Here is a 288,358-nt window from a genome sequence, read left to right as displayed (position 1 = left end):
GATCAGCACAGGATGAAGCATGGGAAAAATTTCCCATGCGTTCTGGCACATGTGGGTACAGATAGATACACTGCAGGAACTCCAACCAGCTTCAAAGACACACACCTGCAGAAAAGACACTAGTACTAGTACCCAGCAGAGTGTTTAGGATGTGAAGCTGAGAAAAGGCTGTCTCTGTAAAATGACTCACTGTACAGCCTTTGTTCAAAAGATTCATTAAAGATCTGGAACTAATATGAATCCCTTCAAAAGGCTGAGATTTAAAATGGCAAAAAAAGATAAAACGTTTTTTGTAGAGTTTTTCATCCATCCATGCATTTATCCATTGATTCGTCCATCTTCTTTGCAAGTTTTGCTGGATTTAAATATGTTTTTCGCCAAGCTCAAAATGTCACGAATAATTTGTTTGAAAACAGAAATCTTGAGTGAGTCAGAAATCTTTGAGCGCCGCTCTTTGGTTCAGAGTTCAACCCGGAGTTTCTTTAGAAGCCTTAAAACCATCTGACTGCCTGCAAATCATGTGTGAATCATCTGATGCCTTCACTGTTTCCCTTTCGTGAGCACTCAACAATTAAGTCAATGTCAGTGTCACTGCTGCAAACAGCATTGAACCAGAAATGTGCCTGAAGTTCCCATTTATATATAGCCGCTCAGCTTTAATTGATTTGGGGCAAATTTTCCCCCACAGCACTGATCTGTGGTGTTAAAGCTGTGATGTGTGAACATGTTAGCTGTTAGCTCTCTGTTTACACATCAAACAAGCAGGAGGCAGCGTTGTCATTTATTTGGTGTTAGACTTCCAGTGTGATTCTGAAAAGAAACCTCAATCTTGATGTTCTAGCAGATACGAATCAATAATCTGTCAAGAGAGGAGACAGTAAGTGCTGTGAGGAGTCATATTTGATTAGATTTTTACTCAGTTTATGTTTTGAAAATTCAAAAAAGATCAACAACTGTTTTATCCCCAGCCCGGATAAAATATAGGGTGTTAGGAAGTACATCTGGCATAAAGATCTCTGCCAAACCACCTGTGCGAATCAGTGAAAGCTGATTAGCTGATTAACTCCTGAAAGGATATGCAGAAAGGTGAACAAACATCAACTATTGATTTATCTGACAGACCAACTCGTGATAAATTTGCACCACAAAGCCAGTTGTTGTATTAATTATTAAGGTTGATGTTTCTCTGGCTAATTTAACAGTAAAATAGTAGCAGTTGGATTATCAGATAGGTGCTTATCGTACTTGACAAAGGACTGCAGATTAAAGCCTCAGTCCCACAGATTATGTTATGACTCGGGTCACAGAATGGCACAGACTAAAAGCGATGTCACTTTGGATAATCATCTAAGCAGTCCAGAGGTGAGCAGCCACAATTACTTGTGGTTATATTTTTCCTTCGTGCTCAAGCCCAGAAGTGACACAGTAACCATGATGACAGTGACAGTGAACCTGTTTTTCAGCTTTGTCTTCTAAATAGAGTTCGAAATTTTCAGAAAACTCTATCCAATTTACCAGGTACTTTTCTGCAGCAAGACTAGAACGACTCGGTCACCCCTCACGAAAGAGTCTTAGTGTTGGGTACAAAGGTTTTCCAGAGATACATCACCCAAGTGTGGCACTTTCTGAGTTTTTCATAATGTTTGAAGGTACAAATTGTCCCATAAAATTGAGATCATTGCAAAATCTTAAAAGTAGGTCAAACATGATGAACTCGCTCAGCTAAAAATGACCTTTAGTGGCTGTGACCGCTGGGTCTGAGGTTTAAGAGATAGCATTTAAAGCTGGAGTGTTCAGTTCACATTATATTTTCCTCAGACAGTCTGTTTTTTGGTAGTCTCTTCAGCCTTGTTGGATGCGTTTTGATGTCTTTTCCCAACTCTGCCATTAACTCAAATTTACCTTAATATGAGCGTCTCAGGTTACTTCCAAGTGAACCTTGGATTGAGTGTTCCTGCTTAATGAAAATAGGGTTACATTGATTGCATACAAGCTTCTTTAACAGTCCCCACCTAAGACAGGTTTTGTCCTCACCTTCATACAATAACTGGAGGCATTTGGACCCCAAAGCCTCTTAAATGCCATCGTAGTTCAACAGGCTTGTTCTCCGCAACCCCATGCTTGTGTGCCCCCCCCCCCAATCTTACATGAGTCCTCAGCCTCAGCTGTGACACACCAGTCATTCGTATCTAGGCTCTCTGCCCTGCATCTTTTCTCTTCAGGTGTCACGGCAACCCATTGTCTGCAGCCAAACAAGCCTCCAAAACCACCCACTCTCCCACCCTCCAGCCCGGAGCTGACATGGCTGACCTTGGTGTCAACCCCCGCACCTCACCCCTAGACCTCCAGCTCCTATTTTACGCTGACCGCTGCATCAGGGGACACAGATGTAGCAGTTAGAGTTTGTGTGAATGGCCAGCATTAAGGGAAGTACTTTTACTTTTATCCGAGTATCTGCAAGGGAATGATTCAGAGTTTGATTACTTGTTGACCCTTTGTGTTTGTGGTGGTGTGTGTGTGTGTGTGTGTATGGGGAGGGGGGGGGGGGGGCTCACATCCCCAATCAGTGATGCAAAACAGAGCCATTGTGAGGGTGGCAGAGAGGGAGGGAAGGGGTTCTGATTAATGCAACAGGGTGTTTGTTTGAGAGATGAAAGGGGAGAAAAGGGGTGAGGGTGGGGGAGCTGGTGTGGAGAGGGAGAGACAGAAGAATCGGGGCATGAGAAGGTTCTCGCTGCATTCAAGAGTCTGTTCAGTGTCCGGCGGAGGAGTTTAGGAGCAGAAATATTTCACAGCTGACAGGCCTGTGTGTACGTGTGCACAAAAAGAGGTCAGGAGCGTGTGGACGAGGAGCGGCTGCTGAAGTGGAGCAGGAGTGCGTTTGCTGGCGGGGGGAGCTTTGGAAACCTGTTACGTAACCTCCACTCTGGGAAAAAAGAAAGTCGGTAGGAGAAGAGTGAAGGAATGTCATGAGCTCAGCGGCTCGTCACGGTGCAGTATTGGTGGAAAAGGTTCGGGCCAAACTTAACTTACTATCCAACTGCAAAAGGGCCCAAACAATGTTGAAGTTGTTTGCAGTCTACAACCGTATGATGGGCGGCCATGCTCAAGAGGTACAGCGGTCGGCCCATGATTGGATGATCGCTAGTTCAGTTTCCACCCTGTCCACCCATGTGTCGAAGTGTCTTTGGGCAAGACACTGAACCCCGCATTGTTCCTGGTGGTTACAGGTTGGCACGTGTTCAGCAGCAGAGCAGCCATCAGTGTGTGAATATGTGTGTGCATACGTGAATGAGACTGTGACTGTAAAGCACTTTGGGTCTTTTAAGAAGGGAGTAAAGCATTATATAAGTGTAACCCTTGTGCTATCCTAGGGGGTCAAGATGACCATTGACGTGTTCTCCCTACCATGACAAAGGTGGATAAAGGTGTAGAGGATTTTATGTAATCCATGGACACCAGTGAAAATCACAAATCATTGAAGAAAAAAGTTCAGTGCACTGTCTAGTGGGGTCTAGATGACCCAACTCCCAATGTTAAAGTGTCTAGGATAGCACAAGGCATATACCATTTATCATTTTTGATGCATCATTGTGGTTGTTACCTTCTATGTTGGCAACTTAGTGGTAAACATCTAAGGTAAGAAAAGCTCCAGTTTGATTGTTGTGTTGGACCCTGAATGGGGCTGTCAAGAACTGACAAGCCAACAGTGATACCCTCCAGGAACAGCAGAAATGCAAACTCAGGTGTAGAACAAGTTCAAACACACTGTTGGACTTTAAACCTTTTGTCACAACTGCCCTTCAGGGTGGATGCAGGCTGTCTGTGGGCGTAAAATGGGCAAATCTGTACGTTACACACAGGTGGCCGGCAGGAAATATCAATAAAGTTGACAACTTGGTGAGACCATTTTTTCTATGGGCATACTGCGGGTGACAGGTCGTAATGAACAAATACAACACACAATGGTAAATAAAAGGCAAGTCATATGTAATTTTCATTTGAACCCTGAACCCTACACATTGTGTAAAGGGCCAGTTAGTGCTTTTCGTGTGATAAGTGCAAGGTCCCTGCGAGAAAATCTTAGCGTCCTATAGGCACATACATATCACCTGCACACCCTGTGCGTGCAGCATTTGTACACGGTCATTAAGGAGCCAGTACGCACACCTTACCACTGATAAGAGTGCAGCGTAAGGACAGCACCACTCATACGTTATAAGTGCATGCATCCTCTCTAGGACCCTCCATGTTCCGACGATCTAAAAACCTAACTCTACTGTGGGTTGACCGCCTGCCTGGATAGGTCAACCCCCCATTCGGTGTGACTATGGCCTATGTCGGCCAAAAAGGGGATTCCTGTGGATCATTAGATACTTCGAAAAAAGCACTGATTGTGCTCAGGATGGAGTTCTGAACCTAACCAATGGGGATTGGTCTTGGCTGCATCATGGATGTGTGGTGCAAGATGCCAGAATGACCCCTGACTTTGACTTTTTGACATACATTTCTAAAGGAATAGACATCCCAGTCTTTTGTAGGTTTATCTCAAACTGACTCTGAGTTCAGGACAGAGCCAGTAAAGAAAACACCTCTGCACTGAGTGCCATTGCATGTTAGGAAAGGTCATAACACAAACAAGCTCAAGCTTAACTTCATTTTCAGCACTGACATTTGCATTACACAGTGACCCACAAAGCATAACTGTAGCCATGTATGCAAATACCAATACCTGCAACCAGGCGGTAAGAAAAAATAAATACTAAAATAACCACATTTTCATTTTTGAAAACCAAATTGTTTTCAGCATGTTTTGATTAAATGGTATATAAATCACCCTCTTTGCATAAATATACAGTGACATGTCACCAGGCTGAACTTGAGCTGCAGCTGACTTCAAGTCCTTAAACTCATCACTGCAGGCGTAAAACTCATATCTGCTCTGTAAATACAACATGACTGCATTACAAAAGCAAACCCAATCTCAGCCTGGGCCTCATAAACTGTCAGCACACACATGAGATTTTGTAAAGCTCACATGCTGGAGCGTGATACACGTTTGGCCTTCAGTTTTACTAATCCTGCCCAAAGCAAATCTTTCAGATGTGTTTCATTTGCTCTGATTGAGGCCTTGTGTGTGCCATGGTGTTACTCATTTATGATGTAAATGTGTAAAGTTGCTATGAATAAATGAGTCAAACTCCAGGGATCGAAGTGCGGTCTGACTTTTGGCTACAGTTTGACCACAGGTTATTGCCTGATTCAAAACGCAGTTTTGTGTTGAAAAACGGCGCTTGGGTGGCGTCAAATTGTTGAGGGATGTGTAATGTAATGTCTCATCCCCCAAGGTTGAGCGAGCAGAGCACTGTAATAATGAAACCAGATGATGTCATTATGGTTTTATTATATAAAGCCTTATTTTTATCTCTTTTGAATTTCAATCCTTTCTTTGTGTGAAATCCTCTGGTGTTTTAGCACCAAACTGAAAGTTGTTTTTGTCACGAAGACGAATATCCGCTCTCACGCAGCGGATTTGAACATTTGCTAAGCCAAAACTCTTTCTCTTTTTTTGGGCCTTGATGTTCTTTTGATGACCCCCCACCCAAAAAAAACAACAAATTTGATGCTGGAGCTTGTCCTCTTAATGCATCAGACCCCTGCTGAACCGAACAACCAGCAAGCAGGTCCACCACACTGAGACCATGATTAAAAAGTAGATTTTGTAACCAAATTCTCTCACAGTAGCTTAAAAACGAGTAACTGAATTTATTTCAAGCTATGAAAAAAAATCACTTTTGTTTTTGCTTTCATATAGACATTAAATAAAGGTAAGTTTGGAGCAGAAAGTGGTTATATGAAACAACGAGCATCCATGGGTTATAGTGACTTAAAAATGTAAACTGCAAAGTTTTTAAATGTTTGACCTGAAATGAACTCATCTTCGCAGAATAAACAATGACATCTAAGGCTGATGGAACAGCATCTAAGTTAAATTCAGGTCTGAACCCATCCCAAAACTTCATCTTCTAGTTTGGACTTGCTAATATGTTTGGATCTGCAGAAGGTTTGCTGTGATCAACTAGTGGTCCGAGTTTTTAGGGGTTCTGAAGCTGCAAAGCACCTGAACACCATCACACTACCACCCCCGTGTTTGACTACTAAGATTTTCTTTTTCAGAAATAATTTGACTTCAGATGTAATGGGAAACCGAACTTTCCACTTCTTTTTATTCGATGATCCAGACATTTTTGATAAATGTCAGATTTTTTTTTCTCAGTAGAGTCCTTTTTCCTTGCTCTTTGTAGTGGACACATTTTTGTCCTGTTTCTTTTTGTCTGTTAAATATTGAACATTGACCTGAACTCCGATCATCTTTTGATCTGTTTTCAAAGCTTACCCAGTGGCTTTTTAATTATGATCATGTTGTTTTTATACAAAATCAAAGAACCTATGTTGGACATGGTTTTTGTAGAGCAGCAGGAGTTCATTAGAAATTCACCTCTGAATTGTGGGCGGGACCATCGGCTCAGAGTAAGCCTGTCCCCACTTCCCATCATTCTGCTGTTTACGTGTTCAACTGATAGCTTACAGCCCCTCACATCCCCAAACTAACATTAGGGATCCAACAAAAATGGAGAGCAACATTACAGCTTCAAGCCAGCAGCTCAGACAAAGAGAATGATGGTGTACATGGATCTATTTGGTGGATGCACCCAAACAGCAGGGAGCTTGTGGACTACAAACTCCCTGCATACAAGTTTTTTCAAACAGCATTTTTCCTCTGCACCTGATTTAAATACATGAAATTTTAATTGTAATTTTCTTTCTAGATGTCCTCCCTCATCAAAGAAAAATGTTACAAGAACACGTTAAAACACAATTTTCCTCGGTGTGGGTCTTTATGACCTTCACATTTTTTTGCATGTTGTCCTGATTCTTATAAGACTTTCTGAATGAGTTCCTGCTCTGTTGCAGGAGTCACTCCATCACTCCTCTGAAGGTTCCCCAATGTTCCAAGTTGTCTCCATTTGTGGATAATTTGTGGTTCTCTGAAGTCCCAGCCTCATGTATTTCACTTGTCTTTGTCTGGTTTTGAGTTTCGTTCATTGGCACTGTGATATATTTCTTCTTGGGACACTTAACACTTTACACTTGTAATGAATTTTAAACATGTTCATGGTTTAATCAGTCTTCAGTCTTTTCTGAATTTAAAAGCTCAAACTAAACTACTTTATTCTCCACTCACTTTCATTACTGCTTTGACATTCCTGCCCATGAGCAGGAATGAAATGAGTTTGTCTTCAGAAAGTTGTGTCTTCATCAAAAAAGCACTTTGTTGATTTTTTTAACTTCTAACAAAAGTTCCAGATCAGTAAAAAAAAAAGAAGTGAGGATGAAAGGAGTAAACAGTCAGGCACGTTTATAAAAAAAAGTAAAATGAAAAGAAAGTTTTTACGTTTTTGGTTCTTCTCTTTGAAGAACATTTCTTCTTAAAAAGAAGAATATTTTAGAAAGAGCTGGAGAGGCTCAGCCTGCCTTCATAAAAGAACCATAAGAGATGAAGAGGAGCTGCTCCTCTTTGGAGCCATCAGTGTAACAAGGGGGAGGGAAGACAGGCTTGTTGTGAGTGTTTTTTGGAAGGGGACTTTATCGGCCTCAGAGCTGTGCTCCGCGGCCCATAATTAATGATCCCTGATGGAGGTGGGGCCGGACAATAGGAGCCTTTCAGCGGGACTGTGGGGCCCCATCCAGGACCGGTCCAGGCCCGTCCTGCAGACACATTGTTGCCCGCTGTAATTTCTGCCAGTTGGGATGAGAGTAGAACTTCAGCAGCACAGCCTGGGACAGAGACACCGTGGCCCAGGAGCCCATGTCCGTCTATGTGTGCCTGTTTGTGTCTGTGTGTGTGTGTATGGCTGCTTGCTTGTGTGTCTTTGTTTGATTTGATCAAAGTGCCCAAAAGCTTCTCACTACAGTACACCAGAACTATAAATTCATACTCTAAGGCAACCAAAGAGTTTAAATTACTCCGAAATGTCACTTTCTACTTTGCTTCTTTTTAGAAAAAAAAACACATGTAAATAAGTACAAACAACTTTAACAACACAAAAAATTCCACTTGTTTCAAAACTTTTATTGCATTTAGGAAAGAGTCAAATCTGTCCCCATGAATAATTTCTTATTTTAGGTGACTTACAGTCATGTTGTTGTAGCAGTGACCACTAGGGGGCATTGTTCCTCTAATTTAAGAGCAGCTCCAGCTCTCTTCATCCAGCCGCATGAGCCAGATGGCTCTCTGCTCTGTCAGTGAAGGCGAAACCTGCTGTCATGGTCTGGCAAAAAAGCATCCGACTCTTTGTTGTCTATATCAACTTATCTGGTTCAGTCCAGTTATGTAACAGTTCTCTGTTCCATCTTTACAAAAAAAACAACTGGATGGCATTTTTCACATTTGTTATACTGTTGCTATGCAAAAAAGCATGCAAATGTTTGTCTCCTGGTTTTTGTGCATGAGTTTACATTTAATCATCAGTAGGGATGTCCATGCATGCCTCTATAGTGTGTCACGGCCGGGGTGACCTGTTCTCACACCGCCTGCTCTGCTGTCTGCGGTCAAAAGTGCAAAGAAAGAGGACGAACTGGAGCACTCATCATGTTGGTTGCTGTAACATAGCAACTCTATAGAAATGCAACACCGTTTAAAGTGACAATACAACGCTTTGTCTTTCAGTTTAACTTTAATTGTTTTGTTTTAACTCTAAATTATCTCTATGTGTGTGGCCCTGCAACAAACTGCTGACCTAGTCAGGGTGAACCCCGCCTTCACCTAACAGTAACTGGGATAGGCTCCTGCAACCCCAGCGGGGTTCCAGTGGGTTTGATAAATGGATGTGTGTCTTTGTTATTTTTTAAGACAACTTTATGCGCATGAAGAGCCAACTGTAGAAAATCCCACTGGATAAAACTGGATCAACATTTCATGTTGACGCCTCGTTCTTTGTTTGAATGGATGTTATCTAACACAGTCTGACTGTTACAGTATGTCCTGTCCGTGCTCCAAAACCACTCTGCATCATACCGTATTACGACATTCAGTGTGTGTGTCATGCCAACCGCAGGTGGGAAAAGATGGCATCACATGTCAGCACTTCAAACAAATAATAGTGTGTTTTAGCGTATTAGTGTCCTCTGGATTCCCGCTTCAGGGTTGCATCTTGGGACGTTTGGAAGTGTTTGATGAGCTCTGTGCTAGAGTTACAGTGAAAAGGTCCAGGAACGCTGAATTCTGAGCTTTTTCAGAAAGTCACACATCTTCTATTCAGTTAATCGTCCACTCTAAACCCCCTATATTACTGTGCAGGGTATGTGGGGTGCTGGAGCCAACTCGTGTACTGTTTGGGCAAAGGCGGGCTTCACCCTGGACAGGTCGCCAGTCTGTTGCAGGGCAACACAGAGACAAACAATCACACACACTTACATTCACACCTTAGGGAGCCTTACTCTTAGCAGAAAGTAGTCTATTTACGTGTACAGCAATGATACTTAGACTATACTAAAGGTGAGGCAGTGAACTTAAAGTTTACTTTTTACATATATAGAGGTATATAGTACCTCTTTATTATTAACTTAAACTGCTCAGAGTTAGTCTAAAGAAGTATTCGGTTAGGACACTTTTTTAACATACAAGGTCTATAGTATACTTCTACTCAAGTATACCTAAAAAAATTAATAAACTTTAGGTGTACTACCTTTTGCTAAGGATAGTTATATTGATTTCCACATCTTTGTTTTTTCGAAGAAATTTTAACAAAGTAAAGGGTCTCAGCTGCAACTTTCCAGTTGAATTGCACCAGAGCTGAGATTTGTTTCTTCTTTTCTGTCTGTAACGGCCTGCTTTTGTTACGGGGGGAATGGAAAGTACCCAGGCGCAGAGAAGGAGAGGAGGCAGGAGGTTGCAGGGGAACGGGGTTTAATAACAAAACTAAAGACAAACCAAAAACCACTGCAGAGCAGGCTAGAAACACTCAAACTCGAAACTCGAAATACACAGGAACGGGGAAACATTAACCTATGGAGCAGCACAGGAGGAAGGAAAAGACAGGACTTAAATACAGACAAGGCAACAAGACACAGGTGGAAACACTCAGGAAGGATGGGGACCAAAGTAAAACTCAAAACTACAACAAACCAGGAAACACTACAAAATAAAACAGGAAGTTAAACTCAAGACATCACAGAACAAAAAGGAAACTAGGCACAAGGGCAAAGAAACAGAAACCGTAACATTACCCCCCCCTCAAGGAACCGCACCGAGGTTCCTCAACTAAGCCCATGAGGAGGGGGTCCAGAGAACGACTGCCACATGCAGCAGAGTCCGGGGGACGGCCGGGAGGCCGTTCAGTCCGGCGAGGCGGGTCCGGGGGACGGCCGGGAGGCCGTTCAGTCCGGCGAGGCGGGTCCGGGGGACGGCCGGGAGGCCGTTCAGTCCGGCGAGGCGGGTCCGGGGGACGGCCGGGAGGCCGTTCAGTCCGGCGAGGCGGGTCCGGGGGACGGCCGGGAGGCCGTTCAGTCCGGCGAGGCGGGTCCGGGGGACGGCCGGGAGGCCGTTCAGTCCGGCGAGGCGGGTCCGGGGGACGGCCGGGAGGCCGTTCAGTCCGGCGAGGCGGGTCCGGCCAGCAAACGGCTGGTGACTCGGACTCAGCGGCGGGGGGCTCGGGGTCCGCGGCAGGCGGCTCGGGCTCTGGGTCCGCGGCGGGCGGCTCGGGCTCTGGGTCCGCGGCGGGCGGCTCGGGCTCTGGGTCCGCGGCGGGCGGCTCGGGCTCTGGGTCCGCGGCGGGCGGCTCGGGCTCTGGGTCCGCGGCGGGCGGCTCGGGCTCTGGGTCCGCGGCGGGCGGCTCGGGCTCTGGGTCCGCGGCGGGCGGCTCGGGCTCTGGGTCCGCGGCGGGCGGCTCGGGCTCTGGGTCCGCGGCGGGCGGCTCGGGCTCTGGGTCCGCGGCGGGCGGCTCGGGCTCTGGGTCCGCGGCGGGCGGCTCGGGCTCGGGGTCCGCGGCGGGCGGCTCGGGTTCGGGGTCCGCGGCGGGCAGCTCGGGGTCCGCGGCGGGCAGCTCGGGGTCCGCGGCGGGCAGCTCGGGGTCCGCGGCGGGCAGCTCGGGGTCCGCGGCGGGCAGCTCGGGTTCAGGGTCCGGTGCGGGGGGCTCGGGCCAGACGTCCGGTGCGGGGGGCTCGGGCCAGACGTCCGGTGCGGGGGGCTCGGGCCAGACGTCCGGTGCGGGGGGCTCGGGCCAGACGTCCGGTGCGGGGGGCTCGGGCCAGACGTCCGGTGCGGGGGGCTCGGGCCAGACGTCCGGTGCAGGAATGGGTAGAGGCGTCTCCGGTTCCCTACGGTCTGCCATCCCCCTGTCCAGGACCCTCCTGGGAGCAGGAATGGGACGGGGTGGGTCCGGGACCCTCCTCGGAGCCGGAACGGGGCGGGGTGCGTTCGGGACCCTCCTCTGAGCCGGAACGGGGCGGGGTGGGACCGGCACCCTCCTCGGAGCAGGATCGGGGTGGGGTGCCTTCAGGTCCACCTCCGAAACAAAGACGGGACGTTGAGAAGGGCGGCGGCGATGACGTCGGCGGCGTCCTCCCCTCACAGCCAGATGACTCCCGTCAAAGTTGGAGGCAGGGAGCTGGGGGCAGTTCAAGGCCCACTGGGCCTCGACCCCCTCCTCCTCCAGATAAAGGTCCTCCCACAGCCACAGGTCCTGGTCCAGAGGGTCCAGGAAGGCCTGTGGCTGGAGAATGTCCCACTCCATCCAGGAGTCAGGGGAGGGCTTACGGTGAGGGCGGCAGCGACGACGACGACCCCCTCTTGAGGCTAGGCGACTCCCCCTGAAGTCCGAGGCCATCTGGGAACACTCAGGGGTCCACCAAAACCAGGTCCTCTCTGCTGGGTACAGGTTTGGCTGCTCCATAATGTTACGGGGGGAATGGAAAGTACCCAGGCGCAGAGAAGGAGAGGAGGCAGGAGGTTGCAGGGGAACGGGGTTTAATAACAAAACTAAAGACAAACCAAAAACCACTGCAGAGCAGGCTAGAAACACTCAAACTCGAAACTCGAAATACACAGGAACGGGGAAACATTAACCTATGGAGCAGCACAGGAGGAAGGAAAAGACAGGACTTAAATACAGACAAGGCAACAAGACACAGGTGGAAACACTCAGGAAGGATGGGGACCAAAGTAAAACTCAAAACTACAACAAACCAGGAAACACTACAAAATAAAACAGGAAGTTAAACTCAAGACATCACAGAACAAAAAGGAAACTAGGCACAAGGGCAAAGAAACAGAAACCGTAACAGCTTTTTGCCGATGAGACTTCAGAACCTTTATGAAATATAACTAAAAGGAAGAAGAACTTCCTGGAATTTAGTAACTGCCAGAGGAGAATCAGCGACAATAAAGTTATTCCCACAAAGCTTGAAGGCGATCCACCATCTCAGTCCAAAACCTGGACCCACCGTTGTCTCTGCAGCTCTGAACTCCAAGGATTCCAATTTCTTATATTTCGAAGAGTAGCTTGACTTCTTTTCTTTTTTCCGTTAAATTATTACTTCGTTCGGCAAAATTGTTAAAAACTAAAAGTTCGATGAACCAAAAACAGAAACCAACATGGAAGACACAATTATAATAAGAATAACTTAAAAGAAATGAGCAAAAGCAGAAAAAGAATGACGACATGAAAGAATAGCCAGAACCTAAACACTGACGGAAAGACAAGTAAACATGAGGAAGTTAGTTAAATGCAAATTTAAAAAAGAGGAAAGAACAGAAAGGGGACATAGCCTAAAAATAAATAATGGGAAACAGAAGAAAGTGCTAAAAATAGACATAATATTTGTGTTTTGATTTATTTGACCACATATGTACATTATTTACTATGCATAAACTCCTTAATGTGAAACCAAGAAAGTCTTGGTATTATCGTTTCTGAAGTCCTGAACAAGCGTGTAACAAGTGAGAGCTGAGCAGAAAAGGAGCATCTAGTCTGTCCAAGCAGGAATGGGTCAATCGTCATTACATGTAACCTGAAGATGGATTACGCAAAAAGGACAGCATATGTCCAGTCCAAGCTCAGCTCAGATCACCAGAGAGACAGAGGACACGTGTGCTGCAGCCGGATGAGCCTCGGCTTGCTCGTCTCCATGAGAAGACGATGAGAGCTCCCTGTTTTCCAGATGTTATCTGAGGCCAGGGAAACTTTTCACTTCATTCCAGACTCAAACTCTTCTTTTGATATGATGTCACAGATGGAGCCGTTCAACAATAATTCAATTTCCTGCCAGTTTCAGCCGTTTCTGTCAGATCCAGAGAGGTTAGGAAGTCACGCATCACATGTTCTTCTGTTTTATTTTATGATGTCATTTCCATGTTGTCTTATGAGAAATACACTAATACACTTTATCGAAAAACCAAAAACTCAGGGTTCATTTTTTGAGGCATCTTTTAATCACGAATAATATATAATGAAGAAATAATGTATAGTAGATTGTATCCCACAAGCACAACCCATCCTGGCCACCACCCTTTGGCCTGCCCTCACTGGCTGAGCGGCTGCTACAGCCCCTCGCCCCCCCCCCCTTTTTGGCGCCTGCCACCCTGATCACAGTGCTGCAGGTGAACAATACATGGAAGAAGAAAAAAACTTTCAAAATAGTGGCTTTTCTGATAGTTTTATCTCTATAGCAACCATTTCATTTTTCAGTTGCCTGGGGGTGACCTACAGGTCTTTGTGAGTTTTAGAAGAAGTCGCAAAAGTAAAAAACGATCTCTTTGGTAACAGACGTTTTTGTTGACCACGCCCACATTCCTAATATGTTCATATCGTCTTATTTCAGTTTGAGCCAAGATTCAAGTAATACATTTTCAAAATATTTCAGTTCAAAATATATAAGCCATATGTGAATGCCACTTTTGTAAGCTGACCATGCGAACACGTTCAAAATCTACTAACTTTAAAAACAACCTTTTATTCCAAGTAGTTTCCAGTTGTGCTTAAGGAGTTTGGAGGCAAAAAATCTTTAATAGTTGACATTTTTAGCCTTTTTTTTATTCAATTTGGTGGCCTCTTACTAAGGTCAACAACAATTTAGTTGTGGTTGTAGCCTTAAACTGGCAATGCTTGTGAATTTTGTAAAGATCAAGATTTTTTCCCTTCAATTTGTGCAAAAACGTGACAAATTTCACACCAAGCCGTAGGACCTGCAGCCATCTCATAATAATTTTTAAACTTCTTTTGGATATCCTGACACGTGTTTTGGTCTCTTTAGTTGAGCTTAAAATATTGTTTGAGTTGAGTTGAGAATTTGGCTTCATTCATTCATTTTATTTTTGGTTTTGTTTTTGTCATCACTTGTACCAAACTTCGTTTGCACTGGGTACTTTAGGTCCATGCAAATTTTGGTGAATTTTTGAGTATTTAGAGGGGGTGAATTTTGCACTCAAAGGCGCTCTAAGAGAGCGGGATAGTGAAAATAATAAAATCCTTTCAGTCCAGGTCTGCTGCAGAACAGAATAATACATGATACTCATTCATTTTTTTTTCTCATTCATTCATTTTCTATACTGCTTGTCCCTTTCGGGGTCACGAGGCTGCTGGAGCCTATCCCGGGCACTTGTGGGTGAAGGCAGGGGATGCCCTGGACAGGTCGCCAGTCTGTCGCAGGGTAGAATGTCCACAAACACACACCCATTCACTCTCACACTCATACCTAGGGACAATTTAGAGTAATCAATCAACCTATGACGCATGTTTTTGGATGGTGGGAGGAAGCCGGAGATCCTGGAGTGAACCCATGCATACATGGGGAGAACATGCAAACTCCACACAAAAGGTCCCCCATTGATGTTGTTTTTCATGTCCCCCAGCCAGGACTTGCACCGGGAGCCTTCTTGCTGTGAGGCAAGAGCGCTAACCACTGCGCCACCATGCAGCCCTTAATACATAAAATACATAAAAAAAATTCTAAACAGAAATTTATCAGATTGTGTTGCATTTTCCTCTTTGTTGTTGAATCGTCTGCAGAAAACTTTTTAAAGTAGGTCTGGAAAGTCACACCCTGCCATCACCAATAAATTTGGGCGCTGCAGCTGGGAATTACCAAAACTGTCAGGGGGAACAAGGTGGGACCTGGCGCCCCTTAATCTGCACTGTGGAAGCCCTAATCCCATTACGGTGTGGGGGAGCAGGAGCCCCAGGACGCTCTAGCTCAGTGCCCACAGCCTGGCGTCAAAGCTCACTGTCGCTCTTTGAAGTGGGAGTTGACCTGAAGGGACCCTGAAGCGATTCCCCCTCAAGCGTTGCAGCAGCAGTGGCATTCACAGAAATGCAGTTCAGGTAGAAGAAGAGTAAAAAATGCACATCCCTGCACACATGCCTTAGATTCTGACTGTGAAAAAAGTGTCCCAGCGTGGGACACGCATTTTGAGTGTTTTAGTGTCTTATAAATGGAATCATTTTATTGTATTATCACAGCTTTTTTTGAAAGTCATTGTAACATTAATTTTCAGCTGTTGTTTTTTTCCATTGGAAGGATTTATTCCTACAAAAGTACTGGGCTGTTTTTATAGGAAATAATAGTCCCAGCACATCCTGTCACCGGCCCATTGTATTATTGTGTTTCTGTTTCCACTTTGATTCAGCCTGCACCAGAGCTACCACTTGAATTTCCTGCTCTGGGAAGCTGCACTGACTTTAACACTTTTTTTTTTTTTTTTTTATGGAAGGTGACACATAAGCCTTTTTAATATGTACATGCATTAAACGCCTCTTATCTGCCAGGAAAGTCGAAGGTGTTCCACCAACCTAGAATGCGGTGAAAGGACACACAAGTCTGGAGTTTCATGTCCTTCTCCAGCTGCTGTGACACGGAGCTGCTGCGTGTTTCATATTTGAAATTCTTGGATAGAAGCAACTACCTGGAGGTGTGTTGGCATGCATCGGCCTGTCAGTCTGTAATGCACTTTGTAGTCATACTGCATGTGTGAATACACGCCTGCCTTCTAATATAACCTTACTGTGTGTGTGCCAGCAAACAGGCCTGTTTACACGAGTCTGCTGGCTGAACTGTCAAAGTGGGGGGAGGCAGAAGGACAAGTTTGAACTCATCTGTGTGAGTGTGTGACTGAAGGCCCGTGGCTGCAGCCTCAGCTGCCTGTGATGAGTTGTTGAGACTAGTGTTCTTCTGTTTGGAGTGTGCGATTGTATCATGTCATTTCGAGGTCAAACAGAGGAGCAGCAGCAGAACTGAGGCTCAACCTCTCTTCCCCACATGCATCTGCGTTCCCCTGCAGCTTCCACATAAGAAAGGCACGAGTCTCTGCATTTGCATGCATTTATGTTGCTAAATGTATCTCGGTCTCGGGTTACGGAGGGCTGGCTGTGCCGTACTCTAAGTTTAGCATGCTGTGTTTGTGTGCTGTCTGTGTTTGCAGCCACACATGTTCATGCTAGACTGTTTTTTTCTGTGCAGAGCTCACAGCATTTGTTCTGAGGTGAGTCTAAATCGGCATCAGACGAGGTCATATTCTGTGTTTTCATACACACGTGTGCTTTTATTTTTGAGGCGTTTGCTGGTCCTAATTTATCCGCCAAGTACATCAGATTTGTCTATGAAGACTCTCATTCATCTCGGTGGATTCCATCATAGTATAAGCTTTAAAGGTTGTCATCTGGACTTGGTTTTTGAAGTTGAAGACGTTTCTCCTCTTATCCAAAAGGCTTTGTCAATTCTGAAATAGCTGGTATAATGAGCGCATATATACCAGCTCCAGATGACAACCTTTAAACCTACTACTACAAGTAGATCAGAGTTTCCAGACTATGCACAGGTGAAACTTTTCTGACCCAGACAAACAGGGAAGTTCTCAGCAGGCCTTTTTTCTGTGAATGGTGTTTTTTTCTCCCAAGTGTCTGTCCGTGCACTCTTTCTCAGCCTCACGCACGCTCATGCAGCATGTGTTCGCTCCTAATTGTCTGTCCTGTCCAACCACATTAGTGGTCCGTTTCCTTCACAAGCCTGATGTTTGTGGAGGGCCCCCACCAGGACAAGCTCTGCAAAAAAAAGAGGGTAAGGATGTAGGGGGACGGCAAAGAAGAGTGAACAGCGATGGTGTGTATGGATCTAAAAGTGTGTGTATGGGTGTGGGGTTGGTGGGGTGGGGTCCTGCCATGGTGCCTGGCCCCTAATGGGATCAGAGGCGAGCAGCGGCATAAGGGGACAAGGTCAAACTGAGGTGCTGCCAACTCCGGTTAACTGCAAGCGGACTCGGCTTGAGCAGGACAGGTGTTCTCTCACGCCATCGCTCCCACTTTCCAGTTACCCTACTTTCTGAGCCCGACACCCCCCCACACACACACACACAATGTCCTACTCATCTGTCTTTCATTATTCTCTCCTCCTCTACTCATAAATGCTCCTTCTGTCTCTTATTATGACGCAGCATCAATGAGTAAGACCTTTCAGTTTGTTGTCCCCCTGCCCCCCCAGCAAATTTGTGTGCTTTATTCATGTAAATTTAGGGCCACAGCTGCAGAGTTGCAGAGCTTGACTCATTTAATTTCACACTTTTTAAACGTGAACTGATATCAGCATTGATGTCATGTATAATAATTGTTTTCTACTTTAAGGTTACTATCATCCTAGGGGAGTACAATGGATTTTGTTTGATTGGGGGGGAATGTTTAAAAATGTCATACCTTCATATAGTTTTCTTTCAGACTCTAGATCATAGGGGGAGAAGAAAAAATTAAATCTACGTTCACACCGCCCTCGACAACTTATGTTCAAGTGACCACTTTCTGTGACAAGTCCATGTGAATGCGTTTATATGTGGGTTTTGAGCTTCCGAGTTCAAAACTCTCGCGCTCACACCCCACAACGACCTTTTTTGGGCTCTGCGTACTTGCATCTATCGAATGCACGTTGCAAATCTGGTCGAGCTTTGACCAATCAGGGAGTCGGCTTTGGCAATGACGTATAGATGGAGTCCCTTTTAATATTGGGATGTGCCCATCATTTGGAAACCCACTTCTTGAGTGCGCATCACATGCCCAGTGTGAACGTTAATGATTCAACATCATGTTTACCTTCTAGAATTTCTCAAACTCTTTTGCATTTCTTTGGATTGGTCTGGGCAATCCTCTTATAGGTCATGTGCATTCACACCAAAGAAACTCGCACATGAGTTTATTTGCAAGCAATCCAAGGAGAACCACATAAGCTTTGACTGCTTGCTAACGCTGATGGACGTACGCATCTGAAGATGCATCTTTATTGTGGCAGTTTACTTTTCCCATGTCAGAAATCAGGGTAATGAGGGTGGTTGTGCAACAGGATTCCCTGCATAGATCTTTGTTGAGCATGCTAGTCAGTGCAGGCATGCAGCCCGTGTCAGGCTGCTAATGGGTGCCAATGCCTGCTGATGCTTACGGCTCCTTCGTGTTTCAGCACACTGCATTGACATCACCACCCTTATTGACGTTATGCTAATCGTCTCATTTTGAGCCTGCGCAAAACACTCGCCGAACAGGAAGACGGCGCAGCACGTTTCTGGTTGCAGCATCGTCAGCTGCACAGACATGTGTAGAAACACGTGAGCGAGAGGCAGAGAGGGACAGGCAAAGTGTTTGTACGTCAAAACGGAAGCTACCGTGGTGAGACAAACTGCTCTTATCTGCGGTTGTAAGCACACTGACGAGCGGGTTGAGAAACCACAGGCTAGGCTGCGTAACACAGCGGCAGGTACACAGGCTGAGTGTGCTGATGTGAAGGAGATGAGAAGCTGTGATTACCACACTGGATGCCTTATACACAGACGTATATATTGTATCTGCACAGACCTTGTGTGAAAGCATGAAAGCATCACACCCTTTTCACTCAAAACATCCCAAGATGAAAAATTGATTTTCAGTGTCATTCTTTAAATGGAGTGCATGGTGTGTAAAAGATTCTGTAGCACTCTATATGAGCAGTAAAGCGTTCAGCAGCAAAAGTCCTTGAGAAGTATCAAATATTATTTTAACCAATCCCATACGTAGGCACAAAAGAGGTCAATACAGACACCTATTTGTCTAGATTTCAACCAGAATGCTTCCTGTAGGAAACAAGCAGCCTGCCTCTGCACTTTTTTTATTATAATACTGGCAACTAGGCAACTGTGTTGCTTGTTTTCCTGTAAGGACCAAAGCAGGGTTTGGTACTGACATGCTTTGTTGTTCATGCTGGCACCAGCAGGGGCTTGACACAGGACTGAGCAGCTGCTCTGCTATACCGTTAATGGAGGAAACTTGCAAAGAATTGTCGACCTAAAAGCATCCATTGGATTGGTGGCAGCAATATAGAACCAGACAAAAATAAGTTCCAAAAAAACATGTCTGTAAACTTTGTACTGTGGTTTGCAACCCAAATTTCATACTTATAGGAAGTAGTTTAAAAGTGAGCATGTTTAGTTTAGTTTACTTTAGTCTGCTCTCTGTTGTGGTTTTAGATCAATGTCCTTCCTGTTTTGCTGTTCTCCGAATAATCCATACACATTTATCCAATAACACAATGAGGCACTTGCTGCTTTTTCTGATTCAGAACCAGAAGATGTGATGACTCTGATGACCTCCTACCTTTTTGCCAGGTTCAGAACTGGCCTGAGCTTTAGCACTGACAAAAGAAACTCACTGCGATCTGTTGTAACCCTTGTGCTATCCTAGGCACTTTAACATTGGGAGTGGGGTCATCTAGACCCACTAGACAGTGCTCTGAACCTTTTTTCTTCAATGATTTGTGATCTTCACTGGTGTCCATGGATTACATGAAATCTTTCCACCTTTATCCACCTTTGTCATGGTAGGGAGAACACGTCAATGTAAGGGTGGGGTCAGTTTGACCCCATAAGATAGCACAAGGGTTAAAGCATGAACAGATACAGATAAATTGTGATTTATTTGTCATTGTCACTGGTACAATTAAATGTAAAATTTTCAGCTAGTGCATCCTTTTTTTAAATAATAATTTACTGTGAGAACATTTTTGACTGAAAATAAACATAAAGTGCACCATTTGGTCATTGAAAACAGGGATAATAACTACTTATTTTGCAGCTACATAAAAAGGGCTTTCGTCATTAAAAACAAGTGGGATGGTTTGATGTTTTAATCCCAGGGTTCACAGACATTGTGTCCTTTACTTTTAATTGTAGGAAACCTGTACAAAAGGTCTGCCAAATAACTTCAGGTGAATATAAAATGTCAGTTTGCTTGCAAGTGAACCCTGGTGTGATTTAGTGAAAGTGGAAGAACAAGAATGAATAGATTATTTCTTATTATTATTAGATTATTAGAAAGCCCAGGCCGAAGTTGTTAAAAGTGTAATTGGTAAACGTGATTTGGAAGGATGTGGAGATTCCTTTTTGTCTATAAAAGTTAAAATTAAAAAAAGCGGGTGGACTACCTGGGATTCTGTTGCAGAAACATGCAATTGTTTTGGGTTAGGACAATTCTGCTTACAAATGAGCAGCTTTTATATCTACATCTCTTGAAGGTCAGCGTAAAAGGAACAACCCTGTAGGGATGGGTTTTATTTTCTTCAAAAATTAATTTGTGGGCTTTTCTGGTCTGAAATTGCCCTAAATTAAGAGCATAGATTTGCTGCAATTATGTCACTCTTTGGATAGAAACTATATTATATATTTATGTTCAGTGCCAGATGAGTGGAGCTTAGTTACACATGAAAATTGGTGGAAATCCCACATACTTTACTGCTACACAGTTGGCAATTGCATAATCTCTGTTGGTCATACCCTGCCCTTCCCATCACTGCTGTGTTTTGCAGAGGGGGCAGAGAGCCTCTGGATTTGTTTTTGAGGTTCACACAAGTTTCTCTTTCATCTGTTTTCCCACACAGATCCAGTAAGCTCACCCACCCTGCTCAGCTGCAAATGCAAATGAAAGAGTGTTTTCCATTCACAAACACATCATAACAGCACAAGCCAATGACGCAGAACAGTGACATTCACCAATCCTCAGGCCGGAAATAAAAACATCTGCTTCCAGAGTCTCATGGTGCGCAGACCTTTGCTCTACGTTTGCAAACAGACTACCTGAGCTCAGAGTGTTTTTGTGCAGAGGGTTTTCTTTTAATTGTGGTATTCTATCGACACGATCTCTCTGTTTGTTCTTTTTACTTTGTTTCCTGCCCACATCTCATGTGAGGCATGGAGCTGGTTTGCAGCAAGTGCAGCGTTGGTGTAGCTCTCACAAATGAAGGATGTCTGCCATGAGCTCCACCGCATCACTCAAACACTGATGCTCTTGCATGCACGTGTGTGTGAGATGTGGTTTGAGCCATGCAGCATCACAGAGGTTTCCAGTCACTCTGCTCAGCTACCCGACTTACCAACACATGTAGGAACTTGGTGTTCTCATCTTATCATAAACCCTTTTCATCTCTTTCAGTTTCCTCGTCTTGTTTTCCTTCTTTCCACTTGAAAAAGTTGTGATATTTATTCAGATTTCCAATAAGAAACAAAACAACATGTAGCTCCGCCTCAATGATGTGTTTTGGAAATCAGTTCTTCCATCGTGGTAAAAATATGCGGCAAAACCACAAAACTTTTTTTCCTTTTTTTTGTTTGTTTGTAAATTTAGGATTTCCAACAGTACATAGAAAACAATAAAAACAACAAAAGAAAACAACACTTTTTATATGGATTATAAGTTAAAATAAATGACTTTAACATATAGTTTGAATATATTTTCATCATAAGTGTAAACACATTAGTTTTAGATTAGTCTGACTTATTTAATTCATTTTGGTTAAGCAAGGAACCTTTTCATGATTTCAGGTTTCTGTTTCTATTTCCCCTCATGTTTCCACACTACCTGTGCACACAGCGCTGCTTGCAGCACAGCAAACGCCGCCGCCACCGCTACTGCAAATCCAAGCAACCTTACTGATGCAAAAGTGCACAGGTGTCAGCGAGGGTGATGTTAGCAGGAGAGCAAATGACTTACAGCCTTCCTGTCTTTGTATTTTTATTTTTTATTCACAGAAATACACTATGTCAGGGTGCATGGAGGAGTTTCTACCATGTCTCCCACACTGACTCCTTCGTTTACAGTAAGTCATTATTTAAAACAGCCCTATGACTCACTCATTAGTAGGAAACCATTAAGTCTTTACTTTTGAGATGAAACAAGTAAAAAAAACGTGTCTGTTTCCAACGGAGTAAATGTTCAATGTTTATACCTGCATCTTTATTACCAGTAAAACAAAAAACTACAATTTTACATAAAATTGTTGGGTGATCCTCATTTACGCGAAGAGACAAAAGAGGAGGTACAACATTTCCCCCAAGTCTTTGTTGAGTCACAGTTTATGAAGATGAGTGTAAATATTCAAACGTTTTGTGTTTTTGGAGTGCCACCCAAACTGTGATTAATAACACCACTGGGTCTGAATACTGCTTGGAGGCGGTAGATTTTCTTTGTCATACCGGTAAAAAGGAAATTTAAAAATGTTTCCAAATTCAGGCAGACATTTAATCTTTGAATGTTAACCCTTTTTGCCTTCACAAAATGACACAGTTGATGTGTTTAATGAAATGTATTCATAAAGGATTCTTGAATTAAACTGAAGTAAATTCTACTGGCAGAGGAGGAGTTCACCAGTCTTGAAAACAAACTATACAAGCCTTATTAATAAAAACATAAGTAAATAAATAATTGAATGAATACTTTTGATGACCTAGTCATAAAAAAGGAGTTGGGCAGTCTGATGTCAATGGTCATAAATAACCTGCGGTAATGCTTGTTCATACAAGAGTCTGTTGCTGAAGGAACTTTTCAGTCCCTTCTCCGTCGGCTGCAGTTGGTAAGAGCTGTTTACCATGATGCATCTGAGTTTAATCAACATCCTCCTCTCTCCCACCTCCTCAAGAGTCCAGCGAGCAGCCCATGCAGGACAGAGCTGACCTTCCTGACCTTCTTGTCCCGGTCGCTGCTGCTCGCAGAGGTCTCCACACTAAGGACTTCAGTTTCCTCAGGAGATGGAGGAAACTTTGACCAGTTTTTAGATATGTGCTTGCCATTCAAGCTGATCAGACACATTTTACAAAATAATGCAGATTAAGTTTGTTGGCAGATAAGCTTTACAATCTTCTCATCAGGCTATAATATTTAGCACACCAGCACAAAGGAATTTGCTGATAACCCTGCTAAACTTATCCTGGCAAATAAAAGCAGCTCTTTAGAACTGTCAGTTTGTCTTAGTTAGCCCAAGAACTAACTAAGTTAGTCGTTAGTATTTGAGCAATGCGAGTAGGCCTCAAGGCAAGCCTGATCATAACTGCTCCACACACAAAGACTGGACTGATAAATAAGCCTAAAGGTGATTATTTACACCTCTTCCTCAGATCAAGTGTAAAAAAAACTTTGGTTAGGGTTTATACTTATATGCTATGCTTATTTCCCATGTTGTGGGAAAATGTGAAAAAAATTCTAATTTTCTAAAACTTTTTTTGAACATCCCTGAAACTTGTGTTTTGATTTCATTGGTCGATTTTGAAATATTTCTTTAGAGCCTCATGAGAAGTTTCGATGGTTTCTCCTCTTGTGATGTCATCATGTTAATAACAAAGTAAACTCCAGCTCAAAACCTCCTTTCTGTTTCCTGCTTTAACATCCAAGACAGTTGTTTTTAGGATTATTTTATAGAAGTCAGTCGCTGCGTTTACATGGACAAAATTAATCAAATGAGCCCCTGATTGGAAGAAAAACGTGTCATGTAAACACGCCGATCGGAATGCTGTGCCCCGATCAGACTCGTTCGGATCCAAATTTCTTTCTGATCGAGATAGGAGGGTTATGTCGATTGTTGATGCGATCGTGATGCATGTAAACAGTTTATCCTGCTGCTCTGGTTTTACGTCATGCGTAGACGGTGCGGCGCTCCAGAGAAAGCTTTGGAGCTCAAACAGAACCGAGTGGCTGCTCTGCGCGTCCAAACCCTGTCTCTGATCAGTGCAACCAGACTCATAGCTTTGTGTTTGCGGTCAGGGGAGGGTGCTTTGCGTGAGCGAGCTGCAGAACTCAGGAAAACTCTCTCCCGGTAGAACTATTTCCCCACGCAGAGAAGCGGCTCTGGGATGGTGTGTGAGCTGGCGGCTTTTGAATGGAGAAATGCCGCTCAGTCCTTAGAAACCATGTAAATAATCACGTAGATTTGTGTTACCAGTCATGTCTCGACAAAATAAAGGCTGATGTTATTCCCACATAGTTACGTGCATCCAAGATGCAGCATTTCACGCATGGATTTTATGTTCATCCAAGGCTAAATGTTGTTAGCACGTAGTAGCCTACTCATAAACCTTCTTCTGGCTCTGTTCCGCCAGAAAAAAGCACTGACCACACGGATTAAAATTAAAATTATGAGCTAACAGGTGCTTCATAATTATTATTACAAAGCATGTTTAGAAGATCATCTCACTCTGTGTAGCAGCTGTTTGTTTACACCAAAACTCAATATTTCTTTCTTCTACGGAAGTTCCCGGTATTTTAGAGAGTTCTTTGCATGTCCAAATGATTTAGTCTGACCAAAAGTGTGGGGAATGTAAACATTTGTTATAATTGGGAAAGATTTTTCTGGGCCCATGAACACAGTTCAATTTTAATCCGATATTTGATCCGATCAAAGACATTTTGCACATGTAACCGCGGCTGTTGTTGTGTTGCAGCTTTTTTGTTCCCTTTTGATTAACAAGTGACCAATGAATAGTGACCACTGGACAATCCCAGCCTGCTAATCCCCATTTTGGAAGTCACATTTGGCCAAAATGGACACATCTGTAAGAAGCTTGTGTTAACTATCACTTCATCTTTGTTCTTATACTGGTATGTGGAGATCAGCAACAGAAAATTTAGTCATTATTTATCCAATGCAGCAGAAGAACACACAACATGTGTACAAATGCCCCGGCATTTCTCAAGTGCCGGGGCTCCATCACACTACAAGAGAATAAGACATTTTTCACAAGTTCGTGTTCTTAGTGGTTATATGCATTTTCTTTTTAGTTTTATTTTGAAAATCGTTGTTTTCTGTTCTGTTTATGTTAATTTCTGTTATTACTGTTTTGGTCGTTTCCGTTCAGTGCGTCTGCAATGCCTTTTTTGTCAGTTATGGCTTGGTTTCATGTTTAATTGCTATTTTGTTATCATTGAATTTCTTTTCTGATCAGCCCTGCTCTCAGGTTTTTCTGGTCTACATTAACAACACCTGCTTATTCTTCTGTCCTAATCTACATGTATGTCATTCACCTCATTTCAGTTGCTTTTCTATCAAAATATTTTATAGTTTCTGTTCTTTGACCAAGTCTGTGTCCATCTTTGGTTTACGTGATATCCTCCTGTCCGTTTTAAGATTTTCTGCTCACGCAGCATCTTCAGACTGTTATCTTGTTGTTATCTGCCATCTCTGCTTTCACTACATTTACCATATTTTACCCACTTCAAAGCAGGTTAAAAGTCAGGAAGTTTTTTCAGTGTCAGTGGGCCTTATTATCCGGAGCACCTTACATATTCAAGAATGACCTGAACGCGGGTTCTTGAATGTGCTTTCAGCATATGTAGCTCAGACTCTACTGTCACTACCCGATACTGGCACAAACCAATAGTTGGAAGATGCTAGGTAGTACAAATATTGCAAATCTCGGTCTCGACTTTTTCTTTCACAGCTCTATTTCGATATATGAAAGACTTGGTGTCATATAATTCCAGCCGGCCTCAAATAGCAATTATTAATGTCATGGTACCCCGGGAGTCCTCTCCCCCCTCCCTTCGCTTCCACTCCTCCTACTGATTGGACCCAGCTGCTGGCACTTCCATCATCAACTCTGCACTATATCAGATGGCCGGTTTCCAGGATTCATCGCCAGTTCGTTGCCAACTATGTACAAACTTCATCAACCAAACTCCTGCCTGGGTCCAACCTCCGCCATGTTCTCTCCAATCATCTCCACGCCAAGCCCTCCAGCCACACCAACGCTAATAATCCCCACGCTCCACCAACGCTCCGCCAGATCTCCGCGACCACGTCTCAAGAACTCCACTGTAACGAGAGGGTTACTTGCCTTCCGGTCCTCTGCTCCTCTTCCCAGACTCCCTCGGAACCCCAACTCCACGGATTCCCCATTCAGCTCCAGGAACAATAAAATCCTTTATCGCTAACAGACTTCGAGCGTGATCTTTCCGGGTTTCAGCGTCTGGGCCTGTTCTTGTTACTGTCAGTCATGACAATTAATTTCTCCGCCATGATCAAATTTTAAACAATAGCCACTCCGTAAATTAAAAATGACGCAATGTTTACGTTACTTCAAAATCTGAGTCGCTGGTTAGTCAAAGTTCAACCTGGTTTAACTTTCAACGCACATTTGTTTAGGTACGTTTGTACCTAGTGCATAAAGACGGACTTCAAAACTTGTGCGAGTTATTATAGTAAAAGCCCAAAACGCACATTTACCCACGTTTACATGGACTTTTCAATGGCCAGAACGAACAAAGCATAAGAAAATCCCAACAACCTGTCTAGGAGGCCATGAAAGAAGCAAAACAAGATATAACAAACTTCAGGTCTAACTTGACTCAGCTAAAGTCAGAGTTTAAAAGATCACTCAATAGACCAGACAGACATAAAATAGGTGAAGAAAGAATTTGCGGAGCAAAAAAACATAAATCACAGGACGGTTTGCTAAGTATTCCCCTGACCACGAAGCATCAGTTTAACATGTCTGGAATGTTAAAAACAACTGCAGACAATCCAGTTCTGCATATAGAGAAATCACCAAGATGAGGGGTCTAATCATATTCTTTATGAAACCTGATTGGTTGAAATTTAATCAACTTAAACAGTTGTTCATTTTGTAAAAAGTGGCAAAGCAGAATGAAACAAAACGTCCCCACAGAAATATGAAAGACTCATTGTCAGCTACTGCAAAGGGCTGATAACAGCTGTTGTTGCCAGAGGAGCCACAAGGAGTTATTTAGGTTAGGGGGTCAATCCTTTTTTTACCCATGACAAGGCAGTTTTTGAAAGCTTTTTGGACCGTTTTTACTTTGTAAGCCATAGTATGGCATTGTGTGTGTATTAAAATTCTTTTTTGTGTGCTAAATATAATTTTCTTTTTGGTCATTTTAACCATTTAAGACATTTAAAAAATGTTTTTTTGTGGCTGGTTTCTCAAATGCCTACACTTCTATTAACCCTTTCTTTAAACCTACAATGAACCTCTGAATACACCAGGGCCTTTTGAGGGACGTTTCTTTTCTTCAGGCTCCCAAACAAATAGGATAGGTAGGAAAAAAGAGCAGAGGGGGGGAGTGTACAAAAAAGAGAAGTGACAATATTAAAGAGGTGAATGTGGGGTCCCGAGCCTGAAGAAGGAAGAGGCTTCCTTGCCTTTCCTCCCTCAACACAACTGGGTCTCTTCAGCCCACCTTTGATGTCCAGCGGTGGGCTGAGATGCTGTCAAGTGCACCACCAGGAAGGGGGGGGGGGGGGGGTCTGTGTGGACAAGTTGGAGTTTGGAAGGGTTTGGGTAAAAGGGGGGTTAGGCGTGGAAAAGCAAAGTTGATGGGCTGCGGAAGTGAAGATGAAAAGAGACACAGCTGGACTGATGGCAATGAGGAGAGCCCCCATCTATTCACACGTACCTCCTCTGCAACACACACACATGCAGGTTCACACGTGGACGCACCCACACACAGTGAAAGTTTCCTTTTTTCTAAGTATAACACATTCCAGGAACTTCACACTTACAAGAGCACAGGCACATGCACATACACACACACACACACACACACACACACAGTGCTCCCCGCTGTTGTTGTCAGTCAGTGGTCCTGTAAAAGACCCTCTGTTCAGACTTTACCCTTCATTCTCCTCTAATGGTCAGGTGCTTTTCTTTCCCACAGAGATCGCTCAGTGGTCTGCTGCTGGCTGTCTCAGTGAAGTGCAATGTGTGTGTGTGTGTGTGTGTGTGTGTGTGCATGCGTGAGTGTAGATGTATCACTGCAAAGCTTGTAACTTTTTGTAACATTCAAATAAGTTTGAATGACTCAGACCGGCAGGCTTGAGTCATCACCTTCAGGCCGCAGTTCAAGTTTTTTAGACAAACTCTGAAATTATGAGATTTGTCTTTGGTGAAAAAGAGTCATATTAAAAAACAAAAAAGAAAAAGGGACAAACAAGAGATGCTTATCTTTGCATTTAGAAAAAATGTAAACCTCATAAAAAGTTGGGGAAATGACGGGGAAACACTGGCTCACATGCAAACCTATGTGAACCTATGCGAAGGTTTAAACTTAAATGTAAAATTTAAATTCAAAATTGATACAAAAGCAGGTTTAGTGACATTTTGGATGTCAAAAACATAAATCAAAATTAGGAAAATGGTTCGTTTTAGAAAGTTTTTGACCTACAGTTTTGCTTCCAGTTTTAAGGTAGATCTCCAAATCTCTTGATGTCTTCTAAGAATCAAAGATGTTATATTCCAGGGGTGGCGAATTGGCCAATAAGCATGCGGCTCTTTGCGTCTCATCATATTTTCTATATACTGTGCCTCATTTCATAGTTTTTTCCTCTTAAACCACACTCAGATCAAAGGGGTTTAAAAATAAATAATAAAACTAATTTGACAGTGTGTGTGTTTTGATGCTGCCGACACATAAGTGACCGCCAATCATTTGCGCGGGTTACACCCAATGCCGGAAAAAATAACTAAACATTTGATGTGCGTGCAGACTGGTCAAAATTCAGAGTATGAAGACACGGTATGAGTATGAAACACAGTATGAACCAAATTTCAGGAAGAATGGGAAGATTCTTACTTTTTTACTGAACAGAATGGCGTCACTATGTTTATTACTATGAGCTTTTGGAAGCAGTGAAATTGTTCATGGCAGAAAAGAACCAATAAGAACCAAATTGTCTCCTTTATTAACAAGTTGAAGTTTTTCAAAGTGCACATTCAAAACAGCCATCATATCATCCCACTTTCCTTCTTTGTGGAGCTCACAGCAGAAGGCTGAAGTCAAAATGAATAAGGCGCAGAACGTGATGCTGCTTGCTGGACGGAAACTTTACTTTGCGGTTTGAGGACCTGCAGCATTTCTCATGGATCCTTTAATGTAGAGACTGACTGCCTGAGATCCCCGCTTGTCACTGATGAGGCAGTGAGCGAACTGGAGATAATTGAGCTGAAATCTCTTTGAAAGAAGGCCCTGTTACGTTTTGGAGAATGGAGAAATACCCGTGTGTAAAAGAGCTGCTCTCAATCTGCTGTCGATGTTCTCCTCAGTTTATGTCTGCCAGTCCCTGTTTATTACCTTGAAACATGTGAAATCAAGGCATCGGACCGACACTCATGTACAGGAGCTGATCAGAGAGGCTACGACTGAATATAAACCTGATCTGCAGAAGATTACTAGAAACAAAAGAAATCCCACTGAGATCATCATCCCATCACAGCAGCAAGGTAAGAAATTCTGAGATGTAGTTTGGAAAACACACCTGACTGAGCACGTGTGTGTAAATATTTTTATATTCAATCAATTATCAGTTCTTCATGAAAAAAGTCAATCATTACTTTAAAAAAAGTCATAAAAGTATTTTTTTACTGGAGGTCAAAATTAAATTGATGCTACACACATCTGAAATGTAATGTATTTAATGTGTTTATTGTGAATATGAATTACTCAGAAGGATGCTCTGTCCAAATATTTGTGTATTTTTGAGTGTTACTGAAAGAGGAAAGTTGAGATACAATTACCAGTTAAATACTGTAGGATGAATAGTGAAATATTCAGTTTTTATCATCATAAATCAGATTTTAGCCATCAACCTCACCGCTCGTCACTGAGTAGTTGTGTGTGTCAGAGAGAGGCAGAGAAAAGAGAGAGAGTGTGTGGAGGGGGGTATCTGACCTCCAGGGTAGTCTGTGTTAACTCTGGCTAAGCTGCATTTGATGTGTGTATTGAGGATGGACACTTTCCTTGAAATAAACACAAGCTGCTGTGTTTTAGGGAGAAGAGTGTTTTATGAAAAATAATTCGGCTTTAATTGCATGTTTGTGTGTGTATGTCTTGGCAGGTCAGTGTGAGGTGTGCCTCTTCGACTCTTACAGTGAAAAACTTCGGCTCTTGGTGTCAAACTTGTTCACCACCCCTGTTATATTCTTTCGTTACAGCCACGTTAGCTCAGCACACAAGACAAACAGGTCTGCCAAACAGATAATCTGCTTCCCACTTGTCTTGAAAGCTCCTAATGTCCATCTTTCGTTTGGCCACTTTGTGGAGGGTGAAATGAATTTGTCTGATGTGACTGGAGCAAAGCTGTCAATGACTGTCACCAGAAAAAGCAGCGTTTGCCGGTTTTGTCTGCGCGCCAACATACTAGCAAAGCATTGTGGGATTTGTAGTATTAGCTGTATATCCTGCGAGCCAAGTCTGATGAACATTTGATATGATCTCGCGGGCCAATTATAATTACACTGCGGGTCAAATTTGGCCCAGGGGCCTGAGTTTGACACGTGTGTTAGACAGCCGGTTGCTGAATGTTATTATTATTACTTTGGTGTGGGAAAATTGTCACAATTGTCCTTATTTGGAGTAAAGTTAGTAGTAAAGCGGCTACACCGACTGCTAAATTGAAAGCAGCAAGCTAGCAAAGTTAACAAAAAACAAACGTTGGCCTGTTTGGAACGTTTTTTTATTATGTTAAATGTGGTCTTGAGGCTTACATCTCACCTAACGAAACACAGACCAGTGTAAATTCAGGTAAGTGAGCCTTTTCAAAGAAAAGGTCCTAGGTTTTGGTAACCCCTGGTTAAAGTGTAGTTTAGTGATCACCCTTAAGAGAACTTTGAGGAACCAGTTACATTTAATGACTCACAACTCTTTAGTTTGTTTTTGTTGTGGTACCTCTTTACAACCATCATCCTATCAAAGGAAAATGCATAGAGGAACCATTAGAAGTAAACAAAGAATAATTTAAGTGTGGTTCAATACAATTTAATCAAGGCCAAATGGTTGAAGTTGTAGTTTAAAAACAGCATCTGTTCATCTGTACATCTGTTTTTTTGGCGGAGATGAAAGCACGAGACAAAATGGCAGTGATGACAAGTCAATCTATGAGAAATAAAAGGGCTGAGTGAGGACAGTTTGACAGCTGTGCAAGTCTTAAGCATCATACCTAAATGTGTTTTGCTGAACTTCCATCAAGCGTGATGTAGAACCTTTCTTCAGGACAGACTTTGTCTGAATAAATTGTAAAGAGTTGTGAACTAATTTCCAGACAAAGCTGGTCAGATGCTGGATTTTTGTCCAAACTGGCACATGAACTCTACCAGGTGCTCCGTGGTCAGGGCCAGACAGCACTCTTAGGCTTAGCCACCTTTCATACCCTTTAATAGGTGGCTGCGTGAAAGCCTGCTGGCACTAACAACAGCTTTTGGCGGGCAGCAAGCTTGGACCAACAGAATCTCCTATAAAAGTAAGAGAAAGGATGGAGAGTTATAAAATGGAAAGCTGACATCGTAAAACACAGCTCCAACAAGGACACAGAAGGAAAGCTGAGAATCCCCACAACAAGCTACCCACACACACGTACACACCCGCTCACCCTTCAGCCTGCCAGCCCCCAACATTTACATTAGAAGAGGAGGCACACAGTGGGACTGTGGAGGAATAGAGGAACAGGGAGGAGAGGTCGGACACGCTATTGGAGGGTTGTAAACAGTGTAAGACAGTATCTCCATGGAAGCCCGCGCACAACTCTGAGGCATCTCCCCCCCCACTAGCCTCGCATCCATCCAGCCGTCAGCCCCCCAAGTCTTTCCAAAGCCAAGTACCCTGACTGCCAGGCCCCAAATCGGCCCCTTCGCCTTGCCTGCTGGCCTGGGCGTCCAAGACAGCAGATGTGCACAGAGCAGTGGCCTTGGATGACTGGATCCCCTGGGCTTTACAGAAGGCGAGGGAGGAGGAAAGATGATGAGAGTGGCCTTGACAGAGGGATTGTGTGATCCGGCTCCTGCTTTTGTGGACAGCCTTTATTTACAGTACATGTCACAGCGTGGGTTCCCTCGTGTGTGCGTGTGTGTGTGCACATTAGTGGCTTTAATGTCAGAGGAAACAGATCAATGCTGCTTCTGCTTACATCACTGATTATTTTTACTGAACTCCACACTCAGGTGACTAAGAACAGTAAAGTCTCAAGCTACGTTTACAAAGCCCTTGGCAACGCGCCTTCAAGATGACCACTTTTAATAAAAAGTCAATGATCATGGAAGAGAAATTAATAATTGTGGTTTGTGCCAGGCTGGAATTATATGACACCAAGGCTTTCGTATATCGAAATAGAGTTGTGAAAGAAAAAGCCTGGAGCGAGATTCATGAGATTTGCACTACTTTGATATTTCATACTTAGACTTATCCAACTGTAGGTTGCAGACGTGTGCTAGTAAACAGTAGAAAAAGATTAAGAAGAGGCCACTCCCTGCTTGTTCAATGTGAACACTGTGAACACAGACGCGCTTTTGTTGAATGCGCATCACTTGCCGGAGTAAAAGAAGACTTAGGTTTTCAGCATTTAGAAAAAGAAAAAACAACTTGAACCTCCTCCAACATTTGGTGGCTCAGAAGTTAGGGAGACCAAACCAACCATTATATTTTTCTCAAGAACAGTTCAAGAAATGTTGCTCATAACTCTGGAAGAATGAAAGTAGATTTTATTTTCTTTTAAATGTTCTTCCACTCTCATTTTTACGTGCAGAAAAGTTCAAGCATTTAGTGGTCTCCTCAACATGGAAGACTTTTTGTTTGTTACTGACTCTTTTTGACAGTCAGTTGAATCAATGCTGTCTGTCATCATTGGAAAGGTTTTGGTGAATTCCAACTGGAAACCACTAACTGCACTAATCTTTTCTGCTGTCCCACAAATTTCCCATGTTCCAACAAATATGGCACAGCTTAAAATGAAGGTTGGGATTACAAATACATAAGAATTGTTGGTCAGAGGCAGTGTTGCGAAAGATCAATGTTCTTATTTCTGGTGCTTAACTATATTTTAGCGATAGAAACCTGTAACTGTCAGGGACCGGTGATGAATGACCCACAACAGTTTCTTTGAAAACTGTATTTTAAAATGACCAAACCTGTTGAGAAGCAAAACAGATGACCTGACAATGAAGAACTGACAACCAGACACTACCAGACACAAGTATCATTAACACAAATCAAGACTGACCAAGAGCTGGCAGCCTAAACCTGGTGAAACAGAATATGACCGGAACCCAAGAGAACAACTGAAAAGCCAAACTAATGTGCTCAACCTTCAAAGTATCTAAAAATCCTAGGGACAATTGCAGGTTAAGATTTTTTCTAATTCAGATGACAGAGATCTCAGAGGGATGAGAGGTTAAAAGCCACGTGTCCAACAACGTTACTTTTGCATCAACATTCCCCACACTTTTGACATGTTTTTACAGTAACATGAACCCAAGATGGTGGGACGAGCTGAGCAGTCAGACATGTATTTTTTAAATGTATTTTAGGACTTATATTGAAATATTAAAGACGCTTGTGTCAGGTTGAGTTACTTTTCCATGATTTCTGACTTTAAGACATTGTTATAAAGTTATATTCTCGTCAGAAACGGAACACAAAACACACACAAAAAAATATCAAGAACAGGTCAATTGTGACTGATGTTTAAATTAGACAATGTTATTTTCAATGTTTGACTCTTTGCACCAGGAGATGCTTGCTTGTTTTGGAAAATTGTCCAAGTTGATTCATGTAACAATAAATGTAAGCTGTCTGACAGAACTGTCCCAAACTTCCTTGGTTATTCTCCCAAATATGGTTATGTTCAACACTTTTATTCAGCTGACAGGGATGTGTTAGCCTAATCAACACAGACCTTAGCTGGTTTCATTTCTAACCCTCTGATTGTACTGAATCCAACTCCATATTCATTCTCAATCAACTGCCGTAGCTGGCTCCTTACTGTTTGGATTGAAAAGGACGGGTGTACCCTGGACAGGCTTTACTGAAGTAACATAGGGTGTTCCCAAGGGCTTTGTTCTGGGTCCTTCACTTTTTATTTTATATCTACTACAGCTAAGTAATATTTTAATTTTAAAATAAAATGTCACTCCAATTCTATGCAGATGACACTCAGCTCTTCCTGGCTATTAGTCCTAACTCTGCACTCACTCCCTCTGTCTGTTTAGATTGTTTATTTGAAATCAATGTTTGATTTTCTCTAATTTTCCCAACACTTACTAGTAGCAAAACTAGTAAAATGAATTTCTTCATGTTGGCTCCAACTGTATTATTTCCAAAATTCATGGCTCTTCCTTAACGATTGAGTACTCCACTGTCCTCCCCTCCTCATGGGTTAAGAGTCTCTGTATTATTTTTACCTCTACACTTTCTTTTATCTCAGACATTAGTAATATTGCTCGAATGGTATTTTCCACCTACGTAATATTAATCCATATTCAACAGTTTCTCAAAGCATTAGTCACTTCCTGTATCGACTACAGTAACTTTCTTTTTTTTTTCCTCCCACGTAAGTCCTTCCATCAGCTTTAGTTGGTTCAGAAATCTAAAAATAATATAGAAAAAACCCAAACCCCCTTCATCCTTTTAAAGCAGCTACCATGGCTGCCAGCCCATCTCAGAATTGAGTTCAAAATTCTCCTCACTCAAAATGTTTACAATGTGGCCCCTCCCAGTCTCTCTGGTCTTCTCGTGTTCTTCATTCTTCATTTGTAACCCTTGTGCTATCCTAGGCACTTTACCATTGGGAGTTGGGTCATCTAGACCCACTAGAAAGTGCACTGAACCTTTTTTCTTCAATGATTTGTGATTTTCACTGGTGTCCATGGATTCCATGAAATCTTTCCACCTTTATCCACCTTTGTCATGGTAGGGAGAACATGTCAATGTAAGGGTGGGGTCATCTAAGATAGCACAAGGGTTAAGTTCTCAAGATCATCCTCAAGTTATCTCCTCTTCATCTGCTCATCTTGAGAGCATTTAGCAGATCTGCTCCTCACCTTATTAACCTCATTTGGTCCACTCTACCAAAGGATCTCCCCACCATAAACTCCAGACCAGTGTTCAGATCAAGGCTTAAACTTAACCATTTGGGTTAGATTTCAACACCTAAAATGGAAAATGCTCCTTAAGGCCTTGTCACACAGCCATTACGTACATTTTGCGGATAAAAATTGGTCATACGTGGAAATGTGTGGAAAAAGTTTGAAAAGTTGAGGTCTTTGCATAAAATTTTCACAGATGTATCACGAATAAACCACATTAAAACCACGGAAGAAGTACATAAAACAGGTAAAGAACAGGTAAATCAACGTAAAAATCAAATCTTTGTTCAATTATGTACATGCTTCATAGGTTAATTGGTTACTCTAAATTGTCCATTGGTGTGAATGTTTTGTGAATGGGATGGGTGTGTGATTTGTGGCCCTACGACAGACTGGCGATGTGTCCACGGTGTCCCCTGCCTTTGCCCACGAGTGTCCGGGATAGGCTTCGGCAACCCAGTGACCCCGAAAAGGACAAAAAAGGCTTAGAAGATGAATGAATGAAAATTAAAAATGTCCAGAGGTTCAATGCAAGCAGATCAAGTTGTTCAATTTATGAATGGATCTATTGAGCAGGACCTTGACAAAACAGGTTCAAAGAAAAGTTTTTTTAAAACGTTGTTATTTAATGAAGGAAAATCATCCATAAACATCAAAATTAAACAGAAACAATCATTTAAAGACCCATTCTGATGAAAATTGCGTTTTTAGTGCTTTGTAGGCAAAAACTTTTTTTATGGTATAATCAGAATTATCATAATTATAATACCACAGAGAACACTTTTCTAATAAATCAAAAGATGTTCTGAGTGGGTCTTTAATTATTTATTTTTCTAAATTTTTAAGGAAGAAACTCAGGAAGGACAAATATAGAATTCAGTCATGATTTGTGTCAAATGCTCCTCCTTAAACCAGTGGCTCAGTGACATGGCAGCTATACTTTGAAACTTAAAAAGATAATTACCACATGGACGTTTGACAGAAGTAAAGAAGAAAGATTTTAATTCTTTTTTCCCCTTTTTAGAAGAAGTCCAAGTGAAATCAAAGGCCACCAGTGTGGTAAAATCCCAGGCCTGTCCCGTTCCTGTTATTTCTTATCTATATTAATCTCATCAGACAGAAAGGAACCTTGCATGGTATTGTTGGGAGATGGGTGGATTCCCGTTTAAACAGAATCCCATTCAGCAGCTCTGCATAAAGCCTTTTTTATTTGGTGCTCTGTTCGTTAGTCCTCTCACCTCCTGCATTCACTCCAGGAGAGAGCCAGGGAAGCAGTTGAAAGATACACAGGACAGAAGTGGAAGGGTAGAGCTGGAAAAAAGCAGGCCTCAGGGCTTTCTGTGCACAAAAGACAGAGTGAGACTGAGGGAGGGCGGCGGAAGATAAAGCAGGAACGATTTTCCGAGCTGGAGCAGGCAGTGGATGCCAGGCGCTCAGGAATTCATGGGCGATTTGCAGCCGGTTTTTCCAATAAAAAGGAGCTGAAGTAGAAAAGAGGCTGGACCAGGCTGGGAGGCAAGCAACAGATTGCAGATGCCTCCATTGGAGAGGACTCCTTGTGAAAAATGGGTCCTCCTCTCAGAGTCCAGAGCCACCCTTTAGAGAAAAGAGCCCTTCTCTACTGTAAAGGAGCGCTGGGGACATTGTGGGGGCTTGTCAATGGCTCCCGCCGGGGCAGTGGGAGAATACAAGGAGGCCCAGTGTTCAGCACAGCAACTACTTCTAAAGAGGCCAGAACCGTAATGGGGGCCCCAGGGGCTCTACAGGGATCTTAGAGAGCCCAGTTTCAATGGAGACCAAGTCTTTTTAACTGGTACATTGTGCGGCACTCTCAGCCTCTGTCCTGGAGATGGAAGAGGGGGAAATTCCTCTGCAGATCAAACAGAATGTCTTCATTTCAAATGAATGACAATTTTAAGGACAAGGAGAGGCGTGGCGTCGATAATGTACAGAAGGAAGGGGGCCTGTGTGTGTGTGCATCTGCATGATTTGTGTGTTAGTGTCAGCTTCTGTTAGTGAATACAGCAGTCTTCTCAGGTGAACCAATCACAGCCTGTAGAAGCAGCTGTCAATCACTACAGCAGCCCGCTGTGACCAGAACGGCCTCCCAGCAGTGCTCCACAGACTGTGTGCGTCCACGTGTGTGTGCACGTACACGTTCTGCATGACTGTTTTCGCTGAGGTCAGTCATGAGTTGTTTCCACCACATCTTGCCACAAAAAAACTTATTAGACAGAACATTTGATCCAGAACGGGGGTCGAAAACTCATGCTATGGAAGCAGTCAAACAAGAAAAGCTGGCCGCTCCGAAGTCGCCACAACTCAGAAAAGACAAACTTTACACAGTCACCATGACTGCTGAGCAATGCTGCTGGAAATGTGGCTGAAAAACAAAAGTGTCGTCCAATGAAGCGCCTGCAGGTTTTCCCCTAACCTCACCCGGTGGTGTGAACACACAGCGGTCACTCAGGCCTTTTTTTTTCTGTTTGCCCTCCTCTGCATGCTGGCTGTGGCAGATTTAATGCTGCACAATAATTTTAGCTCTACATGTTATTTTTAAAAGCTGTGGTCATTTTTCTGTATTTGTTCCAAGCATGTACCATCTGTAGTTTCCTTAGATATCTCATAAGGTTTAAATCGAACATGTTAGAAAGTAGCTTCATGGAAACCTGCACCTAAAAGACCTTCAAGTTGACCAGATGAAGCAATCAAATTAAATCAAACCACCTCTTCTCTTATCAACTGTTTCTGAATGACATCCTCAGACAACGACACTGGAAAATAAACGTTCCTTTTTTCTTCTTTATGATCTAATTTTGAAAAGACCAAACTTTGCCAGACCTCAACACAAGAGGTCACACAGGGCCTTCAGGTTCAACAGGATGGAACCAAAAAATGTCTTGAATGTTAATCACACTTTTATTCTTTAGAAAAAATGATTTTGCGTTTTGTCAGCAGAAATTCTCATAGAAGACTTTTCATGCTCTAAAAAAGTTTAAAAACTTCTCTTTATGTTTTGACCAAAGAAAGCTTGAATAACTTATAAATGTTGTTTTAAATAGTTATTTAAACTTTAAAGTTAAGATAACTTGTCATGGCCTAAGTCCCATACTATCTATCTTAGATGACCCCACCCTTATATTGACGTGTTCTCCCTACCATGACAAAGGTCGATAAAGGTGGAAAGATTTCATGTAATCCATGGACACCAGTGAAGATCACAAATCATTGAAGAAAAAGGGTTCAGAACACTGTTTAGTGGGTCTAGATGACCCAACCCCCAATGTTAAAGTGCCTAGGATAGCACAAGAGTTAATTGGAGCGCTGATGTGTCTTGCAGTTTCCTTTGAGGCACATATGGCCACCATAAGGGACGTCATGAAAATGGAACGTACTGTTGTGCGCACTTTTGACGTACAGATGATGCTGTTGTTTGGTCGCCTGACGTCACATTCTCACCAAAGAAATTAACATTAACCTTTTTGATTTACAAAATCAAACCTTGCAGGTTTGCCAATTTTTCGCCTGCAGGTAACCACCCATTAGGGACAGTTGTGGCTAATGCCTAACATAGTCAGACTCAAACATTCCAAAGACCCAAATCAACAAAAACAAATTTAACTAAAATCCCAAAATATTAAATATTTTTGATGCAACAATTCAAAACCAAGACTGTCTTAAACAGCTACGCAGAAATGCGAGAGTAAAAAAGACAGTGATTGAGCCAAACATGTATGCAAACTTTCTCTGTGACTGAGAAAGTATTTATTTACTATAATACGTATCTTCTAATATATTAGTTCACAGTTTCCACAACATTGCAAGGGAATACTAAGCCCTCCTAAATTAAAATTTGATAGTTGAGAGGTAGAGCAGTCAACCTCTGATTAGAAAGTTGCAGGCTCAGTTCCCATCATGCCTGCTTGTGTGAACACCTACAATTCACACTTTGACATACCATAACTCCTCGACCGTTTATGAATCAGCTGATTCTAATGTGGAGAAAAGTGGCTTTGCACCGAAATGCAACAAACTAGTGACAAAAAAGTGTTGCATAACGGTGCAAAGCTACTTTTCTCTGTGACACAATCAGCTGATTTATATTGATGGCATAAACATTTTTAACTGTTAAGTGCCGCGTATTAATGCAAGGCTGGTTGCGTAGCCGGTTAAAGAGTTACGGTAGCCGATAGAATGTAAACACTGGAGCTAAAGCTCATATGTTAAAGGGTGGAGGCGTCCTTGGGCAAGACACTGAATCCTACATTGCTTTTGGTGGCCAAGTTAGTGCCTTACATATCCCAGCAGTCCTGCTGCCATTGGTGTGTGACAAGTCTGTTTTCTGGGATGAGTGGGAATCTACTGCACTTGGTGGCTTGAGTGGAAAAACGTTATAAGTATACATCCTAAATAAACCTTTTCAGCATTTCACCTCAGAGATCGCCAGAGCGAATCAGCTTTCACACTTAGTTTTAGCAGAGATTTTTACGCCAGATGGCCTTCCTGACACAACCCTGTATTTTATCCGGTGTACACCAACTATACACCATTTAGCATAAAAGAGAAAAGGATACCTAAATGTGATACTCATTTTGAGGCTGTAACAATAAAAAGATAGCTTTCTCTCAGCGCCTTCAATTCTTAACTGGTAATAATGCAAAGAAAAATAAGAAAACTTTAGGGCAGACATGATTCTCTGTTCCTGAGCGGAAAGCTGCATTTCCTGCAGAATTCCCTCATCTCAGCAGACGTCTGCACCCTCCGTGAGTTTGTGTGTATTATCTGTGCGGCCAACACAGATACAGTGCAACACTTCTGACTGCCAGGTTCCTTCAATTGTTAGGCAGGAAGACCATTTTGACCTGAGATAAAAGAAGACACGGAGGACAGAAACAGACAGAGGACGGGTGGAGGAGGACAAAGTGATGGTCCCTCAGCCCACGTGGAGAGTGGAGCAAAGGTGAGGGTCACAGAACAACAGAGAACGTCAGAGCAACAACAAGATGCAGGAGTTCATGGTGAGTCAGGCCTGTGGTTGGTAGGCTGTGCTCAGCTGCTCCACTAAGACTCCAGACCCCACCATGATGACACCTGCTTACCATCAACTACGCCTGCATCGACTCGAACTGAAAGATTAACCATAAACTGATGTAATCTCAACTAAACCAACAGAAAATGTGACCTCATGTTTGTGTATTTATGATTATTCTCTATAGAAAAACTCCTGCAAGACTTTCCTTTATGATTTACCCCATTGGTTAATCATAAAGTTTACCCCATTGGTTATCAAATCTTTAAAGGTGGTTTTTAAGACTGAAATGATCTAAAATTCCTATTTTGATACAAAAAACAAATGTAAACTCTGCAGAAAGAACCTGGGTAAATTTAATGGTAATATAGTGGTAATGTATCCAAAAAAGCTGTCCAAACCTAAATGAAAAAGTAATTTCCTCTCATTCCACTCAAATGCTATACTTTTTAGAGCAAAACATGTATGGATTATTATCACCAGGTTACCACTAGCTCCTCTGGAGGGTTTTTCTGGGTGACTGACTGAAGTCACTAAACCTCAACCAGGTCAGATTAAAGTTCAGGCTTTGACCAGAGCCCAACAGCATTATGTGGCAATGATTGGAATTTTTGTTTTAATCATCCGGGACATGACACAGTAAAACTGGCCCACACCATCCAGATTGTTTGTATTGTTGCTAGTGTGTAAAAAACAGAATTTAGGTTTATGTTTGTAATCAAACGTTAATGCATATCTGCTTTCTGAAAAAAAACGTTTCTTTAAAAACTTTATATTCAAGGCAAGTTTTCCACAGACATGAACGATTGAAAGTTTGATGCATAAATCTGAATTTATTCCCTACCTAACAGCTTCTTCCTAACCCCACAGTTGCCCTTCAAAGCAGATAGACGTTACTACCACTCCATGACATGAAACTGGTCATCTTTGTTAAAATACATAAAAACATCAGCTTAAAAACTTTGATAGATCATCCTAAAACAAAAAATCATTACTTACATGTGAATGTAAACTTCTGTGCTTCAGAGCACACCAGCATGAAGAAATGTGTGTCTCCTCTCGCCCTACCAGGCAGAGGGATACCCAGCCCTAAGTCGCAATGGCTTACCCTTATATAACAAGTTCGGACGCCACTAAGGCTCCAAATGCCCCTACAATTGGAGCAGTAGAGTGGAGCCAAAGGAATAGGTAAGCAATTCGGATTCAGCTTTAAAGAACATATAAGGGTAAGTTAGGGGGAAGTGTGTGAGACGCAGGCTCATCGGATACATTTTTTATTCTTTCAACTCTCCATGAGATCCGTCGATGGAGCCCGTTAATGCGGTTCAAGCACTGCTTGCGCTGAGCCTGCCTGTTAAAAATTAGGATATTACATATATATACATACATAAAGTGTTGTGGGTGATGCTACGACTGAATCACCCGTATATCATAAGTATGTGTATCTTACATAATGCATGCAAAGAGTTCGATACACTTCCCACACACACCATCGTGGCACCAAGACAACCGAAAAACCTGAAGCACTCATACTGGGTCACATGCACATGTATGAGTGCTTCGGGCATTTTTTATCTTAAATGTTTATGTTACTGTCTGCGGTCCTGCATGTCATTTTAACCAGGTTTTATGTTATGGAACTAGTTTTCAAACTACTCGCAAATCTTTTTTGCTGACTGATATTTTGGTTTACTCCTCTAAATAAGCAGTGGGCGCTGCTATTCTAAGGCACTCACAGCTACTACAGGCTCTTTGATCACTGCTCTGCCATAGGCAGAAGGTCAGTTGTAATCATTGTCACTTTAGCAACGTATTTGTCCGGAAAACGTGGAATGTTCCACACAACCTTGGCTCATAAATATGACACATTTTTCCTAAAAATGATTTGGAAAAGCAAGCGCTTCTTTTGACACACTCCAATCTAACCTCAATAAGATACAATGCTTGCACAAAGAAGAAGGCTACTTCTGTCTCTGTACAAAAACAAAGCTTTTGCTTTCATTAGTCCAGCTTTAAGTTTACACACAAGTTTGTGTTACAGGCAGATCATGAGGGGAAAAAATGACGTGGCACTTCTTTGTTTTGGGGTTTTTCTTACCTTATCTTTTTGCAAAATTCTTTTTTTTATCTGAGACATTTTTTGAAAGCTATGTTACAGGAAAGGCTTTTTCTTAAAACCACTCGAAAGTCCATTTTTCCTCTGAACACGTTTTTTTTTTTTTTAAAAGAACAAGTACCTTGTGCATAAATGTTAAGTTTGTGGCACAAAAAAGACAAGAGGCTGTACCGGCTGACAGTAAATTCAGTGTTGGGCTAGCACATACCATCACATCCTCTCACACATTTCTGTGTCCAAAGGATGACCACACCTACAAGATATGATCTTGTGATTCACACAGTACAATAGTCGCTGTGGTCTATTTGTTCAGGGCTTTATGCTTGATACTCAGTCCTTTGAAACATTGTACCACCAGGCTTCTGTTGTTTCCCATCAACAAAAGTGACCGAAAGCCAGGAGATTCTCAGTGTGCATGCACACTGTGGAGTGGAGTCTCAGCTGGGTGGAGTCAACAGCAGCACAACAAACCTATTGTTCCTGAAGCTGCAAATCGGAGATACTTACAGGCAACTTGTGATTATCTGAACTCTTTGTCAGAATTAGGTAAACCCTCAACCAGCTGGCTTCCTGCACATGGAGTAGAAATGAACACTGAATGAGTCATGTTTGTATGTCTGTTTTCTATGTCAGGGTACGATCACTGACGAATCCACTCAACGGCTGCTGATTTTGGTATTAATTACGACTGATAATGTATGATAATGACATATTATAACTTGTGTATACATTTGGAAAATATGATGGGTTATTGTCTTATATCCCTAATTAAAATGATCCAAACTTGAGTTGACTCAGTTTTTCAGTACGACTGACATAGGAGGTCATTCTCGATAACTCAACGTTTTAATCCTAAGAACATTCTGAACTTTTGTTTTTAGAAAGCAGTATGCCAGAGTTGGTTGTCTCAGTATTTACTCTGTAACATTTTTAGACCTCACTCAGAGTGTGTCACATGTGTTTGCAAAAGACACTGTAAATATAATCTTGTGTGTAAAAAAAATACAGTGATGAAGCAAGCGTTTTTTTTTTAGGACTTTTCTTGAATTAATTTAGTCTAAGAACAGAAATAACGTTAGTAAAGTGAAGCATGACCCACCCTCCTTAAATGTTTATTAGAACACAATTTTGGCTATTTTTTACAAAGACTTTGTTATCATGATGAAAAATGGATGATTTAAAAATACATGTAAATAAATTTCTGCACATGATAAATTAATCAAACAATGCATTGTAGTCTGTATTCACCAATCTAGTGAGCATTGATGCACGCCGGTTTATCATATAGACTTCAGGGAATTTTCTGAGGCACACGGTTTTGGAATTGTAGATTCGGGCAACAGTGCAAAATGGCAAACGCGCTATTTAGTGGATTAAGTAGTGAAAGAACTCAGACATAACCGTTGACACTTTTCTGTCAATTTACAAATGTGCATCGACCCTGTGTGTTTCTGTCATTGACTATAAATGTGAACTGGACTGAATGACTCCTCCCCCCTCGTCTTCCTAACAGAACGTACCCGCTGGTTCCAAGAAACCAAAATCCCAAAGACTTCTACACAGAAACAAAACTGTCATTATATTTGTCAGAATAACCGTTCTTGCTTTGCTGCCTTTTTTTTTCCTTTTCTTGATAATCCTGCTTATTTTTCAAGATTTTTTTATTTAGTGCAAGTTTTTCAAGTTATAAACTGACCAATCAGATGCCTCAATAAAAGTATGTGGTCTTACGCTTGAAGTATTTGATTGACAGATTCTCCTGAGCCCTCTATCAAGTGGGAGGGGTGTGGACTTCCAACAAGCTCACACTTGATAGATGAAAGTAGTCAGCCTAGAAATGATGACTCTGACTGATTTGGACCAATCACTAATCACCGCTTACTGACATTGACTCACTTCAACCTGGGAGGCATCCAAATCACAAAAAATTGGCGACTAAAATTGGCTTCATTCGGCTGGAATGGGTAGTAAGCTATTTTCTATAGGTGACGTCAAGCTCACTTAGTCCAGTTCTCTAGTTAATGGTTGTTGAGTATAAAAAGTGCAGTCAGTCCCACTTCATTGTCATGAGGTTATTTTACACCCTCAAGAGTGTGAAGAGACCAGGTAAAATGATGGCGGGGCGTCACCAGAAACTGCTGGTATTAGACTTGATCACATGCCAGTAAAACAAACAGGATTTGTTCATAAAATATATGAGCTTTCTAAACAAACACGATATTGATGCTGGTGTAAAAATATATAGGATTAAGAGCAGATAACCTTTAAACAGAAGACTTTTTACAGCTGTTTACACTAAGCAATTCTGCAAACTATTAACTGAGAAATGGTGCTTTCCCAAATAACATGGACTTTCAGCCTTTGAGGAGAGTAAACTCAATCAAAGCCACAGTAAAAGGGGAATGAAACAGTAAGTGTTGGCAAATGCTTATTTATTTCCATCAAACAGGTCAATATATGTTCTTTCAGAGGCCCTTCTGTCCCAGACACACTGTGGTCAGGTTGAATGTCAAAATACATTTTTTGACATATTGATATACTTCTATTTTTGAGCCAAAACTTTTCAAAAGGATCCATCAAATGTAAGCTTTATACTTTTTAGATGTCAATAAAACAGTAAAACTGCTGTTTGCAGCCAAGATTCTGTGCTGGTGAAACTCCCTGACACTTGCTAGTAACTGTGTCACGTCTCAGTGGCAAACAAAGCAAGTCACAAGGCTGCTGTGCTCAGTCAGAATTAGTCACTCAGGTGAAATGAGTCATGTCAGAAAACGATGATGGGGAACAAAAAGAGATTATCTTTGACCGGGAAACGGGTTTCTCAGTGAGTATAGAGTCACAACCCACACCTGTGAGCTCACCAGGGCAGTCTACCTGTTGGGCTCACTATGTGGGTCACGTCTGTCATCTCTTAATCCTCAGTGAGGCCGAGCTGTTTGAACAGCAAGCAGTTTCTCACCGACACACTTACATAAGAACTGAATGGAGGCCAAGCAAAGACAAACAGCGAAAGAGACAGACTGGCACAGAAAAACAGGGATATTGGTTCAAACCTGTCAGGACAAATTCTTCTCTTTTCTATGAGCATATTTTATTATTGGTGAAATGATGCATGTTTGTGTTTGTCTGTTAATGAACAAATGTTTGACTGTTGGACAGAACAATAACAGGTTCCACAATATAACCCCAAGATTAGTAAGACTTATGCCTTGGTCAAATCCACACTAACGGGGGTGACCCGTAAGGTGCCCACTATCCACTACTGATGCAAATGATGCATCTGCTTTAACTCCTGCCTGCATTTCTTTACCTTTTGTGTCATTTACAGTTCATTTTTGATCAATGGGGCAGCAAAAAATTACACTCTAGCCAACAATAGATGTGAATTCAGGATGAGTAGTTTACTAAATCCAGCGAATTTGTCTAACAGAGTCCAAGCGAAACTTTATAAAGACCATCTAATCCAGGAGCCATTTCATGTTCGAAGACCAAACAATTGCAGCTGAAACTTTTCAAAATCATCACATGCAGCTGACAATTAATTTTACTTTACATGCGATAAAAAATTATGTTGAACTGCACAGCAAAAGCTGAATTTTAAGAGAGGAAAAAGTCCCCTTATTCAAGAAAAAAATGTCTCATTTTCTGTTTTTGATGGTATCAACAAAGTTTGTTACCATCAAAATAATCTTAGTTTGAGAAAACATGTCCTTTTTCTTGGTACGACCATTGTTCTAATCTTGTTGGCAGATTATTTTACTTACTTAAAAAACATCTACCAATTTTTGACTTATTTATAAAGAGTCTGAGTTATGTTTGAGGAATTTTATTTATTTAAAAAACAAGTCTTAAATGAAGTGGATATGAGCATCAACCTTAAAAAGGACTTAAGGTTTGGCTTGATCAATTTCTCTCTGGAAGGATTTTGGCATCAGTTTCCAGGTTGGGTGAGCTGTTGAAACCACACTCTTTCATATTGACTCAGTTTTTTAGTAATATGTGAGCTGGAGACTGTTGTGACTTATGGTGAGGCTTAACCCTCGTGTTATCCTAGGCACTTTAAAGTTGGGAGTTGGGTCATCTAGACCCACTAGACAGTGCTCTGAACCTTTTTTCTTCAATGATTTGTGATCTTCCCTGGTGTCCATGGATTATATGAAATCTTTCCACCTTTATCCCCCTTTGTCATGGTAGGGAGAACACGTCAATGTAATGGTGGGGTCATCTAAGAGAGCACAAGGGTTAAAGTGTGATTTCTGTTTTGTTTCGTTATTTTTCTGTTTCAGGTTTAGTTTTTTGTGGCAAAATTCAAAGACCCAGATCCTCTCTTTTCCAGGACATCCATGGAGACTCGAGGGATTCTGTCTCGCCAAGAGATGCTTTCTATTCCTTTCCTCAAGTCCTGCTTGCAGCTTAAGGCCTTTTTCCAGTCAGGCAAATGACCTGAAAGGGTTCCCTATACAAGCCAACCAGACACTTTGACTGTGGTGAAAAGCCAGCTCTTCTCAGAGATTACCTCGAAAACTGAGCTTTAAAGATTTGAGTTTGATGGCGACAATTTGTGACTTGTTCGAAACACATAGTTGGGATATATTTTGTAAAGTCTATCACACTGAATTTGCATGATACAATGTTTTATGGATTTTGAAAAAAAATACTGTCAGAAATATATAACTTTCTGACATTTCTGGGCCTGAAACTTCGTCTTTTTTATGTTTGTTTTATAGACCACAAAAAGTGAACTGCAATTTAGCAAGAGACTGTACATTACAACTGTAAAGGTTTTTCTTTTTCATGCTATTAGTGATCAATATGTGCATAAGTTGTTGTTTGTTTTTGTTTAATTGATTGAAGGGTGGACCCAAGCAGCCTTGATAAAATTCTTTCTTCTTCGTCCCTTCTAATTGTCCACCTAATCGACTTAGTTGAATCCCCCTTCCCCATTATCAGCAGGTTCGATACCTAGAAAAGAGCTGAATAAGATTTCTGGGCAGAGACCCAAGGCACAAAGGTGCAGTTAAAAAAAAAATCCCTCCAATCTTAAGATCTTGCACCACTATACACACTCTGTGTCCCCCTGCACACAAAAAGACACACGTGGAAATGACATCACTGTGTGCAGAAGCCTGATAAGGCCATTAGTAAACAAAAGCAGAAACCTGTTGCGTAAGAAAACCAAGAGGCACCAAGTGATTGACTGAGAAAACCATGCATGTGCAGTAATGCATACACACACACACATCCAATGCAAGCTCAAAGTAGTTAATGATTACGGGGGTAATCTGATAGGCTTTGCTCTTGCACCTGTCACATCAAGGATAGACTGCCTCCCGCCTGCTCCCCACAAACCCTCATTGTTGTCATGGACATGCAACAGTGGCCCAAAACAGTTTGTGTATTATGAGTGTGGAGGGGGGAGTGTTGTGGTAGTTATTCAGTTTGAACCTGTTCCAACTCTGCAACAGTTTCACTGACTACATGAAATAAGGTAAATAGGAACATGGGGCAGTTTGACCACATACCACAGAAGCAGCAAATCATTAGGGTATAATAAATTCCTCAATGTAAAGAAGAAAGAGTATGTATTTAAGTGTATAGTGGTTTAACCTTAAATCTTCAGTCACACGGAATGGTACATATTCTAATACCTTTAACCTTTTATTTACAACAGAAGCAGCACATGCTATGAATCTTTACATTGACAGGAAATTACTCACTTCTCCAAAGGCGTCGTTGGTTCCAACAACTTGTTTATGGGTGCACATTTTCAGAGAGACTGGGGTTTGGTGATGCCATTTTCTGGCAGTGGGGGCTAACTCAGAGGTAGCAGTAAAATAGCTTCACATCATGCAACAGAAGCTAAAAGTAGATTAAGTAAACTGCTATCCATAGCTTTTAGAGTCAAATTTTTGGAATTGAAGGAAGTCCTAAAATCAGCCACCATTATAGCTTACTGGTGACAGGTATGATTAGGATCACTTTTGTGGTAAAAATGTCAGAAATGAATCAAAATTGTATAAACCTTTGAACGAAATTTCCGTTTAAAAAAGGGAATTTGAAACTTTTCTTGTTTAACAAAACCCACTTTTTTTGGTATTTTTCAAACAGACAAAAACTTTGTACATAGTGGAACTTGTTTGCTCTGAAAAAGTTTCAGAGTGAACCTGAGTTGCACGTCCACTTGATTACAGAGCTAAATAAAGTGAGTGTTGCCTGTGTACAGACTAAAACATTGTTAGAGTGCCTGAGAACTCCCAAAACAATAGCAGTTAGACAAGAATGGCACCCTGGGGAATACCACATGTCATGATGAGTCACTCAGACCTTTGGCTGTACCAGTTTACCTCTTTGGACCTTCCATTAAATTTAATGTAACAACAGTTGTAGTATCTTAACTCACTCTTAACTCAAATTAAAGGGCTATGAAGAATCACTACAAATGAAAGTGTGTTAGGAATGATATTAAGCCGCATCATCAAAAGCTCTCTCTGATCATCATTTGATCTATTGCCAAACTGTTCCTAGTGGTCTTTTAACTGTGATTATGCCGTTTTTAGCCAAAATGAAAGGACATTTTCAAGGACATCATTTCTGCAGAGCAGCAGGAATCAATTGGAAATTCACCCTTATGAGTTGTGGGTGGTACTGTTCATGCATAGCAACCCCGCCCCCACTTACCATCATTCTTAACTCAGCTGTCTATTAACGGGCGCTCCAACTAGCTTATAGCCCCTCACACCCACAACCTAAACTTAGTGGTGCAACAAAAAAGGTGATCAATATTGGAGCTATCCAGCCATACAGTTTAGAGCCAAATGTCGACTCAGACGAGGAAACATATTTTTTTATGCCACAAATACACTATTTTTTGAACGACTTTTTTTTATTTGCTCCTGATTCATAACGATTTCTAAAATGCTATTTTAAGCTTAATTTTCTTTATACATGTCCTTCGTCATCTGAAAAATGCCACAAGAACATGTTAAAAAAATTATTTTCATTGGAGTGGATCTTCATTGATTCAAAAAACAAATCAATTTGGACAAAACTAACGATCCAGACACATGAATGCTACACAAGTTTGTGACAGCGCATATTTAACTTCTCAAGACCCAAGCTCTTGTTTGTTTACTTTGTTTATTTCTCCTTGATAGGACCACAGTTAAGCAGAATCAGCTACCGTGGTGATATAACCCAAAATGTGGTGTCCACACATGCGGACGCCAGGTCTTAAGAGGTTAAACCTGATGCAGGTTGATGCAAGCAGAAATGATGAACAACTATGTTGCACACAATAACTAGAGGATGTAATTAAATTTGAATCTTCAAACAGCCTTAAAACACTGAACAAGGTTAGACTTGTCCACTCCAGTCATTAGCCAGGCCAACACGTTACTTTCCATAAATGAGTCACGGTTCAGCGTGTGATGGCAAGTCTCTGTAGGCACTCTCATAAAAAAAACACCACTTTGAAAGTCCAGTGCGTGGAAATGACACAGTTTCAAGTGTTTGGATCAGAGGACGTCCTTCTCATTCCTGTTATCAGGCCAACTTATTAACCGAAGTGTTTTCTCTGGAGCTACTCATCCTTTATGGAGACATACCTGCTGCTGCTCGTATGTCATCTCCATGACAGTGCTCTAGGTCTCCACTTAGCTAGGGCCTGGTGACACGAAGCATCCAACAGCGTTTTCAGGAAAACTATGAAAATTGAAGCCACTATGTGGTTTGATATCTTTAATGTGCGCCGTTTAGTTCAAGCACTCAATATAATTGTCACACAGAAGCGAGAAACAGTAATCTCGCTGTCAAGACAGTCTGATTCAAACTGGACCCAACGGACTTTCAACAAAGCTAGAGGGTTAAAGTTCATGTCTGATATACAATAACCTCAAAGAAAAATATGTCTGCGATTGGAGTTTGAGCGCCCAGTCATGGCTACAGGGGTTAATTATAGGGGTGGAGCTTGAGCTTGCTTTAAAAAAACGGGTGTTGTGACTCATTTGACTGACACCTGGCTGCTGCTGTCATTCCAGGCATAGCAGAGACGGCAGAGAGCCCACAGCCTGTGGTGTTTTTCCAAGCTGCGTGGTGAAATACAGAAACAGAAAGGCAAAGGAGTCGCAGAGAGAACATGTCCGCAGAGGTGGATCTGTCGATGCGAAAGTCAGAGTTTTGAGAAGGAAGCCCATTTAGGAGGTGATCAGGCAAGTCATGGAGGTTATCTCCAGCGACCTGCCAACACTCACAGTCAAGCATAGCCTGTGGGAAGCCTTCGGCCCGTTTTTAACCGTTGGGTTGGAATTTGACTTGATAAGAATCTGCTAAATTGGTTTGAACATGGATACATTAAGGCCACTCTTTTTATTGCTACTCAACATAAAGTAAAAAAAAAACTAAATATTTTTTACACTTTCAAATTTGTTTTTTTACTGAGAAACTGAAACTCCTCTTCTTCATCTGTCACAGGGATTTCTTCTATTTCCTAGTAGTAGTTTCTGACATAAGGTCTAAAGAGCATCCCCTGTGTCTTATTGGTCTTACACACATGATCAACCTCAGGTTTTAGAGATACTCAAGAGTGTCATCCTATATCAAACACTCCTAGGTTCAACAATGACCTCTGCAACTCCCCAAAGAATAAGATGACCACAGAGATGAAAGATCTGAACTTCCTGATTCCCATCTGTCTTTTTTTATTGACTGGAAAGATTCAAAAAGCTGAATCTGAAGGAAATTTTGAAAAAAAGTTCATGCTCTATATAACCCACAAAGAATGAATCAGAATTTTTTTAACTTGTAAAAAAGAAAATCAATCTTCCATCAGCAAAGGTTGTTTTGACAGCTTATTATCACAGAGCCTAGTAAATTGGAGCATTAAACAATGTTTTTATTGATATGTATGGCTGCATAAATTCTACAGTCACAGAAATGTGAAATCCCGAAAAGCCTGGGAAGTTACCAGTTTGTGGAAATGTTGTGTAATGAAGATAACATGTCCAAGCATTGATTTTTCCAATTTAATTACAGAAAAAAACCGTCGCAACATGCACTTTTGAAATAATAATTCATATTAATAACCAAAGTAAATATGGTGTTCAAACCTGTCTGAACTGGTGAGAAAAAATAATTCTCACCCTTTCCTACTCCTTAATAAATCACAAATGTCAGCTTTTTTTGAAAAGTTCTGTTACGTTTCTTTTTCCACTCCGAGGCCAGATTACCGGATATGTTGAATCAAACAACCTATTTAGTAGAAGTTTCCTGACACAGTGGCTCTCTCCCGCCCCTAGTGTTTGTCCGATGTGATGGTTCTGATCACAAAGTTCTTCCTGGGATCATGGTGCTGCTGGAGACTATCACATCTGTCTTTGGGTGAAGCTGGATACCCCAGACCCAGATAACTGGTTCATCACAGGGCAACATGCAGGGTACTCTCTGAATCTGGGTTCATCCAGGGTCAGAAATCGACCCGGGGAGAACTTGCAAACTCCACAAAGACAGATCGATCCCAGCTGAGACTTGAATCATGACCTTCTTGCTGTGACTTGGTAATGTTAACCACCAAGTACCAAGACTAGTCATAAACATAAAAATTACATTTAGTTTGATTGAACGCCTTTTTTCAAAAGCCTTCAATCATTTTACTTATGGTGGTATGAAAAACCAACAAAAAAACTTTCCACTGTCAGCTGCTGTGTGGAGTGTGTAATACATGGTAAAGCTGCGTTGGCACTAAACACAACTCAAGCATCAGAGGCGTCCAGTTTCAATGTTAAGTCAATCGACAGATGTGATCAGAGGTCCTGCAGCGTGATTTGAGTGTTGGGCGTGGCCTCGGCAGTCAGGCTTTCAGAGTTCAATAATCTGAACTTTGGCAAAGAAGACGCGTCAACGAATCAGGGACTCAGCTTTGGCCTGTGATGTCCTGATGACATGATCAATGGGTGGAGAATCTCATTCTTCTCTTGACCTTTAAGATATTTTTCTTATTTGCATAAAAACAATAAATACGTTCTCTACTTAATTTTCTCCCCCCCTCCTTGGACTAATGCGGATCAGCATTACAGAGAGATCAAAGTGCCACTGAAAGTGGTACTTCCGTCTACTCCTCCATCTGCTGCAGGAGCTACAGTAGATGGAGCAGACGGATAGAAACAACGTGAGAACAGGCTGGTCTGGATGCTCAAAGGGTCTTTTCCCCCTGCAGTTTAATACATGGCATTTTTATTAATCATGTCAAAGGTTTTACTGTACTGTACTTTCCATACAATCTGTAGTTTGAGCCTGCAGATCATGTTTAAAAAGAACAACAGTTTTTCTGACTATGATCGTGTTTGTTTCCCTGGCGAGTGCAATGAGTATGTGAAATGCAGGTCAGGTGAGTCATCCTCTCTGCCCTGACGGTGCTGCCTGTTTTGTCACACTTGAATGGAAAAATACACTGGCCTCCTGTGTGTCTGTGTGTGTGTGTGTGCACACGTGTGTGTGCGTGTGTACGTGTGCATCCAGGTTTGCGTGTACAAGACAAGACACACACACAGTTTTGGCTGATTTGTGCGCTTTTTGGACTGCCCTGACAACATTGCACAAAGTTGTGCTGAAAGGCCCAAGGACATTCAGGAGTGTGCATGACGGCACGCACACACAATCACAGACACACAAACATTTTTATTTCCTCTCAGCTTTCTTACTGATATCAATATACTGATAGCAGAACAAGCAACTTTCTTGTGCGTAAACAGCTTCGTTCTCCAAGTATGTCACTGCATGCACACAAACACATGGACACACACACACTCACTAATGCTGAGTTGCCAGTGCTATAAAAAGACAGGAGTGTTTAAACCGTCCTTGAAAATGAGTAGATCATCAATGACACACACTCGTCTACACACTCAGCTTGTCTGCAGATCACTCTGCACCCATTCAGTGTAGAAATCTCTCCTTTGTCTTCCGACCGCTGTCCTAAATGCACGGAGATTAAATGGAATACAAACAGCATCACTTCATCTTCACACCTCAAACTTAACCGTAACAAATTCAGCCCCGACCTTAACGTCAATTAACACATTACCCACAAGGACCCCCAAACCTTGCATTCTTTGGGGTCAGGCTCTGGTCTCTGCTCAAACTGTTGGTCACAGTTAGACTGATGTTCATACCAGTGAAGTAACAACATGTGTGTGTCCATCTGTTTTCTCCACTGTGAGGCCATTTGCTGCATCCAGGGCAGAGGAGCACTTTCACTGGTCCCACTGCTGTTTGTTTAGGTGCTCCGCTTTGCGGTCACGCTCATGCTGTACCCTGATAACGCATTTAATCAGGAGCCAGCAGAGTGTGTTCTTCTCATCTTCTCCCCCTTTCTGCTCCTCTCTGTGCTGTCATGGCCTTTACTGGTTCCACTGATGGAGTTAAAGGTTGAGGTCATCACAGACCTTAGAGACATTCAAAAATGCAAAATATAAACTTTGGTTTAGTCAGAACTGAGGCACTCATACTCACTGCTTTGATAACTTTTATTGACCCATATTTGTACCATATTTCCTGCACTACAGAGCACACCATAAATAAATGGTCTGTTTTAAAATTTAAGGTGCACCAAACTATGAGGTGCAGTAAGTGAGATAAAAGAGTTAAGTCTGTCATTCAGTCAGACTGTATTAACTGCGTTCACAGTGATTCTAGAAGTTGATTGTTTCACGCTGCACAATAGCGTATTCACAATACCTGTAACTCCCGAGCTTGTTTGCAACATATGAAAAAACAAAGTGATACTGCTAAAACAAAAGGTTACTGTTCCTAGGCTAGTAACAAATTAAAAAATAAGCATTTCGACACAGCTACATGTTAGCCACATTAGCAAACTCTCAACTTGTCTACTTGTTTGCAACAAAAACAGACCAACATTTTGATAGAGCGCCATGTACCTCTCAAAATTGCTTCAACATCACAACCAGAATTAATCCATATTTTAAAGCGCTCCGAATTATAAGAGATACTGTTGTTGTCTGAAAAAAATCAAGGCTTTTAAGTGTACCTTATAGTGCAGAAAATACGTCAGATGACGCACATCAAGGTTTAACTTTGTTGGACTAATCCTGAGTGCAGGACAAGTTTGAAAGCCATGATATCCTTTAAGAAGGTCAAAGGTCATAAGAATAACACGATAAATTGTGTTTTTTTTCCATTTGTCACACATAGCAAGTTTACTTAGCACGGGTAAAAATACTGTTTGAAATTTATGGAGTAAAATTATTTTGAAAAATGTTGCCATGGTGACATTGTTTAATAGGTAGAGCCATCAACTAACGTTTGCTAAATATTTTAATCATCACTGAGTTGAATGATAAATATGTGTGTGTGCGCACAGGTGTGTGGACGTGTGTGCTTTCGTTCTCGTTTCCAGCAAACTGTAAATCATTTGCAAGTACGAGAGGCCAATCTTCAATCCAGATGGCCTTCCAGACTACCGGGCTGCCCTCTGAAGAGAAGCCGTCTCTGGACGGAGCCATCTCCGTCTCTGTCCACAGACCAAGCAAAGAAGCAGAACAGAAACCATGGATCCTATTCTCACCTATCAACAAGCTCTTTGTGATGTGCTGCACCAGCAGAAGCTGCCGCACATGAATCTATGAGGCAACTACAGCACTTGTGGATTACATTAGCCAGTTGAATGGGTTCAGGTCTCTTACAAGGGGGTGGGGGGGCACGGTCTTTGTATGCGTCAGTGTTCAAGTGTTTCTATTCACAGGCAGTCTTTGGCCACAGTTCCTCTATGCTGCCATGAGAAGGAGGGAGGGAGCAAGAACTTCATAAATGTAGAAAAGTTGGTAAGGAATACTCCAGAAGTGGGTGGAAAAATGGACATAAAAACAGAAGCATCGACACAAGATTTAAATTATCGGACATAGAAGTCAGATGTGGCTGAATCGGTTTCTCAATATCTGTCAGCGCCATTTGTTTTTTCCTCTCTTTTCATGCTACCACTACTTTGTGGTCTTCAGGACTTTCTTTTTTTTTTAAAAAGCACCAAGACTTCCAGAGAGTCCATAAAACAAAAGAAATCAGAACCTGCAGGGGTGATGTTTTTCCACATTTGCTCCTCGTGACCGGATCTGCTACTTCCTGAAACATGTTCCACCCTCTTGTTGCACACACACATTGTCTGTCAGACTAATGCTGTGGTCAGATCTATACGTTTTCTGTCGGTTAGTGTTTTTGTTCTTCCCTGCCGTTCAACATGTCAGGTGGAAACCGTTTTGTCACGTACAGTGATCTTCAGCAACACAAAGACATGGGTGTGGGGGGCAAAAGCCAGCAAATATTCAGCTTCACAGAACCCTTCATAACTCATCCATCCACCCATCAATTTTCTGAATCCCCTTTGAGATCACGGGGTTGCCGTGATTTTCTCAGCTACTGAAGGCAGGGTACACTCTGGACAAGTTGCTAGACTGTTCCAAGGCCTCCCATACACTGACATTTACACTTAGGGGCAAATTAGAGATCCCAATTAACATGATGCTACGTTCACACCGGGCTCCGAAATTTTAGTGGCTGCTTCCAACGAAAAGTCTGTGTTAACGCACGTATGTGCATGTCTGGGTTCCGCAAAACTCCAGCGTCACTACCCTACGTTCCTAAGTCCGGTTTTGGTCTATATGCAAACCATGCAGCAAGTGAATGCGTGCTGAAAGTTAAACCAGTTGAACTTTGACCAATCAGGGACTCAGATTTGATAGTGATGTATAGGTTGTGTCCTTTTTAAAACGTGGTACCAACCGTTTGAAAAGTGATCACGGTGGAGAAATTAATATTTGGGGTTGGTGCCCAGTTTGAATTACACAACACCAAGACTGTCATGTATTGGAATAGAAAATGTGAAAAAAAAGCTTGGAGTAAGGCTTTTTCTTGCACCCCTTTAAAATTTGACACCAGCCTCATCCAACTGTGAGTACGTGCGCTAGTATCGAGTAGTGACAGTCCAATGTAAACACCATATGTTGAAGTGTGTTCAAATAGGCACCTTCAGCGCATTTTTGAACGCGCCATAAAACCTGGAGTGGACATACGTTTAAGCATGTTTTTGGGCTGTGGGAGGAAACCAGAAGGCTGGAGTAATGTGCAAACTCTGCACAGAGAAGACCCGGGATTCGAACCAAGGCCTTCTCGTGAGGTGACAGCACTAACCACTGTGGCTACGTGCAGCCGTCTTGATAACTTACTCTCCACTAAATGTCTCGTTTACAACAGATTTAATTGACTTGTGATTAAGTTATGGCACAGAACTTTCTCAGTTAAGGTGAAAGGATTTTCCCCAAAATGAGTTTGCATAATCTTCCAGTGGCATCTGGCCAACATTTCAGGGAGCTAACACTTCTACACTTCTAGAAATGCCAAATTTTCTATCACGCCTTCAATGAGCCAGAGTTCTGTCACAATTCCTACACTTTATCATATCATATATCATACACACTTAATGTATATACCAGTGACCACCTTGTGATTTTTTAAGTTGGACTGACTTGCAGGGGTCCCCAAATCCCGGCCTTGAGTGTCCTGTATATTTTCCAACCAACCTACCATTGAAGCTCCTTATTGGCTAAACACACCTGATCCAAATAATTAGCAGCAGATAAGGCAGGGTTTCTGGATTTCTTTTGTCTCTGTTTCTTCATAATTTGTTGCCAAAAATCTTCGGCCAATTTTTTAAATTGTTTTAGCTGATTAGAGGGAATACACTGAGGGAATACTGATATCACAACATATTATGAGCCACTGGAGCACTTTGAACTCACCAAGGGGAGGAGAAACACAGGACAATATTTACAGGGGGGTAAACTGGTGAGGAGTTTGAGCTTGACTGCAAAGGATGGAGGGGATGGAGACAATAGAGGGCCAAAAAGGTTAGTTTTAGGCTGAGAGTGAAGGAGCATGACAAAAACAACATGAAACATCAGAGATTCAAATGAACAAGTCAGCCTGTGGGTCACATTACAATATCATCCTGTTGATTGGCGCAACATCACAACACTCCTAGGCACCACAATTTAACTCCAATTCAGGTCCAAAAACATTGAGGCGTATACCTGTCAATTGGAGTTAAACTGTGAAGAGGTGAAGATTGTATATTTAACCAGAGAGCCAAGGGAGGAGCCAGCAGTGACGTCTGTGCCCTGACCTGCCTCAGCCTCCCCCTGCAGGACTGAGAAACAACACCAACCTGTCAGCACCTTCAGCCGTCCACAACGCGACCAGGACACTGCTGTCAGCGCCACACAAGCTCATACACACTCTGCTACACACCGAAGCAGCACACTGGTTCCACTGAGAGGCACTGACAGCCCTCCTTCCACACACACATTCAGCACATGCACAAACATGGCTGACACCACTTAGGTTCACTTCTGTTCATGAAATCAGGGTGAAGTCTTTCAAACTTCACCAGCCCACCCGTTCATTTGTACTCAAATTGTTTGGGACTGAAAATGCTGAGGCGCATCTCTACCAGGAGGCACTGATTTGCCGAAAATAACTCACAAGTTAACAGCAAAGCTGATTTTGCACTAAGGCCAGATGATTTTCTGCCAAAGTCTGGCTAAAATTTATCTACACTATTCAAAGAACACTTTTACAAATGCCTGTCAAATGGCAATTTGGGAACTTGAAATGGTCAAATCCCCTCATTGTCTATAGTCAGTCACAACTGGGTGTCCAGCACACTACAAAAATGATGTAACATTTTTTACTGTCTCTTAGTCCGGCATGGAAGCTAAAGTTCAGACCAGGATATAATCTGGCTGACTCAAATTTGTCCAAGAATGTCCAAACTTTCTCCTTTTCATTTGGTTTGCTTTGCTTTCATAATGCTCTTTAGAGAAAGAACGAAATCACCTGGACCATGCTATCATGTTCTAACAAGGGATCATTTAAGACAATTTTGCCCAAACCAAGCCATGACCAGAAAAAAGGTCTATAAAAAACCAACATCCTGGTTTTCTGGACATGGCATTTTGCACATTTTTTCATTCTTACTCAAGTGTTTATTTGGATAGGTAATCTTTTTTCTTACTCTAGTATTTTAGAGTAAAGCTGTTCTTACTTTAGTGCAATAATTGAATACTTTTTCTGCCTCTGCTTTACAATACAGTGCAGTTGCAATTTTTTGTCTTCAGCGGGTCAGCAGTCCATAACAGGGTCAACACATCCTGTCTGGGACAAACAACCGTGGTTGTCCTCTCTGCACTGCATCCTTTCTTCATTCATGATTTCCACTCAGGTCTACATATTAACGGCTGTGTGCTCCGTGCCCTGCTGTGGCTTCAGCCTCCAGATGGTGATGAATATTGGACCGAGTGGTGGGGCTGCGTCATGGAGCCTGACTGGATGGGGGAAATCAGGTAAAGCTGCCTTTTGTGACCTCGATTGCTACCTCTTTCCAGGTTTCCTCACAGTTCAGGCCTTCAAACCTTAATAATATGAATCAGACAGCAGTTTTCACAGCAGGTAAAGTGTTTATAAGCGTTCCTTCATGTTTTCTGTGCCACACATTTTCTTGGGTGTATAACTAAAGTTTCCAGCATCATGATAACATTTACAAATGTGTACCTGTGACATAACAACGGTATCTGTGACATAACAATGGGTTTCATTGCATTTTGACATTAATGTGCAGTTTCTCTGGATTACCATTGTGTACTGTGGACCTCAACGGTTGCTTTTAGCAACACCAGCTGAGATCTTGTCTAGTGTCTTATCAGTACAACCCGCACTGGCTTGATCCGTGCGTCTGCTCAAAGAGTATAATAATGTAATAAAAGGAAGCTGACTTTGCGAACACTTAAGGTTACATTTTAACCCAAACTGCAGCCCCTTGATTTGTGCTTTGAAAGAACTGAGCCGCTTGTACGTGCATGGTACTGAATGTTGAAATGCTGAGCAAGGACATCTATTACTGTGTAACCTCCTTCTATTTATGGACGAAAATCTAAAGCGGGCTCTTGATTAACCAGCAAAAGCAAACTCAGATTAGCAATTTCCTATTGCAAGTGCATGCTGGAAAAAATAATGGACAACACTATTCCTGAAATAGAACAGTTGAGGGTTCACACACCATCATCAGCAACATCTGAAAAGATTCCTCACAACTCCAATTACACCTGAGTTTGCATGAGAGTTGGTGATGGTTGACTATGTGGTTAAAGGTTTTATCAGTTACTAAAAGACTAGTTCTATTGGTAAACTGAACCCAAAAAGGACTTTTGCCAAGGTTAAAATGTACAAACAATACAGTCATAACTGTCCTTATGTGTGGAAAAAATGAGCAAACCATTACCCAAGTGACGCATGGAGCTTCTGCAGGAGCACATCCGATACTAAACCACAACAATCGGCATAGCATCAGGCTAACTCCTGCAGCTGGTCAACACAAGGCTGAAGCCAACTGTGGTCCAAACATAAAACTTTGCTGATTTCTGGTAAATGTGTAAAAAAGTTTGCACTCTTGCATTTTATGTCTTTTATTTTGGTTGGTCCACAGCAGTCCAGGACTGCAAGGACCAGATTGTTTTTGCAATCTTCTTTCCTACTCCACCTTTGAGTGAAAATTTTGCCCCCATCACATACTCACACATACACATACCAAAATATGCATGCACCTATTACCCAGTCAAAATGAATTTTCAACATATATGAACAACCTCCCTGACAAAAAAAAACGATGACATCACAGCACATGTCCACATGAAGATGGGATCCCCAGGATTGAGAGATGATGTATCAGGACTGTTAAAGAAGAATTAGCTTATGTAACTCTACATGTTTAAATAGTCCAGCAGATGGGCTTCATCCAGATGGAACTGGGGGACGACTGGGGGCGAGGTACATGACCACGTACAGGAGGAGGAGCAGAGATGAGCCAACTAGAATCTGGAATCACCCCGGGGGTATTCCAGAAAGCAGGTTATGTGAGTTACCACAGTAAGTTTGAGGCTAAGGAAGCAGATAACCTCAGCTTTCGGTTCCAAAACTTGAGTTATGTTTCAGGATATGCTTAGTTCCCATAGCAACTCATGCTCTGAACATAACCTGGTCGGGAGCAGGTTTAGTTGAAGGTTAGTTTGTTTTCAGAGAGGTGAAGCAGCATGGCGTGTCCATTTGAAGATGATTTAGTGGATGAAGAAGCTCAGATAATACTTTTTTCCACCATGAGGGGGTGATAAGACCACGTATGGATGTTGGAAATATAAACTTTTTTACTTTGATCTAACTTAATTATTTGCTTCAGTTAAGATAAATCATTTTTTTGAGTTCAGTCAACTTAAAAATAAAACGTAGTTATCAGACAGTTATTTCACTTTCTTTAAATTAATTCTATTAAGTAGGTGTAATTTTGGTGCTGCTGTTAGATCGGCAGCACAAGGGATTGTGGGATACCATTCCTTTGCCTGTCTGGACGGATTTGGGTTTAAGTGTGGGTTTTTGACAAAATGTGTTTAGTTGTTCAGCTGTTTTACTGTGTTTTGCCGAGTTATTTTGTCCTACTATGTTTAATTCTTTCTGCACCATGAGTGAGATGGAGGGAGAGGATGATGACATTATTTAACACCATTACTACTAACTGAAGTGACAAGAACTGAAGTTACAGTCAGAGTCATGATAATTGAATACATGTTTTTTATTATATATATCTGCGGTCTCAAACTTAGACATATGTGAGTTCAAGAAGTACAATAGATTAAGATGGTAAAATATTTAAATTAATTGAGAAATATGACATTTAGTTAGACAAATATGTACATTTGAGTTGTATGAACAACTATTGAGTTGGATAGACGTGAGAAATTAGGTTGAATAAATTTAAGTCAATCACTTGTTACCAATTGAAGTAATTCCTTTAAGTTGGATAAGTTGTGTGTTTGTGTATATACAGTGATCCCTCGCTATAACGCGGTTTACTTTTCACGGTTTCGCTACTTCACGGATTTGCATCGTGCATTATGTTCTGCATTCTGATTGGCTAAAAAGTCCCTCTGCTTCTTCTCTACCTGTGCGTCAATAACGTTGCAGTTTCAAGTGTACAGGTACGTAAATCAGCTTGCCAAATAAACATTACGTACATGCAAATTCTCTTGCAATTTCGAGTTTCTCTAAAACCCATAGAAAAAGAGCGACAACAACTGCCTATCACTATGTTCTTCTCCCGAACAAACACAGCTGCACCGCGGGCTTCAAAAGAAGAAAACACTGCAGAGCAGAGTCAGGATGCAGCGGCTCATTCTGAAGAGCTTTGAGATACACCTGAGTCACTGTTTGTCCCACTGTACTTTGTATTTAATTCATAATCATTTTAAATTTTCTCCCGTTTAATCCAATTACTTGGGTCGTGGTGGGCGGGGCTAATCCCCACAATTTGAAGCCTTCTGTTCACATCAATGATTAAAATTATTATTTGACAGTATAGAAGGTATTTGTTGAAAAAAAAACTTTTCTAAAGTACTTTTATTTGTGAAACAAATGCTTGAGCCTGTAAAATGGTCTGTTATTTCTTTTCAATGTATAATAGAGTATTTAATTGTATATTAATTGTAAGAAAAAAATAAAGGTTTCTACTTCACGGATTTTGCCTATCACGGGTTCTTTTAGAAACGTAACCCCCGCGAAAAACAAGGGTTTACTGTATATATGTATAGAAACTCCTGCATTTACTTTGTCTGTTCTTTTTTTCCAAGTAAACACTCTTTCTTTTGCTGATGCAGCCGTATTACGTTTTTGATGGGCGTATAATCTTCATACGTCATCATTAAAATCTCAGACTGAAGTATAGCACTGACTTCTTTTCTCCACGCGTTTCCATGGTGACTCCAGATAACGGCGATCCATTGAGAATGTCTTTATGTACTTGCTGTGCACGTGCATTAACCCAGGGTTACCAAGTCGAGCCTAATTACACTAACTCATATCTGGTCTTTTGGAACCAACATACCCAGAGTAAGCAAGTTCAGGCGGATTTCAGCCAGAGTTTAGGGTTAAAGTCAGGGTAGTTTAAACATGCTTCCTGGAATACCCCCCTGCTCCCCCGGAGGAGACTGGGAAAGAGGGACAACACATGAATCGACTGCACCAAACAGAAGCATGGAGAAATAAATGATAAATAAATGATCAAGAATAGAGGAGAGGAAGAGAAGATTAGGGGACAGAACCCCAGTGCACTATACTTTCTCCAGCTTCTAGCAGCCTACTAACAACTAATTGTTATTGTTATTATATGGTACTCATAACAACTGGTAATAATAATAACAATAATAGAAGATCTAAATTTTTAGGATATCAATATTAATACAATATAGTAGTCTAAGCAGAGGGAATGGGCCGCCCTGGATTATGAAACCATGTTCCCTCTGCGGAGAAATATGTATAATGGATGTAATGAAAATTATAATTATTCCCAAACTTTATTGCAGTAGGTAAGTTAGGAGAGCAATGTGTTAAATATGCTCTGAATTACTAGCTAGTGTGGCATTAAGCCTGTCAAAAGAGGAATGTTTTAAGTCTAACTTTCACACACATGCCACCAGGTTAAGTCTACAACTACAACTAACGTTTTGTTGACCTTTGACCTCGGGGAAAGAACACCATCTAGTCTAGAATTTAAAAAGAAAAGATCACCTTTTCTATCAGCTACAAATTTAAGTCGTAGTTGATTGCTAACTCCTTGCAATAGTAAGCTTTCCCATTTTTCTGATATGAATTGCTGGGAAAATGTATTGATGAAAGTATTGTCATTGATTTACAGAGATCAATGAATAGCAAATTACTCCTCAGTGTGAACAGATGATATTTGCCAGATAAAGGCTTTTATCAGCTGACCTATATTATGGACTGAGCTCAGAGGGTGACAACTATGAAGACTTTTTGTTGTACGTTATTAATTAATGGTCCTCAGTATTTAGTTTACACCATTAAATGAAGCGCAGATGTAGATCTCAGTTTGGTGTGTTCTGTAGAGCACTGAGTTCCTCAAGCAGCAACAAGAAAAGCTGAGTAATCTGCCCTGGAAGAACACAAAAGACGCTTTTGCAAACCTTCATCATTTGTTAACCACCAGACATGCCCAGTTACACATTCACAAACAATTAAGAATGAGCAAAGGTTTTCCGATACACAATCTTGAAGCGTTTTATTGAAGGCAGAAAGCCTCCTTGTCCGAAGGCAGAGCTCATAAAGTGAGTCAGAGATGACAGGGAGGCCTGAGACGAGAGAGCAATCACATGGATGTGGATAAAGTTTCCATAAACAAGTCACAGATTAAGTATGCAGCAGCAGATTTCAAAAAGATGTCATATTAGGCACAAACAGACAGGTAGATGTGCAGATAGACAGCTGCTCACCATATTAAACAGCATTAGCCGGAGCATTGTCTCATAACCTTTTCCACCCCAGGCCAGAGATGTTCCTCATGCAGCATTATGGGTTATGACTGGTACGGCTTTATTGCAGCCCTCCAGGCCACTGTGTCTGAAATGGGCATGAACAGACAAAGGCACAGAAACAGGAAATATGTATCAAGACGTGGATGACGTCTGCACATATGTTTGTACTCACAGAAATCTGAAAGAGTAGACACTCAAAAGCATTTTCTTTGACTTCAGCTGAGATCATTTATTGACTCTAGTTAAACATAATCAGTGGAGAGCTAATGAAGCAAGTTTTGTCCTCATTTCTGGAAAGGAACTTCCTTTTTTTATAATCGTTCTTAGAATTTTCAGACTTTGTTCACCAGGTTTAAACATAAACAGAGGAAACCTTGAGGATCTTTTTGATCCCTGGTGGCATGAGCACAGGCTGTATGGAAGGTTTTTGAAAGAAAAACAGAAGCAGTGAGACGATCGGATGAGAGGGCGTACCAGAGCACACGTCTGTCACCATGTAGGAGACTAATAAAGTGGATTTGTTTTTTTTGACAGCATCAGTGGATGCACGCAGTGTTCAGCTGTAAAGTTCTACCATCCATTGCAATTCACTTGATTCTGTTTTTGCAATCACCTGATTTTGCTTATTGTCTGTGTTTTCTTGTTTACTTCCTGGTTCCTTGGGAGCACTTCCCGGGTCAGCCAGTGGACCAATCCCTTCATCGGGTTTGATTTGACAGGCCTGTTTTCAATTGAAAATGTTTTCTATTGGTTTTTTGCTTAGATATTGCTGTTAATTGGCTATTTTTTTATGTTACAGGTAACATACATTTGAAAATGTGACAAATCATCTTAATAACAATTGGATTCATAGCATAATTTGTGGTTGCTGGTACAATTCATGGTTGATATTGATCCAGTTTCAACGATCCAATTGGATGATGGAAATCTTTGGCCAAAACTTCAACCAGTGTGACTCAAGAGGTAAATACCTGGGTACCAGGGGCGGAGCTACAAGGTGGCAGGGGGGGGCAGCTGGCACCCCAGCAAAGCTTTACCCCCGCCGCCACTTTTTTTGAGTCAACATTGTCCAAGACCCCTTGTTCTAACTCAAACTGGTTTCTCTTTTTGTCTCACTACCACGAAGCAATAGAGCATGTATGATTAATATTTTTAAAGATATTTGATGATTTGGCGTGACTGCAGGCTACGTTGTAAATGTGGTGCCGCATCTAAACTATGTTCAACATTCGCACATATTTTCTTTAGCAACTGCTTTTCCACAGAGTATTAATTGCTGTTTTTAGAAATATTGTGGTGGGATCAATGTGATTTCTGTTCAGTATTGTTCTTTAGATCTGATCTAAAAATGCACGAGGCTTTATTCTATGGAAAGCAGCACGTGGTCCGCGGCGCAGCACAGCGCTCCACCTGAGGACAGTGAGGACTTGATGAGTAAGAAAATGAAGAAGAATACGCTCCTGGACCAGGTTATTACAAAATCATGTTGTGCAGAGTTTTTGCTCATTTGTGATCTTTATGAATGTAACCTGTAAACACACTGAAAACCTCTACCTCTAGAAGCTCATCAAGAGAATGCCAAGAGTGTGCGAAGCAGTAATCAAAGCAAAAGGTGGCTACTATGAAGAACCTACAATATGACATATTTTCAGTTGATTCACACTTTTTTTTCATGTATATAATTCCACGTGTTAATTCATAGTTTTGATTCCTTCAGTGTGACTTTAAAATGTTCATAGTCATGAAAATAAAGAAAACTCTTTTAATAAGAAAGTGTGTCCAAATTTTTGGTCTGTACTGTATGAAAACAGACCTATTTTCATGATGGGGGATCTTTGTAAGGCTGCTTCCCTGTCAAAATGTTCCGTATTGATTTCTTTTTGTCATGTTTCTCAAAGAAAAAATATTAAAGAAGAGAACAATTACTTTTTATTGTGGATAGTGGTTTCTTCCTTTGACAGATTAAGTTGTAAAACTCCTCACTTCCTACTTTATATACTTTTCTCAAACAGACATGAACATTTTTACACTTTTCTGTCTTGTCTAAATAAGTCCAGTTTTATAGAATGGAAACAAAAGTCTGATTGCCAGCAAAGATTTATATAAATGTGGCACGGATTCCGTACAGGAGACAAGGCACGGAGGAGATTGATTGACAGGGTCTACAGCAAATCAGAATGCAGAACACAGAACGCTGTTAAAATAAAAAAGTAAGCTAAGTTTCACTGAAAGAAATTAGTGAAATAGCAAGGCTGCCAATGGTTAACTGTATTAAAGCGAAGGAACACTGTATTTGCTAGTTAATTTGCTGCAGTTAAGTGTTAAAGTTCATTTTCACCCACAGAGGTGGTAAATGACGTATATGCTGCTCTTTATGAGTTGCAAAGACAAAGTGTGAATCTCAAAAAAGTCTGAAATTGTCTTGTGTGCTATGAGGAGGTGCAGGTGTTTATAAACATGTGAGGGCAGAGGCCGAGCTGGATGAGCCGGTTTCCTTCTTGCTTCCTTTCAGGGCAGGACTTGTTTCAGGCGGTAAGCAGCTATTGGAGCTGCATGGTTCTCTTTAGGCTGGGTTTCAAGGCCTTCTCACAGAGCCAGGATCGCTCTGGTGTCGTTCTTGAGCACGGAAGGCCTGGCCAGCCTGCAATGATTAGCCAATGAGCTGAGAGCCGTGTTGTTTTGCTGTAAACAAGACACGTGACATAGAACGATGTTATGTCAGAGACCGGTTCTGTCAGTCCTGTAAATAAGCAAAACGAAGAATGAGCTCATTGGGATCATGATCCTGAAAACAAGGTGGTGCATCTCTTCATAATACAGGTTCAGGTTTCGCATAAATCCAGGCTGACATGCCAATAAAGAAGCTGACTCCTAAAAAAAACCACACAGAAATTCTCCGATATGACACAAAAAATATGTCAAACAAATATAAGTGTGATAACTGTCAGCATAGCCGGCCCTTTCACTCCAACGCTATCAGTGTGAAAACGAACTGACACCTTACAGGACCTGCTATTGAGCCAAAGGAAAATTGTAGTGAAGCCAAGTTAACTTAACCTCTACAGACACGGCGTCCACCTGCATGGACATCACATGTTGGGTTGTTTTACCCGATAGTTCAATCTGTAAATACATGTGAACAGGATTATCTTAAATATTATTTCAGGGCTTACGAGGTAAAGGTGTAAAGCACATCAACCAGCAATCCAGATTATAGCACGACCTGTCATGTCAAATGAACTGGTGTGATTATGAACAATGAGTAAATAAGGTTCAAACATTTGACATCATTTGTTTCAGTAAAAGCGCTAAAATCTGTCCAGTGTGTTCTTTGCTTTCACCCAAAGGTCGCCTGAAGGGCCTCTTCAAACCCCTATAAACCTAATCCAGGCAAAGAAAGTGGGAAGAAAACAGTTATTAAAGGCTATAGAAACAAAAACAAAGCCAGGTCCTTAAAGGTCCACTCCGATTATCTTTTAATTTATGGTTAAAGTTCCTAATGGTCTTCTAATCATGATTAGGACGTTTCTAGACACAAAAAAAGAAAAAAACTTTCATTTTCATTAGGATTTAGGCTATGTCCAAATTCCCACCCTACTCCCTAACTACTAAAAAACTATATAGTGCGGGACTATATAGTGCCCTGGAATTAAAAAGCCATTCGGACACAATGCTCACTACTTTTTTTTTAAAACAGCAAATATGGCGTCATCGATTTCACGAAGTAAAAATCTCATTGATATGAGTGTTTTGCAACAATCAGTTATGAATCCACTGTGCTCTCAAGATGAACACATTGATATGTAATGTTAAAAAATACATTTAAACTCATTTGCTTTGAAAAAATTGTTCAAACGCAATGCATTGTGGTCTATATTTGCCAATCTAGAGAGCATTGATGCACACTGGTTTTTCTAAGAGACTTCTGGAAATTTTTTAGGGCACTAGATTTGGGAATTGTAAATTCGGACAGCACTACAAAATGGCGAACGCACTATGCAGTGCGCTTAGTGAGTAGTGAAGGAATTCGGTCACAGCCTTAGTTTCTGCAGAGCAGCAGGAGTTCATTAGAAATTCACCTTTGAGTTGTCAGTAAAACTGTTAACAAGCAGCTAAGCCCACCACCACTTCCCGTCATCCATCTGTTTACACTCTCTCCTGTTCGCGTACAGCCCCTCACACTCCCTACCTAACATTAACGGCGAAATAAAAATGAATGGCGAACAATGTTGGAACTATCCAGCCTGTACATTTTTGAGCCAGATATTATTTCAGACTAGGAAAACAAAATACCTACATGAATCTAGTCGTCTGCAAGTGAATGAATCAGAATGCAGTCGAGTAGGGAGCTCGTGTTGTGCTGATTACAGCTTCAACGTCACAGCCACATGTTTTGTTCAAATGCAATTTTTTGTCTGCGCCTGATTAACAACGATTTGAATAAAGAAATACTCAGTAATGTGATTTTAAATTATCATTTTCTTAATATATGTCCTCCATCATCTAAAAAAGGTCACAAGACCATGTTAAAAACACCATTTTCATCAGAGTGGGTCTGTGACCCTTGTGCTATCTTAGATGACCCCACCCTTACATTGATGTGTTCTCCCTACCATGACAAAGGTGGATAAAGGTGGAAAGATTTCATGTAATCCATGGACACCAGTGAAGATCACAAATCATTGAAGAAAAAAGGTTCAGAGCACTGTCCAGTGGGTCTAGATGACCCCACTCTCAATGTTAAAATGCCTAGGATAGCACAAGGGTTAAGCTAAATTCTAATGAAATGTTAAAGAGAAGAGGTGTTTTCAAGCAGTTTTAGAAGCATCTCAAAGTTCTTTGTATGATCTCGCCTGGGGCATGATGTCATATTTGATGGATGGATGGATGGATGGATGGATGGATGGATGGATGGATGGATGGATGGATGGACGGTTGGATGGATGGATGGATGGATGGATGGATGGATGGATGGATGGATGGATGGATGGATGGATGGATGGATGAATGGATGGATGGATGGACGGTTGGATGGATGGACGGTTGGATGGGTGGATGGATGGATGGATGGATGGATGGATGGATGGATGGATGGATAGATGGATGGATGGATGGATGGATGGATGGATGGATGGATGGATGGATGGATGGATGGACGGTTGGATGGATGGATGGATGGATGGATGGATGGATGGATGGATGGATGGATGGATGGATGGATGGACGGTTGGATGGATGGACGGTTGGATGGGTGGATGGATGGATGGATGGATGGATGGATGGATGGATGGATGGATGGATGGATGGATGGATGGATGGACGGTTGGATGGGTGGGTGGATGGACGGTTGGATGGATGGATGGATGGATGGATGGATGGATGGATGGATGGACGGTTGGATGGGTGGATGGATGGATGGATGGATGGATGGATGGATGGATGGATGGATGGATGGATGGATAGATGGATGGATGGATGGATGGATGGATGGATGGATGGATGGATGGATGGATGGATGGATGGATGGATGGATGGATGGACGGTTGGATGGATGGATGGATGGACGGTTGGATGGGTGGGTGGATGGATGGATGGATGGATGGATGGATGGATGGATGGATGGATGGATGGACGGTTGGATGGATGGATGGATGGATGGATGGATGGATGGATGGATGGATGGATGGACGGTTGGATGGGTGGATGGATGGATGGATGGATGGATGGATGGATGGATAGATGGATGGATGGATGGATGGATGGATGGATGGATGGATGGATGGATGGATGGATGGACGGTTGGATGGATGGATGGATGGACGGTTGGATGGGTGGGTGGATGGATGGATGGATGGATGGATGGATGGATGGATGGATGGATGGATGGATGGATGGATAGATGGACGGACGGTTGGATGGATGGATGGATGGACGGTTGGATGGGTGGATGGATGGATGGATGGATGGATGGACGGTTGGATGGATGGACAGATGGATGGATGGATGGATGGATGGATGGATGGATGGATGGATGGATGGATGGATGGATGGACGGTTGGATGGGTGGATGGATGGATGGACGGTTGGATGGGTGGGTGGATGGATGGATGGATGGATGGATGGATGGATGGATGGATGGACGGTTGGATGGATGGATGGACGGTTGGATGGGTGGATGGATGGATGGATGGATGGATGGATGGATGGATGGATGGATGGATGGATGGACGGTTGGATGGATGGATGGATGGATGGACGGTTGGATGGGTGGATGGATGGATGGATGGACGGTTGGATGGGTGGATGGATGGATGGATGGATGGATGGATGGATGGATGGATGGATGGATGGATGGATGGATGGATGGATGGATGGATGGACGGTTGGATGGGTGGGTGGATGGATGGATGGACGGTTGGATGGATGGATGGATGGATGGATGGATGGATGGATGGATGGATGGATGGACGGATGGATGGATGGATGGACGGTTGGATGGATGGATGGATGGATGGGTGGATGGATGGATGGATGGATGGATGGATGGATGGATGGATGGATGGATGGACGGTTGGATGGATGGATGGATGGATGGACGGTTGGATGGGTGGGTGGATGGATGGATGGATGGACGGTTGGATGGATGGATGGATGGACAGATGGATGGATCTTAAAGGAAAAGGGGAGACAGTGCATTGATTTGTTACTTCCCTCCTGTCATCAGGTGAGTCAGACAACATTAAGGCCACCATGCAGCGAGCTGCAGTAATCTAATCAAGAGATAATAAAAGCACGATTACCACTTAAATCATAAAGCCATAAAGGCCGTCACCCCTGCAAAAGTCTCCACTAAAAACAACAGAATCTTTTTTCTGTCTACTAAAAGTACTTGCTTCTTGGCAGAAGTGTGGCACAGATGACAAAGGCTTTGGTCAAATCCATTTAAAAGATCTTACTTTACAGGTTAAAAAAAACTCACGCTTTTTCAGAGGGAGTCTTTTTACCTCAACACCAACAAAGGAGCAAGGAGCTGAAAAAACAACCACTTTAATTAGGAAAAAGTCCAAATGTAGTCTCACAGATGTTGGAGGAGCAACAAAACCCCTTTGGAAACTTTGATTAGCAAAGCACTAACGGAAGACTTCAACACCATTGGCAGCTCCTGGACGTCCATTGTCAGTGCAGGACTGCTTGATGGAGTGGGAGCAGGATTACATGAGAAAACGCCTCTGGCTTTCTTGGCGCCTGATCTCTGTCCCTGATTGCAATGAAGTAGTTCTTGATCTGCACAGATCTGGTGCCAGATGCATGTCACTCAGCGTCTTCATAAATTCCTGCACACATTCCTGCACATGCCTGCAGATCGTAAACTGCCAAGCACAGTCCCAGCCAAGACACCTCTTTGTGTTTTTCCTGCTGATTCATGCAGCTCATTTCTTCCCTTCTGACTCAAATCATGGATTCCTTGAATCATCTACCTGAACTGAACGCACACCGGATCACAAATGAATGAAACCGGGTTACTGAAACAGCTTCTGAAACTCATGTTGATTGATGTTAGAGTTTTCCTTTCAGTTTGAAGACGTTTCACTTAAAATTCGAATCTTGTTTTTAAAAATAATGTGGACTCTGGCGGGTTTTCAGTCAAGCGTACATTTTTGGATGCTCTAAGACATTCTATTTGTCGTATTCTTGAGTTTGAAAATCCCATCAGTTCTGCTCAACAGTTGATGTAAGGTGATGACTGAAAGCTTTTATGGAGGATTTTCAATGGATTTTATGATTTTTCATGGAGTCATTTCTATATTGGAGCAACTAGACTTTAAATAGGTTTTAAAAGGAAGGTAAAAGACAGACTTTCAGATTAAATCAATTTTATTCTCCATTTGCTCTTTCATTCCCTTCAACCCAACTGTGAGCAATAACTGCTAAGGAGCAGATAACCCAGGATGGGTATTATATTTTAGGAACCCACTGGTTGTTTTGGGTTTTTGACTCAGAGATGTTTCAGCAGGAAGTGGTCCTCTTCACAATGCTGGAACTAAATTTTGTCCGTAGATTTCTCTTTCTCTCGCTAAATATTCCTTTTTTTGGTAGTAGAGCTGTGTTGTGTTCTGGGTGAACAGCCCTGGGAATGCTTCTTAAAAGTAACCTGGTATCTACTGTATAGAGACACACCAGACCACATGCATTGTCTGCAACAGACAACCTTCATAATGAGGTTCAGTCTCCATGTCTACAGCTACCACAGTGCGCTGTCAAAGTGCACTGCCTGCCCAGGAACTCAGAACTTTGACCAGTCACAGACTTGTCTTGGGTGGTGAAACATGGATGGCATCCGTTCTAATTCACAGAGGTGCCAACCGTTTGAAAATTAATAATATAGGAGAAGATCATAATCAAGATTTTTGCCTTGATGGAACTGTACAAGACCAAATCGTTGATTTCTCAGAAAAGAGCTGTGACAGAAAAAGCTTGGAGCGAGAATCATGATAGTTCCACCGCTTCCACATTTTGCACCAAGCCTCTTCCAACTGTGGGCTGTAGTATCAGGTAGCGAAAGGTCCAGTGTGAACGTCATGTGCTAAATGCACGTAACATGCCCGGTGTGAACGTAGCATTACAGTAGAAAAAAAAAATCTAAAGGTGTGTGTTGACATTGTAAACTTCCATCCATTCATTATCAGAACCCACTGAATCCCTTATGGGGGTCATTGGGTGGCTGAAGCCAACTCAGCTATTGTTGGGCAAAGGTGGAGTACACCCTGAATGGGTCACCAGTCTGTTGCAGGGCCACACAACTTCAACTTGGAGTCACCAATTAACCTATGAAGCACTTCTTTGACTATGGGAGAAAGCCCTAGTGCTCTGTGAAAACCCACACATGCACAAGGAGAACATGCAAACTCCACACAGAAAGGATCAGGCAGGGAATTGGGACCAGGACCTTTTCACGTTGAGGTGAGAGTGCTAACCACTGCCCCAGCATGCAATACTCGTTATAAACTTTAGACTCCTATTTTTTAATTGTGAGAAACACGGTTTACAAATTAAAGCGATGCATTCTGTCTTTGTCCAAGCTCTTTTCAAATCAGGTTCCCTGTCGTTTGCCTCACAAAAAGCTGAAGTGTTCAGCAGGAGAGGTGGCTCTGATATCACTGAAGGGTGCAATGATGACAGCGGGTGCGGCCTGCACAGACAGTAGAGAAAAAGATGTTTTCTCCGGACTTGAGCATTAGTGTGTGTTCGAGTAAATCACATGGCAGTGATCTGTTCAAATGATGGTCAAGAACTGAGATTACCTTCTGAGGTAAAGTCTTTTTTCAGCACAGACTATGTTTAAAGAGTAAACCACATGTGCTCAGGCCTCACAGTGAGCTTTGGCAGTAAAACGGGCCAAAAGCCTGTAAAGAAAAGAAAAAGTGAAAGAAAAATACCTGAATAAAACCTTTCTTCTCCTCAGAGCAAGTTACTAAATCGGACAACGCTTGACAAAACTGTCCTGCTTTGCTTGACTCCACCCAACTGGTTTCCACACGCAGTAAAGCAAACAGAACACTTAGTAAATACTGCCTGACCCACTTCCACACTCCGATGCCGCGCACGTGACAAAGTCCTGCTGGTTCGCCTGCAACACAGCGTTCCCGCCAGAAACCATCTGACCGGTTGCTGCAAAATCCATGCAGCTCTTGAGAGAACAAAAGCTTTTAGACTATAGAGCGGTGATGCTGTTGTGTGGCTTTGGGTGCTCACAGCGAGATCAAGTAATTAGTCAGCTGTGGGACTGAGTCTCTGTGGTCACCCGACCTTGATTGTCCTACCCGGTATCTCTCAACCATTCATGCAGCCCTCAGCCATATATATGTATATATATATATATATATACATATATATATATATATATATGTGTGTGTGTGTGTGTATATGTGTATGTGTGTATGTATGTAGAAATGCACACTCAGTGAACTCAGTCACCCCACTCATGTCACTCACTCAGACTGTGATTACCCCCCACACTGAACAGCTATAGAAAAACTTCAAATCCTGTTCTGCGGGCAAACAGTTTTGAAAAGTTGAAGTGTTGTCTTCCAAATACTGAAACTGTAGATTAGAGTTTACGTAAAGGGGGGTTTTAATGTGGACGTCTGCCAGTTCATTCTAATCTAGTCCCAAATGATGTATTGCTGAGTCCGTCAGCTATCCACTTACTCTCAAGCATGTTGATGGAACAGATGACAGGTCTCGTAAACACAGCACCAAGGCTGGAGTGCTCTGTCATTTGGTGAAATCCAAACCATTGTTGCTGCTCCACAGCCTTGCTTCAAAACACATAATCCAACTAGTTTATGTCAGTCGTCCTCTTTTAATCAGCCACTTTTGGGACGGAGAACCATCCAAGTGTCCAACCAAACCTGATGAAACTTTTATGGATTTCCTTGCTCCAATCATTTCAAAGTAGATCAATCTGTCATGGCAAATGTTTCAAATATTAAATGCTTGACGAAAAAATAGTGTTTACTTTGTTCTTTACTTATTCTGTCTGTATTCAAATACATTCAGACTTGAGGTGAACAAGTGGCACATGTTGTGCATGTGGTAAATGTATCATGACATATTTGTAAGGTTAATGTAAGTTGCACCCACTATGATTTACAGGTGATGCTGTCTTACGCTACACTCTAGTCCTAAACTAGCTGCGAGTACTGGCTCCTTACTGACTACGTGCAAAAGTTGCATGCATGGGGTGTGCAGGTGATACCTAGGATGCCTGTCGGATGTCCACACAAACCTTTCTCTGATTGTCTTATTTCCTATTTTCTAACAGTCAGACTGCAAAGCAAGGAACATGCACTTTTTATTTAAGCGGCACAAAAGGTTTCTTTGCACACTAGACAAGGTCTGGGAGAGTTTGAAAAATGAAAAGTCTGCACGACATGCCTGTGTCTCACCTATTTCTCCCTTAACTACCTTTAACCCTTGTGCTATCCTAGGTACTTTAACATTGAGAGTGAGGTCTTTTAGACCCCACAAGACTGAACGGCTAAACCTTTTTTCTTCAATGATTTGTGATCTTCACATGAAATCCTCTCCACCTTTATCCACATTGGTCAAGGTAGGGATAACACATCATTGGTCATCTTGACCCCATAGGATAACACAAGGGTTAAATGCTTTAGAAGAGTTTGCTATGATCTTTCACCCACAGCATGCCCATAGAAAAATCTGTGTGGGCTAAGTGAGTGGTCTACGATCTTCAAACGTTGTGTAGGCCTTGTACAAGGCATTAGCCTGCTGTATGCCCACAGTATAAGAAAAGTCTTTCTATTGGCTTCAAGACTGATGGAGATCCACATCTTTCGATATGCAACTGTGGAGCCACACTCATCAGCAGAGATGATTAGGAAGTCAACCATCCCGCCAAAAGTGCAGTCTGAAGGAAAGGTCTTCTTCAGTTTTCCTCTGAACGGGACATCCTCCTGCAGTTTTGCTCCTGCATCAGCCTGATGGAATGCATACCACAACAATTCAATAGGCCCAAGGCATCAGCAAGGACATGTCAGTGGAGTAAAAATACAATCGGTTCAACAGTTTGAGTCTGAGGAAACTCAGATTTTGAAAATACTTTTCTTTTCACAGTTTTGCTCCGAAAAACCTATGACTGTAAAATCTCAAACACACTATAAAAGATGTATGTTTCACAGGTATGAACTAAATCACATTATAATTGCATCCGGGGACTGCAAACTTTAGTCAAATATCACACGTTTAAAGTCCAACAATAATCATCTCTTCCTGTGTTGCAAAAGCGTTCCCAATGGACTTTTAAATATGATTATGTAGTTTTTAGTCAAAATCTCTTTTTCAAAATGTTTCATCATCTTCAATTCACAACGGTTTGGATAATGAAAATACTAAAAAATGCCATTTTGAGCCTAATTTTCGTGATATATGGCCTCCATCATCAGAAAAAGGTCACAAAAACACGTTAAAAACACCAAAAACGCAATTTTTATCAGAGTGGGTCTGTCTTTGCTACATTGCTTTGAGTGCAGTGGGTTACATTGAAGTAAGGGCAACATTTCATCTGGGGTTATGGAAGAAAAGGATGTTAAATCTGTTGACATTATCTTAAATGGGTCATCTGTTTTGCCCGTAGCTCTCCCAAAGGAAAGCAAAAATATCCTAACACCAATTAGGAGCACTTTGCTGTGTCAGCTTACACTCAGTTCAAGTTCAAGCATGTTCGTTTTTAAAATATACACAAAATTAGACACACACGTACAGTCGCTTATACAAACATGTCTATTTCCAGTCACTCGGATCGTCAAGAAGCTGATGGGTTACATTAGCAGCTAGCAGCTGTCATGGTTAAAAACACAGAGTCTGCAACGCCCGCATAGCTAAACACAAGCATGAAGGAATCCAGACAACCATCCACTGACCTCCCAGACCCCTGACATACATGCACAAACACAGCAGGCCTCTTTCACACCTGCTCAAGTAACTGTCTCTGTCACCTCGCCGACCCCAAACCTGCCGCAGGCTTGGCTGCGCCGCCGCTGCGCTGGGGGATGAGCATATTTAAAATGAGTCTGCCAGTTTTAAAGCCCCGTTGTTCAGCTAACATATAGACTGATACTGACAGATGTGTTCATTCATCTGGAGAACATTTGGGGGAATTTGGTCACTTTTTGGCGGCAAACTTTATTGGTAAACATTTATTTTACTTGTTGGTGCACTTAGCAAAAAGTAGTACAGTTGAAGTTTATTTTATTAAGTACACTTGACTGTAAGTATAAGTATAGGAATAGGTATAGCAAGTCGACTCTAGATTATGTACATGTAGTGTAGCTGTCAACTGGATACTTCTTGGATACTTTTTGCATATAAAAAGTAAACTTCAAGTACACTGCCTCACTTTTAATGTGGACTAAGTATATTTGAAGTACACCTAAACAGATTACTTTTTACTGAAGGTAAATTAAACTGATTGAAACACATTCCCCTTCCTAATTTGACATAAACCAGAAAGTGTTACGTGTCGAGGTTGAGTCAAAGCAAGACTTCCTTTTGGGCTGTTCCATAATGTATCTGGCCATCTGGGTCACAACTTCCCGCCGCATGAGTGGATCTTCCCCACTGCAGTTAGCCTGCTGAGTAGAAGCCTAATTCCCCAAACCCTTAGTTTTTTTAGGAGCTGAATCTGACACCAAGTCAGCTCCTGGTACAGTGAGATACCAGGAGCCACAAGGAGATTAAAAAAAACACCCACTCCCATGAAAATGGTGTTTTTGGTGTTTTTAACATGTTGTTGTGGCATTTTTTTATGATGGAAAACAGTTCCGCCACAACTCAGAGGTGAATTTCTGAAGAACTCCTCCCACTCTGCAGAAACTATCCTAGAAAATGACAGGTTTTTATTTTTTTGACTAAAAATAACAATTATAATTAAAAGAGCACTTTTACAATGGATCTAAAGATGAATGGAGTGGAACTTAAATTTAGCTTTTGAAATCGTTTGCTAAGGGTTGCGAAAAAACTGGATCCATAAAAATGAGATAGCTCAATAGTTTTTCCTTGAACTGAGCAAAAATTGTCTGTTTGCCTCCATTTTTGCTGGAGCGATGGTGGAAGAGGCTGAGGCATGCCCATGTACACCGCCAGAGGAAAACCACAAAATGCAAACACTCATTCGCACTGTTTCATACACAAACACACAACCCAAACCAGCAAAGAAATGCTCAAAAATCACACATCCGGAAAAGCCCCGCTGGCACATTAAAAATAGGAGTTGTCATGCTGGCGGTCTGGTAATCCACCCCTGAAAGGTTCACAGCTTTTCAACTGTGTGTAATGTAACCTTTTTGAAAAGGGGACCATCATCAAACTGATGTACAGTATGTCTCAGTGAAGAGCCAATGGCCTCTTTTCTTTTTACATGGGACAATTCTTTCTCAGAGTGTAATAAAAGAATGGGAAAAAAAGATAGAGAGGGGGAAACATGACCTAGACAGAACACGGCACTGCAAAGCCATGTGTTCACCTGACTGATGATGTCCTGATAAAGACTGAATGGATGTGGTGTTGTTTTCATGGAGCAGTTGAATACACAGTGACGTGAGCAGACTGTGAGAGAGCCCGACTGTGCGGAGCAGCATGTGATGCACGGACACAGACCTATTTCTCATTAGAGTGCAGCAAAAACAGCAGCCGGCTTGAATAATTGGATGACTCACAATCAGACTTTTCTACAGTCCCTCAGCTGACCTTCATCACGTCTGTGTGCAGAAAGGGCTGAGGTTCTCGTTAGGAAAAAAAAAACCTGCTCCTAAGTTAAGCCGTCAGTAAAAGGTAAGCAAAGCAGCTGCAGGAAAAGCTCAAAGAAACTTATCAAACTCCAGGAAAACCATTGTGCTTCCTCTTTGTTTTTCCATTTAGTTTGCAGAAACACACCAATATCAAGCTAGCGTTTTTTATTTTTACTCAATGACTTATTTTGAAAAGTTCTATTTCTTCATTCACCCAGACAGATAAGAGCCAGGTTTATTTTGTATGAAGAGACGTTAGAGTATCCTAACACTTATTTTAACCTGTCACCGCCAGCTGCATTATAATGACATGAATCTAAAAGAGCGGATTCACTCAATATGATTCTTGTTTCTTTTTTTTAAATCTCTTTTAGGATCAGTTTGAATACACATTTGTCAAAGAAACTGCACATGAGAGAGATTGGATCTTCCATGGATTGTACTCTTGCGTCCTTCAAGAGCAGAATCCATCTTTATGTGTTTCTTTTTTAAGTTTTGATCCCTGCAGACTGTTTTCTAAATCATAGAGATTTTAGGTTGAGATAAGCTGACTTTTTTGTATGATGTCACACCTAAACAGGGTCATGCTACGGTCACATAAGCCATGTGATGCATGTTCAAGAACGCGCTCATGAATCTTTTTCTTTCACAGCTCGACTCTGATTCTTGAAAAAATTGGTGTCATAGAATTCCGGCCGGGCCCAAACCACAATTATTAATTTCTCCTCCAGGATCAATTTCAAACAGTTGGCACTTCTATGAATTAAAAGGGACGCCATCCATGCGTCACTGCCAAATCAGAGTCCCAGATTGGTCAAAGTTCAGCTGGTTTAACTTTCACTGCGTACTCAGTGGACACGTTTTGTACGTAGAACTCGAAAACAGACTGCACCAGCTACGCCAGATTTTTGAAGGCAGAAGCTCAAAACGTGCCGTTACTCAGACTTTTCTTTGAAAGTGGTCGCTTGAGCATGTGTTGCAGAGGGTGGTGTGAACTAAACTTTAAATGTCAGCTAAAGACTTACCTTCTTAAAATGGCTTTAATTTTCAGTAGTTGGTGGTATCTTGTTTTCTTTTACCTATTTTATTTAATTTTTATCTGCTTTTTGTGTTTTCTATTGCCTTATGTTGTTGTTTTTCATTGTTTATCTTAATTTGCTCAATTTTCCTTTTTATTTCTCTTTCTGTTGTAAAAACACTTTGGCACCCTGAAGGAGCTGTGATAATTAAGTTTAATTCAGTATTTGCTTTACAATGTTTTATACATAAAATGTCACTATATGACAACTACATTGTGATTATTTATGACAGAAACAGATTTTGGAAATCCTAAATGTTTTATTTTTACACATGACTTAACACACATGACGACTCTTTCATGACGTGTTATGCTTTTTTGTTCCATGCTGATGCAGATTTGTAGTCTGGCCAATAGAGGAACACTAGTTTCAGTGTTTCAATTGCTTCACAACCCTGAACCATTTCAAAACAATTTGATTCATTTTGGTTCAGTGGTTCAAAAAGCTTTGGTTTCTCCATCACTAAAACTGATGCAGGAATTTTACGTTCAGCCTTTTCTAGTATTAAATTCAGAATTCATGTTTCCATTAATTGTGGCAACTTATAAAAGCAGCAGACCACACGTTTAGACTGAGTGCAGCAACTTTGTGTGACTTTTTTATCATTTATGTTAAACGTTTAAAAGTATACAGGTGCGTGCGTAAGCCACTGAACCTTCAGAAACTATAGTGGGCCTTTTACTGCTCCTTTGGTGGGAATTTATTATGTGATCTGTTTATGAACGCCTCGTTCTAAGCAGAAACCAAACCCCCGGCTGATGAAAGCATCAGGAGCTGAAACGGCCTGAACCTCACAGCCATGCTGTGGCCTTTTCCTCAGGGTCACACTTGTGAGCATGCAAACAGCCATGCACCTTCTTTGCACAGTCAGGCCCTGAAACACACACCTCCACAGCCAGACAGAGCAGAGACAGGACGTGTGTTTGACGCGACTGACAGATGTTGCTGCCTGCTTGCAGCTGTTCCCCACCGGCCTCTTCAGGTAAGATAATGACACACACACCGGTTTGCACACACTAATTTGCACACTCGGGGGCCAAACTGTAGAATCACCAACACATGACTCACCAGATTTATGTTCTCCTGAGCCGCAGCCACAAAAACATGAGCATTGAGGCCTGGGAGTGAGCGTGGATGTTTACCATTCACAGGAATGTAGTTAGAGTGAAGTCAAAGGCAGCGTTCAGTGGTCAGCAGAGCTCCAAGTGTGCAGCTTTACTGGATGGACCATAGACTTCCCTGTGTGCTCTTGGGACCAGAGGTTTAAACGCTCTAACCTGAAGTCTCTCTGTTTCCCACTGGATTGAGAGGAAATGTTGATAATACTTGTGTTTGTACCCATAAACCATCAAAATGTAGTTCCTGTTCTATAACAAACTCTGGTCCTGTGCAGGAAACCTGATCTGAGCCTCACGATTCCTTTTCCTCTGCTTTCTTGGATCAGGACTTGCTGTTTCCAGGTCACCTGATTGCTCTGTGTACATTTCAACGTGTGTGCAGTTTCTGTTTGCAGATTAAAGGTTTCTGGCAGCACTGAGTCAATACAGTGCAGCGTGTGTTGAAGTGGGTGAGCTGAGCGGGACTGCATGGCCTTTGGTCTCACCGAGGCTGACAAGAGAGCAGCAGCGTGACCACCGGCGCTTCTTATCGTGTTTCAAACGAGAACACACGCAGTTCCTCTAAAGGAGAATCTGGGTCAGAGCAGCCGCAGGTAGAAGATCGAGGCTTCTCTAAAAGCAGGTGATGAGGTTACAGGCTCCCATGGTAACAAGGGGACGTCTTTTCATGTAAAGCTCTGTGGTGACCTCCCTTTGCCAGTCAGCCTTGTTCTTTCTTTGAATATCCTCATTTTCCTCATTTAAGTTTCTCTTTAGGCTAAAACAAGAAGGGAAACTGAAGATATTTCAAATATGAACATTTGTAATGGTTTTTAATGTATTTGCATGAGTTGTACGGACTCGGGCTCAGGTCGTATTGAACATTTCTGACACAGATTTCACAATAGAAATAGACCAATCCAGTTTGGAGACCAAACCAGAGTCTGGATCCAGAAACTTATCAGAGAAAAACATCAAACAGAGAACATGCTCGTGTCTGATTTGGAGAATTTCCCCAAATCTTAAAGATCTTCACAGGAGCTTATTTTTTCACATAAAATTGCAGAGGTTTGCTTCCTCTGTGCAAAAACAAATCAAACACTCAACCTACTGACTCTTCAACCTCTTGATTTAAGTTGAGTCCGAACGTTTTAGATATTTCAGGAAACTCGAAGGGCTGTTGACCCATGAAACTGAGCTTTACTGGACTGAGGACTAAAAGTTTCATTAGAACATGTTTCTAGAGCAGTGTGTCCCAACCCTGGTCCTCAGGGAACATTGTCCTGCATTTGTTTTCAATCTTAGCCGGATTTAACACACCTGTCCTAGGAGTGTGTCATTATCAGGCTGCTAGAGCTTGATGATGAGATGAATTGAAAGTGTTTATAAGCCGGGCCACGTGGAAAACATGAAGGACAGTGTGCCCCAAGGACCAGGTTTGATTTTTTTTTCTTTGCAAGAAACAAAACCTGCTCATTTTGAAGGGGAGGTTACCGAAACTAAGCACGAGGAAGAAGAAAACCCTCTTTTCTCTAACCGTGATTATCAGCATGTCCAACTCCTCCTTACTCCATGACGGTTCACCAGAACCAACTTCCACCTTCTTCTTCATCCACAAGTTTTTTTTTTCAGTTTTAGTTGAAGTGCATGTTTTGTTTCTTCCAGCTGTTGCTAAACCGTCATTTTTTCGGCTTTCAGTCATTTGGTCCAGGGTTCAGGTGAGCTTTCACACTTGACCAAACAAAGGTAACTATCCGAGAAAGCAGTTCTGGTGAGGATGGAACCATTTACTGTATAGAAGAACTGGACTGAGTGACTCCTCCCCGCCTCCTCCAAACAGGAAGTACCCACTGGTTCCAAGAAGCCAAAATCCCACAGACTTCTATAGAGAAATAAGCAGCTAATAGTCAGTCATTCTATTGGTCAGAATAACTATTCCTGCTCTGATACCTTTTTATAACATGTTCTTGATAATCGTCATTTTTTCATGATTTTTTCCTGTTGTACAAGTTATTTAAGTTATAAACTGAACAATCAGAGGCCTCAATAAAATGATGTGGTCTTGCGTGGCACATTTGAAACATTCAATTGACAGATTCCCTCAAGCCCGCTTTCAAGTAGTAGGGGTGTGGTCTTCCAACAAGCTCCCTCCTGACAGGTGAGAGTGATTACCAGAAACGTCGACTTAGACCAATCACTGCTGACTTCGTCTGGCTCCAACATGGCGACGTCTGTATTGTAAAATATTGGCGACTGAATTGGCTTCATTTTGTGAACCACTTTGGGTGCATGGGTGATGTCACACTCCAGTTCTCATACACAATCAATCCATGGGAGCAACCAAAAGAAAAAAAGAGAATGTAAGCCTGAGCGCTTGAAAGTCTTGTTACACTCCTTTTAGGATAGCTCAAAAGTGTGCTGGTGTTGTGCAAAAGTCACCCATTGGAGTTTCAAGCGCGTTTGGTGACAATTTAAATATTTTCTGGAAGTTTCGTGACTCCATTCAACTCACAGATTTAAAAGGCCTCATTCCAGGTCACTAATCACAGTTGTGGAAGTCAGTTTGCTGTAATAATTTAAATATAACAAAAATGCTCTATTTTTCTAGACAAATCAAAAATTAAATGTTATGATGAAGGTAAAATCATTGATCTGCAGCTGGTCCCATGCATGTCTTTGTCGTGTTTTGAGGAATTTAAAAACATTTTCGTACTCCTTTTCTTAAAAATTCTTCAAGCATGGACCGTCCAGTTTCTGGAGCATTTTAAAGATAAGCCATAAAAGCTCGGCGTAAAAAGAACTGCAGGTTCAAGATCACATACCTCAAATTTTGGATCCTGCTGGGAAAAAACCTGGACAGTCCAGATCAGAAACCTCAAGCTTTGGATCTTGCAGAGAAAACCCTGCCACTTCAGGAACCTCAAATTTTAAGTCCTGCAAAGAGCAAAAGGCATTTTAGGAACTTAAGACAGAATTAATTTTCATTTTAAAATGTTTGGCTTTGAGGTTTAGTCCTCATAATATTTTGAAAATTAATACTGTTTGTAACAAGAGAGTAATTTGTGAAATGCTGTGAAAGAAACACTGATTTGAGGTAAAAGAAGATTTAAAAATGACTCACTGGCTGTGAATATTTGTAATTTTGTTGGTTAATATACTTGCTGAATGTGTTTGAAGGTCTCCAGAGTAAAAGTAAGGAATTTCGTCACTTTAAGATTGAAAAAGAAATAATCCTTTCCTCAAAATTCTCACCTTCAAGTACTAATGTGTGTTTTCTGCACCCCAACACTGCTCGTCTTTCTTATGAAAAGACATGTTTGGAAAAGAATTAAAAGCATAAATCTACCAGTTTTTTTCAAATCTGCACTGGAAACTCCTCCTGTGGATGTGTTTGCACATGTCAAGATGTTTGAAAAGGAGTTAAAGCTGAATCTAAAGAGCTCCTGAAACGGCCTGACAAAAAATGAATGACTTCATAGACTTCTCCAGGAATGAAAAAAGGAAAAACTGTTTATCCTCTAATAAACTCTGCAGAAGAGAAGGACTTAAACTGGAGTTTCTGGCCTGGTAAACGGCTCTGGGAAGCAGCAGAGACCTGCCAGTGTGTAAGCACAAGCTGACAGCTCTGCTTTTTATTGGCATGCATCTCAAACTTCTCATTTCCTCTGGAGTGCAAGAGTCCCCGGGGAAATTCTGTTTGGTTGCGAGGGGAAGAAAGAATGATGAGCTCTTCTACTAATATTGTTTTAGTAAATATAGGGCTGCAAATGCTTCATTAGTTGGGATCAGTTGTTATTTTTCCAACCACGCAACCGTCAGAGGCCACCAACATACTTGTTGAATTCTGCAAGACTGCATGATTCAAAATGTCAGATAAAGAAACCTGTCAATTAAAAAAATAGAAAAGTTTTCTTCCACAAATAAATTAAATTAAATTAATTAAATAGAAAAAGTCTAGGTTTTTGACTGCTGGTTTATTGAGGCTGTTTAATCATTATGGACTACAAAGACCAGATTCTTTCTGCATTTCTTCTCTCTTACTGCTCCATACTCAAAAACTCACCAAAAGTTTGCACATGCCTAGTATCCGGTGAAAAAGAATTTTAGGCACAGTGAACACCCCTCCCCCCCTGAACAAAATGATGACATCACAGCAGGCAAAACCATGAAAAAAAAGAATGTAGTTGTGTTTGGTAAGTGTGTTGTGAAGTATTTGGAAGCATAATGTAAGTTACACGCACCTATGACGTATAAATGATACTGTCACACACAGCGCTCTAGTCATGAGGTGCGAGTACTGGCTTCATACTGACCACATTCAAGCGCTGCACACACGGGGTGAGCCACCTGCATGCCCCGTACACGTTTGCCCATTTTTTCCTCACAGACGGCCTGCTTCCACACATAAGGGCAGTTGTGACCAAGGTATTAGTGACATAAACTTTGTCATGGCTCGCTTAGCGAAGCAGACCCAGATACTGGAACCCGGAAGGAACACACAGGTGAGTAAGAAGGTAAGTAAAGATTTATTTCTCTTGTCAGTGGGTTTGTAGTTTTGTCGAGGATGGTGACTGGATCGTTGCTCGTGGTGTGATTGGATCGTGGCGTGGCTGGAGGTAGCTATGGCTCGTGGCTTGATTGGAGTTTGATTCTGGTTTGAGGCATGGCAGAGGAGTCCTCGGGATTCCGTAAGAGCTCCTGTTCAATGAGACTGATTATTCAGGTGACCACTCATGGTTAGATTGTCCTGGAGGCGAGGCATAGAATGAGGTTAGGCAAGGCATGAACACTTGGACTAAGAAACTCAGTTGACCAGACTAAGCACTATCAGGGCCAACGAACTGGCGATGAATGCTGGCGCTGGATCTCCTTAAGTAGGTCTGGGGGTTGATGAGGTGAGTGGTCACAGCTGATAGTGTCAGGAACAGAGCAGAGGGGGGAGGGGGAGGAGAGACTGCCAGAGGCACCATGACAAACATGGTGCAGAGGATTATTTTACATCATAAGTGTGACAGATGCAGCTACCACTGCTCTCATCTGGGTGTCCGGTGAGATGCTTGTGACTGTGCGGGCCAGCCTCTCTTTTTATGAGGTGGAGGAATTTCCAGAGCAGTTTTGCTAGGAAATAAAAGTTGTGTAATTTGGCTCTGGGCCATTAACCAGCATGGACAGACATGAGCTTCATTACTGCCAACAGATAAACAACATAAATGTCAAAAGATATATTTGATATCTGTGGCTCATTTGGTATAAATATAAGTATGTATATATTTGATAAAATTCAAATATAATTTAAAAAATAATGACACAATTAGTCATATGATTAAAATGGATTTATTTAGAACTGAATGGATGACAGTGAGTCCTGAGGAATCTGTTTCTTGTCCGCTTCTGTCTGGTTTTTGGACTTGGTGGTTGTTCCCACTGTGTTTTTACAAGTGACTTGACCTAAAATAGGAATCCTTTTGGTTTGCTCCACTGTCTACAGGAACAACACGGACTCGTGTGATGAAGAGACTGTGTGTCCAAATCGTGGAAAAATTGCTGTAAGTGCTGCATTATCAGAGGAAAAAATGTCTTGTAAAGAAGCAGCTGCCAACAGACGGGTCACACTGCACACAAGCGCCATTTTCGGACTGATCATTCGAATAAACAGGAGTTTGTTTACTATATGAAATCTATCTTTATTTACTGTAAATAGATGCGGAACGCACACACAGTTGCATACTCGTGGATTGTGCAAATGAACCTGTGAGGTGAGTTTTCTCACCCCCCAATGGTGTTTGTGTAAGTACACACACACAAGCCTTCCTCAGTGTGTGTCAGTGTGTCACTGACCCTCTCTGAGTATGAATGAGTATCCTGAGAGGGTTAGATAAAGGTAGTCTGTGCTGCAGCTGGGCTCAGCTGACACTTAAAGGAGGCATTGATACGGGGACTGCTCCGTCCGGCTGCAGCAGCAGGACCTGCATCCACGGATGGAAATGCTGACAGGTGCAGAGCAGCAAAGGCCTTAAAGTCCACATCAAAGACACAGAGTCAAACGGAATATGTTCTGTAGTTTCTTTAGAAATTGTCACCAAAATGTCAGGATCTCTGTTAAAGTAAGACAGGGATTTAAGTCTAAGTCATCTGATACAGATATGACTTCAAGCTCTGTTAGTCACAGCTATATTCAGATCTTTCAAGTAGGTTTTTATGTTTTTAACCCTTGTGCTATCCTATGGGGTCCAGATGACCCGATCCATACACTGACGTGTTCTCCCTACCATGACAAAGGTGGATAAAGGTGGAAAGATTTCATGTAATCCATGGACACCAGTGAAGATCACAAATCCTTGAAGAAATAAGGTTCAGCGCACTGTCTAGTGGGTCTAGATGACCCAACTCCCAATGTTAAAGTGCCTAGGATAGTACAAAGGTTACGCTATGTTCATATCGCTCTCGGCAAGTGACCACTTCCAATGAAAAGTCTGTAAACACCAGTATAGTTGAGCTGCTGCGTTCAAAACTCTTGCAAGCGCGTTTTTACGGCCGTTTTTGGGTTCTATGTATAAAACTAGCATCCACTGAACACGCATTGAAAGTTAAACCAGGTTTAACTTTCACAGCTCTATTAATTTATCGGAATAGAGCTGTGAAAGAAAAAGCCAGGAAATGCGACATTTCACACCAAGGCTCCGATGACTCAGAGCGACTGGTAGACTGGTAGAAACTTTTTCAACAGACGTGAAAAACTCAGTGCTAGTTATCGCATAAACGCAAATGTTTATAGTGAGGTCAACTCATGGTTTACAGGTTGGCAGGTTTTATTCTGTTCTTACTTTACTGATCATATTCTTACATGAAAAAATACGTTGTGCTTGCAGGTTAGCTCGAAATTATCCTGATATTTGCAATAATTAGATACTTTGCATTTTCAATTCAATTCAATTTTATTTATATAGCCCAATACGACAACAATAGCCGTGTCAATGGGCTTCCTACCTGTAATTGTATGATAAACATGAGTCATAAAGAACATGAAGTCATAGAATTCAGTAGGTAATGGCTAAACTAAACTAAACTAAACTAAACTAAACTAAACTAAACTAAACTAAACTAAACTAAACTAAACTAAACTAAACTAAACTAAACTAAACCAAAGTAAACTAACAGATTAAGCTAAACAGGGCATCCCTGCCCGTAGACCCTCCTTTATGGAAATGGGAATGCGATTATTAGAAAATCTTCATCTAAAATGTAAAGATCAATCATCTGATTTTATTTCAGAAGTGTATGTCAAAACTTTAGTTTCAAACTTCTGGTTACTTTCAAAACTTCCTACTAAGAAATCCTGGTGAATATGGCTTAAAACAGTCGTAGCTTTGAATGAATATCGTTAAAATAGACACACTGTCCTGCATTGCAATAGAAGGAAAATGTACTTGTCTTCGATCCACCATAATTAAAGACATTTTTTCAGGTGACCATGTAAATGGTTGGTAAAAAATGGGAGGAGCTAAGAAATCAGAAAAGGACGGGACATTTAGTGTGACTGTAAACGTGCTGGGTGACGACGCTAACCTGCACGCTCCCCTCAATGTGTGAAAATTAAACACTTTGTGGTCTTTACAAAGTCAACACACTGCTGGTATATTGACCCCCCCCCCCCCGCAGTTCTTATCACATCGTATACACACTAATATTCATTTAGGTTTGCACTTTTATGTTCCGTCTCTGATTTCACCACCAGCTGCTGATGATAAGCCAGGTAGATGGTTTTCTTCTTCTTCATTTGACAGACAGAACTCCTGATTAATTAGCAAGATTCTAAAACCTGGATGATATTTCTTCCTTCTCAAGACATCAGTCCAGTTAGCGTCTTTACCGGTTAAATTCACAAAATGTTTCCAGAAAAATGCAGAACCCAGGTCACGTGACCTAACCACAAACACATGATCGTGTTAGAGTAATAACATTTCTTCTCTAAAAATGAAAGGATGAGGGGCCGTGCTAAGAAATGAAGCAGTGTGTGTAAAAAAACTGGACCGCAGTCGAAAGAAAAAGAGAAACATCATTAGCGAGCACACAAACACTCATTTCCTCCGGCTGGCTGGTAGATTGTATCAACATACGGCTTTTGTTTGAAAGCCGCGGATATGAAATATGGACGTGAGTAAGAGCACTGCAGAGACACCGGGAAGCACCGAGCAGCCCCCTCCTGTTCTGTCAGCTCGCCAAGGAGACCCTTTCATTTTCTGTTAGATGAGAGCATAAGAAAGGCAATACAGAACCTGAAAGAAACAAGGCTTCACTTGAAATAGTTTAGGGGTCAAAGTGATTTTCTAATGGATCAGTCTGAACACATAGAGGCTCAAACACTGTTTTCAAAAGTCCAATAAATCAAGACTTTAATGAGATTGACTTTTATGTCAAAAAGTCTGAAACGTATTCTTTCTTTCTTCTATTTTTTTTATTTTGTTATTTGTTAAACAGTAGAAAACAGATTTTCCTGCATCTTTTCCATTTTTACAAACATATGAGATAATTCACAGCAGTCCTGGACTCAAAAAAGAAGCTTTGACACGGTGAATGACCCTGCCCAAAAAATGAGGACATCACAACAGGACAAACGGAACAAAAGTAATATTAAAATCCACTAACGAAATCAAAACATAATGGATATCCAAACGCAGCTTTGAAATTATTATGGGATGCTATATGGCCTACAGGTTGGCGGCCATTTTGCAGTAAAGTAGGAAATTTGGCGAAAAAATGCTTCTTTGAGCGATCGTCACAAAATTTCATACACACAACAAAGTAAAGTCAACAAATGCAACCGAAATTTCTCTGAACTTTGAACTCTGAAAAAGGCAGCCTTTTTGAATTTTTAAAAAATAATAACCTTTAGGATCTTTTATTAATATAAACTATCAGTCCAATCTATGGCTTCCTAACTCCTCGAGCATTGATGGGATGCTGCTCGGGGAAAAAAAGGTTGGATCTAGAGGTGGTACATGTTTACTTGGCATTAGCATTGGCTCAAGTTGAACAAAACGATATGAAATAAGTGAAGATGTTAGGAATGTGGGCGTGGTCAATAAAAAACCTCTGTTGCCAAGGAAATGCAAAAGTTTACTTTTGCAGATTCTTCTAAAAATTACATAGATCTGTTCATCATCTCCAAGCAACCTAAAAAGAAAATAGTTGCTATGGAGATAAAACCAACAGAAAAGTTGCAATTTTGAAAAAGAATTTTTACGTCAGGGTGTCAGGGGCAGAAAGGGTCTAAAGCAGCTGCTCACCCTGTGAGGGTGAGTCATAGAGTGGCGGGTAGCGCGTGTACAATACAACGTCGCTTACCGCTTTAATGTGATTTTTTTACTGCTCTAACCCCGTATGCAGATGTACTTTTCTGGGCCACGTGTGGGGGAGTAAAAAAAAAAAAAACTCCAAACAACATTTGGGTTCTCTGACTTCATGTCATAATGAGGAAATGACTCATCATTTCATTAGGAAGCAGGGATAGAAGAAGCTGTAAACACTGACATGTGCCTTTGATTTGTAGATGTGACAGATCTAATTAAAGAAAAGACTTAGTGGTTTCAACTTTGTCGGGGTATGTTGAACATTACCCTCCACTTGCTGTAAGGCCATAATATACAATGACCACATCGTACAGTACATCTTTATGGGAGTTTTAATGTAAAGCAAACTTCTGGTGGTCATAAAGAGTGAAAGCAGACTTTCTGTCCTTCTGCCTGACAATCTCAGTCTGGACCAGAGCCTGGCTAATCACAGAGTGCCGGGCTACTTCACAACACCAGCTACACCCGTCCTACACAGCCACTCTCTCAGCATAGTTCTGCTATTTGTACAGCATAAACATTCAGGATGATTATATGTAATTTTGTGGACATTCACTGATGGACTGACCTGCACACACTGGCCTCGGGATTCTCCTCTATGCTGAAAAAGTGTTTATAGAGTTATGAGGAGTCAACGAAAGAAGCTCGGGATGTTTTCACTGCCAAGATCCTCGTTAAACAAACACTCCCATTCAGTATATTCCTGTCAGCATATACCCACTCGCTGCATTTGCTCCCCGGTGTTACAAACCCCGAGGCTTCATTCAGCGAGCGTGCCTCTCTGTCTGTGCTTTGACTTGATCAGAAAGTGGAGTAAGTCGCCGAACGTCAACAGACGCATTCCCGACATTCACTTCACCGTGAGCTCCCGCCTTTCACCTGCACTTCCTTATCGCCTCCTGAGCTCAGCAGCTGCTGCTGCTGCTGCTGCTGCTGCTGCGTCATGAATCCGTGCCAGGTCTAAGTAAAGACTCTCGAGCAGACATGTTACATTTTACAGCTGTGTTCCTCTAACGCCTGTTCCTGAATCCCACAAGAGACTCTTTCTCTCCTTCTTTACGCCTTGCCATCATGCCATACTTCAAAAGCTGAGTGGGGCAGAAAGAATAGAGACAATGATTGTTTGCTGTCGCCAGTGACTTATTGGGGTCAGCTATTGGCTATTGGTAAACACTTCACTGCCGTGTGGTCACACCACCCTCGGCAACACGGGTTCAAGTGGTCACTGCCAATCAAAAAGTCTATTTAAGTTTTCCAAAACTTGCGTACAGTCACATACAATTTTAAACCCACCTGTGCAGCACATGCCTGGTGTGAATGTAGCTTTAATTATCAGCCCAAGACTGCTTCAGAATCCACTGAAATTACATTGACTGCGTAAAAAGTGATGAAATGCCAGTTTAGCACATGGTGTTCACACTGGACTAGCAGGAATGGGCGTCTTCTTATTGATTGATTGATTTTTTTTGCTACTGTTTACTAGCGCATGTACCTACAGTTGGCAAAGAATTGGTCAAAATGGGGCAAATCTCATGAGTCTTGCTACGGTCGTAGAAACTTCAAAAGTATGTCATTGTGAGAGTTTTGAACGCAAGAACTCAATATGCGCATTTCTGCCTTCTACCTCTGCATCACACTCGCCAAGCGGTGCAGAGATACAGCGGTAGACCTCTGATTGGAAGATCACAGGCCTGGTTCCCACCTCACCCACCCATGAGTCAAAGTGTCCTTGGACAAGACACTGAACCCCACATTGCTGCTGGTGGTTATAATGTGGGTTGGCGCCAGTGTTCAGCAGCAGAACCGCCATCAGGGTGTGAATATGAGTGTGAAAGGGTGAATGGGACTGTCGCTGTCATGGGATGCCATTTAACTACCATTGGAAGTGGCTGCTTGAATCGCTGAGGCCATTGTGAACGTGGTTTAATGGAAGTCAAAAGAATGTCAACACCGACGCTAAAGCTGTTGTTAAAGAGCTTGGGTCTCGCAATTTTTAACAGCTTTATATTTTCTGAGTAGCAAAACCACAAACAGAAAAGTTGGAGATGCACTCTGCTAGAGTAGGCTTATCTCGAAGGAGTCTCTGTGGTACGGATTTTGCGAACAATTCCAAAGACTGTGACTCTAATAACCAGCACTGGTAACATTTTAGGCATCTTGGTTTAATGAATATATATATTTATATATATCACCACTTATGCTGACTTTTTACAAAGGAAAAAATATAAACATTTCATTTTTGTAGATATTTATGCAGAATTTACATAGAAATTTCAATTTTGTGCATACATTTAAGCTTTAATGGTGAATTGTGGGAAAATGAAAGACCTTGTAATGAATCAGGCGGAGGCAGAGCTGGAGGCAAACTAGGAAGAGCATGTTTTTGAACTGCACCCAACACTTAGCGTACGCTACAAGAATCCAAAAAACCCAGTCCCGCTCACCTAAAAAGGCCTTCATAGACATTCATAATAATATTTACATCCTGTGCATAATTTAGACTGGGAAAGAAGAAAACATGTTTTATGAGAATGTTCTGTCCACAGTTGGTGATGTCAAGGCTGTAGCCTTGTATACAAGGTGAGCGAAGGTAAACAAGTTTTTCTTCTCTCTTTTTTATCATTGCAAAAGAAAGTCACAATCATTTAAAAAAAAAACAACCTGTCTCTCAGCCTTTTGGCACATTAGCTTCATTCAGGAGCAATGCCCATTAACGGCTATCTGAAAACGAGACAGGAGCTTATTTTCATAAACTATGGAGGAAGAATGGGAGAAGGAAGAAGCCATGTCTTCAGCACACTCGTGCACACGGTCCCTGAGAAAGCAGAAGCAGAAGAAGTAAACACTGAGCTCTCTCACAGGATGCTCTGTAAATATTTAGAGCCCGGCCTGGACTGAAGGGAGTGAAACACGGCCGGGCAGAAATGGCCAAATGTGATCGGACCAGGCCAACCTCTTCCGCTCTCCACATCCCATCAACGCCGGCGCTGAACAACACCACCCTATTCAGGCAAGGGTGCGCTGTGGCTTTTCCCAGCTTACCTTGCGGCAGCCCTGGAGGTCACCTCAGTAGAGCGGGTGGCAGGGGCCTGCTTCCTGAAACTGAAGTGAAGATCGTTTACATTAGTTTCTCATAGTTTCAGAGGAACGGGTGAGCCGAAAGTTGATGTAAACGACGACCTCCTGTCAGAAACCTCTGAATGGACATCGACATTTTAGCGCAGGGCTGTGATCAAAAAATCTGTAGGTCAGTTGCTGCTTTCAGCACGTCTGCATCATTGGGTCTGGGGTCTGTCATCTTCATTTTGACAAAAACCCATAGACTGTTTGTTGGGTTCAGGTCAATCCTTAGCTCTTGGGTAACATTATTGGATGTGTTTTAACCTTTACTAGCCTGGTTTGGCCCTCATCAGCCTGTTTGAGCAAAGCAATGGATTAATTATTCATTCAAGCCTAAATGAGCAAAAGAACTGGATGTCAAGCATGCAGGTCACCAGAGTCCATGTTTTACTGAACCAGAGTCATCAGCCATAGGCTCTCTGGGTGAAGGTTGGACTGGTAACGGTCCTGAACTGTCAGTTTTCAGTTTCACTGAGTGAGACCGGGTGGTTTGTTGTGTTTTGACTGTCAGTACTCACATGACTGCTGCACCTCTCTGTGCTGCTGTTGAATGAATCACATTAATGTGGATCTCTTATCTCAACATCTCTTTGCCGGGTGAAAACTAAAATGGGTTTTCGGCTTTTTGCATCACCTAATCTTGACCCGGATTAAACAGCCCGGCTAAGTTAGGGAGCGTTTTCCCTCTTTCGTTTAATTAAACACTTCTGGTAAAATACTTCCAGGGAGCCTGCAATTCCAGTTGGGTGGAGTTTCAAATCCGTTACGCACAAAGACACATGCGCACATTTGTTTCATTGTGAAGCCAGAACAGGGTCATGCAAAGTTAACTGTCACAGGTGTGGACTTTCAAGGCTTTATTTATGGCACCAAAGCAGCTTGTAGGGAGTTTTTAGGGACTTTTCCTGTTAGAAGGAGGAATTAAACTTTCACTTCTATTAGGAAATGTAATTGCAGCTCATTAAAGATGGAAGCTCAGCTCAAAAAGTCCATAACTAAGAGTTCCGACTCAAAACCAGATGGGAAAACATGATCAAATAGAAAGTCCTATTTAACTCTAATTGAAATTAGAAATTCGCTTTGGCAAACGTCCACCCATCTGGTCTCCATATATTCCACAAGAGTCTGAAGAGTCATATGTTATTGGCACTTGACCCCCGGGTCTGGGCCGTGCATGCCAAAACAATACCAGGACGAGCCTCCCAGAGCTGTAGTGGAACACAAATAGTAACTTGTAGATGCCATCAGCCGCCACTACAGAGGAGAAGGGAAACTGAAGGAGGAGGAAAAACAGCAGGACGAAGAAGAGGTGGAAATGGGTGGTGGCCAGGAAGCGGGACTCTTCCTGCCCTAATCACAAGTCCGAGTGTTTCCTTTCATTGTAGGAGCTCCAGACCCCATTAAGTCACAAGACCCCTGCATACACATCCTCCTAAGACAAAGTTCCTCTTTTACGGGCGAGACGCTGCGTTAAAGTCATACATGTTACATGTGGGTTTTTCAGATTAGGCCTCACAGCCATGTTCCCACATACTGAGTCACAGGTATCCTCCTTGGCAGAGGCGAGGCGCATTGTGCAGCCCTGCGGCTCTGCTCCCATAAACACTTCATTACGAAATCCTGAGGACACAGTAAATATTTGCCGAGGCCCTTATCAGCGCGCCTTATCTTGGCGTGAACTCCAGGCACCGCATGACTCCCGGGCGCTGTATTTTCTTTAAGCATTTGCTGCCCACGATAAGTGACGACAGCGGCTCGGACTTGAAAGACTCCTGGAAAGCCAGGTACAACGACGGGCTGCATCGAATGTAGGCCAGGCGTTGGCGCGCAATCGGACTTCAACTCTGTCCTCCCCTTAGCTGCTTGGCTAATCAGTCATGAGCTGATGGTACCGCCTTCCTAATCCACTGATGTCCCCTCCATTTCATCGGCTTTGTCCGGTCAAGAGAAAAGCAAATGTCATATTTCCACTTATGACTTATTAAAATGGGGTTTTGCTTTAAAACTAACTGGACTAAACTCCCAGTCACCCTTCAGTAAAAACTCCCCTCCACTCATAAACTTCAAGTATCTGCTCTCTAAGTACGAGAGCCTCTGTGTCGTAACACAATCCTCAAACTCGGCTTATTAAAAGATTCTGATCTTTCCAGCCTCCGGCTCTGCTCTCCTTCGCTTTTTGAGAGTGCAGCCCCCCCCCGGCCTCTTGGGTTTGTAGTTGAACGCTTTATGCAATAGTTGGGTCAGAGCTGCAGAGCAGCACGCATGGCGCTCAGATGACAGGCAGAGATTTGGGGAAATACCTTTCTTTAACTGATTTCACCGCCTGCCAGCCCCCCCCCGGTGCTATTCCACTTCACTGCACAAGGACACCACAGCCAAACTCTTGTGTTTTTTTCCTCAAAATTATTATTTTTTTTTTATTTGGAGAACTACAAAAAAAATGTACAGTACAAAGTTAACAGTCTCACACTCAATTTGTAGTGAACAGACTCCCCAAAAAACGAAAACATCACAACTCTCGTCTTTTTTTTTTGTCCGTTTGTTACATTCAAAAAGCTTTACTTCTGATAAAGTAGTCAAAAGTACATAGTGCGCATCCCCCTGTACCTACTATGTACAAACCAGACGTGGTCGTCCACTTTTCCTCCCCAGCAAACTCCGAAAAACTAGACTCTACACGAAAAGAACATGAAAAAGGAATGGGGGACAAATGGGAGAAGGTCGCTTCTGTCCGAGTGGTAACAACCTCAAAATCCAGGTCGAGGATCCAACACTACATTCAACTCTTGTAGAAAAAAAAAAATGTAGGAAAAATACTTTATTTGGTTAATTTTTAAGGCATGTAAAGATGGTGAACCCCAACAGGCACTACACAATAATACTGGGGCACAAGGGATTGCTACATTCTTTAGCACGTGGCTGGAATCACAGTGTGACCTCGTGCAAACAGGAGAGAGAGCAAAAAAAAATAAAAATACTTTTTGGTTAATTTATTGACTCGGGTTCTTTGTCGCTGATGTAGGTCAACAATAAGGTTTGGACGGTCTGTACAACCTCTGTTTATACATTCTACACACACGGCTAATGGGGATCCTCCAAAGAATAAAGAGAAATAATAAAGAAAAAAACGAAAAAAAACAAAGGCCTTCTAAAGCACTGACAGCCTCAGGAGCAGACAGCAATCATGCAAACTTTTGTTTTAATAAACGTAAACAAGGAACGAAAATTAATGAAATAAATATCACATACCTTCTCTTAAATTAAGATTTTGTTTTTACTCATTTACAATAAAAATAACCAAGTGAAGTTACAAAAAAAAGGAAAACAAAACAATATATATATTACTGTGAAAAGAACATACACTCCACTTTATGCAGATTAATAATGGCGATCATAATTTAAACATAAAAGAATATAGATCTATTGCTTCATCATACTTGATAAATACAGTATGGACACAAATTACCAATGTAGCCTATACTTTTTTCACAAGATAATAAATAAGTTAAATAGTCCATAGCAAGTTAAGCACCGCTATGTAAATCACTCGAAAAAAAAAAGCTAAAAAAATATATATATATATATATTCAACCATCAGCAGTGATTTCCCCAAACAAACCCAACTCAAGAGCTTTTCAACCAGGCAACACTAACCAAACCAACCACTGGGTGGCGCTAGAAGGCAGAACTGGAATGAAGGAAACATGTTACTTTGAGTCAAGGCATATTCTTGGCAGGATGGGAGGAAATCTGAAACCGCTCAGTCTCTTCTCAAGTCACAACTCCGGGAAAGAGGGGGCTGCTGCCGAGAGCCCTTGGGCAAGGCACTGATGGAATGCCTTCTGTTTGCTATCTAAGATTTAATACAGCTATGTTACATAGAAAGGAGAGAGAAAAAAATACTAGTCTAATGCCAGATCAAGGATACTTGAAAGCTTAACTGATCCTCGTGGGTTTGAGCCCCTCTCTTGCCCCCCTCCAGGGGGGTCGGAGCAGGGGTCGGCACCCCAAGAAGGGTAAAAAGTCTTGCTCAGAGGCACGTCGGAAGAGGTGCTCAGCCCCCCGAGCACCTCCATAATCCAAACAAACGGGTGGTTAGTCGTCTGAAATCGACAGCCGGCTGAAGATCGGCAACCGCCTCCCCGCGTCCAGACTCGGCGACTCGGAGCCGCTCAGGCTCCCGGAGGAGCTCAGCGACCCGCTGGCGTAGCTATCCCGGTCAGAGAGCGAGTCCGGCGGGCTCGGCGGCGGCTCGAACACCGGCGAGTCGTTGAGGCGGCGCAGCGCCTGCAAGTGGCTCATGTTGTAGGTGGGGGAGGACGGGCAGCCGCTCTGCATGTTCCCGAAGTAGGCACCTGTGGAGTGGTTGTTGTAGCCGCCGGGGGTGTGCACCGCCAGCGGGGCGAGTAAGGCCTTTAGGTCCTGCCCGGGGAAGGAGAAGGCACTGTTGATGCAGGGCACGGAGGTGTGGGCCAGGACCTCCTCGTAGAAGCTGGAGGCGGTGGAGCAGGAGGCCGAGGCGAGGGGCGGAGGGGTCCGGGACGTGGGGCTGTCGAGGAGGGGAGAGTCTAGTCCGTGGTGGGTGGAGAAGCCGGAGAAGCTGAGGCTGTGGTGGAGCTTTGGTCTGTCCCGCTGGGTGTAGCCGAGCTGCTGCGGCGGCAGGATGTCCCTCTGGCCGAAGCCGCTGAGGTCCCGGGCGGCGCGGGGCTCCGCCGCCTGCACGTTGGCGTTGGCGGGCGGAGCCGGGCGCCGCTCCTCGGCGTTGTGGATGAAGTGACAGCGGGGGCCGTAGGGGCAGAAGCCGATGGTGTGGAAGGTGCGGCACGGCTCCGTCTTGTACTTGGGGTGGCGGGACAGGCTCCGCAGCTCGTGGTAGCCGTGGGCGAACTGACACTTCTCCCCGTACTTGCAGGAGCCGTTCTCCTCGAAGGGCCGGCACAGCTCGGTCTTGTACCGGGTGGAGTTGATCTGGGAGCCGGGCTTCTGCTGCAGCACGCCCCGGTCTCCGTTCTCGCTGTAGGCGCGGTCGCGGAACTTGTTCTCCTTGTTCATGAGCGCCGTGGCGCTGCTGCCGCCGCCGCCGCCGCTCGGCGTGTTCTCCTTCAGGCTGCAGTAGGGCCCCACCGAGAACTTGTTGCTGTTGTTCATCGCCTCCACGCTGCTCGTCGAGTTCCTGCGGTAGAAGGTCGGCGTGAAGGGGCCGCCGGAGCCCGGGCCCGCGACGGGGGCGCCCACCGCCTTCTTATCCAGCATGTTGTTGATGTGGAGCGCGTTCATGTTCATGCTTTTGTCGTGCTGCTGGAGGGGGGGGGGAAACAGACCAACAGTTAACAGCAGTTCGTCCTGCAGCGTGACGGTCCTGCAGCAGGACATTTACCTTATAAAGCATGTCCATGTCGTAGAACGCAGACAGGACAGTCGCGGACATCTCTGATCCCCAAAGCTGCAGCCGCGCGCCGTCTTTCATGGAGAACCGAGCTGGATCCCTGGACGCACCGAGTGCTGGTTCGTGCCACGACTGGTTTTGGGGAAAGTTGCTGGAAAAAAAGTTGTACGTCCCTGGAAGAAGGGGGAAGTCGAGAAGGGGGGCAGGTTTGTGTCGATAGGCTGGAAGGTGGTTACGTCTCCTCCCCGCTAGAAGCGCTGAACCAGAGAGCTGCCTCACTGTGAGCCGGAGCCTCCGGCCCGGTTATAAACCCTGACTGCGGCCGGGACGCAAGGAAGGCGGTGCCAAGTGTCCCCCCCACCCCCGGAGCCGCCTCCTGGCGCTTCGCAAGAAAGTCCTCCCCTCCCGGGTTGGTCGCTTATTCTTCGACACCACGCCTTGAAATTCAAGCCGCGCAAAACCTCCACACCCCCCCGGAAAAAAAAAAAAAACTCCTACTCCTCCTTTTCTAATCAAACACTTTTGTGGAAGTGGGTTTTGCTTTTCGGGTTTCATGAACACGGAGAAGAGTCTGGAAACCGTTTGCCCCCCCCCTCCAGCTGCCTGTGGACGGGGTGAGACCACAGCTATGAGCGGGGAGCAGTCCACGCAGAATTGTTGGAATCCACTGATTGCATAATCAGCGTCCACACTGCGACAACAGTCCCATCCAGTCTGCATGTGCTCTTAAAAAAAATAAAGTTTAGTTTGCCGCTTTCGTGACCCACCTTTTTCGAAAGCCATCGAACTTTTCCTGTCACGTCCAATCTTTCTGGATCATCCAAAGCTCCAATTCCTCCGTTTCAGTTTGTTTTCTCCAAGTTTCAGAGGCAAAGGCTGCAGGAATGTGCTTTCAGCGGCAGGACAACACTGCCCCCTGGAGAGCAACGCGTGAACTGACACTAACATGACTAGAGCGCCATCTGCTGGTGACATTTAGAACTTGAATTACAACTAGAACAGAAAAGAAGTGATTCAAAAATAAGTTTCTGCTCCTGAATTTTCGATTAAATCCTAAAATAGAAGCTTTAGTCATGCATTTTTGGTCCTAGTCCTTAGTAATTTTAGATCCTTTTTTTAACTTTACAATTTGCTCTGACTTATCTCTAAAATCTGTTTTGGCTGCAATGCTCGATATCCATCCTTTTTGCACAGCCACAGACTTGTTTTTCTTAAACTGATATTCTTTCATTATATAACACAAATAGTTTCACGATCAACCAGAATAAACTAAATTCTTAGCAGTAAATTTAGTCTTTTTCTTTGTGATGGTAAACAACCAATGAGATTGGCAAACTCACCAGTGAGTTCAGCGACTACTGAGGATTAAGAGTGTTCTTACTTGACATTTCCACAACATAAACCCCTGCTGTTGCGGTGTCTGCATGAAATAATCTTCCGTAGATGGTAAAATGTTCACAAAAAAATGTCAAAGTTCTCTCCGTCTGCTTTTGGACTCCTGTCAGGCTTAAAAAGCAGAGTGGAAAGATTGCAGAATTGGCAGCAGAGGGTGGGACGTCTATATCAGGGCTCTGCAAGCTGATATTTTAGAAAGGACGGTGAGAGAAACAAACAAAAAAAATAACAAAAACATGGCAACATATGACCAGAAAATTGCAGGTTTGTCAAACACTGGTGCTCTTTTCTTCCATATATTATCGTAATTGGAGGAGTGATTGCAAATGTTTTTCCATTAATCTTTCAATATGTTCTTTCAGTGCTGAATACTTAGAGGTTAAAAGGAAAGGAAAATAGCAACAAGGACAAAAACAAGTGACATAAGAGCTTGGAATCTACTACTGCCAACCCTAAAATTAGGCTGAGGGCTGCCCCGGGACGATTTGTGCTGTGTAAAATGTTGATATACAGTTTAATGTGAAGGACAGACACTGAGAAATCCCTCGAACGCGTCCTCCTGAGGGAGCGCCCCGGCATCACACGGCTGGTTTGGCTGGAGGGGACGTTGTGGAACCTTACGTCAGGTTTTCTGCAGCGGGGCCTGAGTCGGCAGCATGGGACAGGCAGGGCAGCGGGAGTTTACTCACACACCCGTGCAGGACAGTGGTCCATTGTGCCTGCCGCCTAATTACATAAGCAGGAAAACCAGAGGGAAGCATAAAAACAGCCCACCAATGGGAGGAATTTTGCAGTAAATTAAACATCACAGGAGAATAACACCTCCTTTAAACATACAGTACGAGTCGCGCACAAACACAGCCCTGGTGACGTGTCAGACGCTCTGGGCTGGCGGCGCTGCTTCAGGTGGCGAGCTGCTCGCAGGAGCGGACAGTTTGAGGTGCTGCTTCACAAACATCCCGGCACAGTTGTGTTCCAACATGGTCATTGAAGCAGCGACTCTGATGCGGTTTAATCCGTTTAATTTAAAGTAAAAAAACAAACAAAACAAATATCTTTAGGGGTCGATGAGATTCTAAAAACATTCAGGTGGTAAGAATTACGTAAAAAAGTCTGATTTTTAACATCTGCTCACAGAGGTATCTGGAAAACTTTGTCCAGCCCGTTAGGTTCTGGAGCTCAGCTCCTCCAGCAGATTCAGAACCAGGCCGGCCCTGTGCTGCCGCAGCGTCAGCCGGGCGTGCTCGGCGGCGCAGCAGAACTGCGGCAGGGCCGGCAGGCTCTCCAGGGCTTGCTGGGAGCGGAGAGCCTCGGCTCGGGCCCGCGCCTCCATCAGGACCAGCTGCTCGGGATCCGGCCTCTCCTGGTCCAGCTGGAGAACGAGGGGGCGGAGGTGTCTGTGGAGCAGCTTCACCCACAGCAGCGGCTCGGCCCACAGGTTCCGATCACCCTTCTCGAACAGGAAGTCCTCTTCATCCTGATGAGAGCGGATTTCAAGAGAACACGTTTGAACAGAGAAAACAGGCTGTATGACTCCTGAAGTACACTCACCAGGCTGGAAGCTTCATCTGGACCTTCATCCTCATCTTCCTCTCCCAGCAGCCACTGCATGAGCACCAGGACGCCCGCTCCCATCTGCCCCCACAGTTCAAAGAGCCGACACAGGAGCTCCACGCCGACCTCCAGGGCCGCGGGAGGACACATGGGGACCGCCGCTGCATCTGAGGGGAAAGACGGATGTGAAAGAGCCTGTAGGGCTGATGTGAGGCCGCTTCTGAACAGCTGTTCTCGGTAGTGGCTAACTCTGTACATCCAAAAAAAGGTATGTGACCCCAAAGGGATGGAGGGAACCAAAAGGCCCAAAGAAGCCTCTCCTTCAGCGCCGTTTTCACTCACTGTAACTTCATCGAGTTCTTCTCTGAATTCCACTAACAAAATCTGCTTTGTTTTTTTTCAGTAGTTGCTTCAGGATATTCCAGATGACATTTAGCTTCAAGTTCACAGAATAAAAACAACAAAAAATTATTTTATTTTTTTTGCTGATGTTGAAAGTGTAATGCGCTTCTGTGAAAGAGGAGTTCCCACCAAGCTGCTGATGACACGCTGGAGACACAAAGGTGTCATAAAATAATCACTTCATGACTAAAAATGTTCTATTGGAATCAAAATCCAGTGGTTTTACATGACAAACCCCTGTAAAGTCCCACTCCAATCATCTATTGATCTGTTGTAAAATTGTTCCCCGTGGTGTTATTATCTGGATTATGACGTTTTTAGTCAAAATAAAAAAACTTGTGTCGTTTTCTAGGACATAGTTTGTTAAAAATTCACCTCTGAGTCATGGGAGGGAATGTCGGCACCGAGCATCCCCGCCCCCCTTCCCCTCCCTGTTGCTAAGAGCTCTCTGCTGACCTGCTCTCCAGCTATCTTACAGCCCCTCACACCCCCATCCGAACATTAGAGGAGTAATAAAAATGGCAGCAATATTGCAGCTATCCAGTCGTCTAGTTTGGATCCAGATTCCAGCTCAGACGAGGAAAACAAAGACGTTCATGGATCTATTAGTCTGACAGTGGATGCATCAGAATGGAGCTGATTATAGCTTCAACGTCACAAATACAATATTTTTTAAACAGAAGTTTTTCATCTGCTCCTGATTCACAACAATGTGAGTAAAGAAATACTCAGAAATGCAATTAGAATCTTAATTTTCTTTCTATATGTCCTTATCAGAAAAACGCCACAAGAACATGTTAAAAAAAAACATTTTTATCTGAGTGTATTTAAAAAAAAACATGCCACCAAACTTACTCAAATAAATGCTTCACAACGTTCACTCGCCTGAATATCAATCCTGTTTTTTTAGTTTGATATTCCCAAAATGTTCTTAAATGGTTACATCGTTTGCACTTTCTGTCTGATAGAAATGCGATCTGGATGGTTTTGAAACAGCATCCATGACTCAAAAAGATCTATAGCTCAAACTTTTTCGGAGAGAGTCTGAGGCTTTATGGGGAAAGGAAAAGTGCCGGAAGGTTTTGATGTGTGCCAGAAACCATCTCGAGCAACCAGACACCAAAGGGTTCCTTTGAAATCTTTCACGTTCAAGTACAGAATCCAAAAAGAGGCATTTTAAAAGCAAAGATGAAATGAAAATGTGGATGAGAGCAGGAATACCTCCTTGCCCTGGTAAGGGCTGGAGCTCGTGGAGTGGCCACATTTGAAGGATCCAGAAGTGACGGCAGGATCCAAAGTGTGCGTGTGAGCCTTGGATGGCTTTCTGGGAAACAAAGCTGTAACTCATGTAACCGACCATCATCAGGGTGTGCGCCTGAGCAGAATCAAAAACACCCTGCGAGTTGCAGCGGCGTGCTCCTCGCGTTCTTTGAGGTCCACAGATATGAACCTTCAGCGTTCCAAAAAACTCGGTTCAAAAGTGTGGGAGACCCGGCCTTTCAGGCAGTCACTCCCTGACTATGAAACGCCCTCCCCCCTGTCCCTGGAGATGAACTTAGGTGAGTGTTATAAAAGTCAAGTTAAGACGTTTTTATTTAGAGGAGCCTTTAGCCATCTTTGTCTGTGATATTTCTCAAAGTAGGAGACATGTTCTATGTCTTTGCATAGTTTGGCCGGAGGTGCGACTTATACTCAGGTGCGACTTATTATCGATCCTAAAAAAATAAATAGCAACAACCACTAGAGGGCGCTGTATGTGTGTGTGTCAGTATTTGCTACTGACAGCAACGCAGACGAAGAAAAGCCGCTCAGTCTTGTCCTAGCTTTGGCGGAATTGTTCAGGAGAACCTCGTCTCCCGGGACGACAGTGTTCCCAAGCAGAAGAGCGGCTTTAAGACGGTGTGTGAGCTAACTTTTAATGGAGAAATGCTGCGCAGTCCTGAGAAACCGTGTTGACAATCATGTGGATTCACGTTTCCAATCGTGTCCAGACAAAATAAAAGCTGATGTTATTCCCACATATTTACGCTTAGTCAAGATGCACATTGCAGCATTTCCCGCATGGATTTGAACTGCATCCACGGTTAAATGTTGGCACGTTTTAGCCTAATCCTTCTTCCGGCTGCGTTTGGCCATGAAAAAAAGCAGTGGCCGCATGGATTAGAAAAAAATATATGAGCGAACGGGCCCTTAATAATAACCATAACAATAATAAAATAACGTTTAGAAGATCATCTCGCTCTGTGCTGCAGGTTTGCTTACAACGGAACTCAATATTTCTTCTTCTACAGTCGATTCTGGTATTTCTGAGAGTTCTGCTCAATGATTTGTTCCGACCGAAAGTGTGGCGAATGTAAACGCTCGTTATAATCGGATCAATGGGTCCATGGACACAGTTCAGGTCTAATCCGATCCGATCAAAGATATTTTGCACACGTAACCATAGCTACTGTCTGTGAAAAGTGCTAGAAAAATAAAGATTTACTTACTAAGCCCGTAATACTAGTGGTGGTGTGTTTTCCTACAGTTTTCTAGAAAGCACTGCAGAGGACCCACACACACACACACACAAACACACACACTAACAAAGGCAAACGGTGTCTACAGCCGCCGCAGAAGCAGTGTGTGCTTTAAGTATGTGTTGTTCCCCCACCACAGCTGACACCCTGATAACACCAGAGACTTGAAAAGGCTTTGAGAGGCCCTAGCCATAACACTGCTGCTGTGGGAAGAGCGAAGGTGAAGGTATCTGGACCCCCGTCCCGTTAACGCACCCACATGAGCACGGGAACTCAGATTGGTTTTCATCTTCAGAGAAGAGGCGTAAAATCGCAGCAGAGCCTGGAGTCTGAGCGCATGGACTCCGGAGCCCCTGATTGTAGTGCATTAGAGGAGATTCAAGAGGTTAGGAGCTTAAGTAACATTTTTTTTTTCTTTAAAGAGGGGCTACCTCCCCCAGGACAGCCCTACCTCTGAAGTTGGGCCTCAGGAGTGTACGCCCCCCCCCCAAAAAGAAAAAATGAAGGGGCACAATAGGAAATTTTAGCTGTGTTCAGTTGATCTACTTTTCTACAGAGGTTTTACACGTCACTTAAAGTGATTTCCCTCCTCGAGTTCTTGCTGCAGAACACCTTCTTTCTCAAGAGGATAGTGTTTCACGCCGTTAGACGGCTGGGTGCGACTTTTGGCATCAGTTAGGGAAAAAAAAAATTGAGGTATTGTTTGGTGTTGCAAGACTGTGAGACCAAATGAGGGGACAGTATCAGCTGGTGAACAAATGCGGTGAAGCTGCTGATGTTCCTGAGGTCTTCAGAGCAGAAACAGAGGTTGTGTCTGAATTCCCTACTCACTACTTAGTGCACTAAATGGGGCGTTCGCTGTTTTTCTTTAGGAATCTACAATTATAAAATCTAGAGCTCTAAAAATTTCTAAGAAGTCCCTGCAAAAAGTTAGTGTGCATCAATAGTCACTATATCAGTGAATATGGACCACAATGCATTGCATTGGAATGCATTTAAAACAAGTTTATTTGAAAACAAATATTTAAATGGATGTCTTATCTATCATCCATGTTTTAGCTATCAGAACCCAGTGGATTCATAAATAATGTTTGTGACGTCATATTCGGTGTTAAAGAAAAAAAAATATAAAAAAGTATTGAGCATTAGGGACGCAGAGATTCCCTTTCTCCATGATTCGGTTTAAAATTTGATTTTTGGGTCACGGTTTTTGGATTTAGTTTTAACATACGATTTGTGGATTACAAAAGCACCAAATAAATCTGAAAATCCCTTTTTTTTAATGAGCTAATAAGCAACTAACAATGAAGAAAACCATTTCAAGTGGTTTATACTAAGTGTAGTGTATTCTAATACACAAATAAATACTTAATCCTTCTTTAATTTAGCAAATCACATGCTTGAGACTTTCAATAAAAGAAACAGATAACAGATACAGTAGGGACGCAATGAGTCACTTTCCCAACGATTCGGTAAAATGGCGTAACGTATGGTTTGGTTTTGGTTTGAGTATTGTTGCATCCCTAGTGAGTACGTCTCCAAATTGGGTTAAAATCCAGGGTACTAGATACTCCCACTATATACTCTTTTAATGAGTAGTGAGGGAATTTGGACACAACTAGAAACTCTAAATTTATGTGAAACATTGAAAAGAGTTTGTAGGATTGTTTTCTGTCACGGTCTTAGAACTTGTGTCTGTTTTGCTTTTTTAAGAGAAACGCTAGTAGATCAATAGATAGTAGAATTGAGTGAATTCAGCTGACTAAATAAAACCCCATACTTTGGGTAAATGGTAAAATAAAAAATTACCATGTAGTAGAAAAACCCTTTCGTTAAGTGATTCAAGTTGTTGGATCCATTTGCCAATAGAATTCAAAACAAGTATGTAAAAATCCTGTCTAAGCCATGAAACCTTTGGCGGGACGTCCGTTAAAAACCCCTCAAACAAGCCAACATCTTCCAGAAAACATCCAAAGGAAAAGAAAATGAGTGCATTTGACTTTTACACAGTACCAACATTAGGACCTTTCTGCTTTTATCTTTAAAGAAGTTTACTGCAGAGACCTCACTGTAAAAACAGAATATTTAGAAAGTAAAAAGACCCTTGTTTGAAGAATGGGTTAGAAGAAAACTCATCTTACTTTCTGTTTTGCAAGAAAACAGCAATCTTCATTAGTTCATTGATTCATAATTCCTTAACAACTGTGCTGGGATGTTTGTGAAGCCGTACCTTCATTCACTTAATTCGTTCAATAGCAAAATAATCTTAGTTTAAGAAAACATGTTTCAGTGATTGGAATTTTTTTCTTAAAATAAAAATTCTTGGTAATACCATTTTACTTAGCCAACTGGCAGATTTCTTTGCTTATTTAAAGAAAACCTGCCAATAGGGTAGGTGTTTTTGACTTATTTCTACAAGCCCTGTTTTTGCAGTACTGAAAGGATGGCGGTCTTGGCATCATTATCTTTGAGACACACTTGATGTTGGAATAGTACCACCGGTCTGTTTCTGTTACCTTTTATGTATAAATGTCCAAAAACGTCTACTATTTGTCTAAATAAAAACTACCCTTAACAGTGGTGTGGTCCTGTGATTGACATCATTAGCTCTACAACTGTTTTCCGATAACCATCAGGTTTGTTAATAATGTATACATTTTTGTCTACTTTCATATAGACCAGGTGTTTGGTGATGCCAAGGCAGCAAAGACCAGGAAGTTACAGTTTCAAATAATCAGCTGAGAACAAACCAGTTGGTCACATGACCTTCTGTCTTGTTTTTATGGTCATTGGTTGATTCTGGGTTCCACAAAGCACAACATCTAGAGCAGGGGGGGTTGACCCAGGTCCTCAAGACCCTCAACCCTGTTTGTTTTCCAGCCCTCCCTGGACTGCTTGATTCTGACAACCTAAATCAGGTGTGTTCAGTCAATCAGGATGTGAAATCACTTGAGTCAGCTCAGGAAAACAGGAAGGGTTGAGGCTCTTGAGGACCAGGGTTAGCCACCCCTGATCTAGGGAGTCAAAAAATACATCATGACGACTGCCAAAGAATGCTGCAGGAAGCAATAAGACATTGGCATTTTGCAAAAAGGGGGTTCGTTTTATGGGTCCAATTTGTGAAATCCCTATTGGGACCAGCAAGGAGTCCAGTACCAGATTGGAAAGCTAGTAAAACCAACTGAGTGACAGCTGCCTCCCTCCCTGGCCAAACCTATCTTTCTTTGAGCTCAAATGTACTCAGGAACAACATGAATCATCTAGATGGGACCTTTAATCACACTCAGAATCTCCAGGAATGCCACAGAGGACCGTTTTACCGCAGTCCAACTTTAATTACATTATTCCATGATTGTATTGATTACACTGTGTCAGGAAGTTAGATACTTCAACAACAGCTCCCTTCACCAAAAAATAAAACCTGTCCTCGTCATCAACGTAAGACCCTGGCAGGAAATGAAGCAACTCTGAATGAAGACAATAAAGAGATTAGAAAAGATTAGTAAAATGATGCTGCAGTGAGAGCATGAGGTCATCACCGTATGACAGAGTGCAACATTTCTTTTACCCAAGAACTTCAGCAAATGCAAATTTATTTTTGAAATAGTAAAAAAAAAGATCTGACAAGTCCCAGGTTTACATCAAGCTGTGAGATCTTGCACTGTATTTATACATTTCCTTCCTGTTGCAGACGGGCTTATCTCGTGTTCTTCATGCACGCTGTTGACTTCAGTTCTTTTTTTTTTGTTGCTGTGAGAGATCCGTTATAGACATGCTAGTGAGTAGTCAACATATTAAACGAGAGCTTCTCCAAGGCTGAGAGAGAACAACACAAACACGTACATGCCTTCAGTTCAGTGGTGGCTTATGTGTGACTGAGCTGTTAATGAGTAATATCGAGCCTTCATTCTGCACAGACTACTGCGGTTACATTGTTTCTTATTAACGGTCACCCGGCTGAATTAAAGGAGACCTTCACTCTTCAGTAAATCCCCGCTGAGCCTCTGCAGCTGGACGGGGTGTCAGATGTCCCATTGAGCAGGGATAAGGGGCACTAGGGGTTTATCGGTGGGCTGTCAGGAGAGTGAAATCAGAGAAATCCCAAACACTTCCCCGCCCTGCTCTCTTCCACACTCGGGTGTCGCCGTGTTCAGTGTGGTGGGAGCCCATTCCTTCACACCAGAGGGCCACGCAGCCTCTTCCTTCCAAACTAAACTGGAGACGTGCCAATGCAGCCCTGCAGAAGTCAGAGAAGGTTGTGCAAAGTGCCAACGTTTACACAGGAGATTTTTAAGCACACCGCCTTCCCAAGACAAGGTGAAAGGAACACTGCTACCAACGAGGCGTCGCACAGACACGACCCGAGCGGCAGACTCTGCGTTGGAGCCGAGACTCCAGGAAGCAAAGGTGTGAGATAGCAAGAGGTGCGAAAATAAAACATGCACTTTACAGCCCCAACTTCCTCTGTGGGTTGACGCAAAGCAGGCAATGTGGAGATCAAGGGCAACAACAACAACAGGAAACATGACAACAGAAGTAGCATTAACATAAAAATAATGGTCTGGGACGTATGATAGACACTTTTAGTGGGAGCTTTGTTCCCCGGGACCAGGCTGAAGCTGCTGAGGATCAAAAGCAGCCAACGCGGGTCTCTGCAGGGAGTCAAGAGAGGCTCCTGCTGTCTCCATCCAGAATCCCCGGCATCATCCGGAGACGTTGTCACCCTTATCAGAGGGGGTTATCATTCACTTTTGATCTGTGGTCCGACAGCAGCTTCAGATGTGACGCTGGGCTGGTTCACTCTAAGCAAGCTTTACCGTTTCTGAAAGCGGCCTATAATCTGACGGTCACCATGACAACAGCAGTCTTTTTAAACTTCAGAGAGATGCTACTCAGAGGAAATGAGTGTTTTCAGAGGCCGGTGTAGTAAAGTCATCTTCGTGCATAAAAAGGGAGGGGCCATTCACAGTAAAGCTCTTTTACCCTCGCAAGAGAGTCTGTCATGCAAATGTTTCTCAAGGCTCCATTCAGACATGACAGAATGGCGAGGAAATCAACATAAAGCCAGCATTTGGCCAAGAAAGTGAACCCCACCCTTCAAAACAAAAGCTGCCAAACAAAAGCTAAGCTATACACCTAATCCTAGTTCAATCCTTTTTTTTTCTGTTTTGGCTTCAAACTTCAGAACTTCCATTAACTCCACACTAAATGCAGATTAAAAGGAATCCTCACATTAAATGCCGTCTGTTATAAAGTCTGGGTTCACACTGAGGCTCAGTTTGACAGGTGGAGTATGAGAAAACCACATCAGCACAGGCCACTGTGCTGCCATTAATGCCATTAATGCAGACATGCGACTTTATGTAAGTAAATACAATCTCATTCTGTTGCTCAACTGAAAAGATGGTTAAAGGAGCACCAACCCCATTTCTGACGATGAATAAAAGAAAGTGAAGGTTTGAGCCTTTCTCCACCACTTTCTGAGCATTTTGTAATTTTTGCATAAATGACTGACACACAGTCTCGGGTTTAACGGCTGAGTGAGCGCAGCGGTAAAATAGAACAGGGCTGTTTAATGAGTGCCTCTTAGTTCTGTCAAGTTATCCCCAGTGATCTGTGTCTTCCAGATGAATGAAGGCTGAAGAAGGTTGAAGACGTTTTTCCAGTAAGTGCCTTAGTAGGGAGGGGTGCTCACTGGATGACAGAGTGCCTCATCAGCGGAACGTTTTTACCCAAGTCTTCAAAAAAATAAAAAGTTTTTAATCAATAACTTACAACACCAGTATACTTTTTTTTTATTTTTGTTTTAAGACAATCATTTTCAAACATGTGCACAAAGATTTTACCTTTTTATGTTAAAAATTTCAAAGTGGTCATTTTTCTTTTAGCCTAATATTAGCAAAATTGGACAAATACAGCTTAAGGTAAAGCATCTACATTAAGTGCAGGTTTATTTATAATGAAATAAAAGACACATTTTACTTAAATTCTCTTCTCAGTTTTTAGCATGGACACCAAGCAGAGAACCAGCAAGTGAAAAACAAAAATGCCAAAAATGATAAGGTTTATCTTAAGGTTTAAGCAATCAAAAACAGATTTCCAGAAAATACGGTAAGTCTTGAGACCTGCGACTTACACATCAGTGATTGACACCCACCGCTAGATGAATATTGCACTTAATTAGCACATCTTCAGCTGTCTTGCCCTTTATTCAGCCCTTAAAGCATTAAGCACATTGTTCAGAAGAATTTTTGGTAATTCCTATACATTTTTGAACTAATTAGACAAAACTAAAATAATAACACTCTACAGGTGTCTCGGTGATCTAAGGTTTTTAGACTATTTTGAGCAAAATCTTTCCTCATTCACGAGTGTCTGCAAAAAATTCAAGATTGTTGTGAACTATAGAACAATTATGACCCAGCTGATAAAGACAAATAAAAAAAATAAAAAAAGAAATAACCTAAAGTGTTTGTGCCACCCAGTCTCTTCTACAGATTACACACTTCATTCTACTTCATTCATTCCAATCATTCCATATTCAACTGACTCCAAATGTCACAACAGAAACTATCAGAGGAAAAAATAAGTTAAATTAATCTTCAGGTTTAACCTTACTGTGAAAGTTTCTGACCTCAAGCATTGTTTATTAAAATATATTTGAATTTCAGTAAAACACATGGTTCATGTCCAAATCTGAAAAAGTGCCGATGTGAGAAGATTTTTAGATTTTGGAAACTAAGCAGTGCAGGATTCTAATTATAATCTCCAGCCTTAGCATTAAGGCACGTATGATGTTCTCCTCCCAAAGCTCATCTTTATTTATCCAAAGAAAGTACAGTACCCGTTCAAGCGAATCAAATACGCAAACATTTATTGCTTTACTCGTGTTTCGTTTGGAAAAGCTTTAAAGACACACTCATCATATATCAGATCATCGTCTGATATATTGTAAGGGTATAGTGGTCTTTTAAATATAATTATGATGTTTTTAGGCAAAAAAACAACCTGTGTTGTTTCTAGGACGTAGTTACTACTAGTGTAACGGTACACGTAGTTGTACCGAACCGTTTCAGTACAACTAAGGACCCCCCCATCTCCCTCCTGTGTGGGAACACTGTGGCTTTGTTGTTAGCATGAAAGGGAAAGACAATTGAATACGTCGAATGCTGTGTGCTGACATTGTTACACGAAGATAGCGTATGCCACAGTCACACATCTGCTAACGCACTTAAAACGGCATCACTCGACTGTAACAATCGGCTCTACAAGGAAAAAATGTGCAAATGTGTTCATTTTTTTTTCAGCCCAATGTTAAGTATCCAACGTTTTTGATTCCTGACAGATAATAGTATTTTTAATAATGTATTATTTTATATAGCAGATCACCTACATACGTCAATTTTATTATTGTTATATGGAATTGGAAATGGAATTCAAACTTCATTTTCTATATACTTGTCCTCCATCATCAAAAAAACCACATTCTTTTATCAGAATGGGTCTTTAATAAATGAAGTCAAAGTGACGTCAATCAAGTCCATTTGAATGCGATTGTGATGCATCTTAGTCCTTAAAATCCCTCAAACTGAATTTTATCCTAATTTACCCTGTACAACTGTGCAATGACAATAAAGGCTCCCAATCTGAAAACAAGTTGCGGAGGCTATTCTTTGTGAACTGCACAGCAAAACAGAAAATCAATACACCTTTGGTTTTCAAAATGTAGGTGATGAACTAAGATGTCCTCATCAGGGAGGATATATCTGTGTTGTCTGGAGATAAGACCCCTGTTCATGCAGTCAGTTTCTTTTTGTGGAGGATTCAATTGGAGGATTATTTTGTAAAGTCTAAGGCTCAACAGGCCAAAGCGTTACTGCATATCCATCTCATACACAGAAACAGTGCTTGGTGAAAAGGTGGAGCATAAATAAAAAGACAAGTCATATGTGTCAATGTGTATGTTCATTGAAGAACAAGAGAAGTGCGGGGTTAACTAATGGATATGGTCTATAGGATGACTGTATGTGGGATTTGGACATCCAATTTGCAGGAAAATGCCGGGGGTTGCAATCCCTTCTTATTTCCAGGGGCGGCTATCTCTTTGTAAGGAAACAAGCCAAGGCTCTGACTGTTTCAGGGATTTCATCCATTGCAATCTCACGTTTCACCTCAGCGAATCTTATAGACTAGAAAATTGACACGTTATTTTTTGAACATTTAAAACATTTTGTTTTGCGAAACTGTTGAATTTAGTAACCTGAGTGGGCCAAGAAACAAACTAATGAGAATCTATTGGAACTGAAATCATTATGCATCTGCTGGAGACAAAGTAAACAGCTCACGGATACAATGCTGTGCTTTTATTTGGAAGGAATGTAAACACATTTTTAAAACGAACCTTCTTTAAGATGACTTTCACACTGTACTGTTTGGTCTGCAGCAGAGCTGGTTATCTCTGTTAGTACGCTTTGTTTTGACGAATGTAAGGGCTCATCTGGACCAAACAAGCAAACCCGGAAATGTTTCACCATTCATCCAAGTTGCTTCATCACTCATCAGGTTTGAATGTAAGTGAACCCTTGTGCAATTCACCAGTGTGAACCAATGACTATATATGAGAACTGGAACAAGTGAGTGGCTTCCTTAAGGCTCCAGCAAAATTAACTCAATTCAGTCGCCATCTTTTTCCTGATAGGGACGTTGCCATGTTGGAGCTAGACGTTGTCTGTAAGCAGAAGGGCTGTACCGATTCATTTTAAGCGATCCGGTTCAATATTTGTGTTGATTTTGGTTTATTTTGATTGATCTGATTCATTGACCTAAAATGGATCCAGGATATCTTTAGCCAAAACTTCAAACAGTGTGACTCAGAGATAAATATCTAGTACTGAACAGTGCAGGTGAAGTTTTCCAAGTTCCTTGTATTTCTAGAAGATAATCAAGTGTAGATTAAATATGTGAACAAACAAACAAGTAAACAAAAATTAATGTGAAATCCGTTCACATTTTAGTTTCTTAAGTTCAGCCCACTGGTGAGCGTAATCTAGTGCTTGACTGGTTGCTCCTGTTTGGCATTGACCTGATTACCTAACTTATGTGTTATCTGGTTTAATATTCACATTCACATTCATATTCTTTAAGTAGCATCTTTAGAATACTACTGAATACACTACTGTGTTAACCGCTTGCTGTCCACGCTACTCTAAGCTTGCAACGTAACTGCTTCTCCTTAGCTAAACACTGCTAGCCTTAGCTTGGCACTTAGCATGACTTCTACCTCTTCTGCTTTCACTCCTCTTTCTTGCCCCATGTGCCATGTGTTCAGTGAGGATCCTGCATCCTTTAGTGAGGATAGTGGTAGATGTGTTAAGTCTGGTCTTATCTTAGACTTGGAGGCTTGGCTAGAGCAGTTAGAAGCACAGCTCCGCACAGTGGAAGCTAAGCCAGCTAACCAGGTTGTTACTAATCTAGCTAGCGCCCCAGTGCCGAGGAATACACAGGATGGCTTTGCACCAGTGGGAAGGAAGCATAGTGCTAATCGCAAAAACTTGGAGCACCCAAAGCTCCCTGCGTGTAATCGGTTCTCTCCCCTCAGCAACACACTCACTGAACCGTCAACTCTGGTCAATGGCTCTTCTATAGTTAGACACGTGGAGCTCTCAGCGACTACAGTTAGCTGTTCTCCAGGTGTCTCGCGTCCCCAGCTGCCCCCCAACTCCATCTGGATGAAGCCCATCTGCTGGACTATTTAAACACGTTGTAGAGTTAGATAAGCTAATCCTTTTCTAACAGTTATGGTACATCGCCTGTCTGTCCGGGGAGAGGATCCCTAATTCATGTGAATACCCCTGAGGTTTCTTCTTTTTTATTTTTGAAATCTTTTCGGAATATTTTAGGAGTTTTTCCTTACCGAGAAGGAGGGTCTAAATCCAGGGATGCCCAGTTTATCTTAGGCTGTTTAGTTTAGCCATTAACTATTGAATTCTATGATCTTATGTTCTTCATGATTAATTTTTATCATACAATTACCGGTATAAAGCCCATTGAGATGACTATTGTTGTAATATTGGACTATACAAATAAAAATTGAATTGCATTAAATAAAAGGAGGTAAAACAAGAATGGATAATCTGAACAAATAGAATGACTGACTAATAGCTGTTTAGTTCGCAATAGAAGTCAATGGGATTTTGGCTTCTTGGAGCCAGCAGGTCCTTCCTGTTTTGAGTGCAGGGGAGGATGGAGTTACTCAGTCTAGTTCTCATTTTCAGTCAATGGTGTGAACGCAAACAGACTATCCATTAGCCTAGAAGTGGGTTTGAGACATAAGCACCCAGTCTTTATGGGTGGAAACGGTGTAGAAAGCAGGTAAAAGCTCTCATCTGTAAATGATGGTCAGAGTTGTAGTAGGGCAAGATGTTTTTTCTTTGGTCAGTACTCAACTGTTTTTTTGTTGTTGTCAATACTGCCCCCTGAAGAGTATTTGAATGGCAATTACTATAAAGTCTTTGATTTTCAGGCCTGGCAGCTGCAATTAAACTAATCTTTCCTTCAAAGACTTCGAACAGACTGTTCAAATGTGGCTGTATGTTGTGTTCTCGGTCAGAAGCATAATCAATGTCACCTTTCAGGCTCCATTCAAACCCCTCTGCGGCTGTCCAGAGCTAGTCACAGTGTTGGAGATCCGGCAAGGACGAGCAGAGTTTGATTTCAGACGTAATTAGTCTGAAGGCATTCGGGGAGGGGGTGGTGGCAGTGATGATGATGGTGGAGAGTGCAGGGGATGTGGTGGGGGTTAAATTAGATTTGCTTTTCCTGTCTCAACACAAAGGCCCCACTGTGGGTGACAGCCAAGAAGAGAAGCTTCAGCTGATTGGATGTCTTCAGAAATCGTTCTCCCACACTCCCGTGACACTTAAAGCTAGATAAAGTTTATGTTGTAAGAGACAAAAAAATCTATTTTGCTTGTGATCCAATCAAGACAAGGGGAGTCCTACTTTGAGGAAAAAGTTCATAAAACCAGTTTTAAGGTGCAAGTAATATAAAATAATCGCTGTGACAAACATTTTTTCTAACACTTAGGTTCTTCCTCTGCTTAAATCTGCCAAACTGTGGTCAGCTGCTGTGCATGTCATTTACTGTGTGTGAATGTGAGACAGGTCTCACATTTTTGCCCCTCCTCCATATCAAAGGGCCCAGAGTTGTCGCCTTCATCTGAAGCAGCTAACACCTCAGATACTTGACTTTGCTACAGCAGGTCATAAAACACAAAGACTTGCCTCGGGGAAATGCGACTGGCGCACAAAAAAAAAAACCCAACTTGCTCAAACTCAGAAGGTTTTTTTTTTATTGACTCGCGTACAGTATCCTGCAAAAATCTCAGACACCCCTCATTTCTAATAAATTGTTTCCAAGAAGCAGAGCCAGTAATCTTTTAAAATGTCATTAAGCGGCACATGCTGTGTTTACAACAGGTAGTGAAGGTAACGAGTACAGTCCAGAAGGAAAACAGCCTTAAAAGCTCCACTTTTCCTTATGGATCATTTAGAAGCTATTGGCTTCTGTTAGCTAATATATTAACAAAAGACGGCTTTAAAAAGGTTAGAATATTTATATTGGTAGATTTTGAGGATAGCTAAATATCCATAACATCCAAAGCGCTACGGGTAACAGTGGATCACCTTAAAAAATCCTAAATAGCTTTCTTCTCAACATCACTGAAATCCCCTTTTCTGCCTTCATGCTGCGTGAAAGCTAAGTCATGCTAAGTGATCTTTGATTATCGTTGATCCTCCTATGCTACATTCACATCGGGCAAACTCTTTCCAGCTATCTGTTGTAGCCATTCCTCCAGCTTGGGGGTTACTGCCCCGAGTGCTTCAATTACCACAGGCACCACTGTCACCTTCACTTTCCAGGCTTTCTCCAGTTCTTCTCTGAGTCCCTGGTATTTCTCCAGTTTCTCATGTTCCTTCTTCCTGATGTTCCCATCGCTTGGCACTGCCACATCCACCACAATGGCTTTCTTCTGTTCTTTATCCAGCACTACAATGTCTGGTTGGTTCACCATTACCATCCTATCAGTCTGGATCTGGAAGTCTACGTCTGTTTTCTGGCACTACGTACAAAATGCACGGCCATTGCATATCCGTTGAAAGTTAAACCAGGTAGAATTTGACCAATCAGGGACTCGGAATTGGTAGTGACGTATGACTAGTGTCCCTTTTAATTCATGTTTGGAGGAGAAAAGGTGAGGCCATTAACCCCAAGAAGACCATGCCTACCATCAAGCATGGTGGTGGCAGTATTATGCCTGTTTTGTTGCCAATGGAGCTGGTACTTTACAGAGAGCAAATGGGATAGTGAAGAAGGTGGATTACCTTCAAATTCCTCAAGATAACCTGAAGTCATTAGCCCAAAGATTAGGTCTGTTTCAACAGGACAGTAGCCGCGTTTACATGGGCAAAAGTAATCGGAAAGAACGCCTGATCGGAAAGAAAATGCGTCATGTAAACGCGCCTTTTGGAATACTCTGCCCCGATCAGACTCGTTCGGATCAGGGTCTGAGGGGAGAAGGATGCTTGTTCGGTGTGCGTTTTTTTTTTTTGTTTTGTTATGTGTGGGAGAATTCAGACTGCGAGCCGTCCTGCCGCTCTGGGTTAGCGGCTGCAGGACTCAGGAGAGCCGCCAGCTCACGCAGCGAGTTTGGGGAAGCAGAAATAAATGTCGCTCAGTCCCTTTCAACACTACTGCTCATGCCCAAATGATTCATTCCGACCGAAAGTGTGAGCCATGGGAACATTTGTTGTAATCGGAAAAAGGTTTTCTGATCCCATGTGGACGGGTGAATTTTAACCCGACCATTGATCCGATTAAGATATTCAGCCCATGTAACCGCGGCTAATGACCCTAAACACACATCAAAAGTGGTAATGAAATGGCTAAATCAGGCTAGAATCAAGCTTTTTGAATGGCCTTCCCCAAGTCCTGACTTAAACCTCATTGAGAACCTGTGGACAATGCTGAAGAAACAAGTCCATGTCAGAAAGCCAACAAATTTGACTGAGTTGCACCAATTCTGTCAAGAGGAGTGGTCAAAGATGCAACCAGAAGCCTGCCAGATGCTTGTGGATGAGTACCAAAGGTGCCTAATTGAAGTGAAAACGGCCAAGGGACATGTAACCAAATATTAGTAATGCTGTATTATATTTTTGACTCAGCTGATTTGGTCGTATTTTCAATTGACCCATAGTAAAGTCATAAAATGATCAAATTCTTGAATGTGTTTTGTGACATAGAAGTATCAGTTCCAACCACTCTGTCAGAGATGAGTCAAAGTTGTAGAAATAACTGGAAACTCAAGACAACCATGACATTCTATTCTTTATAAGTGTACGTATATAAACCTTTGACCACCACTGTAATTTCAACCAAAAAGCAAATTCTGCATGGTTAAAAGACAAGATTATACCAACATTTATCAGCATTCTCAACCAAAGTTTTACAGTGAAGGAAAATATGTTAGTCTGATATAAACATTTAGTGTAGCCAAATGTATTAAAGAACTGCTTAAGATCCATGTAGAGATTTCTTTTCACTTTCATTGAGACTACCAAGTTTTGCAAAGCAGAGGAGAAACTCAACCCACAGTAACGAGAGTATAAAAGGGTTAGCAGGTTCAGCATCACACTCTGTATCTGTATGAAAGCTTCAGAACTTCAAACCTTAAATCACCCCCCTTCCAGCTTTAGACTAACACTCTTCAGAGTAAAAAGAAGATTCCATCTTTACCCAATAATAAGCTCCGTTGTAAACAAAGAACTATGACTTCCTCTGGAGACTTTTGTCTTTTTTCATTTGCAGGACAAATCTGATTTCTCCTGCCAAGTCACGTAACCATTTGATGTGGGATTGTGACTTTGCTATCTGAATTGCAGAGTGCTGCATTCCTGCAGATTGTATGGCATGCTTTCACACGACAGTTTCACGATCATTCACTCTCCGAACGCTCAGGCTGCAGAGTCAAAGTCAAGCTCTCACTCAGGACTTCTGGCCTGGCGGAAACCTGGGTTTTTACGGTAAGCTCCCCCGTCTCCCTCCACGGTAAAAAAACGCTTTCTCTGAGCTGTGAATATGAATGGGTCGAGGAGGAGGAGGAGGAAGAGTCCCCCCCCCCCGTAATTATGCCTATTGTGTTCTCTTCCTGTTGTAAAGAAAGAAACCTTTCCATCCAAGTCGTGCTTTATTTCTATCTGATCTTCAGCTGACGGCTTATCTTGACCCTGTCTGGGCTTCTGCACATAAACACTGAGCGCGCTCGGATAAATACTGGTGGCAAAACACTTCCAAGCATTTCAACGCGTTTCCCGGGTTTTCGGATCAAAAGACAGACTCTTCATTCAAAGGAGAATTCAGGAATTTTTAGATTAATAACATGAAAAACATGGCAAAAAAAGTGCATATAAACAGGAAATAGGCAGAAAGAAGTTAGTTTATGTTTATCCATGAGTTTGATTCCTCAAATTAAACAGTTTTTTCCCCCTCTTGTATTTTGGTATGAGATAATATCAGTGACGAGAGTCACAATAAGGGTGACTCCTCTAGGGGGAAGCTGTGGGTGTCGGTGCTGTGAGCTGGAGCTCCTCTGGGGATAAAACCGGCCTGAAGTGTGTGTGGTGGCCATCTGAGTGGCTCATTATACATTCCTTCAGAAAACAGGCCTCAGACATTCCTCAAATGCTGACACATAACCACACGTGCTCCCCACGCTCGCATCCCAACTGTTGAAACCGTTTAGCGCCCGCCATTCCGAGAAGACACCGCCCCCCCCATCCCGTCTCCCATCCAGAAATGATGTCACCACCCCTCAAGTTGACATCTTGCTTTTGTTTGTTGCACAAAAGATTGTGTTTACATGTGTGTGTAACAGTTGTTTGCAAGAAATCACTGTGCAAAGGATGCTGGGAGTCCCTCAACACTGGGGTTAGACTGTTTCTACAATAAGGTGAACAACATTCATGATATTTTTTTCAAAAGGGACAGACATTTACATTTAAAATACTTTACATCCCGTAGGAAACAATCATAAAAGCATTTTTCTATGTCATTATGCAGGAAATTTGAACAAAATACTCATTACTTGACATCCACGTATGAAAACAGTTAGCATACCATCATAAATGTTTTATATTTTTTACATTAGACAATCTATAATCAAAACAGACGGGGAAGCTGCAAAGTTCAACGACTGAATAAAAAAACTGTTTGGTAAAACGATAATGCATAATAATGTTGTTATTTAGCTTCTCCGGCTGCCACTCCTGTTCACCTTACGCTATGATTTTTGCATCAAATCAATTGGAAACACACTTCCGGGTTGAAGCATGGTAAACAAAACTAAAAGAGATTGAAGCTAAGTCAGTTCCCCAAACAACCATTAGGGGGTTGTTTTAGAAGCCCCCATTGACCATATCGTGTCTCATTGTTTTGCGAATTTTTGTGTGTAATTTATTTGAGTGTCATTTATTTATTTATTTTTTAAACAGCACACTGAGTTCTGGGTCCTGATTGGCTGGAGACCTTGTCAAACAATCTCCTTCATGCCTGTTTTTCCCTGTGCAGAACAACATTTCCCACCAACTTTCCTCCTCCTGAGGCAAACGAGGAACAAGCAGCCAGCAGGTGTTGTTGGGTTTAAATTCCAGCCAGAACTCTGATTCCCGCAAACTCACCAGTTAACTCTGACTGTAAATATTAGTGAGCAGGGACAGATATGTTCCCCGTGAAATCCCTGGGGATGGGATTACCGTCGCTGAACAGAGCGTGCCCCGTTCAAACCAGCCCCCTCCTCTGGACGGGGCTTTGTGCTGCTTTGGCACGCGTTTGTGTCGTAATGGAAACCTCGCACAAACAAACATTTATGATGTTTATTTATACACACGCTGGGCTTATGTGTGTTTTTGGGGGGGGGTGATGGACGGGGATTACTGCTGCTAATCTAGGAGAATGTACCTGTGCTGAGCAGGTGAGCCGGAACCTGAGACGTGAAGTCTGAGGCAGAGTCACGGACCTCCTGATCTTCATCCTGCAGCAGCAGGAACAGACTCCTCCACAGTGAGAGTGTCGTGGGCAGACCTTAAACACACACACACACACACACATATGACGGAAACACCTCAAACGTTTCCTTTGTGCCGCTGCTTTCGCTCAGACTCACCCAGAACCGGACCAGGGTTGGTGAGCAGGCTGGATGTGCAGCCAACCAGCACCTTGGTTGCCGTCAGCTTCACCTCCACAGGCCGCTCTTCATCACAGCACGAGCACACCAGCGCCCCCCATGGGGCCAAACAAGCGACTGCACTTGGACACTGTCATCGTTAGAAAGACAAATTTGATTATTTGTTTCCTGTTTTTGTTTTTTTTGCACCATAATACAGGTCACAGAAAATAAAACTTTATTTTCTGTTTAATGTGTCCTGATGGAGCGTCAGTGGGACTACGATCAGACAACTTCAAGAAAGACTTTATGGTCCAGGCAGATGCTTCACATTGTTGTTTGTCGTGCAAACGCTTAAAGAAAACAGAATTCTGCTTTTGTGAAGAGCTCTGACTCAATGAGCACAGATGGACTTCTCTTGAAAAGAGAAATAAACCATAAAGCTCAACAACAGTACAGATTTGAAGGCATGACCCCCGTGCTCGAGCTTTAACCTCTTCCAGAGTGAGAATGTGTGCCAGAATAAACTTCCCCAGTGTCTTTAGGTCATGAAGGAAGGATTCTGTCTTGTTTTTATTGAAGAAGGCTTCATGGAAGAGATGACAAGCTTTGTGTAAATGTTCTCACTGTAGCATCTCTGTTTGCCAGAGCTGGTAGAATGTGTTCTTTACCTGAGGGTCAAGGGTCAGCATCTCAGTCAAAAGCTGGGAGAGCAGCGTCAGGGCGGCACAGTGGAGCTCCACGCTGAAAAACACACATCAGCCGACAAACCTTCAGCTTAACTCTGGATTTCTAACAGTCAACTAAAGCCTCAGTCACAACCGTCCTTATGGCTGGGTACGGGCTGTTGGTGTGGCAAAACCTGTGTGCCCCGCACACAGGTTTTGCCAGCAGGGCATGCCCCAGCAGGGCATGCGTGCTGCAGGTGACAGGTCGTAGTGAAAACGTATACAACACAAAAAGAATGAACTCGATGAGATGCAGGCGTGTTGCAGACTGCACAGACTACACAAGGAGCCCGTTGGTGCTGAAGACGTGATAAAGACCCATTTGCCCAGCTTCCACCCGGAAGGGCATTTGAGACTAAGGCGTTACAAAAGTCGCTGCGTGGCAGCATCACCTGTACTTCATGCGTGTGTGTAAACTTACATTAGCCTCACAGATACTTTACTACACACACGGCAATCATACATCCCATTTTCAATCAGCCTTAAGGGAACTGAACTGTAAGACGCACCTGCACTCCCATTTAAAGACCCACTCCGATGAAAACGGTGCCATGCTGTTTTCTTGTGCCATTGTTTTGATAATGAAGGACATTTATTAGGAAAACTGTGCTCAAAATTCTTTTAATCAAATTTTTGTGAATCAGGACCAGATGAAAAAATAGCATCACCTAGATTTGTCAAGAGGAAAAAATACTCAGAAATGCAATGTTAAGCTTAAATTGCTTTATCTATGTCCTCCATCATGAGAAAAATAACACAAGAACGTGTTCAAAATACTATTTTCATTGGAGTGGGTATTTATGCTAACTGAGCATCAAGCAAGACAATTTTTCTGCCTGCTGATTTTCTTTGGTCCTTGACCTGCTGCATGTATGCAGAAAGTTATTTTCATTGATTTCTTTCTTGTTAATTGAGGTGGAAAAGCCTCCTCGAGCCTGCTACACCCTCTTACCCCGACCTGCGTTCCACAAAGGAAGTGTGCTGGTACCTCCACAACATCATAAGCCGCAACAGGCCCAGTGCTATTCAAGCACTGGCAGACAAGGGCAACCGGCAACCCAATCTCCTCCCAGCCCAGCTCTAATCATAACCCTGGGGCCGCTCTGAAGGGAAAGCGGATCTCTGGGTCCAGAGATTGTGGCCAGGAAAAGGCTTCAGAGGCCTTTGTAATCCAATCCTCGTTCAGGCCTGTATTCTCTTGTCAGGGGTGAGAAAAGCACCGCAACTGCTTGTAAAGGAAGGTGTGTGCGTGTGTGTGTCAGTGCATGTCAAAGGGCTTACTGTATAAACACACACACTAGAACAGAATGTGCCAAACGAGTCTGCATCTCAAAAGAGGGAGGTGTGCGACTCCGCAGTCCTTCAGCTCTGACGAAAATACAGCTGAGGGCCCGGCAGGTGTGAATAATCGAATGGACGACTAATGGTGCAGATGCAGGCCTTTGAGGGAACAAATATCAGTTTTCACCCACATAAACGTTTCCATGCCCTCTATTTCATCGCGGCGCTGCTGGTCCTTCACTGTTGGTGGACTTTTGGCAGCCGAAGCGCCTCTGAGCCGCACAAAGAGCGCAAAAACATGCAGAGGAGAAAGAAGAGCCGAGGAGCAGCCAGGTGCAGGCAGTGACCCTCTACGCCCCCCCCTATGGATCCAGACTCTGAATGAAGACCCCTCACAGCCCAGGAAAACAAAACCTGAGCAGCAGAGGAGGAGGAGGAGGAGTTTGTGGCTTCACCTTCTCTCTCTGTTAGTCCGTCTATCTATCAAAGCTTCAAACGGACACCTTTAAGACTGATGGAGAACCGGGGAGCAGACGCTCAGAAACAAACACAGCCTTCTTAAAAAGGACAATGTTTTAGTCTATATGACACAACCAGCACTTTAGGAAAAAGTCTAAATAACGGCAGCTCAAAAATTCTATTCAATTTATTTATAAAGCCACAATTTTGAACCAAGGTTGACTCATTTAAAGTTGGTCACAAAATAAATCCAATTCTGTTGCGGTAATCTAATTTGCTCTAGACCAGTGAAATGCAACTCCAGACCCCAAAGGCCAGATTCCTGTATGTTTTCTAACATACCCTGTCCTGTTCTGGCATGTTCTCATGGGCTGGACACACCTGAACCAGTGGAAATGATGCAGAGACTGGAGTTCCCTATCCGTGTTCAAGACCAGCGGGCCCGAACTCCCGGGCTGCGGACCGGTCCGTGGGTCATTTGGTACCGGGCCACACAGAAAGAATAAATAACTTACATTACTTCTGTTTTACTTATTTCGGAATCTGTAAGATGTTTTATTTTGAAAAATTGCCAGATACATCCGTGTATATGACTCTTGACGCAGGCCAAGGCGCCCTTCTCGGTCACGTGATAGGTTAGGGCTAAAATAAAACCCAGTAGCTCGCAAGATGAGTAAAAAACAAACATCTGGAAAGTTTCTTTGCCAAGGGAAAACGCTCAGCCAGGAGACAGAAGAGGAGCATTTGACTTCAAGAAAAAAAAAAGCTACATTTAATAGACAGTACTTTTTTGCACCACGAGTGTGGGAACGGGAGAGGATGATGACACCTGAGCGATGTTCAATGTTGTGCATGTCAAAATAAAAGCTTGGGGTTGGTTTTGTCACGTGTCTGTACCTCCTTCAGCGTAGCGTTACTAAAATAGTTCTCCGCTTACCTCTTAAAGACCGGTCCGTGAAAACTTTGTGTGAATTCAGACCGGTCCATAGCGCTAAAAAGGTTGGGGACCGCTGTTCTAGACTGACCCAACAGTGATAAAATAATTTGAAATGCATGTTAATAATGGCTCTTTTAAAAGATTGTAAAAAAACACAGCACCACGGAGTCAACTGAATGACTGCGGGTATAACTTTCAGCAATAAGGCTGACGGTTCTGACTCTGGTGGAGTTCTGCAGGCAGACAGTTCGTTTACTCGGGTTCCAGCACAGAAGGGAGAGACCAAAGCAGCCAAACCACCATACGGTGTGGTCAAAGGTACAATCCACTGTGTGGTGTGAAGACAGTACATCCCCGAAACAAAAAGACAAGATATGAGACAAAACAACGTTAGACTCGCGAGCTAAACGGATGCTCCAGGCTTTTCACTCTCCCCTTCTGCCTCTGCCAGCCCTCAGAGCTACGTGAGACAAATTAATGAAAAAACAACAACACGTTTTTCCAAACGGCAGCTTTTCAGATCGTTTTATCTCCATAGCAACCTTTTTTTTTGGTTGCCCGTGGGTAACTTTTATAAGAATCTGCAAAAGTAAATTTTTGACTATTGTGGCCCCGCCCACATTCCTGATATGTTCATGTTGAATGTTCATCCAGGTTGAGCCAATGATTCATGTTATAAATGTACATGTACTATTCCAATTAAAAATCTGTGAGCAATAAATGAAAATTATAAATGGTGGTCTCCTACCGAGGTCAAAGGTCAACAAAACTTGGCCACAAAAATGGTCACCAAGCCGTAGGTCCTGTAGCTATCCCATAATAATTCTAAAACCTCTTTTGGATATCCCTGACACTTGTCTTTTGGTTTCATCAGTGGACTTAGAAATATATTTTGAGCTCCATAAAAGATTTTGACAGTTTTGCCCGCTGTGATGTCATCTTTTTTATTTTGGGGTAAGGGTGTCGTTTTATGTTTGGCTGTGTCCAACATTGATTTTCACCGGTTACTAGATGCGTGCAAATTTGCTCAAAGGCATAGGAAGACAGAAAACCTGTGAAAACCATCTGGTCCTTGCAGTCCAGGACTGCTGCAGGACTTAACCTGTTAGTTTAAGTAAATCCACAAATCCTGCTTAAAAATGACGTCACTTCAAGTTTGTGAGTTGTGGTTGATGTTTAAAGCTTAATTGTGACAGTTCTGAAGGCATAATTGAGGATCTAACCTGACTGACATGCAGATGATTCAGAAACAATGCTTGGCAATTCCCTTTTGCTCAACATACATGCATGCAGAATCTGTGTGATCGAAGTGAAACGTTGCTAATTTAAGTCTTTTATTTTTGTTTCCCAAACTGGTTGTGAGCAGTTACGGCTCAGAGAGAAACAAACCAAAAACTCAGAGGAGATCGTGTCATCAGAATATTTCCTTCCTCTCCAAAAACAGAAGTCTCTTTGCATAACTGTCCAACTGACTCAAACTGGTGACGTCCCCCCCCCCCCACATTTATACAAAAACAAAACCCACTGCAGTGTTTCCATGCATGGGTCTTCCTTTAAAGAACCAATCAGATTAAAATGGCGTTTTTTGATGTTCTTGGGATAGAGGACGCATAGAAAGAAAACTCCGCTTAAAATAGCATTTTTGTTGCACGGCTAATGCTAGCTTAGGGGCTGTAAGCTAGCAGGAGAGAGTGTAAACTCCACACCAACAGTCCCGGCAACAACTTAGTGATGACGAACTCATTCCTGATGAACTACTGCTGCATTGCAGAAACTATGTCCTACAAATGGCTGTTTGTTTGTTTTGTTCTTTCCTACCCTGAAGTGACACGACTCGATTTCTGAACGTCACACTGTGACGTAGATTGTGTCTGAATTCCTACCCTAACTTTTAAAAAACTATAAAGTTTTAAAAGCAATTCGGACTCCAGGCTAACTACCTTTTTCCTTTAAACGGCAGATATGATGTCATCAAATTCACAAAGTTAAAATCTAATTAATATATATTTAATATATATTTGCAATGATTATTTATGAGTTCACTGTCTTCTGAAGATAAAAATGTTGATGGTTTATCAAAAATATTACATTTAAATTCCTTTTTTTGGGTAAAAAATGTCCTGTCGCAATGCATTGTGGTCTATATTCACAGATCTAGTGAGCATCGATGCACTGGTTTTTCGCAGAGACTTCTGGGAAATTCGGACAGCAATACAAAATGGCGAACGCCCTATATAGTGCATGATATAGGGGTTAGCGAAGGAATTCGGACAGACCACAATGTGAAAACCGACTCGTGGATCGGGAGGAGCTGGTGATCAAAATCCCGCTTCGGGGTTTGTTTGTTTGTTTTTTGGTGAGGAATTAACTTTATAATACACTTAAAAAGCTAATACTGTTGATTTTGCATGATATCGACCCTGTAAAGTTGCAGCATGTTAGTAGAAGTGCTTTTCTCTGTTTGAAAGTTTAGTGCTGCTTCACCAACCTGAAAGTGGAGCTCTGGGTCAGGTTGAGGAGGTGCAGCAGGACCTCGTCCTGGGACAGAGACTTTTCTCCATCTCTCCACAGCAGCTTCCTGCCGCAGCTCCACTCGCTCAACACCTGCAGGACCTGAGGTGAGGAAGAGGATGAGGAAGAACCTAAGCTGCTGAACACCCTGAAGAGGACGGTCAGTACATCCTCTCAGAGCATGTTGTCATCAGCATATTCTTATCTTTCTGCTCACAGTCTAAATATGACTACACAGCCTCCACTTCTTATATGATTATATATTTACCCTTTTATGCATTAGACAGCAACGGATACAAGTTCCTTTCAAAATAGAATACATCCTGTGTCAATGAAGATCCTCCTGCTGCAGCAGATTTACTTGGTTTAAAAATGTAACAAAGTCAAATTGACTTTTTCTATCATTTTGAATCTGAATCCAATTAAAAAGACCTTTAGATGTAAATACAATATGTATACTGCAATAACCACTAGACACTGTTAAACAGGAGAAGATAAGAATATGTGCTTGAAACTTTTAACTTTGGTTAATTATCGGACATGTTCCAAATCTTAACATAAAAGATACAACTTAAAGGCCCGTTCACACCGGGACGAATTTCGCCGGCGATTTTCGCCGACGTTTAACGCCTCGTGACTAAACAAAGGGCCCCAACGAGAGTGTGCACACCGACGCGAAAAAACGCCAGGCGTTAAAGCGTCAAAAAAAAAAAACGCCTCGGGTTCGTTTTTTTTTTTCGACGCGTCGCGTCGAAATCTACTCGACCAATGAGAACGGCGCTTTTGCTCACGTGTCTGGAGCTTCTGAAGTTACAGTAAAACACAACTTGGGGGCGCTCAAACACAAAACTGCCTTTCTGAGCACACATACCAGCGAAGAAGATAGACGCCAAGTAGCGTCTACACAGCCGCGAAGCAATAATGACGGACATTCTAAAACATCCCCGAACCAAGCACCAGTTGGAGCTACTGGTGCTTGAAATATTCATGTTTTCTTTGTTTGATTCTGACAAGCGTGTAAATACTTGCTCTCTTCTTCTGAGTGAAAAGCGACTTTAAGAAGCGTAAAGTTGCGCAGCGCCACCTTGTGTACAGGAGTATTTCTGTTTTACATTAAGCGCCATCTAATGTCAGGGAATGAAATTGCATGTTCACTCCACTCATCGTCAGCGAAAATCGCCTGGGTGTGAACACAAAAAACGTGGCGAAAAACGCTGGCGAATAACGCCTGGCGAATATTCGTCCCGGTGTGTACGGGCCTTTTTAATTGCTTAAATCCAATTAAAATAAACTAAAAGAACCTGATTTCTTTTTCTTCAAAGCTAAAGAGCCACAATGGAGGGATAGAGGAGCTGCATGTGGCCCTGGAGCCTCAGGCTGCACACCCGTGGTTCACGGGGAAGTGAAAGAGGACAAAGTCGGTGTGAAAGTCTCAATATGTGTCAAACATAATGGTGTGGGAAATTTGTTCTCTGCGTTTATCCCATCCTCTGGGGGAGAGGTGAGCTGCAGACACAGCTGCGCCCGGGAACCGTTTGATGGTTTAACCCCCCAAATCCAACCCTTTAATGCTGAGTGTCAAGCATTGGCATTGGGTCCCATTTTTAAAGTCTTTGGTATGACTCGACCTGGATTTGAACTCTTAACCTTCCAGTCACAGGGTGGACACTCTACCACAAGGCCACTGAGCTGGTAGAAACAGTTTTTTTAAAGCAACACTAAAGTGATTTGGCTTCAGCCTCAGAAAGGAAAGGAAGTGTTGTCATTCTGGAACCTGAGCTGGCTTTTTCTGAGAATCTGCACGGTGGCGCAGTGGTTTGCACTCTCGCCTCAGAGTTAGAAGGTCTGAATCCCAGCTGGGACCTCCAGGGACTCCAGGTCCCTCTCACTGTCCAAAAACATGCTTCATAGATTGATTGATGATTCATGACTGTGCAGCCCTGCAACAGACTGGTGACATGTCCAGGGTTGTACCCCGCCTTTGTCCAACAGTGGGTGGGATAGGCTCTAGCAACCCTGTGACCCCGAGAGGGATTCAGTGGGTTAAGAAGATGGAGGGATGTTAGTCAGTGGTTCAAATCCCCAGGCTACATGATCATGAGACGTTTGGGAAGCACCTAACATTACATTGTCCCCTATTGTAAACATAATCTGCACGTCACTGTACAAAAGCATCTGCTAAATGCTTAGGATGTAAAAAAAAAAATTCAAACAAAAACTATTTACCTTTTTTCAATAGCATCAAAAATGTTGGAAACAAGAAAAAGAACATATTTTCAGAAAAGGTCCGTCACATTTACCGACTGCAAATCAGAATGTTTTCGAAACTAGGCTCGATGTTAGCGCTTAACGTCACCTTTCCTAAAGTCCCTCATTCTGCTGAAACCTGAGTCTGTCTCTAGATTGGAAATGGTCTCGTTATTCTTGTGGTCACAGCTCCTTCTTCTCTAGATGAGCTGCAAAACGCAGCAGTGGGCAGAGCAGCCGTCACGCCTGCGCTTCACTGTTTATCCACACGTCTGGCTGTTGGGTATTTGACTGCCTGCTCTATTCTCAGCCCGCCTGACCAGCTCTGCTGCTTCTGACTTTTACAGCCCGCTTTAATGAGCTCCCGTCCTGCGACGCACTCCGCTGCCCACATTCTCAAATATACAGAGTCATAGGAAAACATGCAGACTCAGGCTGCAGACCTTCATAGCTGTTACATGCAAATAAACATTGACGCCCACCCTGCACGAGAGGAGCAACACCCCCCTGCTCACTGGGTCACAACAGCCTCAGATCTCGCCATTTCTTGCAAGCAAATAACAGCATGCTGGGTAAATACAATTTGACCAATGAATGTAAACAAAGCTGAATGAGTCAGAAAACGTCCTAAATTACATGTTGATTGCAAAGAAAACACCTTAGAAATGGACCTTCATGTGAAGGTTACAGGTGCAGAAGGTCATGCTGAGCTCTTCAGAAACCTGAACCCGGACGTGGAGGGGAACCTTCAGATGAAAAGTAGTTAGAGCTTCACCTGGAGCCGACCGCAATCAGAGAGCGATTGGTTTGGGGAGTCAGAGGGGAAGTCCTTCAACAAATAGAACCCCAAAAAATAAAACCCACAGTGCTTTGGTTGGAAGTAGACGTAACCCTCTCCTGAAAGGAGAGCGTTTCCATCTGTTTAGGTAAAAGGCTTCTCTCCCAGAATGCTTGAGTGCAGGAAGGAAGGCCCTATGGTAACAGGTTAGATAGACGGGGGTATTCTTGGCTCTATCTGAGCCGCCAAATTAAAGAACCACTCAGATTAAAATGCCGTTTTTGGTGTTTTGAACATGTTCTTGTGGTATTATTCTGTAAAGAAATTAAGCTTAAAACAACATTTCTGAGTATTAATTCAAATTGTTGGGAATCAGGAGTAGCTGAATTTCAAATTTTTGATCAATACTAACAAAACCAAATTGATGATTTTCAATCGTCGTCAAATCAGAGACTTTGGGAATATTTCAACCTTCGACGGCACAACACTGTAACGTGTCTGCTCCTATAAATATTTGGGTACTGGACAGTGAACTTACCTTTGGTTTTCATACTAACACAATAGCAGCTAAGGTTACCGGTAAATCAAGAATTGGCTTTCTGTACCGAAATCCTCATTCAATCATTCTCCAAAGCATAATCTGCTAAAAATGACAGACCTACCTATCTTGAATTATGGTGACATAATCTACAGATCAGCTTCAAACACTCTCCTTCATAAATTGGATGTCATTTATCACTGCTGCTCCCTCTAATACCCGTCACTGCCATTTATATGATCATGTCAAATGGCTGTCGCTCCCCTCTCGCTGTTGCATTGGTATTATTTCATCTACAAGACTATCCCTCGTGCTGTCCTAGGCACTTTAACATTGGGAGTTGGGTCATCTAGACCCACTAGACAGTGCGCTAAACCTTTTTTCTTCAATGATTTGTGATCTTCACTGGTGTCCATGGATTACATGAAATCTTTCCACCTTTATCCACCTTTGTCATGGTAGGGACGGCACATCAATGTAAGGGTGGGGTCATCTAAGATAGCACAAGGGTTAATTGGTACAACTCCATATTCCCTTTGTTCCTTCCTTAATATTCCTACTAGTATGCATAGTTTGTGTTCCATTGACTATCTTACTATGGTTGTACCACCATGGGTCGCTCCTCATTCCTTTATTTGGCCCCCAATGACTGAACTGAGTTGCAGAAAACCTTGAACTTGCGTACCCTGGTCTCTTTAGTTGCCTTTAAGACATATTTAATGGATGTTGTTTGTGATGAATGCAGTTGTTTGTAAATGTTTTTATGGGTTTCCTTCTGTCATTTTCTGTAAACATCAATTAAGTGCCTCCTGTAAACTTTATTCATTGTAATTATTGATGTGTGAAGATGTCATGTTTTGCGCGTATGTGACCGATATTGGACTGTTTTTGTGTCGCTGCTGCAAACGTAGGCTGTCGTTGTAAATGACAAATTGTTCTCAATCGGTCTACCTGGATAAATAAAGGTTCAACACCATTAAAAATAAAGCTGTTGGAAAAGGATCTTATTTGTGAAGCCGGGGGGGCACAGTCTTCCTGCTCTGCTCCATTCTGATGCATCCACTTGCAGACAGATAGATCCATGTACATTGGTTTTTTTCCTCATCTGAGCTGCAATCTGGATCAGAACTGTATCACTGGACAGCTCCGGATTGCACCAGTAATGTTGGGTCGGGGATGTGAGGGGCTGTTAGCTGGCAAACAAAAGGATGATGGGAAGGGGGCAGGCTTACTTCACACCAACAGTCCCCCCCCCCCCCCCCCAACTCGGAGGGGAATTTCTAGTGAACTCCTAGTGCTTTGCAGAAACTATACCCTAGAAAATGACGGGCTTTTTGACTTTGCCCAAAAAATAGCCTAATCCTAATATTAAAGTCACCTAATAAATCCGCTATGAGCAGCGGAGAGGAAGGACGTGATCGATGTGTCACTCAGGCTCTTAAGACAAACATCTCCGTAGACCATAGAAGGTGGTGAAGGACATCACACCGACACGCCCATAAAACAAGCACAAGTACTTCAACAAACACAGAAAACAAATGTTGCTCCTATAACGCGTTTGTGTGCATATGTGTGGTCTCACCTTGGCCAGACACTGAGGGTGCTGCTCATGAAGAGCCAGGCTGGTCAGGTTAGACAGGGTGGTCTCATCAAGCCACAGCGGCCGTCCCTTGTCCTCCTCCTCCTCCTCCTCCTCCTTCAGCCTCCTCAGGATGCTCTCCGCTGCCAGCTCCCTCACCTCATATTGTGGGCATCTCAGCAGACGCTCCACGAGCTGAGGAGCCAGATGAGAGCTGTCCCACAAGTCAGGAAGCTCTATGCTGGCACTGAGCGCTGCCTGGGCCAGGCTCAGAAGGTACTGAACGCTGCCGGGTCCAACAACGTCACGGGGGGGATCAGAGGCGAGGAGTTCAGAGGCCAGCAGCACCGACAAGGTCTTCTGGCGGAGAGAGCTGACCTCTGAATCTGTGGGAGTGAGAATCGTGTTTTAACCCTCGTGCATGGAGGCACTTTGACATTGGGAGGTGGGTCATCTAGACCCACTAGACGGTGCTCTGAACCTTTTTTCTTCAATGATTTGTGATCTTAACTGGTGTCCATGGATTACATGAAATCCTCTTCACCTTTATCCACCTTTGTCATGGTGGGGACACCACGGCAATGTAAGGGTGGAGTCATTTTGACCCCATAAGATGGCACATGGGTTAAATAATGAACATCAGGAAACAATTCAAAATACAGAAGAATGACACAATTTTTCTATTTGTCCTGCTTTGATGTCCCACTTTTCTTTTTCATTAATCCCAAAAGCATGTAATAATTTCACCTTTTTTTAAATAAATGTTTCTAGTAGTTTCCTTTCATTGGATGAACTTAAATGCCCATTTGGGGATTTGAGCTGGACAAACTGCAGTGCTTTCTGAACACTGCAGTGTCTTCTCTGCTCATTTCTATGTGGACTTTTATAGGAAAGGCTGCGTCAGGGTCTGTTTGGAAATGCCCACAGCTGTGCCAGCCTGGCCACCTGGGAGCACACGCCCACTGCCAGCGACCGACACAAAGAAACACTCACATGTGCACACACATGTGCGCTCCCACCAGGAACCATCGCAAACCCGGGGCAGCTACAGAGCTGTTCTGGAGCTGCAGGTCCGCCGGAGGAGCTCCACCTGTGCTGTTCTAAACCGACAAAAGAGCGGGAGACGCTGCATTCCTGCACAGCTGGGCTGGGCCGCTGTGGAGATGAGCCAGGACAGCACAGAACCTGATCCTCAAAGGGGGGTCGGCGACAAAATCAGCATGGCTTAACGGTTGTAATGGAGGTTAAGGGCAAAGTAATGGGAGTAAAAGGGGGAAGATGACTGAGGGAGAACAGGAGCGTGTCAAAACAAAGCAGCTGGCTTTAACAGTATAGCATAGGGACGTGTGTGTATTTGTGTGTGCGTGTTAGAGGTTGTAGAAACAGCATGTTGCCATTAGCCTGTCACATGCTCACATTCAACTGTTTTTTTTATGGAGGTTTTAATGAGATGGAGTGGTGAAAAAAGAGGAAAAGCTTTTCTCTGTGAAAAAAAACAATGTTCAGTTTCCTTTAATGCTGTTCGCGCTTTAAAAATAGTTGTTGCTTTAAAACATTCTTTAAAGACCCACTCTGATAAAAATTCAGTAAGTGATGATGCCCGACGAGGTGTCATCATCAGAAGGGAATAGATGATGTAGAGACGTGAACCATCCGGTGCAAAGCAGAGTCCATTCATTTCTGACATCTGGAAGGACATTATCCTGACTATACCATGGTCACTTACAAAACAAATGATGCATTTTAATTCAATTCTTACCATTTGAACATTTGTCATGTCAAATTTTAATTGTTCACAAGACGCAGACTATTTGATACTTGATATGACTGATGTGACAAGTTGTCATGATAATGACTACAGAACCTGCAGGTCGCCCTGCTGCTGCTGGTGGATGAGGACCAACCAGTGGAGGAAAGTGGTAAACAGTATTTCCCTCGTTTATTGAAACATTTAGATAATAACTGTCGATAGGTGAAAGCCGTGAGGGAGAATGACATGTTTTAAAGAATGGCGTGTCCAGATGGTGAAGCAATAGTTTGTTTCAAAGAAAAAAAGTCCAGAAGTAGTTTCCTAGATTGCTTTCATTAAAGAAATATCCACCATTTACTCTGATTAAATGTGTACCAATAAACAAACCTCTTTTTCATTAATTATTAATCAAATTAATAAAAACTTTTGTTGCAAGTTTCCGTTGTTCCGGTTACCAAGTAGCGTTTAGGCCAGCACAGTTATGTAGATCATTCAGTCTGTCTGACCAGAACTTCTTTTTTTTGGAGTTTATTATCTCTTTTTAATGGACATCCAGCAGCCAATCAGAACTGACTACTCATCCCTGACCGTGACTTGAGCTATATTCACATCGGCTTTGGCAATGTGTGTGCAGGCGACCACTTTCAATGAAAAGTCTACATGCACATGCGTACATGTGTGCGTACGTTTTCATCTTCCGCGTTCAAAGCTCTGGGGTTCATGCATAACTCCGCACATTTTTTAGACTGTTTTCGGGTTCTGCGTACAAAACGCGCGGCCATAGAACGCGCATTGAAAGTTAAACCAGGCCAAACTTTGATCAATCAGGGACTTGGATATGGAAATGTCTTATGGATGGTGTCCCATTTGAAAATTGATCATGGAGGAGAAATTAATAACTGTGGTTTGTGACACCAAGTCTTTCTTATATCAGAATAAAGCTCTAAATGAAAAAGATTTGTGAGATTTGCTTTGACATTCCACGCTTCGCTTCTTCCAACTGTAGGTGGTGGACATGCGCTAATAAATAGTAAAAAAGAAGAAAAAGAAGCCCCTACCTGCTTGCTCAGTGTGAAAACCATGGGCTAAGTAAGGGTTAATGGCCGACGAAGTATGAATTATCAGAAATTACCGCACGGCGTGGAAGCCTGAACCGTCCGACGCGGAGTGGAGGACGGTCGCTTCCGTGAAGCAATCGTTTTTAGTCCATAATTCTTGTTATATATCTGACTATTCGTTCCGTGGTGTGGTCCGTTTTCACAGTAACGTGACAACGCGCCACACTACCACTGCAGTCAAGATTCGGCGATATAAAGGGATTTCTATGCTGATCATCATGATGGGTTCAATAAAGCATCAGTTCAGAGAGAAAGTTCACCTCTCACCGCTTGTTTTTGTCCTGGAAATGAAGCAAAAGGTTGTTTTAAATAAGCCAGCACAGTGATACAGAACAATTAAGCTATGTGACCGGAACTTCTTTTTCAGGTGTGCGGTTATCACTGTGCGATATCACTTTTTAATGCACACCCAGCAGCCAATCAGAATCGAGTATTCACCCGGACCATGGAATAAACGCACATTCAAGAACACACGTCACATGCCCGGTGTGAATGTAGCATCATCGATCATAGGAGAATTTGGCACATAACGGTACCTAGTTGTCCTGAGTCAGTAACTGTGAGTGTCAGCCACATGGAAAAGAAGATGGTTCAGCTTCACAAAGAGACGAAAGATGAATGAGAAAACTGCAGACCATCACAGCTACTTTTGAGCAGGAACACCCAAACTGTTGCACTCCCTTTCTGGAACCGAACCACCAGAAGACTTAAGAACACAGAGAATACAGTGGAGTCAAACATCTATCATGGTCTGCGGTTATGCTGACTTCCCCTTTGCTTCTATGTGGAACTTAGGAATTGAAGGAGCCTGCCATAACCTGGTGGCATTAATATTCCTGAGCACACGCCCAATTGTAGAAAAGACGTCTGCATTGATGCAGTCTAAACGTTGGAACTCCCAAGAAAACGACAAAAACACCACCAAACGTTTGGCACAATGCAACACGCCTTCCAACTGAGTTTGTCAGCTGTGAGTGAGATGGTCTTTCCTGTGCAGAGGTGGCTTATCCAGCGAAGGTCAAATATTTAAACTACATGTAGCCACAACATCTGGACTGAATAAACCTGAGACACTTTTTTGTGGTTTTAGGGAGGATGGCAGCCATCACCAGCTGAGTTTGCATGGAGGGCAGCGGGTCAGCACCATGCCACACAAACTCCTTCACAAGTACCACACAGAGGCTCATTTTCAAACATGTGCCTGAGAAACAGACAGATCCAGCCTGTTCTCCAAGGCTCAAACACATATGAAAGTATGTGCGAGCATGAAGTAAAATAAATTAAAAGCTGCGCCACAAGAACCAGAAGGACGCGTGCTGCGCCTTTATTAGCGCGGCTCTCGACCCAATAAAAGCTGAGACACTTTACTGTGTGGAGCTAGAAGCGGGGAAACCACGTGCTCTCACACGCAAACATGCAGCTGGATTTCCCATCAGCCTCCAAAAGAAGAAAAACAAATGCCATCCATGTGACAGAGCTTTAAAGTTTGTTCAACAAATACTCAAAGCCTTTCCTGCGTGCAATCCATGCGCTTGCATGATGCCCTGGGAGAAATCTGCTATCATATATGTACAGCCAATCCTTCCATGACTGCACAGAAGGGTGCATTGTTGACAATTCTCAAGGTTTAAACTGGATTTGGCAAATTTGATATGAGTGCTGTCATTATAGGCTCAGGCTCTCCAATACAACAAAACTTTGTATATTCATGCCTTTACTTCTAACTTGAAAAGATGCAGAATAGGCAAGTTGTAACAAAAAATATAATAATACATCACTCTACTTTATGTAAAGTGTACTTTATAATGCTTTACTTACTAGAATGAGATCAGTTATCCATCAGGTTAATACACTTAGAAAGGCTGCAGATTTTGAAATGGAACTCATGACATAAAGTACAAACAAACATTTGATGGCAGTGTTTCCAGATCAAACATGAATTCTCCAAATCCATAAAACACGTGTGGACTGAATCGGTGAACTCCCATGAACCTTCGATCAAGCACCTCATGTAAGATGTACAGTTGATCTGCTGTTCCATGACTAGAATCAAAACCACACTGATTGATAGGCTTGAGTATTGTTGCATTCTCCTCTCCATTTCCTGTACCCTGGAGTAGACTTTTCCCAGGAGGCCTAGTATTGTGATCCCCTTATAGTTGGAGCACACCCTCCAGCCCTTCTTCTTGAAATGAGGGACCACCACGCTTGTCTGTCAGTCCAGAGGCATTGCTCCTAATTACCAGGTAAAGTCTCAAAGGTGTGTCACTCAAAATACACCCACACTCTACAACTTACCAAGACTCAAGATACTCAAGACGGACCTCACCAGATGCCCTGCCACCAGGGAGCTTTTTGATTACCTCTGTGACCTCAGGTTAGGTGAGTCTGACCCTCCTCTGCTTCATCAGCAGGATTGTTGCCAAGATTAAGAAGATCCTCAAAGTGGTCCTTCCATCTCCTTTACCACGTCCTCACTTGAGGTTAACAAATGATCATTTGCACAAAATACAGTATTGACAGAGAACAACTTCCCCCTCCTGAGATGCCAATTAGTTTGCTAGATTTTCTTTGAAGCTAGAATAACATTCTTCTCCACAGCCTCCCTAAATTTCCCCCAAGACCCAAAATGTTGCCTCTCAAAGAACTGTCTGCACTTGATGCTGGTAAAAATGCCCAAACCTTTAGCTGCTTTGGAGGAATTCCAAGCCTGCCAGACTTAATAGGTCTCATTCTTCAGGGTTATAGCATCCCTTATTTCAGCTCCAACAACGACCTCGACTGAATGACTGACCTGACAATTGAAGTGAAAAACATTGTCAAATGTTGGTGTCATTAACTAAATCTCTCAAGCATCCCTTGATACCCGATTAAAATTCTACCGGATGTGGTAGTTACAGAAATTTCTGATCATGGGCTCTTTTTCTCTGCAAGCAAATCCAACTTACTACCAGCTAGGAAACAGTTGAAATCTCTGCCCATCTCTTCACCTGAATATCCATGACGGAAGGTGAGATGACACAACTACAAAGTCGATCATAGATTTCATAACTAGGTTGTCTACATGGTCTTTCTTAAAGGCAATGTCACACAGCCACTACGTATTGTGCACATTCTCCACATATAAAATATTGGTCTTTCGTGCTACAAGCATGATATACGTAATTCATGAAGGTTTCTTGCATTTGTTATTCGTTGATGTGCGCAGATGTCCGTCAAGTGTTTCGTTTGACGGGTCTTTACGCAAATTTGACTTTCAGCTGTTCAAAATTTTGGTCAGTTAATAATTACGCAGTTTACACATATTTTACGTGGTTTATGCGAATGAGGCATTATTACATAAATATTATGCAATTGTGCATGTTTTTTGCAAGACACAAAAAATTTGTGGCTTTCCACGACTGTTCCATGACCGTTCCACTGATGTTTAACAGCCTTTTCACACATGTACCACCGATGTATAACTTTCATATCGTGTTTTGTGTAATTTACACACGAATCACTAATGAACTGCATATACACAGTGCAATAATCACACTCGGTTCATGTTCTATTGATTTATGTGTTCTTTGCATGGTTTATTTGTAATTATTCTGTGGTTTCAACTTGGTTCTTTTGTGATACATTTGAGAAAATTTCCTGTAAAGACCCTTCATTTTGTCACTTTTTCCACATATATTCACATTTAACCAGTGTACATCCGTGCAATATGCACAAAATGTACATAGTGGCTGATTGACACAGCCTTAAGGACAAACTGTGAAAACAACTTTATGACCACTTTCCAGGGATCAAGAGGTTTACTGGGATTGGTCCATTTTCTTCTATGTGTATTTTTCCTCATCTCGGTCAGGTAATACTGGACCCCAGTGAGCAACTTTTGGAACTGGCTGATTTTTTGTGTGCTAGTTTGCTCTGCTTTAGTCTTTATTTTCCTTTGGAGACTGTCATGATATGACATTCATTAACGCTCCACTGCACTTTTAAAACATTGAAGTGGCATTAAAAAACTGGGGAAACACTTAGTGTCTGCTGTTTCCTTTATAGGGAAAACAGAATAGTGAATTTGTGTAAAGATTATTTTTCTGTGGTTTCCATTTGTGAATTTCGGCTTAAGAACATCCTAAACTAACATATTTGTTAGCCAACAATCACGTCATTCAAAAACTAATCAATTGGGTTAAGAGCATATAATACATGATTGTTTTTTATAACACAAACCTTTAAATCTATATAAAATATGTCAATTTGAGTGCTGTTTCCAAATGTTAGGATTTTAGGTCGAGCCCCTTCGATGTGTCGGCTGGAAACCAGAAACCGCTTGTTTGGTCCCATTGTACAGTAAACTTGGGTTTTATCTACTTTACATTTTCCACTATATGATCCAAATGAAAAAAACAAACAAACTCTGAATTAGCAGAATGTTTTCTGAAGCAATTAAAAAAACGTGAAGGTAGACCGTTATTTTCACTGCTCTCCTGCTCATCAAAAGACTTGATGACCACAGTCGGCACCGTCCCATTATAACCCAAAGTCTGTTTAAAAATCCTATTGTAAATATTCTGAAAGACATCGACTCTGCAGATCAAAGTTCCAGAACAAGCACACTCTGTTTCACCATAACAAAACACATCTCATCTGGCTCCACCATCATCTGCTGGCACACTAATAGAAAGACATTCAAATCCAGCAAACTTGCTTGCACTTTTGTGGGCTTTTTTCCCCCTCGCTCTCTTCCTCTTTCAAACCCAGCTTTTCAGCTCTGTGTGGCTGGAAAGAAAAGAAAACGTAGGCTGGCAGAGGTGGAGAAAAGGATGGAGGGAGGGAGTTTTTTTAATTGAGTCTGTGTGGATCAAAGTGGCGGGGCAGCGCACAAAGACCAGTGTTCAGCCCGGAGGAGCTGGCTGCTGAAGGCAATGTTCCTACTTACTGTAGGGTGCCAGTTAGAAACGGAAAAAAAAGGAAAATACTGAAAAAGAGGATTGTTCTCTTCCTCCGCCCTTGTGCCAGGCACTCCTGGGATCCTGCAGTTTCTTTACTTTACAAACCTGTGGCTTTTTCAACTTGGTGTCTGATTTGTCTGTGCAACGCAAACATATACAAAAGACGAGGAACTCAAAGAAATGAAATGATGAATAAAGGAAAGAGAAAGCAGCTCCACCACAGAGCCTCTGACTGATGAGGCTCAAGACAGACTTATGATAATAATAGAGGCATTAGAGGGCTGCCAGCCAGAGGGTGCATACTTTGTTATGTAAGGAGCAGCGCCAGGCCAGGCCCTCCATCTACATGCTTGCTTGAAGAATTCCTAAATAATTCCACCGTCAGGACGGCCATGTGTGCAGCACATGGTCAGCCAAGAACGCCAGAGCCCGCCCTCTTCTCCAAGCAACACTCCTCTATAAACTGGGTCAGAGGCACAATCCCGCCATCTGTCAGACGATACGCCCGCTTTTGGTTTCACATACCATCACCACAGAGACCCCTGAAGATCTGTGCACACACACTCTACACAAACACCGAGGGGGGGAGGTGGTCCCTTTGAACCGCCAGAGACCAAAAGCCAACCTTCTGTCAACAGTAAATCTAAACAGAAAGTGCAGCGGCGCACGGACGGGGCCGTCTGCTCCGATGAAAAAGGGTCCAGAGTGAAAGTCAGAGAGCGGTTGCTGCCAGCCAACTGTGCCGCAAGAAGAGCTGACAGTTTGGACTGCAGCCACCAGAACCAACGGGAAGTCATGTTCTAAACCAGACAAAGATGAAAAGATGATTTAGTCAGCACTTTCCTCACACAATATTAAAGAGCCATCTGGGTCGATTTGTTACTGACCACAACCCAGTAGGAGCCACAACGTCCATTTAGAAAAATAAGACTGATTTGGATCTATGTTAATGTTACTATTAAGAAAAAACTAAACTATTGTATTTTGCATAATTAAAATGTAAACATAAAGAGAAAATAGTCTTTTTTTCAAAATATGAAATAGTTTAGAACTTTTGACAGAGGTTCACATGACTTCCTTTCAAAGTAAAAGACTTCCTGTGTCACACAGGATCATCTTATTACAGCAACTGAAGTGGCAGGTAGAGGTATGTCAGCAGTGATTTAAAAAAAAGGTTTATTTTACAATTTGTCGTACATCTCCAAAAATTCAAAATATTAGAGGAAAATAAGTGACCCTTACTGTTTTGCTTTAAACCAGAAGGAAAACTCAAAATCCTTGAATTTGTTCAAGAAAGAAAATCTGTTTTATAGTCCAGTTTGCCTTAAGTATGAATCCTGGTTGAGCTTACTGGCCTCTAACTGCTTTTCTGTGGTGAACAGTCTGTCAAAATAGTTCAACTCCAAGGCCGAATCACTTGATGGATTGTTGGACAACTATGTGTTCAATGGTCAGGAGCCTTGCAGAGTGATACATTTTTACTTTACAGTTATTAAAATTAAAACCTTTTATGTTTCATCAACCAAAGAGCCCAACTAGAGGGTTAAAAGAGCTGCATGTGGCTCCAGAGGCTCAGCTTGCAGAACCCGGGTCTGGTAGTTGTAACTGTTCCATCCTGGAAACCTGGACTGTCTTAAAATGATGAGAAATGAGACTCAACAGACACCATGAGACAATGGACACCAGCTGAACCCCATCACGCTATTGGCCTTCGTACCCCAACAGACGGGTGTCCAACACAAGTAAGAGCTCGGATATTTGAACACCGTCTGTTTTAATCACACCGTTCGTCAGAGTGAAAACAACCTTATGACCACTTTCCATGGATCATTGTTGACTACATCAGTGTTTTTCAACCAGTGTGCCGCGGCACACTAGTGTGCTGTGGGAGATGTTCAAGTGCGCTGTGGGAAATTGCCCTCATTCACTGATCTAAAAACATTTTCCATCTCCAGGAAATCAGCTCTTTGTTCATCCAAACAGGCCCTGATAAAACACTGAGTAGTTAGGAATATGAAAGATCTTAAAATGACTTTTTCTTTGTGTTTATTTAATTCTGTTAAAGACATTTTGACAAGAATCACGGTACCGCGATATAGGTGCAGCTATAACTGTGTAAGGAAAAGTCCCGCCCCTTTAACTGTCTCCGCCAATCATTCTTGAAGGCTTAATCACATGTCATCAGTCTGACCAATCAGAAGTGCTCAAAGTCTTCACTTCCTTGTTCTTAATTCTGCTGATAAAGTCGCTCAGTTCTAACAAAAATACCAGCTAAAGCTCGTCTTTAGTTCATCTCAGAAAAAAACAGTCGCAACTTCCTGCTTTTTCTGCCACAATTATCACAAAAATGCACGTGAGATTGCGGGGGGGTCTGTCGATCAATACACACCATGAATTTCTGCTTTTTTTTTTTTGGATGCTGGTGTGCCGCGGGATTTTTGTCAGGGTTAAAGTGTGCCGTGGCTCAAAAAAGGTTGAAAAACACTGGACTACATAATGATACAGCTAACACTCTTTATCCTATCTTTCCTAAACATTTAGGTAAATGTGCAAAAAGAATAGTTCTAAAGATAATACAACCGTAGCGATGATGAGATCTGCTGCTGACTGAGTGGCCGTGCTTTTAGCAATGTGCTATAACTTGATCCCTGTCCAAATATTCCGCCACATGGATGCTGCAGGCCAACCCCTCCCCTCTGTGTTGTGCTATCTAGTAAAAGTAAAGAATGCCTGGCAGTGTCTGCATGGAGTAGGGAACACCCTTTCTCGTTCAGGAACCATCGACTGTTACTAGAAGAAGGCCTGAGAAATTTGCAGTAGATCTAAATTCAACATAAAAATAACTTTCTACATCGAGTTATAGGTTCAAGTTAAGAAACAAAGTAGACTATGATCAACTTATTAAGCATCACAGTGAGGGGAAAAATGAAGAACCCATACGGCATTCCTGCGTCTCATCTACTTCAACCCTTAAGTAATGTTTGAGTGTTCTCTTGTAAAGGAACAGCTTTCTATAACTTTTTTTATTTCACTGTATAAGTCTGAAAATTGTAAGTTTATTGGTTATCATCTTACCAGGGTATGTCAATGTTTAATACTTTGGTTCATGTTTTACTTTATGCCCATAGAAATCAAATACACGTTGAGATTTACTTTTTCAAGTCTCTTTCTAAGAGCTTAAGTCAAATAGTCAACAGTGTTGTGTGGATGTTGGCTTTGTAGAGTTTTTAGGACTTTCAGATTAACAAAAAAAATTGTATTGTTAGATTCCTCTGGGGTAAGGTAACTGTTAAAAAGAATAAATTATTACTTTGTGCACAACTTTGCCAAAAAATATGAATACATTTAGTTTTGTGTTTAACGTGTGTTTGGAACATGACTGTCTTTGTCTAGCTTTAAGGTTTTTGCACATTCTCCCCATTTAATAAGTTAGTACAACTAAAACTTGTTTTGAATGAATTTTGCTACACATTTACCAGAGAACTTTTTGAAAACGAAATGTCAAACACCATTTTCTTTATCATTTTAATTAAGTGACAGAAAAAGCGGTGTTGAAGAAGAAAATGAAAAAGCATTTTGGTGGATTGTTTTTTTATTTTAATTTTGAGTCAAAAAATGCAGCTTCATTTTGAAAATGAAAAAGCATTTCTGGTTTTGACTTTTATTTTTAATGATGCTACAGAATCCATAGAATAATACCCCAAACATCAAAGCATTATTGCCACAAAACCAATGTGACTGGACCAAAAGCTGAGTGGATCCTTCTTCAATGACCAGACTTTATAGCCATCATGGCCTATGAGGAAATCAGTGATTCGCTCACCTTGCAGAAGGTTGATCTTCTGCCCACATAGACACAACACCACATTCAAATAGGCTCCTCTGGTCACCAAACAGCCATTCTGCCTGAGAGAGAGAGAAAAAAAAACAGGCCCTTATCTTGGATGTGATCCCTAAAACTGATGACAATCATCCAAACCTCAGTCAGTTCTAGAGTGGGTTGGGAAAAGCACTCTTGAACTTTATGCAGTGAAGGATGTCTTTTATAGAGGAGAAGGCTGCTTAAATGTCCCAAACCCACTTACTGATGTAGACAGATAAAACTGCAGCCTCCAGTCATCGATCATCTGTTTTCTATTAAGATCACAGCTTCGGGTTTTCTTCAGAAACAGGCTCATGTCTCATGGTAAACAACTGAATCAGGTTACTCCACATTCAGTGAATCCACTGGAAGAGCGGCCTTGTAGTGCAGCCGACAATGACGTCTGTGTGTGATAAATTGATATTCCTAACTCGAGGCACAAGACAGCTGATCAGAAGTTTTTTTTTATGAAGACTTATACCGGTAAATCTGGACCATGTCAGGGGAAGAAAACTGTGTACAGAGATCAGAAATCTTGGGTCTTGGTGCGGCATAGATCTGGTGTTATTGCCAACTGTGCCAGGGCTCACATTTCTAAAGTTGTGTCATGTTTGCATGTTAATTGCTGAATAAAAAGGCTCAGTGTAGATCAAACTGCTGCAACACAGTGCTCCACAACCTTTCTCTGGCCGCGGACCGGTTCAATAGGATATTTTCACAGAGCAGCTTGTGCAAAGTTAGCTAGTTAGTTTAGTTTAGTTTTCTTTTCCACAATGTGTCCCAAACAACAAATCACCTCACAATTAAACGTGGAAAAAATGGACACCCCCGAAGCAGACGCTTATTATCCGCCATTAAAGAATAAAAATGAGTGGCGGAAAAGAAAAATCTAATGATAAATAAATAAAAGAATAAATTAAGAAATTTGATGGTAATATAAGAGGAAAGTGTTGGTATAAAAGTCAATAGGATTGAGCAACATAAATTCAGATGCATATTCACAAACAGAGAGAAATAACAGAGACAGCAATAAGTGGTTTCGGCCGCAGCAACATTATATACAATAAGTTGACACTAATTACAATTTTAGTTTCCTTTTGAATATGTATATTGCAGCAGACTGTTTGACATCATTGTTTAAATTATTCCAAATTTGTGGACCTCTAGTGACCTCAAAGCTGATGTTTTTTAGCTTCCAGTTTCTCTGAACTTTTCAGGGTGAAGTTGATCTTGGTCTTCTGTAAAAACTCTGCAAATGCTTTAAATTTTTCATTTGTATTTTTTTTTAAATTCAGACAAAAAAACACACTCAGACAAAAATGGACTCTAAAACTGATATTTTCCAAAAAGAATCATAAATGGGAATCCACCATTTGAGCAACTTTATTAGCAACATCCTCATAACATTAGACAGCCGGTTGCTGAATAATATCCATTATTATTATTATGGTCTGTTGTAGTAAATCCATATTTGGAGGAATGACTCTTGGTTTTCGTGTTAAATCCTGCTTTCTTTTATTTTGAAGTCAAAAGGTCTTCTTCTGTTTCCTCAATGATTCTTTTCTGCCAAAACAAACTTTCCAAATATGTTTGGTTTTTGCTTGCTTTAGGGGTTTCGATTTAGCGTTGTGTGCAGCCCCTTCAAGAAAGTAGAGGATGCCTGTTCACGATGTCGTTGAACGGATGCACGGAAGCCCCCTCAAACTGTAGGTGGCAGACATGTGCTTGTTATTAAAAGAAAAGGAAGAAAAAAAAGAAGCCCCTCCCTGTCATCCAGTGTGAACGCCATGGACTAAATGCACTCTTTGAACGTATACTGGGCTGCATGGTGGCGCAGTGGTTAGCGCTCTTGCCTCACAGCAAGAAGGCCCCCGGTTCAAGTCCCGGCTGGGGGACATGAAAATGGGGGACCTTTCTGTGTGGAGTTTGCATGTTCTCCCCGTGTATGCGTGGGTTTTCTCCGGGATCTCCGGCTTCCTCCCACCGTCCAAAAACATGCTACATAGGTTGATTGGCAACTCTAAATTGACCATGGGTGTGACTGTGAGAGTGAATGGATGTGTGATTGAGGATATTCTACCCTGGGACAGACTGGCGACCAGTCCAGGGCATCCCTTACCTACGCCCAAGTGGCCGGGATAGGCTCCGGCAACCCCGTGACCCCGAAAGGGAAAAACGGTCAAGAAGATGAATGAATGAATGAATGAATGAATGAATGAACGTATACTCTGTGTACCCAAACGTATTTAAAAAGTTTCTTTTTGCAGAAAAAGAATCAGTGAGGAAACAGAAGAAGAGCCTCTGACTTCAAAATAAAAGAATGCTACATCAAACAGACATAAATTGTGTGGACGTTACTTCACAGGGAAGTTGGCAGAAGCTACTCAGCAAATGATCACAATAAAAGAAATATTTTCATATTTTTTGTAAACCCTTGAGACTGTGAGATCAAATCCACATCTGGTTCACACCCCATGATCCCCCCCCCCCCCACTAAGCACAAGTGTTGAACCACCAAATGTTTCCTGGGAACAGCTGACTACAGCTCACTGCTCCCTCAGGATATGGGTCAAATGCACTCATATAGGTCTGATCTATTAATATTAAAATCCCCTAGAATTTGAATTTTCAATCATTAACATTCAGATTTCATGTCAATAAAATATTTATGAATCAGTTTCTTAAGTTTAAACATATCAGTGTAAAAGATCACTAACAACATTAGTAATTTCACTGCTCTGTGTGCTGTTTTTTTCTAGCCCTTCTCATGCCGCGTATTTCATTTAATTCAATTCAATTCAACTACCTTTTTTAATCCCAGAGGGGCAATTCTATTTGTAAGTGCAGGGAGTGGCTTGAAAATTTACCCCAAATAGGGGCATAAAAAACAAACAAACAAAAACTCTACAGCACTATAATTCCTCAATATGAGGAGAGGCCCAATATTACCCAATAATGAAAGTAGTATATCACTATCTTTATATTTATCTCTATATCCATATGTGAGACCTCAGACCTCTCAGTCCAGTGAAGCAAAGTGCTAGGAACATCTAAGATACTGCAGGACCCTCAAGCTCCCAGGACTCTGGCAGAGGACCCGAGTTTGGGTGAGAAACCATCCGCGGAGGGAGAGAGGGGCGTTTTTTTTATTTACGTACAATAGGAAATAACAAGATAACACAAAGTGACATAGTATTTGTGTTAATTTAGTTTAATTGCACTGTTAGCGGGACTGTAAGTCAGTGTAAAGCAGCTGGACCGCCCAGGTTGTCTTCCTCCTCTGTGTTTTGCAGGAATCTGAAGTCTTGCTATTTGAGGGGAGCCACTCAAACTCATGATGCAGAACATGGGAGGGGTCTAGGAGGATTCTACGGGCTTTTATTCTTGTCTGCTGATCACATTAAGTGACAAGTGTTCCGATCGACATGCCCGATGATTTTTGAGCAGACTTTTAAAGTGTTTGTTTTTGTTTTGTACAGTTAGTGAGGGAATCCCAGGAGATGGACAAGAAGGTTTTTACATTTTCAATGAAGGCATAGTAGAATCTGGTCAGAATGTCAAGTCTGTCAAGTCAAGTTCCAAAAGATTGTAATTTTCTCAGGTGGTATGGTCTCTTAAAATAGCCAGCGTGTTTGAGGAGAACCTCAGCAGGTCATCACAGATTGTTCCCAGGTCTTTGTACTCTTTGACAATCTTCACATGTTCTCCACAAAGGATGATGGGGTCTGACTTAACCAACTGTCTCTTTCTGGGGGAGAAGGTTACAGTACTATAATCTCTTTTGTTGTGCTAATGTTGAGCTCAAGATGAGAGTTTTCACACCACTCCATGAAGTCCTGCATAGCTGAGCTGTGATGCTGAGGTTGGTTGGAAGACAAGAGACAGGAGGACTGCATCATCAGCAAATGTGTCAATATGACAGTTCTGATGGGCAGATCGTCAGTTGTCTGTGTACAGAATAAAGAGGAGAGAAGACACAGCCCAGAGGAGAGCCTGTGGATGGGTAGATGGTGTCAGACAAGCATTTATTCACTAACACACTGATCTGTTTGTGTGGAAGTCCAAGATCCACCGACTGAGGAGGTGGTCGATATTGAAGCGCGTGATAAGCTTCTCAGCGAGGATGTGTGGTTGCATGGAGTTGAAAGCCAATGAGAAGTCTGCAAACAGGAGCCTGGCTGGGGTGTTGGGCCTCTCCAGATGCTTATGGTTGGTATTCAAGATGAAGATCTTTGCATCATCAACCCTCTGCCAGTAAGCAAACTGAAGTGGGTCCATCATTGGGTCGGTTTGCTTTGTGATGTGGCCATTCATGATCCTCTCCACTGACTTCATGGCCAGGGATGTGAGAGCCACGGGACGGACATCATTCAGGATCTTAGGTTTGCTTTTTTTTTTTTCACGGGGATTACTGTCGAGTGTTTTCAACAAGTAGGCACCATGCCACTGGACAGAATGCTCTGGAACAGATGCAGAAACACCCCCCTAGTTGCTCAACACCTTGCTACGGTGTACGGCCGCAGATGTTGTCTGGTCCTTGAACTGAGTTCCCTTTTGTCCTTCTAAGGGCCCTCAGCACCTCTGTTGTGTTTATGGTAAGGGGAGAGCGATGAGTTTTAAGTGAGAAGATGACTAAATTCTTCAATTATCTCTTTGATTTTCTTTTGCTCTTTGCCCCTCAGCGTTTGTGACCCTTATTTTAAGGTGGACCAGTTTCCACCAGGGATTTGACCAACCTTTACACTCGTCAGAAGAACCAGGCCATTGGAGAGAACAAACTCTGGTGAGGACTAAACGCACCAGAGAAATGGCACACAAAGGAAAAACCCCCAAGACTTTAGGACCATGTCTCAGTTTCAATGTGAAACTTAATTTTAGACACAAAACTGAGATATAAAAAAGAGAAATGATTGCACCGACAAGGTTCCTAGTACAGACAGATCAGTTTTAAGTGGTTTGCTGAAATGTAGTTCATGTGGTCATAATATAATAGGATAATCCATGGGAGTATTTACATGCTGCGGTCCAAACAAGAAGTCCGTTATCTGCAGGTCAACAGATCGTAGGATAAGATACACAGAGGCACAATGATGTGTTTCATATAAGGGTCCATCCCTTAAGACAAAGAATGTGAGAGCATCTCATGAGATGCCTCCAGCTGCTCCAGGACAGTAACTTCTCCACTACACACAAATAAACACGCTTGAAACCAGGGTTCTGTTAAATTTACATAATCTTATCATTGATTTTACATCAGTGACTTAAAAAAAAGCAGCTCCCTTTCATTTTTGCCATAATCTGCAGAGTTCATTATATGAGAATAGTGATGTGTGTGTTACAATCTGCCTGGTGGGACAGTGTGAAAGGTTAATGTGATGTTTTCATGGCTAGGTATTAATAAAACCCAAAGCCTGCCACCAATTCTCTGCACGCTGCATGCACACTCAACACAAGATACAGCAAAGTGGGTGGACTTAACTGCACTTTCTGGGAATATTTAATTTAAACCTGATAAAAAAAAAGATATGACCAAATATGTGTTGCTGTTCTTTTATTTGTTTTTTAAAGTTTAATGAATTGTAAATTAAAACTTTTGAATTTATCATGGTCCCCAACAAATAACGCGTTTTTTTTTAAATAAAAAAATGAACAAAAAAAGGATGAAATATTGGAAAAACTCTGGCCTAATGATTTAGAATGCATTAAGAGACGCTTTATTTTTCTCATTTCCATTGACATTTTTCCCTGTTTTGCACCTTGACGCCTGATCCCCAGAGTTGTTGTGACGACTGACGACTCCCAAGACAAGATCAATACAGCTTACCTTTTCTTACTTCTTTTATCTTAAATTAGATAGTGATCAGCTATGATCTTTACAAAGCCATGTTTTTTCTTTTGCTTACTGGTCTGAAAAGTTCAAGTATATTTTAAGCAAATGTCATACATCATAGAGGAGCAGTTATCTTTGACAATTACCAGTTTCTTATCACCAATTTAAGCCCTATTGCCTCGTTTCCATGGAGCAGTACGGTATGGTCCACATTCCAGTGGTATTTTAAGCGTTTTCCACTTTAAAAATGGACCCATTTAGCCCGACCCCGTTGGTTGTAGGTCCATAGAAAAATGTAACGGACTCGTTAGTGTGGAGCTACTGTTGAAACCCGTTGATTGGCTAAAGGTTATCAATACAAAAGAAAGCGGCTGTATTCTACCAGCAATCTTCTCTCAAACAACATTTAATGCTTTATATCTACAAAGTTCCAAAAGCCAAGAGAAAAAAAATGAGCTCCTGCAGACCTCCATTGTTGTTGTGAGCTTCACCCCGCATGTGCTGCGACAGTCCAACTTTGACCGGAAACGCTCACCTGAAATGCCTGGACCATTCTGAACCGGACCGTACCATACCACTCAGTGGAAATGAGGCTTTAGTTACATGCACCTGTATGGGGGGTTGCCTGCTTTGGGTGCTGCAGGTTTTTGGGTTGTCTGCAGCTGTAGAGGAATGTAGAGAGGAGGGGCTGCATCTTAAGGAGAGGTTAGGTGTGTTTTGCAGTTCCCCTGACGTTGGTACGGCCACCTTAAGGGACTCCATAAAAATGGAACGTACCACTGTTGCGCATGTGGTCAGTGTATCGTTAAGTATTTGTTGTTATGATGTAAGTTACCTACATTTATGATGAACAGGTGATATGTAAGTGTTTTACTTATGTTTGAATTACGCTTTGAGGGTTTACTTTCCTCATCTAACAGTCAGGCCGTATGCTAGGAGCATGTATTTTTCCTGTGAACAGCACTAATGGGTTGCTTGCACAGAGTGCAAGGTTTTTGTCGGGGTAGAAAGACAATTCTGTATGACCCACCACCTACGTCACCCTTACATGTCATTTAAGAGTTGGCTATGACCAGTCACCTGCAGCATACCCGTAGAAAAACTGTGCATGAACGTTTTCACTTACGGGTTCACCCGTAGGTTGCCTACTTTCGGGTGAATGCAGGGGACAGCCTGTCGAAGAGTTGCTTCATGTTTTTGCAACTCTAAATTGAAATTATTACATTTTGATCGATTTCATCAGTCTTGCATGCTTTTGACCCTTAGACTTATTTATTTCTAGCTAAACAAACAACTAAACTACATTCCACCTAACTTTGAGCCACAGCATTTAAAACAAGCTGAGGTCTAATTACAGACTGAGCCACTACAGAAGCCTACGACATAGTCCACACAATTTAGACTCGTTTTGTCAACAGTGACAAAGATCATTGTGAAGGAGACAAAGATTCAAGTTTACATCAGTGTTAGTCTGTGAAATGCTTCAACTCATCACAAACAAGGAGCAAGACATTCATTTCTACTGGCTTTGGTTGTCACAGTGAGTCTGTTTAATGCAGTTTTATTTATCTTGTACTAAATATTTAACAGAGGAAATGTTTGTTTCTCAAATTGGGCTGTTTTGCCCTAAAAATAAAAGGGGACACCTGGTGGTGACATGGTGAACTGCACTGGCTCCACTTCCCTTTCATTTAAACCAGCATTAAAAAGGAAATGTAAACGTTGAACAAATCAAATGAATCCCATTTTACCACACCTTAATGTGGAATGGGGTCTTTAGTCAAACTGCTCTTTGTGTCACAGGTCAGAGCTAGGGATGGGTACCGTGCCCCGGTATTGAACCAGCCCTGGGGCCGCATTCTTCAAGACCGCAGTATCATTAAGATCTGACCTGAACGGTTCTGCTATCGGTACTGGAGAAGTTACTTTTTCTTTTTTCTTTTTTGTGTCCCACAAAATATAAGCGTTATCTGCCATATTTAACTCACCAAGTCAGTCAACTTTTCGTTAATTAATGATGATATTAATTGCGGTATTCTCGTTGAAGCGGAGAGCTCTGTCTGTCTATTTGTGTGCACGGGGGGCGGGGCTGTTTTCAGACAGCACGCGCCGCCCGCACACACACAAGACAAGGCAGCGCACACACAGTCAGTGGCGATCTTGTAGGGTACACGTGAGCGCCCTAGACTAAGAACTACCGTTTCTGCGTAAAAATTATTAAGTTTGCCTACCATGCTGTCACCTTGCTACTATGACGACCGTATGTTGCGCTGTTTGTGCAGAACAGGCTGGGGCAGCGGGGGTGGGGGGGTGGGGGGGGGTGGCGTTAAAACCTTAACGATACTACTACTCTTATCGATACTGCCTATCGATCCGGTACTCTTAAAACGTTAACGATACCCATCCCTAGTCAGAGCACACTTGGATCAAAGTTTTATTGTGCAAATGTGGCACTGAATACATAAAATTGATGTTTCCTTTTGTATACCGAGGCTTAAATTAAACCACATTATTGCTGCTGACGGTCATTCCTTAACCCAGAAAAAATACTTTGATATAACTTATGAAACTGAGCTCTTATAATTTCCATATCTGATGAAGAGCAGAATGTTTTTTCTCACGATATCCTTAAGCGAAAAACATTAAAGAAAAGAATGTGTGTTATTGTTTGATATTATGGTTTGGAAACTTTGTTCTTCAATCTTTAAAGACTGTTTTACATCAGGACATTCAGCTTTGCCTAAAAATAAATCCTAACATGAAAGCAGACAATGATTTAGTAGAGTGGGAGCAGAAGGTTTAAAGCCCTTGGATGTATTTTTTCCAGTTAATTCTAAAAATCTGATTTCTTAAGGCTTGGAAACAAAATTTTTGTGGACAGTTTTCCATAAACTCCTCAGATTTGTTAAATGTCTTTTTTTAACAAAGACTTGGATCAGAAGGAGGCAACCAAGTTAAGAGCTGACCCTGTGAGGCTATCTGAAACTGAATTTATGCGCCTGAATGTGATGCAAATAACAACGAAAGCTGCTTAGATTGCCATCCAAACACAGGACAAAGGCTGTAATCGGAGGGTTTGAGGCCTGACATGTTGCCACAGAACCAGGGTCACCTGCAGTCTGCATCAGGAGCACTGGCAGCAACTGTTACAGTGCTGACAACAAGTCTCTTGAAGCCAGAAAAACTCCAAAATGACAAAAGCGAAACAAAATGACATGATGGTGCCATGCCAAACCAAACACTGCCTCACAGCGGACCAACAATGCACTCAACAGTTTTGGGACGGAGGCTGCTTCAAATTAGAGGTGCTCTGGCGGGGTTAGGTTTTCTTTTCCTGAAAAAACAGACATCCTCTGACCTCTGATGTCCTTTTGGGCGCAGGGGCTAGCGCTGCTGATCAAACGGACAGACGCTGGGCGCTCTGGTGAGCAAGAATTCACCTTGTCATCTTAATAAAGGCTCATCAGTGTAACCAAGCGGAGCTCGCAGGGCCAGCGGGTCTGACCCAGCAACCCTGAGCTATCTGCTGCCGGCCTGAACACAGCAGACTGTAGACCTGGGCCTGACCTCCGCCAGTCAAGATAGGGGGATGGCAGTTGGGTAAATTGTGCCCCCCCCTCCCGCTTGAAGCTTGGATCTTTATTGGGGTGGTGGAAGAAGGTAGGGGGGCTGCAGACGGGCCAGCAGGGCGGCCTCTTTGAAATGGAAGCCTGAACAGGACACGAAGCGGACGCAGCCAGTGAGGGGATGTACACTGAGACAAGGAGCTATTCTTTCAGGGAGCCAACTGAAGGAGTGGAGTGGATGCTTATCTGTGTTCATATTTGTATATGTGCACGTGTGTGTGCGGGGGGGGGGGGGGGGGTAGGGTTACCGAGAAGCGAGCCACATGTGCTGACAGAGGGCTTCGCCAATGCCACTGCTTTCTGGCAGGGGCCGGTGTGAGTCTATCTGGAAGGAGCGCAGTAGAAACAGCACCTGCAAACACACAACAAGAAACACAAAATTCACACATGCTGAGCCAGCGCCCATTACATTTAATCACATGAGGTCAAGAGAGGAAGAGCAGAGTCTGAAGCTACATACACACCAGGCATTTGACGAGCATTCTTGGGCGCGTGTTTTGGACTGTCCATCAGCGAGGGGGTTCTTGATCTTTTTCTACTATTTACTAGCACACGCCTGCCACCTACAGTTGGACATGGCTTGGTCCAAGATGTTGTAGCGGAGCCAATCTCGTGAATCCTGCACCAGGCTTTTTCTTTCACAGCTCCATTTCGATTTATGAAAGACTTGGTGTCATAGAAATTATACGCACATTTACAAAGACCTTTGATTGGAAGGGGGCACTTGAACCATAGGCTTGAACGTGTGTTGCCGAGGGCGGTGTGAAAGTAGCTTGTAAGTTTTGGATGGTGGGAACCTTCAACTGTTTGTTTAGAGTGTTCCTATGTCACCTTTGACCTCTGTCCAAAGACTTGAATCAGATAAACAGAGATTAATAGAAGTTAGTACTGATAGTACTAACAAACTCCAAAGTTTGTTTCATTTTTCAAAACAATTCTTCACATCATCTTTCACAAAAGATTAATACTGACTGGCATAATTCGGGCCCTCTTACACTGATCAAGTCTCATCTTCATGGTTCCTCTTTGGTTGTCTAACTCAGTGTTTTTCAACCAGCGTGCCGCGGCACACTAGTGTGCCGTGGGAGATGGTCAAGTGTGCCGTGGAAAATTGCCCTCATTAACTGATCTAAAAACATTTCCCATCTCCAGGATTTCAGCTCTGTGTTCATCCAAACAGGCCCTGATAAAACACTGAGGAGTTAGGAATATAAAAGATCGTAAAATACTTTTTCTTTGCGTTTATTTTATTTTATTAAAGACATTTTGATAAGAATGACGGCAGCGCGATTCAACTGCAGCTCCGGCTGTATTTAGGAAAAGTCCCGCCCCTTTAACTGTCTCCACCAATCATTCTTGAAGGCTTAATCACATGTCATCAGTCTGCCCAATCAGAAGTGGTTAAAGTCTTCACTTCCTTGTCTCGATTTAGCTCGTAAAGTCGCTCAGTTCTAACAAAAATACCAGCTAAAGCTCGTCTTTAGCGGTGTAGCTTTCCACAGAATCCAGTATCAGACCGTGGAACAAGTAAACAAAACCATGAAGCTCCGAAAAGCGATCTCCGCCGGCCGTTTTTATGCACTACATCTCCCATGATGCATTGGGTTGTGAGAGTGACAGCGTAAAAGGAGTTCTGTTGTTAAACGTCTTGAAAACAACGAACACACATCAAACTTTTTTTTTTAAATCTTCTAACTTAACTTTTATTGCATCTTTTAAAAAAACAACTGCAGCTTCCAGCTTTTTCTGCAATAATTATCACAAAAATGCATGTGAGATTGTGGAGGGGCTGTAGATCAATACAGACTATGAGTTTCTCCTTTTTTTTTTTTTTTTGGATGCTGGTGTGCCGCGGGATTTTTTTTAAGCTTAAAGTGTGCCGTGGCTCAAAAAAGGTTGAAAAACACTGGTCTAACTCAAACCTCATAGTTTTTAGACAGTCCCTCATCATTGCTGGTGTGCCATTGCTCTGTTCTGAAACCCTTTCATTTGATCATTCTTTAATTTGGTCGATATTTCTTATTTATTTCATGTACATTTTTTTTACAGTTTAAACAAATGTTCATTAGAATATTTTAATTGAGCTTTTGTTTAACATTTTATTATTCATTTATTTGTATACTTTGGTGGCTAGGTGTCTATAAAACATATTTTCTAGTATAGTATTTTGCCACTAGCAAACACAGATTCATCATCATAACCCTTTAACACCGGTTATTCTGAAATTGAGTGATGCAACTGCATTCTCACAGCCGCTTGCATCATCTCTGTTCTACCACAACCTTTCCCCTCAAAGTTTCCTTCCATTAACTTACCACAATGGAGGGAACAGAACATCTTCCCAGACATATCAGAAATATTCAAATCTTTAAATCAGGAGTAACTTTCTATTGGTATTCTTCAATCTTGTTCTAAAACAGCCGCTGATTCATTCCTTTCTAGCCTCTCTTATTCAAGTTGCAGCTATTAGTAGTTACCTGGATTCACTGTGACCAGTCAACCAGAATCTGGAATCAACCAGTCAGTCCATTTAGCAGCTAGACTTTGGTTTTGGTATGAAGCTAACATTCTTTTTCCTGCAAACAGAGACTCTTGAAGATGGATGAAAACACCTGTTCTTGAAAGAAAATGTTCCCTGTGAGAGAAAGGCTGAGTCAGTCAGCAGCAGGTGGACTCGTGGTCGAAGGCGTTCGGAGGCGAAGACATTGACTGGCCTGCCTGCCTGCTGGGGTGTGTATTCTGGGCTTTGGTAAGTATACTCTTTAAGCTGGGGCTGTAGCCACAGACCAGTAGGAAGCCATTCATTACACCGTGCAGGGAAGGCAACGTGGGGAAAAACCAAGCCGACCACGTAGCACCAAGTATGGCCACTGAGTCCTGGCCTGCCCCGGCTTTGCTCCTGCAATCTCCACGCCCAGGCAACACCCACTGGCTCGCACAAACAGCTTTCACACCCCAAATGCCTTCTTCTGCTTCTTGCTGTCACTCACCAAGGGCTTTTCTAGCTACAAGGAGCTGCTTACCAAACCAAATACTGAACACTTCCAAGTGAATCCACGGACAGGAAGTGCTCTGGGGGATCAGACACACTCTCTGGAGTCTGTAATAATTTGTACAGCTTTTCATTCATGGAAGCATGTGACCAAAAGCAAAAGTCTAGGAACTTGTTCACTATTCTAAGTTCTGAGTGCTTCGTTGGCAGGTTGCCCGTTCACGCTTCACCTGTGGGCAAATTTACATGTTTGGATTTCAACCGTCTTCTGTCACAGTCTTGTTTGTCAAGGGAGGACTAAATAAATGGAGAAAAGTTTCATTACCTCATATGTTTTTAATGTATTGTCACTGGCAGAAACAATCTTAGTTACTTGTGGGAGGATCTTTAGATCCCAATGTAAATCAGCATCACAACCACAGTCCGGTGTGATGTAACGTGGACCGCCTAATTAATTCAGTGCTGCTTCTTTTGAAACTTCAATTCTCTCAGAAGATGGGACCGGCCAAAAATGGCATCGGATCAACATGATCTGCGCCGGCCTCCTCACTGCTCAGCGCTGCTACACCTCATCTGAGAGTCTGGGAAGTCCCTGCATGGGAGGGAGGCTCAACCGGATGGATCCAGCTCGGCTTGGAGTAATATTTATAGACAACACTGCCTCCCTCCTGCTTCTCCGAGGGAGGAGATGCGGGGATCTCAGAACGATCTCAGAAGGCTAAAGAGAAATTGGCACAAAGGCTGAAGCTTTGGATTGAACTCTTTAGGCGTTTCTGAATGTATTTTTATTTCATGTCAATACTGGCAGAACCAGTAATTCACCGTTACTGGTTCTGCCCTTTGTTTCACTCCTGCAGATGTATCTTTAACAATAAATACACTTTACAGAACTAACATTCTGCCATCAGCTGTCCCAGCACTCATTATGAGACAGAATAGAATGAGATAAGCCAATTAGAAGAAGAATCATTTTTTATTGTCTTCACTGAACCCACGAATTAAATGCTATACCTGATGAGACCCAGGTGATTTTATGTAATCTACAATGAATGAGAATACATCAATCAAATATTGCTCTAAAAACAATTTCTTTTCTTTTAATTGAACAACATAGTTGTATTATTTTGTGGAACGTTGTGTATTGGGATTTACTAATAAATATCAATTTGACTTTATTATTACAATTTCAGGATGTAAACTGGACTAAATCAACTGTCATGTGAACCTTTGAGCTACAATTTTGTGAATTTTGAAGGAAAAAAAAAGGAAATGCTGCAATCTGCACGCCTTGTTGTTTTATAGTGAGGCGTTTAACGTCTCCTGCATATGTTTTTTTTTTTTTTTTTAATGTGTTGCAACAAGCCTTACTCTGCTTTTGGACCCGGTAAAAATAGTGGTGGTGAATGTGAGGTCCCGTCAGACTCTGTTATCAGGCTGCCCTGCCGTCCCTCCCACTGCCGCAACCACAGACTGACCACAGGTTACAGCAATCATGCACACATATGCGCTCACCCAACACACACACATACACACACACGCTTCCTACAAGTCCAAATAATTGCACAGAAATCCAAGACTCCGGCCAGTAAAACACACGCAGAAAGAAACACATAAATCGACGTTCACATAAAAGCAGATACGGGGGTAAGCAAGTGTAGACGCCCAATTAGGCAAAAATAAATCCCAATAAAGATGAACTAAATATAAAGGAAATAAACATTCTCTAGCCCTATATAGCCAGAAAAACAAAAGCTTAAATGTGCCTTCCAGACAGCATGTCATACTCTCGTACATCTGCATATGCACATGGGCGTAACAACCAAGTCATTTTGTGGTGTGAGTATATTCAAGTACATGCAGAACTGTAAAGTACATCTTTGTGGCAGTCACAACAACATATCTCCAGAGAGCTATTCCTTTTTATTTTCATAATGTCTGGAGATGCAGTTTGTTTCTTTTTCCAGCTATTTTGTTGTGTACTCTGGTAAAAAAAAAAAAAAAAAAAAGTTTAAATATGGGACAAAAAAATGAACAAAACTCACTTTTGCAAAAACATTCATGTATTTTTTATGAAATCTTTTTGTTTTTAAGTTTAAGGTCAGGTGTGCTCATCCCCATCATGGTCGGTCATCTTCACACCTGAATGTCTGACCAGGTAACTTCCTATATTTCCTGACTATTTGACATTAAAGGTATGATCATTGCATATTCCTTCCACCATAAACTGGACCATCTAGAAATTTTGGGGAGTATTTTCCTGGAAGACTACAATCTTGCACTTGTATTTATCACTTTGTATCATTCCACATTTAAGTTCCACCTAATGTCTTGTTGAATTGCCTTAACCACTGACATTTGGCATTGAAATATTTGGAAACTCCCTTTTGACAAATCAGAAAAAAACATTTTGCATTTTTATTGTCCCTTATAGTCAAAATCCATCTCAATAACAAGATCAGACAAATCATTTCAAATCTGTTTATGCTAACAATCTGCTGAATCATTTTATAAAATTATACATTTTGTAATGAAAAACAAAATTAAAAGAAAGCACAAGTTTCACCTTTTAATTTAAAGCATTAGATTGGTTTGTAATTCAAGCTTTAATCTTGACTTTTTTTTAATTCTATATGAATTAAAGTCAAAACGATTCAGGATTTGGTCGGACTAGCAGCCCAACTACACATTCTTTGATTCATTACCACTACTTTTAATAATCACAATACTTTCTTCCAATTTTTCTAAATAGGTCTGAAATTATTAGGCAAAGGATGTGTAACTTGAACATATCAATGCACGAACTTGTTCTCAATAAATAAATTGCTAACTGGATTTTGAAGCGTTCTTAAGGACAAACTGTGGTCATTTGCTTAGTTTAAAAGAGGTTAATCAATGGAAAAACTAAGCAGGAGAAAAATGATCATTGGAAGAAACTTGTAGTTGTGACATAGGACAAACTGGGCAGCCCACAAGCTTCCTGCTCTGCTATATTCTCTCTATCCACTTGCAGACAAATTGATCTGCCTAATATTTTGATCAAAGCTGTACGGCTGCATAGCTGCATTATTGCTCGCCATTTTTGTAGCACCGGTAATGATAGGCTTGGGGTGTGAAGGGCTGTAAGGTAGCAGAAGAGTGTGTAAACAGATGGGTGGCAGTAAGTGGGGGCGCAGTTGTTATGCACCAACAGTCTCACCCACAACTCAGAGGCAAATTTCTATTGAACTATGCCACACTGCAGAAACTATGCTTTTAAAATAGATCAGAAGAGAATTAGAGTGGGTCTTTAAGTACTTTTTAATCATTGCCTCGATACAACAGTGTCAATATTTCAAAGTCTGCTTTTTTCTATCTATTTTATATTTAAGGGACCATTTAGTTCATGTCAGTGGGTTGTAAACACATCTTGCTTGATATAGGTCATGTTTAGTGGCAGCCAGCCTCACATTCACCAAATGATCTAAGTTGTGTCCACATCGAACGCAATTCACACGACAGAGGCGTCCAGATGACCACTCTTCAGGCATGGCATCTTTGTTTAGCAGCAGTGCAATGTGGGTGGTGCAGTGTGATTAGGAGGTAATCCTGTAAAGAATTAACACTAAAAAATAAAACTGAGGTTCAGAGAGTCTGTGCTGTGCTCTCCTGTTAAAAACTACCAGTATATTATTTGTATAACTATTTTATTTATATCTTTTTAAGTTTTTTTTTTTGCCTATTTATTTTATTTTTTGTTTATTTCTTTGTTTTTGTAATTGCGGTTTTGAATTGTTGTCTGTTTGCTTTTGCTTATTTGAAAAATTTCTAAAGAAATCATAGATAAAAAGAAAAAACTACCAGTATTAAAAACGGTGATGGAAACGACCAGTATCACATTCACTGGTACTAAACCTTTTGGAAGGCTACCTAGACCTAAAGGCCGTGTCACACAGCCACTATGTCCATTTTGAGTATATTGCATGGATTGTAAAGACAATAAATGATTCTGACGCTGAAAGTTGGTCATGTGTGAATGTAGAAAAAGTGAGAAAAGTTGTGGTCTTTATGTGAAATTGCCACAGATGTATCACAAATGAACCACATTAAAACCACAGAAAAAGTACAATGCAAAGAACACGTAAATCAAAATGGAGCATGAACCGTGCGTGATTATCGCGCAGTTTTCATGCAATTCATTAGTGATTAATGCCTCAATTACATCATTTTAACATGATATTTGCAATATAAAAGTTATACATCGGTGGTACATGTGTGAAAAGTCAGTTAGACATTGGTGTACATTTGTGGAACGCTCACAGAAAGCTACAAATTTAGGAATTAAGTATATCACACATGTATCACCAGAAACCCAACTATTATAGGGGGAAAATACACAAAAAGCACATAGTGTAACATGGCCTTAAGGCAAAAACAAGTATGGATCAACTAACTTGACCTTCTTTATCTCCTGGAGGTCTACAGTTACTGGATCAAACATTAATTGGAAGACCCATTTTTCTGTTTCTTATTTCATAAATAAATTTGAAATATTAATTGAAATAATAATTTTCATTCCACTTCATGATTGTGTCCCACTTGTTGTTGATTCTTCACAAAAAATTTTATATCTTTATGTTTGAAGCCTGAAATGTGGCAAAAGTTTGAAAAGTTCAAGGGGCAGAATGCTTTTGCAAGGCACTGTATAATAAAAACCAAGGGCAATGACAAACTGTGCCTAGAGTTGTTGCTGGTTGAAGACATTTCATGAATGGCTTTCAGAATTCATGGTGTGACGTGTAAGTTAGCAGAGAGGCCAGCTTCAGTAGCTCTGACAGCTGTGGGCCTGTCCCACCGACAGCTACTCCTTCCCAATAACAGAGGAAGTCATTCCTCCCTGGAGCATTAACATCTGCCATCTATTACACACCAACACACACAATGAGGCATAACACTGTACATTAAGCAGGTCCTTAAGTTAAACCCAATGTCTCCATTATCTCAGTCAACACCGCACGCACTGACACACACCGCAAATTTTGAAACCATGCTAATCTCAAACATCTAAAGCCGTCTTAGTTCACAAAAGTACAAACAATTTCTCACACAGCTAAGTTTGCAATACATCATGGATGTATTGTGAGAAACTCTTCTCCACACGTACACAGCACACGGCTATCTGTATCGTACTTTCTTTAGAGCCCTTCCTCAGCACTCGGCTCCACTGCGTCGATTGGGACACCTCAGCCCTGCTCCCACAACCAAACACATATCAGTTTCTCTCATCTGTCTGAGCCCCAACACCCATCTCCACACCTCCTATCAACACCAGGATCCAAACCGAGATCCAGAGATACTGAACGTGAATTCCAGCGATTCCCACAAGGTTTGTAGTAGGACTAAAAACCGTGACTCCAATGTTGGGTCATCTAGTCCCACTAGTCAGTGCTCTGAACCTTTTTTCTTCAATGATTTGTGATCTTCCCCAGTGTCCATGGATTACATGAAATCCTCTTAACCTTTATCATAGTAGGGATAACACGACAATGTAAGGGTGGGGTCATCTGGACCCCACAAGATAGCACAAGGGTTAGGACAAAGTTTTCCCATTGTTTTTCTCTCCACAGTGAAGCCCGTAGAGAGAAAATGGTCATATTTTAATCTAACCAAAACAATAGTTTTATCATTAAAATTACTATTTGATCAATCAGAAACAATAAGAAAAACTCAAAGTTCAATTCATCAGTTCAATGAATTTGTGTTGAATTTTTTTTTAAAGTGAAAATAGATTTGAACTCATTAAAACCTCAACTACATCTAGAAGACATTTCACTGCTCATCTGTGCAGCTTCTTCAGCTTTAACAGGGGAATCTGAATTATTTGAGCTGCCCAAAAAGTTAAAAATATCATTCGAACAGAAGCATATGTCAAAAATCCAGTGGTTTTCTTTAACTTGACTTTACTTGATTGGGGTATTTGGCACCACTCAGGTGGGACCTATCCGTGGTTTATTGTTGGAGTGTGGTGGTTGGGAACGAGACCCCAGTCTGCTGGGCAAAGATGTCAAAAGAGGAATTTAACAAGCAACAGGTCAGAGCCCCCCTGACTGCCATGCCTTTGCATTGACCTCTTTGCTCTGCCTGTGCATTTTGTCGTCGAGGTGGACCAGTTATGGTCTCCATGTATTGGTGGGTTTGAAATTTACAGGTACAGTATGTGTTTAAGATCCTTCTGAATTTCTGGAACACAACATAAGGGAGGACAAGGCAGAGTCACTGTGGTCTACTTTTTTTTTTGGTAACCTTTGAGTTTTTAATATTTTTGCTCTGGGCTGTAATACTTTGATTATTCTTCTCCTATTTTCAAGTGGATGATGGGAGCCGAATGAGACATCCTGATCAGTGGGACTGGGTTTCCTGACATCTCGATGATCAGATTCCTTAAAGATCAGATTCCCCTTAAAGAAGGGCAAACAATGGTCCTGCCCCCCCCCCCCCCCCGAGTACGGTAATTTTAATACATCTCTCCACTGCATTTATGTAGTGATTGATTTCTTCAACTTTCTTCATTTTATTTTAACCCATGTGGCAGCTATGCATCTAAACCTAAATGTGGGTCTAATTCTTCTCCTTTTATATCCAAAAGGACATTTGTCGTCCATTTAGTTGAGCATTGGATCGTAGACATATACATCAGCACTCATAACATATTGTTACCTCTGAAGTGGTCAGCACATACGCATACAGAAGTAATCTGGATTCAGTAAAAACCTGAAGAAGCTACTTGGATCAAAACGTCTTCTAGATTAACGTCTGACGGCCATCTGCCCAGAAGAACAGAATTCTGTTATAATGAGTGCAGGCTGTTGAGTTTTGACAAACTTCAGTTGGAAGAAAAATGAAAATAAAAATCCAACAACTGCAGGGATTTCTTCACAAGCAACCTAACATGTTTCTGCTTTGAGTGGGTGGACAGTAAATTACAAAAAGTGCCACAAAGCGACAAACATGTACCGACACAATAAAAGCTTCAAGTATACAAAAACACAAACAGTAAAACTGCAGCACCTTCCAAATTAGCCTTCCAAAGTTCACGTGGCCGTAGGATCAGCTCAAGAACTGTGCAGAATGTGTTTCCATGACACAGCAGCTGCTTCCTTCAAAGCCACACATCAGCAGTGGAGACGTGTTCATTGGAGTGATTAGCACATCTCCCTAAACACACTCCCTTATAAACGAGTGGAAAGCCTTCCCAGAAGGGCTAAAGCTGCTATAATTGTATAAGCCAGGTTGACATTAAACCCAAATGGACCAACAATGAGGTGTTATTTAACATGTAAATGCCTTTTAAAATACAGGCAGACTAATATTTTTGACCAAAAAATGCATGCATCTATTTTTGTTAGTATGAGTCGGGTTTCTACTGTGTGTAAAATACATATTGTCACAACTTCCTGTCCACAACAACAACAATCACCGTCCTCTCAGATGAGTGCTGTGCAGTGTGAGCAGACCTGCAGCAGAGTGCCGTGAATGCGGTTGTGTTGGATTGTTGGTCCCGGGCCTGAAGGCAGCTCCTGCAGTAAAGCACCGACAGTGGACGGCACCTGGGTGACCAGCACGAACGGGACGAGAGCGCGAGCGGCCATTTCTCTGGTCCGGTACACGGCGGAGCGGCCGCATCTGCAGAACCAGAGCAGACAGGTTAGCTTCTGCGGCTGAAGAAAGAGACCTGCAAGGACAATCTTTTCATCATTCAATGCATGTAGTTATGTTTGATTTCTCTTTGGATGTTCTAAATTATTTCAACGCTAACTTTGTTCTGAAGAACAAAACAATCAAAGCAACTGTTGTCACGACTGATTACAAAGGTTTCCTGCACTGCAATATAACTCCACAAACTACCAACCATTAAATGATCCCCTTTTTGATTTAGAAAACCATGATGGTTTTCTAAATCAACCTAACCCTTGGACATAAACAGCTCCCAGGCCAGTAGATGACCGATAACCCAGAACGAATTATTTTCAATGGATTACCTAACCAGCCAGGAAATGCTCCGCTACCCTTTGTTATTGCCCACACACAGACGGTCTCCGTCCCACGGTCATTTTTAGCTTTCTCAACTGACGGACAGTGTTTCTCGTCCCGCTGTGTGTACGTTAAAATTAAGGCTGATTACAAGGCGATAGTCTTTCTTCCTCTGGTGTCATAACACAGCCAGAGCTCACATGAAGAGCGGAGACATTCGGCAGCTCACAGGACGACAGAGTGGAGCTTTGGCAGAGCGATGCTACTGAGATAAGGACATTTTAGCAAGCACATGTTTCTGTGCTGAAACAGACATTTACAGTCAGCTACTCAAGAAACCATACTTCAAATGATTGGTCGTTTTCAGCTTGGGATAAGTCTGTGGACTGAATTTGAATGAGAGGGAAATGCTGCAGAAACAGTCCTATTTAGAGCAAACCATGGACTGAGCCAGCATTTGTCATGTAAATCCCACAGCATTTATTTTCTTCTGTCTTGTTTTTTTGTCGTTCAAATAAACCATTCATCAACTGGCTGTAAATATTTAGATAAAGTTGTGTTTGCAGTTACACTCTTTAGTAAGCACAGCAAAAAGAATAAAAAATAAAAACTCTACAAAAAGTTGTAAAACTATGACTGAAGTTGCCAGCACATCATTTTCTCTACTACAATTCCTGCCATATCATAACCCCAGTGTCCATCTTCTTGTCAGTGGCTTTATTGAAGCAAACATCTCCAAAATGCAGACGGGGGAAGCTCGGACATTAAATGTTGAGGATTTAATCTTCAGTGGAACGTTGTTTGTCTAATCCTGAGCTTCCTTGTGATACTGATTATCGTTCAGAGTCCATGAGGATTAATCTAGACTAAACAAGCAAGCCAGGCTGCTGTAAAAACAGCATCCAAATGGTGTGGATTCCTTTTTATAAAAAAAAACAAGTTAGACAGAATTTGTGCTGTAAATGTTTGGGGGGAAGCACCACATAAAAACGGCTTCAAGATCCACTCCAATCATCTTGTGATCCATCGTAAAATTGTTCCCAGTGGTCTTTCAATTAATATTAATCCATAGCCATTAGCCATTATTTAAAAATTTGTCAGTTTCTGCAGAATTGCAGTAGTTTGTTAGTAATTGTGGGCGGGACTGTTGGAGCAGAGTAAGCCCGACCCCACGTCCCGTCACTCTTCTGTTTACACACTGCTCCCCCTCACAACCCCAACCTAACATTACTGGTGCAACAAGAATGGCGAGCAATATTGGGATTATGCAGCCCTACAGTTTTGAGCCAGATTACAGCTCAGTAGAGGAAAACATAGACATATGTGGATCTATTTGTTTACAAGTGGATGCATCAGAATGCAGGGAGGTTGTGGCCCGCACACTGTATTTTTTACGTCACAAATAAGCACTTTTTTAAACGGCAATTTCTTTTCCTGCTCCTGATTCACAACGATTTGAATATAGAAATACTCAGAAATGCAACTTTAAGCTTAGTATTGTTTAACAAATGTCCGTCATCATGAGAAAAATGCCACAAGAACATGCCAAAAACACCAGAAACACCATTTTCATCAGAGTAGGATCTTTAAAGTACTTTCTTACAAATGTGCGCCTTTCAGTTCCACATTTAAATCTGCAGTTTTGCTACACTTCAATTAGAAATTTCCAGCAGGCAGCCCTCGGTATAAAGGACATAGGGACTGCCTGACTGTCATTATTTAAAAAGAACTAGGCTGAATTAGGAAACTGGACATGCGTATAGAGAAAAAGTCAAAGGGAACGAGGGTTAAAACCAGTTTCAAAGGCTTGTTGTGGAATCAAAGCGGAGCACCAAGGATAAAAAAGCAGCTCTGCTTCACTGTGGAAAATTTAGCAGAGAGCTCCAGAGAAACGTGTAACAGCAATCCATCACTGCAAAGGCATGCTGGGATAAAACACAAGCTTTGAGGCTTCTTTGGGTTAGGGGGAAAAGGCACATTACAGCTGCGGGAGCAAATGTCTAAAATCAACGCTGAGTGAGGAGGTTAAACAAGTTTGATTCTTGTCATGATTAGACTGAAAGGTGGCTGAAAGGAAAAGCTTTATGGGTTTAAAACAAAGAGATCTGTTGGGAGGCAACAAACGATTTTCCACCTGCTGAGGGCATGTCTCTTCCTCTCTCACACTGCTTAAAGGCAGAATAGCTAAAAGCAAGAATTTAACACAGCAACCAATTAGCATACTTTAGCTCTAAATGCCCCTGCTCATTAATTAAACACAAACGCACCTACAGCATTGGCAAAACTCCACGACCAGTCTCGACTTCCCACCCCTAACAGATCCATATGTTAACTATCTGTGATAATTTCTCCCATTGAAACTCTTCTGCAAAAGGAAATGACAGTTTGGAGGGGTGTAATTTAGAAACAGCAACATCCCCTGTGGGACCAGCGTGCAGACTGTTGACTGGCATGGATGAGGCTCATCTGGCCTTTATTTTAGGCAGCTGGGAGAGCCGTTTCCTCCTCAGAGACTGCTCATACCGGTTAAAAGAGTGCCAGTATCATTGTCTGTACAGAATGTACACAAAGCGTAGCAACGACGGAGTTGCATTGCTCATTCTTGTAGCTGTGGAGAAAAATATCATCAGTTCTGACGGCCAGAGCTCCCTGGTCAGGGCAGCAGCTGTGACTCCCCAGTCTTCTGCGTCTTAAAACATCTGGAATGAATGAGGGTCATGGCATCGTGAGCAGATGTCAGACATTTTAAATACAAAGACATTTGGACACCAACTAAAGCTCACAACTTGATGACTGCTATGTGCAAAGTCCACCAAGTTGGCCTCAGTCTTGCATCATAAAACTTAAACTAAACATACTCTATTTTCAGTATCACCCATTTTAGGGCAAACCATGACTTGGCTTTATCGAGTGAGTCTAACGATCCTGTCAAGTCTGCCGGCTGAAATACATTTATTTTTCTGCTGGTGACAGACGTCATTCTTTAACTGTTAAAGTGCTTCCTTTATAATAGGCGAGAAGGGAAGCAGCAGTTATTCAGATTGTTATCAATTTAAAATACAGATACAATTTGGGATTTATCAAGGAGGTGCTACAACAATTAGAGCAAAAAAAACAACAGGACCTTTTCAATCAGTCATGACCAATAAAATGATGAGGTGCATGATACTGGCAGGTTTGATCCACACCAGGGTTCACTTCCGTGGATATTCCACTTTGACAGGTGCGGAAGCTCACCTGAACTCTGGTCCGGAACAAACCAGTAGCATATAAAAGGGATCTGCTCTCAACATGCGTTTATCAGCCCGGGGTCTGGGTCCTGTTCTTGGTGTTTTTTACACGTTCTTGTAGCATTTTCTGATATAAAGAAAATAAATATCAAAACAGCGTTTTAGAGTATTTCTTTGTTCAAAATGTTGTGAATCAGTAGCAGATCAAAAAACTGCTGTTTGAAAAGTTTCTGTCACCAACCAAGCCCAGTCTCCGGCATTTCAGGTCCAATACCAGTTCCTGAAGAGTACAGATTCTGACCCCCAGAAATGTGAATGATGTGATCCCATCAATGGGCTCACTTCATGACAAAGCAAGCCATTTATTGTTGTAAAAACTTCTGAATAGGGGTGTAACTATTAGTTTTAACAATGATTCAATTCATATCATAATTTATGGGTTATGATTTGATTCATAGTCGATTTTGGTTCATTTTGGAGGATCCGATTGACAGACCTTAAACAGATCCAGGACATCTTTAGCCAAAAATTCAACCAGTTTGACTCAGAGGTTTTCCATATTCCTTGTGTTTCTAGAAGATAATCAAGTGTAAATTAAATATGTGTACAAAAAAACTAGTAAATAAGAATGAATGTCAAATCCATTCACATTTCAGTTTTCTAAAGCTCAGCCCAATGTTGTTTTTCCAAATCCAAAGAATCCAAAAGGGAACCTTCTTAGAACATTCTAGCACACTGGATGGTCACATGACTTTGCTAAATTCAGTTTTTCCACACATTGGACTGGAATGATGGACTGATCCGATTTTGCTGACATCACATGTCTGTTGTCCGCTCTGATGCATTTGCTTGTTTTTGCGTTATAGTAAAATGAACCTACCATGTCTCAATCCAAGTGTTATTTTCCAATATCAATTATTGATTTTTTAACAGTATAGGTTGATTCGATTTGATTAACAACTTGCCTCAGACAGATGGAGCTGGCTGATCGTAGGAATAGAAATCAATTTATCGTTACACCCTACTACAAAGCTTTCAATTCACAATCTCAACACCCCGCTTAGCATCTGCAGCTCAATATAAGAAGTGTGAAACCTTCAGTTTGTTCAATTGAGTGGGATATGATCTAAACTGGGATGTTTTCTCATCTTTAGAAAAAGGCTGCTTTCCGTTAAACCAACATAATTCTTTAAATCTTGAACCAATCAGTGGTCTGACGGGCCTCCAAGCAGAACCTGAGCAGAGTTAGAGAAAAGTGGTTTAACCTCTAATGGAAAATAACATTCTGTTGAATGCGACGGTGAGGCAAACACATCAATAATAAACGTTTTTCTTATTGAACAGGTTTTGCTGATTCAGTCAGAGAGGGCACAGGTGTGCACACATTCCCACACCACTTCCAGCGTCGTTAAGCATGCGGGATGGCTTAATGACGGCCGATTTCTGCCAGCAGTTCTTCACCCTTCGTCTCCATCCACAGAAAAAATGATAATAACAGCCGCAATTCAGCATTGACGGTGGTCCGTTTTGGAAGCTCTGCAATAGTTTATGGCCCCTAACATTGGCTTTTCCAAAGAAATGAGATATAGCACAGCTCGGATGAAACAGTGAAAATGGGAGTGAAGCACTGGGAGTAAAGAAAAAAAAAAGGCTGGACTGGATATAACAGAATATAAATCACTATGACAACACTTCAGGGCTTTGGAGGAGAGGAAGAGTAAAAGAAGAAAAAATGAAAAAGAATAGAATATTAATATTTTCTCTTTGCTGCGATGATCGTTTGTTAGTCATCATTTTCGGCACCAGGAAATGTTAGAGATCTTACAGTCGGGAGGATCTAAAAACCCACATGATGTGAAAACCAAAAACCATCTGATTCTTGGATGTCACTTTTCCGATTATGGAGTAAAAAAAAAAAAAAGGGGGAGGATTAGTCATCAACCTCATTAGAGACACCAGCTTGGGGAGGAAGGAGTTTGAATAGAGAAAAATGTCTGGAGCCAAAGAAGTTAGAGCTGGTCTATATTTAACATCTCCAACATGTGGGCTTCATTTGGGACGACGTGTGAGCTGCATTCCTGTTTCTGACTGAAACAGACTCAGAGAAAGTCCAGTGAACCTAAGACTTTACCAAATGACCAATTATCAAAACGCACAGTCACACTTTTATTAATTACTTTGAACGGATTCTGAGAATGTCATTGGTGTTGGGTGTCTTGGAACCTTTCAAATTCTGATGGGTAGCAGTAACTGGTTTACAGCACTGTCCAGTAGGACCCTATTGAACCCACAGATGTTGCCAGCGATACCAACACAACACCCTCTCTTTGACATTCCATAACTCTTCAACCGTTTACACGGTCAACATGAATCAGCTCATTTTGATGCGCAATATTGCGACTGTTCCTTTCAGCTTTGCACCAAAATGCAACACATCACCAACTAAGTGTTGCATAATGGAACAAAGCCGCTTGACTCTGCTTCAGAATCCACTAGTATTACATTAATTGCGTAAACGGTTGAAGAACTCCTGTGGTCGAAACAATGTCAACACTGAAGCTAAAGCTCCGGCGTTAAAGGGTTAATCATTGGAAAAGGCACTGAAGCCCACATTGCTCCTGGTGGCTATAGGTTGGTACCAGTGTCGCCATCTGTGTGTGAGTGTGTGAGTGTGCATGGGGGAATGGAACTGGTGTGGGATTTCTAAGAAGAAAGTAAAGCGCTATACCATTAAACACCATTTACGATGTTACTTTTCTTTCCACCATCTGAGGTTCCGGGTCAGTTCTCCTTTGTACTGTTTAGAACAAAGATTCATAGTAAACCAACATTTCTGGAAATGTCTCCAAAAATGTATGAAAATTCAGAAAACTTCTAGTGAAAATAAGGTTAAAACTTCCGTTTTCTGCAGATGAATAAAAACATCTTTATTTGGATCAAGAGCTCAGAAATTACATCAACCATTTCTCAATGATTATGAGGTGATACATTATAAAAATGTCATTTAAACTGATGCACTGAGGAGATGTCGGCATGTCAACAACCTAAATTAATAGCTTGATGTAAATGACGTTGATAAACTATAATTCTTTGTTAAAACAAAAACCAGCATTAAACAATCTGTCAAACAAGTACCCATAATGGCAATTTACTAAGATGGTATTTAAAAGAAAACACAAGAACAACAAAAGGTTTTAAAACCTAATTAGAAACCTTTACACAACAAAAACCTTCTTGCTGGAGATTACCTGGATTAGGTAGTTAGGATCACCTGATCCATCTCTTCATAATGGATCAGCCATCCATTGTGTCATAGTGGATGGCTGTAAAAATGCAATGAGGTGGATTTGAGGACAAGGGTTAGCCAGTTCTCTGACTCTACCATCATCATTTTTGGAGGTGAAATCAACATGACTTGAGACAAAAATAAACAGTGTGGCACTGTCCAACTGTATGCCACAGATAATGTATTTTATATTCAAAGTAGCTAAAAAAACCCCGCAATACTGTGTGAATTTGTTTTTAGGGCTTTAGGTTGGTTGGGATTTTTCTATTTCAGGATGATATGAACTACACCTCTGTTTGCAGGTGCCGCGAAGGCAGATGAAGATGGTTCACAAATATTAGCATTTTTCTCTATCTCAAGAATGTACCAAGCCAACTGCTAGGACAGAAGTTTCCCATTCGTCTCCATGAAGCATTACCCAAAAAAACAATGAGCGAACTCCGATAAAAACCAGCCGACGTTAAACGAAGCCTGCAACACAAGACGACACATAACCCGAGAGGCCGAGCGAGATAAGATGGCTGCTTTGTCTTAGTGCGCAGAATCAAGAAATGGGTGCACAGAGCGGCACAATAACGTCAGGTCACCATCCCATATTAACAGCTCAATTCAGATCTTATACGGGGAAAAAAGATGCAATGGATTTTCATATAAGTAGCTGAGCCACCTGTGTCAACATTTGATAAAAGACGCAGAAGCATGGAAGTGATGTTGAGACTGCAGCTGTTTTGTCTCCCTGATTGTAAATTGTTCTATACTTAGAGCTGAAGTTCTGTGAAAGGTTGTTTGAGCAGGTGCCTGAAAGACCCTTCACTTGCTTATTATCGTGTCTGTTTGAGTTTAGGAGGGCGAACTGACGGGAAACACCGTTTTTCTGATAATGGTGGCGAGGGACAGAGATGAGCACACAATGCTCCCTACCAAAGCCAGTCTAATGCCTTCTACGCCTGAAAATCTATTGATGCCACCATGTAAAAGGCCTGTAACTTATCACATGGCTATGGCTACACCAAAACAGGTCAAATCTGTCGCAGACATTTAGATTTTCCATGATTTTCCATGTTATTATACCTGTGTGTAGAACTAAGTCTTACCTCATGATGAAGGGCATGAAGGGGGCAAGTCCCAGAGGGGAAGAGGATCCATCCATGGGGGAGGGGTAAAGGCGACTGAGCACCAGCAGCAGCAAAAACAGGCTGGGGTGTAGCTTCACATGACCACTATCACTAAACACACAAACAGATGACACAGGTCAAAGACGCATTTCAGCAAACATACTAGCAGAACAGAGATTCCATGTCTTGCATTTTTTTCCAAGAACCAAAGGAAAAAACAAGATCCCCTCCCGACTAAACACTGTGCTGTGGACATGTTTGTTTGCACCTCTCCAGGTTTCTCTTAATCTTTCCCTTTATTTAACCACAAAGAAACTTTGAAGTCAGATCTGTTGAATAAAGAAATCTCTGTAGTAGATACTGTCCGAGTGAACGACCGACCACAAAGAATTCCAGAACCAGGACTCGTCGAGTAGGTCAGAACAGAAGCAGATGAACATTGACGGAACTGTAGGCGTCACATGACCCAGTAATTCAGGATTCATTCATCAAAGACAGTGGAGAGATGAATTCTCAGGAGCCTTTTAAAGAGAATACACAAAAATAATACAAAGGCTTGTCTCAGGTTGGACAAAAACACCTGGATCATCCCCAAAACGTCCTGAATAGATAAGCCACAACGAAACCTTCTGTAACTAGTATCCTGTTGCATCCAAAGTAATTTAAAAAGAGATTGTTTCATCTAAGCAACAATCATAGAGGAGGTACTGTGACGATCTTGGGCTGCTTTGCAACTTCAGAACCTGGATTTGCCTTAGTTGAACGAGTTATTGATTCCAGACAGTTAACTTGGTTTGGGAATCAGGATCTATTGGTCAATGGTGTCATGACCTTTAACTATCCATTAGTGTTAAAAACTCATCAAATTGAGAAAAAAATTATGCAATAGAAAGAAATAAAAACAGGTATAGGATTCAATGGGATCTTCTGAGGGGGCACTTGCTTTTTGTTTTTATGTACGTAGGCCAAGGCATGTCATAGACAGCTCTTTTATAGATGGGCTGCCGTGGTGCAGAGGTAGAGTGGTTGACCTCGAAAAAATTGCAAGTTCGGTTCCTGCCTTACCCGCCAATGTACTGAAGTCCTTGGCAAGACACTGAACCACCAACTCCTGGTGGTAATACGTTGGTGCCATGTATGCCAGCGGAACCACAATCACTGTGTGAACGTGTGTGTGTGTGTGTGTGGGTAATTAGGACTGTTCCTGGAAAGCGCTACGCCAAAAAAGATATATTTTTGTCATATCTATAAATGCATTTGGGTAATCAAGAAGTAAGATTAAAACTTGTCTGATTATCTGAAATATAAAGGTGTAATGAGTTCAAACACAAGTGGTGAAAAAGTTTTGCATCAGAAAATCCTCAACCAAAAAACAAACAAACTGTACAGTAAAAACTAATAAAGCACAGGTGTGAAGACAATGGGGACCGGAGACCAGTTTGCCAAGCTAATTCAGTGTTTTTTTAGAAAAAAGGTAATCGATACCGTCATTTTAGTTCAAATTTGGAGTATTTTGGTCTATTTTCTCTGCACTTCACCGACAGACATCAGTCAGCAACAACTCAAGCAAAGACATTACCAGAACAAAATGTTATCTTTATTTTCAGACAGAAATTCATATCCTCACAGTAATAATAATATACAATCCATGTATTATGTATTTCAAGAAGATAAAAATACATACAAAATGAAAAACAATGTCTCACATTTTCAGCTCAGTGAGAAAGAAAATGTAACTCAGGCAATCTTGTTTTTTTTATTGTTACACAGTTTAGTCATAATACACATGGATGCACGTGAAGGTTGTTTAAAGAGGCTTCGCAAAAACCAAGTAACTCAAAATCAAGCTGAGAGAATCCGAAATTTTTTATGCAGATTAGTAGATGACAGTGGTGAAGCAGGCACACACAGGACGCAGAGGACACATGGTGACCTGTGGCCTTCTAATGTTTGCCATAGAACAATCAGAGCTGGACTATGGACATTTGGGAGCTTGTTGGTTTTCTTTGAAATATTGTCTAGAACTTCAAGTTGTTTAAATACTTGGTCAGTTATAATTGTGTGAGTGTTGAGGAAAAATTACACTTTGGTGAGAGAGGTTCTCTAATCTCGACCTGCAGCCTCGTAAATGAATGGAGGAATCTATGTCCCTCAAATGTCTGGAGGAGTACGGTAGTTGAATCACCAGCATCAGGCGATTGTTGATCAAACTGAGACTCTGACATGATTCATGTTTAAGTCTCAAAAGTCCTACCACAACTCTACAAAACCATTCTAGTTTTAGCGCTCACAAACTCTTTGAAACCGAGTCAGAACATGATAGTGAACCTCATTACAAATGATGACATAAGAAGTACTGTAACTCAGTCTAACTCAAAGACTGAGTGATGCAGTGAGAGGAAGAAAATGGGTATCCACCACTGACAGTGTGTGTGTGTGTGTATATATATATATATATATATATATATATATATATATATATATATATATATATATATATATATACACACACACACTGTCAGTGGTCCCTTATACTGTCAGTGGCCGAGTACTGTGTTCATTTCTCTATGGAAGTGCTTTCTTTAGGGTGCTTTCACAGTAAGCTGCTTGGTCCACACCAATGTCTCGTTGTTTAGTAAGTTTACTTTGCTAGATTAGTTACATAAAATAAAACAAAATCATACCACAGGGAAACAATCATAATTTCAACTCTGTCATTTTTTTCATAAAATATAACCTAAAAGAAGTTTAGAAAAAAGTGTTGGTGTTTTTATTTTTGTTGTGAAGTTGGGTTTTTTATATGGAAGTGAATGGCGACAGGTGTGATGTTGCAAAAGCCAAACAGTGGTTACATTGAGAAGTGTGTTGGCTCCATTTATCGTCAGTTTTAAATCAAAGTTTTGCTTCTTAACCAAACAAAGGAGTGACGTTTTTTAATGGGCAAATCCTTTACATTGCTGTATTTGTAAATTACGGAAACCTGGTCTCTTTTTTCAAAGTGGGGTAAAACAACAAAATACCTCCTCTACCTGCATAAATCCACCCAAACTATGACAGTTCTGAATCTAAATCTGATATCAGCCAGCTCAGTGGAACCTTTCTCTGCCAGTTTTCAGTTTCACTCTGCACACTGGAAGAAAAGGAACAGAGAGGTGTCTAAATTCCATCATGTATCCCTTGCTTTTTTTTAACCTCTATATATGCCACTTGCGTGGTACTTGAAGATGATGAGGAAGAATGTGTGTTTACATTGTCGTGCGGCTTTGCAGCTGAGCTCTGTGAAGGTCTGTAAGTATGTAAAGTCTGCTAATGGGTGTAAAAAGAGCAGCATGTCCTTCGGACCGCTGTTAGTCATGAGGATCTCATAGAATGGAGACAGAACAACACACCCTCATGCAAAAACAACGTGTGCTTTTCATTACCGAGCCCGACAAAACACACACACCGCCATCCGCTGGGACTTCCATACATCGAAGAGATGGGAAATGTAATCTCAGCCAATTAGTAGCTGGTTAAATGTGCTTAAAGTGGCAGTTCAGCCAAGCACAGCGGGACAGGATGTGATGTCATGCTGGCGGGCAGGGCAGATGGAGGGGAACTGCAAACACATTAGGCTTTGGTGAAATACAGCTGGAGCAGAGAAAGTTGACAGGATGAAAAAGAGGCTCTTCTGCATTTAAGAGCAGTCTGGAATTCTCCGCAGAGGTCTGCCATGAATGTCTCCCTGAACTCCAAAATCTAATGCAGCATCTGGGCGCTCTATGAAAAAGGGTTTGTTTCTTTGGGGGGGGGGGATTTTTATTTCTCCACAAACAGATCAGTGAGGAGATACAGCAGCGGAGACAGATTTAACAAAAAGGGGAGAGAAAAAAAAGCTCCAACGTAAACTAAAGTCTTCAATTTCCATTTTAGTTGCACTCAGACAACTAAATCATCTGAGCCGTTTTGAAAATCTCTTGAAATATGATACGAAAGCAAATTTCCTTGCAAGCAGAGGTAGGTGCAGAAAAGATGAGACACTGTCTCTCCCTAATGTGGGCACTGAACTGAAATAGTTTTAGATAAACATATGCAGGGCCCAAAGGATTTTTTTTTACCCCAATCTCCACTTTGCTAAAAAAGAATGGAAGTTAGAGATACGCCAACAGCCCAAAGTGCAAGAAACAGTGCGATATGTACGAAAAAATAGTAGCAAAGATAGTGTCGCAGTTTCTGTATCATTAATAAAACAACTAGAACTTCTGCTGATCTGCAGCATCTTTGGAGGAGAAAAACAGAGCTGAGGTCCCACCAGGTTCTTCTTCAATCAGTGGCTGTGGTGCAGAGGTAGAGCGGTCGACCTCCAATTGGAAGATTGGTTCGCCCTCTGTCCGTCCATGTGTCAAAGTGTCCTTGGGCAAGGCACTGACTGGGACTGGGACTGCCAAGCACTTTGGGCTTTGTTGTTTTTCAGTCGCATCGCACCAGCCTTTATTCTGAAGGCTAAAAGGATAATGTGGATCATAGCAAAGCTCGATGGTGGTTTTGTCCAGATCTGGGGCCTCATTTCTAAACGTTGCGTACGCACAAAAGAAGGCGTACGCCACTCTTTACGCAGTAGTTGATATTTATAAAAAGCAAGCTTGACGGGAAAATGTGCGGTCCTTCACGCAAGCTCTGACCCAGGCGTACGCACAAAAACGGGTGAAATGAGAAACGGCGACACCGTCGGCAGATGGAAGAAACACGTGAAAGTGAAAATGACAATACTGCCTCCCAGAAATAACATGAAGACTTCACAAAGCAAGTCTTACAATTAACAGCCTACACGAAGACCCGTTTGATCGATCAGCAGTGAAACAAACAAGAAAGATCAAACGAAAATTACAACAGAAATCCAAATGAACACTTATTTGCAAAATTTACGGGCAACTATGGGCGTGTCATGAAGCCGCAAAAGCTGCGCTGCATTTAGAATTGGTTGTGATTTATTAAGGGAAAGATGCGTAGGATGTGCGTGCGCACGGTTTTATAAAGCCGAATATTTCTGTGCGTACGCACGTCCTATGTTTCATCCGTACGCCACTTCTGACGCAAATCCTACGCAAAGTTTTATAAATGAGGCCCCTGGGCTTCTTTGATCTGCTGCATGTGGAGTTAATGATGGATTTTATCAAATCTGAGAGATTGTCCAAAGCTAGATCCCAAAAAATGATGATCCCTGGACTTTCCTCTAAATTCAGCAGAAGTCCTAAAAATTTGCAGAGTTTCATGGAGTTGTGTGGCTTGGACCTAAGAAAAAATCTCTTGTGGGAATTAGAGAAGATTTGCTTGAGATAAAGAAGCTTGCTTGTTTTCCTCAGAGAACAGAGACATTTGTTCAAACCTCCTTCAAATATCTGCTTCTGCAGCAAATGTTCTTTTCAGTTCCCTCACTGAACTCATCTTAAGTAATAAACATATGAATCAGAACAAACATTGTTTCAGGAGTAAACTTGCTGTCATACGAGCAAAAGATGAATATTCAGAAACTGAGCATCTGTGTGTTAAGAATAGGCCACACGTATGTTCAATCCTAGTTCTCAGTCTCTACCATCAGAATTATTTTCCAGCTCTACCTGCCTCACCTCCTGGTTAGCTGGATCAGGTGTAAACTTCTGATCTTCAGCACCAAATGAGGCAACAAAGGCTGGAAAACATGCAGAAGGGCAGATCCAGGATCACCCTTGGGAATTTACCCAATGACTGCGTATGGTGTGTGTAACCGGTGTGTGTAAACGGCGTGTGTAACTGGTGTGTGTAAACGGCGTGTGTAACCGGTGTGTGTAACCGGTGTGTGTAACCGGCGTGTGTAACCGGCGTGTGTAAACGGCGTGTGTAAACGGCGTGTGTAAACGGCGTGTGTAAACGGCGTGTGTAAACGGCGTGTGTAAACAGCTTGTGACATCCGTCAATGGTTTGCCAGATAGGCATCACGGAACCCCGACCTTTCTAGAATTGGGTGGACAAAAAAGCTAGCAACAAAGTCGGCAGAGCGCTTGATGAGGAAAATCTACAACTGAGGGTTTGACAACTTCCTGTCTATCAAAAAGCCACAATTCTGGAGTCGGATATAAATGATAATGCTCATAAAAAGTCAGCATAAGGCTTACTGGCTAGTGTAACAAGCCATCCAGCAGTTACCTGGGGAGCTGGGTTGGCTCTGGTTTTTTGTTTCAACCAGCTTTATAGAGAATTTTTTTTTTTTTTAAATAAAAACCTTTCACAATTTATGTTGATTTGAATCAGTGATTGTAAGTTGGCTCATTATATTATAATACAAACTATCAATCTCAAATAAAGCAGATATGTTTTAACAATACCTACAGCCTTAGTCACATGCACCTGGACAGTGGGTTGACCTGTAAGGGTGGTGCAGATTTTTGGGTTGATGGGGTCCGTAGAGGGTCGTGTACAGGTGCGGTAGCATCTTAACAGGAGCGCAGGTGTGTCTTGCAGTTCCCTTGAGGCTCATGCAACCTCAAGGGACCTCATATAAATGGAACAAACCATTGTTGAGAGTGGGGCAGTTTATTGTAAAGTAGGACAATATAAGTTACATGTATTTATGACGTACGAGTGATGCTGTCCTACAACCCTCACACCACATTCTAGTTGTTAATACGGTGTGCGTACTTGTTTCTTACTGATCGCATGCAAACGCTGAATGCGCGGGCAGTATGAGTGATTCAATAGAAAACACCTGTACAATGCCCACATTTAACATTCTATAATTGTTTTATTTTCAAATTTCTAAGGTCAGGCTTCATGCAAGGAGCCCACAAAGAGTGTGGGCTTATCACTCAAGAGACCCTTCTGCTGTGTGCAGGATTTGGGGGGCGTTGGGGATAAAAATAGAAAGTCTGTACAACATTCCTGCATCTCACCTCCTTCACTACAACCTGCTGCATGAACATGTCGGCTCAACGGGTTCACCCGGCGGTCTACAACCTTGATATTACCGGCGGGCCACCTGCATACACCTTGCTATCCACCTTTAAGGGCAGTTGTGACTAAAGTGAACCCCTGTCATGAGTTTATTATCCGCTTAAGATAATTGAAACAAATCCTGATGAGGAAAAAACACAAAGACACCAGGCTTGTTTTCCTTTCATGAATGTTGCTGCCTCTTCTCGGCTCGTTACGAGTTTGTCAGCATGTTGATTCTACATTGTTTATCTTTGAATTTCTGCACACATTTTCCAAGTGTACAGCCTCTTTTTGAACTGTGTTGACGGGTATCTGAGAAAGGGAGCTGCATCACAAAATACATCATGTGTACATTTGGTCTCAAAAGTATAACCTTTCCCAGATCCTAATCTCACTTCTATGTTCTATCCTAGTTTACGGCCTATTTTGGAAGTGTGATTATTCTGTAACTTTGCTGGCTAAAACCACTAACAGCAGTCCTCTGGCCTGCTGTCCTGCTCTGGATGGCTGCAGTGCGGCGCGGTTGGTCTGTGATGGTGGTGCAATTCGCTCTGATGATGTGGGAAGTCAAACAGCTGGAGTCTGGTTCCGTGGGAAATTTGCTGATGTTTTAACAAGAGGCTAAGGGAGTGAGGGTAATTCTGAAAGAGCTGCCCCGAAAAGCTTTCAATTAATTGGATCCATATTAAGATAAGGCTGCCTGGGGAGCCGCTGGACTTCTCAGATGCTTCCAAGAAGGGAGTAAGGGCTGACTAGGATCAGGCCAATGCACTGAAGTGGACTCAACCCTTCACTGCAAAATAACAGGACTAAATCTCAACCAGACATTTATTTCATTCGCTCGTAAAACTCTGTGCTTTGAGCAAACAAACTGTCCACTGAGCGAGGGAGCAAACAGACTGTGAGGTAAACGAAAACTCACTACATGGCAATCAGGCTTTATCTGACAAAACAGTTTGTATAAAGTTTTTTATTTACTGTTCGGAGAAATCCAATCCAACTTCCCATCCACCTCCATTTTAAGGCACCGCCACAGACTACAGACCACAAAACAGGTCAACGATGTTTGAACATAACATCAAAGTGTGTCAAAGATGTGGTGGAGAAAGACTGTGCCACAGACCACATCACCCCACAAAGAAGTGGAGTTACCACTCACCTTTCCACTGTGGCTGCAGCTTCTTCCAACTGGCTCAGAAGAAACGGGTAGAGGGCCGGAAAACGGGTGAAAAACTCCCGACCAGTCATCCTGTGGGCAAAAGGAATTATGAATACGAGAATTCATGCTAATCTGCAAAAAATGTAGGCATAGCAACAACACTTTAAGACATTTAAAGTCTTTGGAAACGCTCTGATGAAAATGGTGTTTTGAGCATTCTCTTGTAGCATTTGATGATGGAGAACATATATGAAGAAAATTAGGCTAAAAGTTGCATTTTTGTGAATCAGGACTACACCAAAAACGCAGTTATTACAAACTTTGAGAAAGTTTGTAGATGTGACGCAGGACCACAGTTAAAAAAAAGCCACAAGCTCCCTGCTCCGCTCCACCCTGATGCATCCGCTTGTAGATGACGAGATCCACTCACATCTTTATTTTCCCCGTCTGAGCTGGAATCTGGCTCAGGACTGTACAGCTGAAAAGCTCCAATATTGATATAATGTTGTGTTGGGGGGGTGTGAGAAGCTGTAAGCTAGCTGGAGTGAGCGTAAACAAAGGGGTGATGGGAAATTTCGAAATAACTAATGTCGCTCTGCAGAAATAACGTTCTCGAAAACGACACAGGTCTTGGATTTTGGCTAAAAACTGCATAATTATAATTAAAAGACCACTGGGAACACTTTTACAACAGATCAAAAGATGCTCAGAGTGGGACTTCAAACTAAATATGTATTAGAATAAGCTTTAATTCCCCAAATGTGTGCTTTGTAGGATGTGTTTTAAGTAAAATGCTTCTTTGGATTGTACACAAAATTGACGACTTTAGAGCGATTTAAGGAGTTAAAATCGCTCCAGCTGTTCCTGTGAAAATCGGACATCTTTCTGAGTCTGTTTCCAACGTTGATTCAAATATTTATCTGCTGTTCCCCGTAAAATAAACAACGCATCAGATGTGCAGCGTGCTTTCATTCAGGTCAATTTCGAGCCAAAAGAGGCTGAAATGAACCACCGTGCGTTTCAAACACACATTACAGGAGGAGAAACTGAACGTAAGACCTGATGATGGTCAAACTTTAGAAAAAATGTGGTCATTTTTATTTGGTGTGGGCTGTCAAGTAGGCATGGACATAATACCGTAGTTTAAACTCGTAAATTAAGAAGTGAGGCTGTTTTTCTGCTTCATCATTCCCATTTCAAGGAGACATTTCACACCGGCTGATAGCAAAGAAGAGAGAAGCCAAAACAAAACCAAATCTTCTCAATGCGAATCAAAGTAAACTGAATGCAAGGACTGCAAGGTGGTGCAGCGGTCAGCACTCTTGCCTCAGAGCAAGATGCTCAGGCTCAAATCCCAGTCAGGGTCGTTCTGTGTGGAATTTGCATATTCTCCCTGTGCATGTGTGCAACTGGATGGATGGATGGATGGATGGATGGATGGATGGATGGATGGATGGATGGATGGATGGATGGATGGATGGATGGATGGATGGATGGATGGACGGACGGACGGACGGACGGACGGACGGACAGACGGACGGACGGACGGACGGACGGACACTTTATTGACCCCGAGGGAAATTACATGGCAGTCCATTAATCCATCCATCCATCAGATCACCCACACACAAAGATAATTAAAAAAATAAGGAATATGTTAAAATTTAATAAATACCCAGATAAAAACAGTACAAAGACAAATAAAAAGTAATTGGACATTTAGTGTGCCAGGCCCCGTCCGCTTGCCCCCCCCCCCCCCCCCTTCCAACAACATTGTACAGTCCAATTGCACTTGGTGCTGGTGACCTGCTCAGGATATATCCCGCCTTTGCCCAACAGTAGCTGGATTGGGTCCAGCAACTCCGTGACCCCAAAAGCGATTCAGCGAGTTCAGAAAATGGATGGGTGGGTGAATGGAATAGAAGATGGAAATTTGGAGACCAACACAGTAGACCAACTGAAGAAATTTGAGGATTTTAAGCCATTTAAACCATGATGATGACTTTAAATGGAACCAAAAGCTTGTTTGAGAGGAATTTTAAACACTGGAAAAGAAAAATTCTACGAATGTTTTTTTTAAATTAAGATTTTAAAATACAGCTAGTCCTACTATGCAGACATATAGTGACCAAAACAGTCTACGTCATTGAACACAAAAGGTAAATTTTTGGTCCAGATGAAAAACTTACAGGAAGTTAAGGTCATTCTGATCCAGCCTTTAAACTGTTGCTGTTTGGAAGATCTCCTTACAATCTGTTTGCTACAACACACTGAAGCTGGAGTAGATTCTGTCAATGTTCACCACGAATCTTAAAATAAACAGTCAACAACAAAAATAATCCTTGCTAACAAAGAAAGACAAACTTCACACAAAAAAACTTTAATGACTGAAATTAACCTCAATCATTTCAAAAATGTTTAAAAAAGAAACAAAAATAACTTCAAATGAGTAAGTACAGTTACAAATAAATTATGCAAAATTGGGGGGGGGGGGGGGGGGGGGAAGTAAAAATCATACAAAACACGATGTAAAAGTTTCATAAAAAGGTTAAAGTACCGCTTGGATCATGTTTTGATCTACTGAAAAGCATTCCCAGTGTCTTCTTAATTATGATTTTGATGTTTTTAGCCAAAATAATTTTAAAAAACTGTTGTTTTTTAGGACAAAGATTCTGCAGAGCAGCAGAAGTTTATCAGAAATTCACCTCTGAGTTCTGGGCAGGACTGTTGGCACAGAGCAACCCCACCCCACTTCCCATCATCCTTCTGTTTACACTCTCCTTACAGCCCTTAATACCCCCAACCTAACATTTGTGGTGCAACAGAAATGGTGATCATTATTGGAGCTATCCAGCCGTACATCTTTAAGCCAGATGTCAGCTTGGACGAGGAAAACAAAGACATACACAGATCTAGTCATGTGCAGGTGGATGCTCTATTTCCAACGGCATCAATTCATTCAGCATTATATAGGCCTTCCATCAAGACAAAATGCCACAAGATGCTGCCTAACTCAGAGTTTAATTAAAGAAGGTGGCGAGACTGAGCTGAGGATAAAAGAGGAAATTATTTTATGATTACAAGACATCTCGATTTTGGGAAAATAGCCCAGAATCTTCTCAATCAGAGCAAATCTGTTTTGTCTGCTACATCTACTAGTAAGCAGTGCATTCAAGAAGTGCAACACCATGTGTGGAAGTCACATGTGTTTGTGCTTATGGGTGCACTCACACACAGACACAACTGTCAATAAAATGTCAAACTTTATCTTTAACACCAGCGGTCGTGGTGCGGCAACCACCGTTCAGCCTGAGGACCAATAAAGTTTTATTTAACTCTGGCTGTCTAAAAGCAGTCAGCCTTGAAGGGAAGAGGCTTGGTTTGCCCAAACACTCGATCACAAGACAAGGGAGACTCTGCTATACAAATGCGTCACTCAGAGCTGCAGAGAAAACACAGCAGCTCTTTGGATCTGGTTCAAGTTAGCATCCGGCCCTGTGATTGGAGGAGAGCGAGTCTGAAAAGCCCCTTCCTCTGGTGGCACTGCTTGGCGAGCATGTGAGGGTAATTGCATCTGAAGACGGCAAACGGAAACATGCTCCCTGAATGAAAGTGTAAAAACACAGCTCTGTGCGTTCGGGCTCCTCTGCTTCTTCTAATGAGAGGCTGTGGTCCTGAGGAGTCGGCACTGCCTGCAGGCCAGAGGCCAGAGGAGGTGCCGCAGCAGATTAGACGGCTATGAGGAGGGAGTGGGTAAAAAGATGCACTGTAAGAATTGTTAAAAAGTGTTGCAACCCAAAAAAAAAAAAGGTTTGTTGGCATAACAGATTAAGTGATTCAGACTTTTTTAAAACGTTATATTCGCTTTATTCAGGTGGGAGTGATAAATCTCAAAACCAGTGTTTTGCAAGTTCAAAACTGCCATCCAGGATTGACCTGGTCCTTGAGAGATGTTGACGCTTGAGACTGATAGAAGCTAGAAGTGTTGAAGACGCATCAAATCAACAATTCGTGGTAGATGTGTCCCCGCTCCCTGCCAGCTTTGGCCCTCTGAGTCCAGCCTAGGAATGATCAACACCAGAAGTTAAGGAGAACAAAGCGACCTTAGGAAACATCAACACAGAAGAGTTGCTGACTGTCCTGCTCTCGCTAGCTGTTGTGCAAACATTTCTGCTCTTTTTAAAAACTGTGAGGAGCTGAGCGTGGGGATGACTATCTACTTCCTGAGTAGATTCCTGGGAGCAGCTTGCAGTGCAAAAACACAAGATGGGAGGTTTTCTTAGAGTTGAAGTGAGCACACAGGGTTAGTCTGGCTGCGGGTTCTATTCCACAGTGTAAGCACACAGGATGCCTAATCCTGAAGTTGTTGTAAAAATGACCTCTAAGCATTTTAAACAAGATCGCCTTAACAAGTTCACGCAACAAGTCAGCACACACCATGAGTAATGGCAATTATCGGTGACCAGTTGTGGACATTTTTTTTAAAAGACAAATCCATTTGTTTATCTATGTGCGTGAGTCTGTTTGTGTGTGAGAGTGTGTGCATGTGTGTGTGTGTGTGTAAGACTGGGTGCATGAAACAGTGAGTGTGTGTATGAGTTTGTAGTCTGTGTATGAAAGTCTGTAGTCTTTGTGTGACAGTCTGCATGTCTGAGTCTATGTGTGAGACTCAGTGTGATTGTGTTGGTGTCTGTGTGTGAGACTCAGTGTGATTGTGTTGGTGTCTGTGTGTGTGAGTCTGTGTGTGTGAGTCGATGTTTGTCAAAGGTTTTCAAAGGTTTCTCAAACTATTCTCCATTTAGTTTTCTTGATTCAAAAATTGTATAAAAATAAACTACAAGTTGGTGTTTACAAAAGAATTTGCAAACTATAAATTTTCATTGGGAGAAACTTAAGACATAAATGACAATTTGTCAGAGACAAAGACTTGGAAAGCCCACAGAGAGCTCTCAATCAAAACTGGAAGAATCTCCATAAAAACCCCAAAGAATATTTAATCAATGACTTGAAGCAGAGCTGCTCATTCCTGGTCCTCCAGATCTACCACCCTGACTGTTTTCCAGATCTCCAAGTCCTACGAGCTGCTGATGAACTCAATCAGATGTCTCCACATTCTGATTGAAAGAACACACCTGGTCCAGGTAATCAGCAGCAAGCAGTGCAGGGAGAGCTGGAAAGCAGGCCGGGTGGTAGATCTCCAGGACCAGGAATGAGGAAACACCTGACAAGGTGAAGACTCTAGTCTGTAAAAGTCTCCTCCAGAAGCTTGTTTCCACTTTATGAGACACTGAAGGTAAGTCAAAAGTAAAGCCTATTGAAACATCAGACTAAAGTTTAAACTCCTTTCTTTACAAAAACCTTTCAAGGTCCCGATAGCTACGACTTCCACTTATGTAAGATCAACTGTTCAGCCTTGTGCACCCCGCCTCTTGGCTTTGTAACAGCACAGTTTAAATTATCTTTCCAGTTCCTTGGTGTCAGAGACAGATGCTACAACAACAAGTCTTGTTGTTCATGCGTCCATTTGACCTCGAACATTTTAAACTCCACATGAATCTTTAGTTGTTTTATTAACCAGTGGACCCTTTAATTACATCCAGATGGATCCAAGGCTGGACATCAGTGAACTGGACAACTTAACTGTATCTGTAATCAGTGAAGCCCAGCAGCTGTGCTCTGACTACATCTTGGCTGCTTCCTTGAGGGGAACGCTGGTGACTGTGCAGCTCTGTGTGTGTTTAAGAGTTGTGTGGCTGAAAACATTGACTATATATTAAGAGAACTGGAGGGAGTGACCCCCTCCCCCAGCGTTCCCAATGGGAAGTACTCCAGGAAGCCAAAATCTCATAGACTTATATCAGAAAATAAACAGCTATTACTCAGTCTTTATATTTGTCAGAATTGCTCTTGCTCTGCTACCTAAAGACCTACTCCAACAAAAGTTGTGTTTATAGTGTTTTTAACATGTTCTTGCGCCATTTTTCTTATAATGGAGGACATATAGAAAGAAAATTAAGACTGAAATTGTATTTCTGAGCATTTTTTAATTCAATTGTTGTGAATCAGGAGCAGTTTGAAAAAGCTTGTAATTGTTATGTACAAACTACAATCGGCTGGCCACAAGCTCCCTGCTCTGCTCTATTCTGATATACCAACTCGCAGACAAATAGATTCATGTACGTTTTTGTTTTTCTTGTCCGAGCTCGAATCTGGATTGAGACTGTACGGCTGGAGAGCTGCAATATTGGTGGTTATTTTTGTTTCACCGCCAATGTTACCTTGGGGTTGTGAGGGGCTGTAAGCTGGGGGGAGACAGTGTAGGAAATGAAGGCAGCTTTACTCTGTGCCAACAGTCTCACCCACAACTCGAGAAGGCAAAGTTCTGATGAACCACTGCCGCACTGCAGAAACTATGTCATAGAAAAAAATGAGATCATCATGATTAAAAGACCGCTGGGAACGCTTTTAAAATGGATAAAAACAAGATCGGAGTGGGACTTTAACGTGTTCTTGATTACACTAATTTATTTTTATTTATTTATTTTTATTCAAGCTATAAACTGACCAATCAGATGCCTCAATAAAAGCATGTGGTCTCGTGCCCAAAGGTCAAAATGTTTGATTGACAGATTCTCCCCAGCCCCCTTTAACCCTTGTGCTATCTTAGATGACCCCACCCTTACATTGACGTGTTCTCCCTACCATGACAAAGGTGGATAAAGGTGGAAAGATTTCATGGACACCAGTGATGATCACAAATCATTGAAGAAAAAAGGTTCAGAACACTGTCTAGTGGGTCTAGATGACCCAACTCCCAATGCTAAAGTGCCTAGGATAGCACAACGGTTATGTGGTAGGAGGTTCCAACAAGCTCACTCCTGATTGGCGATAGATGTCGTCAGAGAAGGGATAACTCAGACCGGCTTAATGACGTTGTCTGGTTCCAACATGGCGGTGTCTGTATCGCAAAAAAACAGCGACTGAATTGATTTGTATTAGGTTGGAACGGGGAGTAAGTCATTTTCTATGGGAGACTTCACACTCACCCTATCCAGTTCTCATCCAGTCAATGGGTACATTATAGTAAAATAGTCTATTGCAGTAAAGCTGACTCCTCTCAGCTGATAAGACCACAACCCTGGAGAGGAGCGGTCACTGCTCTCCAACAACATTGACTTCCAACTCTAACAGCCCAGCGCACCAATAATCTGGACAGTTTTCCATGTACGTGCAGAGTGCACAGCGAGGAGTTGAGGCAGGTTTGAGATAAAGCTGGCAGAGTTTGGGCTGGAATGCAGCGTGCAATCTTCGCCCTGTCAGCACTGTTTACAGTTGCATCTATCTCCACAATGGTATCTCATCAACATCAATGTGCAGCCAGAGAGCAGAGAGAGAGGGCCCCCCGTCTGGGCTTACAGGGACGATGACCCACAAGCAAACAATGTGTCTGGATACAAGTTAGTCTAGAAAATACACAGCAGAAATTCCCACAAACAGCAAGAAACTTGCTCCGTATGAACATCCAAATACTGCTGTAAATAAAGCCATTTGTGTGAAAGGGAGACGTGGAAAGGCTCCGGCTTCAGCAGACCAAGAGACTATCAAATACTGGAGCGGACAAGCTGTCACAACACGTTTTCTGCTGGCAGAGATCACAACCCAACAATGAGAGAGCAGACTGTGGAAGAGACAAACCTCCAAAGACTTAATTATAAATGAGATGCAGCCGTCAGCTTCAAGCACGCAAAGACCCACCATGACTTCACAGCGGAACTTTACGGCTAACAGACACCATGAGGCTGAAAGATACGAGTCTTCAAAATAAAAGCAGAAAAGGAATTATTAGGAACAACACATTTGGACAAATAAGTAAAGAGAGCTTCAGATAAAGCACTTTTTGTAATTTCAGCATAACTAATAAACTAAATTTATCTCAAGTTATTCTCAAATTTGTTTGTTTTTTAATAACCGACAGGGCTATCCATGTGGAGACCACAGGCTGCAGTCACAGCCATGATGGGGGCCATTTGGTCACTGAACCACCAGGGAAGCATCTGCGGGGGTCCAATTACCTCCCAAGCTGTGGTACTGGGTCCAAATTTTAGTCTTTGGTATGACATGACCATGAAATCAATTCCAGAGTTTTACCGTCTCAGGGAAGAAACAGCAGCCAGCTGGTTACCTTTGCTACAAATTGTGACTAACTGGAGTCAAAAATCCAACTTTCTAAGAGTAAAGCCTTAGTAACAGGCATCCATAGGAGTCAACCCCATACATGTGCAGCGGGTTCTTGGGTTGCACACGCTCTTTGATTTTCAGTCATCTCCATGATCATTGTGAATCAGCTGATTCTGATGCAAATCTGCTTTTCTCTGCAACAGAATCAGCGGATTGCACAAACACTTCACTCGCAGTTTCCTTGAGACTCGTGTGGCTACCTCATGAAATTGGAACGTACCATTGTTATGCGTGAGGTAACCATACTGAGAAGTATTTGACAAGCTCATTTAAGTTGCACACATTTAGGAGATGCAGGTGATGCAGTCGTACGGTGCCGTTACGCCGCAGTCTGGTCATTAATAAGGCGAACGTACTCGCTCCTCACCGACTGCGTGTGAATGCGTAAGCAAGGGGTGTGCAGGTAATACTTAAGTGCTCATGGGACGCCGGTTAAATGACCCACAAACTACACTGCTAATCTTCTGCTAACTCGTATTTTCATGCTAACCACCAACTGGTTGAGTTGCAGCAGGCCAAGGAGGCTCCCTGTTTGCGAAAAATGCAAACAGCATCTGTGAGGACATTTTAACCCTTGTGTTATCCTAGACACTTTAACGTAGAGAGTTGGGTCATCTAGACCCACTAGACAGTGCTCTGAACCTTTTTTCTTCAATGATTTGTGATCTTCACTGGTGTCCATGGATTACATGAAATCTTTCCACCTTTATCCACCTTTGTCATGGTAGGGAGAACACGTCAAAGTAAGGGTGGGGTCATCTAAGATAGCACAAGGGTTACAAAGACATTGAAGACATTCTTCATCACCTCTCAGAGCTTCGCTTCCGTTGTTGGAACTTTGAGGATGATGAGAAACTTAGAAGTCTTAGGGTGTATTCAGACTGGAAACGGGGAAACTGTTTTCGCTTTAAGCAAATCAAACGTGTTCAGTCTGAATACACCCTTAAAGTTGCCCCCAGAGGTGTGAAGACATTATGTGTTCCAACGGAGAAGACTTCTCCCTTTGCTCCAAAGCCTGGAATTGGCGTGCTTCCTGCTGCTGGTACATCCGCCACTTTGATGCATGTCTTTGATGCAGCTGCTCTCTAAGTAACTTTTGCACTTAAAGCACCTTTCACTGATAAAAATCACAAAGTTCTTTATCAAAAAATAACAGGAAAGAGGAAAGTAGAATATGATTATGGATTATTTAATTGAAAGGTATCCACAGAAATTATCTGTCAGATCATGCGGCCTTCAATCAGTTCAATAAAAGATGTATTAAATAAAACAATTACATTAAAAACAACTGTAAAAAATCACATTAAAAAATGGATTTAAAGGAATTACTCTTGACAGAGAGAAAATAAAATGAAAGTGGTGACCCACACTGGATTTCTCTCATTTTTTCTCGAATGTTGGCTGAAGCAGTCTGCATGCAAAGGTGTGATTTACACCCCTGCGACTGGAACACTCGAAGGATATATTTGGATAGATGGAAGAGTACTCGGACTAAAAAGTGAAAATATGTGAACCCCAGGTGTATTTGAGCTCAGAGTTCCTGCAGCTTTTCCGCAGCTCAGTGTAATTCCAACAGAACATTGCGGTTAAGGTTATTATTGTCTTGTAGCTTATTGTCTGAAACAAACAGGAAACTATCACAGCACATGAGACACAACTCCATCACAACACAGCTACTTTGGGAATAGAAAACTTAAGAGAATCTCCTCCATGACTCAGCCACAGACGCTAAAAATGTATTTCAGCACCTCACAGGAAAGGATGAGGAAAAATTGACGAAGGTCAATGATAATGAAGCACAGGAAGAAATCTGGAGCAAACACCAGCTTTTTTGTTAGGACCACCAGCATATCAGCAAAGGCTGACTTAACATACACCCATACAGGTATTGACCCATACTGGTGCTGTGGGTTTTTGGGTTGTCGTGAAGGGTCATAGAGAGGAGTGGCAGCGTCTTAAAGGGCGTGTCTTGCGGTTTCCTAAAGGGTCAATTTGCCACCTCAATGGGCTTCATTAAAACAGAACGTACCGTTGTTGCGCATGTGGTAAGTGTATCGTGAAGTATTGATAAGGATAACTGAAGTTTCATGCGAGTTTCATGTCATTACGCACCACACTTGCCCAGGGTTGCTCATTGCGTTCGATCGGGATGTGACAGTAGATAAACCAAAGAATAAAAATACATTTAAAATAAAAATGCATCAGCGAAATATCATCCTCACCATGAAATACGTTTGATTGACATGCTGCACGGCCAATCGAACATCCTCTGAAACACACGTCACTGTGTTTAAATACGCTATGCGTACTTTCTTTTGTTCTTTCTTTCTTCTCCATCTGCCAGCCTCGCTGCGCTACAAGTCCTCGGCGGAGGACCACTAAGGCCCATAGGAGTGTTTATTGAGGCCCAAGACAGAGAGCCAGCCTTCTGGAGCCGCGTCCACGGACCAGGGGCCGCTGTTTGCTCAGCCGTGGTTTACCAGCGGAGCTTTAGAAACGTCCTGCCCCTCCATTACAGGGTTTACAGCAGGACATGAAACTTACCCTGATGTGTTGTTTGACCATTCGCTACGACCTGAAAATGTGCATGACCATTTTCACTCTATGAGCTCATTGAGTGATCTACAATCTTCAAATTTGGTCCATTCTTTGCCTGCAGATAGCTTCTTTCCAACCATAAGGGCTATTGTGACTAAGACAACAACCATTCTTTTATAAAGAAAGCCTTAAGATCAGACAGCTTTATACCTGAAATGAGACATAATCTTTGCCTCATCCCACCTTAGTTATCTTACAACAAGCCCTACAATCACACAATCCACTCAACATCATTTTTAAAGAAGCATCAATTCTTCTTGTACAACTTTTCCAGTTTTCCACACCCTTTGCTTCAAACGCATGTCTGCTGAGCGAAACAGATTATAAAATATCTGTGGAAAGTACAGTTCAAATTTGCTTCACAACATTTTAGAACGAAGCTTTCCCAAACACTCGAGCGTTTGTTTGACAGCGCGCTGGGAGCCAGACGCATTTCAGGACTCCTGCAACAAATAATGTTTCCAACAGTCTCTGACAGCGGAGCTGATGAAGCTCCAACTACAGAAGAACAGAAATCACCAAAAGATCAATCATTTGCATGTAGGTCATCCTAAAACATCTCATCCATCAGTCTGTGACAGCCCTGTGCTGCTGCCGTTTGTGAATGAAACTCTGAACAGCTTTAAAAAGAAGTGTTCAGGATCGAAAATAGTTTGAATCTTGAAAGTGAAAAGTCAGCGGGCATCCTTAAAGACGGCCCACCGTCTGAACATTACTCAACATCCTGCTGCAGTAAAGGGCTGGCTCCTCTGCCGTCTGGAGTCATTTCCATACTGTTCCCCCGCGGCGCAGTGAGGAGCCCTTTCTCTCAGGGTTGTGTTACAACAGCACCCCTCAGTGGTGAGTGCAGAACCCCCATCAGGACTTTAGAAAATTGCTTTCAAGTGGATTCCCTTGCTGTAAAAACGAGTTGTGGACAAAGCAAACGAGAAAGAGCAGACCTGTTTTTCTTAGAGTGTTCATCCTTTCCTCTCTTCACTCCAAAGATTCGTGTAATCAGAGCGCTGAAGAGGAGAGTGGAGGAGTTTCTCACCTGAAAGGAAAAGAAAAAGGGAAGAATTACCAACTAAAAACACAAGTTACGTCTCAAATCCCACTTTCCTTTCCTACTTGTGTATTTTATTGTTGGGATTCTTTTTGAAACCGAGGTAAAAAACAGGAAGACTCACTGCCCAGACAGGAGAGGTGAAGCCCAGCACAGCCGCTTGTACGCCATCTGACACAAACGGAATAATGTTTTCCCCCAAACGAGTGTCCCTGTACAGAGCCCTGAGGATGTTCAGAGCATGGACCTGAGGAGAAGGAGCCACATGACCGCCATAAGCAATGCGTGTTCAAGCAACCGATTCCAATGAAGTCTATGTAAAGACCCGATTTGGGCTTCCACATTCAGAATTCTGGCGTTCACGAGTAGCTACACAACTTTTTATGAATGTTTTCAGGTTTTATATACAAAACGTGTGACCATTCAAACTTTGACCAATCAGGGACTCGGATTTGGTAGTGACTTATGGATGGCTTTTTTTTTTTATTTCACTGAAGCGCCAACCGTTGATCAAAATTGATCAAATAATTGCCGTTTGTGCCTGGACGGAATTATACGACACAAGTCTTCCATTTGTCGGAATAGAGCCGTAAAAGAAAAAGCCTGGAGCAAGATTCAAACGATTTGGAGCACTTAGACATTTCGCACCACGCCTCTTCCCATTGTAGGTGGTGGACATGAGCTAATGAACAGCAAAAAAAAAGAAGCCCCTCCCTGCTTGATCAGTGTGAACATCATGGGCTATGCACAAGTTCAAGCAGACACATTTAGAGCGTTCTTGAACACGTGGTTATGTTGCTATAGAGGTAAAGAGCACTCCCACACATCACTGTAGTCCTGCCGTAGATGGGGTGAGCGTAGGGTTCAGTCATGAAGAGGTCAAACCTGAGGGACTGTAGAGCTGTCGGTGTTCCTGTCAGCAGAGGGCATGGCCAGAGCTGTCAGCTCCCTCATGGTCATCTTCAACAAACTGCAGCTGGAAGATTTGGGCTCAGAGGAAAGCAGAGCCTGCAGAGAAAGAAAGATCATCTTAGAGTGGATTAAACCTCTTTGCATGTAGAATCCTAAAAGATGCCCAAAGACAACCGTTAGTTGCATTCGTCCTGATACAATAGATCTCAAGCCTTATCATTGGAAAAGGTTGGCTGCACCTCATCACTACTCTGTGTGGCCACAGGACATTTTCCAGCTTTTCTGATTCACATTGTGTGATCTGCACAAGAGATCAAAGTTCACCCGACCAAATATGGTGGACGACCTGAGGAAAGCTCTGGTCTGGACCAAATGACATCCTGTGCAGTTCCAAAGGGAGCAATTCAGATGCAAACCTCACAGACTGTCTGACCGGAGAGCCAAAAGGTTCCAGATACATGGGATTTTCAGCTTAAACCTTTGACCTGAAGCACCGATTTACTCTAATGACATTAAGAGGTACATCTAGAAAATGACACAAGGTTACCTAAACTGAAGACCCCGCTAAATGACATCATTTGTGTGTGCCTGGAGTGGGAGCAGAGATGTGGGAGCAGGAATGAGCAACCTTCCAGCGGGAGCTGATGGGAGCCATCTGGGATTCAGGGTGACGGTTGAGAGTTGGAGGGATGGATGGAAAGATGGAGGTAGGGGATAATGAAGGAGGAGGAGGAGGCAGCCCACTGACTCCTAGGGACACTAAGTGGGTGGGAGTGGAGGAGGATAAGAGGGAAAGAAAAGTAGCCTGGTTCCTCTGAACCAGTCCAGACCGGCCTTCCCGGATCTGACTCTGCTTCTCTGTGTGAAGGAATGCAGCCCGGAGCTCTGCCAAGGTGTGGATTTCTGCCTCTCCCCAGACTTCCCCACTATTGTCTTATCTGCTCCTTCTCTCCATCTGCCCTTCATCCTCAGCTTCAGTTGTTGTTTTCCTCACGTTCTGCTCAGTTTTACAGCCTCCATCCTCTCTCCCACACAACAGGAATGCTCGCTGATTAGCATCATTCAGGCCAACAAATAAACAGAAACACAGCCAGTCGTGATTAGTTGGAAATCGCCTGTCAGCGGAGCAGTTTTGCACCAAAACCACAAGAAAGCAACAAAATGACAGCAAGGATAAAATACAAACGCCATCATGTGTAGTTTCAATATCAGCAATCAGAGGAAGTCAACCCACTGAATCACACACTGAGTCAGAGACTGACAACGCAAAGCAGACCAGAATATGTTCACCTTCTGATCAGCTGTGTGTCAGTGAAAACACTGACATCATTAAAAACACACACACACACACACACAATGAGGATCCCATCTTAAAACTGGCTTTCTATGGCCAGAAACAAAGTCACTGCGAGCAGAAAGTCATTCCATGAGACAGGTGAGTTTGTTTGACCCGCACTCCAAATCCCAGACCAACAAGACTAATTCCGAGGAATGTGCTGTTTGCAGACAAAGCTTTGCTTTTGGCATGCTCACAAGTGTTTTAAATTCAAACAAGAAGCTCTCTCCAACTTTGAAAAGAGGGGCTCTAGAACCACGGCTGGAATGGAACAAGGAGCCTTTGGGTGCTTTGGAGTGCCGTGCTAAGAGGGGCCAAGCTCACTCACCTGGATGTAAAAAGGAATCCCAGCGCTGCGACGAGTGGCACACAGCTTGGAGGACGGGTCACTGCACTTGACCTCTTCTAGGACCTCGGACAGCCAACGGGAGGGAAGCTGCTGCAGGACACGACTCCCACTCCTGAAGCCAAAAAAAGAAACATTTTGTCTTAATATTGTGACCCATTAAAGGGGAACATTAATTACGATTACACAAACAAGTTCTAAGAAAGTCAGGAGTTCTATTTAGTCTAAAACATGATGCTGTTCAGATGTGTTGGGAAGAGTAAAGCTGTAAAACCAGTTAAGAGTAAGGCATACTATATGGAAAAATGGGTCATCTGGCCAACCTTTCCCTATGAAATAGGCTGATACCAACACAAAACGCCAACTCCTTGACTTTTGTGCTTTAAAAAGTGATCAAAACTGAAGAAAGGCCATTTCACTAGGTTTCAACACTGAGGGTTTGTTCAATTCTAACTTTCTTGGATGTGAAATTGTCTAAAACCTTTAGCCCGACAACAGTTTTAATATTTAAAAACCTTAATGATCACTATCCTATTTATATTTCATCTCAAAATCATCCAGAGTGACCTCACTGTTCTGCTCATTGACTGTATAGAAGAAATGGACTGAGTGACACCTCCGCTCTCGTGATCCAAACAGGAAGTACCCGCTGGCTCAAAGGAGCCAAAATCCCATAGATTTCTATAGAGAAATAAACAGCTGTTGGTACGTCATTCTACTGGTCAGAATAACTTTTCTTGCTGTGATATCTTTTTTTAAATCATCCTGATTATCCTAATTTTTTGTTTTTTTTCTTCTTTACTGCAAGTTATTGAGGTTATAAACTGACCAATCAGATGCCTCAATAAAGTATGTGTTCTCACGTCTAATGTTTGAAACGTTTGATTCTTCTGATCATGCTTTCAAGTGGTAGGGGGTGTGGCCTTTTAACAAGCTCACTCTTGACTGGCAAGAGAAATGATTACTCAGACCGACTTGGACCAAGCACCGCCAACTCACGATTAATGGTTCCAACATGGTGATGTCCATATCGCGAAAAAATGACGACTGAATTGACTTCATGTGGTTGAAGCGGTTAAATGGTAAATGGCGTATACTTATATAGCGCTTTCTACCTTCTTTCGAAGGTCCAAGGCGCTTTACAGTCACGGTCCCATTCACCCATGCACACACACATTCACACACACATTCACACATTAGTACCGGTAAGCCATTTCCTATGGGTCACGTCACACTCAACCCAGTCCAGTTCTTGTATACACTCAATGGGTCTGCTTGTCTCGCCCATCTGTGGTAAGGTCATGGTTTGCTGATGTCACATCCTGTCAGGAGGAGGATGACCACAAACATGTTCCTGACTACATCCATTGTTGAGCACAACGCAGATATTTTCCTGTTTGAAATATACTAGTTTTAACTAGAAATGACTGATTTCTTCTACATCATTTGGTCAACTCCCAAAAAACGTGTTTTGTTGTTAAACTAACTGGTTTGCATAAACTCAATACACCCCTCTTTACTTTCTGAATGAAAACCGACTGATTTCACACACTGAAAGTGATTCACAAAGTTGGTTTAGCGTTTCTTTTTCATTTGTTTTAATTAACTTTAACAGCCAGATGATCTCACTGAAGGTTTCCATTAGATGTGCAATAAAAGCTAAAGTTCTAAAGCATCAGATGAAATATGACAAACAACAGCATCCACTTGGTTGCTTTCCAGTCATGTCTGTGACCTCCAGCTAAACGAAAACATCCCCAGTAATGAGCTCATTGACCAGAAAAAAGGCCGAATTTGGAGCTAAATGCGTTTGATAAGCAGGCGAGTATCGCAGCCACATTCCATCAGATAAATATTTGAACATGTTTGTCCTTGGCTCGGCATGGGGCTGTTCAGGATCACTTGGCATGGCAGAAAAAAAGTTCATGTGTTAAACTTGCAGACACATGAGCGCTTGCGTCACGTGCACATGTTGCACGAACGCCGAGAACCTGAACCGAAGCAGCTCCAGCAAACGCAGACGATCGCATGCAAGAAGCTGCCCGGTGGGCTTTGTGACACACAAACAGCTCTGAGCTGCATCAAGCTAATTCCAAGAACTAATGATGAAGGTACATCCACACAGAGCAGACACAATAAAGACAACAATTTGTTCTGAAAACACACAAGTAAAAAGGAGAACATTTTGTAAAGATATCGTAACTTTAAACATAAAAGATGAAATGCAATGAAAGTATATAAAAGTAGAATGAACCCAGTAGTCATTTCTAAATACAAATCTGTTAATGAGCTCACATATGGGACAAAACAAATCAGTAAATCAGGAAAACAAAATTTAAGACAGCTAAAGACAGGAATTTCTGTTATCTGTTGAAGTTATCGTCTATTTGTTTGTTTATTTAATTGAAAAACAGTATTGTTCACTTTTCCATATATGAGCCACACGCTTAGCAATCTGTGACTCTGGACTGATAGTGACAGAAGTCTCTCAAACCATCCATGTGGGACAACTCTGTGATGACAAAGCTAAATTATACCCAATGAAGACCAAAAATGTCTAAACTGAGTAACATGTTGGTGAATTTGGAACTAAACTTCTGGCCACAGATCTCAGCATCATTCACTAATTACCAAGCAAGTGCATTCCCAATAAAAATTAAAAATTGTTGCTTAGCATTGTTTTTTTGTCTCTTAGGTTCCAGTCCCAATAATTTGGGCAGAACAGATCAGGTGCAAAGTGGCTGAAGCGTCTCTCAAGCAGAACTGCTTTTGATCCCAGCTCCATCATGTTTCATGAAAAATATCAAACTGGCTACAAAACATCTGCGTAAAGTTTTATGACTAATGTGTTTGGACTGGAGGTTTGTTTGGAGGGGCCAAAGGCCAAACAAAGGACATATGGAAAAAGTAGAACGGCATATATATATAATATATATGAATACATAAAGGTCAAAACATCCTTTTAGTTCTAGTACCAGAGCAGTCTAACTACTGACTGTATATGATAACTGGATTAAGTGGCACCCCCCCCCCCCATTATGTTCCAAACAGGAAGTCACCGTTGCCTCCCAGAGGCCAAAATCCCAACATGTCGGCATCTGCATACAGAAAAAGTCTCAACTTAATCGACACAATTTAGTTGGAACTGGAAGTAACCTTTTTCTATGAATGATGTCACACTCACTCGGTCCAGTTCTCATTTACAATCTGTGAGTATAACACTGTGGCTTTAAAGAAAGTTGATCTGAGATCTTTTGGAGCTCATGGGTTAACTGACAGGGCAACCAATTTAAACACCCATCGATGAAAATGACCAGGAAATTCATGTCCTTCACTTCTCACTATATAGGGCGTTCGCCATTTTGCAGTGCTGTCCAAATCTACAATTCCTAAATCGAGTGGCCTAGAATTTTCCCAGAAAAAACCAGTGTGGATCCATGCTCACTAGATTGGTGAATATACACCACAATGCATTGCGTCGGAACAGTTTTTGCCAAAGAAAATGTATTTAAATGTATTTTTTAATAAACCATCAACGTTTTTATCTAGACAGTGGACTCATAAATAATTGTCGCAAACCGCTCATATCAATTAGATCTCAACTTTGTGAATTTAATGACATCATATCTGCCGTTTAAAAAGAAAAAGTATTAACCATGGTGTCCAAATTACTTTTAAAATTCTAGGGCACTACAATGTACAGCACTATATCGTTTTTTTAGTAGTTAGGGGTTAAGCTGGGAATTTGGACACAGCAACAGACAAATACACAAAAAAGAGAAAGTGAAGAGACACAGGCAGAGAACAGCAGAACCGTCAAGAAGAGTCACAATGAGGGAGCACAAACACACCAAAGCCGGATCCCGAGGCCGAGCATCAAAAGACTGCGGTCAAACACCCCGCAATCAACACCCTGTAACCCAGCACACGGTCTGCATACCATCCACACACTGCCTCTTCCCTCCACGCACACACTCACACCGACACACGGCTGGAGGAGAAAACACACGACCGCCGGAATGCTGCTCTCGTAACACGACACACGGAGAGGCCGCTTTCTGCTCCACTACAAAACAAGCCAGTTCAGTTGGGGGTCGGGGCCTCCGGGGCCTGGCGGGGGGTGGTGGGGGCTCCGTTGGTCGGGGGGTCGGGTCCGGCGCCTGGGTGGGGCGGGCTGGGGCGCTGCGTGGTCCTCTGGGCTTGGGTGTGGGGGTGCGTGGTGGGGGGGTGGGGTGGTGGTCTGGCTTGGCTTGGGGGGGTGGTCCCTTTGCCTGTGCTGGGGGGGGTTGGCGGGGGGCGCTGCCTGGGGGGGGGGGCCCAGCGGCGCTGGATGGGCTTCCCATCTACACCTGGGGCTGGGATCGGCCCTTCCCTGGCTCTGGGGCGGGACGGGACAACCCTCTTGGGGCCCCCGGTCGCTCCGGGTGTCATCCGCTTCGGCTGCGGGGTCGGGGGGGGGGGTGGGGTGGGGGGTCTTGTCGGCCCTGCCCTGTGGGGGGGCATTCTGGGGGAGGGGGGGGGGCCACTATTGATACGGGGCAGGGGGGGTTGACGGGTCGGGGTCTCCGCTGAGGCCATCGGCGGTTTCCCCGGCCGGTTGGCTGCCTCGGCCCCGTCGAGGCCTGACCAGAGCTCTTCTAGGGCCGGCGTTTGGGGGTGGGGGCCGGGGCTTGCTCCGGGGGGGGCCAACGCTTTCTGGCTCCTCTCTCTCTGTGTGGGGGGGGTGGTGCTGGGCCTGGGGTGTCGGCGCCTCCGGGGGTGGGGCCCCTGGGCTGGGTGGGCCTGGCCCCCTTGTTGGGGGGGGGGCGGGGGACGGCTGTTTGACCACCGGGGGACAGTCTATCAGCTGTCCCCAACTTACCCCCTTCCTCATATAACCTCATAATAGGATGAGGGGGTGGGGGGCTTAGCCTGCGGTGGGCCTTGGGGGGGGGGGTTACAAGGCAGTGGCCCCCCTCCTATGGTTGCCGTATGGAGTGGGCCCCCCCTCTTTCGGTTTTATTTGCACCTTAGACATGTAGGGCCCTTGGTAGGGGGGGTGCTTGGACATCACTGCCAGCAAGCAGCAGATGTCCTCCTAGCACCCTACCCGCCAATTTTAACCGCACCTTAGACATTTAGGGCCCCTTGGTGGGGAGGGTGAGGGGACGTCACTGTGAGTAATCAGGAGATGTCCCCTTAGTGCCCTACCCGCCAATTTTAACTGCACCCCCCCTTAGTACATACACCCCTCCCCCCTCAATATATACATCCCAACATAAACGCACACACATGCACACACACACTCTCTCAAACACACATACACGCACACACATTTTGCAAGGAAGGTGGGACCTGGGACCATCTGTCCCCTGCCTCTTCCCTGGTGGGGGGTACGGGCCCCTTTGCAACGGCGGCCGTGTCCCCGGGGTGCCGGCTTCCTGGGCCCGGCGGTGCTCTCTCCGCGCGGTGGGGGGGTTCACATTACATCTGAGCCGGGGGTGTTTGTGTCCCTGGGGGGTGGGTTCTGGTCCTCGCTCCTGAGTGCTGGGCCCCGCCAAATTTCCAACTGTGGCCGAGCCTGGTCGGGCCATATTTACAACACCCCTTGTGGGCCCTCCTTTTTCCCCGGGGTTCCCCCCTCCTGGGCGGGGGCGGCGGGCCCCTGCCTCGCTCTTCCCTGGACCAACCGTGGGCCGGGCGGATGGCTGCCTGGAGTGCGGAGCGGGTCTCCCTTGGGGGGTCCTGGCTCGTACCTGGGGTTGGGGCGGGGGGATGCCCGGAACTCCTGGGTGGTGGTGGGGTGCTCGTCTGGGGCTGTGGGCGTCCTTCTCCGGTGGTGCCCTGCGTTGGGTTCTCCCGGCGCGGCGGGGGGGCTGCTCTCCTGGTCGGGCTGGGGCGGCGCTCTCTTTCCCTCCGTGCCTCCCTGCTCTCTGGCTCTGGGGGCCTTGCGGCGGCCCTGCTGGCCCTGGCTTGGGTGGCGGGCTTGGTCGCCCGGGCGGTGGTTGTTCCCTGTCGGTTCCCGTGTGGCGTTGGGGGGATTCCGGCTGCCGCTGCTGGTGCGGTGGGGGTCTTGGGGTGGGGATGGCTGGGCACTCTCCCTCCTTCTTTTCACGTTCCACCATCCATTTTAGAAGAACATAAACACTCACCTGGGCACAGGTGTTAGCTCACCTTTGTACTAACAGTTTGCATGACTGAATGACTGAAATATTTCACATTAGTTGGATTTAAGGCATAAGTATGCGTGTGAACACTATCTGTTTTGTGTACATGTCGACAGGTGGACATTTTTGCAACTAACAGGTGTGTTTATAACATTTGAGTGTGTGTGTGGACAGGCTCCGCCCTTTTTTTGAACCTTACCGTAATGATTAACAACCAGTAAACTTGTTGCTTTATGCTGCTTCATGGTCTTACCCCCCTTCCCCTCCTGTTTTCACCCTCCTGCCCCCCCTTCTCTCTGGCGTCCCTCTCTCTTCTTCCCCTCTTTCCTTTTCCGTCCGGTCCAACACCAAAGATTTTCAGACATGTTTAAAATTAATAAAGGTTGGCCTCAATTACAAAAGGGGTTTATTCAGGCATACCTTTGGTTTGTCTGAAGATTAATAACCCCTCTTGTTAAAGTAAAATATGTCCAACCCAAGAGGCCCTCAGCTCTCATCTGACTGCCCAGTTGTTGGACAGGACAAGTTGAAAGAAAAAAAAAAAAAAAAAAAAAAAAAAAAAAAAAAAAAAAAAAAAAAAAAAAAAAAACAAGCCAGTTCAGCCCGAGCCGCTCAGCACTGGGTGGTTCAAAGTCGACGCAGCAGTGATGCTTTTGAGGTCGGTCAGACGCCGCAGAGTTAAAGCACATTTTCCACAACCTGCCTGCCGTTCAGGAAAACAATGAATGGCTCATGTCACTTCTTCCCGCTTCAGGGATAGAAAAAGCTTGTTGCTATGAACAGCAACGATGATGACACGTCTTTAGTATGAAACATCTGACTGAAAACGTACTGGGACAGTAGGTGCTGTAAGGTTTTATGAAATGTTAGAACATAAAAAGTGTGTTGACAAACAGTATTGACTTTAGTTACTTGTGCACATCTTCCACTCCCACCTCTTGGGGAAATGTCTCAGGGCTACAGCAGTGTACAACACCTTGTACAAAAACCATCAAAAGCATTACATTTTCATTTGAATCCTGCAAAGTTCGTGCAATGTTCAGCCTAAAGCCCCCCCTAAAATTCACACAGATGTTCACATTGTTAACTCCATCATAAACTAGTCACAATGCAGTTTTGTAGGGGGACAAAATGTTAAGTTGCAAAGATCATTTGAAAAGTTGTAGCTTGTTTCTTGTCACTTACTTGCCGTTGGTGTCTCAAATCCTTCTGGACTTAGCTCCTGTGAGTCAAAGTCTGCTTAGGATTGAGGCTTTCTGCAGTCTGAAGATTCACATTAATCCAGGTTACACAATAAGACCAACTGGACTTATAAGGTGGATCTAGAACAGGTGTCTGCAACTTGAGGCTCTGGAGCCCCATGTGGTTCTTGTACCCCGCTGTTTTGGCTCTTTGGATGATGAGAAATAAACTGTTTTAGATCGCAGATTTATCGTTATCGCGACATCAAGCTGTGCAACACCCAAAAGACGGCGAAAATTGCAATCAATGGTTACAATAAATGTGCTAAAACAATCTTATGGCAGTTTGAAGTATTTAACGAATCAAATCAATCCATTTATGCATTTGACCAATTGGATGGATCTCTTTTTATGTTAGATGTTCGCATCTTCTGTAGAAGAGGGTCATTTGGAGTATAATTTTAAAACGGTTCCAATGAAATGGAAATTATGTTTTTTGGTTGTTTTACTATTTGTTTAGATACCGCAAGTAATCGTCATCGCAATATTGATCACTACTATCACACATCGCGAGTTTTCGTCATATCGTGCAGCCCTATTTCAGACTATGGGTGCATTAAGCGAAGCAAAACTTTATTCAACAGTTTTAGCACATTCTGCATCACTCTGTCAGGCTCCAACAATCCATCAAGCTTCATCGTTGATCAAAGTCGTACCAAAACAATCTGACAGAATTTTGAGCGCCGTGTCCCACAGAAAACCTGTTTGAGCGCAACCATAACTTATACATAAGGTGCGCCAAATTTTAAGGTGGACTGTATTTTTTAAAAATAATCAAAGAATTTAAGTACACCTAAAAATTTTGAAAGTAGGTTTAGGCAAACTTGGGCCGAATCCTAAATCTTGTCCACCCCCTCCAATTGTGGGGGCATTTGGAGCTGTAGTGGTGTCTGAACATGTTTTTTATCTGTGCTATCCTAGGCGCTTTAACATTGGGAGTGGGGTCATCTAGACCCACTAGACAGTGTGCTGAACCTTTTTTCTTCAATGATTTGTGATCTTCACTGGTGTCCATGGATTACATGAAATCTTTCCACCTTTTTCCACCTTTGTCATGGTGGGGAGAACACGTCAAAGTAAGGGTGGGGGTCATCTGGACCCCATAAGATAGCACAAGGGTTAAGTGGTAGCAAAAGGGACTTAGGGCTCTGTATCCCTCCACCAGGAGGGTGAACCGCCACAGAAGAGAAAAGCATTTCTTCACGTGAATGTGTGTTCTGAAGCACAGTAGATCACATGTACAAGTAAGGAAAGACTTTTTTTATTTTAGCGTGACTTTTTAAAGTTCTAAAACAGATGTTATGTATTTTCCCGGCACTGGCTGTGTACCTCGTCTCTGCTCCTGCTCCTACACCTGGCTGTGGATCCTGTCTCCGGCTCGACTCGCGCCCCTGACTGTCCCCCCAACCACGGCTGGATGAAGCTCGTCTTTTGGACTTTAAATATGTAGTTGTAGAGTTAGATAAGTTAATTCTTCTCTGAGAGTTCTGGTAAAATACATGTCCGTCCTGGGGGAGGATCCCTCCTTCATGTGGGCACCCCTGAGGTTTCTTCGTTTTTACCGAAATCCATTTTCTTTAGGAGTTCTTCCTTACCGCGAAGGGGGGTCTAAGGGCAGGGATGCCAGTATAGCTTAGTCAGTTTGTTAGTTCATTTTAGTATTTTCCCATTGAATTCTATGTATTCATGATCCTTTTGAGTTCATGTTTCACTTTTTCAATTACCGATATGAAGCTCATCGAGACGATTGTTGTTGTGAATTTGGGCTACACAAATAAAATTGAATTGAATTGAATTGAATTGAATTGAATTGAATTGAATTGGCAGCTATGCGCTAACGTAGCTCACCGGCGATTATTTATGGCGTTATCGAGAGGCAGTGTGGTAAGACTTTGAAGACACTATTTTTCCGTAACGCTCTGCTTGGAGGAAAACATGTAGGGGTAAAAGAATTCAGATGTGACCTTAGTTCGCTCTGATTAGTTTACACATCTAAGAAACTGTCAAAAGTTGTAAACTATTTTATATTTAGAAAAAATGTATCACATTTTCTGTTTTATTCATGCCAAAAACACAGCAGTTCATTAATGTGATTCAATCATAATCGTAACCACAGCATCAGTTAAAGGGTGAACTAGGACTGTGCGTCTCCCCCTGGGTTGTGGTCGGCGAGAATTTGTTCTAAATGGTTCTTTAAGTGCTGATGGTTACAGCCCCCTGTTCTAGAAGATGTTTTCCCTCTCATCAGTTCTTCACTTTATTTGATCCATTTTCCCCAGATTCTTTTTTAACTCTAGAAGGACAAAGATATCAAATAAATGTAATTATCCGCTTTTGATGTAATTACATCTGAAGCACGATACTGAGAGGATTTGTCCTCTTGTTAATTACAGGGCAGAGTCCTGACAGAAGCCCTTATGCCTGTGGCTGTTCAGTGGTATTACCTTTCAGCCCCTTTGCCCAGAATGCGAACACACACACCTGCACAGCATGTCGGTGAGGCGCACAAAGCCCACATAAGCCAGTTCAAAGGCGCCACGGTGACGGGACTGCAGGAGCTGCTGACGGAAGTACAGGCCGACACCCTCCACCTGCAACCCAGAGACAATCATGGAGCCAGATCTGCAGCACGTTTTCATGCAGGTTTGGGTTACTTGTGGGTTTTTGCCCCATGTTCTAGCAACAAGATCAAAATGAGAAGAAAATGTACTTTGATGTAGACAATTATCTGCACTTAGTTCAGGAAAAGAGGCTGTCAGTCAAAACCACCTGTTGTTGTAACCCACCGAGGCCTGATGGAAAACACAGTTGAAATGCGGAGAAAACACCACACAGCATTTAAAAACAAAAACTGAATGCTTCTAGTTTTAAAGCGGGCACAACATTTTAATAACTGGCCAATAAACAAAAACATTTTTAATGAAAAATCCTTAAATAGCAGAACTTCCTTTCAGTGATGGAGATCTCTATCATCCAACATGCTTTATGTTTCACAGCTCCTCAGTCTGATAAACGCGATGACCGTGGCTGTTTACTTTCTAATTCAAAAAGAAGAAATTGTTGAAGTCATTTTAAGTTGGAAAGACGGGTCAGAACACTTTGACCAAATATATAGCTAACATTTTTTTTTAAAAACCATCTAAAGAATGAAACGTCCAATCCGCTGCGGTCCTCGATGCTGAAGCAGCCCCTCCACTCCATTGAAAACCATGTTTTTGGGTGTTTTTAACATGTACTTGTAGCAGTTTTCTGATGCTGGAGGACGTATATGTAGAGACAATTAAACTCAAAATTGTATTTCTGAGGATTTCGTCATTCAAATTGGGGAGTAAAAGGGGGTTGCTCTGAATCGACACTCCCACGACTCAAGGACACAGGTTTTAAGATTTTGACTGAAAACAGCATAATCATAATTAAAAGACCACTGAGAACGCTCTGACAATAGATCAAAAGATGATCAGAGTAAGACTTTAAAGCAAAGCAGCAAAGAGGTGGATTCTGGGGAATTGATCTAAATTCTGGTTTTGATCTGAAATTCCTAATATATCACGCCACTGTGGTCGACTAGCGAACATTTGCTAAGCTTCAAGATTCTTGCACACCTTAAAAATTTAAGCCTTTGATGATTTATTGACATCTTATAACAACATCAGGTCATGTTTGGTTACATACATATATTTTAAACATAAGGACTTGGCAGCTAATCTCTGTTAAAGTTAGTTCCTGGCTGCTAGTGTTCTCCTCTTCTTACCTGCTGGACAAAAGCTGGGTGTGGTTTCTACCTGATGGATCATCACACGTATGAAATACAGTGTTTGGTGATTTTGGACATTTTTTAAGTCCATTGTGCATGTTTTTTTTAAAGCTGCGCACCGTGTTCTGCGTCCCGATCAATTTCCTCCATGCCGTGTCTCCTGCTTAGTATGCGTTCAGTTTATCAAATCAACACAAATCTTTGATCACGATCAGATCTTTGTTTTATTTCATAATCCTGGACTTATTTTTCTACGAAGGTTTGAACTTTGGAAGTTTGCACAACTTAGAAAAGCGTGAAAATGTTCAAGTCTGTCTGAGAAAAGTGTTTAAAGAGTGAAGGGAGGAGTTTTACAGCCCTAAAACATCTAGAGTGATTGTAAAAATAAAGATGATTTGCTAATTCGTGGGCTATTTTTTTGATTGTAACTCAAAGGATCAATGCAAAGAGAAAAACAACACAAGAATCAGTGTAAACAACCATCTTCTCCTTTCAGCTGTTGGAAGCAAATGTTAAAATGAACAAAGGTCCAAACATTCTCCAGTCACGGTTTGGTTTGAGCACATCAAGCGTGAGAGCAGCGGGTCACCAGCGTGACAAGCGTGCTTAAAAAGGACACTGAGACATCGGCGTAATGGCCAGTGTCAGTAAAACCAAGCAGTTAGTAATAGTGTTAACAACATTATTCTACACACACACACACACACAGACGAGGCCTATTTGTGTGGCGGAGGGTAAACTGGTGAGTGTGCTGCAGGTGAGGCGGCAGGGCGAGGCGGACCCAGAGCTCCGGCTCCCTGTCATTACGGCTGTGGCATCACCACCACCACCGGAGGGGCAGCCAGGCTCGACTTAGCCAGGGGTGGCACTGAGGGCACAGGGAGGGGTGGCCCCGCCCGCAGGCAAAAAAACAAAAAAACACCAACAGCTTATGAAAGAAAAGGAAAAAAAACTGAGTGACATGAAGAAAATTCAATCCAAACACTCAGCGGTGAGGGCTCAGACAAAACATCTGAAGGGGGCGGGAGCTGCAGATGAACCGGAAACACGGACGTCCCTGAATGATGCGTGTTTCTTCTGTGAAGTTTCCTGAAGGCTGGGATTCAAAGAGCTGACTAAATGAAGACGTAAGGCTTAAGCAGCCCCTTTCCTTTTCTGTCATGAGACTGGTCAATAAACCCAACTGACCCTGCAGTCCCAAACTGGTCTGGCTGAAGTCCCGCTGAGCAAACCGCAGCAGCGCCAAACGCAGTGAGTTATCGCAGCGTGGACTCTGAGGACGGGCTGACCTCACCGGGGGTAAAAACGGCTGCGACAGTCACCCTGGGACTGGCCCCAGCAGCCGGGGCACAGACCGCTGTGGCACTGAGGGGCTAAGCCGGGCTGCAACGGCGCCTATTTAAAGCTTCCCCTCCAAAAGGCTCCCGTCTGTGGAACTGTTTAAATGGCCGTGCCAGCTTCCTGGGCGGGGAGGGGGAGGGCACGGTGTGAACTTTATTTAGACATCAACTTCCTGTTTGCAAAAGTGCCTGTTTCCCAGAAGAAAAAAAAAGATTTCCAATGTGGGGAGGAGAGACGTTTCCCAAAGTTTAATTACATGGACTGAGCCGTGAGCAAAACAAGCACACACAAACCCCACCCCACCCCCCACTCCAGACAGCACTTAGGGGTTAGACTGCAGGAGAAAGGAGGAATTGTGATTTTCTGGCACGTTTTCCAGAGCAAAGTAACTACTACTACTCGTTTCATTCTCCTCCAAAGGTGTTTTTGATGAATGCTTTGAAATCCTTCCAACCCTCAATCCTTATGTTTGTATGTTTGTATTTCTTTCCTAACAGAAATACAAATATGTGCCTCTTTATCTTCTTTTTTAAACTTTTTTTTTGGTGGTGGTGGAAGTAAAATTGTGTTTTTATTTTTTTTATTTGACAATGTTAAAAACAAACAACAAAGATGTAACAGAATAAAGGAACATACTCCACACCGCGCAGTATAAAGTGTGTATTTTTGAATCATATTTTGATTCAAAATATGATTCAAAAATACACACTTTTCACTGCTTCATTATTCAAAATTTTTGAATGATGAAGCATCAGGGTCGTGATGACATGGTGCAGCACTTCTTTCTTCCAGATAATCCCAAAACCAAATCACAGAGGGTAGATTGGAAAAAGGTTAACAGGGATAATAAATATAGACGGGGAGAGACGAACTCTTAGACCATAAAAATTCTTAAAGGCTAAAGAAAATACAACAAAAAGCCTCATTCTCTTTTCAAACATTGTTTTGTTTTATTTGGAATTCCAATTGTGCTAAATGAGGTGTGGCCTTTCTGAAACAGGACCCCCCTCCCTCCACAGAACTTCAAGGATTAACAGTTATACAGTGTGTGTCGGGGGGGGGCATAAAAGATCTTACAACACGTGACACCCAGGACCCACCACCCAGACATTCCACCACAGCCCTGATGACAAGGAGGCCGTGCCAGTGACTGTATATGAAAACTGGACTGAGTGAGAGTGCGCCCCCCCCCCTTATTTGGTTGGACTTCCTGCTCCTACCAAATAAAGCCAATTCAGAATGAGTACCCTATTTTTCAGAGTATACGTTTTTTTGCATATGTTTGGCCAGGGTTGTGTAACTTATACTCAGGTGTGACCTATAGGTAATTTAAAAACATATCAATGGCTCCTAGAGGGCGCTGTAGGTGTGTGTATCAGCAACACAGAAGAAGCGCCACGAAAGACGTAAGACGAAATTGTTCCAACGCGACACCGAGCATTAAGATTTATTGATTTGAAGTGAGAGTTTAGTTGACTTGTTGACGTGTTAGCATGTTTTTTATCGTTGTCTAAATAATTGTTAATATGTTGCGCTAATAGTATCCTACTATGTTTCATGAAGATAAATAAGCATAAGTGTGTTACCGTAGATGTGTGTGCTTTTATTCTATTGTTATTATTATCTATAGTCTATTGTTCTTATCTATGTCGTTATTATGATTTGCCTTTCAAAATAAAATGCCCGTTCTATTCTTAACTAAATTTCTCCCAAAAATGCGACTTGCATATGATTTTTTTTTTTTTATTGTGCATTCTTTGGCTCCTGCGACTATTTATACCCCGGACCAACATGGTCTGAAAAATATAGTGAGTGGTGATTGGTCCAAATCTGTCTGGATATCCATTTCTATGGCAACCACCCGAGACAATCAGGAGTGAGTTTGTTGGAAGGCCACACCCCTCCCACTTGACAGCTGGCTCAGGAGAATCTGTCAATCAAACGTTTGGGACATTGGACATAAGACTGCCTACTTTTATTGAGGCACCTGACTGGTCCGTGTAGAACTTCATTAGCTTGAAGTAAAGAAGAAATATCATTAAAAAATTAGGATTATCAAGAATATGTTTAAAAAAATGCATCAGATCAAGAATAGTTATTCTGATGAATAGAATGACTGAGTAACAGCTGTTTATTTCTCTATAAGGGATTTTGGCTTTTTGGAGCCGGTGGGTACTTCCTGCTTAGAATGTGAGGAGCAGAGTCACTCAGTCCAGTTATCTTATACAGTCAATGGTTGTAAATATAATTCCCCCTCATTGTCCTGCTTTTAGTATCACATTTCTAGCACCAGAAATTCTTCGGTGCATTTACGCTCTTATGTATTCAGATTCCCTGCAGATGTCCTCAAACACATCATTGTACAACTTAGCAAAGTCAAGTGTACATCCCGTATAACAGCCTCAACTTAAGCATCTAAACCTCAGAACTGAGGAGCAGGTATTTCTTACCATTCAGATTTTGCTTCTCCTAATTTTGTCAGATTTAAACCTCGTTACCGCCAAGTTCTGTAATCTAAAATGGAGTAAAGAGAGCCGTCAAACATTAAATGTGAATTCCAAACAGCTGAGAACACAGACTGTAGCGCACAGTAAACACAAGAAAAAGAGGCTGTTCAGCAAATACTGCTCTGCTCTGCTTTCTCTCTCAGTGTAAACTCACAAACAACAAGTAAACACAAACACACACCGGTGCACCCCCCACACTGCAAAGCACAGACTGCGTCTGCAACCTCTTGTTATTCTGAATGTGCACATCCTGAAGCACTCAGACAACTATTCCTGAGCAGCTTAGACTGTGTGTGTGAGCGGCTGTGATGTGTGTGTGAGCGGCTGTGATGTGTGTGTTTTCCTGCTGGTAATGGAAGTGATTTGGAAAGAATGCAGTGGAAAAGGAGGAGCGTCGCGGTCATTAAACCAGCAGGGTCGCGCCTGAAATGAAAGCGTAGTGATATCAAGAGCGGATGTTAATTGAAGACCCTCCCAGTGTGGGGTCACAAACACACCGACACAAACTCACCTCACTTCCCTGTTAAACGGACACTTTCTAAATACCGTAATCCCATGCAGGGCTTTGGTTTTAGTCAACATCAATGTCATTACTACAGGCAAATCTTTACATTTCACAATTTTTTGAATTTTAATGGATTGAATAATAAAAGAAAAAAGGAAATTAATACAAAGTGAAAGCTTGCAAAATATTCACTTGTGAAAAGAGTGAAAAATACAAAAAAATAAAATTCTGTTCTTTGTTTTTAGACACTTTTTTTTTTTGGTTGATCAAAAAATTTAGCTCAGAAAGTTCGTGTTGACTTGGTCTAAACAGACGATAGTGTTTTATGTTTTATTCATCTAAAAATGTCAAATTATTTTATTTTCAATAACAAAAGTTTGTGTTTTCCTACCATCAGGTACAAGGGAACCTATCATCAACATAGAAGGACTGGATGCAGGAGCACCGGACCCTTCAAACCTAAAAGAGTTGACGGTGAAATCCAAACCACTGCAGTCCAATCAGCTGTTAGACCAAAAACGAGTTTTACTCTTTTATTCATTAGCTCTGTTTCTATTGACTATGAACCTGCGCAAATTGGATTTGCAATAATAAATTAGCATAATGAAAAAAATAAAATTTTGAAAAAACTCACATTTATCGGATAAAAGGTTTTGCGCTTGGAAGAGGCGGTTTTTGGGCGTATGGTTATGGACATATTTCACAAAATTGCAATGGACACCCTTTTTTTCAAATTAAATGAATCATCATCTGTAAGTCCTCCTTTTACAGTTCCTATCTACCTACCCTTGGAAATATCTTCTCTAAATTCAACTTCCACTTCCACTGCTACGCTGATGAGCCAGCTCTCTCTGTCAATCAAATCTAACTCTTTACTGACTGGGTGGTGGTGTTGATCACATCAACACCACCACCCAGTCTGCCTATTTCCAATTGTGTGTAATCAATTGACTCCGCCCCCCCCCCCCCCTTGACCCCCCCTCCTCCCTCCCCCTTTCCTGGTCCACAGCCTTCTTGACCATGTCTACATGCCTAAATGCATTGAGTTGCTGCCATTTGTTTTTGTTTTGGTCAGGTGTTTAGTCTTTTATCAAAACTAGACTGTTTTTTTTAATTCACTTTAGGCTAACTATGATTTGGCCTCACGGTTTTGGGAGTTGTGAGGCTAAAGTGAATAAAGACAAGTCCTAAATCTGCATTCTCTCTTTCAGACAGCAGGGGGAGACAGATGTGAGAAAGTAGATTCATTTTTAAAACTTCAGCTAACATCTTTATAAAACAGACTTTAACACGGAAAGAGACTAGCCTTTTTGCATGTATGTCAGCAGAACAGAGATGGTTCAGCTGAAGGAACTGGATGACTGTGGTGAACCTTCATGTATGTCTTCCTCTCAGCCAGGATTATACTCTAAAAAAGTGGAGTCATTCCAGTAAATGCACTGCAAATACAACTTTTACAAGTTGTATTTGTGTTTTATTAGTGATGAATTAGAAGAAATAGAAAGTAAATAATCTTCAGCTTCCTGCCATGTTACTGAGGGACAGACAGCTACTAACAACTCTACTAAGTTACTTTCAGGAAATATTAAAGACGCACTCTTATTAAAATGCTGTTATTGGTGTTTTTAACATGTTATTATGTAATTTCTCTGGTGATGGAGGACATGTGTTTCTCTATTGGTTGAATGCTATAAAGCATTCAAAGCAACCCATTGTTTTCAGTCTCTCTTTCTTTAATATAGTGTCTTCCGCCAGTTTTTTGCTGCTTAACTCCTTCAACAATTTTTCAGCTATTTTAACCATTCAAATACTTTAACGTTCAGCTCGTTCAGCATTTTCCAGCTATGACTTTTAGTCCTTCATATCCTTCAAGATAATCCAGGATTTGTGGAATCCTTGGTGTAGAAGATCGCTGGTTCGAGACCCGGTGTTGGCATTTTTCACAAAAATATCTTTTTTTTGTTATTGTGCTGTTTTCACTTTATTAATGGTCTACTCTGATCATTTTTTTCTTTTTTTGTGCCAATTATTACCCTTTAACTTTTCATTTTCATCCCACTCCCAATGTTAACGTGCCTTGAAGGCACGTTAACATTGGGAGTGGGGTCATCTGGACCCCACACGATAGCACAAGGGTTAGAGTTGGAGCTAGTTAACCTTTGACCTCCATTCAGATGTTTTCCCTTTTTCCCTTCTTGCCAAAAAACATCCAAAGTGAGTCTGAGAGAACAGTGACCACTGATCGTTTGGCGTGTTCGGGATCGGTGACCCTCACCTGCTCCTCTGTGATGAGGCCGCAGTGTGGGCGCTCGCTTCCATCGGCGTGCTGCAGGGGTAGACTCTGACACAGCTGCCCCAGCAGCATGGCCACCTCCTTCATGCTCCGCCAGCAGCAAACCAGCACCATCTGAGCCGTCACTCTGTAACCCTCAGCACCTGGAGCTGCAGCAGGATCCAAGCAAAGAGACAAACATGACATACCTTTAATATGTAAAGTGCAAGTTAGAGTTGTTCAACAGCAAATGAATGGGCCTGTCAAAGCAAAATGCTAATACAAAGAGCCCTCCAAGTACGGTGGCCCTGAAGTCCAAATCACATCAATGGAACACTTGCCGCAAAAATATACAAAATTTCAGAAACCCCCCAAAAAATAAAAACATTTTGTTAATCAAAAGTATTCATTCATTCATCTTCTAAACTGTTTTGTCCCTTTCGGGGTCGTGGGGCTGCTGGAGCCTATCCCGGACACTCATGGGCGAAGGCAGGGGACACTTTGGACAGGTGACCAGTCTGGGGCCACAGGCTGGTCACACACCCATGTTCACACCTAGGGACAACTTTTAGAGTTAGAGTGACCAGTTAACCAATGGAAAATAAATTTCCAGAAAATGAAACGTTAAAAGATCAGACAGAAAACGAAACTGTAAAAGGTAGTCAAAGATCACTGATTGGAGGATGATGTTAGAGTTTTGAAAAAGAGAGAAAGCAGAAGGAAGTTTTTGCCTGAAATTTGACAAAGAGTTGTTTACTTTTGTTTCATTTTTTGTTTCAGTGTTTTGCTCTTTTTGAATTACGTTTTGGTTTCTTGAATTTTCTTTTGTTGTCCAACATGTCTTGCTGTTGTTACTGAGTTTTTTTTTTTTTACTTGTTTAAGTGTCGCTGTGATCTTGTGCTCTTTAAAATGTTTGTGTTGAAGGATTTGTTGATGTAATTTGCCCTTCAGGGCCACCATATTGAAGTGTCTTTGGTAACTGAACTCCAGGACAGAAGCCCTAGAATAGGGTAAACGCCTCCCCCTTCAGGATGCCAGGAGTACTGCATGCAGTTAAACCCTGCTTGGTTAATGTTTGCGATGTTGTGTCATTCACCTGTGTGGAGTGTCGGTCTTTGTGCGCTCTGGGATAGAGTGCGAGCATCTGGCTGACTGCTCTCCAACTCTCTGGCCCTGTTGAAGAAGTCGTTGGAGTCTCTGGGCTGAATCTCCTGCAGGATCGTCTGCAGGCCTTCAGAGGTTTCTGTCAGAATGCACACAAGCTGTGTTACTGAGAACTCCAAATAACGATTCAATCTCTACGTAGATGTGTGTCCACACAGTGAGGTTAATCACCTGACTCTGTATCCATGGGGATGAGCCCTTCTGGTGACGAGCTCTGGACTACAGGGGACACAACATCAGACATCCTGTAGCACACCGCGATCAGCTGTGCCACCAGAGATCTCCACTGCTCCGTCTGCATCAAACTCCTGAAAGGCCATCCGACAAACAAAAAAAGCCTGGCTGTGGTCTTAAGGCCTTTATCGGGGAGGTAGCAGGCAGCTCAAAGAGTCTTACTTCGTGTCCAGGCGCTGCAGGACCGCGGTGATGCAGTGGGCGCGCCCGTAGAGAGGAAAGGAAGCGGCGGCCTGCAGGAGAGACGACTCAGCTCTGGAGACCTCGGACTGCAGGCGGTGCAGCAAGAACTGAACCACTGAGGCCAGAAACCCCCCCTGATTAATGACGGACACCTCGGTCGGCGTGTTCACGGGGGTTGGGACTCCTACCGGCCAGAGTGTTGAGCTCCAAGATGACGGCCTCAGGAGCCCCTGGTGGCGGGGAGGCCGGCTGGAGGGGGAGGTCCCCCTCCGGGGAGCAGCATACGAGAGCCCTGGTCAGGTCCGGCTGGTGCAGCAGCAGGTGCAGCAGATGGGCGGCTGTGACGCTGTCAAAGGGTTTGTTGCTGGTACTGAGGTCCAGAGCCGCCTGCAGAATGCAGCGCATTCTCTCAACATCCTAAAAAAAACACAGACAGGAAATGAGTCTGTCTGCACTTTCCTCTGACCGCCACACTTCTCCGGTGGTTAAGTAAGGCTTAATGGCCTTCAAAGTGTGCATTATCAGAAATTAACGCACAACAACCCACTTCTACCATGGTCACTTACAAAAGAAATAAATATTCAACCAGTTTTAGTACTTTATTGTCATTTTTTCAGTCTGAATCGCTTTTTTCACAAAAAACGGACTATTTGTTACGTGGTGTGGTGCGGGCCTCGACTGCAACGGCAAAGGAAAGCGATATATATGCTGATCATCACGATGTGTTAAATACAGCATCAGTTCAGAGAGAAAGTTCACCTTCGCTTGTTTTTGTCCAGATGATGAAGCTAAAGTTCGTTTTAAAGAAGCCAGAGCAGTGATACATTTAAGCTAGGTGACCAGAACTTCTTTTTTAGGAGTGCATTATCACTTTTTAATGCCAATCAGAATCGAGTATTCAACCGGACCATGGTATAAAGCTGGATAAATGTCTTCTACAAACAACAACGCGCTTGTTTCAGCACACCTAGAAACCAGAAACGTTTCATAAAATAACAAGAAACTTGAACAAACAGAGCCAGAGGTTGTGCGACTTTCAGTGAGCCGGGCGGCAGACTGCTGCCAGATATACCTGAAGTCCAACAGCTGCTGGGGGGAGCTGACGCACCACCACGGAGGCCAGCTGTTTGACCTCCAGGAAGTTACTGGCAACGCAGTGGAGGACGTTCTGAGCGTGTGCGGGCGTCACAACCTCCCCGAGGGCGAAGACATCCGGGTCTGTGAGACGGGAGACGGTCGGCGGGGAGAGAACGCAGGTGAGATGGAGCGAAAAACGCAAAAGGAAAGGTCCTTTTAGCCAACAGGAAAAGACTCATTCTCTTCATGTTTTTCAACGTCCCCGCATTACAGTCACGCTGCGTTCAATCAGATCTTACTTTTTTTGAAGAACATAACAGGCAAGATGGACTCCTCATAGCTGTTATGCTGGTTTGGTCTCCGTGTTCCGCGACAATCTGTCTTATTTCATACTCGTGTTTAGCTAAATGTTTGGTTCTCTGCTTTACTGAATTATATTTACTGCTTTATCACATTTATTTGGCATTTTTATATGAAAATTATGAGATTTTAGCATATGAATTTGCCTCACCGATGGGTATCGGCCTGTTGGCGAAAATGTAGAATGAAAAAAAAATGTAAAAAAAGAGATAAAGCAGAATTCAGGACTGCACAAACCTTCAGTCCAACTCCGATCATCTTTTGACTTTCAAAAGCCGAGAGCTCACTGTTAACATGCTCTTCCGCTAGCTTACAGCCTCACAACCCCAGGCTAACGTTACTATATCCACTTTAGACTCAGACTCCAGCTTAGACGAGGAAAACAAAAAAAAACATGGATCTATTTGTCTGCAAGTGGATGCATCAGAATGGAGCAGAGCAGGGAGGATGTGGCCCCGCCCAGAGTATTTTCGATATCACACAATCTTTTTCAGACGAAACCTTTTTCTGCTCCTGATTCACAACTATTCAAATAAAGAAATTCTCAGAAATTCAATTTATACATGTCCTCCATCATGAGAAAAATGTTCCCAGAACTCGCTAAAAGCCCCCAAAACAGCATTTTGGTCTTTAAATTTGACATGGATTGTTCAGTAAACGATCCAAAGGTGGATGAACGGTGACTTGAAAGTGAGGCAGAGGAAAATCCTTTGTAAACTCTTTGGATTGGGAAGATAACATGGACATTTACCAGTGCTGAAGGTAAAGAACTGGCCCAGCAAACCCAGCAGATGGAGGGACATGAGGCACTTGGAGAAGGACGCTCCAGGGTACAAAGAGTCCAGCAGGCTGACGCAGAGCCAGCGCAGAAACTCCTGCAGCATAAAGCGGTTCATCAATACGGCTTTGCTTCCCTCAGGTGGCTCTATGTGACCTTGTGGTAGGTGGACCTTATACTGATGCAGGGAGGCCTGGACTCCGTCTCTCTGCTCCTCATCTGCCTCCTGGATCAGCTTCTTCTGCAACAGCTGAGTGCTGTCCCTCATTCTGCAGAGCATCTGCAAGGAAAACCCAGAATCCCCGTCTGCTCCCAAAGACAAGCAGAGAACTGCAGCCACGGGAAAGCCTCACCTTCTTCAGCAGGCTGACTGTTTGCTGCCGGACGCCTGGTGACTGGCTGTTCAGGTTGGGGGGGAGGAAATGCCGACTCAGCTCCATTTCGTGTAAAGTCAGAACCTCAGTGCTGCGGTGGCTCTCACACACCAGCCCCAAAGCGTCCATCCTCACCTGAAGCCGCAGAAAGCTGATGACAAAACACCCACGAAAGCGCGGACCCCGACGGTGCCGACAAACTCACCTGGTCGTGTTTGTGAACCAGCGCACTCCGCAGCAGCCGGAGGGGCACCAGGCCTCCCCACAGAGCCTTCCCCGAGGGCGGAGCGACCCCCTGAGCCCTTGCTGCTCGCAGGCAGGTCATTAACGCCCCCAAGGGACCCCTGCTCCCTGAAGACACTGCAGAAGGTCAGACCAGATGAGTTCAGCAGGCGGCTCACAGTTAGGACCCAAAGAATGAGCCCATATACGATCAAGCTAAATCTTTTGGGGCTCACACTTTCTGGGCCTTGTTTTAGTAAAGGTTGAAGGGCCTATACCATTCAGAATCAATGTTTTGAGTGTTTTATGATGCTCACTTCTCACAAAAAGAAACCCTAAAGAAGTATTTGGATCCGTCCACGCATTTCTGAGTATTTCTCTAAAAACCTGCACTCTGAGCACCGGCCCCTCCCAGCCCACGAATATGAGTCAGATTCACACGAGCTGATGTAGACAAATAAAGAACCGCCCCTTCCAGGAAGAGTCTGCCCTGCCAGCACCGCCCCCCCAGGCTAACAGACACGCCCCCTTTCTGCACAGAGCTAACGGTGATCGGATCTTTCCTTTTATACGTTCAGTATGCTCCTCCATCTTTCGGATAATTAAGTTTGGATGATGTTTGTTAGCTGAGGCCGGCTCTAGGATGATGTCATGAAATGGGCGGACCCACAAGGAGTGAAAGGCGGAGCCTCAGAGAAAGAGGCGTTTTACTTCCTGGTTGGAAAAAAGCTCAGGAAAATAACAGATATTTGATTAAAACTTCATTCTTTTGTGTGCCAAAGGTAATATATTATCACATAAATATATATATGGATATGCCTTACTATAGAAGGCTTAGCTCTTGTGCTATCTTGTGGGGTCCAGATGACCCCACAAGATAGCACAAGGGCTAAGAACAGCATAGAATAGGCCCTCTAAAGTGCAACAAAAAACCAAGTATGGAGTTTGTTTAACTTGTGCACGACACAATTTGAATGTTGACCACTGAGGATGAAGCGATGACGGTTTGTGGCAGAGCGCTCAAAAACTGGAAGGAATGTTCCAATCCCATTGGTTTAAGACAAACCATTGAATGCATGTGAGAGCTGAGTGTGATGTCACCCGCACTGCCAGCTTCAACCAAATGAAGTCAAGTCAGTCGCCATTTTTTCAGGACACCAATGCCGCCATGTTGGAACCAGAGTCCGTCTGAGTCATTGTTTCTATAGCAACCTCTGTCACCAATCAAGAGAGACTCAGATATTTCATGTGAATAAAACAAAAGCTTATGGTAGATCCGATTTGATTTAATTTCAATGAAAGAGTCCAGTTTCTACTCTTTTGAGCTGAAAACTCATTTTGTTCTGTTTTGAGATTTTGAAATGAGAAGGAGTCCAGTACCTGTCGTGCAGGGAGGGCTGTTCTGCAGGACCTGCACCATGTGCGTCAGGCAGGAGGGGCTGCAGCGCAGCAGCTTGGGCAGGAAGTAGTCCAGGGTGTAGGTGGTCTGCTCCGGTCTGGCGCCGCAGAGGACGCGCAGCAGGGGGCTCACCCACGTCTGGTGCCAGCTCTCCATCCAGTCCTCGGCTTCTGCTGCCAGCTGGGCCTTGTGGCACACAAACAGCCTCTCCAGGAGGTCGCTGGCATATGGAGCCAGCGTCTGGTCGCCCATCAAACCCAGCAGACAGGTCGGCAGCTGTGGATCAACGTCCAGCAGGTGCTTCGCCCCGTAGAGCTCCACCAGGCAGCTCAGAGAGCCGTACTTCCCCCTCATGTGCCACTCTAGAGCCAGGAGGCTGCGAGTGAGCTGGCTGATGTACGGATCCTCGTGCGGGTGGAGGACGGACGGGGTGGCGTGCTGGTGGAGGAGGAGGAGGTTACGGAACAGGGAACGGGTCTGATGGCGGACCCCGTCCAGCGGATGCTCCCAGTGGGAGTAGACGTGTTCCAGCAGGCGGCGCTGCAATTCAGATCCTCCAATGAGGGCGTTCTGGAGGCTGGGGGAGCAGAGGCGTGGCTCCCCCTGCAGGCGGTCCAGAGCTGCAGCGCTCCACAGAGTTAAAACCCGCGCCACCACCATGGCGGTGCTGGACTCCTTCACACTGCAGGAAAAGATTGTTTACACAGATCCAGAGCTCTGTGGATTTGACCCAGATCCAAAAGATTACCTGACGTCTAAGTCCAGCAGGGCGTCCGGCACCAGCAGCAGCAGCCTTTCCCCCTGCGGCCCTGGGGGGGCGCTCTTCCAGTTCAGCATGGCCAGAGCGCCATGACAGAGGTACAGAGAGACCGCCGAGGGGCGAACGCCAACGCAGAGAGACTCACAGCGGCGCTTCAGGAACAGAGGAGCTGAACCCAAACCTGGAGTAGAACCCAGCAGCAGACCGCACACCTGATACACAACACACACACGATACACAACACACACACACGTGAACACACAAAGACCTACACACATGAGCACACACGCATGGGCACACAAAGACGCACACAAAGACGCACACACACACATGAGCACACAAAGACACAAATGAGCACACAAAGACACACACACATACAATCAAACAAAGACACACACATAAAATCCCACAGACACACAAACAATCACAAAGTCAAACTCACGTACAATCACACACAAAGACAGACACATACACACAATCACACAATCAACACACAAAGACACACATACACATAGATACAAATACTCTCACACATCCAAAAAAAACAATATACAGACAGTTTGTGTGTGTGATAAGCACAAAAACACAAAAATGTACACAAATAATCCCATTATAGAGACTGGTAAACATCTTCTGCTCTCTCAGCTGCAGAGACCAGCAGATCTGTATATGTGTGTGAATGTGTGTGTGTGTGTGTGTGTGTGTGTGTGAATGTGTGTGAATGTGTGTGTGAATGGGACTGTGACTGTAAAGCGCTTTGGGCCTTCGAAAGAGGGTAGAAAGAGCTTTATAAGTAAACGCCATTTACCATCTCTGTTCTGTGGCTGATATTGTTCGTTGTCTTCATCAGTTCCTAACATCTGCTTTGACTTGGGACAGATGTTCAGTGAAGTTGTGTTCATCTACTTCATGCTCTGCTCCAAGAACTAACTCAGCTCGTGCGACAGATGTTCCAGGATTTCGGTTGTGGTCAATAATCTGTTTCTTCTTGTCCTAATGCTGCAGATGTTCCAGCTTTTGTGGTGTTTGTCTCTTTCCTGTCCTCTCAGACCCAAACCCATCACAGAAGTTGGTTTTCTGGTACTGCTGGAGGTTTCTTCTTAACCTCCAATTCAAATGGAGTTCTTCCTCTCTATTGTTAACTATTTACTTACACAGAAAGTCCTTCATTGTAATCTGTCGGTTCCTCAATTTGGCCATTTGAATACAATTAAGACAACGTGTCTTCATTGGAATAATCTGCACTGAATTGGATTATACCAATCATAAATGAAGTCACAACTCAGAGAGGACCAAGACACCACAGAGGAAACCCCCCCTAAAAACACTAGAATGATCTGCTTTCAAGACAAACTTTGTTCCTCTTTTTAACTCTCTGCTGAAAACTGTTCTTTTGTTTAATTCAGCAGTCTATGAAATGCTCATTCACAATCATCAATAAAAAAAAAATCAAGACCAGAGACTTCAGATCATTAAGATCAGCCCAAATGATTCCAGTACAGCCAGACGGCCTGCAGTAAATTCTCTCTGTGGCCTTTTGACACAAAGAGCAATAGACGACCATGTAGAGGCGACAGTGAAGCACAATACTGAACATCTGTTATAAGACAGGAGATCCTGCATCAGTGAGAAGACTCTTCTCACAGAAACAGTAGCTGCAGCAGACAAAAAGCACTGATGACAAATGCTACTTTTTTCTTTCATTTAATGTCACTATTTGCCATTCTTTTCCTGTTTCTCTTTCTTTATTATAGTATCTTCCGCCATTTTTTGCTGCTTAACTCCTACGAACTTTTCAGCTATTTTAAAAATTTAACTACTTAAATGTTGAGCTCTTTCAGCTTTTCCAGCGATGACTTTTAGTCCTTCATATCCTTGAACTTTTCAAGACATTCCAGGATTTTTGCTTCCATTGAAATACATGAGGAATCCTTGGTGAAGAAGCTCGCTGGTCGAGACCCGACACTGGCATTTTTCACAAAAATATCTTTTTTTTGTTATTGTGCTGTTTTCACTTTATTTATGGTCAACTTTAACCATTTCTTTCTCTTTTTTTGTGCCAATTATTCCCCTTTAAGTTTCCTTTTCATTCAGCATTAAAGCATTCAACCCTGCATTTTCTTCTGGAAAAGAAGTTTGTTTCTTTATGGGGTTTTTTAAGAGTCTTTATAAATAAATTATAGTACATAAACTCACCACACCAGAAACTTTTTCTCCAGCCCCCATGACAGACCTGAGCAGCAACACCACCGCCATCCCAGCTGTACTCTGGACGGACTGAATGAACTCCTCTGAAGGAGAGAAGAATCAAAATATCAGTCCTGACACAGACTTCCACCCAAACATTCAGGAACACTCAGAGAAAAGCTCGACTGTCTGTCTTAAGCTTCAGCTCCAATGCTCATTGCTTCCCACCATCAGTGAGGATGTGGATGTAGCAGCCCAGCAGGCTGCAGAGCGTGTCCTCCAGCCCGCCGTCATCCTGTCCCGCCTGCAGAGCAGAGCTCAAGGTGTCCTGAGATCTCTGAAGCACCTGCATGGAGGTCTTCACCGCAGAAAGGCAGGACTGCATGAGCTGGGCCTGAGCAATGTGACGGCCTGCAAGACCGCTGGCAGAGCAGCAGGGGGCAGCAGAGACACACACAACAGGTCAAAAGCCATCAGGATCACCAGGGTTTTATGGGAAACTGTTCACTGGGATGTTTTGTTTCACTCTGAAAGTCAAAGAAGGTTAAAAATAAGCAGCTGGAGTTACAAAAAGACATGTTTGGATCTAAACGTTCATGAAAGCCTCCATCTTTTATAGATTACCAACTGTTACAGCATTCTGGCCACCCTAAAGCAGATCCATGGGGTTCGAGTCCACACAGTCTCCGTATTTTCAAGGAAGTTCTGGGTTCCTCTCTGGTTGTAGGAGGAGCTGCTGACCGACCGGGTTCAAAACACGGAGAACTGCATGACGCGGCAGAACGCTGCGGTGGTTCTGGTTCAGGAGGACCAACTCTGAACAAGTAACAATTCTGCATCCACTAAACTTCCTCTTCCATGCTTGACTATTGATGTCACACACTGTGGAGTCATCCTTTCGCCATTTTGACACGTATTTTGCGCAATGACACAAAGATTTCACATTTGTATTCACGGATCCATAACATCTAAATCCAGTCTGCAGTTGTAACTTCTGTGACCTGAAAATCTTTGATTCTGTCGTCTTTTTCGATGCACCTCTTCCAGTAGATCCTGCAGACCAAAGTTGTCGCCTGAAGCTGTTGTCCTGTGAGCCGCCTATCATGCAGATGTTCCCTGTCAGACAATGGTCCTGTGGTTGGGGTTATTCTCTGGGTCTGCCAGACCTCTTCCTGTCAGAGTCAGCTTTGATGCTCAAAGAGAGAGTTCTTCCGGAACGTTGGCTTTTTTTGCGACTTCTCTGTAAGAGGGATCTACATTTTTCAGTCTTCTGATGGTCTGTTACTGTTTCTCCAGTTGTTTTGTTTACTATAATTTCCTTTCAGAGTGTAGCAAAACTTTACAGTGATCCATTTCCATTAAAACAACAAAAAATATTGAAGTTTTCTTAAATAAATGACACCTGTTGTGTAAAACTAACATGTAATTAGTTCAATTTAAACTTTAACACCATGACTGCACACAAAAAAAGTAAAAAAAAAAAAAACTCATTTGCTCTTACAAAAAACAGTCAAGTTGTGTTGACAGCACATGCATTATTCCAGGTCTGGGTGTGGAATGTTCACACCGGACACAATTCAAATGTACTGCTCCATGCCGTGGCCGCGGAGCAACCGTCAACGTTTTCCTGGGCTTCACTTGCTGTCTCATCATGGAAAACATGGATGATGTGGAGCGAGAAGCTTTGGTTTATATGTTTGGAAAGTTCTACAGAGGCGCCGGCAGCACATCTGGGTTCACCGATCCTTCAGAGTCTCATCATCTATTATTGTCTGATTCAAAAAAAGATAAACATCATAAGCCTGTGGAGCTGTAGCGATCCCGGCCGCTATGACGGCACCCGCTCTCCGTCTGCGGGCAGACGACCCCCCCTAGTGTCCCCGTTTCTGTTGGGCGGGATCCACTCTGGACAGGACGATAGCCTCCGGCCCCAGCGGGTAGAGAAAATGGATGGAAGTCTCCAGCATCCAGCAGCATAACTGGATTTATCTTTCTACCCTTTGATTGACTCACTGAAAACGTCACATGACCAAAACTGGGTCCCTGATTGACGCAGCGCAATTTGGGCGTCCGGCGCGGTGCCCAAATCGTGCCACAAAACCTCAGGTGATGTCTGTAAATTGACTTGAAGGTGCACACACACTGAGGTGCATTCAAGAACATGCTATATGCCAGTGTTTTTCAACCGTTTTTGAGCCACGGCACACTTTAACTTGACAAAAATCCCGCGGCACACCAGCATCCAAAAATAAAAATAAAAAAGGAGAAACTCATAGTCTGTATTGATCTACAGACCCTCTGCAATCTCACGTGCATTTTTGTGATAATTGTGGCAGAAAAAGCTGGAAGTTGCAGCTGTTTTTTCTAAAAGATGTAATAAAAGTTAAGTTAGAAGATTTAAAAACTGTTAGATGTGTGTTCGTTGTTATTTCAAGACGTTTAACAACAAAGGTTCATTGTGCACTGAGACGCTGTTACTTTAACCCAATGCATCATGGGAGATGTAGTGCCAACAGTCGCCGAACGCAGACAGACTAGAGTCTCTGAGCTTCATGGTTTTCTTCACTTGTTCCACGGTCTGACACTAGATTCTGTGGAAAGCTACACCGCTAAAGACGAGCTTTAGCTGGTATTTTTGTTGGAACTGAGAGACTTCATGAGCAGAACTGGAACAAGAAATGAAGACTTTAACCACTTCTGATTGGTCAGACTGATGACGTGTGATTAAGCCTCCAAGAATGATTGGTGGAGACAGTTAAAGGGGCGGGACTTTTCCAAAAATGTCGGAAGCTACGGCTAAATCGCGGTATCGTCATTCTTATCAAAATGTCTTTAATAGAATCAAATAAACACAAAGAAAAAAGTATTTTACAATCTTTCATATTCCTAACTACTCAGTCTTTTATCAGGGCCTGTTTGGATGAACACAGAGCTGATATCCTGGAGATGGTAAATGTTTTTAGATCAGTTAATGAGGGCAATTTCCCACACCTGACCATCTCCCACGGCACACTAGTGTGTTGAAAAACACTGCTATATGCGGTGTCACGAACAGGCGTCCAGATGGGGGTGTTCACACCAGGTCAGTGCCAGACACGCAGGTAGCGGCAGGGAGGGGGATTCTTCTTCTTATCTGTTTTTCCTGTTCATTAGCGCTCCAGGCTTTGTGTTTTCACAGTTCTTTTCCGATAAATGTCCGTCTTGGTCTCTTATTAATCCGCAATTATTAGTTTCTCCTTCGTGATCATTTTTGAAAAGGACACTACAAACTCGTTTAATACGTTTGCATAGACTTTCCATTGAAAGTGGCCGCCTGAAGCCGGGGGGGTCTGCACCTCAACATTGAGACTTGATGCCCCTGACGGGCGAATCGTGTCCGGTGTGAATGCAGCATCAGAGAAGGAATTTCTGTACCTGTTTCGCCGAGGGTGATCTTCCAAAACCTTGTGGAGAAACTTCAGCACTATAAAATAAATGTGAACAATCACAACCTGACATACCTGATTCATGAGCGTTTCAAACTAAGGTGGAAACAAACCTTCAGGTAAAAGCTTGTTGATGCACTTCTCACCTAGAAAAGTAGAATAAAAAATGTTGTTTTTCATGGTAAATGAAATGCTAAAGTCCCACTCTAGTCATCTTTTGACCTGCGGTCTTTGGATTATGATTATGCTGTTTTTAGCCAAAATACAAAAAAAAAACTTGGTTTGTAGGTCATAGAGCGGCAGTAGTTCATTAGAAAATTCACCAATGAGTTGCAGATATGAACATTGGTGCAGAGCAACCCCTCCCTGCCACCCATATTTGGGAACTATCCGTTAACACGCTCTCCCGCTAGCTTACAGCCCCCTCCACCCCCAGCCTAACATTACAGGTGCAACAAAAATGGCGGACAGTATTGGAGCCATCCAGCCGTACAGTTTAGTTCCCAAGAAATCCAGAATCCAGCTCAGACGAGGAAAACAAGACGCGCATGAATCTATTGGTCTGTAAGAGGATGCATCAGAATGGAGCAGAGCAGGGAGAATTGATGCCCACCCAGCGTATTTTCTACATCACAAATATGCTCTTTTTTTGACCTGCATTTTTTTGTCTGCTCCTGACTCACAATTTGTAAAAAAACAAAACAAAAAAACTCGAAAATGCTCGATTAATTTTCTTTATATACGTCCTCCATCATCAGATAAATGCCACAAAAACATATTTAAAACACCACTTTCATTGGAGTGGGTCTTTCAAAGTGTGTGTCCCCCTCCCCCAGTTTCCATAACAATCAGCAAAGAGATAGAAAAAAAATCTTACCAAGAGGGAAACCATCCAGACAAGTAGCGATGATGTCAACAATCTGTGGATATCGGTCTGAAGACGACCTGTTCATACAATCAGACAAACAGCCGCACAAACTGTCGTTGGCCCGCTCCTGAAGCCACTCAGGTACTGAACCTAAAACACTGACGACACAGACATGATGTGAATCCAAGTGTGTGAGCTACGTCTGTCCATAGACTCATTTAGACATGCACAGGATCCTCACGGCCATGTTTGTATTGTCTGTACCTGGCAATAGCACGCCGCAGCGGGTTCTTGGCCTGCAGGGTGGTGTAGACCACTGATAGTGTGTGAAGACAAGCATCCAGAATGCCATCAGAATGCTCCTCTGTCAGCACCTCCAACTGGGACCCTGTCTGATTCAGCGGGAATGTTAACATGCTTGGCTTGTGTTTGGTAAACACTCCTCTGTGAGTCAGTGGACCCACCTTTTTAATGAGCTGGACCTGCTGCACTGGATCTGTAAGCTGCAGGAAGGACTGCAGGCTCTGGGCGACCTGTCCCGCCTCCTCATCTCCTCCACTGATACAGAGAGATGCTATAAAGAAAAATGTTCACATTTATTTACAATTCCTCTTTCAAGAGATGACATTTTTCATTCATAATAATTCTCCCAAACCTTCTTACCTATAAGCCTGTTTAGCTTCTCCTCATCCAACACTGCAGCCTCCACTTTGGCAGCCTTCTTCTTCACCACCATGGTCTTCTCCAATCAATGCTTCAAATTCAGTAAAGAAGAGTAAATCAGCTGTTGTGCCGCAGCTGCCTGGCTGTACCACTAACGTTCAATAAGACTTTGGTCAAAGTCCTGACGTTTCTAACATTAGCTAGCTGCATGAAACCGACAGTGCGTCAGGGACATAAGTCAAATCCAACAAAAGGCGGTTTTAAAACGGTTTAATTACCAGGAGAGCTTAGCAAAGGTGCAATAACAAATTTCGTTTATATGTTCACTCCAGTCAGCATGTGGTTTCCTCCTGTGCTTTGCGAAAAAACGGATACGGTTTTTTGTTTCCGGTAGAATTTTCAGAATAAGATATTTTTAACGGTATCTACCAAACTAATGCAGAAACTTGGGGTGGTTTTTCATTAGAAATGTGCTTTAATTAACTTTGTGATTTAAAAAAATCGTATTTATTTAAATAACTGTGCTGTAAACGTGAAATTTAAACATTAATGTCTTTCATCCTCCAAAATAACTTGACGCACCTTTAGTCTGAGCTGAAACGGGTTACACGTCACTTCCTGGTGTTTGTAAAGTTGCGCTCCGGAATTCTATTGGAGAAGACACCTGTCAATCAAACCCAAACCACGACCATTCAGTGAGAAGAAACGCCTTTTAAATATATGATTGGTCAGATCCCATGAAGCCCCGCCTTGAAAATAGTTTATCCTATCCCCAACTTTAGCTGAGCTGAAATAAAAAGCTGAGGGATAGACAGAAAATTACCGTTTTTTACTAGTCAACAGCATCTTTCTGCTCATATTTAACGTCAAAATCGCGACGGCTCGATACGAGATGACGTGAAGACTCATTAAAGAGGCAGTTGTATATCAGGTAAGAAGAAGAAAAAAGTTTGTTGTATTACTTTGAAAAAAGAAAAAAGCCAACTGTTTATTTGAATAATATTTCAGCAAATTTAGCCGCTTCGTGGTGAAACGGGGCGCTGACTTTTTAACAGGAAGTGCCCATCACAACTAATGGAATTTCTTTTTTTCTAGAAAGTATTCTGGCTTTCCCTGGATACTCGTGTTGCGTTCAAGGCCTCGCTGGGCCGCTTTAAAAAGCTGGGACATTTTTTTTAAAGCCATAATTCTTTAATTTAATGACACTTCCTTTTAGAAATGAGGCGAAAACCAACAAAGAAGTTCATAGACTGAGGTAACACTTAGAATTTTTTACACTTATTGTTGTTTTCCTAAGTTAAGGAAACCTGTGACTATAATAAAACAATCTCTGAATTGAATAAAACAAATTTGCTAGTTTATAAATTACAATGTAACTCTATAACAGACATTTTTAAATGAGTTTTTTTTCTTACCTACATCATTGTTAAAAATTCCAAGTCATGATGGAAAAAAGCTGAAGTCTTCTGGCAAAGTTCACAGCAGCGGTTTGTAACCTGCAGCTCTGGAGCTCCTTTACTTCTCTATTGTGGTCAAAGAAAAAGATTGAATATAAAGGAGAAACTGTAATGTAAAAAAGTAAGTAAGTAATAATGTCAAAACAGAGTAAAGTTAACTCTTCACAAACAGCTGAAGAGCACTTTGTATCACAAGTTGAACTAAATCATTTTGTGCACCATCAACATGTACATGTTAAGGCGCACCAGATTATAAGGCAGATTTTCTTTTTTTAAACAAACTAAAGGATTTTTAGGGCAACGTATAGTTAATAAATATAAAGCTTATACATAATTAGCTATGATTTAATGTATTTTTTTAGATTTACATATTTCTGCACTGCAAACAGTAAAAGAAACGGTTCTCTTTTTTTCTACTAGCACATTTTCTGCATTGACATGATCATATGTGACACAGGGTTTCTTTTATTTTGAAACAAAGTCACGGGAAGTTAACTATTTCATATTCTACAAAAACGTGTATTTTCTCTTTAGATTGTATTTATAGTTATTATAATAGTAACAATGACATAAATACAGATCAGTATCCCTTTTTTTTAAAGAGCAAAGTTAGACTTCTGCTAGGGAGAAATCCACCAGAATGGCTCTTTGAGTGTTGCAGGTTGCAGACTGGTGTTTTTACATCAACACCTCTCTGCATAGTTGCTGATGTTTTGCTGGTGTCAGAGTTCATTTCTCTGCTGCTGTCCTCCTTGTTTACCACAGTAAACAAGCACCAGAACCAGAACACTTGATGATCCACCTCCACATGTGTTTGAGACGAGGCCCTGCTGGTAATGAGAGGTTGTCTTCGTCTTCATCTCTCTACCAGTGATGCCTGTCTGTCCGCTGCTCTCTGTGTTGTTTTTGAAGATATCCCTGGAATCCAAAAATAAATAACAATAGAGAGGGTGTCTGCGTGTTTGGGAACAGCGGCGGTCTTTGGCCAAGCAAAGCAGCCCTCAGTGCTTCAGCTGAACTCAGCCCTGGAGCACTTCAGGAGCTCGCTGGGGGCGAGACATCTGCTGAACAGCAGACCTCCTGTGCTGTGACTGCGTCTGTCTGTTTCTGCACAACATCGCCCGTCGTGTGGAATTTTTAAACGGCTTAAAAAGGGACGTTTGTTGGATTTTACTGTGAAGTACGTCCCGGGGGGGGGGGGGGGGGGGGCAAATACCGACGGAGATATGAATGAATGGGTAAAAACAGTCGTGATCCTAGTTTTATGGTTGTGTTTGTGTGCTTTTTCAAACACCAAGGCAACATGGCGGAAGGGGAGGAGTCCATGAGCCAGGAGGACTGGAAGGAGAAGTGCATGGTTTTGGAGACGCTGCTTCTGAAATTTAGAGTCCAGATCATCAAGATCCGGGAACTCACGGCAGATAAGGTTGGTCCAAAGCACTTACGCCCCATTATGTGTGGTGCTAAACTGTTTGCCAAGTTACCTCAGGGAAGATTTGGCAGCATAGTGAATCTTCAGAAGTCGAGGAGGAGGAGAGCTGGGATGTTTTTCTGGTGGGGGCACAGCAGCTGCCTGCTGCTGCCCAAATTGCTCTGTGGCCTCGACGTGAAGCTGCTCCCGAGGGATGCAGATTAGGGCGCTGAGGTAAACGACCGTTGGACCACATGGCTCTGCTACATGATGGCGTTGACCTAAACACCCGCCAATTACGCTTCTAAAGTAAGCTCGGCAGAAAAACTTGCACGAATGCGTCTTGGAGCGGGCGAAAAGAGCGGGATTTGGAAAGTGATGTAAAAGTGCTTCATAAATAGTTTTTTTTTCTCCACATTTCATCGCTAAATGGAAAGCTTTGGTGCAGGAGTTCAGTCCCAATAAACATTGACTTTACTGAGTTTCATCTGCAGTTTAGATGCATGTAAAGAACAAAAAAGATAAGCAGAACATAAAGATTCATCAGGAAGAGAAAAAAGTAGTGTAGCAATTTTGGCAACATACCTTTATTTTTAGCATCAGAATAAAACATACTTTAGCTTTGTCCGAGTAAACTGAGACTTGTACCTTTTGGGCATTGAAGGGAAACTGCTGATCTAAATGAATAAATACGAAAACACTAGAAGTCCATATTAAAGACCCATTCGGATGAAAGGGACGTTTTTGGCGTTTTTAACATGTTCTTGTAACATTTTTATGATGATGGAGAACACGGGTGATGAAAATTAAGCTCAGTATTTCTTTATTCAAATCGTTGTGAATCAGGAGCAGATGAAAAAAATGCAGTTTGAAAAAGAGCTTAGAAAATCCGCTGCTTCCTGCTCTGCATCCCATCGGGGGGAAGAAGGGAGGGGCATGCTCCACGCCAACATGGATTGAAAAAGCTTTTTTATTGTTACCTAAATACTGTTGCTTTAAGTTCTCAGTTGAGGCGCTGTCCCTTTAACCCAATGCATCATGGGAGATGTAGTGTGATAACTGCCGTAAAAGGGCAGAAAGACTAGCTTCTCTGAGCTTCATTGTTTTGTTCACTTGTTCCACGGTCCGACACCGGATTCTGTGGAAAGCTACACCGCTAAAGACGAGCTTTAGCTGGTATTTTTGGAAGAACTGAGCGACTTTTTGAGCTAAATTGGAACAACGAAATGAAGACTTTAACCACTTCTGATTGGTCAGACTGATGACATGTGATTAAGCCTTCAAGAATGATTGGCGGAGACAGTTAAAGGGGCGGGACTTTTCCACAAACAGCTTTAGGAGCAGCTAAATCACGGTACCGTCATTCTTATCAGAATGTCTTTAATAGAATCAAATAAACACAAAGAAAAAATAATTTTATGATCTTTTATATTCCTAACTACTACAGGCCCTGATAAAACTACGTTTTATCAGGGCCTGTTTGGATGAACAAAAAAAGCTGATATCCTGGAGATGGGAAATGTTTTTAGATCAGTTAATGATGGCAATTTCCCACCGCACACTTGACCATCTCCCACGGCACACTGGTTGAAAAACACTGATCTAGACCCACTAGACAGTGCTCTGAACCTTTTTTCTTCAATGATTTGTGATCTTCACTGGTGTCCATGGATTACATGAAATCTTTCCACCTTTATCCACCTTTGTCATGGTAGGGAGAACACGTCAATGTAAGGGGGGGGTCACCTAAGATAGCACAAGGGTTAATAGAGATCAAAAGAGGATCAGAGTGGGTTTGTGTATTCACTCCATGACGGTCAGGATGATTGTGTAATAATGTGAAATCTGGACAAAGTAGTTCGGACTTATTTGTGGTGATTTGTCTTGTTTTTATAATGTTCTTTTTTGGTCCATTTTTTAAATAGTTTATTGAGGATACAAGTAGTTTTGGTAGCAGATGAAGATGCTTAGATATTTAAAAGAGTATTTTCAAAGACGTTGCGCCTCAAGGTTCCGCCGCCGCACTCCTTTTCAGCCAGCGTGATGGCGTGTTGCCGTTTGACCTGTCTCCTAGTTTTCAGAGCCTGCTGACGCTCCGATTCCCTCATTCAGCCTCCGGCTGATGTGTTTTCCTTTGCCCTGGCTCCCACGAGCACCACTTGTTGTTTTAAAGCTGTGCTGGGGCGGAGGAACGTGACTCCAAACTCCCCAAAATCTCGTTCCGAGCATGAGCTCATCAACGGATGAGGAGGAGCCGTGCACCTTCCTCGTGTCTGTGCCTGAAACTCATTTGGAGTTTCATTTCTGAAACATTTATAGCAAAGTCTATAACAGTTGACGGACTATAAAAACTGTTTGGCTCTGAAATCGTTTTTGGAGACCCTGACTGAGTAAATCTTTAACTTGTTTTCATTTAATTCGCCTTGATTTTTAGACAATCCTAGAAAGCTCAAATGAAGAGCTGAGGAAAAGAAAATAGAGACCAGAAAAAGAATAAAGTCTTGTGCTAAAATTGAACCACCCAGGGGAGGAAATGCCCAGTTTAGTAAATATTATGTGCATGTGTGCTTGATTCACAGGAAGTGCGTTTGCAGGCAGAGGCAGTCACTCCTTCTGAGTGTGCATGTGGCTTCATGCAGGTCCAGGCAGTCCTATGTTTTCATGGGATAATGCATATGTATCAGAACAGTAAAGCGTTTGGTTGTGTGTGTGAATGCAGGGAAATGAAGGGATGTTGGTTTTGGCCCACAGAGCGCTCTTCTGTCACAAAGAACCAAGCAGCTCTTTGTGGAACCAAAGAGGCCATGTGTGTCACATCCTCTATGTCGGATCCACAAGAACCTCCACAAGAACTCGTTGGTTCTTCTGTTCCTGCTTTATCACTTTGGGGACCAAATCTGAGCCCAAAAAACAAATGGTCCGTCTAATTATCATTAAACTGTTTTCAGCCAAAATCAAAAAACCTGTGTGGGAGTTCATTAGAAATTCACCTCTGAGTGGTGAGAGCTCTCTGTTTACACACGCTCCTGCAAGTCTACAGCCCCTCACACCCCCAACCTAACATTAACAGTGCAGCAAAAATGTCAAGCAACGTTAGAGCCATAATCAGGACTTGAAATACCCACTCCAACAAAAATAGTTTTTAACATTTAGCATTCTTCTCGTGATTGAGGACGCATATAAAGAAAATTAAACTTAAAGTTGCATTTCTTAGTATTTCTTTATTCAAACTGTTGTGAATCAGGAGCAGACGAAAAATGCCATTGAAAAAGCTCGTATTTGTGACGCAGGACCTACAACGGTGGGCCACAAGCCCCCTGCTCCGCTCCATTCTGATGCATGCATCCACTTGTTGACGACTAGATTCATGAACGTCTTTATTTTTCTCGTCAGAATTGGCATCTAGCTCAAAACTTTAAAGCTGGATAGCTCTGATATATAGCTGCAAGCTTACAGAAGAGAATGATGGGAAACGGGGAATGAACACCAGGCTTTCTCCGTTTGGTCACACCAACAGTTCTGCCCACAACTCAGACGTAAATTTCTAATAAACTACTGTCGCTCAGCAGAAAGTACGTCTTAGAAAATGACAGGGTGTTTGATTTTGGCTCAAAATGTTATAATTATAATTAACGATTTGAAAATAGATCAAAAGATGGTTGGAGTTGGGCTTTAAAGGTGATGTGAATGGCCATGGTCAGCATGGGACAGAGGATGAAAATTAGCCAAGGCTATCATCCTACGTATTTACAGTGTTTCTCTTGTTTTTTTTATCCATTGTCCCTTTATTAAAAAAATAAAATAATGTTTTTCTTTGTTTCCCACTTGTCTGTTCATCTGCACACAAATACATGACAAAAATTGTGAGTTTTTCAGCTCTATAAATAAAGCAGAAATAATTCAAGTTATGCTATGGAAGAGTCATAACACAATTTTGAAATTCTCTTGTTGTTTTTTTAACAGACTTTTATTGCCGGTCCTAAACAACAGTCCTCCATGCTTCCTGAAGCATTTCATCTTTTTTCTTTTTTTTAATCTGTCATGTTCAGTGAACATGGTGGGGTTGTGTCCAATAAAATGGAAACCTGGCTATAAACTAATCTTCTGAAGACTGGATAAAAGATAAATAGAAAAACTGTGAAATGTTTAAGGAAATCTATGGAAGTCCAGTTTTGGAAGCTCTGCTTCACTTCCCTTAAGAATATGGTTGTGTCCAAATTCCCACCCTAACCCCTATATAGTGCACTATATTGGGCGTTCGCCATTTTGTAGTGCCGTCCGAATCTACAATTCCTAAATCGAGTGCCCTACAAATTTCCCAGAAGTCTCTGCGAAAAACCAGTGTGCATCGATGCTCACTAGATCAGCGAATAAAGACCACAATGCTTTGCGTCTTAACCAGTTTTGCAAAGAAAATGTATTTAAATGTTTTGTTTTTTTTTGAATCATCAGGGTTTTTATCTTCAGAAGACAGTGGACTCATAAATTATCATCACAAAAGCTCATATTAATTCGATTTTAACTTTTTGAAATCAATGACGTCATATCCGGCATTTAAAAGAAAAAAGAAAAAAAGTAGTGAGCATGGTGTCCAAATTGCTTTTAAAATTCAGGGCACTACATAGTGCCTCACTATATCGTTTTTTAGTAGTTAGGGGTTAAGCTGGGAATTCGGACACAAGGTCTGACTTTGCTGCTTGAAGGAGCAGAAAGGGGAAATAAAAGGTGCTTGAGTCCTAAAACCACATTTCTATTTTTTTTGGTTGGTTTGAATTTTGCAAGGATTTTCAAATGTGTCTCATGTCTGTCAACACCTTTTCTAGCTGGAGTGATTATATGACGAGGTCAGCAATGCGGCTCCCAGCCTACAGAGAGGCTTTGTGAGCTGGCTGTTTGGTCTGAATGGAGGATGGAGGAGGGAGGGATGGATAGATGGATGGAGATGGAGTTCAGGGGGAGGTTGGCCACAGAGAACCAGTTGTGGAATTTCAGGAATGGAAGTGGAACTGGATTTGGGTTCTGGCAGGGAACTGACTGCAGGGGTGACTGAGGGAGGAGAAACATTATCTCACAGCCTTGGCAGCCTGGCTGTTCTGTTCACGCAGAGTTACAGAAAAACAAAGATCTGATGTCCCTGATAAAACTATAGCTAACTTTTTGTGGTGTGAGCATGAGACTGCGTGTGCTGACTCCAGATGTTGTCTACAGAACACATGCCCTGTAATCAACCAGCTGCTTTGTGCCAGATGCTATATGCGTTGTTAAGAGAGCCCGATTCGGTTTGTCATTTGTGGTAATCCAGACGATCTATATAAAGACTAGAGGGGATGTTTGAGAGTATCATGTCCATTTAACACTCGTCTAAAAGTTGTTTTTCTTGCACAGAGTAATTTCTGAAGATATGCATACCACCGATTTGTACCAATGTGTTGGGTTTTTATCACCATATGATTTCTGACCAAAAGTACCTTTAAGCTTAGTTGTAGAAGCACTGTGTGCAAACTGATGCACCCACAGTGAGTGGCCTTTCACAGATTGTGTCTGGGTTTGTTCTCTTTGTATTACATCTCAATCATTTCTTCCCTAGAATGACAAATGGAACAGTGACCGCAGAACCACCATTTGTCAACTTTGGTCCAGAAAATCCTGCACAGTGGAAACTGCGACGCTGTCTGGCAGGGTGTGGCTGACTCTGAACTCTAAAAAAGTTCAGAGGAAAACTGGGCTGTAGTCACGCCATTCTCCACCCACTGCACGCACAGAGAGACTCTGGAGTTGTTCGTTTTCACAGCAGTTTGGACATGAAAACAGCTGCATTCACTAATATGACAATTAACCTAAAAGATCCACTATACACAACAAACTGGCAAAGTGATATAAAAGATTTAAGAGTGTAGTATTTCCATAGACCCGTCTGTGTGTGCGTGCTTGTGTAGGTGTGTATGTGTTTAGTTTGTATGTTGCCAAGTCCTGGAAAGTATCAGGGACTCCATTGGCCAAAACCTGGTCATCTCATTTTTGAAAGGAAAAACCTCGCTGGACTTTATCGCCGTCTTGAGTTGAGGTTTATTCTGCATCATTTCAGAAATTTGAACAATTTGTCAATTTAGTTATGTTTTTAATTTTTTTTCTTGAACAGTATATAAAAAGTACTATTGCCTAAGAAACTATTATTGTTGTTCACCTTTTGGCATGTGTCTTTAGGGGTCGCCACAGCGAATTAGTGATTAGCACAGGTGATATGGCAGAGAGTTTTACGACGGATGCCCTTCCTGACACAAACTGATATTTTATCCGGGCTGCTGACCGGCACAGGGAGACCCAGACTAGGGCGCCCTTGTGGCTACATAGTTAGACAGTAACATAAAGGGTCTTGCCCAAGGACCACTGACTGTAGAACAAAGCTACCCCTCCCCACTTGCATTCCAAATAGGAAGTACCTGTGGTTCCAAGAAGCCAATACCCCATAGATTTCTATAAAGAAACAAACAGCTATTACTCAGACACTATCTTTGTCAGAATAACCATTCTTGCTCTGATAATCTGTTAATACTATTTTTTCTGTATTGCAAGTTATTCAAGTTATAAACTAACCATTCGAATGCCTCAGTAAAAGCATGTGGCTGCGGCTGGCCCCCACCTTTAACGTTTGATTGACAATTCTCCCAAGCCACTTTAAGTGGAAGGGGTGTGGATTTCGAACAAGCTCACTCCTGATTGGCAACAGTAGTTGCCATAAAAATCTTGACTCAGACCACTCGGGCCAATCACTGTCTCCAATTAGCATTGTCCATATCAAAGAAAAATGGCGGCTAAATTGGCTTCATTTTTTTTGAGCCGGAGGTAAGGCATTTTTTGTATGGATGACGTCACACACGATCCATCCAGTTCTCTCTCTTATACTGTCAATGCCAGGGACCCTCACTGGATCAAGCTCATCAAGCCCTATGGGAATCAAACACTGGTTTCCCTTGCGCCAGTCCTACACACAGCCAACCGTCCAGCCCGATTATTGTGTAAGAAAATGTGTAATTTAAAAAAAGGTCCAAGAAGCCCACATGCTGTGTAAGCTTTTATACACTTTTACTCCATCAAAACCCTTTTGTGTTAGTTAAATATTTGTTAACCTGTTCTGATTGTTCAACTTGACTCAAACAACCATTAATGAAGGTCTCCTGTTATGCTTTTGGCCCAGGCTTTTGTCTCTAAGCACACAATCACGGACAGGTGGTGGGAGATTTTTAAACATACAGATTAGGTTAGGGGGTGGCACCTACCTGGAACCTCTGTCTGCGCGAGGATTGCGCCAGCCAGGCCTGGGAGGTCGGTGTACCCCACAATGCTTCTGCTACAATCCTTTAGTAAATGCTTTTTGCTTTGGGGTGGGGTAGAGTGGGTAGGATCAACTGTCTACAACAGGGTGTCAAACTCATTTTGGTTCGGGGGCCACATTTAACCCATCTGATCTCAAGTGGGCCAGACCAGTAACATAAAAACAAGATAACCTATGGTCAGCTTGATTTCTGCGCTCTGTTTTGTTGGCTCAACCAACATAGTAGTCTAATCACTTATTATTACTTATTCGTTCACAAAGGGCCAATGCATTTTAAATAAAATGTATTTCACCTTTTAAAAAATTGGTTTATTCAATCATATACAGACTGAATATTTTACATCTGACACTGAAGCAATCCCAATAATAAACTCAAGAGAGGGATATGGAAAAAAACAACCAAAAACATCATTTCCATTTCACTGCAATAGTTTAAAAATTGCATTCCAAATGACCCACATCTACATAGGAGTCGAACATCTAACATGATAGAACTCCATCTGATTGGTCTATGATGTAGAGGGGTCCAGTCAATTGGTCAAATACAAAAAGGGATTTGTTTGTTTTGGGAATTACTTCAAGCATCCATAAGATCGTTTTAGCATATTTAAGGTAACCATTTATTGGGATTTTTGCCGTCTTTTGCGATATGCACATTGCACAGCTTGATATTGCGATAACGATAAATTTGAGATATATTGTGCAGGCCTACCAGTAGGTATATTTCCATGAAAGGGTTGTTGTTTCCCTGTGCACTGGATATTCAAAGTGTCTGTAACTGGTGGGCGGGGACCCAAAATGCAGAGGCAGGAACTAGAACTTTAATAAAGTAGCTCAGTGTGTCACAAAACTACGGTGGTCGAGAGGTGCAAGACACGTTTACATTTAAGATACAACCGACAACAAACCATCAAACAACAGGGTGACATTACAGATGACCTGACAAAAAAGAGCTGACACCAGACACTTCAATACATGGAGGATCAACCCCTTGAATCAAGACACTGTGGATGAGTACTGTAATGACTTGAACCTGGTGTGACTGACAGGAGGAAAACCTGAAAACACAACAAGAACCAAAAATTCTCGACTTTTTAACACTTTTTTCCAGCATACACAGATTCTTTTCTCCACTTGGAATAATTTCAAAGACTGTGGAGCATAAATCAATCTTTCTCCCCTCTACTCAAAATTACATACATATATTAGTGATGTGAGTGTAGATATTGTGCATGTTGTGTGTCAGGGTCCAGCATGTGTCCATGTTTGGAAGCTGGAGGAGCTGTAGCAGTTTTAACACATTCCTGCCAGGTTCCACACGCTGCTCTGATCTTAGCATACAAAGGGCTGCTTGTAACATTATAAACACCACACCTCCTCCTCGCTCGTTCATGATTTGACATGTGACTTGCTTCTACTGCAGTGCAACAGCCTCACCAAGTGTAATGTTACAGAGAAATCTTACCAATTAGAGCCTTTTTGCACTCTCTGTTTTTTTGCCTTTTGCAGAAATCTCTGTAGTTTTATGAAAGGGAAATGAGTGTGAATCCGCTTTCATCTGTTGTGGCTTTTTGACAGGTGAAATGAAGACAGCCAGAGATTTTCATAGTTTTCAGCAAACACAATTCAAGATTTACTTAAAAGTTTGCTTGAGTGTATTAACCACCAACTCACCTGAGAACAAGTAAAACCAAACCATAAGAGCGGTCGAGTCTGAAGACAGAGATGAAAATATACATTCCTCTGAATAACTGAACCAGAACAGGGGCAACGCTTTCTGCTTCATCCTGAGTGGGTTCCTCATTACATCGAGGACACCGTCTGGGTCATTTGATGCTGTTGCTTTTGGTGTTTGGACTTGATATATAATCTGTATACACATGCAGAGGTTCTGCTCATTCAGAGAAATGTAGAGACTAAGTTCAGTTCAGATGATGGCTTTGATGTTAAGATCATTTTTACTGTGGCTCTTTCTTTCTTTTCCTTCACTTTTTCTATATTTTGTTAAAAATACTTTAGTTTTACCAATGTCTTTTTTTCCTTACCTGCTCTTTTTGAAACTAAGCCAAGCATCCATCATTCTTTCTCCGCACCAACTCTTCATTAAACACTGAATATTGTAGGAATTTGTTCTGAATGGTCCTAAAAACATAGTTTGGATTAAGCAGCCTAAACTGATCTAGGTTTTCAAAATAGCTAATGTGCTGTAAAGCTAAACCCTGCTGGATCCTCTCATTCAGTGGTTTCAATTCAAAATAAAAAGAACCTAAATTCCTTTATGGCGTTTGTATTAACAACAGGGCCACCTTGTTTATTTTCTGTTGCACCACTTTGCATTTAAAATGATCTGAGATCATGAGAGGTGGCTCATACGTGCTCCTGTACCTGGCCGTGTACCTCGTCTCTGCTGGTACTTGAACTTGAGCTTTTTTGCTGTGAGGCAAGAGCTAATAAAACATATATATAACAAATATTTACATATATATATATTATATTCATATATTCATTATTATGTTCATTTACAGCCAAGAAGTGATTTCTAAGGAGCTTCAGTTAAAAGATGCAAACTTCTGTAGAAGAAATGAAGTCATCCAAACCTAAACCTAACCCACTCAACCTACCAATCTTTGGTGTTTTAACTTGGAGGACATATAATACGAAAAATAAGCCTAAAATTGCATTTCTGAGTATTTCTCTATTCAAATCATGAATCAACAGCAGACAAAAAATGATTGCATTTGTTAGGTGGAAGCTATGAGCACTCTGCTTCACTCCATTTTGATGCATCCACATGCAGACAAAAAGATTCATGCAGGAATTCCCAATGAACTACTACTGCTCTGCAGAAACTCCAGGAAGAAAAGCTGACTATTAGTGACTAAGTTTGCCAGAAAGCATTTATTTACTTCCCAATCTATTTAATACCTCTTTAACAATATAATCTTGTATGTATCGGAGGTCTTCAACCAACACTGCTGGTCCTCCCTGTACCACATCGATTTTTTTGATATGTATCTGTATGTTTTACATTCGTAGCCTAAATATGGAGAAAAACAGCCTCGTCAAGACCCCAGAGCCCTGCGGCACACCATGGCATTCTACTGTGTGAATTTGATGTATGTATGATTCTTCCAGATTCAGCAGCTGGAGACTCAGGTGATAGATGCAGAAAAACGAGCTTTTACTGCACAACAGCAGGTAAGTGAACCAGAACAAAGCGGTTTTCCGTTTGGGTGTGCATGGACGCTGGTCGCGCTTTTCAAGCGTCAGTGTGTGTGATGGACTCAGGCGCAGTGGATGGAGGAGAAGCTCAAGGCTCCAGAAGGTCCGTGTGGAGACGCAGAGGTGCGCTTGTTTCAGCAGTGCCAGGAGCTGCAGGCCTCACTGCACAAGAAGGAGCACCACATCGCACAGCTGGAGCAACAGCTGGAGGAGCAGGTACAGGATCTGAGTATGTCCAGCAACAACTGAGACTTTTAGGTTCATTCCATGTAGAAATTGTACATATCTATTAAACATTGCCCCTGCTTGTATACCAGGTGACTGAGTCCTCTGTTGATTTCGTTTGGGTTTTGAACAGAAACAGATCCGACTTCAAGATGCCAAAACAGTGGAGGAGAAAGCAGCTAAAATCAAGGAATGGGTGATGATGAAACTATCTGAGGTAAATACAGTAGCAGGACGTTACAAGAGACACAGGGAAAGTTGGAGCATAAATTAAAGTAATGAACCCGCCGTGGGAGTAATCCTACTTTTGTGTATCCCTGTTCCTCAGTTTGAGGCTGAGAATGCAGCATTGAGAGAAACCAACAAGCTACAGGAGGCCCAGATCCTGGACTTACAGAAACAACTTCAAGGTGGGACACTTCATGCTTTTCTTTAGGATCCATCTGCAGGAATTCTATTTCCATGATGACTGTAAAACTCCTGGACTATTTGCAGCATTTGAGCAGAAACCGAGCGGTGGGCGTGGATTCCTGGACTGTCCAGGGGAAGCTCAGCGCCTCAGCAGCCTGACCTTTGGCTGTTTCCAGGTGAGAGGGAAAAACCCACAGGTCCTCTCTGGACCTTCTCCCTCCCAGAGGAGCCTGGGTGTGCAGGGAGAGACTGAGGACAGAGAGGAAGCTGGTAAGAATCAGGTTTTCAGTGAACGTTTTTAATCAATGTCAATGTAAGGGTGGGGTCATCTAAGATAGCACAAGGGTTACGGCAGCTGCTGCAATTGCTAAATTAAAAGCCCAAATTTGACAAAAAACAAACATCTTTGAAGAGTTTCTTTGGATAGAAATGAGCCAGTGAGCAAATAAAAAAAGCGTCTTTGACTTCAAAGTAAAATATTTCTATTTGCAGATGAAACCAGGAGGAGTCTTTACTCCAAAAGGGCTCATGGTTTCCACGTACCAAGCCCACTTTGCATTCATGTTAGATTCATGCTGATTTTAAAGTTGCAAACGCATTAGATTCATGTTTAATATTATATTTAGAAAATACCAGTTTATGACTGTTGTGTCATTTTATTTTGCTCTATCCGTCACACCTTAAAGGTGGCATGGCTAAATTAGGCAGGCATCTGTTAAGAAACTTTAGAACAGAAAATACTTGTCTGAGTTAAAAATAAATGAACAATGAATCAAGATTTAATTATAAACAAATACAATTCATCTTTTTGTCTTAAAAAATAATCTGAGCCTGATTTAAATTCTCAGTGATATAATCCCATTCCATGAAAAAAAAAATGTTGCCTTTATTGAATATTGACAAACCAGAAACAACTTCTACAAATCAACAACTTTGTTTAATTGAATCTTCATCGTTTGTGAAATATTTGCCGTTTCTAATTTTAAACTACATTTTATGTTGTAGCATTTTAATTTGAAATTCAGATGTTTTTGTGATCCAATATCTTTAAAAAAGTCAACGTCAACCTTAGCCTCATACAGGCTGGTCCTTGAAACTATTGTCTGACATTAAACTGGTTGGTGGCCTAAAAACGGTTGGGGGCCACTGCCTTACAGTGCGGGTTGTTCTTTATCCCTTGTGCTATCTTGTGGGGTCTAGACCAGTGTTTTTCAACCATTGTGCCGTGGGAGATGGTCAGGTGTACCGTGGGAAATTACCCTCATTAACTGATTTAAAAACATTTACCATCTCCAGGATATCAGCTCTGTGTTCATCCAAACAGGCCCTGATAAAACACTGAGTAGTGTAGCCGTTGCGTCAGCTGTTTTCGGCAAAGTCCCGCCCCTTTAATCGTCTCCACCAATCATTCTTGGAGGCTTAATCACACTTCATCAGTCTGACCAATCAGAAGTGGTTAAAGTCTTCACTTCCTTGTTCTGATTCTGCTCATAAGTCGCTCAGTTCTAACAAAAATACCAGCTAAAGCTCGTCTTTAGCGGTGTAGCTTTCCACAGAATCCGGTGTCAGACCGTGGAACAAGTGAACAAAACAATGAAGCTCAGAGACGCTAGTCTGTCTGAAATCGGCGGCTGTTTGCCCATGATGCATTGGGTTAAAGTGACAGCGTCTCAGCACACAAGTCTTCCTTTCACGTCTTGAAACCACAACGAACACGCATCAAACAGTTTTAAATCTTCTAACTTAACTTTTATTACATCTTTTAGAAAAAACAGCTGCAGCTTCCAGCTTTTTCTGCCACAATTATCACAAAAATGCATCTGAGATTGTGGAGGGGCTGTAGATCGATGCAGACTATGAGATTCTCCTTTTTTTTCTTTTTTTTTATGCTGGTGTGCCGCAGGATTTTTATCAAGGTTAAAGTGTGCCGTGGCTCAAAAAGGGTTTAAAAACACTGGTCTAAATGACCCCACCCTTACTTTGACGTGTTCTCCCTACCATGACAAAGGTGGATAAAGGTGGAAAGATTTCATGTAATCCATGGACACCAGTGAAGATCACAAATCATTGAAGAAAACTGGTCCAGTGCAGTCTTGTGGGGTCTAGATGACCCCAACGTTAAAGTGCCTCCCACGTATAAACTTAAATGCATAAACACATTGGGAGTGGGGTCATCTGGACCCCACAAGATAGCACAAGTGTCATGAGAATGGGTATAACCATGGGTATTTCACAGCTTCTTCCTATTTTCTGTTTTAGTGACCAGCAGAAAGCAGACTTCCTCCCCAGACAAGGAAATCCAAAAGCCAAATCAAGCGGAAACACCTGAAAACCACAGTCAAAGCCCTCTTGAACCTGAGTCTACTGGGTCCTCCTCTGCACTCCCTCCTGCTGTATCGGAGGGGGGAGCCCTGCGCGAGGCCCGCGAGGGGGCTTCGGGCCTGGAGCTCAGTCGACCCGGCAGTGAGACCTACCTGACGGCTTCGGACGACAGCAGCTCTGTGTTTGGCGATGACATGCAGCGGGCGGAGCGCCCCCGCCTCAGCCTGCTGGAGTCATGTGACGGGGACATGTGTAAGGACGAGAGGGAGGGGGGGCACCCGGCCAAGCTCGTCTCGGGCGACCTCAACGAGAGGTTCCAGTCTCAGACGCTTGACTCCTCCTCCTCCTCCAGTGAACCAAACACCCCCAGTCCTATCCTCACCCCCGCTCTCACACCCAAGCGACCCACCACACCCCAGGACCCCAGAGACAACCCCGCTCTGCCCAAACAGCCCCGCCTCAGGACCCCGGCAAGCGCAGGGTCCATCAGTGTCTCCTTGGCAAAGAAACACCTGAGTCAGCCAGCAGTCAGCAGTGAGGCAACATACGGTCAAACACGCAACGCCCTCAGCATGCTCCGCCCACTCCGACCACAGGAAACAGACATCGACCAGCTGCTGGAAGGCAAGGAGACAGACAACAACACCCCCCACCCCAAAAAATCCTGCACAGCTCACAAGATTCTGACATGTTTCTGTCCTTACACCCCTCAGCAGATCATGAGACGAGCTCAGAGGGGCCAGACTGTGAGGCCTCGGCCCCCGGCAGCAAGCCTCCCACCCCCCCACTTCACAGACTGCCCTCCTGGGTGAGACTGCTCGTCTGTCATTATTTCATACCTTACAGGTGATACACTGCTCCAAAAGTTCTTCAATGTTTCAGCATTTGCTACACAAACAGGAAGGTTATTCATTTTACATCAAAACGCGAACAAAGACATATTTAGAAGGACAAAAACAAAAGGTTCATGTAGAGTTTTTTCTTCTACCAGTAACGCAACACCAAACTGGAAATCTTCTTTTACTTGTTGTTTAGAGTCTGTACAGATGTGTGTAGCTATCCTCCTTGCTGGTACCAACTAATGTCCATTTTCTCCACAGGAGAGTCGTATCTATGCAGTTGCTAAATCAGGAATCAGACTGTCTGACACGTCCTGCTCAAAGTCATCAAGCAAAGGTAACACACTCCAAGAACCTCCATCTCTACAGTGAAGATTCCTGATGTCTAACACAAGTGTCATCTGCATGTAGACTCATCTCTGCAGTCGACCTGTCCTGCCTTTGAGCAGTACACGTCCCTCATCTATAAAAACATGACGACACCAGTTTACACGAGGCTAAAGGGGGTAAGAGTGCAGCTGGTACTGATCCGTTGTTGCTCTTTAGCACAGTTGTGCTTCAGAACAAGTGGCAGACGGTCACATATACTGTCACCGCACGATGGGGAGGCATCGGCAGAATCTTTAAGATTATTCAAGATGAAGCGATTTTTTTTTGAAAATCTATGGCATGGTCAAGAATGCAGATGGCGGCAGTCAGTCAGGTGGCGATGAGGCCTTTACAAAACGACAGTTAGCCACAGGGTCGTGGCAGCTGGGTCGCCAGCTGGCAACGGCTCTGATTGGACGATGTGTAAATATCTCTGGATGGCGGCCGTCCATAGCAAGCGCCACCACCCGCCCGGTAGGCCGGGGGTATATAAAAGCCCCCTGTTAGTGTGAACGGCCATTGTCGAACACCCAGGCTGGTGTGGCTACGTGGAGGAGTATTTTTATTTACCCTTATCTAGGGAGCAGTCTTGTGCCATTTCAGTGATTTGTTTTTTTAGATCAGAGTTGAATAATAATTTGCGCAGAAACTAATTATAGATATAGTTCAAGTATTCAGCTCAAGGGCGGACTTACCATTAGGTAAAGGGAGGCGATTGCCTGGGGGCCCCCAGGCAATCGCCTCCCTTTACCTAATGGTAAGTCCACCCCTGTTCACACCCACCCCTTTATTTACAGAAAGCCACTCTGCTGAGCTGCAGTCCGTTTTCAGACGAGTCCTCCAGCTCTGAGGAGTCCTCCAGCTCAGGAGAGGAGGACGGGTCCCTCTGCAGCTCCCACACCTCCTCCAGCTCCAGAAAGGACAGCAGCCCAGGCAGCCCTCGGTCTCTGAAGAGAGGTACAGCCCAAATGAGCTCTCCTCTAGCTCCAGTAACGACAAATACACTCTACCAGATCTTGTTTTAATGTTTTCATGCTGAAAGCTTCTGAGAGGGAGAGAGATGGATATCTGCCCGTCCGTTAGACAGCAATCTGTCTTTGTCTGCAAACAAATGTTACCATTATCCAACATATTTTAACTTTGGTTTGCCAACAGGTATAACTTTCTCATCTACAAACACAAAACTGAACTCTTTAAATAGTAAAAGAGGCCACACCTCAAACAACCCATCATCCTCTGAACTGTGAAGAACCTGAGTGATGAGGAAATCCACCTTCATCACTGAGCATCCTCTCACCTCCTGCTTCATTGGTTCATGTCGCTGCCATTAGGCAGAGGCTACAGAGCCTTGTGGCTAAACAAGAAATAAACAAGAAACCTTTTCTCCATTCTGATGGATGGATGGATGGATGGATAGATAGATGGATAAGCTCCTCCCTCTACTGCCCCCCATTTGAGTCAATAATAATATAATTATTGACAAAAAAGCTTCTTTAAGCATTAGTAATAGCACCTCAGCTAAAAGAACTGCAGTTTTATAATGATATTAGTTATTGAAATGTGTATTTTTCATCCTTCCACTCTGATTTTCTCATTTGCCACCCATCCAAACCCCTCCCCTCCCCCCATATAAAATGCTCTACCTTCGCCGTTGGATAGATAGCATGATCTTTAATAATACTGAAGAAACATTTCTGTTTTTTTTGTGCATCAATTCTGCTATGTTTGGTGAAGTTTTAAAGAGGGTTGGAAATGTCTGAGTGCAGATTTTAGCAGTTTACTGTAAGAGCTGTTTAAAAAAAAAAAAGATTGGAACAGACAATAGTTTACCTAATTTTACTCTAAACTGTTCCATCTGCAAACAGTTTTATGCAAAAGCGCTTCATGGTGGGTTTAACGACTCTCTGTTAACTCTGCGCATCAGTTATTGTCAGGAACCCAAGCTGCTGGAGACCGGGCCTGTATCACAAACTCAAAGGTTTAATGCTACAACAAACTGAAATGTGGGAGAAATTAAAAGGGTGAGAATGCAGACCACCTGACAATGAAGAACTCAAAACTTAAAGACACAGAGGAAAAAATGAGTACATATTTGGATAATTAACAATTCGACCCTGGTGTAACTGTCACTAGGGAGAAATAGAAACACAAAACTTGAAAACAGAACACGACAAAAAACAAGAAAAAAGTGGAAAAATCAAAAACCATCCTCACAGTTGTTTTGTAGTTAGACTGCAAAGATATTTCTAAGACTTTAATAGATGTTATTTTAAAATCCTCATTATTATCTTTAGAATAGTGCTGAAGCATTGACTTTAGAACAAAAGAAGAAGGGAAAATCACAAGTGTGTTTTAATGTACAAAATGAGGGAAACAGCCTCCAGAACTGTAGAAATCTGACAGAGAAGGAGGTCCACCTTCATTTTTGGATGTGAGATTAAAACAAAGGGAAAAAAATAACAAGAGTGACATTTATTTGTAGCTTTCATCACATCATGTTCTCCCTCTCCACCCACGACCCGTCTTGCAGGCGTGTCCATGTCTTCAGTGGCGTCGGAGAGCGACTACGCCATTCCTCCTGATGCTTACTCCACCGACACCGAGTGTTCTGAACCTGAACAGAAGCTGCCGAAGACCTGCTGCTCCGCCAGTGACAACGGGAAGGCTGTGAGTGTCACTGGGCTGACACTGACTGGAGTAAATCCTATCAGGCTGGATTTTTTATTTTTTATTTGTTTATTTATTTGTCCTCCTGTCAAACAGCTATGCAAAGGTGTCATATTATACTTTGACAACATGGGGTTATGAATCTTCTGACACAAGGTGTATATTTGAATAACCCCCTTTTGTAATTTAGACTACATTTTATTCATATAGATTATATTTGTAACCGTTTTTGTTGGACCGGACGGAATAGAAAAGGAGGGAAGAAAATAGAGGGATGTTAGAGGGGGGGTAGGAGGGTAATTATAGAAGGGTGTGGGGGGGGGTAAACCCATTAAGCAGCATATAACAACAAGTTGCTGGATTTTTATAATCATGACTGTCAGTTGTAGTTCTACTGTATAATAAATCTAAAAGGGGCGGGGCATGTCCACACTCTCAAATGTTACAAACATACCTGCTAGCTCCAAAAACCTTACAACACAACTGCTGTTCACACACGTTTACTTGTGCATACAGACTAGCACATGTGAAGCATTTCATTCAGTCACGCAAACTGTTGGTGCAAAGGTGAAATAGCACCTGTGCTCGAGTGAGTGTTTCTGTTCTTCTGGGGTGGATGATGGAATGTAAAAAAAAAAAGGTGGGAGAGGGCCCAGCCATCCCCACACTGATGCCCCGCCGCAGCAGCAGTGGTAGCCAGGCCCCCCCCCCCCCCCCCCCAAAACACCTGCACAATACAATATAGCAGATAGAGAACAACCCCCCACCGGGCAACCACAACCGCCACCCAGGCCAGGGCCAACAGGACCGCCACAGGGGCCCCCAAAGCCAGAGAGCAGAGAGCGGGGAGGCACAGGGGTCAGGGAGTGCAAGCTCCAGCCCAACCCAAAGAATAGCCCCCTGCCACACCCCCAGTCCCAGCCGAGCAGCCCACCACCATCCAGGAGTTCTGAGCACCCCAACCCGGACCCAGGCACAAGCCAGGGTCCCCAAAAGGAGCCCCCCCCCCAGCTCCAGGCAGCCGCCCACCCAACCCACAGTTGGTCCAGGAGAGAGCAAGGCAGGGCTGGCCATTCCTGCCCAGGAAGAGGACCCAAGAGAGGTGGGGGTCCACAAGGAGTGTTATAAGCATGGGCTCACCCACTGTTGGAATTTTGGAGAGCCCCAGCGCTCAAGGGCAAGGACCAGAACCAGTGTTGCCAGATTGGGCGGTTTTCCGCCCAATTGGGCAGTTTTTGTTCTAAATTTGCGGGTAAAAATGGCTTTGGGCGGGTATGCATAATTTGGGCGGTTTTAGGGTCTGTTCGGCGGGGTTTTTCCACTCATGAATACATAATAACGGACTACTTTAGGCTGGGTGGCTGTTGAAGTCTTATGTTCTGAAGCTCCGTGAACACACCAGGTAGAGACGCTTAATGGGTTCTGTCATCTAACCTGTTGTTGGGGGTTTGCCGCCCCGCCCCTCCTCTTAGAAGTTGCGTTCTTTAAAGCTGACACCGCGGTCGCGTGTGGGCGGAGCTACGAGCTAACGTTATGGTCTGATCGCTGCATGTCTGTGTGTATCGATGCATGGTAGACACGGAGAATGTGGAGAGATCAGGTTTAATATTTTGGAGAGTTCTACTTGGTAATCATGTTTCCATGTTTGAGTTCATGAGATCGTCCCAGAAAGTCTCTGCTTCAACTCCCGCAGTGAAAGCTGCATGTGAATCTGACGCCCATGTTTCCATCTCTCTGACAGTTTGAAGCCAAAGCCCCTCCCCCGCCCCTCTACCTGCTTTTCCGCTCCACCTGTTCACCTGTTCACATCCTCTGTAGCTCAGAGTTGTTTTCCCTCTTTTTCACCCCTCCAGTGTGTCCAACACAGAGTGCGCTAAATACGGTCATCATAGCAGCAGGTTGACACGGTAGTAGTCGGGGCGCTTTGGCGCAAGCGCAGCACAAGGATGGAAGAGGTTATACATAGGCTATAGCGGGTTAAGAAAATGAATGGAAGAAGGCCCGTCCGCTGAAGAAATATTCAACACTGTACTCCTTTTATTAGTAGTCTGAACTATCTTTGATTTTGAAAAATGTTTTATTTTGAAAAATCACCGCATCGGGTACTTCATCAGTCCAGTAGGGGGAAAAATCCCCCCCGTTGGGCGGGTTTTTGCGGGGTCTGGCGGTTTTTAGAAGACTTTTGGGCTGGAAAACTGTGACTCTATCTGGCACACTGACCAGAACCCACACCACCGGGACACAAACTCCCCCAGGCTCAGATGTGGTGTGATCCCCGGCTCTTAGTCTTTCCAGAGAACTCAGGGATCCCTCTGCCTGCCTGGAGAGAGGGCCATTAGGCCCAGGAGGCCAGCACCCAAGGGACAGGGCAGTCGTTTCCGAGGGCCTGGTTCCCCGCCAGGGATGGGGTGGGGGACAGATGATCAGAGGTCCCATCTTCTTTGTATGTGTGTATGCATGTATGTTTGTGTTGGAGTGTATATTGTTATGGGTAAAGGGTATGTCTATCAAGGGGTGGAGTTCAAACTGGTGGGTAGGGCACTGAGAGGACATCTCATGCTTGCTGGCAGTGATGACCAAGTACCCTTCCACTCCCAATCAAATTCAGCAGCCCTCCGTGCCCCCCATCCGACTGGTCACCATGGGGAGCAGAGCCTTCAGCCACTCGGCCCCCCAACTATAGAACTCTCTCCCCCTGTTCCTCTGTATTGTGGCCTCGTAATCAATCTTTAAATCTAGACTCAAACCCCCCCTCCTTAAATCTTTCAGTGCCCATCCATCCATTGGCTGATTGTATTGTGTTTTTATTGTGCTAAATTTTATTTTTTTCTGCAATGTACAGTGTCCTTAAGTGGCAAGAAAGGCCTGGGTGGTGCTGGGCCTGGGGTGTCGGCGCCTCCGGGGGTGGGGCCCCTGGGCTGGGTGGGCCTGGCCCCCTTGCTGGGGGGGGGGGGGGGGGGACAGCTGTTTGACCACCGGGGGACAGTCTATCAGCTGTCCCCAACTTACCCCCTTCCTCATATAACCTCATAATAGGGTGAGGGGGTGGGGGGCTTAGCCTGCGATGAGCCTTGGGGGGGGGTTTACTAGGCAGTGGCCCCCCTCCTATGGTTGCCGTATGGAGTGGGCCCCCCCTCTTTCGGTTTTATTTGCAACTTAGACATGTAGGGCCCTTGTTAGGGGGGGTGCTTGGACATCACTGCCAGCAAGCAGCGGATGTCCTCCTAGCACCCTACCCGCCAATTTTAACCGCACCTTAGACATTTAGGGCCCCTTGGTGGGGAGGGTGAGGGGACGTCACTGTGAGTAATCAGGAGATGTCCCCTTAGTGCCCTACCCGCCAATTTTAACTGCACCCCCCTTAGTACACACACCCCTCCCCCCTCAATATATACATCCCAACATAAACACACACACATGCACACACACACCCTCTCAAACACACATACACGCACACACATTTTGCAAGGAAGGTGGGACCTGGGTCCATCTGTCCCCTGCCTCTTCCCTGGTGGGGGGTACGGGCCCCTTTGCAACGGCGGCCGTGTCCCCGGGGTGCCGGCTTCCTGGGCCCGGCGGTGCTCTCTCCGCGCGGTGGGGGGGTTCACATTACATCTGAGCCGGAGGTGTCTGGTCCCTGGGGGGTGGGTTCTGGTCCTTGCTCCTGAGTGCTGGGCCCCGCCAAATTTCCAACTGTGGCCTTGACCTTGTGGGCCCTCTTTTTTCCCCGGGGTTCCCCCCTCCTGGGCGGGGGCGGCGGGCCACTGCCTCGCTCCTCCCTGGACCAACCGTGGGCCGGGCGGATGGCTGCCTGGAGTGCGGAGCGGGTCTCCCTTGGGGGGTCCTGGCTCGTACCTGGGGTTGGGGCGGGGGGATGCCCGGAACTCCTGGGTGGTGGTGGGGTGCTCGTTTGGGGCTGTGGGCGTCCTTCTCCGGTGGGGCCCTGCGTTGGGTTCTCCCGGCGTGGCGGGGGGGCTGCTCTCCTGGTTGGGCTGGGGCGGCGCTCTCTTTCCCTCCGTGCCTCCCTGGCCTCTGGCTCTGGGGGCCTTGCGGCGGCCCTGCTGGCCCTGGCCTGGGTGGCGGGCTTGGTCGCCCGGGCGGCGGTTGTTCCCTGCCGGTTCCCGTGTGGCGTTGGGGGGATTCCGGCTGCCGCTGCTGCTGCGGTGGGGGTCTTGGGGTGGGGATGGCTGGGCACTCTCCCTCCTTCTTTTCACGTTCCACCATCCATTTTAGAAGAACATAAACACTCACCTGAGCACAGGTGTTAGCTCACCTTTGCACTAACAGTTTCCATGATTGAATGACTGAAATATTTCACACTAGTTGGTTTTAAGGCATAAGTATGCGTGTGTGAACACTATCTGTTTTGTGTACATGTCGACAGGTGGACATTTTTGCAGCTAGCAGGTGTGTTTATAACATTTGAGTGTGTGTGGACAGGCTCCGCCCTTTTTTTTTTTTTTACTACATTTGAACCTTACCATAATGATTAACAACCAGTAAACTTGTTGCTTTATGCTGCTTCATGGTCTTATCCCCCTTCCCCTCCTATTATCACCCCCTACCCCCCCTCTTTCTAACGTCCCTCTCTCTTCTTCCCCTCTTTCCTTTTCCGTCCGGTCCAACACCAAAGATTTTCAGACATGATGGAAATTAATAAAGTTTGGCCTCAATTACAAAGGGGTTTATTCAGACATACCTTTGGTTTGTCTGAAGATTAATAACCCCTCTTGTTAAAGTAAAATATGTCCAACACAAGAGGCCCTCAGCTCTCATCTGTCTGCCCAGCTGTTGGACAGGACAAGTTGAAAAAAAAAAAAAAGTGGCAAGAAAGGCGCTTTAATATAAAATGGATTATTATTATTATTACCCCACCAAGGGTCCTATCAGGCTGTATTACCGTTACAGATGAATAGATTTTACTCTAAACGGCGGTGAGGGCGGTGAGGGCGGTGAGGGCGGTGGTGCGTAGAGTTGGGCGTGGACGGCGGGTTGCGTCTGCGGGCCATACAACGCCGCTTGCGGCTTTAATTATTATTATTACCCCACCAAGGGTCCTATCAGGCTGTATTACCGTTACAGATGAATAGATTTTACTCTAAACCTGATTTGAAATTTCAGGTCACTGAAAGATTATTTTCCTTTTATTTTAGTGCAATTATTTTAAACTAATGTTCGCCTTTCTATTGTCACAATATTTATTTATTTCTGATGTGTTTTTTCAGACAATGTTTTACTGTGAGCACTTCTTGACACTGATCAACCTCGTGTTTTGTAGGACTCAATGGAGAAGTCAGGATACCTGTTAAAAATGGTCAAAACCTGGAAGAAAACCTGGAAGAGACGCTGGTTTGTCCTCAAGGATGGAGAGCTTTTGTACTACAAGTCACCCGTGAGTTTTGTGCTTTTTGTTTTATTTGGAGGGTAAAAAAAAATACACAAGCATGTTCACACTTGTACACTAAGAATGAAATCTGCAGTTTTATGGAGATGCATCTCAACACGTCTCATTAATTCTCATCAATTCAAGTAAATTCCATTTTAGTAGTAAGTAAAGTTTTACCTGGTGAAACATCTTTTTTACCTGCAGCTGATTTACATAAAATAATAAATATTCCCTCTGAAAATTGGATAGATGAATTTATAGATTCCTATCTTAGAAGCACTCTGTACTGGGTACAAATCCCTTCATGCTCATTCTGTTCACTGCAGGCTCCTGTAGTTTTCTTTGGTAGCTATATAAACCTATCTTTGTATAGAGATATATTTGAATCTATTTAAAGATACATACAGATATGCAGAATTATTTACCACATTTTGATAAAAATGTATATAAGAAAATTCATTTTTGCGCTTTAAAGACACTGATGCATTCCTGTAGTGCTTAAAGGGTTTTATCTTTCTCCTGCAGAGTGATGTGATCAGGAAACCTCAAGGTCAAATTGAGGTCAATGGAACCAGCAGCATCGGCCGTGGAGAAGCGAAGCAAGTTCTCCAGGTATTTGGTTTTTCACAATAGTGGGTGCTTGACCGGTTAGGACCTGATAGAGGAAAGGGAGAACCCAGGCACTGTGCTCTCTGTGCAGATCGTGACCGGGAAGCATGTTTGCTACCTGAAGGCCGACTCTCCCAACCTCCTGGAGGAGTGGCTGCGGGTGCTGCAGATCGTGCTGCGGGTGAAGACTGCGAGTCCTCTGTTCACTCAGCCGGACGTCCGCCCTGTCATGAAGGGGACGCTCATCAAGGTCCAACCTCCACTTCCCCTCAGCTTAACAATCTGAAACAAATCCCTTGAATTTGTTGGAGAAACTTTTCAGAAGTGGAGTTTCTGACATCTGTCTCCGCTGCAGGTGAAGCACGGATACTCCAAGCGGGTTTACTGTGCTCTGATTGGCAAGACTTTGTACTACTTCCGCAGCCAGGAGGACAAGGTGTGTTTTAACGATGTGCGATCGAATCAAAAGAGAAGTGTAGAAAAGGGCTTTGAACTGGTGAAAGTGGAAATAATTGGATGAGCTGCAGCTTTTAATCATAAGCATTCTGGGTTCAGCAGTTCCCGCTTGGTCAGATTAAGCTTTGGGAGGCCCGGGTGGAGGAGGTGGACAGGTCAAGGGGTTTGGATGACATCCTGAAAGAATGTGGGCGGAGCCTTCAGTCTGCACCCTTCATCTTATCCATCCACCCACAGGACCAAGGTCTAACCTACTTGCTTGTTGAATCCCGGAACGAAAAGGTCAGTTTGAAAGTGGATCCCTTCAGTAGGAAGTTTGACCTTTTCCGTTTGTCAGCATTTCTGAATTCATCTGCCTTTGGCCCACGCTTCCTCTGTGATCCAGGAATCGTGGCTGTATCATCTGTCGGTAGCAGCCGGCACCACTGTGGGAAAAGTTGGAACTGAGTTTGAGCAACTGGTAGGAAAACTTTTCCAGGAGGACGGGGATCCAAGTGAGTTTTTGTCTTTCTGTTTTCTGAGTTGCTGCATGACACGTGGGATTAAATGCTGGCTACACACAGTCAGTCATCAGTCAGAACTGGAGGAATTGCAGGTAATCCCCATAAACAGAGACTGGACAGGTTGTCTCTGATGTACTCCAATGGATTCTGGATGCTGAAATCGGTGTTCCAAACAGCCAGTTCAGAGAGATGTGGTTTCTGCTGTGAGAACTGATTAAGACAAGTGGACTTGGTCAGAATCCAGCGGAACATTTGACAGCTTTTTTAATGTGAGATCACATCCCTTTATTAAGGAGTCAGTGCATGCACGTCACTGATTACTAGATCAGGGGTCTGCAACCTTTAACATAAAAGAGCCATTTGGTCCAGTTTCTTACAGATCAATACTCAGCCAGAGCTGCAAATTCCCACTTCACCTTTAAAAGAATGAACTTTTATTTATGTTTTTGAGGCTGTAACCCATTCTTTTATAAAATATAGTTTTCAAATATCCACAACAATTGAATCATAACATTGTTTTATATTTTTATTTAAAAAATCCTTAACTTTTAATATATTTTAATATTTAACATTTACTTGTGAGAGCAGCACCTACTGGTCCCTTTCAAAATAAAATACATCCTGTGTCAAATAAGATATTCCTGCTGCAGCAGTTGTACTTAAATTAAAAAGCCAAGAAAATTCATTCAAACATGGTGCTTTCTATAATTATGAATCCTTTTCTCCTTATGCTGTCAAATATAAACCTTACCACATTGGTGAAGAATTTTCGTTTTTTAAATCTGTACATGTAGATGCAATTTTACTCTGTAAGAACTTTGCCTCTGAGCATCAATTAGACACTGTTATGCAGCAGAAGATAGGAATCTGTGCTTGAAGCTTATTCTAAAAAACACCTTAAAACTTAATGAACTCAAACAAATTAACCAAAACAAATTTTTTCAAGTTGCTGGCATTTTTTTCTTCAAAGCCAAAGAGCCACAATGGAGGGTAAAAGAGGCGCATGAGGCTCCGGAGCCACAGGTTCCAGACCCCTGATCTAGGATGTGGTGTAAGGCTTCCGTACGACAGCATCACCTGTATGTGCAACTTACATCATCCATAAAAATACTTCACAACGTTTGCACGACAATATGTTCCAATTTCCTGACATCCCATGAGGTGGCTGCCAAAGGTCAAAGGGAACTGCACTCCGCTAAGATACAGCCACACCTCTCTACCCCCCTATGTGGGCCGGACAGCCCAAAAACCTGCAGCACCCATGCGGGTCAAGCGAATGAGGCCAAAGCTTAAGCTGCACAAATGAACATGCCGTTATAGGTACAATAACCGTTTGGGGTCCTTCGACTAGTGCTGACATCACGTTATGTGATTGGCTGTCCGTTGGTCCGATGATGTGTCAGATAGTGATTGGTCTGGACACTACCATAGAAGAACGTATTTTGAAGTCCGTTGTTTCTTTTTTTTGTTTTTTTTTATTGAACTTATGAAGTCCGTTGTAAACAAGCAGAGCGCCGACACAGAGCGAGATTATCTTCTAAACGTGCTCTTATTAGTGTTATGGTTATTATTAAGTGCATTTGCAGCCGAACGGACTCCGGACCGAACACTATAACAAACCTTCCCTGCCTGCAAACACGAAGCTACGAGACTCCAGCTGCTCTGATCAGAGACACGGTTCAATTGTGTGGATCAGATCTTTTTACAAAGTGGGTTGTGGCAAGATCTCTCTATAAACACTACAAAGAATAATGTCAGACACAACTTGTGAGGGAAAAGAACTTTATATTACTAAAGGAAACCTGAAATGAAAATACATAGAGCCCGAGCAGATCACCACGCTACATAGTTTGTCCAAGTGGGGCCACCGTAGTGTGACTCGAAGGACCCCGAACGGTAGTTGTAGGCCGAACAGTTATTGTACCTATACCGTCAATGAAGGACGTTATTCCAACGCTTTTTCAGTCAGCATCTTTGCATGAGGTCCTGCCTCACAGAAATGCTTCTCTCAGACTCCCAGATCTGGAACCATCCCATGTTAGTGTTCAGTAAAGAGGCGCTGCTGTCCCCGCTCACCACTCTGCCCTCTCAGGCCCTGCAGACAGAGGCTGTCAAACTCTTCAAGGTACATCTTGGTTAACAATCCAGAACAGTTGTGTGGTGAGAAGTGCCTTCATCGTTTGTGCTCTGCTCTCAGACGTGTCAGCTCTTCATCAACGTGGCCATCGATGCCCCAGCAATCGACTACCATGTCTCGCTGGCTCAGAGCGCCCTGCAGGTCTGTCTGGCTCATCCTGAGCTTCAGAACGAGATCTTCTGCCAGCTCATCAAGCAGACGCGCAAGAGGCAGCCGCATGCCCAGCCAGGACCCCTGCAGGTCGGCACCATCACCACAAGGGGGCACCACCTGTATTTGTGATTGACTCTGGTATCTAGAAGAGAAGGAAGAAGGAACTCCCCTTTGTGTAAAACAGCCTCAGTGACTCATCTGTCATAACATGGACAAGGTTACTACTTTAGAAGGGTTTCGGTCTTCTTGAGCTTATCTCTGTAGTCATCAGATAATCTGACCATTAGAGCAGCTTTTTTCAGTGAACAGCAAGTCCTGACTAGTTAGTGTTTGTTTAAAAAAAGACTTCTGCTGTACCCCTAAAAGGATTTCCACACGACAAGCTGTTTGCAGAAGTTCCTTAAAAGCAATGGTGACGTAAAGTGATGTAAGGGATTCCAAAGAATGTGTGTGTGTGTGCGTGTGTGTGTGTGTGTGTGCGTGTGTGTGTGTGTGTGTGTGTGAACCAAACACAAAAACAACTGCAGCCCTCCCCTGGAGCTTTCTTTCTTCACATAGATGAACACTTAATAAGATAGCAGTGTCTGTCTTTTTTTAGGGTTGGCAGTTTCTGGCCTTGTGCGTTGGACTCTTCCTGCCTCAGCATCCTTTTTTCTGGTTGCTCCAAGTTCACCTACAGAAACACGGAGACTCCAGGTGAGAAACCTCAGCAGCTCACAGGCTGAAGCACTGAGCTATGGCCTTAGTCACAGCCATAGACGGTACATAGAGATGGACAGAGCTGTGGCCTCACCCATAGAAAATGCCTTACCTGACCTGGCTCCAGCAAAATGAAACCAATTCATTTGCCATTTTTCCACGATTCTGCAATTTGGAGCCAGTCAATCAGGATTGGTCCAAGTCGGTTTGAGTCAATTTTTCTAGGGCAACTGCTGTCGCCGATCATGAGTAAGCTTGTATGGAGTCCACAGCCCTCCCACTGAAAGTGTCTAAGGAGAATCAGTTACTCAAAGGCTTTTATTAGGGCAGTTTATAACTTGAAAAACTAGCGATAAAGAAATAATGTCATGAATGTCTCAGAGCAAGAATGGTCTGACCAAACTATAGCGGTTTATTTGTCTATAGAAGTCTATGGGATTTTGTCTTCTTGGATCCATCGGAGACTTCCTGTTTGGAAGTGGAGGGGGGAGGTCAACGGTAATGATACAGGGCTGTCAGGACAAACCACTCCTCCGTCTGCCAGGGGGAGGAGGGTGGACTGGAGACGCAACAGAGACAATGTAAAGTAACTGACTGTCGGGAGACGGATTCCCTACACAACGCAAGGGAGGCGCACCGCAGACCGACCAGTGTAAATCCGACATAAGGACACTGTACAAGAGCATCACCTGTACCTTACCATACATATACCACACACACGACAATGGCACGTTCCATTTTCATGGCAGCCTCCATACGGATGACTAAGGCTTTAGGAAGCCACACAACAAATAAATGTCAAATAGTTCCACAGGCTTCTGTCCCTTCCCTGTTTTCAATCTAACTCTTTCTGTTGAGATCTTCCCTTTTAGTGCATAAAAGGTCATCAGTTCTTTCTCTGTTGGCAATCGTAGTCAAGGAAACATGCACACAATTTTTACCAACACGGGTGTCCCAGAAACATGTTTCTTTATTCTTTGTCTTTAAATAGGACGACGCCTTTTTAGCATCTAAACCAAATCACTGAGATATTCACATTTTACCAAAGGTATTTATCTAGTTTCTAACTAAATTACCATATAGTTTTTTACACTTGAAAAGAGTCACAACAGCTTCTCAGGTAATGTCTCTTGAGATAAATTGGCATTTCTATATTCATATTTTATGGCAATTTTATAAATTTTTCAGTTAAATGTATTTGCTCATTACAAATGAAAATGTGATGCATTTACTAAAGCGTTATTCCTATTCAGATTCTCTTTTGATATATTGTAAAACTGATGGTCTTTTTAGTATGATGATGCAGTTTTTAGCAACCGACTGTGCGTGTATTCGCTCCACACACTCACACACACTCTCCCCCCTCCCTTCCAGGAGCCCACCGGTTTCAGCACACATACTAATCCCACAACACATGCTTTTTAACATTCTTCAACAAATCTGATCAGAGTTGCAGGAAAGGCAGGTGTAGGTTTCAAAACCGTAATGGTCAAAGTGGGCGAAATGTGTCAACGTCCGTGAGGCATTACCGTACTTTAAAGACGTTAAAACAGTCGTTAACCACGATAATTAACTGGTTTCAAGCCAGCTCTCTCTCGTCGAACGACTATCAAGTGAGACCTCTATTAACTCTTGTGTTATCTTATATGACTCCACCCTTGCATTGACGTGTTCTTCCTACCATGACATAGGTGGATAAAGGTGAAGAGGATTTCATGTAATCCATGGACACCAGTGATGATCACAAATCATTGAAGAAAAAAGGTTCAACGCACTGTCTAGTGGGTCTAGATCAGGGGTCGGCAACCCATGGCTCCGGAGCCACATGTGGCTCTTTCATCCATCTCTTGTGGCTCCCTGTGACTTTGGAAAATAATGAGTATTTTATAATAATTAAATTTTATTTTAGTTTGTTCATTTTTCATGGCATTTCAAAGGCGCTGCTGGCTCCATACGAAGCGCGAGCCACATAAAAAACAGCTTCGTAATGAGCTCGTATTTATCAGGCGAGAACTGCAGAGCTGATAGTAGGAGGAGAAACGCGGGGCGGCTTCAATAAACACTCCGATCTTCTGCCGGGAACTTGACGTGGCGTGGGGCAGAGACCAACTCGCTGATGACAGACTGAGAGTTCGCGCCAGCGTTGCCAACCGAAAAGTCATCTGAAAACCGCCAGACCCAGCCAAAAACCGCCCAACACAGCTTTTGTTGATGTTTTTTTTCGTACTGGACTGATAAAATAAAAGATTTTTCTAAATAAAAGATAGTTCAGACTAATAATAAAATGTGAACACTATTTAATATTTCTTCAGCGGAGCGCCTTCTTCCATTCATTTGCTTAACCCGCTCTATCCCCGCTATAACCTGCGTCCGGCTCTTTCATCCTTGTGCTGCGCTGGAGCGACCCGACTATCGTATTTTGCGCTCTCTGTGTAGGACACACTGAGGAGCGCGGGGCAAACAAATCTCAGCTGCATAGGATGTGAACAGGTGAACAGGTAGAGAGGAAAAGCAGGTAAAGAGGCGGAGGAGGGGCTTTACCTTCAAACTCTGTCAGAGAGATGCAAACACGGGCGTCAGATTCAGATGCAGCTTTCACTGCGGGAGTTGAAGCAGAGACTTTCCCTGGGATGATTTTATGAACTCAAACATGGAAACATGATTACCAAGTAGAACTCTTCAAAATAATAAGCCTGATCTCTCCACATTCTCAGTGTCTACCATGCACTGATAAACACATCGCTCCATGCAGCGATCAGACCAGAACCAGTAGCTCCTCCCACATGCGGCCGCGGTATCATCCTTTAAAGAACACAATGTGCATTTGCAGCGACGTATGCTTCAGACGATGTCCGATTGCCCAATCTACATGTCAATCAGGTCCCGTACTTCTCAGTGAGGACTTTGGTGGATTTTAAAGAAGTACTTTTTTTTTTTTTTAATCTTTTCTGGCCCGCGATCTACACTCATGTCATTGAAGATCGACGTAATGAGCACCCTTGATATAATGTATACATGCGTAATATATATAATGATGTCAAAACGGGTTGTGGCTCCGGGTGCTCTCTTTTTTATTAGGGGCGGTCCCAAATGGCTCTTTGAGTAAAAAAGGTTGCCGACCCCTGGTCTAGATGACCCAACTCCCAATGTTAAAGTGCCTAGGATAGCACAAGGGTTAAAAACAATGTGCGGCTTTCTACCATACAATGCGGTAACAGCAGGAGTTCGTTTCAAAATAGAAGCAAAGTGTAAGCACTGTCATTCAATTTATATATATTTATGTATATATATTTATATATATAAGTGTGGAATTTCAAAATAAGACTCAATTAAAATCAGGTATCAATGCACTCTTACTACTATATTGACATATGATGACATATGTGAAGAAAAACAGTCATTTCACTTCTCACTTATAGTATGCTATCTAGTGATGTCAGAAAATACATTCTAGACTGATTTGATGTGGAATATGGAACCTCACGCATAATTGTTTCTCTGTTCAGTCTGCACTAGAGCAACGCAGAAAGCTGTTTTTGCTAAAACAGCAAAGACTCAGACTGGCTTCCCATCTCTGGTGGCGTTCACCAGGGCTGTGTGGCAGCTCCTGATTTTTTTTTACTGCATCATAGATCAACTGATGTCCCGGGTCTGTGAGCAAGCCCCTGAAGTGTCTCTTGGCAATTACCATCTGACTGACCTGGAGTATGCTGATGACACCGTCCTGCTCAGCACATCCCTTAGCCAGCTATAAAACGCTCTGGGCATTTAAAGGGAAGAAGCAAAGAATTATGGTCTCCAAGAGAGCTTTGCATACCTGAGATCTATAGTGACAGGTAACAGTGACCTAAAACCAGAAGGGCACTGGCAGCATCAGCTCTGTAGTCTCTCATAAAACCACTATGGACGGCATGGAAACATCACGGGCAAGACAAAGCTCCAGATTTAAAACTTACCTGTACTCTCCATCTGGATTTATGTTTTAGAGACATGGCCTTTAAATAAAAGCACAGCCGCAAGAATAGAACAGCCACGCTCTCAGGACCATTGAGAACATCCCATGTCCCCAACATGTTTCTAACAGAGCATTAAGATCGCGAACCTGCCAGCCCCAAGCCTCCTGCCTTGTTGCACAATGCCGCACCAGCTGGTTCGGCCATGTTCTCCGCCTTCCCTCTTGCCATTTTGCAGTTTAGTCTGAGGGCTGCAGGCTGGAAACGACCTCAAGGCAAACCTCGTACTCGATGGACAGAGGTCATTGCGGGAGATGTTAAACCTTATGGGCTTGCTATGAAAGAAGACCGAAAAAAATGGAAAACTCTTGTTTTTTGGGTCTGCTCTACGCACCGGGAAGGTGCATCGCCCCCCCCTGCAAGAGCCTTGATGATGATGATGATGAGTAATAACACCCTAATACCCAATTTCAATTGGGTCTTATTTTGAAATTCCACATCAGATCAGTCTGAAACTTAGTTTCTGAAATCACTAGATAGGATACTATGATAGTATAGGATAGTGAAATGACTCTGTGGAGTTTTTATTTTACACATATGTCAAAAATTATTGTAAGTACTGCTCAATACATGATTTTAATTGAGTCCTTTTTTGAAATTCTACATCAGGCATATAAATATATAAATATAAATATATATGTGGGTGCGTGTGTGTATATACATATAAATTGAATGACTGTTCTTCCACTTTGCTTTTACTTTCAAAAGAAGTCGTTCTTGCTGTTACCGCTATGTATGGAAGCGGCACACTGTTCTTAAGAAAGGGCTTCACTTGAAAGCCGTTCGATGAGAGAGAGCTGCCTTGAAACCAGTTAATTATCATAGTTAACGGCTGTTAACCACTCGCGCCCCCTGCCCCACAGTTTCAGAACCACTCCCATAGAGCAACCACGCCCCCCTCCTTTCCCTGCCGGTTGCTGAGAGCTTGGAGTAGGAAGCTTGAGGTCTGCCCAGAGTATTTTTAACTTCACAAATGAGCCCTTTTTCAAACTGCTTTTTTTTGTCTGCTCTTGATTAAATAAATACACAGAAACGTAATTTTAATCTTTCCATAAGAACATATTAAAAACACCCAAAACACAACATTCAGAGTGGATCTTCAGCCATTTCTTATTAAGGGGAACCTGTTGAACGCTGCGTCTTGCATACAACGTGATTCCGTTTCCTCTGATGTCTTTTTTTACTTTTTTTTTTAATTGAACTGGGACTTAGATCATTTTTAGTCACACACCAAAAATCTTTAGGATAATTAACATCACTATGATCATAATTTATCTTTATAGGTATTTATCCTTTATAATTCTGAAATAGACAGCGAATTGTTTACCCATAACCTCTCCTGCTCCTACCTGATGATCCACTCCTTGTCCTCCTCAGGACAGAGGTGGGAAAGTATGCAATCTACTGCCAGCGCTCCATGGAGCGCACCCAGCTGAGGGGAGGGAGACAGGCCCGGCCGTCCCGGATGGAGATCCTGTCCATCCTCCTGAGGAACCCCTACCACCACTCGCTGCCTTTCAGCGTCCCCGTTCACTTCCTCAACAACACGTACCAGGTCACAGCAACGCACAAAAACCCCACTCTGACACTCTCCACGGGTTTAACAGTTGACTTGAACTGTTGTGTTTGAATTTCTTTATGCCAAAAACTATTCATGCAAACAGTTTTAATCATTGTGTTGCAGAAAGTCTATGTGGTTTTGTTACATCACAAACACACGTAAACATGTAAACTTTCAACACCGGTTGTGTATGTCCTTTCATAAAGATTTCCAACATGTTGTTCCAAATCAAAGAGGTTCAAAGCTACGATACTAGACACTGCTGCTGAAATCAACACCTATTACAGATGTTTCATCTGGAAAAACAACCTTTTATAAATTCCTATTTGAAAACTTTTGGAAGTCATTTCTTTTCTGTGCCAGAATCGGATTTTCTTTGTTTTCCATCTTTTTCTCCAACCAGGTTCTGTTCTGTCCCTGGTGTTTTGTTTCATAAAGCCTTGAACGCTAAACGCTAGTCTAATGAGCTGTTCACTGTTTCGCCAGTATATGACCACAAACTGCTTTAATGTCAGACAATATTTTCACGGACCAGACTTTAAGATGTGGTGGATAAATGCTACTGAATGAATTTATAGGACATTTAAAAAAACAAACATATTTTCTACATATAATAACAGACACTAATCCACTGTGAATGAAACTTTATTAGCAGCAACTGTAGATGTCTGCATCTTTCCTGTCAATGACATATAGGCAAGAATCCAAAACATTATAATGTTTTTAGGCTTTTGTTTTTGTTAAGATTTTTTTTTAAATATTCACCTGGAACCAGATTTAGGAAAAAAAAGTGCCTTTTCTGTCAATCTGCCCACCCTCTAGTAAATTTGTCCTTGTTTTTCTCTGCAGTTTCAATTTGAGTTTACATGTCAATGACAGTAATGGCGTGTTCAAACCATTTATCAATTAGCTTTTTGCAATTTTATTTTTTTAAACATTTAAGGAGGTTTAAGGGCAGGGATGCCGAGTTTACTTTAGTCTGTTTAGTTTAGTTTAGACATTACACATACAAGTCCATGACTTTAATTTTTTTATGATTCATGTTTATTACTTAATTACCAGTTTAAAGCCCATTGAGATGACTATTGTTGTAAATATTTGGTTATATACATAACGTTGAATTAAATTGAATTGATTTTAAGAAAAGAATGGTCATTATCTCCAGCTGGTTCAGACTGACACAGTTCTCCTCATGGTGGGGTTTTTTCAGCTCACCCTTCATCAGTGGTGTTACAAGTAAGTTTCCTTTACAAACTGATTCTTCAAGGACTCCTCCTTAAAAGTTTTGGAAGTTGTGTCTCAGATACAGTCACAGGGAAACTGGTTGAGGGAAATCATAGTTGTCAACAGTGAAAGAGTGGAAGCTAAGTACTACATTCCCCCTCTCTACTGCTTTCAAATCCACTGAAATAATGCCTCAGATGTCTGGAAAATGCAAATAAAGGGCCCTAATTTTCAACATTTTCATGGGGGAGGACCCCCAGACCCCCCATCAGTCTACGCCTGGGTTATAGCCAAAGACTTTCTCCTCAGTAAACATTTTCTGAAAAGATTTGCGGCCCCGGACAAATAGGTCATCCTTGATATACTGAAATGAGCTGAATCTCATTTTTTCAGCAACACCAGCTCAGCGTCATAATAACGGAGGATTTCAGTGGCGTTGTTTTCTCTCTAGGAAATTAACATATCTTTAAGCTGATGGTACTGTCTTTATAAAAACAATGAAATATTTGGACTTCTACTGTTCTGCATGATAACACTCCACAATACTTGACAAAATATTAAAGTCCGTCTTCCTGCGCTCTTCACTTGACAACAACAACCAGATTGTTTGTTCTACTCCAGTCATGAATGGCTTCGATGTGTTTGTTTTCTGCTCTGAACTGTCTGCTGGCAGGTGGTGAGCTTTGATGCGTCCACAACGGTAGACGAGTTTCAGTGTCGCCTCAACCTGGATACCGGCATGAGGAAAACCGGACTGTCTGGTTTTGCTCTGTACACCGATGATCCCTCTGGGCGGGAACTGGAACACTGCGTGCAAGGAGGCATCAAGGTAAATCTTTGTGTGTTTGCTAACCTTGATGTGGCTGAGCTGCTGCAGAAATAACTGTTTTGTTCAACCTGCAGATCTGTGATATTATCTCCAAATGGGAGCAGGCCTCAAAGGAGAACCTCTCTGCCAAGTCCGACACCACCAGGAGTGTCCGTCTCACTTACAAAAACAGGTAAAGGGTGAAGCTCAGGGTGTTGTTCCATGCAAATGAAAGGGCTGTGAGCTGGCTGCTTTGTGGAAACTGCAAACATGTACCTGCTCAAAAGTCCCCACAGGATTCCTGGCATTCTTAAGTGATGAGTGAATCATTTTTACTTCAGTGTTTTTCTCCTGTTCTTGTTTGTTTGATAAACCAAACATACAAATGAGAAACCTTATAATGCATTGAGCTCAAAGTACTTTACTGTTAAAAACAAATAACAGATAAACTAAAAAAAAATATAGCCACCAAAACTTAAATCAGAAAACTAACCGGCCTCCCGTCCCCTTCGTTGACACATACACCCCATTGCCCCAAACACAATGAAAACCAGACTTTAACTATCAAAGAAATGTGGGTTTAACTGTTCTATGACAGTAACAATGAAGACTACAGGCATAACTTCCCTCATAATACGAAGCAAGACACATTAATAGTGGCAGTTGCCATAGCAACAGCGGGAACTGGAAGTTGATTGTACTGCGATAGTATTGCCCTTTTTGCTTACAGCCTCGTTGCCTGTTTGTCACATGAGAACATTGTGGAGGAGCCTTGATTTGTTTAAATACTGTGACATCACAGCCATTTCCTGCTCTCCTGCTTACACCCCCACCCCCTGCAGGAAAACACCAACTCGCCTGGATCTGACCCACCAACCACTGAAAGTGCTCAAGTATTATTGCCAAGGATAAAAGTTGAAAACATCGTTGTCTCATTTGCTTCACTTTAGATTCTTTAATTTAATTTTTTACGACCGAGAAGACACAGCATAAAACGGATGACTTTCCCCGAAGGAGTCTCTTCATTCCACGCCTTTGCCTTTGCCTTTGCCTTTGTTTTCAACAAATTGGACATAATTAGAATATCTCCAGGTGACCCTACATATTCATCCACGTCCATATTTCCACTTTTCTCATCTTACTTTGACCAATCTCCTATTTTGCATCAGCACACGTGCATGAGTAACTGTTTTTGTTTATTAGTATCCGTTTTGTATCATTTAACCAAGAGACAATGTCAGAGCCGACTGTTTACACGTTTTTTTGATTAGTCACCGATGGTTTCACTGCACCAAAACATGAGTAATGAAGTCATGAGGGTTTCTGTGGTCTAGTCATTGTAATTTCCTATGTTACACCATTACTGACAATTAATTGTTCAGAAATCCATGGATTTTGTTTTTACTTCCTCCATAGGGCTGGGAACAAGGTAATTGGAAATTGGTTTTAAAATTTCATATAAAAGATCTCAAAAAAGGTCTTTAAAAAAGTCTTAAATTTAACTTGAAGAAAAACAAGTAGGAACGCTGAATTTAGCTCCAGTCTTTGCTTTAACTCTTTTCTTTTCAAAGTTGGATTTACTGCAGCAGTTCATTCAGTTTCTCAAAATCTCTTTATTTGATCAAACTGAAGCAACATGTCTTGATTTTTTTAGATGTTGTTGTAGATGTTTGTTGTTCAGAGCTCCCATTCCTCCTCTGAGATGGTGGCGTCTCTGTAACTTGGATAACAAACTCAGGATTCCCAAAGAAGGGCGTCCGGCAGGAATCAAACTGTCAAATCCGTCATTTCCTTCTTGCCATGGGTTTCATCAAATTGAAACAGAAAGAAAAAGGTTCGACAACAGTAAAGATTTCCTGCCACGCCTTAAACCGTCTAAATTTCCTGGGAAGTCATCAGTTGATTCCGTCGTCGTGTTTTTCTGCTCTTCATTCCAGCAACGTCTAATGTTTGTGTTTTGTTGCCCCCCCCTACAGACTGTACTTCTCCCTTCAGATGAGAGGGGAGTCTGACAGGGAGAGGCTGCTGCTGGCGTATCAGACCAGCGAGGCCATTGTGACGGGACGCTTTCCTGTCAACAAGGAGCTGGCTCTGGAGATGGCTGCGCTGCTCGCACAGGTGGGCGGGGCCACACACCTTCACCGATGCAGAGTTCTTCAGATGTCCAACAGTTTAAGTCAAACCTCTCAGAAACTTTGGACCTGTTGTCCAGAACGCTGACTCACGTTTACATTAATCAAAGTGTTTTTAGAATGCTGAAATCATTCGTTATAATTATTATTAATATTTAATCTCGTTAGTACCCAACTTCCTGTCCCTGCAGGATCTGCTCTGTGTGGAATTTATGCGCCGTGCTCAGACGTCAGGCAAAAGCAGAAACAGCCCGGTTAGGGTGGATCTACGGTTGAAACCCGTTGGTTGGCTGAAGGTCCTTATGACACAAGAAAGCGGCAGTATTCCTGTTTGCCGACAACATTTAATGCTTTGTATCTACAAATTACCAGAAACCAAGTAGAAAAATTGAATTGCTTTGAGTGGAAACGCTCGTCTGAACTGGACCGGACCATACAGGATCAGACCGTACCACCAGTACCAGGCTTTTGAATGCAAATGTCTGGAAGAATCAGCAAAAGCAAACTTTTGAATTCCCTTGGCAACGGCGCCTTTTTGTTAACCACACCCACATTTCTAATATGTTCACATTGTATGTCATATTGTTAAAAACCAACAATTCATGGATTCATTTCACAATGGTCTGGTAAAAAATGTGTGAGCAAAAGGGAAAAACCACTTTTGTGTGCTCACAAAGTTTACGTAAAAATCTACCACTTCTAATAGGAAAATACAGTAAGCAGCTGATTTTTTTTTTTTTTTTATTCAAGATTGCGGCCTCTTTCTAAGGTCAAAGATCAAACCAAACTTCAGTCGTGGGTGTACAATTTAGTTTGTGGCGTGTGTGTGATATTTTGTGAAGAGCAAATGTTTTTTTTACCCATTCTATGCGAGAAAATGTGAAAATCGCTGAATGTCACGTTTTTCCACAAAACATCCCATAATAATATTGAAAACTTCCTTTGGATATCCTGGAAACATGTCTTCTGTTTTTTTCAGAGGATTTGGAAATATTCTTTTGATCCCCAAGAGATATTTTTGGCCCCATTTTTTTTTTTTTTACCTATTTGTCTGCAGTGATGTCAATTTTTTTTTTTTTTTTTGAGAGGGGGGGGGGTACACTAGGTACATGCAAGTTTTGGTGAGAACTAGAGTATGTGGCTGGGGCAATGTTTCATGCTACAACATGCAGCAAGAAAGAAGAATTATGAAAACAAAACAAAAAAAAACAAACAGTGATTTTCATGTAACCAATGACGACAGGGACCCAGAGCGTTCAGTCTGGAAAACTGGTTTGCACTCAGACAAGCTGGAACAATGGAAAGAGAATGAAAAAGGAAATGAGTTTTCTTGATGATTATCCTGAGAAACAATTTGACATGATATGTTATCAGTTGATTTTGATTTTTTGGCTGTTTTTAGTGAGTCGGGAAAGGAATCTTAGTATTAGTATTGTAGTCAAGTATTGCTGTATTGTTTTTTTTTTTACACGCAGCTGTATTTAGCTGGGAAAACCTGAACACAGCACGCTACACTTCATTCAGCCAAAGCATCAGTGCTGAGTTTCTGCCCCCACCCCGTGAGGTGAAAAAATGCCTGACTTGTCGCTGCACGCCTGCATGCAGGTGGAGTTTGGAGACTTCGAGCGGCCCTTCTCGGCTCCCGGATCAGCCCAGACCAAGTCAAACCAGACCATGAAGCAGGTGCTGGACCGATTCTACCCCAAACACTACCGCAGGACCACATCAGAGCAGCAGCAGAGGTGCGGCGCCGCTCTGCGGTCCAAAAATACCTGCTTTGTGTTCACCTAGCTTCCCTAGCATATTCTGAGCTCACAAATGAGAGACGGCACCCCCCAAAAAGGCTGTAAATGTGGAAGATTTGACAGATTTTGCAGAGATCCTTACAGATGTTGTGTGTTCGCTCTCAGACAGCTGCTGCAGAGCCTGTCTACGCGGTGGGCCTCGCTCAGGGGGCGGACCTCCTCCGAGTGCGTCCGGACCTACCTGACGGTTGCTCGCAAGTGGCCCTTTTTTGGTGCCAAACTGTTTGAGGCAGAGGTGAGGGGTCGATCCCGCAGGTGGAGCGTCTTCACGCCATTCTCTGCCTCCTATTGTTGCTATCTATCTATCTGCCTCTCCCCCTCTCAGAATGTGACCGAACACAAAAGATGAGCGGGCTGGAAGGCATTTACACTAAAAGGTTTCCTTCTGTTTTCAGTCCATCACTCCTTCTCCAGAGGTGGGGGCCCGTGTTTGGCTGGCGGCGCACGAACACGGCGTCGGCGTTCTGGAGTACGCCTCCATTGTAAGACGCTTTTCAAAGCCTCACATCCCTTTTGTGTCCACCTCTCTTATGTACCTTCACACTTTAACCTGCAGAAACTGTTGGTGTCCCACCCCTACAAGAACCTGATGACATTCGGGGGCTGCAAGCAGGACTTCATGCTGGTGGTGGGTCACAGCAGCGGTTCCAACGCCGCCAAGAACAAGCCGACGGAGAAGCATCTGTTTGCCATGGAAACCTCTGAGGTGAGAGGAGATCAAAGCAGGAACATTAAATACATGAGCGATGACATCACAGTGGGACAAACCATCAACAGGTGAAGGGGGCCAAAATCTCTTATGGGGGCTCCAAAAACAAACCTTCAAAATCAAATAACGAAACCAAAACACACGTGTTGGGAATACCAAGAGGAAGTTTTGAAATTATTATGGGATGGCCACAGGACCCTGTCTTGGCAGCCATTTTGTGACAAAGTATGGCATTTGTCGATTTTTATATTTTCCTACATTATGGGAAAAGAAAACTTGTTTGATCATTACAGAGGTCAATTAATCAATCAGGTTAGGTCTACAACCACAACTGACGTTTTGTTGACCTTTGACCTCGGGAAGAGGCTGCCATCTTTAATTTCTAAAAAAAAAAAAAAAAAAGAAACCTTTAGTACCAGCTACAAATTTAAACTCCTCCTAGGGGTTTCAATCTATCCCCTCCCATTCCCTCAAGCATCATTGGAAATAGAAGTCGTAGATTTTGAAAAGTGTTAGCTTATAAAAGTGGCGTTCCCCTGTGGCTCGCACACTTTTAACTGGAATATTGAGAAAATTTAATACACAAATCATTGGCTCAAGCTGATCAAATCAATCTAACATATCATGTGACTACAGTAGGAATGTGGATATGGTTAGCATAAAAACATCCGTTGCTAAGGAAATCCAAAAGCTTACTTTTGCCTATTCTTCTAAAACTTACATGGACCTGTTCGTCAGTCCCAGGCAACAATAAAATGGTCGCTATGGAGATAAAACCAAAAGAAAAGCCACCTATTTTTTTTAATGAATTTGTCACATGCATCTCTGACCAGGCTGGCAAAGGCTGAAGGGGGAGGAGTCAGTGAGGCTTTTGTGTGGGCCGTGAGGGCAGGGGCAAGTAGAGGCTGCTCCAACAGTGATGGCGAGTGACAAGGGGGCAATGAGGGTGGCGACTGTTTAAACCTGTGGTCTATGTGTTTATTTATTGATGTTAAACTTTAATGAAATGAAGCATTGTGAACAAGCCCGCTTGTTTCTGTGACAGATCCGGGAGATCACGCTCCTCATCTCCAGCTACATCAACAGCGCGCATCAACAGAAGGCCGCCGCCCATCACCTCTCCGCCCCAGCTCTGATGGTGGCGTAGCCCAGGGAGATCCCCCAAAACCCTCCAAAAAAGGCTTCAACTACCGCCACCAGGCCTTTGCTGCTACCAAAACACAAAGGAAGCAGAATCTTCCCGACGTGGGGCATTAAAGGCTGATTCCTTGTTTTTAAATGCAAACTTATAGCCATGTTGTTTTTTTAGATTACTTTTCAAGGTATTTGGAGTTTATAAGCACTTTCATGTGTTTAGTTTACACAAAACATTTCAACTCAAAGGAAAGATTAGAGCAGAAAAAGGGCAAATTTCAAATAAAGTTTGAGTTTCTATTTGTATAAATCCTGTCACTCCTGCATTAATGGTAGCATCTTCTGATGAAGGATTTAGAACTAGAGGTGGGCTCATTTCATTGTAATTAAGTATGTTTTCCTTTTAATTTAAGAGTAAATTTCTGATAAAGAATCTGTTCTCTATATTGGCCAAATTGGGAAATGTTTTGTCTGTAATTTTCTTTATTTATTTCTCACTCAAATAAAAGTCCCATTTTTGCCCCCAATAAAGCAGCTTTTTATGGTCTGCAGACACCAAAGCTTTCTAATCACTTTTATTTTGTGACACGCCTTCCTTCATGGGTTCTAAGCAAGAATCAGATGAAGCATTTAGACTTTTAAAGACCCACTCTGATGAAAATGAGGTTTTTGGTGTTCTTGCAGCATTTTTTGATGGAGGACATTTGTAAAGAAAATTAAGCTTATAATTCCATTCATGAGTATTTACTTATTCAAATTATTATGAATCAGTAGCAGACAAACATGCCATTTGAAAAAGAGCTTATTTTGATGTAGAAAATACACTGGGCGGCCCACAAACTCCCTGCTCTGCTCTATCCTGATGCATCCACTGACAGACAAATAGATCCATGTACGCCTTCGTTTTCCTCGTCTGAGCTGGAGTCTGGATCTAAACTGTACGGCTGCTCGCCATTTTAATGTTAGCCTGGGGGCATGAGGGGCTGTAAGCCAGCAAGAGAGAGTGTAAACAAGGAGCTCTCAATTATGCATGACAGGAAGAGGGGGTGGGGTTGCTGTGCACCAGCGGTAAAAACCACAACCCGATTTCTAATGAACTCCTGCTGCTCTGCAGAAACGATGTCCAAAACTATGCAGGTTTTTTTTATTTTGGCTAAAGTTGCATAATGATGATTGAGAAACCAGTGGGACTTTGAACAGTACTTTTTTTAACCAGATATTTAGTACTTTAAGTAAAGAAGTGAACAAAATTGCTCCTCTTTTTTTTTACTTCTACTTAAGTAACAAGAAATTTCCACAAAGTCCCCCCTCCTATTAAATCATGTTTCTTGTTTTATGTACCTGTGGCATTTTTCTTATGAAAGAACAAACGTGAAAAAAAAATCATTTTTGCATTTTTGAGTATTTCTCCTCATAAATCGGTCAAACTGTCACAAAAACGCTCGGTTAATGAGCTTTTGTGATGTCACAGTGGTCCAGTGGCGCATGCGCATTGCACAAGTTCCCTGTTCCCCAGAGAGGGGAAAAATAAAAGTAACAATCAGTTCAGAGACCGTTTTGTAGCCTCAATGAAAATAAGAAAAATCTAAAGTTCAGGAGGCCGATCAGGCTGGCTCCCCGTCCCGCAGCGGCTCTTTGCCTCGCCTAGCAGGAGGCGGAATAGTGACCGCAGTCGCTCCATCGGCCGGCTACTGCTGGGCGATTTGGTTCAGATGGGCACCAAATATCGCTGCACTGCTGCCCAAATTGCACTGCAGGACCTCAGATTGCATCTGTATCATTGCCTCAACATGGAAACTGGCCGCCTCTGCCGCTCCAATCGCGTTTTGGTGTGAACGCAGTTTAACCCTAACCCCTAATCTGAACTCTTCCTCTGGGTTCGTGCGGCCAAGAAAAAAGTTCAGCACGTGACTGGCCGCACGTATTTGGAAAATGACGTGTTAATAGTCACTTTCTATCTGGCATTTCATTTTCTTTGCTGTGGCAGGTCATTCAGAAATCTGCCTGTGCCAACATCAACTCAGTTGTGAGCTGCAGCCAGTGCTGCATGCTGGTCCAATGTAGCCTAAATTATAATTCAAAGCCTCTTTATGGGTTTATCAAAGTTCTTTGTCGTATGTAATTTCATAAAGAGCAGGATCAGGTACACACATTTGTTTTGTCATTCCACACAATGTTAAAAAAATGTAGATTTGGGACCAAAAATATCTCTTTTCAACTTTTGAGAATGTCAGTCTGTTTTTATTACTTTTGTATCTCTTTCTACACCCAAACAGGAAGTCAAACTCTGTTACAGCGTGAGATACCATAATGAAAAAGGAGGTAATGGACATTTAATGAGAAACCAAAGAATTTGCAGACATGAAGTGTTTTTACTGAGTCTGAAGGAAAAAGTCAGAACCTTTAGTTTCTCAGCAGCCAGAAGAGGAGGCACAGTTCAATCATTTACCAATACTCGGGAGCTTTCTGTTGAACTGGAGACTTAATGTTTATCAAATGAACTCACTCTCTAAACCTGAAGTTCCTACACCATGGCAACTGGAACAGTCCACTCTGAAGGCACAGGGGGAATACATTTTGTTTACCACAAACAACCTGGTCACCAAGAGCACCTGGTTTCTGGAAGGGTGTGGTTGCTGAAGTTTCATAACCTCAATATATAAAAGGAAACTAAAAGATCTGTAATCCTAAAGATAATGTGGATTTCCAGTTTAAACTAAATTTTCTTGTATGCAGACTAGAAATCCTTCATGGACTGCATGATTGACAGGCTTCAGGGCATCACAGAATTCATTGAAGCAGTGGGACTCCAGCCTTAAAGAACGCCATGTCGATACCCGTTGCAGGTATCTAGAGGCACACCTTCATTCCTGCCTGAGAACTGGAGAAGGGGGAGGAGCCTCTTCAGGCTACACAACACCTGCCTGAACTGGTCACAGACCTGCTTTTGTGCCAGTTTCTGTGGGGTTAAAAGAAAGGCCGCCACAGAGAAACTAAATTGGAAAGTAGGAATGGTTGTGAGCAAAAGAGAAGTGAATTTTCCTCTTGGATCTGACAGTTTACAGTTGCTTTTTTATAGCCGTCATGTGGAACCAGTAAAACCCCGGCTAATGTTTTACCTGTAGTTTCACAGAAAACGGGATGTTGACTAGCAGAAAAAAAAAAAAAAGAAAAAAAAACCAGACCAACCAGTTTAAAGACAAGTTTCTGGAAACCACTTCCCCCTTCTGCTAGTTTTGACCAAACAGTTCCACAGCCTCGATTTGTTTTCCGACTCGTTTAATTGAAAAAGGAAAAAGCACAGCATCAGCTACAACTACACAAAGCTTAGTCATTCCCCAAAAGAATATTAAAAACAAATGCAAACAACACTGTACAATCTAAGACATGTTCGTTAAAACTGGTTTAAAAATACGACACACAGTTGAGGAAAAAAAAAAAAACATGGCATTGGAAGTGGGTGATGTTTAGTACATAAATACAAACTGTGGTACTTGTGGTGCCACATAAAAAGCTGTAGATTCCCAAAACAGTTTCAAGTGAAACATTTGGTACAATTCCACTGAAGGGAAAAATACAAAAACAAAAAGTCTAACAGGAAGTCCTAGCCCCGACTGTCGTTCTACTTGTTCTCCATCTCCCTCTCAGTCTGCTGTAAGGAATAGAGACAGTAAAAATGTTAAAATCACGTCATTTTTTACAAACCTAAAAACACTGATAGGAAATGTCTTACCTGTGTTTTCCTGTACTTCTTGTTACGACGATTCCAGAAGAACTGCAAACAAGAAGCAGCACCGTTTCAGTCAGAATGCCACCATTTCCACTTTGACTGTGGCCTGGGCCATGAACTCACCAGAAGCAGCAGCCCGGCTGCCACAATCAGCAACACAACCACGATGGCGGCGATGACTCCCCCCGCCAAGCGGTTCATTTTGAATGTTGGGGGCTCCGCGTCCACGTAGTAGACCAAGATGTTGGTAAAGTTCAACTTTTGGCCGCCCACCATAGGAGCGAACTTGTTCTGGTCAACAAACATTGGGGTCTTCTTTATCTGCAGGAGGACAGTCAGTCAACAGGTCAGAATCTATTCTGAATGTGTTCATAATAGATTTAGAAAGAACGTTTGCTTACTTCTCTTTCCATGTAGTAAGCCATATCAGCCAGTTTAATTACAGTGTCATTCTTGTCTTTCTTTATGTCCACCTGGATCTTTTTGGCATCAGCATCATACTAAAAAAAAAAAAAAGAAAGAAGAATGATGTGATTATTAGTAATCAGGTGAAGGTTAAAGTCAAGCAATCCACAGCTAGCCAAACCTTACCTCAACTTCTTTCACCAAGCTCTTGTCAAACTTGTAGCGTGCTTGAATGGCATCGCCAAGAGCGCTGCAAAGAGAAAAGCAGGTTGAAACAGGGAAATGTTATCACAGAGCTACCGGTAGTTCTGCTGAACTCTGACCTCTTCAACAAGTTTTTATCCACTGCCCCCTGAAGAGGTGCATGTTCCAGGATCAGACGGATCCAGCTGAGGGAAAACAGAAGTTCAGCATTTAGATAGAATCCAGAGAAAATGAGATTAAGGGAGAGAGAGAGAGAGAGAGAGAAAAAAACAACTTACAAGGTCTCCACCAACTTGTCACAGTTGATGTTTGGGCCTTCCTTTTCTGTGCGGCGCACCCCAGCGCTGTTGACGCACCAACACTCCTCGGTATTGTTGCACTGCTTGGCCTTGAATTTTCCGTCGTTCTCACACTCTGGGTTGTAGATGCCATCGTTGTCCACAAAGCCCTCCTCTGGTTTCCCCACAGTACGGGTGTCCTGGCCTTTTGACCTTCTGAGCATCTCCGTCTTCATCAAGAAACATTTGGGGGCCACTGAGGGTGAAGAGAAGATAATGTAAAAATGGAAAAGTGCGACATACAAACACGTGTGTTTGTGAAAGTGCTCATTAACATACATGCATTGCAGTTTAAGGGTTGGTTAATATCTTTTGTCAAGGGGATGGTACACTGGCATGGAGGCCCAGTACAGGAAGCCCACTTCACGGTGTCACATTGACCTAGAAACATCAAAAAGCGTTAAAACAGAGCTTAAGAGACAAACGTTCACTTCACACGTCAAACTTGTCATTTTAAAGTGAAATTGAAGCGTGTTTTTGTAAAGGGTTCACAGAAAACGCAATTGTCGCTTTGAAGGAGGAGGAGTTAGGGCGAACAGGTAGAGCGGCAGGTCTACCGAGCACCTGGGCGTTGGCTTCTCCAGGAAAACGAGTCTCCAGAGAAGCCATTTTACCCCCCAACCCCCACAACAACGCCCGCTTTCCACAGGTGTCTCATTTACGCCACACCTGAGCGCGCGCGCAGGCGGACGACGCCTTTAAAACCTGGCAACTCCTAGTAAAAGAGTCGAAAAGAGCAGTTTTTTTTACACCCCATTCAGATAAGACTTCTTAAAAGACTTACACTCCTGGGCTGATGCTCCAACTACCATTAAGGCAGCAACAACTGCAAGAATCCACAGCTTCATGGTGTAGAAATCCAGAAAAACAGTTCTACTCCTCGCGTCCGTCGTCCGCTGAAGTCAAAATGGAGTGAAGTGGATCGTCCTCGCGCAACAAAGCTTTACTGTTCCTGTCGCAGGTGTGTCCTGGTCAAACCTGTTCCGCTGAGGAAAAAAACCCGCCGTGAGCGCGCACGTAAATCCACCGGGCACGAGCTCCGCCTTGTGTCCTTTGTACAAGCCAACAAGTTGCTGGTTGCTGTTCGACTGACGCCAGGGCAGGTAGAACAGGTGCATTTATCGCACGCGGCAGTGACGTCACTGACGCTCCCGTTCCTCTTCTGACCATATTTGGAACCAGTCTGTTTCTGTTTTCCTCCGTGAATGCATATGATCTAAATTCGGGTTTCTGTTGTGTTTGAGCGAAGTGAGAGAAGAAAAGAAAGACCGCAGCCTTTGATCTTCTTTGATGTTGAGACTCTAACGAACGAGCCCTCAACTTTCACATTGGTTTTGCAGGATGTCTTCAATTTTATTACAGTTCCAGATCTTTGTGAATCAGAGAAACCTGGTGGTACCTGGAGACAGAGGGGTGTTTGAATGTTCTTTCACTTCCGTGTGAGATTTGATGAATCAGTTTGCAGTCCTTTGCTAAAAACACCTGAAGTTTTTTCTATTGAGTATAACTTTAAGTGTAGCAAATGCAGACCACCTACAAGAAGTGTAGGAAGTTTACCTCTTAGATAGGTCTACTTTATCGAGATAATATGGAATATTTTAAGCTTAATAGATAGTACATCAAAAGTAAACTTCAAGTATGCTGCCTCACTTTTACTATATACCTAGTATACTTGTAGTGCACTTAAACAGACCACTTTTTTTGCTAAGGGTGTGTCAAAACAACCAATAATAACAACACGTCTGGTTTGCTTTCTGTTATATTTGTCGTTATTCATCATTTCATCCACTTATTTTTTGGAGAATGATTCAAATCTGAAGTTAACGTTTTCTCCCAGGAGTATTGAGAGCGTGTGGAAAAACTTTAAAGGTTTGTTTTTCTTGAATACCGGTAGTTTTTGACTCTGTAACCGCCTCCCGGCCTGCAGCTGTTTTGCACACTAAACTGACACCAGGAAACATTTTTCTGTCTCTGAGTCACAGTTGAGTCAGGTTTCATCAGATGACACGTTCCACAAAGGTTCTAAGAAACCAAGTTCCACTTTTTCGTGGTCATAGATTGGTTGATGTCCTGTCATTTTCAAACACAAAGTAAAATACGTAAATACAGATGGTAAAGACAAATGATTTAAAAGGTGCTCAATGAGAGTGTAGCATCAATTTTTACCCCGTCTTATGCTTATTTTTTGCATTCATTTTTACGCTTTAAATATATAATCATTATTTAGATAAACAAAAAAGAAATAAAGAAAAAAAAGCATCAAGCTGCCAAAACAACATCATGAAGTCATGATTGTCCACACATTGTCCCGTTAGGCTTCCTAATTTTTCTAATGTATAAAGATTTACACAATTTTTCTTTTTTATTTGTTATTGTGTAACACTTTTACTCAATGTGATACTCTCTTCTATGTCATGCCACACCTCACAGACAGAAATGCACATATTTTTGGGGGTGTGTCCTTAGATCAGGTTATTTTAATATCTTATTTTTTTCTTAGTAAATATTCTCTTTCCTGAAACAGTTTTTGATGTAATTAGTTATTAGCTTTATATGTTATTTGCACTGCATTACATTTGATTATATCTGTTATCTTTAGTAATGTTGATTTATAGAATAAAATGCTGGTGTGTTCATAATAACCCACTTCATAAATGATCCTATAACTTATTTTTGTAATATGCACAGTGGCTGTATGTGGTTCTGAAGGTGCTTCCCAATAGCTCAATACCATCGTTAAGGGAGAGCAGTAGCACACAATATGACATCAGTGTAACAGCGAAACTGTGATATAATCCACTTTTAGTAAGAAAAAAGGGGTCTGGGTTATTATGTACGGAGCCCGTGTCCTGACATTAAGATATAAAAATATATCACTACGTCACGTTTCCCAGCGTGCTTTGCTACCAATCACTGGCCAATCATTGGTCTTGTTGTTAGACCTTGGTCACAGGGACACGGTGATTGGCCAGTGATTGCCAGCAAAGCACGCTGGGAAACGTGACGTAGTGCTATTGTTGTTATGCTACGAGCTAAAGGTAAGTGCTTTAGGCGAAGCAGCCAGCTTAATATGATATTTTTCAGATTTTCATCGAGAAAATAACAGATGGACCATTCTTGCTTTTATTTTTACCCCTATTGAATGCTCACAGAGACACGGAAGTAGCGGCAGGAAGCGGCTTTTGCAGCAAGATGACTGAGGGCGTACCACAGATCATCATCATGTGAATGAACGTGAATACGATGGATGCTTTTGTGCTTTTTAAAATAAATAAATCTGTTCTCTAAACATCCTCCGTGTCTTCAATGCAATGTAATGAGACACACACAGACAGAAATGTGAAGGTATCTGCTGTAAATCTATGACGGAAATTAATAACAGGATCAATGATCGGCTAGTCAGTTAGCATGTAGCCTAATAGCCTTCGAATGTAAAGCGACTGACTGTTAAAGTTAATAGAAGACAAGTCCTGAATATTATTATTCCCATTCGACCCTAAACTACAATATCAGCTGTCTGTCAACAGACCAGCCAGTTGCCCAAATGCCGGCATACATCAAAGAGCTCTGCGGCGGAGCTAGTAGTAGCCTAGCAGGAGCTATCGTATGACAAAGCAGCCTAGTTATCATAAATCTTTTGATATTTTTCTTATATTCATTGAGACAGTAATAAAGTGATCATTTTTGTTTTTCATGTTCCTTTTTTGAACGAATATGGGTCACAGAGACACGGAAGTTACCGCTGAAAGCGGCTTAGTTTTGCCGGCGTACAGAGAGCATATCCGCGTGAATGACTTATGACGTGAATAATTATTGCGTTCGAACGGATTAATTATTGCGTTCGAACGACATAATTATTGCGTTCGCACGAATTAATCATTTCGAGGGAACGGAATAGTATTTTGAGGGAACGCAATAGTATCTTGTGGGAACGGAATAGTATTTCGTGCGAACGACATAATAACCTGTGGGAACAAGATATTAATCTGTGGGAACAAGATATATTTTTATATCTTAATGTCAGGACACGGGCTCCGTAATTATGGGATAGTATTGTAATTGAGAAAATATCTAACCTTGCTTAGTCTCCATATACTCCTTGATATTATTGTAGAAACATTTTTAACTTGGTCTTTCTGTATGTGTGTTCATTATTTTTGTTTTGTGTTAATCTTTCGATTACAAAAAACTAAAAATCTTGTTTTTTTTAGATTTATTCAGAATTTGTTTTTATTAAACCTTAGTTTCTGTTTTAAAAGTTTGTTCGTGACCACATCTAACAAGTGCTTTATGTTCTGTTCTGCACAGAAAGATTGGTGTTATCTACAAAAACAAAGAACAATGCAGTATAGAAAAAAGAGGGTTAAACACTGTTTTTTCTTCTTCAAATAGTTTTAATACCTGAGAAAATACAGTTTAAATATTCAGACAAAAAAACAACACTAAATGTTTTAATGTTCTGCGTTCCCCCGTTTACAAAAGAAAGAGTTATTAAGAAAAGGTAAAAAGCAGAGCACAGAGGTGAGTTCTCAAATGATAACCAGAAAGAATTTTTAAATAATTATTGTTAGTTTAAGCTTTACTAGAGATTAATAACATATAGATGGAATGCACTGAAAGATTTGATAGCTGAATAGCATTGGCACACAAAGTGAGGAGACCTCCAAACCTTAATGTCTGTAGCAGCAAAGATCAGTGAGGAAAAGAGACTTCAGCTCAGTTAGAAAATATGATAAGGTGACACGATCTAAGTTTTTAAATTCAGTTTTCCTTTAAGACATCAGAACTTTACATGTAAAGGCAGTAAGTTGAGTTCAGAACCAGGTCAATAAATACATGTATAGATTCAATCAAGGCTTTGAAATCATTTAAGGAATTTGACTCCGGAGGACCCAGGATTGTCATATGTGATGCATCGGACTCAACAATCATAAAGACGAAACTTTATGAGAGATCTAAACACCTTTCATGATTAGAAGTAGAAGCATCTTTCATGATTATAAGTAGAAACACCTTTCATGATTATGCTAATCCTCCTTGTCACTGTCTGAGAGGCTCTTAGAGATCAGAATTTAGTTTTAAATTGTCTTGTTGGTTTCTGTAATCCACAAAAATGGTGTTTTGTTGGGTCTCAACCATTGACGGTATATAAGAACAGGACTGAGTGGCCCCTCCCCCCTTTGCCTTCCAAACAGGAAGAACCTGCTTGTTCCAAGAAGACAAAATCCCATAGACTTCTTTAGAGAAATAAACAGCTGTTATTCAGGCAATTTATTATTTAGAAAAACCATTCTTGTTCTTCTATTCTTTCTTTAAACACGTGTTGACTAATCCTATTTTTTTCATTTTAATTTTTCTATAGTAAAGGGTACGTAAGGGATAATGGCTGACAAGGTGTGCATTATCAGAAATTAATGCATGCTGTAGAAGCCTGAACTGTCCAACGTGAAGCGGAGTGCGTTAATTCTGATAATGCACATTTCCAAGGCCATTAACCAGCTTATATCATGGTCAAAATAATAAATATTCAGTTTTTAGAACTTTGTTCTTGTTATTTTTTCGGTTTAAATTGATTTTTTCACAAAAAGCGGACTATTAATTAATTACGTGGTGCTGCGCATTGTCACGTTACCATGACAACGCGCTGCCAACCTCGACTGCAGCGGCAAAGGAAAACGATCTGCATCAGTTCAGAGAGAAAGTTCTCTTCTTGCCGTTTGTTTTAACCCTTGTGCTATCCTAGGCACTATTAACGTTGGGAGTGGGGTCATCTAGACCCACTAGACAGTGCTCGGAACCTTTTTTCTTCAATGATTTGTGATCTTCACTGGTGTCCATGGATTACATGAAATCTTTCCACCTTTATCCACCTTTGTCATGGTAGGGAGAACACGTCCATGTAAGGGTGGGGTCATCTAAGATAGCACAAGGGTTAAAGAAACCAGCGCAGTGGTATAGAACATTTAAACTATGTGACCGGAACTTCTTTTTTAGGGGTGCATTATCACTTTTTATTCCACACCCAGCAGCCAATCAGAATCGAGAATTCACCCCGGACTGTCGTACAAACAAGTGATAAACTAGCAAATAAGATGCCTCAATAAATGTATGTGATTTCGTGTTCAATGTTTGAAAAGTTTGAAAGACACATTGTCCTAAGATCGCTTTTGAGTGATGTGGGTGTGGCCTTGAAACGGCTCAGATTAATCATGCCTTTTGACGTTGTCTGGCTCCGACATGGCGGCATTCATATCACAAAATAATTAGTGACTGAATTTCCTTTTTTTGGTTGGAGCTATAAGTTCATTTTAAATGTTGGGGGCTCCCCGTCCACAGTACACCAAGATGTTGGTAAAGTTCATCTTTTGGCCGCCCACCATAGGAGAAAACTCATTCTGGTCCTCAAATATTGGGGTCTTCTTTATCTGCAGGAGGAGAGCAAGTCAACAGGTCAGAATCTATTCTGAATGTGCTCATAATAGATTTAGAAAGAACATTTGCTTACTTCTTTTCATGTAGGAAGCCATATCAGCCAGTTTAGGTACGGTGTTATTTTGGGTTTCTGTATGTCCACTTGTACATAAACCTTATTTGTGTAAAGGGTTCACAGAAAACGCCATTGCCGCTTTGAAGGAGGAGGAGTTAGGGCGAACAGGTAGAGCAGCAGGGGTACCGAGCACCTGGGCGTTGGCTTCTCTGAGCAAACGAGTCTCCAGAGAATCCACCCCCCCACCCCCACCCCACAACTAACCTCTCAACGCCCGCTTTCAACGGGTGTTGTGGGGCCAGCAGTCTAAGCAAAGATGGACAGACTTCCATCTCCCCGGCCACTTTTGTCCAGCTCCATGGGGGGACCCTGAGACGTTCCCAGGACAGCTGAGAGACATAGTCTCTCCAGCGTTTCCTGGGTCTTCTCCGGGGCCTCTGCCCAAATGGGACATGCCTGAAACACCTCCCCAAGGAGGTGTCCAAGGGTTATAGGAACCAAATGCCCGAGCCGCCTCAACTGGCTTCTCTGGATGTGGAGGAGCAGTGGTTCTACTCCCAGCCCTCCGCGGGTTACCGAACTCCTCACCCTATCTCTAAGGGAGCACCCAGCCCCCCTAGAGAGGAAGCTCATTTCAGCCGCTTGGATCCGGGACCTTACAGATAAATTGAACAGAAAAAAGAAAAAAAATGTGCAATCAAAACAACTTTAATTCAAGAGAAATTCTCTCTCTTCTGCACATTACAATCACACACAATCCTGATCCAGTCTAGAATTTTTGAACAATCAGCATCAACCTTCATATCTATGTCTGTGATTGGCTGGCAAATTTGTGACAAGGTGCCCTGCGCTGAAGAGAGAATTTCTCTCAAGTGAAAATTGTTTTGATTGCACATTCTTTTCTGTTTCTATTTATCTGTAAGGTCCAGGATACAAGCGGCTGAAATGAGCTTCCTCCATAGGGGGGTTGGGATCATGGAATTGTTCAAAATGTTCTGCTATCCATAGGCATCCATAGGAGTTCCTTTCACTGGAACTAAGGCGCCAAGCCCAAGTCCTGAAAAACAAGCCCACACCATAATTCCTCCTCCACCAAATTTCACACTAGGCACAGTGTAGTAAATGTACTGTTTTCCTGGAAACCTCCAAACCCAGACTCATTGGGATGGAAAAACGGGATTCATCACTCCAGAGAAGACGTCTCCACTGCTCTACAGTCCAGTGGCGGCGTGCTTTACACCACTGCATCCATTGCTTTGCACTTGGTGATGTGTAGCTTGGATGCAGCTCCTCTGCCATGGAAACTCATTCCATGAAGCTGTAGTTCGTGCTGCAGTTGAAACCTGACCTGAACGTGAGCGATGGGGTCACTGATGTGGACAGGTTATCAATGTATCGTTTCCCCACGGGCAAGCGGGGTGGGGGGGGGATATCTGTTTTGTAATTTTTCTTTTCTGTCTTGCTTTTTAGTTTTTTACATTTGGAAAATGATTCTAATGTGCAGCACTCTGAACAACTTTTGTCAGAAATCTGCTCTACAAATAAAGTTTGATTTGATTTGAAATATGACAGACTGGCGACCTGTCCAAGACAAGTGGTCGGGATAGGCTCCAGCAGCCCCGTGACCCTGAAAGGTATAAAACTGGTTTAGAAGATGAATGAATGAATGAACCAAAAAAAAGAAAAAGACTTTAACTGTGAAACTGATGCCAGCTGTGGAGAATGTTTCTGGTCATTTTCTAGAACTGCACGCACTCCTGTATTTGTTTTTGAAAAATGAAATGTTTTCTTTTTATGGTTTCATCAGCTCATGTGCCTTAATCCTAATACATACAGGAAGTTGGTTCCAATGTGAGAACATTTCAGTAAAGACAAAACTTAATTTAATCCCACGGAGAGTATGTTTAGCTTCATTTGAACATGTCTGTACTGGTTCCTCTTTGTTCAACCTGATCGTGCCAAATCCCTACGGCGTTTGGATTCACAACTTCCCACAAACACACCTTAGAACCTGGACAGCCTGAAGCTTCAGTCAATCTCAGAGGACTTCTTTGAAAAAGAAACGTACTAAAACCAAATCCCATTGAAAACCCATTCCAGTAGAGTAAGTCAATCTTTTCACTCGTCAAGCTGGAAGAGGAAATTGAAAAGGAAAGAGGAAGAGGGAATTGAGCCATCAACCACAGGCTGAGATAAGAATAAAAGGAGCAAACCAACTGAATTTCACAATTCAAAATTGATAATTTAAAACAAGTTAGGCAAACACAGCAAGACCAAAGCAAAATAGACATGTGAGTGCTCTTTAAAAACAGCTGATTAAATACAAATGTTACAGTTTTGCAAAATAACCAAATTGGATTTGATAAAAACACGTCTGGGTTCTGTTGGGCATGCCTCCTCCAGGGGCACAACACCTTCTGCTCATTCCCACAATCAGCACCTCCACACTGGAGCACCTCCACACTGGAGCCAGATTATTGTTCACCTTGCATAAGTGAATATGTGGACAGGTTCCCAATATATTGCTGCCCCACTTAGTAAATTTCTGTTCCTATCTTGTTTCATTTTATGCTTTATGAGGTTGTGTGTGTTTTCTTTTATTCTTTTCTGTCTTGCTTCTTGGTTTTTACATTCGGAAAATGATTTTAACGTGTGAACCCCATTTGTTAGAAATTAGATTTGAAATACAGTATGTGTGTAAGGATGCATGTTTTTCTGGTTAAAATTATTTTCTTTTCTTTTCGGTCAGCTTATACAGGTTAAATACATGTCTGTTCATACCTTTGGTTCTTCTGTTGTTGCTTTTTTTATTGCTTGAGTTAACACCTTTCTGATCAAATCAAAACTTTATTTATTGAGTACTTTTCCAACAAATGTAGCTCAAAGCTCTTCACAATAGAACCTTTTTCCAAATTTAAATACCAAAGAGAAAGAAAAACAAATTTTGAGACAAAGATAATTTCCTACTTTAAGAAGAGTTTTCAAACTCAACCATTTATTTTAAAATGTCAGCACTTTTGTTTTTTTTTATGTGAACATTTGTTGTAAAAATAAAAATAAGTTTATTATTCTCCAAACAGATAAACAGAAATGTCATAACGAGGAGCATAAGAGCCACGGCTACAGCCCGTACCTTTACTGTGAAATGTTTTCTTCATAGTATTATCAAATATGTACAGCTGTAATTAAGTTTTACCTAACTATATTTCTGATGAGAGGACGACAACAAACAGTTTCACCAAAGGTTTCGATCGTTTTCACAGCTTGACACAGAGCAAGCACAGGTGAGTCAGTGCAACAAGAAAGAGGCGGAGCAAAGCAGCTGCAGGACATCAAAAAACAGTGACATCACTCATCTGAAGACTCAGAGAAGAGACTTTTACTGTGAAACCAAAAAAATAAAAAGACTTTTACTGTGAAACAAAAAAACAAAAAGACTTTTACTGTGAAACTAAAAAAATAAAAAGACTTTTACTGTGAAACTAAAAAAATAAAAAGACTTTTACTGTGAAACTGCTGCCAGCCGTGGAGAAATTTTCCCAGTGCGACACCTGCTGGTCATGTTCTAGAACTGCGCCCACTCTTGTTATTGTTTTTTGAAAAGTGAAATGTTTTCTCTTTATGGTGTCATGAGTTCACGTGCCTTGACTCTAACAAATTCTATAACATGTCCCATTATGTTAAGAATAATGCAAAACATTTTTTGATCAGAATATTAGATCCCTGAACGAGATTGTTCCCTTCAAAAACTCTTAAATATGTCAAACCATTGATTTGAGTTCAGAAATGCAGGAAGTTGGTGCAAATGAGAGAACATTTCAGTGAAGACAAAACTTTATTTAATCACATGGATTAACTTTATTTACAGCTATTTGCTTCACAATAGATGTTGAGCTGTGACACCACCATGGCATTATGATAAGACACAAAACTTTGCATGAGTATGTTTAGCTTCATTTGAACATGTCTGTACTGGTTCCTCTTTATTCAACCTGATCGTGCCAAATCCCAACAGCGTTTGGATTTACAACTTCCCACAAACACACCTTTAAACCTGGACAGCCTGATCCTTCAGTCAATCTCAGAGGACTTCTTTGAAAAAGAAACTTACTAAAACCAAATCCTATTTAAAACCCATTCCAGTAAAGTAAGTCAATCTTTTCAATCGTCAAGCTGTTGACCTGGATTTGTTGTTTAATTTCAAGCATTGTAGTCAAAGCAATAAAGAATGTGCACAGATTCATTAAACTCATTAGAGACAAGATGAAGTGTATAGATAAAAAAAAATAACAGAAAATGAAACAGAAAAAAAGGACACTTAAACCGTATTTGCTTAATTAAAAACAGTGATCATTAACTAAAGTCATGTAGAGCTTGATTTATTGATTGAAAAGAAGCAAGTTTATGTAATCCTACGGAGCCCGCCGGGTGCCACTGGTTAAAAAGAAAAAACATCTAAGAAACCGTGCGCACGGATCGATCAATTGTGCTCGGACTGTTGTGCAATCATGCGCACACGTGCATTCATTGCGTGTGCATGTCTCTGAGCAGAGCAGATGGACTCTCAGCTTTGTGTTTGCTGGGATGTGAGGGTGCTTTGGTACAGTGTGCGCAACGAAGGAGACTTCGGACCGCAGTCCGTTTCCCCGTTCTGCTGCTCGGACTCAGAAGAACTGGCTTGTCCCGGGAGATTCGTTTCTCCAGACCGAGGACGGGCTTTGGGACAGGCGGAGACGGCTTTTGGGGGGACAGTCCTGACAAACCGTGCACACAATCATCTGATATTGTGTTACCAGTCTGGTCCAGACAAAGCAAAGGCTGATGGTTATTCCAGTTTAAGTTGATCCACGGCTAAATCTGTTATTAGCACGGCTAATGTTGTTAGCTCGCTTGTTGTTTTAACCTATTAACTTAATCCTAACCCTTCTTCCGTGTCAGCTCAGCCAAAAAAAGGCCCTGGGTGCACAGGTTTAAAAAACTATAAGCAAAAACGCACTTAGTAATAATCATAACAATAATAAAAGCCCGTTTAGAAGATCATCTCCCTGTGTCGATCAGAGCTTGACCTGTTTACATCAAGACTTCTCGTCCTCAATGGATTTATCCATGCAATCTCTACCGTAGACGTCATCGGACCAACATACTGCCAATCAAATAGTGTGATGTCATCATTAGTTGCTGGTTATGTTCGGTGGTCTGCGACTCATTTCAGTCTGCAAATCATTTTAGTAAACAGAAACAGTAAAAATCATTGATTATCATTGCAACAGATGATCACATTAAACCAGTAATTATTGCTACACATTGCAGATCAAGTAAAGAAAATCAGTGAAATCAAATCAAACCAAACTTTATTTATAAAATAACGCTTCTCATGCATTTGTGCAGCTTCAAGCGCTTTAACATTAAAAACAGAAAACGCACAATATTAAAGTAAAAACCCAACCCAGCCTTCACCTTTCCCACTCCCCTCCGTTAAAACATATGACCCATGGCCCCCACGTACAAAGAATAATGACTATGTAACCTTAAATAAATAATGTGAGGCTTGGCTCTGCTGTGGGAATTGAGCCATCAACCACAGGCTGAGATAAAAGTAAAAAGAGCAAATCAAATGAATTTTACAATTCTGTCTAGAGTGAAGTGTTATTTTAAAAAAACTAATCAAAAACACGTGAGTCCTCTTTAAAAAAAACTACATAAAACAGCTTATTTCTGCAAACGGAAATTTTACATTTTTGCAAAATAACCAAATTAAAACCGCCTCATGTATGTAAATAAAACATGATTCTTTTTGTTAACTTGTCCTGTCCAACAGCTGAGCAAACACATCAGAGCTGATGGCCTCTTGTGTTGGACTTATTTTACTGGTACAACAGGGGTTATGAATCTTCTGTATAAACCCCTGTTTGTTTTTTATTTGATTTATTTAGTATTATTTACCTTTAATGTATATATTGTTTTTACAGAGGGAAGAGAGAGAGGGAAAAGTGTAAAGAGGGGGGGGGGAGTGAAATGGAAGAGGGGAGTGTGAGAGGATATGAGCGCAAAGCTGAGAAGGTCATGATTTGCATATGTTGTATGCAGATGATATCCTCCTTCTATTTTCAGACCCAAGTAAGTCACTCTCCTCACTGCTCCCAATAATAAACAGGTTTTCTGTTTTATCAGGTTACAAGGTTAACTGGACTAAGTCTGAGGCACTCTCACTAACTAGCCACTGCCCAAAAACTCTTTCCTACTGGTATATTTTCATGGCCCGAAAGAGGAATTAAGTACCTAGGTATAACATTCCCACCATATTTGTCCAATTTGGTAAAAATCAACGTTGAACCCCTAGACAGAATGAAGATTGACATAGAACGTTGGTCTCAGCTTTATCTTTCTATGTGGGGTAAAGTAAATATGATTAAAATGGTCTGCACTCCCAAATTTAACTATTTATTGCAAGTGTTACCAGTTCATATCCCTGTTACATATTTTAAACAGTTTGACAAGCTTTGTTATTTATTTATATGGAACAATAAGAAACCAATGCTACACCTCAGGAAACTGCAGAATAGTGTTGAAAGGCGGACTTGGAATGCCTAACTTACTGTATTATCACTATACCTTCTCTCTTAGGCATCTAGCACATTGGTTCTTACCACCTGAGAGAGCTCCCCCTTGGTTTCCTCTAGAAAATGTGGCGAATTCTCCGCTGACACCACTGAGCTGTCTGTCAACTAATCTGGCTCCCCACTCAAAGTCACATCCTATCCTGTCACATCTTAAGGGTATATGGCAAAAAGCGGCTAAAATCTTTAAATTCGACCCACACCTTCATCTGGCTGCAGGTATCGGGCATAATCCCAAACTCTGCATAGACAAAACAACCCTTTTCTTGAAGTCGTGGTTCCAGAAAGGAATACTCACATTAAAGCGACTTATATGATAATAATACACTCAAGATTTCTGGAGATATCTGCAGTTACGGCACTTGTTAGTAACAACTTTCGGTTCCGTCACTACAGTCCCATCAAGTTGCAGCATTTTAGAGGACATCAAAGTGGCATTTAGACGTGGACATGAAGCTGCAGCTTATTATAGGATGCTTTTGACAATGTCTGACACCAACACATTATCCCTCAAGACAACCTGGGAAACTGATTTAAATATCCATTTTACAGAGGCAGAATGGAATGGGATAACTAAAAATATTAAAACAATGTTAAGGGAACTACAAACAAGGCCGGTTCAATTTAAGGTCCTACATAGAACTTACTGGACACCCAGCAGGCTGCATAAAGTGGGATTATCAAAAACATCTACCTGTTGGAAGTGTCAGGATGCTACAGGCAGGTGGAGAAGGTGGTTGGTCAAGACGTTTCCTTCCAGAGTAGACTTTATGTTCTAGGGGACCCCTCAGTTCTCAGTCGTCTCCCATCTCCTCTTTTACAGTGGATCCAAACAACGTTAATGTTAGGTAGGAAACTGTTAGTGAGAGACTGGAAGGGCCCATCGACTCCATCCCTTACTCACTGGCAGACCTCTCTGGGTCAACTTGCAGCTCTAGTGAGGTTGTCATATAGATTGCTAAACAGAATGGATGACTTCAACACTAAATGGTCTCACTATTTTGAACACATAGGTCAACGACATCTCCAGCTCTAGAAACCAGAAATGACCTCAACTCTGTTATGTAACGTTATATCCTTTTACCCATGTATAAGGGCTAACTGTCAGATTTGGCATCTATTTGTATTTTTTGTTTTGCTGGTTTGTTTCTTTTTTGATATGTCTTTTCTAATTGTCTTTTTTGTTTGTTTGGGTGTTTTGAAGTTATGGGCTTCTTGTTGTTTTTTTCCCAAAGTGAACTGCATCTCAGTTCTGTAGTCTGTCTTTGTGTGGAATATTGTACTTTTGTCTTTAAAAACGAATAAAGTTTAAGCCGTAAAAAAAACAATGCAGTATGGAAAAAAGAGGGTTAAACACTGTTTTTTCTTCTTCATATAGTTCTTAATACCTGAGAAAATACAGTTTAAATATTCAGGAAAGAAACAACACTGTATGTTTTAATGTTCTGCATTCCCCCATTTACAAAAGAAAGAGTTATCAAGAAAGGTAAAAAGCAGAGTACAGAGGTGAATTTCTCAAACGATAACCAGAAGGAGATTTTAAATTATTATTGTCAGTTTAAGCTTTGCACAGGTTGGTGTGTCGTGACTTGCAGTCTTGAGCGACTGTTCTGTCGACCAGGAGTTGGTGTTTGGCTCCTCTGGAGTCTCTACCAATGCCCTTCTGTGTTACTCATGAATTGATCCATGTGCCTATTTATCTTGGTTGCAATGATGCCTGACATGAGCTTCCATGTTGTGGACAGACAGGTTATTGGCCGGTAGTTGGATGGGACTGCACCCTTTGAGGGATCCTTCTGGATCAGGGTCGTTCGCCCTTCCATTAGCCATTCGGGGTTCATTTGTGCTGCCAGGCGCTCGTGGAGTGCGGTAAGCTTCTTTAGCCAGTAGGCATGTATCATGTCAGGGCCCGGTGCTGTCCAGTTCTTCATA

At 42.5% G+C, this 288,358-nt stretch overlaps 4 protein-coding genes across 9 annotated transcripts; 1 reads left to right on the top strand and 3 right to left on the bottom strand.

Moving 5' to 3' along the window:
• Window positions 1–96,820: 96,820 nt before the first annotated feature.
• On the bottom strand, window positions 96,821–98,153 carry zfp36l2 (ZFP36 ring finger protein like 2). Its single transcript, XM_023963490.1, has 2 exons — window positions 98,103–98,153; window positions 96,821–98,023 (listed from the first exon to the last, which is right to left on the bottom strand). Exons 1-2 carry the CDS (start codon window positions 98,151–98,153, stop codon window positions 96,821–96,823), a joined length of 1,254 nt encoding a protein of 417 aa, XP_023819258.1.
• Window positions 97,831–225,448, bottom strand: thada (THADA, armadillo repeat containing). Of its 2 annotated transcripts, none has more exons than XM_023963169.1 (39): window positions 225,339–225,448; window positions 225,061–225,151; window positions 224,862–224,971; window positions 224,662–224,789; window positions 224,407–224,555; window positions 223,643–223,675; window positions 223,519–223,567; window positions 220,333–220,526; window positions 220,114–220,208; window positions 217,906–218,129; window positions 217,139–217,839; window positions 215,742–215,896; window positions 215,516–215,671; window positions 215,335–215,442; window positions 215,136–215,259; window positions 214,020–214,165; window positions 213,136–213,364; window positions 212,927–213,062; window positions 212,702–212,838; window positions 212,463–212,609; window positions 211,369–211,535; window positions 203,468–203,577; window positions 193,582–193,714; window positions 191,891–192,013; window positions 191,130–191,252; window positions 190,902–190,993; window positions 179,125–179,214; window positions 170,997–171,128; window positions 162,870–163,038; window positions 152,636–152,739; window positions 142,893–142,975; window positions 131,262–131,644; window positions 126,094–126,218; window positions 120,872–120,944; window positions 120,201–120,351; window positions 119,996–120,118; window positions 101,058–101,227; window positions 98,103–100,983; window positions 97,831–98,023 (listed from the first exon to the last, which is right to left on the bottom strand). In XM_023963169.1, the coding sequence occupies exons 2-38, from the start codon at window positions 225,131–225,133 to the stop codon at window positions 100,672–100,674; spliced, it is 5,757 nt and encodes a 1,918-aa protein (XP_023818937.1). In that variant the 5' UTR covers window positions 225,134–225,151; window positions 225,339–225,448; the 3' UTR covers window positions 97,831–98,023; window positions 98,103–100,671. The 2 variants fall into 2 exon arrangements, with proteins under 2 accessions (XP_023818937.1, XP_023818938.1); XM_023963170.1 differs by having other exon boundaries at window positions 97,831–98,020.
• A 379-nt stretch (window positions 225,449–225,827) lies between these two features.
• plekhh2 (pleckstrin homology, MyTH4 and FERM domain containing H2) lies at window positions 225,828–269,205 on the top strand. Of its 5 annotated transcripts, none has more exons than XM_023963173.1 (31): window positions 225,828–225,991; window positions 227,816–227,943; window positions 238,397–238,459; window positions 238,550–238,699; window positions 238,842–238,925; window positions 239,037–239,118; window positions 239,204–239,389; window positions 241,379–242,065; window positions 242,158–242,249; window positions 242,542–242,617; window positions 242,692–242,786; window positions 243,447–243,606; window positions 245,180–245,346; window positions 250,595–250,708; window positions 251,228–251,314; window positions 251,403–251,561; window positions 251,667–251,747; window positions 251,867–252,049; window positions 252,153–252,261; window positions 254,283–254,395; window positions 254,468–254,647; window positions 255,159–255,256; window positions 260,650–260,827; window positions 262,731–262,886; window positions 262,961–263,058; window positions 264,842–264,983; window positions 266,603–266,739; window positions 266,908–267,037; window positions 267,198–267,284; window positions 267,359–267,508; window positions 268,557–269,205. In XM_023963173.1, the coding sequence occupies exons 2-31, from the start codon at window positions 227,821–227,823 to the stop codon at window positions 268,656–268,658; spliced, it is 4,269 nt and encodes a 1,422-aa protein (XP_023818941.1). In that variant the 5' UTR covers window positions 225,828–225,991; window positions 227,816–227,820; the 3' UTR covers window positions 268,659–269,205. The 5 variants fall into 5 exon arrangements, with proteins under 5 accessions (XP_023818941.1, XP_023818943.1, XP_023818942.1 ...); XM_023963175.1 differs by having other exon boundaries at window positions 225,829–225,991; window positions 242,155–242,249; window positions 245,180–245,316; window positions 251,870–252,049; XM_023963174.1 differs by having other exon boundaries at window positions 225,829–225,991; window positions 242,155–242,249; window positions 245,180–245,316.
• Window positions 269,206–271,907: 2,702 nt separating this feature from the next.
• Window positions 271,908–274,417, bottom strand: LOC101169804 (epithelial cell adhesion molecule). Its single transcript, XM_023963271.1, has 9 exons — window positions 274,107–274,417; window positions 273,602–273,703; window positions 273,263–273,518; window positions 273,104–273,169; window positions 272,967–273,030; window positions 272,777–272,875; window positions 272,499–272,696; window positions 272,379–272,420; window positions 271,908–272,297 (listed from the first exon to the last, which is right to left on the bottom strand). The coding sequence occupies exons 1-9, from the start codon at window positions 274,168–274,170 to the stop codon at window positions 272,268–272,270; spliced, it is 921 nt and encodes a 306-aa protein (XP_023819039.1). The 5' UTR covers window positions 274,171–274,417; the 3' UTR covers window positions 271,908–272,267.
• Window positions 274,418–288,358: the final 13,941 nt, after the last annotated feature.

The sequence above is a fragment of the Oryzias latipes genome, chromosome 15, assembly GCF_002234675.1.
Source record: "Oryzias latipes chromosome 15, ASM223467v1".
Lineage (NCBI taxonomy): Eukaryota > Metazoa > Chordata > Actinopteri > Beloniformes > Adrianichthyidae > Oryzias > Oryzias latipes.
This window is presented reverse-complemented; position numbering and strand designations above follow the sequence as displayed.

Coding starts and splice junctions, on each gene's coding strand:
- thada (XM_023963169.1), bottom strand. CDS start 225,133: ATGGTGGTGAAGAAGAAGGCTGCCAAAGTGGAGGCTGCAGTGTTGGAT. Junction 223,568..223,642: donor CAACAAGCTTTTACCTGAAG/GTTTGTTTCCAC, acceptor TTTATTTTATAG/TGCTGAAGTTTCTCCACAAG. Junction 220,209..220,332: donor CATCCACATCCTCACTGATG/GTGGGAAGCAAT, acceptor TCTCTCCTTCAG/AGGAGTTCATTCAGTCCGTC.
- LOC101169804 (XM_023963271.1), bottom strand. CDS start 274,170: ATGAAGCTGTGGATTCTTGCAGTTGTTGCTGCCTTAATGGTAGTTGGA. Junction 273,519..273,601: donor ACCCTTAAACTGCAATGCAT/GTATGTTAATGA, acceptor CTTCACCCTCAG/TGGCCCCCAAATGTTTCTTG. Junction 273,031..273,103: donor GATAAAAACTTGTTGAAGAG/GTCAGAGTTCAG, acceptor TTCTCTTTGCAG/CGCTCTTGGCGATGCCATTC.
- zfp36l2 (XM_023963490.1), bottom strand. CDS start 98,153: ATGTCCGCGACTGTCCTGTCTGCGTTCTACGACATGGACATGCTTTAT. Junction 98,024..98,102: donor ACATGGACATGCTTTATAAG/GTAAATGTCCTG, acceptor CCCCCCCTCCAG/CAGCACGACAAAAGCATGAA.
- plekhh2 (XM_023963171.1), top strand. CDS start 227,821: ATGGCGGAAGGGGAGGAGTCCATGAGCCAGGAGGACTGGAAGGAGAAG. Junction 242,787..243,446: donor TTTACACGAGGCTAAAGGGG/GTAAGAGTGCAG, acceptor CTTTATTTACAG/AAAGCCACTCTGCTGAGCTG. Junction 250,709..251,227: donor TTTTGTACTACAAGTCACCC/GTGAGTTTTGTG, acceptor TTTCTCCTGCAG/AGTGATGTGATCAGGAAACC.